The sequence below is a fragment of the Stenella coeruleoalba genome (assembly GCF_951394435.1).
Source record: "Stenella coeruleoalba genome assembly, chromosome: 3".
NCBI classification, from domain to species: Eukaryota; Metazoa; Chordata; class Mammalia; order Artiodactyla; family Delphinidae; genus Stenella; species Stenella coeruleoalba.
The window spans coordinates 125,164,386-125,452,743 of record NC_137148.1 but is presented as its reverse complement, the minus strand read 5'-3'; the positions used below and the strand labels follow the sequence as shown (position 1 = coordinate 125,452,743).

General features: G+C 45.2%; 3 protein-coding genes and 2 long non-coding RNA genes across 11 annotated transcripts; 3 read left to right on the top strand and 2 right to left on the bottom strand.

Moving 5' to 3' along the window:
• Nucleotides 1–77,012: 77,012 nt before the first annotated feature.
• ARHGEF37 (Rho guanine nucleotide exchange factor 37) lies at nucleotides 77,013–151,750 on the bottom strand. Of its 4 annotated transcripts, none has more exons than XM_079915725.1 (13): nucleotides 151,574–151,750; nucleotides 114,186–114,382; nucleotides 112,698–112,821; nucleotides 103,133–103,280; nucleotides 94,784–94,983; nucleotides 93,467–93,597; nucleotides 92,699–92,803; nucleotides 90,386–90,496; nucleotides 89,392–89,721; nucleotides 86,243–86,371; nucleotides 83,218–83,413; nucleotides 81,519–81,676; nucleotides 77,013–78,811 (listed from the first exon to the last, which is right to left on the bottom strand). In XM_079915725.1, exons 1-13 carry the CDS (start codon nucleotides 151,629–151,631, stop codon nucleotides 78,602–78,604), a joined length of 2,097 nt encoding a protein of 698 aa, XP_079771851.1. In that variant the 5' UTR covers nucleotides 151,632–151,750; the 3' UTR covers nucleotides 77,013–78,601. The 4 variants fall into 4 exon arrangements, with proteins under 4 accessions (XP_079771851.1, XP_079771852.1, XP_079771853.1 ...); XM_079915726.1 differs by having other exon boundaries at nucleotides 89,392–89,718; XM_079915727.1 differs by lacking the exon at nucleotides 151,574–151,750 and adding an exon at nucleotides 132,923–133,250.
• Nucleotides 151,751–151,927: 177 nt separating this feature from the next.
• CSNK1A1 (casein kinase 1 alpha 1) lies at nucleotides 151,928–201,142 on the top strand. 3 transcript variants are annotated; one of them, XM_079915729.1, is made up of 11 exons: nucleotides 151,928–152,512; nucleotides 153,131–153,237; nucleotides 175,576–175,702; nucleotides 178,737–178,835; nucleotides 181,257–181,340; nucleotides 185,704–185,843; nucleotides 187,221–187,299; nucleotides 188,282–188,356; nucleotides 191,413–191,519; nucleotides 192,606–192,754; nucleotides 200,256–201,142. In XM_079915729.1, the coding sequence occupies exons 1-11, from the start codon at nucleotides 152,390–152,392 to the stop codon at nucleotides 200,261–200,263; spliced, it is 1,098 nt and encodes a 365-aa protein (XP_079771855.1). In that variant the 5' UTR covers nucleotides 151,928–152,389; the 3' UTR covers nucleotides 200,264–201,142. The 3 variants fall into 3 exon arrangements, with proteins under 3 accessions (XP_079771855.1, XP_079771856.1, XP_079771857.1); XM_079915730.1 differs by having other exon boundaries at nucleotides 151,929–152,512; nucleotides 192,606–192,718; XM_079915731.1 differs by lacking the exon at nucleotides 181,257–181,340 and having other exon boundaries at nucleotides 151,934–152,512.
• Nucleotides 201,143–243,474: 42,332 nt separating this feature from the next.
• On the top strand, nucleotides 243,475–281,532 carry LOC307183359. Of its 2 annotated transcripts, XR_013827452.1 has the most exons (6): nucleotides 243,475–243,789; nucleotides 246,460–246,605; nucleotides 273,659–273,727; nucleotides 276,326–276,393; nucleotides 276,568–276,802; nucleotides 280,980–281,532. It is a non-coding gene; the product is annotated as an uncharacterized lncRNA (long non-coding RNA). The 2 variants fall into 2 exon arrangements; XR_013827453.1 differs by lacking the exon at nucleotides 243,475–243,789 and having other exon boundaries at nucleotides 244,891–246,605.
• Nucleotides 246,605–267,353, bottom strand: LOC307183360. Its single transcript, XR_013827454.1, has 3 exons — nucleotides 267,173–267,353; nucleotides 255,448–255,570; nucleotides 246,605–253,060 (listed from the first exon to the last, which is right to left on the bottom strand). It is a non-coding gene; the product is annotated as an uncharacterized lncRNA (long non-coding RNA).
• Nucleotides 281,533–282,814: 1,282 nt separating the features above from the next.
• On the top strand, nucleotides 282,815–287,359 carry IL17B (interleukin 17B). Its single transcript, XM_079915732.1, is given in 4 exon segments — nucleotides 282,815–283,121; nucleotides 283,123–283,147; nucleotides 285,447–285,736; nucleotides 286,989–287,359. Coding segments are annotated over 4 exon segments (687 nt in total). The 5' UTR covers nucleotides 282,815–282,981; the 3' UTR covers nucleotides 287,221–287,359.
• The last annotated feature ends 999 nt before the right edge of the window (nucleotides 287,360–288,358 follow it).

The window sequence follows — 288,358 nt, the reverse complement described above, 5'->3', positions numbered from 1 at the left end:
TTTAGACCAGTTACGGTTATGGAATTTAGACTTAAGTCAGTATTGCCTAATGTGTGGTAGAAAGAACAGTGGTGTAGGAGTCAAGAGCTGTTCATTCATTTATTTGTCATTTACTGAACACCTAACACAAGCCTGGCAAGGCTCAACAGTGTTGAGCTTGAGCTAGTTTGAGTCCAATTTCTATGCAGTCACACCTAAAAGAATCCTGACACATATAAGCCCATCGCTAGGTATTAAATTGGGTGATACTGACTCTAAGTGCCAAAGGAGGAGATCCGTGAGGGCTTGAAGGAGTCAGGCAGACCACCCACTTTTCTCCATCTCCATCGCCACAGCCTTGGTTCAGGCTGCCACTGCCTCTCACCCTGGACAGTTACAGCAGCCTCCTCATGGGTCTCCATGAGCCTACTTGAACTTTCTTGGGTCCATTCTATAAATAGCATTCAGAGGGTTTCAGCCGCCAGCTGAAATTCAGATCTGACTCTAAAAATTCTTCCATGGTGTCTCCTTGCCCCAGATTAAAGTCCAAATTCCTCAGCGTGGTTCCCAGGGCCCTTTGTGACATAGCCCTGAGTTGAAGGAAGACCAGCTAGGGAGCTGTGTGGTATCCCGTGGGTTGGAGTGGGCAGGAGGAGCAGGAAAGGATGGAATGCAGAGATGTTTTCGATGCCAAAACCACCTGGGTTCCGGCACTGGCTGTGCTGTTGCTCTGTGTAACCTGAGTCTCAGTTTCCTGATCATCCAGAGATGAGGCAGGTGATCTCGAAGGACCCTTTCAGTTCCAGGGTTGTAGGTTTATGCTTCTAGGTATGTTTCCAGGCTGCTCCTCTAGCTTTGTCTCTCTGTGTGCCCCTCTCACTCAGCAGACACCTTTATAGAAAATTGTTATCTGAGGATATGAGTCACAGATTATAACTGGCTCAATCTGCAGGAGGCTTCGCAGCCCATCCTGCTGACATGATTCTCTGCCCAGAAGAGCTCGAGAGTCATGTTACTGACCTGAAGTGCAAAAGAAAACCTGGTGAGTGTCCTTTGAAATGGGAAAAGAAGGAATGCACTTATAGCCACTGACACTCCCCTGGACGACGATTGTTCCCTGGAATCCAGCAAAAAGGAACGAGTAGGAGAGGGAATGGTCCAGCCTTTCAGATGGTTCAGATGCTGTGTGTCCAAAGCACTCAAAACACTACCAGGGAGGTGCTTTCTTCCAGTCAAACAGAAAGGTCACTGAACTGGCTGTGAATCAATGCTCTACTCACTCACTCAATCTTGGCTTGACCTTGACAATGTCACTTCACCTCTAGCTCAATTTTTTTACCAACCAGTCAGACACAGTAAGCACAGCTTAAACTCATCAAACAGTTCACAATTTCAATTTCACAAGCAGTACATGTTCATTAAAGAAAATGTAAAGCATGAATAATCAAAAAGGAAAAATAAATTCCTTAATCTCACCATTCCGACATGAACAGATGTTTTTCTATTTTAATCAAAGTAAGACTGCACTCACACATTCCCTCCTGCACCCGATTATTTTCTCTAACAATATATTGTGAACATCTTTCCACGTCACTACATTTTCTTCTACGTTAGGATACTCAGATGTGACTGGATACCCATGGGTATTCTCCAACTGAGGCCAGTCTCTGTATTTTATTTCACCCTTCAAAAACACATCCAATCCCAAAAGAACCGGCAGGCACTGTATCACTGAAGACTTTGTGGGCTGTGGAAGAGAGAGTTGTATTGCTCACCATCCAGCAAACACTCTCAGACACCCCACTTGATAGCTCCATTCTCTCTGTAGTCTGACTTTCCTGCTCCCCCAACACAGCCTCTCAAAAACCACCACTAGTGGTGGTTGTATACATTACTTGGCATATACAAGTAGACCTTCTGGTCTACTTGTATACGCCATGTACCAAAACAGTAGTCAGATGGCATTCCTCAAGGTTGCCCCTTGGAAATTAATTTGACGGTATTATTTATTCATTCATTCCTGCAATAAATACCAAACACCTTTATATGATGGACATTGTTTTGAGTGCTGAGGGATTCTTCATTCAACAGAGGAAAAAAATCTTGGTTCTCATGGGACCTATTATTTTTCACCATTTACACTCCTGATGAAGGAAGTCTCAAAATTTATTTCAAAAGTCAATTCTTTTTGGACCTCTGTGTTATTTCCAATTCTCCACCTCCTGGTGGTAAACAATGCCAGTGTGAACATCTTCATGGCTTAGGCTCCCATTTTAAAGATCTTTCCCTTGACAGATATTGTTTTAGTCATAACAATCTAAAGATGCTCTACTGAAAAGGAAGGTAAGGACCAGGAAAAATCAAGTAATTTCCCCAGGGTTACATGTTTGGTTATTTGGTGGCAGATCAAACACACAAACATATTTTCAAGAGGAAAACATGAATTCACAACAGCATGAGCCAGATGACTTTGAGTCCTTTCCCCTTGAACAGCAGTAGCTGACGTTTACAGAGCACTTACTATGAGCACAACCCCAATACACACACTTCATTTAATCTTCTTATGCTATCATTCCCATTCCACAGAAGGGCGATGGACAACAAGTGACAGGAAAGTCTTGGACCCAAGTAGGTCTGATACCAAAGCTCACACTCTGAACCTCTCCTCTACCTGGCCTCACTACTCTATGCGTGTCCAATTCCAATCCCAGCAAACTTGTCTTTGAATCTTAAAAATTGCGTAGGAATCTGCTAGTGTTTCTGGCAAATACCTTTTCTGGGCAGGCCAGTTGTCATTAGTCTAAATGTTGTTTAGCATCATAATATCTTTTTTTTTTTTTAATTTATTTTTGGCTACATTGGGTCTTCGTTGCTGTGCGCGGGCTTTCTCTAGTTGTGGCAAGCGGGGGCTACTCTTTGTTGTGGTGTGCAGGCTTCTCATTGCTGCAGCTTCTCTTGCTGTGGAGCACGGGCTGTAGGAGCACAGGCTTCAGTAGTTGTGGCACGCAGGCTCAGTAGTTGTGGCGCATGGGCTTAGTTGCTCTGCGGCATGTGGGATCTTCCTTGACCAGGGATCGAACCTGTGTCCCCTGTATTGGCAGGGGGATTCTTAACCACTGCACCACCAGGGAAGTCCCTAGCATCATAATATCTTAATAGTAAAGATCATTCTCTCTATGTGACAATTTCACATTTTACAAACAATCTCGCATGCTACCATCTCATTTGATCCTCACAACAAATACTTATCCTTCAAGTCCCAACCAGGCATCTACTTCTCCAGGAAACACTCTCCAACTATCTCCAACTGAGAAGTCTCCCTTCTTCAGCCTTAGAGTTCACCAGACTGCGGTTCTTTTAGGCTGAGTTGTTATTCTCTGTCCCTGAGAATAGTGACCAAGTTTTCTTCACCCCCAATGTCAGGCACTATGCCTGGCTTACTCTGTAAAAGTTTGTGAGCACCACTGCTCACACTAGGTTCCTGGGAGGGAAATGAGGATTAGAAATCAGGGTTCTTCACTCCAATTCCTCACTGTAAGATTTTTCCTACCACACCTGCTTTGAGCTCAGCCACTTCAGGTCATTGGAGCCCTGGTGTTAAAGATGCTAAAAATGGAGACTTCTCTGGTGGTCCAGTAGGTAAGACTCCTAGCTTCCACTGCAGGGGGCACGGGTTCGGTCCCTGGTCGGGGAACTAAGATCCCGCATGCTGTGTGGTGCGGTGAAAAACAAAAACATTAAAGATGCTAAAAATGAGCAGATGAGTGGAGAGATGGGAGAAAGGAAGGGAGAGTGGGAAGAAAGGAAGGGAGGCAGTAACAGAAGGGAGAAGGTATAAGGAAAGGTGAGTAGATAGATGGAAGTAAAGGATGGATAGATGGATGGATGGTTGGATGGATGAATGAACGGACAGTAGGATGAATGGTTGAATGAAAGAAGAAGGGAAAGATAACTGGGTGGATGTATGAAATGAAGGAAAGAAAGAAATATAGATACACGATTGGATAGAAAAGGATAGTGCAAGAATGGGAAGGGCGAAGAAAGGAAGGAAAGAAGGAAGGAAGGAGAAAGGAGGAAACAGGAGAAAGTAAGGAAGGAGGAATGGAAGGAGAGGGAGAAGGAAAGGAACAGTGACTTGGTTGAATAGGAGATTCAGGGTTGATTTATTTAGAATCTCACTCTGGAAATCACACACCCCTAGGAGGATCAGGTATGGGAGCCCTTCTCCACTGAGATTTTGCATTCCAGCCCTTAACCAATATTTCATATGCTGGATTAACCTAGGGCTCAGAGAAGTGAAGAGTTTGTTCTTATGACCAAGGATTAAGTTCGTACAGACAGTCAAACTGGATACTTAGGATTCCAAAACTAAACCTCTAAAGGACAATGAAATCAATCTTTAAGGAAACATTTGCTTTCTAATCTATAGAAGAGACAAAGTTACATGAGGCACAGAATATCAACAAGGAAACAGGTCTTGCTATGAGTCAAGTAGCCCTAATAAACATCTATTTGAGTTAGGCAAACAGGATCAATTTTTATTAAACTTATGTGCTTGGCTTTGGGACTTTCTCTCCCTGTTGCTCTGAAATGCCTATACTAGGGCTTCTGAGACCGTTTCTGAGGGAGGAAAACACACTGGGGTGGCCATGACCCGGCCTGGAGCTGCTACTCAGACCTGGACCATCTGTTTTCCTGGGTCCCACTGGGTCTCCCCATTGCTGGGACACAGCCTCGGTTGCAGGAGAAGCCCAGGACGGATCAGGCAATAAATTCAAATGGAGACTGACTGTCAGCAACTTGCAGCTGCTGCCTCAGAGTGACATAGGGGGCTGGGCTCCCACTATCCTGGAGGCTATTCAGGGGGTTGGGGCAGGGCTCCAGCTCCCCAGGCCAGGAGGGCCCTGACTGCCCCAGAGACGTGCCTCACGACACATGAAGTCCTGCACTGGGCCCTAGGGACACAGAGACGAACCAGAGGTGGGGCTGCCTTTACAGAGCTTCTAGACTGTTTGGGGAGATGAAGCCCACAAACACCTATAAAATAAGGTGGAAAGTGACCAGAGCCAGGTGAGGGCACAGATGGGGAGGGTCTACGGGAGCTCTGAGGAAAGTGAGTCATTTCTAGCTGCGGCTGGATAAGGGAGGCTCCTGGAGGCTCCGTGGAGCTGGAGCTGGGCCTTAAATGCTAGGAAGGATTTCACCAGGTTAACAGGATAGCAAGGGCAAGGTTGCCTGGTCCAAAGACCCGTAGCATATTCGCGTGCCAGGAACTTCCTAGAGGGGCTACTGTGGATGGTGAGTGAGGCCAAGAGGTGGCAGATGGACTGGGTGGGAGGACTGAAGTCCAGCCTGCCTCACTCAAGAGCTGTGGCTTTAGGCTGAAGTGTGGGAAGCCTTTGAAGGCTTTTATGCAGATATCATTTGTATATGTAGATCCCTTTCCTTCATACACTGGCTCAATGATAAAAATCCTCCGGGAGGGCTTGGTAAGATGCAGATCCCCAGACCCAAGTACAGGGGATTTTGATTCAGTCTTTCTGGGGAGTGGGGGTAGAGGAAGGGACAAGCATGGTTTTGATCAGTCCCTGATATCAGGGCTTAGCCTCACCTCTTTCAAATCCTCTATTTACCACGTGTCTAAACCTCCATCCTTCAGCTGTGTCAGGGATTGGGGCAGTAGATAAACAAAGCATGGGGCTATTTCCTGTGGTGTGATGTGTGGAAGGATCAATGGGGAAATGTCCTCTACCCCAGTGACATCAACCCCAATGAACCCAGCCCAACACTCATGGGGCTGTGATCGCCCCCTTTCTCCTCCGCAGCTTCGAGGGCGCAAGAGGGTGGTAGTCTGGCCAACCGGCACGAACTTTGGCCTAGTGTTATCACTCTTTCTGAGAAATTCAAAGTGGCCAAGCAATTCAAAGGTCTTTTATGACCAGGAGGACAAAAGTCAGCTCCAGACATTAGCCATTAATTACTCCTCACAACTTGGATGAGATCCTTGTCCCACTTTTACACAGAGGCTTAGGGTTATGCTAACAGGTCGCTGTAGGATGCCAAGGTGTCTTATCAGACTCCCAGGCAGGCTTGTTCAGAGAGAGAAGGCTTCTAAACTCACACCTACTAAAGTTGTGAGTGCCCAGGTTGGGAAGGGGGGCTCAAGGTCTCGACCAGCAGAGGAAAGATTTACATTTAAAACAAGAATCTCCATAACAACAACAACAAAATAGTAATTATGGGAGGTGAAGGATATGTCAACTACCTATTGTGGCAACATCTCACAATATTTACATGTATCAGATCATCACACTGTACACCTCAAACTTTACACAGTGTTATATGTCAATCATATCTCAATGAAGCTGGAAATAAATAGTCAATCAAACCAGGATTCTTCCTCTCCTGGCAGGAGTGTTGATAGCAATCTATATCAGGAACTTTAAAGAAAAAGCTCTAGACCCTTTGGTTCAGCAATTCCATTTCAGGAATCTCTCTTAAGGAATTAATCCTCAGTGAGGACAAGCCTCCAGACACAGAGGTGTTCAGGATAGAAAAGCCAAATCAAGCGTGTCTATGCTAGCCATTGACAAATTATTAACATTTATTGTATTGGGCTATTGGCAAAGCATTTTACCTGCATTATCTTGTTGAACCCTGGCAGGAGTCATGTAAGGTAAATACTGGTATTTAGCCCATTTTGCAAATAAGAAAACTGGGGCACAAAAACGGTAAGTAACACACCCAAGTTTGCATAACTAATAAAACCGTGCACCTCAGATTGGGACTTGAAACCACGTGCCGGGACTCGAACCTGGAGAAAATCCACAGTCTTCCAACTGAGATCACACATCTGGTTTCAGGACTTAGTGAAGCTCAGGTTCTTAATATCTCATCACAGAAAGAGTTCAGTGAGAGACAAAGTGATAGGTAAGAAGTGGATTTATTTAGAAACACTCCACAGAGTGTGGGCCATCTCAGAAGGTGACAAAGGCCTTGGGAGAAACACACTCCTCAGACAGAGTGTGGGCCATCTCAGAAGGTGAGAAAGGCACCAGGGTATGGGGTTGTCAGTTTTTATAGGGGTGGGTAATTTCATAGGCTGATGAGTGGGAGGAATATTCCAGCTATTTAGGGAAAGGGCAAGGATTTGCAGGAATTGGGCCACCGCCCACTTTCTGATCCTTATGGTTGCCTTAGAACTGTCATGGCGCCTGTGGGTGTGTCATTTAGCTTGCTGATGTGTTACAATGAGCGTATACTGAGGCTCAAGGTCTAGTGGAAGTCGACTTGTCCACCATCTTGGACCCATTTGGGTCTAATCCGTTTATGTCATGTCCTTGGGCTATGTCATTCTTTCAAAAGTTGTGCCCTGCCCCCTCCCCTCCTGTTTCATTCCCCCCTCAGAGATTTTACTCCCATATTCTTATGGGAAGCAGAAGGGCAAGGGCGATGGTCCAAGTCTTCTGTAACTGCTTCAGGGCTGAGTAGGGTCATCGCCCCTGCCTGTCAGGGAGTAAAAATCTCTGGATGCCTGACCTAGGGGCCCCAGGGGCAGGACAGCTCCTCGTTTTAAGTCAGTATAGGCTGAAATTTTCACATAGCCATCATCTTGGTGTGGAACTGTTGTAACTGCTTCCATAGCCTTTCTATGCATGTCCTTAATGATGAAGCACTTTTTGTAACAGCATCAGAGTACAAAAATATCTATAAATGACAAAAGACTTAAAAGGCATGGTTAAACCTCTGATTACAGTGTAATCAATAAAGAAACTTGGTTACAATAACCAGAATTATGAAAGATTACATTTAACTTAACATACCAAATAATCCTAAATAGTTCTCTTTAAGATACCTCAGGGACCCTCTAAGGTACCCCAAAGTTAGGTGGCAATCAAAAGAAACTCAATTAAAATTCGATATTTGGGGCCTTCCCTGGTGGCGCAGTGGTTAAGAATCTGCCTGCCAATGCAGGAGACACGGGTTCGACCCCTGGTCCGGAAGATCTCTCATGCCACGGAGCAACTAAGCCCGTGCACCACAACTGCTGAGCCTGCGCTCTAGAGCCCACAAGCCACAACTACTGAAGCCCGCGCGCCTAGAGCCCGTGCTCCACAACAAGAGAAGCCACCGCAATAGGAAGCCTGAGCACCTCAACAAAGAGTAGCCCCTGCTTGCTGCAACTAGAGAAAAGCCCGCGTGCAGCAATGAAGACCCAACGCAGCCACACAAAAAATTGATATTTGGGAATTTTGTCAAAAAGTTCTAAAACACCTGGTCAAATAAGATCATAGGTCACTATGAGACAATACTTATTCCTTAACCAAAGTTACAAAAGATCTCATAAGCAAATACAGATCACTTAAAGGCAAAGAAACTCATACTACCTGTTATTAAAAGCAGGATTTCAAGAAAACTTTGAAGGGAGAAACCAAATCCAGTGTTGTTCTAGCCCATTCCTAACAAAATCCATTTACCCAACTAAATTCAATCCGATCTTAGAAAATCCTGATCATGCATAACTCTTTTCAGTATTTTTCATTCTTCACATTCTTTTACTAAAAACACATATCTTACTTTTCTTAAAAGTTTTTTTCACATTGAGTTACTTTTCTTGTTGACAAATTTGTAACAGATAGAATAAGGTCTTATCTGACCTCTAATAAACCTAGGTACAACAGAAGTTTTATACTTAACACTGATGACTCTTACATGTCTATATTAATCAAACCAACAAGCTTAAGCCACCTTCAATACCAGATAACAGTTTAGTTTTGAATATTTTCCAGATGACGTGAACCTGAAATTCATTCTGGCCAGACTGTTTTCTCTTTCTGAGTATTTATATAAGCGCTTAATTTTTAAAAAACCAATTATAGAGCTCTTTTACGAACTAAACTTTGGCAATACCATACACCTACAACACACATATAGATACATATGAACACACAAACAAACACAGAGGCTTCATAGTTCCCATTCCAAAATTTCAGCCCTGAGTCAGGTACAACATAATAGCCATCAGTTACAAGGGGTTGGATTCAAATTGGGCTTCTAGCAGATGGAAAAAATCAAGGTCACCTACCTAGATGTTTAAACGTTTTTTACTAGTGTTTACAGAAAAGACACTTAAGATTTCTATTTATCCTTGACAAGTCAAGTTCTAAATTACTTTACCCTCTTTTTAAAATTTGCATTTAAAAAGATGGCAGAGATAAGGGTTCCTGAGAAGACCAGGTAGGACATTTGCATCTCAAAGGTACAGGCAAGTTCCTCCTGGGATGACTTTGTTTCCCCTTTGTTTAATACTTACAAGCCTCTGTAAGATAAATGGGGAAGGTTTGGGGAGTGGTAAAAGGATTGGTGGGCTTTGGATTACTTTTGGAGCCACACCTCTGGTCCTGTAAAGACTTCATTTGTAAAACAAGGACAGTTTTGTTTTCTTTTTCAAAGAATTGGGTGGTTACCACAAAGATATTGAAGGACTGACATACCCATTCACCTATGTTGGAAAGTTTTACTTTTCCACATTTAGCTTAGGGAAGGCTTCTACCCAAAATTCCTATCAGGTTCTGAATATCAGCTATGAGACCAGTGGCCTCCTATTTTGGTAATCTACATACAAACATTTTTGAGGATCTTCCCTAGGTTTAAGAAATTTGTACCTTATATTTAGACACTATATAACCCTTTTTACTTAATAATAACCAGCTGGATATGTTTGGCCAAGCCTGGAACCTCGATATTCCGCATTCCAGGGTCTACTAAGGCTTCTATTTTAGCTTCAGATTTTATCTGTTCCTTTTTGCTTTTTTGTTAGAACCATTTGGTGATGAGGGTGGTTCCCTTGCCCCTCAAGAAACAGAGTGGCCTCTAACTTAGTTAATAAATCTCTTCCCATTAAAGGGATGGGAGAGTCAGGCACAACCAGGAAGGAATGTAAAAACAGCTGGCCGTTGATCTTGCACAAAATGGGTTCCAGGAAAATGTGCCTGTGTCTCTTCTCTGACAACCCCATTACGTATTCCTTATGATTGCTAAGGTTTCCAATCCTTTGGGTTAAGACGGAGAAGGTTGTACCAGTGTTTATAAGAAATTTTATCAAGTGGCCCGCCACATCAATGACCACCTGAGGCTCGACATTAGTTATGCAGATGGTATCTCTAGGCAGAGCCACTTTCGGCCTTGGACCCCTTCGGTCTTCTGATTGCAAAACCATCAATGGCTGAGGGACCCCCGTCACGCTCTGGCATCTGGGGCATTCCCTCTTCCAATGCCCTGGCCGTTTGCAAAGGGCACATGTATTACAATCCTCCCTCCAGTGCCCCTTTTGTCCACACAGGGTACACTGGCCTTGTATGGGTACCCATGGGCCTTGTGGTCTGCCAGGGCCAGACTGGCCCAGAAAAGCCGGCTTCCCCTTTGGTGGTCTCTGAGTGGACAAAGCCATTGCAATCATTTGGGCCATTTGCATATTTCTCTGGGTGCGTTCAGTCTTTTTGGCCATATCCCTATTACTGAAAACCAAATAAGCCAATTGGAACAAATCATTCACTGGAGTCTGAGGACCAGCAGTTGCTTTCTGAATTTTGCACCTGATGTCTGGGGCAGACTGGGCTACGAAATGCATAGCCAAAAGGGCCTGTACCTCAGGGGAGGAGGGATCCATGTTCATTCGGGATCCATGGTGCTGTAGGGTGGGTCAATTAAATGTCCTCTATGTCCTTCCTAGAGTTATCCCTCCAAGCTACACGCCTCAAATTCCTTTTGGGTTCCATTGCCTAGATAGAAGGCCATGAAAGTTTGAACATAGGGTACTTCATTCCATTTTAAATTTCTTAACTCTTATTGTAGCCAAACCTGATTACATAACTTATGAAGTTTTTTCCTTTTAATTTCTGTTGTCCAAATCTTTCCCAATCCCGGAGTATAAGGCCCAGAGGGGTATTGGTTGGGATTGATGCTGCCTGACCCATTTCAGACAAGCCTAAGGTGATGTCTTTAACTCCTGAGCTATCCAAAATTCCGCTCTTAAGTCAAAATCCACCACGCAATTTGGTCAAGATTTGCACTTACAATTTTAGATGCTATCCCTTCCAAGGTAGTCTCCCAACCAGGTGTTAGTGCTCAAGAGTTGTCATAAAGAAACGGCACAGAAGATGTCCCCAGTGGTGTTGATGATGAGCAGGAGTTGGTCTAGCTATAAGCTGGGAATAACGGGTCAGCACATGTACGGGTCAGAGGGAGGGGAATAAGACCAAGTACACCTTGGGTTTCCCTGGTGGCGCAGTGGTTGAGAGTCCGCCTGTCGATGCAGGGGACACGGGTTCATGCCCCAGTCCAGGAGGATCCCACATGCCGTGGAGCGGCTAGGCCTGTGAGCCATGGCCGCTGAGCCTGCGCGTCCGGAGCCTGTGCTCCGCAATGCGAGAGGCCACAGCAGTGAGAGACCCGCATATCGCAAAAAAAAAAAAAAAAAAGAAGTACACCTTGGTGGTCACACAGGTCTTCTGGGGAGAAAAGAAAGAAAGAAAGGAAGAGAGAGAGAAAGAAAGGAAGAGAGAAAGAGAGAAAGGAAGGAAGGAAGGAAGAAAGAATGAAAGGGAGCAGGAGTGAACAAGAATGCAAAAGCGTAGGAGGAAAACCTCAGAGTCAAGGAGAAGAGTATAGCGACTAACAATTCTCTCCTGTATCTGTTGTTGGATGTGCATAAGCGTACAGGGTTGACCCACCAGTCAAAAATGAGCAGACATCAGCAGAGCGTCCTCCCCAGTATGCCTGGCTCGTGGCGTCCCACGGGCCTCCTTAGTACCAAGACCTAACTCTCAACATTTTCTTACCTTATCATTGTCCCTACATGGTCGCCAGCTAAAACTGTGCACCTCAGACTGGGACTTGAACCCACGTGGCTGAGACTCAAACCCGGCGAAAACCCAGTTTTCCAACTGAGATCACACACCTGGTTTCAGGACTTAGTGAAGCTCAGGTTCTTAATGTCTCATCACAGAAAGAATTCAGTGAGAGACAAAGTGATAGGTAAGAAGTGGATTTATTTAGAAACACTCCACAGAGTGTGGGCCATCTCAGAAGGTGACAAAGGCCTTGGGAGAAACACACTCCTCAGACAGAGTGTGGGCCATCTCAGAAGGTGAGAAAGGCACCAGGGTATGGGGTTGTCAGTTTTTATAGGGGTGGGTAATTTCATAGGCTGATGAGTGGGAGGAATATTCCAGCTATTTAGGGAAAGGGCAAGGATTTGCAGGAATTGGGCCACCGCCCACTTTCTGATCCTTATGGTTGCCTTAGAACTGTCATGGCGCCTGTGGGTGTGTCATTTAGCTTGCTGATGTGTTACAATGAGCGTATACTGAGGCTCAAGGTCTAGTGGAAGTCGACTTGTCCACCATCTTGGGCCCATTTGGGTCTAATCCGTTTATGTCATGTCCTCGGGCTATGTCATTCTTTCAAAAGTTGTGCCCTGCCCTCTTCCCTCCTGCTCCATTAATAGCACAGCACAGCCAGGATTTACAGAAACATGAAAAAAATACTTCTTTTGAAACGAGATTATTAAAAAGGATCAAAATTGATATGTGGAATGATTATAACTATATAAAACAATAATAACAACTCAGAGATTTATTTCTAAAGAAATTCTCCAGACTATTACAGTGGTTGCCTTTAAGTACTGAGTGTGTGGATGCTTTGTGGCTTTGGCGGGGTGAGGTGGGGGGGGGTCTACTTTTTTCTACTTTACACAGTTGTTTATTTTTTATAATTCAGGGGGAGAAAATGAACTTCTTGTTCATCTTTAAACAGAAATTTAGAATTGATAATGCAAAAAGATGGTTCTCAAATGGAGGAATTTTAGGCAATGGAGGAGTTCTCCAGGGGCAGTAAGGACCTTGTTGCAGTAGCCGCCAGAGGACCTTGGAAGTTTCTGACCAGCTCACTTTGATCTGACCTAGCGTCACCTCAGAGGTGTGCAGGGAATAGCAGAGCAGAGAAGCCAAGATGGGGAAAGGCCCAGAAAACGAGTCCCATGAGAAAATTTCTAAACCGTTGGTCCCAGACCACGGGGGAAGACCACGGAGGTTTTCCAACAAGTCTGGAGACAGGGAGGCTGGAGGCATCTTTGTTTTCCTTTTTCCTCTACAGGGTGGGGACTGGCAGCCAAACCTCAAGTTCCCCCCATTGTGGCCACACCAGGGGGGCAGGGAGGGTGGTCCCGGGCCTGGTCCACTCCTTCATCTCCATCAGTCTCCCACCAACACCTACACATTCCCTTCTTTAAAATGGACAATTAATGTTTGCTCAACCTAACACAAAGCATGAATAAAAAATTCTTTGGATAACTTTATTTTTATTTGACTATAACATACATCAAAGTAAAAACCCTGTGCTTGTTGGACAAACACACCTTCAAAACAGCCCTCATGCCCCTCCTAGAGAGGAAACTGGAAGCATCTTGCCCTCTGCTGTGTCCTAATTCCACCAGCGAGTGCCAAGGGTTAAGGAGACCTAATATGGGGACTAAGTGAACAGTTTGGCAGGCGGGGCAAGCCATCTGAGGGCAGCGGGAGAGGTAGGGCCCAGAGTCTGGGCTGAGGAGGCTGTAGAGAGCTGGGCCAGAGGGAAGGGTCCAGGGCTGCTCGGAAGTCAAGGTCAGGCCAGCACGGCTTCATCAGAGGCCTGAAACTGGTGGCTTTAGGTTGAAAAACTCAGTTAATTACAGACCTTTTCCAACATAAAATAATAAATGTCATTACAGAAAATTTAGAAAAAAAGGAAAAGGAAGTTAAAAAAACAAATGACCATTTCTCTGATGCCTTTATTTTATTTAAAAATACATCTTATTATAAGTGTATTTTCCCTTTGAAAGTAAGTATTCTGTGTGTACTTTAAATAGTTCTGCATTGTTTGAATGTTTTTAAAAAATACCTGTCTTATTTATGTTAAGTAATGTCTGCTGTTAATTTAGTAAATATAAAATAGAGCAGAAACAAAAAGTGTTTTTTTAACCTAAATATTTTTTATCCTATGTTTCAGAAACTTTGTTTTTAAAGACATAAAGCAGATACTCAGGAAAAAAGTATATATCTTTGAAAGTCCATGCTACCACATTCAGAAGGCACAGAGAGGGATATACACAGTGAAAAGTCAGCCTCCTTCCCTCCCTCTCCTGTTCCCCAGCCACTAAGTTCCCCTCCCTGGGGAAAACCATTTTTGCTACTTTTTATTGATTTTGGCAGAGAGTATCTTTGCATTTACAAATGTATGTGTAACCTCCCTTCAGTAATTATGTGTGCACACGTATGTGTGTGTGTGGGGGTGTGTGGGTGTTGAAACTCTATGTTCTGAAACTTGCTTTTTACATAATTTATCTTGGGGATCTTTCCATAGGACAAGTAAAGAATTCTGTTGGCTGTGACCTCACCGCTACTGACCTAAAGCGCCCTTCTTAACGTCTAACCAGAAACCCTTACAACTCTCAAGTCACTCTAGCAAGGCCTGCACCCCCTTGGGAGAGACAAGGAGGGGGATGGTTCAAGGGCTCTCTTTTCCTTCCTCCCTCCCTCCCTCCCTTCCTTCCTTCCTCTCTCCCCTCCTTCCTTTCTTCCTTTCCTTCTTGCTTTCTAAAGTGAAAACAGCTCATTGTGGCTTTATTCACTCCAGTTATTAATGCAAAATGTGCTTAATTGTAAAATGATCAGGAAGTCCAAAAAAGGAAAAAAGGAGAGAGTAAAAAGTCACTCCCACCATTACCAGGAAATAATCCCTGTTAACATTTTAGTGCCTGTCCCTCAGGTTATTTTTCTGGAATGCACACAATTTTTTTTCACCATTTTAGCCATTTTAAAGTGTACAGTTCAATGGTGTTTAGTACATTCACAATATTGTACAACCATCACCACTATCTAGTTCCAGAGATTTTTCATCATCCCAAAAGGAAACCTTGTACCCATTAAGGAATCAATCCCTATTCCCCTCTCCCAGACCCTGGTAACCACTAATCCTGCTTTCTGTCTCTGTGGATTTACCCTTTCTGTGTATTTTATATTAATGGAATCATATGTACCTTTTGTGTCTGGCTTCTTTCACTTAGCATAATGTTTTCAGTGTTCATCCATGTAGTAGCACATACCAGCACTTCATTCTTTTTATAGCCAACTAATATTCCACTGTATGAATATGCCTTATTTTGTATATCCATTCATCATTTGAGGGACTTTTGTGTTGTTTCCACCTTTCGGCTGTTGTGAATAGTGAACACCTGTGAACATGCATATATAAGTTTTTGATTGAACAGCTACATTCGATTTTTTGGGATATATATTTAGAAGTGGAATTGCTGGTTAGATGGTCATTGTATGTTTAACTTATTAAGGAAACATGAAACTGTTTTCTACACTGGCTGTACCATCTTACATTCTTACCAGTGATGTATGAGTTCCAATTTCTCCACATCCTTGTCAACTCTTGTCACTGTCCACTTTTTTTATTATATCTATCCTAGTAGATGTGAAGTGGTGTCTCATTGTGATTTTGATTTACATTTCCCTAATGACTAATGATATTGAGCATCTTTTCCTGTGCTTGTTGACCATTCATATGTATTCTTTGGTGAAATATCTATTCAAGACATTTGCCCATTTGAAAAATTGGGCTGTTTGTCTTTTTATTGTTTAGTTTTACAGTTTCTTTACATATTTTGGATACAAAAGCCTTATCAGATACATAATTTGCAAATATTTTCTTTCATTCTGTGACATTCTTTTCATTTTCTTGGTAGTGAATTTGATACGTAAAGGTTTTTAATTTTATAGGTGAAAGGTGTCAAAGGGTACAAAATTCTAGTTGAAAAAAATAAGTCATGGGGCTGCAACATACAGCATGGTGACTACAGTTAATAATACTGTATTGTATAACCAACAAGAACCTACTGTATAGCACAGGGAATTATACTCAATATCTTGTAATAAGCTATAATGGAAAAGAATCTAAAAGAGAATATATATATATATATAGGCATGTATGTATAACTGAATCACTTTGCTGTATACCTGAAACTAACACAACATTGTAAATCAGCTATATTTCAATAAAAATCTAAAAAATACTGTATTGCATGTTTGAAAGTTGCTAAGAGGGTAGATCTTAAAAGTTCTCACCAAAAAAAATTTGTACTATGTATGGTGATGGATGTTAACTAGCCTTACTGTGGTGATTACTTCACAATATATACAAATATGAAATCATTATGTTGTACACCTGAAACTAATAAGTCAGTTATATCCCAATGAAAAGTTTTTAATTTTGATGAACTCCAATTTATCTATTTTTTCTTTTGCTGCTTACACTCAAGGTCATGAAGACTCATGCCCATGGTTTTTTTCCTAAGAGTTTTGTAGTTTTAGCTCTTATATTTAGATCTTTTTACCATTTTGAGTTAATTTTATATGGTGTGAGGTAAGGGCTCAACTTCATTCTTTTCATGTAGATATCCAGTTGTCTCAACATCATTTGCTGAAGAGGTTATTCTTTTCCCCATTGAATGGTCTTAGCATGCTTGCTGAAAACTAGTTGAATGAAGATGTACAGGTTTATTTCTGGCCTCTCAATTCTATTCCATTGATCTATATGTAAGACAATCCTTATGCCAATACCACATTATTTTGATTACTGTAGCTTTGTAGTAAATTTTGAAATCAAGAAGTGTGAGTCTTCACACTTTGTTTTTCTTTTTCAAGATTGTTTTGGCTATTTGGAGTTCCTTGAAATTCCATATGAACTTCAGAATCAGCTTTTCCACTTCTAAAAAATGGAATTTGTGGGATTTGGCTATTTTTTTAGGGATTTCATTGAATCTGTAGATTGCTTTAGGGTGTATTTGTTTTTTAATTTATTTATTTCATTTATTTATATTTGGCTGTGTTGGGTCTTCATTGCTGTGTGTGGGCTTTCCCTAGTTGCTGCGAGCAGTGGCTACTGGGCTACTCTTCGTTGTGGTGTGCAGTCTTCTCATTGCGCTGGCTTCTCTTTGTCGTAGAGCACTAGGCTCTAGGCACGCAGGCTTCAGTAGTTGTGGCACGTGGGCTCAGTAGTTGTGGCCTGTGGGCTCTAGAACGCAGGCTCAGTAGCTGTGGCATACGGGCTTCATTGCTCCGCAACATGTGGGATCTCCCAGACCAGGGCTTGAACCCGTGTCCCCTGCATTGGCAGGCAGATCCTTAACCACTGCGCCACCAGGGAAGCCCGCTTTAGGGTGTATTTTTATCTTAACAATATTATGTCTTCAACCCACAAACATAGGTGTCCATTTATTTAGATCTCCTTTAATTTCTTTCAGCAATGTTTTGTAGTTTCATTATACAAGTCTTGCATCTTTGCGGTTAAACTAATTCCTAAGTATCTTATTCTTTTTTGGTGCTATTGCACACAATTTTTTCCCAGGTTTTTTTATTATGGTAAAATACGTATAACATAAAATTTATCACCCTGTACATTTTTTTAAAATAAACGTATTTATTTATTTAATTTATTTTGGCTGCATTGGGTTTTCATTGCTGTGCACAGGCTTTCTTAACCACTGCGCCACCAGGGAAGCCCCACCCTGTACATTTTTAAGTATACAGTTCAGTGGTATTAAATACATTCATAATGTTACGCTACCGTCACCAACATACAATTCCAGAACTCTTTTCATCTTATAAAACTGAAAATAGGGCTTCCCTGGTGGCACAGTGGTTAAGAATCCACCTGCCAATGCAGGGGACACGGGTTTGAGCCCTGGTCCAGGAAGATCCCACATGCCACAGAGCAACTAAGCCCGTGTGCCACAACTACTGAGCCTGCACTCTGGAGCCCGCAAGCCACAACTACTGAGCCCACGCACCACATTTACTGAAGCCCACGTGCTCTAGAGCCCATGCTCCACAGCGAGAGGCCTGTGCACCGCAACAAAGCATAGCCCCCACGCGCTGCAACTAGAGAAACCCTGCGCACAGCAACGAAGACCCAACACAGCCAAAAATAATACATAAAAATAAATTTATTTTTTTAATATATTAAAATGGGAAAATATATTCCCATTAAACAATAACACGTCATTCTCCCCTCCCCCGCAGTCCTTTGCAGCCACCATTCTGCTTTCTATCTTTATGATTCTGACTACTCTAAGTGCCTCATATAAGCAGAATCATACAGTATTTGGTGACTGGCTTATTTCTTTTAGCATAATGTCCTCGAGGTTCATCCATGTTGTAGTGTATGTCAGAATCTCTTTCCTTTTTAAGGTTAAATATTATCCTCTTGTATGTATACATCACATTTTGCTTATCTGTTTATCTATCAATGGACACTTGGGTTACTTTCATGTTTTATCTATTGTAAAGAATGCTGCTATGAACACAGGTGTACAAATATCTCTTGGAGAACTTGTTTTCAATTCTTTGGGGTATATATCCAGAAGTGAGATTGCTAGATCATATGATAGTTCTGTTTTTAATTGTTTAAGGAAACGCCAATCTGTTTTCCATAGTGGCTGCATGATTTCACGTTTCCATCAACAGTACTCAAACTTTATAATATCTCTACACACAACTTTTTGAATCAAAAATTTTAACATTTGGACCTCTTTCCCTGTCGGTGGTATAGAGGGCTAGCTAATCATTTATGGAAATTTACGGATATACAACAATTTGTTTCAATAATTCCTTAATATCAGTTATCTTTTTAAAGTTCTAATGAATGTTGCCAAGTTGTCCCCCAAAAGTATGAGACCAACACCCACTCTGAAAAGAAGTGGGAGAGGCGCCTGTTCCTCACACAAGGTCCAAATGATTTTTCCCCAATGTCACTTCCAGAGGGGCAGTACAGGGGCTTTCATATGCTCCTTCACAAGGCAGAAGCCTTGAACAAATTAGAAACAGTCCCATTCAACAGAGAGGTCTTGCTCTTAGACCTAGAAGGGCCCTTAGCAAATCTTATTGGAATTTTTATTGTAAAGACAATTTGTCTGTTTTTTGTTTTCACCTGTTATTTTTCTTTTCTTCCTCCAGACTGTAAGCTACAGGTGGCATGGGTCTGTGTGTGGCTTGTTCACTGTGAATGCCAATGTCTTGTAACATGCCTAGCATGGGGAAGATGTCAGAAAAGGTTACTTATTATTAAGATAGGTAGAAGACTGCTTACTCACAGCTGAAATTCCCTGAGAATAGGAACAGTGCCTGTCACTGCCTTTTGTGCTTCCAGGGCTGGCACAGTCTCTGGCACACGGTGGCAGCTCAGGGGGTATTTGTCAAATGAATAAAGAAAGTGCCTGGCTCTAGAGTGTCAACGGTAGCAGCAGATCTGAAGACTCCTAGTCCAGCGCCCTCTCTGCACTCTGCACCTTCTTACTTTTATATTAATGTTTGCACTGGATTTCTGTCTTTATGGCCTCTTGGCTTCTGTGCTCCTGCAAAACAGCCACATTTCTGCTGCCAAACAGACAAGCATGGGACATCACCCGTCAGCAGTTCTGAAGTCCCATCTCACACTCCCAGATGATGTTCCAGTGGTGAGGACCAGGGAGGGAATTTCCCCATGCGTGCCCAGCCGTGGCCCATCTGTGCCCCCTTCACTGGGATGCTACTCTGTGGGCTGGAGTCAGCATGAGAGCTATTTTTGACTAAGTGGCTACCTAATCTTACATAACCCTCAGCGATCCAGCCAAGGTCATTCGGCTTAGTGCGTGAAAGACACATCAGAGATAGTGATCCCCCTTCCCCAGAGCCCCTCCAGAGCCTGGGAGCTGGGAGGGTAGTGCCAGTGGTTCTGGGCCTTCACTGCGAAGCCCAGCTAGGACCTTCTGAGCACAGCTCGACTTCTGTAACAGTCCCCGGGAAAATTCCCCAAATATCTTGTTTCCTAATATCTCTGGCATTTGCGTAGAATTACAAACTCAGGATGCAGAGTTTGAATCCTCCACTCCCTGCTCCCAACACACCCAGTTCCTTCCCTAATGTGGAGGTGCCTGAGCTGAGGACACTTGAGAGGCCCCATGGGTGGGGAAGATCTTTATCTCTCCTAGAGCAGAAGTGATAAGCCCACATTTAAACCTCAATTTTGTTTTATTGGAAAAGAGATAGAACAACGGCATTCAAGGTCCTCTGGTATCTAATCCCAAATAGCCTTCCTATCTCATCAGCAACCCCTTAGCCAAAAGCCCGACCAGTAATAGGTGCTCACTAAATGTTTAGTGAATGGAATTCACTGGCTGTTCCCCAAGACTTCCTGCTGCACCCAGCTAACTGCCACCGCCAGGTCCTCCTGGTGGACTCTGCACTCTGCACACACTGTTTCCTTCACCCTATAAGCCCTTTGCTGCATGTTCTACCTTCAGGGCCCAGTTCAAAGCCCAATGCCTCAACACCACCTTTGAAGAGCCCCTAAACAGAATGTGTTGTGCTTTGGTCTATATTTTCCTAGCATGCTGCTGACACTTCTGTTTTGATTTTCTTATAACATAACTGGTTATGTGCTCATCTGTTTCTTCTGCCGGGCTGCGAGCTCCTTGAGGGCAGGGTCCGGCCCTCGGTTATCACTGCATGTCCAGCACATATTGCTGCCTGACACTTAGTGGGCTCCCTGTAAATATCCATTTGTTGGACGGATGGATGACTGGAGACACGAATGAGGTCTGCAGTTCACAGAATTATTTGTTTTTCAAATCTACCATGGGCTGGCTGAAGGAGAGAGCCATAAAGGATAATATCCCGAGTCAATGTTCTGAACTCACAGAATGGATTATAACTTTTCTCTTTTCAAAAAATTTAATCTCACAAATAATTGGTGTCCAAACACAGCACAAGTGCAAGAAAATCACTTTTAACATTTTAGAATATCTTTTCAGACTTTTCCTCCGAAGTTTTCACAGGAATGGGACCTCACTGTGCGTACTGTTTTGTTATCCATTTCCATTATGAATATGTAGAGGATAACTGAGATTATTAGTGTTCTTCTCCGTTTAATTCAGGAGCTCTCATGTTAGGTCAAGGAGACCCCTCCCCGGTCTTAGTGGATTGGTCCAGAGACAGGTTTTGATGCAGCTTGGCCAATCACAGTGTCAGGCTGCCCTGCCCACAGCTGACTGGCTGTGATTTGGGCACTTGACCTAAGGTGGCCCATATATTCCTTGCTTGGGATTTCTGGATTGAAGGCTAGAGACAGCTTCAGGTAGACTCTTTCCTGTGTCCCAAACCTTGTCCCCTGCTGTCTGGTTGGCAGTGAGAAAGTGAGTCTTGTACACAGGGAGAGGCAAACATGGCAGATGGAGAGAGTGTCCTGGAGCTGAGACTGGATTCCATTTCTTTCTTTCTTTCTTTTTTTAATGTATTTGGTTGTGCTGGGTCTTAGTTGCTGCAGGCAAGCTCCTTAGTTGCAGGTCACGGGCTCCTTAGTTGTGGCATGCGAACTCTTAGTTGGTGGCATGCATGTGGGATCTAGTTCCCTGACCAGGGATCGAACCCAGGCCCCCTGCATTGGGAGCATGGAATCTTAACCACTGCACCACCAGGGAAGTCCCAGGATTCCATATCTTAAGATCTGGCCACACTGTGGTCCTTCCCAAATCTTGAATTTCAACTCTCCTCTGGATTCCATGGGCCAACAAATCCTCCCCATGCTTTTCCCATTTTGAGATGGATTTCTGTCACTTGCTACTGAACAGCTCCTAACACATACATAATGTATCATGGATGTAATTACATGTCAGTTTGCCCAACATCATTTGTAATGAGGCAGGATATTACCTGAATTTCTACTTTTAATGAGTCTCCTGTTGTTGGATATCTAGATTATTTTCATTTTTTCGCTGTGATAAGCAATGCTACGTAAATATCCTCATAAATTCATCTTGCTTCCATGCATTATTTTATCTAAATGAATTCCTCGAGGTGGAATCGCTATAACAAGAGGTATTCATATTTTTTAAGGCTTTGTGACACAACTTTTGACCCTCTTGATGCTTTGTGACCACTGCCTCTTCTAGCGACACTGTTCACACTGTCGTTGGACACCTTTATGGGATTACATTATTTTGGACTGAGTTGGTCCCTGTGAGTTTGCCCTTCATTGCTCATTGTGGGGCTGGGGTTGGGGGGTGCCCAAGCTTTGACTCCAATCTGCCTATAAACCATGTCCAAGTATTCTGTTGAAAAAATAGGTATGGGATCAGTCAAGGCCCGGAGCATTTTCAGAGGATTTTGTAAAGACTAGTCCCTGAGGGTACAGTGGACACCTGGGGTGTGGACAAAAGAATGTCCAGCTTCAAGCTCATTGGTTGGGTTCTGAGGGTTTATTCCAGAAGGAAAGGGAAGGACATGGCTGGCATCGAACACCACGACGCAGGGCACAGTCCTCAGTCTGGAGGTCGTGGGACAGCAACAGTCCCTGCGCTGAGTACTGGGCTCAAGAGCCAGGTTACAGGGGATAAGGCCAGGCCTAGTGGTCTGTGCTGAGAACTCTTCCCTGAGGGCAATGGGAGCTTTGGAGGGAACAGCAGGGGAAAGATGCAATCCATTTTCCTCAGGGGGAAGCAGGGACAGATTGAATCAAAAAGTAACAGAGTGTGTTTCTGCCACTTACGTCCTGTCCTAGGGGCCCAGGCTGGTGGGAACCTTCTCTGCCCATCACACTTGGATCTCAGACCTCTGAGCTCGCCCCCCTGCAGTGAGAGCCAGGGCCTCACCCAGCCTTCTCGTCCTGGCTGATGCCCTTGTGTGTCAGCCCAGGCTCCTATCCCAGAGCCTCCTCTTTGAGTGGGTAAATATAGCACGCTCACAGAACAGCATACACGTGAACACATCTCCACTTCCTACATAAAGAAACAACATTCCCCTCACCCCACCCCCGCCTCGCCTCCCATACAAACGAGAATCTTTGTCATGAAATTAAATGAAATGAGGTAACGGAAATGAAAGTGCTTTGTAAAAGGAAAAAGGGCTAGAATGGGGGCTTTCAGGGTTTTTGCTTTTGTTTTTTTCTTTCAAGCAGAAGTCTTTTTCAAATAAAATCCTACTGTACATCCATTTATCCATCTGCTCCCATGATGTGGCCTTTGGGAAACATCTCACATTTCACATGCCCAAAACTAAGGCCTTGGATTCCACCACCGTCTTGCTCATGATTTTTTTTTTTTTTTTTTTTTTTTTTTGCCACGTGGCTTGTGGGATCTTACTTCCCCAACCAGGGATTGAATGCACCCGGGGCCTCGGCAGTGAAAGCACCAAGTCCTAACCACTGAACTTCCAGGGAACTCCATCTACCATCCTCTTCAAATCTGCTCCTCCCGTACCTTCTCATCTTAGTTCTGATACCTCTCCTCACACGTGTGCTCATGCTGGAAGCTGGGCGGGGGCAAACCTGATGCCCCCTCCTCCCCACCTCCACACTCACAAGCTGTCAGTGCCCCCACCGTCGCCTGTCCTGTGGGCGATTCTCCAACGTGTCTCTCCAACCCATTGTGAGCTTCTCATCACCGCCACCACCACTCTGGGCCAACCACCACTTGCCTGGATTGTGTCACAGCCCTACCTCGTCTCCCTCAGACTGCACCTGCCGACTTTCCAGTTCAGTGCTCACATACTGGCTGAGGGGAACATACCTAGAGAATCATGCACAAATCATAACAGTTAAGCTTGATGAGTTTGTCTAAACTGCACACACCTGTGTAACCAACACCCATGTCAAGAAGCAGAATATCGGGCGCAATGGTTGAGAGTCCGCCTGCCGATGCAGGGGACGCGGGTTCGTGCCCTGGTCCGGACCCGGCTGGGCCCGTGAGCCTGGTCCGGACCCGGCTGGGCCCGTGAGCCATGGCCACTGAGCCTGCGCGTCCGGAGCCTGTGCTCCACAACAGGAAGAGGCCACAACAGTGAGAGGCCCGTGTACCGCAAAAAAAAAAAAAAGCAGCAGAATATCACCAGCATCCCAGAAGTCCCTATAGGCCCCCTCCTAGTCATCCCCACTACTCCCCCAGGACAACTACCATCCTTATTTCTAATGCCATAGATTAGTTTTGCCCCTTTTTGAACTTTATATACAAGAATTAATACAATGTGTATTATTTTACACCATTGTGTTTGAGAGATCCATCCACATTGTTCTGTATAGTTACAATCTGTTCACCTTCATTGCTGTATAGTATTCCATTGTCTGAATATATCATTATTTATTCAGTCAAGCACTGAGAGACATCGGAGCGGCTTATGGTTTGGGGCCTTCACAAAGAGAAGTTGTCAGGATTTTTGTGTTTGGCCCATGTAAATATGTATTTGTGTTGGGTATCTACCTAGGGGTAGAACTGCTTCATCATAGGGTATGTGTATGTTCACCGAGTGATATCTTCAAAGCACAAGCAGTTTGAAGCATTCCCTCGCTTAAACCCTCCATGACTTCCCATTGGCTTTAGAATAAAGTTCCGACTTTTTATCTTGATTTACACGGGACTTGCGTGTTCTGGCACCCCCGACCTCTCCCTCCCCGCCACAAACCCTGCTCTTGCACAGGCTGCTTTCCCACCAGACTGACCTTCTATTCCATTCTTGGGGCCTGCCAAGCTTTTTCCTCTGCCAAGCAGCCCACCCGCTTGATGTGCTGCAGTTTCCAGCCGGCCAGTTCTTACTCATTCTTTATGTTGCTGCTCAGATAGAATATTTTCAGAGAGGCCTCTCCTGATCCCCTATTATAAAAGAGGAAACACCGTTACTGTCTCTCATTGCCCAGCTCAAAACTGCGCTGAACTGAATGTGAAATTGTCTCATCGTTAATGACTGCCTCTCCCAGTAGACTGTAAGCAACAAGGGCCTGGGACTGTCATGTTCACTGCTGGATCCCCAACACCTAGCACCGGGCAGGAACATAGTAGGTGCTCAATAAATAGCAATACTCTAATCTGCGGAGTACATAAGAGGACGATCGAGGCCTCCAAGTCCCCCAGGGACCAGGGTGCAAATCTTGGCTCCATTACTCACTACTCTTGTGCCGTTAGGCAAGTTACCTAAGTTCCCTGGACCTCAGTTTCCTCCTCTGTAAAACAGGGATAATCCTGTGGCCTGAGAATGTATGTGCGTACATCACAGTGTTGGCCACGTGGTTAGTGCTAATTAAGCAGCGGCTTTCTGTGCACCAGCTCTTGGAAGCCTCACCACAATCCCACAGGCAGGAACTATTCTAAATCCCCATCTCATAGATGAGGAAATTAAGAAACTAAGGCCCAGGGAGGTTAAATACTTTGTCCAATAATTCTGGCTCCAGGTCCTAGGCCCTCCTCCATGACAGTGTTGCTGGTAACATGTGAAAGATAATAAAGACAGAGGAAGGGGCAGTGGTGAGCTCCAAATAGCCAACCGCACTCACTCCCACCCCTTTTACATGCATTCATCCCCATGAAACCCAAAGGTTAGCAGTGCAGCATGAAAACCACTGGGTTACACAAACATCCATGGTTATTAATAGTTATGGAGGAAAAGATAGAAAGATCTGATTACAGAAAAGTTTCAAACTTCTATATGACAAAAGACACCACAAGTGAGGTCTAAAGATAAATGAGAGTGTGGGAGGAAATATTTAAACTTCAAATAACAAAGGCTTACTCTGCCTGGGATGAACACGCTCCTCCAAATAAACTGGAAAAATACAAACGACCCATTGGAAAAAATAGGCAAAGAATGTGAACAGAAGAGGAAATGACAATGGGTAGCAATCAATGTGTAAGCAGGGAAATGAAAATTAAATAATGAGCTCCTGCATCTCTCCTAATCTTGGCAAAAATGAAAAACATTGGTAACATGCATGGCTGATGAAGGCATAAGAAAACCAATACTAAAATACCCACATTGAGCTGTAAAAAGAATTAGAGCCTTTTAGGAAACATTTTCTAAAATATTATGACAAAAATAATGTGTGACAACTTTCAGAAATTATAGCAATAATAGATGGTGATATAAATAGATAGGTAGATAGACAGACAGATACAAGAACAGTCATTGCAACATTTTTGTAACAACACAACCTAGAAACACCTTGATTGTATCAATACAGTTGTATATTACATAGCTATTAAATGAGGTAGATCCATACTGTGCCAACTTAAAATTATCTGTAAAACGCACGAAGTAAAAAAGAATGTCAAGGAGTAATGTCTATGGTTTGGTCTTATTTTCACAGAAAACAAAAATAAGCATAACCAAATCACCTTGAACACTTCTTTAAGCAGAGAAAAAAACAGGAAAAACAAATTTCTAATTACAGTGTGTCAAAGGAGTCAGACTAGAGGGTGTTTTGCTTAAGATACATTTTTAAGTTTGAATTGTTGCAATGAGTATATATTTTATTAAAAATTAATTAATAAGCCCTGCTCATTAATAATGACTTAATACATGTTGCCTGCCTATCTACTCTTGTAAAACCCTTCCTGATTTAAGACTTACTTTGCTTCAGTTCCTACAAATAAGCTGCTGGTTGGAGAGAAGGTGTTAATTGTCTTCTGAACAACTTCCTCTGATTAACCTCTTGGCTTGCTCTGCTGCCCAGCCTTTCAGGGAAGAGAAACCTGATATTATTATTCTAAAAAGAAATATATGTTCTGAACATGCAGTACATGCACGCAGTAGCAAATTCAAAATGAACAAAAGAGGGACTTCCCTGGTGGTGCAGTGGTTAAGAATCCGCCTGCCAATGCAAGGGTCACGGGTTCGATCTCTGGTCCGGGAAGATCCCATGTACTGCAGAGCAACTAAGCCCGTGCACCACTACTATTGCACTCTGGAGCCCGCGAGCCACAACTATTGACCCTGCACGCCGCAACTACTAATGCGTGTGCTCCACAACAAGAGAAGCCACCACAATGTGAAGCCCATGCACTGCAACGAAGAGTAGCCCCTGCTCGCTGCAACTAGAGAAAGCCCACGCACAGAAACGAAGACCCAACGCAGCCAAAAATAAATAAATAAATTTAAAAACAAACAAAAAACAACAACAAAAAAAAACCCAAAATGAACAAAAGAGTATATAGTGAAAAGTAAGTCTCTCTCTCTCTCCCTAGTACCTCAGCCACCCAGTTCTACACCATTTTCTTGTGTATCCTCTCAGAGAGATTCTATGCATATACTAGCATATGCATGTATATAGTCTAATTTTTTAGAACACAAATGCTGTACATAATGTCTATATACACGAATACATTCATAAGGGAGACACCTTTTGATTTCTTCTAGCCAGAACCTGATTAGTTCCAAGGTTGCACTTCTTTCCTGCTTGAGAAGCCAAATTTCCCCAGCAGTAGCAGTTTATCCATCCATCCACCCATGCATCAGTCTATCTGGCCATCCATCCATTCATCCAATAACACTCGCTAACAAGCATTTGGTGAGCACTAACTCTGTGCCAGGTACTAGCTAGAAGCTGGAGATAAGGTGGTGAAAAGATAAGGTCCTTGTTCTCACCCAGCTGGCCTTCTGGGGAAGTAACAAATTATGTAGAAGAAAACAAATAATAGAAGAAAACTAACACATTTCAGACAATGGGATGTGCCTTGGAGAGACTCATTCTCTGTTAAGAGAGTGGGGAAGGAGGAGAGGTGAAAAGGAGAAGGGAGGAGGAAAGAGGGCCTATTTTAGATGGATGGCCAGGGAAGATCTCCTTCAGGTGGTGACATTTAAGCCAAGAACTGAATGACAAGAAGGAGCAAATGTTACTGGTTTCCTTGCTCTGATGACTTTCCAATGAGAGTCCACGGGCAGAGTTTCAACCTGATCAGAGCGGTGAAGAGGGTGGGCTCTGAAGACCTGGAGATGTTCATTTGAACCCCAGCTCTGCCGCCGAAAGCCAGGGGAGACTTGGGCAAATTATTTAACCTCTCTGTGCCTCAGCTTCCTCACCTGTAATATGAGGTTATATAAAAATAGTACCAACTTAATAGGATCACAGTGAAAATTAAGTGGGTTAAGCAATGTGGGCTGCCCAGGCTGGCACCAAGAAAGTGATCAAAAAATGATCAAGTTTTAAAAAAGTATAATGTTAGGCAGAGTTTCTTAGATGAAAAGTCAAAAGTATGATCTATAAAAAAGTAATAAAAGCTTTTATCAAAATTAGAAATGTTTGCTCTGTGAAAGACTCTGTTAAGAGGATGAACAGACAAGTTACAATCTGGGAGAAAATATTTGCAAATCTCATATTGGACAAAAGGCTTATATCCAGAATATACAAAGAACTCTCAAAACTCAGTAAGAAAACAAACAACCTGATTAAGAAATGGGCCAAAGACTTGACCAGATACTTCACCAAAGAGGATACATTATGGCAAATAAGCACATAAAAAGATATTCAACAGCATTAGCCATTACGAAAATGCAAAATAAAACCATGATGAGATACCACTACACACCTGTTAGAATGGCTTAAAAAGAATCTGACAACACCATGTGCTGACAAGATACAGAGAACCTGCAACCCTCATGCGTTGCTGGTGGGAGTGCAAAGTGGTACAGCCACTCTGGAAAAACGTTTGGCAGGTTTTTATAAAGTTAAGCCTACGCCTAACATATGTGCAGCAATCCCATTCCTAGGTGATTACCCTAGATAAATGAAAACTTACGTTCACATAAAGACCTATGCACAAACAGCAGCTCTATTCGTAATCATCAAAAACTAGAAGCAACCCAAATGCCCTTTAAGGGATGAACAGATAAACATACTGTGCCAAGTCCATACTACCCAAAAGCTACTCAGCCAAAAAAAAAAAAGGTACGAACTCCCGCTACATGCAGCAGCTGAATGAACGGGAAAGAAGCCAGTCTCAAAGGGTTATGTACTACGTGATCCCTTTTGTATGACTTTCTTGAAAAGACAAAGCTAGAGCAATGGAGAGCAGATCAGTGGTTGTCGGGGTAGGTTTGGGGAAGGGTGTGACTGCAGAGGGGCAACCCCAGGTGGTTTCTGGGCTGATGGAACTGATCTGTATCCTGACTGTGGTGGTGGTTACACAAATCCACATGTACATCAAAATTCATACATAGATACACCAAAGAGTCATTTTCATTGCATGTTAATTTTTAAAAACAAGAAAAATAAAAAGTGATGAATGATCCTGTCATTCTAACTCAGCCACTCACTTCCAATCCCTCCTGCCTCCTTTCTCCTCATTCTCTACAGCCAGAAGCTTCTTAAAGAAGAGATACTTCCACTCCCTAAATATCTGAAGACATTCTTAGTAACCTGGCTTTGTTGCTCTGCATACAAAGGTAATACATTTTTCTTGGACGAAAAGAAGGAAGGAAGGGAGAGAGGGAGGGAGGAAGGAAGAATTCAATCTACAGAAATGCGTAAGGTAGAAAGCAAAAGCCCTCAGGAATCCCACCCTCCAGAATTAACGGCTGGGAGAAGCTTCCACCAGAACCCATTCAAAGCGATGTTATACAGTTGCTTCCTCACAAGGTTCAGAACCCATATAGTGGGATTTCATCTGATTGATTGTTCAGGGAAGCATGAAGGGCCCTGGGGTGCATGACCTTGAAAGGTTAACATCTGGATGCCAGCCCGGCTTCATATCAAGTCAAAGCATTTCACAGCTGGATGGAGTCTTAGGGTGATCTAGTTCATTAAAGGTCATCCAGTCCCTTCCTGTCCCTCTCCACCCACATCCCCACAAGACTCCCTATCTCAAGGCAGCCTCTTGCCCACACCCGAGCTCTCCCTCTGTGCGCTGGCTGCCTCTTCCCTCTCAGCCAGCTCCGTTTGCAATCACTGTTTGGATCATTCAGTTAACGTTCAGCAAATCATTCATTATCTGTTCCTTCCTTCCTTCGTTCAGAGATACTTACTGAGCACCTCTTTTGTGCCGGTCCCTGTGCTGAGTCGTTGGAATACCTTGGTGAACAAGATCCACATGGTTCCGGCCCTACTGGAGCCTCCATTCCAGTCAGAGAGACAGTGCCTAACCACAAAACGATTCTAACGCGTATCTCAATAAGAACTGTGCTGGGTTTCCCTGGTGGCGCAGTGGTTGACAGTCCACCTGCCGATGCAGGGGACATGGGTTCGTGCCCCGGTCCGGGAAGATCCCACATGCCGCAGAGCGGCTGGGCCCCTGAGCCATGGCCGCTGAGCCTGCGCGTCTGGAGCCTGTGCTCCACAACGAGAGAGGCCACAACAGTGAGAGGCCCGCGTACCGCAAAAAAAAAAAAAAAAAGAAGAAGAAGAAGTGTGCTAACACCTGGAAAATGCAAGTACATGGCATGGCGATAACAATCCTGGCCAGGCCAGGCTTCCCTGAGGAAAGGGGGGCGGTTAAGCTGAGACCTGCAGGAAGAGCAGCAGTTGGCCAGGTTTAGAGCAGAGGGGAGGAGACTCAAGGCTGAGGGAACTGCACGCGCAATCCCGAGAAGTCAGGGTGGCTCCCACGCACTGCGGGGACCAGCAGGTGCTGAGGTCACAGCAGTAGACAGGGCATAATGATAGCTCTCTGGGGAAATGTTTTGGAGACTTTTGCCACTGACTCTGGGGGCTCCCTTGCCCTTTCCCTTAAAAGGGAAACAGAATGTCCCCTGTAGGGCTCAGGGTATGGGGTCTAGAATCAGACCTAGGCTCTGTTCAGGCTTTGTATATACAAAGAGGCAACAGCTTACTGTCTGTGTGCCTCATGCTTTTCCACCTGTAAAATAGGTATGACGCTGTGACTTGGGAGGATTTAATTAGATAACCCACAGAAGGTCATATCAAGTCATGATCACAGTGCTTGGGACTTCAGCAGTGCTCGGTTCGTGGTGGTTAGTGCCGTTGTTATTCCTATTATCAGAGGCACCATGACCCTGGAGGCGCAGTCTCTATATAGTCAAATATGGAGTTAACACAGAGCCGGGGAGGGGCCCCCAGCCTCTGGATTCCTGTAGAACCAAAGTCCAAGGTATGACCCCTTTGGAATGACATTCGTGAATCCATCAAGTATGTTTTGGGAGTGGACTCGCATTTGTCAGTGACACAGGCTAGAGAGCAGAGGGCAGCTAAGACTCAGAAAGGTTCCTTAGATGACAAATGCACGCAGTCAGTGGACATCAGCCCACCCCCATCTCCTCCTCCTGCCCTGAAGGCTGGACTCCCATCCAAAGGATTCCAACAATGCTGTCCGTAACGAGAGCCCCAAGATGTCCTCTCTGAGCTGAGGGGTCACGAGTTCTGCCTTCCCAGAAAAGCACGTTTGCTCCAGCAGTAGCACGCCTTTGGGCTGATAGAGACTCGCGGGGTCCAGCTATGGGTAAGAATATTGCAAGGGGCTGAAGCTATTTTTTGCCACATGCTCTCTCTCTCCAGCAGGCAGAGTGACAGTGCTTGGGATCCAGATATTCTCAGCCGTAGAAGGTCATGGAGCTGAAGGCTGAAAGTCCTGGCTCTCAAATAGCTAGACTGGGGGTGGGGGATTATTTGCATCACCGGTTGGGGGTCCTAAGACCTTGAGCTGTCATCCCTTCCATCCCCTGGCCCAGCACCGACCACTACCCACAGGACTTCTGTTGAACCGATTCCCCTGGGCCCAGAGTCTGGTGGCAACTGTTTATTTTTAGCCTCTGATTCTCTGAGAATGTGGGTGGGCCCCTTGGAGCAGGGGGAGGGAGGAAGGAGGAGGAAGTAGTTCAGGGCCTGGAGGGCCACGGAGGACACAGCCCAGTCCAAGCCCTTAGCTCAGCTCTGTGACCTACAGTCCTCTCCCTTCTTGGCCCACCCCAGGTCAGGATTAGGTTGGACTCATGTCCCTGTGTTCCCCTTTCCCTCTGCCCTGAAGGCCCTAGAGACTGTGTGCTTTCCGTTCCTCTTTATAGCCACCCCCCCTGCCGCGTGCCCTTGGTCCTTTGATGCTCTCATACTCAACCACAGTGGGTGTGGAACAGGACTCCTCCATATCCCTCCCTTCCTCCTGCCTCTGAAGAGACGTCCCAGGTCCATCTCCTTGGGCCTGCCAGAGTAGATGCTTAATAAATACGGGTAGGGGCTTCCCTGGTGGCGCAGTGGTTGAGAGTCCGCCTGCCGATGCAGGGGACGTGGGTTCATGCCCCGGTCCGGGAGGATCCCACATGCCGCGGAGCGGCTGGGCCCGTGAGCCATGGCCACTGGGCCTGTGCGTCCGGAGCCTGTGCTCCGCAGCGGGAGAGGCCACAACAGTGAGAGGCCCGCGTACCGCAAAAAAATAAATAAAAAAATACGGGTAGGCTGAAAGACTTCAAGGCTCTTCCATAATGGCAAAGGCCTGAATAATGGAAGAACCAATAAGGGGAATTTTAGAAACTTACAAATAGGAAGTTTAGGAACTTACAAATAGGGGTTAAATAGGGGTTTAGAAACTTACAAAACCCTGAAGTCATTGTCTCTGGTTGCTAGTTCCTTTCTCCTTTCTGAGAAGTTCCCTGGAGCCCCTAGGCCCCGTCTTTGTCTCTGTAATCTAGAAGGAAATGCATCTGCCCCTTCTTCCTCTTCAGGTCTAACTTCAGCCTTCCCTGACAAAAGGGGAACTGTCTGATGAGCTGGCCTCAATCCCCGCACAAACTTATCCTGTAACCCGGGGCAAGACACCCTGCCCACTGCACGACATTGTAAAGCACTCCTGTGGGATTGTTGTGAGGACTAGCGAGAGTGTGTGTAAAACGGCTGGCATGTAGTTGGTGCTTAGTAAATGCTTGTTGCTGTTCTATTATCATTAAATAAATGGAACAGTAAACCAAGCCTTCTTTTTTAACATCTGCTTCTTTCACGCTATACCTGATCATTCTTCACATTTTATAGAGTGCTTTAATATTTTATAAGGCACTTTCACATACATTAGCTCATCTGAGCCCCACACAACCCCTTGAAAAGGGCCAAGTCATTATTCCATGATTATTATTCCCATTATACAGATAAAGCCATTCATGTTCCAGAAAAATGTAGATGGGTCTCACTCACCATTGTGTCGTCAGCGTCTGACGCAGGGCCTCGCACAGAGTGGGTGATCTAAACAAAACAAAGCAAAGCAAAATCCTTTTGAAGGAATGGCCTATAGGATGTAACCCTATATGCCATTTACCCTTTCCTCACCTGTAAAATGGGAATCAATGCTATAGGATACACACAGGAAATTCAAATTCTAGGATTCAGCTCCATAGCAAGCCTTGGTCTTTTTAACAGACAGAAGGCAGTGAGGTATGTGTAGCAAGCCCTTTCTGCTTCTCCTAGAGGCGAGACCCATTTTTTTAGTTTCAGGAGAATAATTGGGAAGTGCCTCAAACAGGCATATGGTTATAGCTCATTCCTGGGAGAGGGTCAGACCAGATTCCCAATGTCCTTACATCCTGGGACTTTGGTTTCTCCTGGTTTCTCCAGCTGGAAGCTGAATTTTAGAAAGGAGATGGGCCTATGTGCATGCAGTCATGGGAAGCAAATCCCAGGGGCAGTGGGAAGGGTTCTGGAGTAGAAATTAAAATGTCCTCTAAGATTAACACCATGGGGAAAAGATGCTGCCGCATTTGGAAGAGATGGGGTGAGGTGGATGAAAACATAAGAGAAAATTTACATATGTGCAATCCCCTTTCAGGTCAAAAATCATTTTACTAATTTCGGGACATAAAATGTATTATATGTAAGTTGATTTTTACTGCAAATGATCACCATCAGTAAATTACATTTCAAAGTATAATCTTTGTTGTCAGGCAATAATTATAAATCTATGGCTTACTTTTAATTTATTGAATTTCAAAAGAAATAAATGGAGCTATAGATGTTAAGTTTTAGGGAGTCTCTTCAGTTTGCGCATTGAGGAGAAGCAGAAGTCACCCACACTTGACTTCAAGAAAGCCTCTAATGTGTGGGAGCTTAGGGTTTATAAGGAGAGACCACACAACTTTAAGAAAGTTACCAAGACTGTGTAGGAGGGAAAAACTCAACTCACTGATGACAACACATGTCTCTTGGAACTGAACTCACCACTGTGTGTACATTTTCTTTTCTAGTGACGGTAAATCACATGTTTTCCCTTAGACTACTTTACAATGCTTTTAGATTCTTGGAATCTAAAATAAAGCCGAGGGCTTCCCTGGTGGCGCAGTGGTTAAGAATCTGCCTGCCAGCGCAGGGGACATGGGTTCGAGCCCTGGTCCGGGAAGATCCCACATGCCGCAGAGCAGCTAAGCCCGTGCGCCACAACTACTGAGCCTGCGCTCTAGAGCCTGTGTGCCACAACTGCTGAGCCTGTGCTCTAGAGCCCGCGAGCCACAGCTACTGATCCCACACACCACAACTACTGAAGCCTGCGCGCCTAGAGCCCATGCTCCACAACAAGAGAAGTCACTGCAGTAAGAAGCCCGTCGACAAAACTAGAGAAAGCCCGCGCACAGCAACGAAGACCCAACGCAGCCAAAAATAAATAAATAAATAAAAATTTAAAAAATAATAATAAATAAAATAAAGCCGATGTTTATTAAGCATCTACTATGTGGTAGACATTTTTGTGAGGACTTTCCATGCATTCATTCATTTAATCCTTATCACAGCCCCATGACAGAGGTACTATTATTATCCCCATTTTACAGATGTGAAAAAAAGTTCAAGGAGGCAAAGTGATTGCCTAAGTTCCCATGGCTACCAAATAGCAGAACCAAGATTTGAACCCAGGTTGACAGCAAAGTGGCAAATGGTTCAGCATGAAAATTCGGTCCCTCTTCATTTTTTTTTTTTAAGATTTTTTTTTGATGTGGACCACTTTTAAAGTCTTTATCGAATTTGTTACAATATTGCTTCTGTTTTATGTTTTGGTCTTTTGGCTGGGAGGCATGTGGGATCTTAGCTCCCTGACCAGGGATCAAACCCACACCCCCTGCATTGGAAGGAGAGGTCTTAACCACTGGACCACCAGGGAAGTCCCAGCCGTCTTCATTTAATCAAGTTACCTCCTCAGAGTGAACTGAGGCAAACTACCCACCTCTAGCCTCATCATCCCATGGAACCACGTGGAACACTTTTCTCCCCAGATCCTGCCCCAACAGGAACACATTCGTGACTTAGGAGCTGCTGAAAACACACCAATGCTCTTTCAATATTGCTTTAGTTTTTTGAACTCAGAGCAATTTTTAACTCTTTAAACCTTCATCTTAAAAGGTTTCTTTCCTTAATCCCTTTTATAGATGATGAGGTCACAGGGGCGAGAAAAAGCTGATTTCTAATTCTCTCCCAGCTCCCTATCTCTGTCATGCTCTCACTAATTTGTCTGGAACCTTGTGAGCAAGGAGAGAGTAGGATCACATTTCTGGCCCTTCCCATTCCCTTGTTCCTTTAAACCTTACTCATGGAGCCCCAGATCCTATCGAAGGCGTTAGGAACTCGGGGAAGAACGTGGAGGGCTCTGCTCTCAGTCGGTGAACCTTCTAGTGGGTAACGACTGACAGTAAACAAGGCACAAAGAGAGAGACTGAAATACAGTGACTGTATCTGTGCTCTGAAGGAAATCCCGTTTTTTGGTCTGGCAACATCAGTGCCCAGTCGAACTCATGGCCCCCATCAGGGCCTGGGGAGTGCGCAGGAGCACGCCCACCACTGAAACTGAAAGTTTATAAGAGGAAGTCCCAAGCGAGGGGGCATGGAGATCCCTATCTTGCAACAACGACAATTTCTGGGTCCCAGAGGGGCCGTTTCCCCTTGTTGACCTACGTTCGGGTCACCCTGCCCTCGGTGCCCAGGAACTGCACTGGGACCACACCAGCCACAGCTTTGCCTTCAAAACCTCCCTGTGGCTTCAGTTTTAGGCATCCCTTCAGGAGAGCAAAGTCTACCTGGTAGTGTTTGGACAACTTATCTTAAGTGTTTTATTTGGGGGAGATTTGTTTTTCAGGTTTAATGCCTTTGAGGAGCCAAAAAGTCCTGGAATAAAATGACACTGATCACACCCCACACCTCTAACTCCTATCTTCACAGAAGAGACCCAGTGGGAGGATCAGGGCGGAGATTGCCACCTTTTTCTTTTTTTAAAAAATTAATTAATTTATTTATTTTTGGCTGCATTGGGTCTTTGTTGCTGCGTGCGGGCTTTCTCTGGTTGCGACAAGCGGGGGCTCTTCATTGCGGTGCGCGGGCTTCTCGTTGCAGTGGCTTCTCTTGTTGCAGTGCACGGGCTCTAGGTGCATGGGCTTCAGTAGTTGTGGCACGCAGGCTCAGTAGTTGTGGCTCACGGGCTCTAGAGCACAGGCTCAGTAGTTGTGGCGCACGGGCTTAGCTACTCCGCAGCATGTGGGATCTTCCCGGACCAGGGCTCTAACCTGTGTCCCTTGCATTGGCAGGCGGGTTCTTAACCACTGCGCCACCAGGGAAGCCCCTGCCACCTTTGTCTGAGCCTGACACAAGGACTGTCCCAAGAGCCATCCCTCACCGGCCAGCACCACAGAGTCCTGGAACACTTTTCCTCTCTGTGATGTCAACCAGTCCACACGACAACTGGGAGAAGGAAGACAGAGGTTCTCATCCCCACTTTCAGGAGCAGAGCAGGTCATTTGCTGAATGGTACTTACACATGATTTCATGATTCTAAACCCAGTGCTCTTTTTACCATCACAGTGTCTCCCAACCTCTGTCACTCAAGTCCTCCCTCTGACTTTTGCCAAATCCCTGTAACAGTTGTACCATGATTAATACATTTTTTTCAAAGCTGCCTGCTTTTTCCTCTTAGCTTAAATGCCTTTGTTTAAAAACAAAACGTGCTATCACTGCTCTAATTGGAAACCTGGTTTCACTTACTGTAAATGGAAGGCAGCCACAGATATAAATGCAAGGAAACGTAGCAAATCCCAGCTAGACACTGAGGCCTCCTGATGGCTCTGAGCCTGAAGCCTGATCTCTCTCTGTAAAAAAAAAAAAGGAAGGGTAGCAAGTGTCAGAGGTGTTAAAGACAGGCTAGCTCCCAACTGAGGCTTTCTCCTGGAAGGACTGAGGGAGAATTGAGAAAGTGTTGAACTTTGTCGCTATGTGAGCAAACGAACGCTCGGCTGTACCTATCTTGGACACCGTCCAACAGGAGCACTTGTCTTGCCCCTGGGAAAACCTGCGGTGCTGCACCCTTTCTTGGAGAAGAGAGGCGGCTCCCTTGCCGTGGCACCTCTCAGGTTGGTTCCCCCAAGCACCACTCCCGAAGCCGTCCTCTCCTGTCTTGGAGGCCGTCCTTTGCAAGTTCTCTTATCTCTGCCTCCCCACTGTGAGGTTGCCCAGGCTCCATCCCTGCCCACTCGTGTCCCAGCACAAGGTCTCTTCTCCCACCCAGGCCCTCTCCTGGACCAGGGGGCAGAGCTTGGCTGGATTGCTGCAACCCCTTTTGAAATGCTCCCTCTGCTTCCCATTCCTCCTCCTTCAATCTGCCCGCCACACCCAGCACAGGTGACTTTCTAAAGCCCAGATTGGTCATGCTGCTTCCCTGATAAAAACCACTTGGTGATGGCCATTCTGACTGGTGTGAGATGATATCTCATTGTAGTTTTGATTTGCATTTCTCTAATGATTAATGATGTTGAGCATTCTTTCATGTGTTTGTTGGCAGTCTGTATATCTTCTTTGGAGAAATGTCTATTTAGGTCTTCTGCCCATTTTTGGATTGGGTTGTTTGTTTTTTTGTTATTGAACTGCATGAGCTGCTTATACATTTTGGAGATTAATCCTATAATTCAAAAAGAGTCATGTACCAAAATGTTCATTGCAGCTCTATTTACAATAGCCTGGAGATGGAAACAACCTAAGTGTCCATCATCGGATGAATGGATAAAGAAGATGTGGCACATATATACAATGGAATATTACTCAGCCATAGAAAGAAACGAAATTGAGCTATTTGTAATGAGGTGGATGGACCTAGAGTCTGTCATACAGAGTGAAGTAAGTCAGAAAGAGAAAGACAAATACCGTATGCTAACACATATATATGGAATTTAAGAAAAAAAATGTCATGAAGAACCTAGGTGTAAGACAGGAATAAAGACACAGACCTACTAGAGAATGGACTTGAGGATATGGGGAGGGGGAAGGGTAAGCTGTGACAAAGCGAGAGAGAGGCATGGACATATATACACTACCAAACGTAAGGTAGATAGCTAGTGGGAAGCAGCCGCATAGCACAGGGAGATCAGCTCGGTGCTTTGTGACCGCCTGGAGGGGTGGGATAGGGAGGGTGGGAGGGAGGGAGACGCAAGAGGGAAGAGATATGGGAACATATGTATATGTATAACTGATTCACTTTGTTATAAAGCAGAAACTAACACACCATTGTAAAGCGATTATACTCCAATAAAGATGTAAAAAAAAAACCAAAAACACCCACTTGGTGTCTCCCACCGCCCTCAGGATCACGTCCTTCCTCCCTCCCTCGTGGGCCTACGAGGCCCTGCCTGCCCTGTCCTGCCCACACGAGTCCCCAGCCTCACTCCTCCCCACTTCCCTCCCCAAGCTCTATGATCTTGCCATGTTGGACTTCTTCACTTCCTTACCAGTCTCTTCCTTGACTTGGGAATTTCATAAACAACATTCCCTCTGCTTGAAGGGAACGCTTTTGCCTTCACCCACACATTCCGCCGGTCTCAGCTTCAACATCACTCTCTCCCAGCAGCCGCTCCTGGTCTCCCTCCAGGCAGACCCCCTCCCCTTTGATGACCCCGTGTTTCTCCCGTGGCTCACGCTCTATTGGAATCACCTGTGTCTGTTCGCGGCTCTAGCCCAGAGCCTAGCAGAGGGCCTGAACTGTATGGAGCCACAGAAATGCTTGTTAATTGAATGGAGGGTTATTATTAATTCCCTGCACCTATCAGTCCCCAATCCCAGTTTCTACGTGCCCTGCCCTTTGTCTTCATTTAACTAAATTCTCCCTCTCCCAGCCTTGATAGTCCAGGTCAATTCCCACCTCTCCCATGAAGCCACCCCTGATTGCTCTAGCCCAGAGAGAATTCACCCTCTCCCAGCCTTGATAGTCCAGGTCAATTCCCACCTCTCCCATGAAGCCACCCCTGATTGCTCTAGCCCAGACAGAATTCACCTTCTGTAGAACCCCTAGAGCATCTCTTTCTTTGCTGAATGAATGAATGGGACATATTCTATTTTTATTTGGCCGCTCCTCGTGGCTTGTGGGATCCTAGTTCCCCAACCAGGGATAGAACCCTGGCCCTCGGCAGTGAAAGCATGAAGTCCTAACCACTGGACCATCAGGGAAGTCCCTAGGACATATTCTAAATGGAGCAGAGTGAGAAAACGATGTCATTTAAAACTCAAACTCATGGTAATGACCTCTGTTTTTTAAGAGGGAAGGCATAATTCCTATCAGTGGAAAAATAAATCTCTAAATGACTTCCTTGGAGAGGCTGGTGGGAAAAAGAGAGACAACAGGCTAAAATCACAAGACTTTTGTGGTTTTTCTTTGAAGTAAATGTGAGACCCTAAGAAGTCCTCTTTCAAAAAGTGACGTGTTTTTTTGGAAATAGATAACATTTTGCACATAGTACAAAATTCAAAAGGCAGACAGCCTTCCCTTAGCACGCCACATTAATGAATTTGAATGTGCAGGGAGATAGGTGTAAGTGGAGTAGAGAATCCATTGTTCCTAATGTTACAGTGGGGAAAACTGCATTACTAGGGGAGTCCCCATGGGGGGAAAAGTGGACTCTAAGGGCGAGGGACCAAGCACGCAGATATTGTTCCAGGGTCTGTGCAGGTGGATGGCCGGGGAGGAGGTCTCCGGGCAGGTGGCCTAAGGGCCTCCAGGCCAAGGGCCAGCCAGCAGTTAAGTTGCCCTTGCTTGCCTTATCAGCCACACCAGGCCATCAGCCCTCAAATCCCTGGAGGGACAGTTTGGGGGGCAAACAAGGAAAGTTGGCTTCAGTCACCCTGGAATCAAACAGCCTCAGAGACAGCAGGAACCCAGGGTCTGGGGACACAGGGAGGACAGTGGCTCTGGGGACTTGTGGAAACCTTGGGAGGGCTTCCCACTGAGGAGGAATAGGGCTCCAGCCAACGATATTTAATCTCAAAGGACACATGACCTTAGCTAACATTGGAGTTACAAGCAGCCTTGCTTTATATTATTATCTTTTTCGTTTATTGACACTCTGTATTCCTGACTAGACTGTAGGGTCTCTGAGGCCAGGGACTGGGTCTCATTTCCTCTTGTTCCACACCCGACTTCCCTGGGCAATAACAGTGACCCCAGCACTGAATCCATTTTGGTGGCCACCTGTGACATTCCCATTGAGAGAGGACTGTGGCTGTGATTCCTATCAACCCCCTCCAAACACACACACACAGCACCTGGAAACAGCCCAGGGGCGGGTGAAGGTACTGCTAGGCTGCCAGGAGCCCCGGGCCCTAGCCTGTCCCCCACTACCAACATGCCACTTTGAGCAATCTTGGGGCAAATCCCTTGACTAACTCAGCTCTTGTTTCCCACACCCTCCAATCAACAGCTCAAGGAGCCACAAAGCAATGTTTATGGCTACCGCACTGGCTAGGTTGTAAGAAGGACAAATAAGGCCGTTTCTAAGTAACTCCCGAACTGTTCAGATATGAAGGTTATAATGGCCAGGGACTGGCATGGGCTGGGGAGCCAAGCAAAGCAAGATTGCCAGAGGCCTTTGTAACTGCTTCTGTGGCTGTACTGGTGGGGAACCAGCTCCAAGTAAAATATGTGTACAAAGAGGACGCTCAAACCCCTGCTCTCAGCGTCTTGCTGCCTCCATTGGAGAGATAAGAAAGCAAAGGCTCAGAAAGTTTAACACAATCATGTGAACATCAGTAGGGTAGTCAAGAATTAACCCCATTAGGCCAATACTAATTCCAGGCTTCTTAAAGGCTCCAAGGGACTGAATTTCTGCCAAACTGAGGTTCTCCTTACCTTCTAAGGAAAAAGATTCTCCAAATGATGCCACCATTATAATAACAATGTGAGACTGTTGGGGGCTTATGCTAGCCATCAGCTTGGTACTCTGAATTCTTGACATTGCTCAAGTTAAATTTTTGGTTTTAATTATTTGTGAGTGAACTAGAATGCTCATGGCATGCACTGATGTGTCATTTTGCTGTGCCCAAATTTAAATCAGAGTGCTGGGAGGCTGGTGTACTGGAAATATTAACAGTAAGAAAGGCCATCCTCTTGCCCAGTGGCTACATTTCAACATTGCTTTCTTGTTGTCACATGTCATATACCCTGGAGTTCTCAGGAGGTTATACAAAAAAAATTTTTTTGTTTTACTTTCTATAAAATATAGTTCTTGAAAAACAAGCCGACTTGTCTTGGTGATGGAAGGGAGTAGTATAAGAAGTATAAATTCCTGTTGTTTCTTAAGCCAGAAAATAGAAGTTTCAGATGAACTGCAGAGTAGGAGATTGAACCCAGTGGAGGCTCAGATCCTAAAAGTGACAGGTTCATCTTTTTCTCTAAACAGTAATTTTAAAAAAGCAATTTATAAAACCATTTCAAGCCATCAGTGGCAACAACAATAACAGTAACAAAAACTCTTCAATAAGCAAAAGAAGAAACTTTAGAGAAGTCAAAAAAGCATTTGATGTGTAGCATGAAGATGTAACCCTTGATGGAGATGGGGTTCTGGAGGAAGGCAATTACCTGAGCAGATTTTTCCATACGTACAAATTTAGGGCACACAAAAGTCTCCAGCTCTTAGCCTGGAGAATATTGGAGGCCACTGGGAAGTCTTGTCTCACCATCAACTTGCTCATCCTTCAAATTTACCCCCACTCCCAGCCCATCCCAAATGGGATGTCATGATGGCGTGTCATCTAGTGGTTGAAATGATCACTGCAAATAACTGCCTTGGGCTTCCTGTTTCAATTTCATCACACCTTCATTTATTTGTTTGTTTGTTTGTTTGTTTATTTAGTGGATTGTTATTTTGTGCCTGATGCTGAGACTATAACAGAGAATATAGACATGGGCTTTCCTTCAGGAACCTCATAGTCTACTGGGGGGATCAGACACAGCAAATAAAATATGAGGGTAAGATCATAATATATGATAGGGAGCTAACAGAAAACTGAGGAAAGGGCACCTAAGCCAGATTTGGTGGCCAGGCAATCCTTCCCAGAGGAAGTACCATCAATGCTGGGACCTGAAGAATCTCATTCATTAGGAAGTCATTCATTAAGCTAAGGAAGGGAAGGGAAGAGCCTTCCAGGTAGAGGGAACAGCATGCTTAAAAGCCAGGTATCAAGAGTACACAACAACCAGCACAGGCTGGGCTTTGAGCTCTGTTAAGAACTTTGAACTTCATCCTTGGGCGCAGTAAGAGCCATTTGTTTTTAGGGAAAAATGAAGAAAGCCTACAGCATTTTTTTTTTTTTTTTAAGCCTATAGAATTTGAATTTCCCCCAGGACCTCGCTTATACCTCTTCCTCTTAGAGTACATATCCTCAGCCCCCGGTCCCACTGCCAAAGAGTGGCATGACGTTATTCTTTTTGTTTGTTTGTTTTCTTCCCAGGCATGAGTTGCTCATCCCACATGCCCTTGATCTCTCTTTTCCTTCTGTCAGCAAAGAGGTTTGTTTTGCGTTGTAATCATTCCTAAGCCAGGGCAGAAATTCAGGTCCTGCACAAATAGGTCTGGGAATGCCAAACTCCTTTCTAAGGCCAATGTCCTTAATGGGGGAATAATGGCTACTCTGAGGGGAAGGTCCCGGGAACCTGTGCCTCTGCATCCTCTGGCCATTTGTTAAAGAGGTAGCTTCCCACATCCCATCCCAGGCCTGCTCAGTCCTCACTCAGAGGTGGCTGGCCATGGAATAGGCACCAGTGCCCCAGGTGACCCTGCTACTCACTCAGGTAGGAAGCACAGCTGCTGTGGCCAAGAGCACCATCTCTGGGGTCAGTTCCCTCCATGGTTCAGTCTCAGCTCTGCCTCGACCTGTAAGTGGCTCATCTGTTTGACCTTAGGCCAATGACTTCATTTCCCTAAGCACGGCTTCCTCTTCTTGTAAAGGAGAATAAAAATCATAAAACCAATCTGGATAGGATTATTGAGAGGAGAAGATGAGGTTATGCATGTAATGCACTTGGCACAAAGTCTGGCATACAGGAAGGGTTCAGTAAAGATTAAAGAACAAGGACGGTCATGTCTTGGACCCCATTTCAGTCATAAGTGGGCACAGGGCTTAAGGCAGCAGGCCTGGATAATCAGGAACTGAAATCTAGGATTAAACACACCCAGAGAAGTAGGCTGGTACTGAGGGGGAAGAGGGAGCCTAGGTGCATCATACATGTTACTCTGAGAGGAGGGTGAGAGCCAGCAGTCCAGACAAGCAGTCTGCCTTAGGGCAGCTGGGAAAGGCCTAACACAGGGTCCCAAGTGCACAGCAAAGGGGGTGGAAATGAAATCTCCAAGAAATGTTCAGAGGATCTGATAGGAGGCTTGGCTCTGCCAACTCTGGGTAGCAGTCACAATTCTTGCCACTACAAACCAGCCTAAGCAAAAAAAAAAAAAAAAAAGAAAATTTGGGCGGGGGTTCATTTAACTAAAAGGGCCAAGGGTAGCTGAATCCAGTTTAAACAAGGTCATCAACCAGTCTCCATTTCTCAGCTCTACTTCCTTCTGTCTTAGCTTTGTTGTCAGGCAGGCTTGTTTTTTGTCATGGCGAAAAGTCAACCAGCAGCTCCAAATGTAGCTCAGCATGTAGCAACCCCAGCAGAGAGACAGCCCCTCTTCTGCCATAGCTCCAGCAAAAATCCTGAGGCTGACATTCATTAGCTTGACCTGGGTCATATGCCCATCTCTGAACCAATCACCGTGACCAGGGAAATGGAATGTTCTGAGTGGCCAGGCATGAATCATATGTTCAATCTGGAATCCAAACTACATGGACTGACCGTAAAGAATTCCCTGAATAAAATGGCGGCCTTGATTCTGGCAGAAGATGTCAACCTAAAAAAAAAAAAAAACCAAAAGCAAAACCATGAGAGTCCAGTTCAGAGGCAAGGTGTTTATTTGGGACCAAAGAACTGCAACTCGGGGTACACAGAATTAGGTAGAAAACCAAATAGTGTCCTGATTATAGGAAAGGGTCTCAGGATTTTTATGGGAAAAAAAGAGAGATAGATGAGGTAAGCTGTTTTTTTGTTTGTTTGAGGTAAGCTGTTTTTTTAAGAAGAGTTTATTGGTGTAAGACCAAGTAATTGATCAGGTGAAGTGTTCATTGATAAAAAGATGAGGTAAAGCTAGATTTGTACTTCACTGGTCAGGTGAAGTCGTCGCTAGGTAAAAGATCATTGATAGTCCTTTCAACAGGACATTCTGGTTTCTCTGCTGAGTTGGAATGTTGGTGGTTTTGTCCAGTTCAGAGGTATAGAAAACAGGACTTGTAAGAAGGCAGTTCCTCTGGAATGGCTGCTACGGCTCTATTTCATATGGCTCCAATCATGTCATCTTTCATAGAGGAATGAGGACAAGAGGTGACCTCATTTTGTCCATGTGTGAGACACCCCTGAGGCCAGAGGTCCCTGGAGCCAAGTACGCAGTCCCGTGAGCATCCATCCAGTTCTGCTGCAGCCACCACAGGCTTGGTCCTTGGACAGAGGATTACAGCAGCACTGGACAGCAGGCGGGAGGAGTCTCCCCACAGAGAGCTACGACACTACAGATGGTGCTTGCTGAAAAAGCAGTTCTGGGGAGAATTAGGCACAGCTGGTTTGTACAAGCCCCCAGCCAGATCTCCTTCAAGAGAGTCTGTAAAGGACAAAAAATAGGGGACCTTATTGGGGGAGGGGAGTAGGGAGATGCTAAAATGCCTCTAGCTCTTCAGAAGGCTAGGACTCCTCAGCCACGGTACCTGAAGCCCATGAGGGGCTGGCAGCTTGGGCTGGGAGGGCATTAGGGATGGTGTTCTTGCTCAGACACTCTTGCCTTTCTCCCTCCCTTCTTCTTAGTCCATCCTCCACCCTCACCCCAGCACCCTCTGAACTATGCAGCCCTGTGAATGAACCCCTTCACTCCTGACACGAGTCTCTTGGGCCCTTGTATTCATTCAGTCACTAGATTAGCGCCTGCTGTGGGGCACATCCTGTGCCAGGAACTGCAATGGGTCCCTCGGCATAGCCCACAACCTCTCAGAACACACAGCTCTAGAAAGTGTGCATTCTTTACTTTTAATTGCACAAGTTATGCATGCAGTGATTCTACTTGTAAAATATTCCAACAATATCTTTACTATTAAGGCCATTTGACTCCACTCTCCCCAGCCAGTCACTCCCTCCAAGAAACCTCAGTTATACATTTGATGTTTATCTGTTGAAACAATTTTCTACATATGTACATCCTAACATGTTCACTTGCAGAAGCATATAGCTTTTGTTTTGGTGACAGTTAAAAAATAGGTCCAAAAGGGTACACCATGAGAAGTCTCCCTCCAGCCCCATCCCCCAGCTGGGGATGTGCAATCCCCTCTCGGAGCAGCCAGTCAGGGTCACCAGTTTCCAGTGCATCTTTCCAGATAAGCTAGGCCAGAAGTCAGCAAACCTTGTCTGGAAAGGGCCAGATGATAAATATTTTAAGTTTTGTGAGCTTATTGGTCTCTGTCACAACTACTCAACTCTGCCATTGTATTGAGAAAGCAACCATAGACAATACACTAATTAATGAGCATGGCTCATTAATGAAACTTTGTTTATGGACATTGCAATTTGAATTTCATATCATTTTTATATATAATGAGATAATATTCTTCTTTTGATTGTTTTTCAACTACTGAAAAATCTAAGCATCATTCTTAGATAGCTGGCTGTACCAAGGGAGGCAGCAGGCTGGATTTGCCTGTGGACTGTAGTTTGCTGATCCTGGTCTATGCACAAAAAAGCAAGTGCCCGTGAATATTCTTTCCCCTCTTTTTTACATAAGGAGAGCATGCTATACACATTGTTCTGAACACTGATTTTCTCACTTTGTGATATATCTTAAAGATCGTGCCGCATCAGTTCATATAAAACTTCTTTTTTTTTTTTTTTGCGGTACGCGGGCCTCTCACTGTTGTGGCCTCTCCCGTTGCGGAGCACAGGCTCCGGACGCGCAGGCTCAGCGGCCATGGCTCACGGGCCCAGCAGCTCCGTGGCATCTTCCCGGACTGGGGCACGAACCCGCGTACCCTGCATCGGCAGGCAGGCTCTCAACCACTGCGCCACCAGGGAAGCCCAGAACTTCTTCATTTTTGCCATTGGCATACATAGTATTACATTTTATTCCATGATAACACATGTACCATAATTTACCATAATTTCCTTAGCCCACCACTTATTGATGTGTTTTTAGGTTATTTTCTTTTGCTATTATAAACAAAGTTTCACTGAAAAATCTTGTATTTATTTGTATCTGTGTGCATTTTTAGCTTTATTGAGATATAATCCATATACCTTACAACTCATCCATCTTAAGTGTACAATTAATTGGCTTTTAGTGTATTTACAGAGCTGTTCACACAGCAGTACATTCAATTTTAGAACGTTGCCATTACCCCAAAATAACCCCCTGACTCTTTAGCTGTCATCCCCTCGAAGTCCTGGGCAACCACTTAACTACTTTCTGTCTCTCTGGATTTGCCTATTTTGGATATTTATGTGGAATCATAAAATATTGATCTTCTGCGACTTAGCATAAGGTTTTCAAGGTCAATCCATGTTTTAGCATGTTATGAGTACTTCATACAATATTCTACAATGTTCTATTGTATGGCTATACAACATTTTATTTATCTATTCATCAGCTTATGGACATTTCAATTGTTTCCACTTTGGGGCTATTATGAATAATGCCGCTATGAACATTTGTGTATATGTTTTTGTGTGAATATATCTTTCCATTTCTCCTGCTTATATGTCTAGGAGTGGAATTGCTGGGTCAGATGGTAACTTTATGTTTAACCATTTGAGGAAATGTCAGAATGTTTTCCAAGGTAGCTGCACCATTTTATACTCCTACCAGCAATGTATGAGGACTCCAATTTCTCCACAGCCTTGCCAATCTTTGCCATTATCCGTCTTAACTTATTTCTATATCTCAGGCTTTTTTCATATGTATATATATATATACATATATGTAGATCTTCTTTGTGATTGTTAAATGCTAGGTGGTATGTCAGAGCAAAACTGGAGCCCAGTTCAGCCATTCCCTCTTGATGGCTATCTAGACTGTTTGCAGCTTTTTATCAGTACAAACAGCACAGCAGTGCACATTCTTGTTTTACCTCCTTGTGCATAGAGTAAGCATTTCTTGAGGACAGTCTTTGAAGTGGAATTGCTGGATGAAGGGGTATGCACATTTACATTTTTTGAAATATTACAAACTACCCTCTGGAAAAACTCTACCAATTAACATTCCACCAACAGTGTATGAGTGCTCATTTCACTACATCCATGCCAGCCCTGGATATTGCCCCCTTCATTGATGCCAGCAAGCATCTTGTTTTCATTTGCATTTCCCTCATTAACGTGAGGTTGAAATCAGAGCCATATCCCAACTTGCGGCTCTCCTCCTCTTTGGCATCAGGGTGCTGCCCCTTCATCTCTGTGTCTTTCATACTGCCCAGCCCAGAGCTGAGTGCAGCAGCTACGGATAAATGTTGGAGTCAGGCACTGTGATTTTTGCAGTCCTATGTGACAAAAATATGTTCTGAGACCCTACAAAATTCTACAGTGTCTTAGTTCTCCAAGATTTAATTGCGGATGTTAGAGCTCCTATCTGAGCTGTGCTGACTTCTAAGCCTTAGAGAAATCAGAAATCCTTGACTCCTGGTCTAGGGAGCAATTTTTTAGTAAACAGCAAAACAACTTGAATACCTGGTCAGGCTGGAACACGGGAGTCTTTCAAAACAAGTCCTAGGATCCTGGGAAGCAGGAAATCTCTTCTGTTGGAAACTTCCTGATACCATCATCCAAACAGAATGGAAAAAAACCTTAGGGGTCATTTAAAGCTATCCTATTGTGCAAATCAGGAGGCGGAGGCCCCAGCTAGAGAAGTGACTTGCTCTAGGTCACATAACTAGTCAAGAACAGAGCTGTGAGCGCAGTCCAGGTTCTGATTCCAGGTCAGTGCTCTTTCCTCAAAACATGTGGAGTCAGAGAATTCACCTCCAAACTCCTCCCCAAACTCCTCTGCTCCTAACAGGAGAACTTGACCTTTCTCAGAAGCAGCATAGAATGGGGATTAAGGGCCCTGGTTTTTGAACCAGACAGCTCTAAATTCAAAACCCAGTGCAGCCACCAAGGTCTAGTAACTTTAGTCTTTGACCCTTGGTGTCTTCTTCCTTGACGGTTAATATCACCTACATCACAAGATTATAGCTGTAGTTAGTATTATTTACCTCACAGGATTATGTCAGATTTAAATGAGCGAAATTCAGTAAGCGCTCATTAAACTGCCTTTTATGTTTCCCCTCTAATCTCCTCCTCTCTTGAGTGATTTGTCTGTGAGGGTGTAAAGATTAATTTATCAGAGTGTAGGGAATTCCTGGTTCGGACTCCATGCAGTTGGGGGGATCATGCATCCCCCCCGCTTTGTCACTTCACTTGCCTAGGCTTGAGTTGCCACTTCCTAAGTCACTCCTTTATTAAACCACCATTCACAGCAGAGGAACTGTCCGCATCCTCGTTTGTTTGCATTGCATAAATTAGAAGGAGCTGAGAACAAGAGTTCCTTTGACCTCAGTCAACCTTGGCTGCCATTAGAATCATTGGGGGAACATTTCAAAAGCACCAAAGACTGCACCCTATCCCTTCCCTTATCCCTTATCCTGATCAGATTGGTTGGGAGTGGGGTCCAGGTGGCTTAAAAGCTCTCCCAGTGATTCTAATTGAAGTCAGGCTGGCGATCCACTGGTCTACATGAGTAGAGTTTAACACGCATCTGAATCACCTATAGAGCTGGGCCCCTTTCATTCAGTAGGTCTGGAGCGGGGCCTGTGAATTTGCATTTCTTACAAGTTTCCACGTGATATGGATGCTGTCGATCTGGGGAACATTCTTTGATAAACGCTGATCTAGATGAACCTGAGAGGACCTTTGGGTTTTTTCCTTCCCAGCATCGTTTCCCCCTCTGGTAACAGCTCATGACTTGCCTTTAGTGAACTACCCCTCTTCATATCTTAGGCCACGGGTGTAAGCGATACTCACCCTCTTCCCAACTTCAGGAGAACATGACAAAGTCTGGCCAATCAACAGAATCTACACCCTGGCTCCGGGGAGTGATTGGTTTAGCAACAGGCATATCACTTAACAGTCCAGTGAGAGTCAGCCCTGGGATGTTTCCTGGAACCCTTGGGAAGAAGTGCTAAGCTGGTAAGTTGTAAACCTGGGGCTGCTGGGGAAGAACCTGCCTGAGGATGAAGCAGGCAAAGGAGGGCAGAAGAAGAGACTAACAGAGACCAAGTCCCGATGACACTTTCTTATCCCCTGGATCCAGCCAAGCCTGAATTTAGACCTAAATATTTCAGTTATATGAGTCAATAAATTCCCTTTTGGTACATCACAGGGAATATAACCAATATTTTGTAATAACTTTAAATGGAGTATAATATATAAGAATATTGAATCACTGTGTTGTATACCTGAAACTAATATAACATTGTAAATCAACTATATTTCAATAAATAAATAAATTCTCTTCTTTGCTTAAGCCAGTTTGGGGTGGGTTTTGTCATCTGCAATTCAAAAAGTGCTGGGAATTCCCTGGTGGTCCAATGATTAGGACTCCATCCTTTCACTGTCAAGGGCCCAGTTTCGATACCTGGTTGGGGAATTAAGATCCCACCATAAGCCACGGTGCAGCCAAAAAAAAAAAAAAAAAAGTGCTGAGTACATGGGACATCTACAATGCCTTACCACCCAAAGGGTGGGATTCCAGGTTCTCTCCTGGATGCTACTCCCGTCAGGCAATAATCTTCACAAAGGCCCCAGAATGGAGCAGAAGAACTCCTAGAGGTCATTTACTGCCATTCTCCTCCTTGTTTATGTGGGGAGACCGGGGGGACAAGGAAGGGTGAGGACACGTCCTGAGTCATGCATACAACAAAGCCAAAGGATATCAGCCCTTAGCTCTGTCAGTAAATACACCCAAACCAGTGGGTGATAACAGCCAGCAGTGCAGTGCCAAAACACTGACAAGTTTCCTTCTCAAGGACACCCATACAGGGACAGGGGCTCCCTCCTTCAGCATGAAAAAGAGCATTACTGTGTCTTAGTTTCTCTAATTGCACTTGAACAAACACACAGATAAATGCTGTTGTTCTCTTTTTTTTTTTTTTTTTGGCTGTGTTGGGTCTTCATTGCTGCGTGCAGGCTTTCTCTAGTTGCGGCGAGCGGGGGCTACTCTTCGTTGCGGTGCACGGGCTTTTCATTGAGGTGGCTTCTGTTGTTGTGGAGCACGGGCTCTAGGCATGTGGGCTTCAGTAGTTGTGGTACACAGGCTCAGTAGTTGTGGCTCACGGGCTCTAGAGCGCAGGCTCAGTAGTTGTGGCGTATGGGCTTAGCTGTTCCGCGGCATGTGGGATCTTCCCGGACCAGGGCTCCAACCCGTGTCCCCTGCACTGGCAGGTGGATTCTTAACCACTGCACCACCAGGGAAGTCCCAATGCTGTTGTTCTTAATCAACGAAATGGAGTTTATGGAAATGGGAAGAAAGTTTTTTCAGGGGATAAATATGAGCAAAAAGAGGAAAATGAAGCCCCCGGTAATCTCACTACCTGTGCTAACATTGACAACATTTAGGGAGCATATTCCTTTGTGTTTGTTTGCTTTACCTATGAAGATTTACATCAGGAAAGGTGGAGATGTGCTCTGGGGGACCCAAACTATCCTTCTCAGGAACGAATTGGGGTGAACCTTGGAAATGAAAGAGGAAAAGATTTCTTCCATTCTTGGGGGTTGTATCAGACAGGGTTCTTCGTGTGAGCAGGGGAAATTAGAGAGCAGGGGATTTTTTTGGAAGGCCAATGGAAGCTTACACAATTGATGAAAGGCTAGAAGAGCAGGCTTGGGTCAACAGGACTTAAGGAAACTGAGGGTCAAGAAGCATAAGTAGGAAAATCAGTCATTTCCTTTAATAGGGACATAGGTAAGGATGCTATCAATGACCCACAACTGCTATTGCCACAAAGAGAACGGCCAGAAACCACTTCCTTGTCCTTGCCAGAGTTAAAGTCCTGGGAAAAGAGCATGTTAGAGCACGTGTTCCCCACTGATTCCCCCAGGTGAGTCGAGGAGGGATCTGACCTCTTTGACTTCAACTGGAGGAGGCCAGCAGGGGAAGAAAGGAGCCAAGAAGTACCCCCTCCCCAAGACAGTCAGGGAGGCAATTTCCCTTAATGAAGCTGGGGTGCTTTGGGGAGGGGGATGGGTGGTGTAGAGCCCCAAACTAAGAGCTACCCACTAGTGATCCTAGAGAGGGCAAGAGCATGGGGGCTGCTGCCTCTAGGGCCAGTTTATCACTGAGCCTGCAAACCAGTCCCAATCTACTACCCTAGCACACTGTTGGTGTACCTCTGAACGAAAGCAACCATGTTTGAGCGTATGTGGAAATACAGAGCTGTTACGCTGGGTGTCCAGGCTATGTGTCATGGAATATGTGCAAAAAAAGTCTTTTCCCTTTCCCACATCCCCCTGGGAAGCACCTGCAGGACCAGCCAGATGGAATGTGCCTTGATCAATGAAGTGGTTTCTTTAGAGGGTAGGGGCTGTACCTGGGGCTGGGTGTTGTCGACCACGTGTCTCCAGGCGGTGGAAGAACACGGCCTTTAGGCAACCAAGTTGCCCCTTTCAACAGTGCCCTCCTATGGCCGTCTCAGCAACTGCAGGATACCTAGTGGTCAGGCTTCTCTGTTCTCCTTCAGGAGATGGCAACTAAACTGCCCGTTAGGACTAAGTAACTGCTCTGAGAGTTATCCTGGAAGAGAGGGCCACAGGTTGGGAGGAGAGTCATTCTCAGAAGAGGTGGGATGGGAACTCAAGTCATTCAATTTTAGTAATAAAAATCACGTGACATGGTGCTTCCCTGGTGGCGCAGTGGTTAAGAATCCGACTGCCAATGAAGGGGACACGGGTTCAAACCCTGTTCCGGGAAGATCCCACATGCTGCGGAGCAACTAAGTCCGTGCGCCACAACTACTGAGCCTGTGTGCCACAACTACTGAAGCCTGCGTGCCTAGAGCCCATGCTCTGCAACAAAAGAAGCCCGCGCACCTCAATGAAGAGTAGCCCCCGCTCAACAGAACTAAAGAAAGCCTGCGTGCAGCAACGAAGATCTAATGCAGCCAAAAATCAATTTAAAAATAAAAAGTATTTTTTAAAAAATCACGTGGCATAGCATACTTCTACGTAAACACTATTCACCAAGATCTTTTGGGTACTGATCTCCTGGCTAAAATCCATCCAGCTGTCCTTGAATCTGTCTCACAGTTTTCCATCATATATAACCATGAGGATATCATGCCTCTGCTTGTCCACTGCCTTGCTCAAGTTCAGACATACTATGTCTCTATCATTTCCTTGTCAAAGAGGGAATTGAGGGGCTCACTTATTGAAGGGAAGCGAAGGAACTAAATCCCTGACCTTCAGTGTCCCCTTTATTTCTGGGGGTGGTTTGTAAGAAACTCACAGTGCACTGGAAGTTCGGAGCCTTGATCCTTGCTTCCAGCTTGGCCATTAACTTGCTGTGTGATCTTGAGCAAGGTGCTGGAGCTCTCTGAGCCCCACAACCCTCCTCAGGCAAATAACCTCCACAATGCACATCTCAGGGCTGCTCATTGGTTTGAATGAAGTTAATGTTGCAGAAACCTAGAAAAGACAAAATAAGTAATTATTAACAACAAGTAATGTGGGGAGATTTTCTGCTGCAGTATTGGCTTTTCTGCATCCGCAGAGCTGAGGAACTAGGAAATAGGGTTCTGGTTCCGAAAAACAGCTGTTAAGGGATCTTTCTGTGTGTGTGTACTTGTGTCTGCATCTCTGACTCATGTTTCTCTCTGCGTGTCCCTCTGGGTCTCTATCTCTCCCCTTCCCCCACTCTTCCCTTACCTTTTCCCAGTCTTAGGCCAGAGCTGATGTTTCTTCACAAGTGACAATTCAGGGCCCTTTTAAACCAGATCTGCCCTCCCCTAATGGTTGTGCTAGGCAAAATGAAGCCAAGTCAAGACAGCTTCTGGGTTTCTCTGGCTCCAGGCTTGAAAGGTAGAGCATTTCAGTTTCTTGCAAGTCCCAGTTAAACAGGGCCTTAGTGGCAGATCAGGGCAGAGAAGTCCCAGGCTGCTGTACTAGGCTCCTGGGGAATGGGGTAGAGGGAGAGGTGGGGGAGGGGATTGCCAGCAACTTGGTGACTGATGGCTTCAGGCCAAGGTAGGCGGCACTGATGCCACCATCTCAGCCCTGCTTCCTGCCCACCTGCTGGCCTCTGCCAGCTTTCTTCCTCTCTAGAGTCTCTGGGGTCAAGACAAACCTGGGTACAAATCCTGACTCCCCCATCTGCTCACTGTGTAACCCTGGGCAAATCATTAACCTCTTCTAACTGGATTTCTTTGTCTGGAAAATGAAGACGATAAGAAGTTGTAAGGATCAGGTTGAATAATACCATAGCATAGAGTGGGAGCCAGCAAATTATAGGCTGTAGACCAAACCTGGCTCACTTCCTATTTTTGTATAACCTGCAAGCTAAGAATGGAATATTTCTAAATGGTTGGGGGAAAAAAAAATCAAAAAAGGGTAGTATTTTCTGACATTGAACATGATATGAAATTCAAATTTCAGTGTCTCTAAATAAAGTTTTATTGGCACACAGCCACACCCATTTATTTATGTATTGTCTAGGGCGACAGAACTGAGTAGTTGGGACAGAGACTGTATGTGGTGCTCAATGCCTAAAATACTTTCTGGCCCTTTACAGAAAAAGTGTGCCTACCCTGGGCACAGGTTTAAGAGTACAAACTACCTGGGTTCAAATCTCTGTTCTGTCACTTACTAATTTTGTGACACTGGGAAGGTCATTTAATCCATATGTGCCACAATTTCTTCTTCTGTAAAATGGGGATAACAATTGTGATTAGGGGTTGTTTTAAGGATTAAATGAGTTAATATTTGTAAAGCACCAGGACCAAAGTCTACACGCAGTATTATGTAAATAAACAAAGAAGATCATGTATATGAGGAATTAAGCAATGATCCTGTGTTATGGATTTGGTTGGAAGCAAAATCAGAAGGAATGGTGGCTTTATCCCTGATACTGTCCTGGGCAACATTTTTGTGTGTGTGTGTGTGTGTGTGGTACGCGGGCCTCTCACTGTTGTGGCTTCACCCCTTGCGGAGCACAGGCTCCAGACGCACAGGCTCAGCGGCCATGGCTCAGGGGCCTAGCCGCTCCGCGGCATGTGGGATCTTCCCGGACCGGGGCACGAACCCGTGTCCCCTGCATCGGCAGGCGGACTCCCAACCACTGCACCACCAGGGAAGCCCTGGGCAACACTTTTTTGGTCAGACACTTGAATGAAGACATCTGAGGTAAGACAGTGGAATGCATGGAAGGTGTGGACGGGAGTGATTGTGGGAGGACGGAATTGGATTCCTAGAGACTCTGTCAGGAACAAATGCACTGACTATACAGGTGACAATTTGGAGGGCTAAGCCTACATGCGGCTGGTTACTCTACAGAGATATTAATGTGTGTTTTGTCTTTTTGGGGTTTTGGTTTTTGTTTGTTTTGCTGCTATTGGACATTAAAGAGAACGAGAGCTGGTTTCTTGTCTCCTCCTTGACCACCTCACCTCTCCAAGAGGACAAGATTTTGCATTCATGGAGTCTTGAAAAGAAGTTGAAAGTGGAGGCGTTTCTCCCAAGGTGGAAGAGGGTTTGGAAGACTTGAGGCGAGCGAGGAGACATGACATAGTAGCAGCATGTATGACATCCATTTTAATACAAAGCATAACGTGCTAAACCAAAGTGAGTACAATCTCAGGCCACGTTAATATCAATAGAAGTAGGTCTTGTAGAAAGAGGGAGGTGATGTCCTTCCATCTACTCTGGTCAGCGCATGTCCTATCCTGGGCAATTTAAGAGGGATGTGGACACATTTGGTGGTATCCCCATACCTTCTCATCAGTTGCACTGGGTTCTTCCCCACCCTCATCATCCCTGGCCCATAGGAACAGTTGATAAATGCCAGTAGCTCCTGTCTTCCAATCATTCTCAATTATGCAGAACTCACTCACTCTTCCCTGGTGAAAGCGGGCCTGGAGGATGAGTCCTGCTTCAGATCAAAATTTCTACTTTATCAGCAGCTACAAAGACATTAACCTGATCCCTGGGTCAAAGTTTAGCTTGTTCAGCAACTCCTAGAATCACCTGGCCTTAGGAGATCCTGCTTAGGCCCCAGTGGTCTCAGAGACTGGGTGGCCCATCTCAGTCTTCAAGGACCCCTGCCATGTGCCTACAGCCTGATTTCCCAACCTTATCTTCCACTACTCCCCTTTACACTTGTATAACTCAGCCAAAGGGGAGCACAGTTCAGCTTTTTCAAAAGCATGTACTATCTTAGTCGTTTTTTGGTTGCAAGGGGCAGAATGCCAACTCAGACGGGGTTCACCAAGAAAGGAAAGTTTATTGGCTCATGTGACTGAGATGTACAGTGCTGTCTGGCATCAGGCCCGGTTGTATCCAGCACCTTAGGATCTCTCTATCTCAGTCTCTAGGCTCAGTGTTAGCTTCATTCACAGACCAACTTTCCCCTAGGAAGTTGTAAAATGGTTGCTGAAAGCTCCAGACTCAAATCTGGAGCTCAATGACCCTAGTAGAAATAGAATTTCACTCCCCCAAGAGTTTGAGCCCAAGGCTCAGGAGATGACTCTCAGGGAACAGACTGGAGTTATCCCAAATCAAGTCCTGTGGCAAGAGGCATTGAACACAACAATTGAATAGGCCCAAGTCACATGCCCCAAGATGCAGGGGAAGAGACCCCATTAAGAGTTGGGGGTACGATTAGGGTCCGTGTTTCTTATACCCAAGACTTGAGAGTGGGAAAGAGTGGTTCCTAAAGGACACTGCATTCTGTGATTAGAAGCAGTGGAAACAGGTGATGGGCAGGCAATAGCACATGCCCATCACCACACATGCTGTACCATTCCTCCTGGCAACCTAGTGATCTGGTATCAGTCTGACAGAGAGCGAGGGAAGTAAAGCCAGGAAGAGCACCTCTGGATGTTGGAGGGAAAGGCCTGCATTTCTTTAGGACACCTTGCTGGCTTTGGGAGGGGACTGGAAGAGAGGATGAAGGAGCCATGGGGAAGATTTTGAAATCTGAAAGTTGATCTTCCTGCAAAGATCATGACTAATGAAAAGAGAGATGCCTCTGGAGACTGGGCCCAGAATCAGGGAGGGAAACCCAGGAAGCCGGGGAGGAATTGTGCAGCATACACTACCCAACAACCTTCTTCCCCCTCCATCCTTCTTTGAAGAGCCCTATACTGTTCAGGTGTCTACTCAGCCCAGCTTCAGGGTGAATCATGATGGCTCCAAGCCTATCATGATGCCCCACCCTTCTTGCCAGCAACTGGACTAGGTATGAATGTGTGATGTAATTCTGACCAATGATATGCCGGGGCCTTTTCAGAACCATTTTCTTTACTGACAAAAAGAAACACATAGGAAGACACACACAGACCATCCCCCTATGCTGGACACTGTCATGTCTGGAAGTGCAGCAGCTATCTTGTAGCCAAGAAGAGAGCCAGCCTGAAGGCCATGTGACACCTGAAGAGGACAGAGAAGAAAAATGGAAAGAACCTGAGCCTTTGCTTATGACACTGAGCCACTGAATTAACCAATCCTGGAACCATCCTACTTTGGACTTTTTAGAGTGCAGTGTAATAAGTTATCCTTATTGCTTAGGCCAATCACAATGGAGTCCTCTCTTACTGTAGCCACAGCACACTAAATGACTCACATAGGCTTTGCTTTATTGAAAGAGTATCTGAAGAGAGAGGACATTTCCGACACTGGGTGTTAAGGCTCTAGGCAAGCTGCACAGCCACTCTGGGAAGTGCAGGGTGGTGGAAAGAGGATGTGCTTTAGAGACTCATATGCCTAGATCCGTCACTTATTAGCTGTGTGCTCTTGAACACATTCATTCACCTCTCTAGGCATCAGTGTTTTCATCTGTAAAATGGGAAGAATAACCTGTACTTCATCCAGTTGTTGTAAGGATCGAAAATGTGTACAGAGTTCTCACATACAATTATAACGGTCACATATGGAAGGATCGCTTTTGTCTGTACATCACTGGACCAGGATCTCAGTGATGTCCAAACAAACAATGACTGATAAAGCGATGATACTTTATCAGAACCTCCTCAGAAGCTTCTTGAAAAATCCGGATTTCTGGACTCCATCCATGGGGATCATGATTCAGTAGATCTGAGGTGGCATCTGTGTATTAGTCTGGACTCTTTCTTTCTTTCTTTCTTTTTAATATTCCAAACCCTTTATTTTTAGAGTATCAGCACACTCCCAGAAAATTAAGTTCACAGTAGTTTCTGGGTACCATGATTTTTTGGGGAGAAAAACAAAGCTCCCAGGGTGATACCTATTATCCCCATATTCAACTTCCCCTTCTCCTTGTCTTCCTCCTCCTTCTTCTTCTTCTTTGCTCTATCCTCTTGGATAGATGGGTTGAAAAATTATATACCCTTAAAGATGTTGCATTCTAACCCTCAGTACTTGTGAGTGTGATCTTATTTGGAAATAGGGTGTTTGCAGATGATCAAGTTAAGATGAGGTCCTTAGGGTGGGCCCTAATCTAATATGATTGAGTCCTTATAAAAAGGGGAAATTTACACACAGAGACAGATGCCTAGAGAGGGATGACCATGTGAAGACACAAGGAGAATAGCATCTACCAGCCAAGGAACATCTGAGGATACCAGAAACTAGGAACCCTTTGAAACCACCAAGATGCCAGTTTTCTCATATGGACACCAAGGGAGGAAAGTGGCGGGGTGAGGGTAGGGGTGATAGCCTGGACCCTTTCAGTTTCAAGTTGCAAATACCCAACTCAAACTGGCTGAAGCAAAAGAAAAAAAAAGAAAGAAAAGAGTAATTTATTGGCTCATACATTTGAATAGCCCAGAGGAATAAACTACAGACATGGCTGGATCTAGGTGCTCATAACATGTCATGAGCTTGCTCTCTCTCTCTCTCTCTTCTTTCATCCCTTGTCATGATTTGCCTCTGTGTTTGTTTCATTCTTAGCCAGCAGTCCCAGGCCAATGGCTACCAGCCTAGAGCCTCCGAAAAAAGAGAGCATCTCTTCCCCTACAGCTCTGACAAAATCCTGGGGCTGCCTGCTCCAACCTAGCTTTGACCCCTGGGCTGATCCCTCTGTGATTGGCCCGGCCTGGGGAACAGGCTTGACCCTGGAGACCACTGAAACTACATGGGGCCGTGTGAGGCAGTGACAGCTCTCTAAGGTAACCTAGGGGCTCTCCTCAGAAGAAGAGGAAATGGGTGCTGAGCAGACGAACACACTACAGGTCTCAGAATCTGTATTTTTTACCCAGTCACCTGGTTGATTCTGATGCACAGGCAGGTTTGGGAATGACTGCTGGACAGATCACTGGTTTTAGGACTCACTAGAGCCATGGAATCCCTCTCCTCCTAGAAAATCTTAAACAGGAGAAAATAAACAAAATAGATATCCCAAAATGGCCCTGTCCTAGTGGAAGGAGGGGTTTGGGGGCCTTCTATCATCCCCCAAGCAGCCCCTAAAGCCCCCGCAAGAGCTCCCTTGAGCTCCCTGATTTTGCTGTTCTCTTTTCTGACTCTTCAGCCCTGCATTTGGTGCAGTGGACTGGGTGGGGTGGGAGGAGAGTCTCAAAGAGCTCACCTAATGCTGTGCCCGCTTCCAGCCCTCACCCACGCCTCAGCAGCCAGTGCCAGAGGAGTAAATAGGGACAGGAAGGGCCAGTGGCTGACTTAGAAGGTGCGTCAGACATGCCACATCGGATGCTTCTAGCTTTGAAAGCCCATCCTGGCCCGAGGCCAAATGGCTTCATGGGCTCTGCAGAGCACTGGGCCCTGGGGCTGCGTGGGCGTTGATGACCCGCCTGTCTGCCGGTGACAGAGGGGATGGCGGCAGGACTGCATTAGTGGTAGCAGAGGGAGATGCTACAGGGACACACTGGCTGGGGAGACGTGGCGGAGGATGAAGTCAATTTCACACTTTATTAGTCAGTCTGGGGCCAACTGAGGCCATCCTAAAACTGGGCTGAAGCCCCGACTCTCCCTCCTCCCTTCACCAGCAAGAAAGGCCTTTATCACCTGAAACTCTTCTTGTTGAAGGAGCAGTATTTTTTTCTGCTCAAAACCCCATAGCATTCAAACAAGGAGTTGGGATCCCTTTTATTCTGCAGGAGACAAAGCTGAGGGGTGAACAAATCTGATGTGTGTGTGTGTGTGTGTGTGTGTGTGTGTGTGAGGCGAGGGGGGGAGTGGTGTTGAACCACGTTGTTTATTTATTCATACATTCATCCCTTACCTATTCAACAGACATATATTGAGAGCTTACTATGTGCCCGGTGCTCAGTGTAATAAAGCATAATGTCCTCAGGGAACCCCCATTCATTCCCCAGCTTTTCACTGAGCACCTACCAGGTACCTGACACCATGTCAAGCTCTGGGGATGCCGTGTGAATAGGTAGACACAGCCATTGCCCTCTTGGAGCAAGGGAGAGACCCTCAAGTAAGAAGGCAATTTCAACAGAGAGGGATAAGGACCCGAGTAGAGGCACACACAGGAAGAGCACCGGAACCAAGAAAGGAACGCTTCCTGGAAGAAGTGATATGCCACTGAGACTTGAAGGATGACTTGGACAGGGGACAGGGGAGCGGGAAAGGGTGTACCACCCAGGTGAAGGAGTGAGTGTGAAGGGGGGCAGAGAGAGAGCAGTGCAGATTCAGCTCAGCCAGAGCTCAGAGTTCAAGGAGGGGAAGGGATAAACAGGAGCCAGACCATGAAGCCGTGGTCAAGAACCCTGGAAGGACCTCCAAGAGCCCTGGTTTCAGATCTCTGTTTCTGAAAGCTGACCCTGGTGGTGGCCCTGTGAAGGACGGAAGCCTGGGGGTTTGCTGGCGGTGGGGATGGTGAAAAGTGGGTGTCTTTGGGAGATCTGAGTGATGGCATGCTCTTGGGGCTGGTGGTTCTCTGTAGGCCAGAGGTTGAGTACTCGAGACAAAGACTGTACTGGGAGTCAGATGAAGCTGGGTTCAGAACCTGCTCTGTTCTTAACACCTATGTGACCTTCAGCAAGTATCAATACCTGTACCTCTCTGTGCCTCCTTCATAAAATGGGACTCTATACCCATCTATTGAGACAATAGTGCATTGAAAGGCACGCACACGGGGTTTCTGTAAGGGACATGAAAAACCTTGTGAAGACAATGGAAAGAACTCAAAACTCAGTCCATAGGAAAACATCTCAATGCAATCTCATCTGCTTCCTGCCTTCTTTAAAGCAATCATAGATCCAATGTTTTTTCCTTATATCCAGGGTTGAGATCCTAGCTCTGGACCTCTCTCTGTGGCTTTTCTGGACACTTGACTTCTTGAAGCCTCAGTTTCCTCATCTGTAAAATGGGGGTGAAAATACCAACTTGGTAGGGCTGTTGTGGGGAAGGACTGAGATGTGTGTAAGGTGCTTAGCACAATGCTTGGTACATAGTAGGTGCTGAATAAACAGGAGTCTCGTTAATATTCTCCATTCTTATCATCACTCACACAGGAAACATGAGCACTTCCTTTGTGTCAGATCCTGTGCTGGGCATCAGAGACGAACTGAAAATAATAAAAATGTCTGTAATTGTTTATTAAATGCTTACCTGATCTAATGGCTTTTTATGTCTGTGTACATTGACGTTAATTAATTAAATCCCCATATCAATCCTATGCTGTACCTACTATTATTGTCGACTCCATTTTACAGAAGAGGAAGCTGATGCTCAGAGTAAGTGGACAACTTTCCCAAAGTCACACTATGGGTGAGGGAAGTTGGATTTGATCCTGCTTAGTCCGGTTCCTGGGTCCACACATGATGCCACCCAGCCTCTCAAGGGTCAGCCGTCCAGTGAGCCGCTCGGGACCTCCTCGATTATGAGTGACAGCTAGTCCACACAGTGGTCAAGCACTCTGGCATCTGACTGCCTGGGTTTGAAGCCCAGCTCTGCTGCTTAGAGTCTGTGTGAACGTGAGCACGTTACTTAACTTCTCTGTTCCTCTGTAGAGCGAGTGACAGAAACACCCTCATAGAATTGTGTGAGGTGACAGCCTAAATGAGATAGTGCATCCAAAGGCTTGGCCCAGTGCCTGGCACACACAAGTGCTTGAGAATGTTGGCTATTATTTTGAAGCAAAAGGGGAATTTACTGGTGCCCATAAACAAACTACAGAAAGGATGGGGTGGCACTGACTTTGGGTCACTGAACTGTGGGACTTGAACACTACCAGAGGGTGTCTGTCGGTCTACCTGTGACTCTGTCTGTCTGTCTCTCTCTTCACTCATTCTCTGTTGCTGTCTTGTTCTCTCTCCCACCCACCTGTCCTCCCCGCCTCCCTCATTTTCTCTCTTCTCTTCCCATACCGGCTTCATTCTCTTGGGATCATGTTCCCAGGATGTGGGACCATGGGCCTCAAGTAGGATTGCCAGTTAAAATACAGGGCACCTAGTTAAATGTGAATTTTGGATAAACTAGGAATAATTTTTTAGTATAAGCATGTGCCATTTGGGACATACTAAAGGTTATTTGGATTTAGAATTGAATGAGATGGATAAAATCCTTATCCATCTTACTTTCTAATGAGGGAAGCAGACAACAAACAGATAAACTAGAAAATAGGAGGGAGTGGTGCAGTCTCTAATGACAGTAAGACAGGGTGATGAATAGTGAGTGCTGGGGTCAGGGTAGGAACAGTTGGACACTGCCCAGATGGAGCGGTCAGTGAAGGCATCACTGAGGAGCTGACCTGTGTGGCAAGAAGCCAGCCAAGGGCAGATCTGGGGGAAGAGTATCCCAGGGAAGGGAAGGGCCAGTGCTGAGTCCCTGAGTCAGGAAGGAGCTTAGGGTAATTGAGGAACAGAAACAGAAAAGCAAGTGTTGGCCGTATCACAGTGATCAAGGTGGAAAGTGGTACATGGTTCGGTGGGAGGGAAGCAGGGCCCATCACACAGGCCCGGTTAGGTCTGAGTAAGGAATTTGAGTTTTGTTCAGTTTTAAGAGGTGTGACATTCTCTAATTTACTTTTTGCGAAGGATCACTTTGACTGTTCTATGGAGAGTGGGTGAGGGGGAAGCACAAGGGTGGGAACTGAGAGACAGTCCAGAGGCTCCTGCAGAAGCACAGGGGAGAGAAGAGAAGTGGAGGTGCTGGAGAGGGAAAAAGTGGACAACTTTCAGGAAGGTTTTGGAGGTAAAGTTGACAGTCCTTGCTGAAGGACTGAATATGGAGGGAGGGCTGCGAGGAAGAGAGGAAGCGGAGTGAATCCCAGCTTTGTTGGCGTTACCCCTTACAGGAGCCTAAGGAAGCATGACAGGCAGTGATACAATTCAAATTCCATATTTGGTTTTATTAAAAATAATGTAGGGACTTCCCTGGTGGCTCATGGTTAAGAATCCACCTGCCAATGCAGGGGATACGGGTTTGAGCCCTGGTCTGGGAAGATCCCACATGCCGCGGAGCAACTAAGCTCGTGCGCCACAACTACTGAGCCTGCGCTCTAGAGCCAACAAGGCACAACTACTGAGCCCGTGAGCCACAACTACTGAAGCCCGCACGCCTAGAGCCCGTGCTCTGCAACAAGAGAAGCCACCGCAATGAGAAGCCCGCGCACCGCAACAAAGAGTAGCCCCCGCTCGCCGCAACTAGAGAAAAGCCCACGCACAGCAACAAAGACCCAACGCAGCCAAAAATAAGTAAATAACTAAATAAGTAAATAACTAAATAAGTAAATAAAATAACATTAAAAAATGTATTACGTGCATATTGTAATACATTAAGAAAAACAAAAACTACGTTATAGTCACAATACAAACTGCAAAAAGGAAATCTGGACCAGGTGCTTTTGGCTGGTATCTGTCCCCTCCAGGTGGGGACGGGGACACCTGACTCCTAAGGGGAGTGCCATGCCTTGGAATCTCTGGCCTGGGATGTGGCCAGCGGGGTGTTGTGAAGGGGAAGAAGATAGATGTTGAGATTTTTCCAGTTGTGTGCGTGTCACTGTATTTTTCTTTTATGTTCTGCCGCAGCTTTTGGTGAGGAGTGGAGGAAGGGTGAGAAAGAATTTGAGGAAAAAAGTTTAGCAATGTGGGAGGAAAGAAAGTAGTGGGGAGGTATACTCACAAAGGCATATCAGCAAGGCTGTCTTCCACTGCTTGGCCTGGGGCTGTGAAGAAGCTTCTTGGGAGGATGAAGATGAAGTAATTCAAGATGGCGAGCTCTAATCACCAGGGAGTATCCGAGGACGTGGTCACATTACATTCCCAGGGGAACAACCTTTGGCCTCTTAAGACGTCCACTTGCTTTCAGTTTGGAAAGAGCTCAGGCAGTGAGGGGCTATTTTTTCAGAGCCTGAGGTGGTGAAGGGTCAGGAACACAGATGTTAGAGCAAAGGTTGAAAGTACAAGGAGTGTTAGCCCAGAGAAGACTCGGGCTGGGGTCACTGCTGGCAAAGCTTAGGAGGAGTACATTGGAGGAGGTGGGAGCCAGCAAAAATAGCTGTGTCTTCGAGGATCAATCATTTAAGCAGCACTCATATGTCCTAGACTGCCAAAACCTCCACGCGTGATCCCATTTCCACATTCCAACGGCCCTCTGAGGTACGACTATTTCCCGGTTTACCCACAAAGAGGAAAGTGAGGTTTTAGAGACATGAAGTAACTTGTTCAACGAGGTCACACAGCTGGTGAGTGTGGAGTCAGGATTTGAATTTGGACGTTTTGCAATGTGAAGTCTGGGCTCCTGATTACCACAGCCTCTTCATCCCAGACCCTCTCCCACGTCCAACGCATCTTGCTCCCTGGGTTCAATCCTGTCATCAGATGGGAGGATTTCCAGCAGCTCTGGTCCCCGGGGCTCAAAATGAAGTCCCTGTGTCCAGCTCTCCATCCTGCCTCTTGCCAGGATCTTTGTATTTTTAGTGGACCTGATCTTTAAGTCCCCAGGGCCTAGTACTTGAACCCCAGTCCCCAAAGACTGGGATCCTACTGCCTGCTTTCTGACCTAGCCTTGATCTCTGTCCTGCCTGGACACAAGGTGATAGCTGTCCTCAAGTGCCCCATTATGGTTCTGGACACCTACTGCTCATCCCCACGTCTCTGGGGAGTGTGCCCTGAGATCACTGTGACCTCCCAACCTCACAACTCCTTCACCTGACTCGGCCTTCTTCCTAGCCTTGGCAGCTGGAACTGTGTTGCCAGCCCCAGCTCTGCTCCAGGGGAGAGGCCTGGGGCTCAGTACTAACTAGACACCAGCTTATCCTACAGAATAAGGTCCACAGTGCCTGGTTGCTGTTGCGATTTGTGTTTTCTTGTTTGTTTTTCTTTAGTTCGCAAGTCTTGAGAGCTTCCTATGTGCCAGCACTGGATTAATCACGTAAAGTGGATTTCCTCACGTAACCCTCAAAAAGCCCTGTGAGAAGTGAACAGAAGCTGTGGTGATTGCTAGTAGTGCACTAGCCTTTCCCCAGACCAAAGGCTCTACTGATGTGCCTGGAATCACTGAGACCCCAGAATCAAGACAAGCAGGCTTTTTCCTGGCCAGAAGCCTCATCTCCACTTCCCGTCTCACTGACCGGGGGCTCACCGTCCCTCCTGAGCCAGGGCCAGACTCGAGGCACTGTGGCTGGAAGGAGGCGACCCTCTCCTCCTGCCCACAGCCTGGCTCTGCTGTCACACAGTGGCCCTTGGGTCTCCTCTGTGTCCTTCTCTGGGCCCTGCAGAACAGCTTCAGTTGGCCCAAACAAGGGCTGCTCGGCAGATTCTCACAGCCACTGACCCTGGAGCGTGACCCACTCAGCTGCTGTCTATAGCTGAAGACACTTCCAAGAGATCTGGGTGGGGAGGGTCGGACTGTTCCCTGACCCAGGGAAGGTACAGCAGACCTGGTGATGGTCCCAATCTTCTCTGAGGGCTCGGCAGCCTGAGGGGCAGAGGTACCTAGGAGCCCCCCAGCTCTACTACCCACTTCCTCCCTGTATCCCTAGCTGCTGAGCTGCACAAAAGTCACTGTCCAGTCAGAGAGAGAACCACTCCATGCCTTGTGAACAGAGGGACTTAGGGAGGAAGTTACACAGGTGAAAGAAGATCCTAGAATCACCACAGGGATTAACAACAGCAAAAAGACACTCTAGTCTTTAGGGTGGAGGAACGCAGGGAAGAGGCAGCGTTATTAGGGCCCAGTATCTGAAGCTATCTTACAGAAACTGGAAGTATAGCCAGGCCTGTCCAACGGGACCTAAGACCAAGAGGGAAGGACCATCCAGTGGAAGTGGGAACCATGGAGAAGACCAGCCAAGGCAGAGATGCTGCCTGAAGCAGAGAGAGGGAGAAATACCTTGGGTTCTCCCCTCCTTCCCCCTGCCAGTGCCTCCCATTGGACAAACCCACCAGAAAACCAGAGAACAAAGGATCCTGGGCAATGTAGTTCCCTGAAGTACAGAGCTGAGCTGGGCAGGGAATAAATGTGAGAGCAAGCAAGCAAATAACCAACCTCTGAGATGTGAGCTGCTCAGAAGGGGTGGATGCAAGTCCTATGCCCACTCTGGCCCAATCCTCCTAAGGCTCAGGGCTGTCCCAAACCTGCAGCCACTGAGCTCTCTTTCTACTCACAGGCCTCAAGGATGCCCAGACCCCTGAAGACAGGCAAATGGGCCCCAAACAGGGAACCCAGAACCACCCTGAGGTATCCTGGAAGCATGGTGGTGGCCTGAGACCTAACTGAACAGCATTAGCTGGTGCTCCTGAGCCCAGCATAAGTCAGAGCCCTCAAGGACAAATCTGATCTCACCCTCTCCTTGTTCCTGAATCTGCCAGTGGAGCCTCCAGCAAGGAGTCTTTGTCCCCAAAGCTGCTGGGTCCCCTTGGAACACCCTGAGAAGATGCTCCTGGATGTAAAGGGCCCTGAGCCTCTGACCAGAGTTGCTGCTCCAGCGCATCTGCATGCCTGATTATTGCCTGAGTACCTGCCTGACTTGTCCGGGTGCAATGGACTGCAGAAAGCCCTCTCGCTGGGGAGAGGCAGGAGAATCTGGGCCACTCCTGCCCAAGATTGGGATTGCCCTGGATGGGGAAATCTGCCCACCCTGACCCAGACGCAGCACCAGGGAACCGGACAAGGGAAAGTCCCAGGAATGCTTTTGGGGTGTGACAGCAGCCTCTGAGGGAAGGGCTGTAACCAACCTCTACTAGGCCCTCAGGAGCGGAACCAGGGGGCTTCATCTACATAAGGGAGTAGCCAGGCCTTGTCACCATCCCAAATATAGAGAGAAAGGCAGGCCCTGCAAACCTTCCTCCAAATGTCATGCCATCTTTTCTAAAGTCCCCATAATAATATTTATTGAGAGCTAATGAGCCAGGTGCTGGGCTAAGCGATATTATATCAGTATCTCATTTATTCCTCAAAAGAACCTTGTGAAATAGGTACTATGGAGAGCCTCATGGGTGGTCAGAAAATATGGCCCACGATTGAATAAATGTTTGATGACAACAATAGTAACAATAGCAGAAAACGAAACAGTTCTCCCCAGAGATTCAAGGAAGGAAAATTAACATCTAATGAAGTAGTGAGTGAAGTGGAGACACATGACGGCATTTCACAGAAAACAGATGTGAAGCTAATTCTTCAGAGGAGATTCTCTACCAGGGCAGCCAACCCACACTCTGTGGCAGAAGATGCAAAAAGGGGGACCTGTTGTGACCCACACAATCTCCACACAGATTTCACATCAAAAATCAAAACAAAACCCTGGTTTCTGGCTTCTCTTGAAAAATCAGAATCTCTGGCACCACTGGGCCCTCATTCTGATGTGGCAACACTGGTTGAAGCCAAGAAGCTGCAAGCTCCTTAGATGGAATATGTATGCTGTGGTCCACCACAGTCCCTGCCACTCCCTAATGTCTTTCACCTGGCCCTTCCTCTCATTTGCACCACCTGCCCAGCACCCTGGGCGTTTCAATTTGCTGAGGTGGCGCCTCCCAGCCCAATCTCAGGTGATTCCTAGAGCCCTGATGCCACCTAGTGGTCAGAGTTCACATATTTCCTCCCTGCACAGCCGTGATGCTCCTGTTGTGATCCGCCACCATTCACAAGTGTTTCATTTAATCCTCTCACTCACCCTGTCAGAACAGGAATTGTACCCATTTTACAGATGAGAAAAACAGAAAACATAAGTTCAAAAATTACTGATAAGAAAACAGAAGAACAAGGTTAAGTGAGTGGATTGTTAAGGAACCCAGCTCCTCGGGATGTTGCCAGGAGTGGAATCCAGTTCTTTCCTTACCCACCAGTCCAGGTATTTGAGTCTCTGCCCTACCACAACAGATCCTAAAATGACTTTTCCATGCTGGAAGGTAGGTCCTGGGGGAGGAAGCCAGCGACTCCTTGAGAAAAGACAGAATTCTACAGTGAGTATTTTTTGGGCTGAATAGGGAGGACAATGCAGGCTGGGGGCCCTCACCAAACTTCCCCACATGCAGAAACCACAATAAATGAGTTTGCTACTTGCCTATGGCCAAGCGGGCCTTGAACTCAGGGGTTTTAAGGTCAAGTGCTGGGCACTTCTCATACCATTACACTGCCTCCCTGGGCCTGAGAAGGCTTCCCCTTCCCTTTTGCTTCCCCCAACCCTACTTATCCCACAAAGCCAGCACCTGCCCCACTTCCTCCAGGAAGCCTCCCTGACCACCTCAGCGACCCCAAAGCTCCTCCTTGTCTGAACACCCATGAGCCTGGTAAATAGCACCCTTCTGGGGCTGACAGCATCCTGCCTTGGGGTGCCAGGTGACAGTCTGTCTTTTACAGCTGGATGGGAGATTCCTTGGAAGTAGGTTTCAGTGTTCCCATCCCATCTGGGCTGTTTATCTGAGCAACGTGTATTGAACATCTATTACTTGAGGCATATGACAGATGCTTAGGGAGATTCCAGGATAAACCAGAACTTGCATCCTAAAACACAACTCTGGGCGTGTCACTCCTCTGCTTGAAACCCTTTAGTGTCCCCCACCACTGCCCTCAGAATAAACCCCAAAGCTCCTTACCAGGCAGACCTCACTAAGCCATCTCGCACTGTACCCACCACCCTTACGCACACCCTGTGTTCCAGCTCTATAGCATTTTAGTTCCCTGATGAGCTGTGCTTGCTCTTAACTCTGGGCCTTTGCATGTGCCCTCCCTCCCACCTTCATCTAACCTGTTACCCATCAGCTTGGATATCACTTCTTCCAGGAAGCCCTCCTTAGCCACCAAGTCTGAGTCAGGGGCTGGCCTCTCCCCTGGGCTCTGGTGGCACCTGTTATCACCCTATCCTAACAATTAACACTGTGTTTAACTGTTGCCTTGTCTGCCTCCCTCATCAAACTGTGGGCTTTGGGAGGGCAGGGTCCTGGTCTCTCTGACTTCTCACTGCATCCCCAGCAGCTAAGGCCAAATCCTGGAGGCACCAAAGATGTGCAGTAGACACTCACTAAATGAACACATGAATAAAGGAGGTGCCATTTTTATATATGGCAAGTATCTAGTGAACAAATGCCACACTGGGGCATCTGACCATCCAATGGTTAGAGTCACACAAATTTCAGCGGCATTTCATCTTCAAGTCCTTTATTCCCAGTAGTTGACATCAGTTATTCACCAAGCTAGACTCACCACATTAACCAAGAATTCGCTCATCTTTCCTTTGATATTGTAATCTTGTCCTCATGTCTAAAACTAGGTTGGAGCCCAAGAAATTAAAGAGGTCTCACTCTGTTGCAGGGAGCAAGGGTCACCCTTGTGAATCAGTCTTCACCTCCTGGAAGTCTTGTTCAATTCACAGACAAATACCTTTGTAAGTCTAATATGTGACAGTCCAGCATTGAAATACATAAGTCACAGGGCAATGGTTCTAGGTATTTGGAGGGGGAAAGGCACATTACACAGAGTCCCCTGGAGAAAATTCAGGCCATTCTCCATCTTCTCAATTATGCATTTTCTCACCCTTCAGTGACTTTTAATCTCATCCCCTAGGAGAAACCATTACCTATGTGCCACTGAATACATTGTTATTTTTCCTCATGAGATAGATTTGGTTCCAAGAATATTTCAGTTTTCTCCCTTATGCCTACAAGAATATCCAGTTTTGTTCAGGTCCTTTTCTTTTTTTGTGGTACGCGGGCCTCTCACTGTTGTGGCCTCTCCCATTGTGGAGCACAGGCTCCGGATGCGCAGGCTCAGCGGCCATGGCTCATGGGCCTAGCCGCTCCGCAGCATGTGGTATCTTCCCAGACCGGGGCACGAACCCGTGTCCCCTGCATCGGCAGGCAGACTCAACCACTGCACCACCAGGGAAGCCTCTCTTCAGGTCCCTTTTAATGGCACTTAATAAATACACATTCTGGGACCTGACAGAACAGGCTGTCCTATTTCAAACCTCCTCTCAAGCTGCTGTTTTTTTATAACTTTTTTAAAAAATTATTTTCGACTGCATTGGGTCTTTGCTGCTGCGCGCAGGCTTTCTCTAGCTGTGGCGAGTGGGAGCTACTCTTCGTTGCGGTGCGCGGGCTTCTCATTGCAGTGGCTTCTCTTGTTGCAGAGCAACACATGGTGCGCGGCTTCAGTAGTTGTGGCACATGGGCTTAGTTGCTCCGTGGCATGTGGGATCTTCCCGGACCAGTGCTTGAACCCGTGTCCCCTGCATTGGCAGGCAGATTCTTAACCACTGTGCCATCAGGGAAGTCCCTTTTTTTAAAAAAATAACTTTTAAAATTATTTATTTATTTTGGCTGCGAAGCTGCCTGTTTGAAACGTCTGAGCAAGTACAAAGTTTGGATGGGGCACATCCTAGCTAACAGCTTGTGACCATTTCCACACCACCACTGTGTGTCTAGAGCAGAGGTCCCCAACCCTGGCCACACACTAGAAATACTTGAGGAGCTCTCTGAATTCCTGAGGCTGGGCCACATCCCACACCAATTACATCAGCATCTCTGAGTGGGATCCTGGCTTCAGTCATAGTTAAAGCTGCCCCGGTGCAAGCAGTGGGCAGCCACGTTGAGAAGCCCTGAGCTAGGTTTCTAGCACTCTGTAGGCTCTCATAAGTATTATGGAACCACAGTTGGATTTCTTACTTTATTATCTGTTCCCCTGTGCTTCCTGTTTGTATCAGAACTCTGAGCAGGGAAGAGAAAGGAAAATGAGTCATGAGCATCTTGGAGAGTGAATTTGCTGCTGGGAGAGGGATTGAAGGGACTGAGTTTTGCATTATGTATGCAGCCTTCACACTTTCACAAGCCCAGAGGAGGTAAGTTACAGACTGACAAAGACATGTATAGACTTTTAAAGGCTCTCCAAATACCAGAGCTAACAGCTTTAGGCACTACAGCTATAATACAGAGATGTTCCTGGAATTAAGTCTAAACTGCCACATATTTTTACACACACTCTAAGGTGGGTTGGTTCCAAAAATTTTTTTTCCCAAAAATGTTTTATTTGTAGCTACTTGGCTAATGGCTGTAATATATATATATATATATATATATATATATATATATATATATGACATTTTTTAAAACATCTTTGAGTATAATTGCTTTACAATGCTGTGTTTCTGCTGTATGACAAGGTGAATCAGCTGTATGTATACATATATCCCCATATCCTCTCCCTCTTATGCCTCCCTCCCACCCTCCCTATCTCACCCCTCTAGGTGGTCGCAAAGCACCTCTCCCTGTGCTATGCAGCTGCTTCCCACTAGCTATCTATTTTACATTTGGTAGTGTATATATGTCAATGTTACTCTCTCACTTCATCCCAGCTTACCCTTCCCCCTCCCCGTGTCCTCAGGTCCATTCTCTATGTCTGCGTCTTTATTCCTGTCCTGCCCCTAGGTTCATCAGAACCTTTATTTATTTATTTATTTATTTTAGATTCCATATATATGTGTTAGCATACGGTATTTGTTTTTCTCTTTCTGACTTACTTCACTCTGCTTGCAGACTCTAGGTCCATCCACCTCACTAAAAATAACTCAATTTCGTTTCTTTTTATGGCTAATATTCCATTGTATAAATGTGCCACATCTTCTTTACCCATTCATCTGTCGATGGATGCTTAGGTTGCTTCCATGTCCTGGCTATTGTAAATAGTGCTGCAATGAACATTGTGGTACATCACTCTTTCTGAATTATGGTTTTCTCAGGGTATATGCCCAGTAGTGGGTGATATGGTAGTTCTATTTTTAGTTTTTTAAGGAACCTCCATACTGTTCTCCACAGTGGCTGTATCAATTTACATTCCCACCAACAGTGCAAGAGGGTTCCCTTTTCTCCACACCCTCTCCAGCATTTATTGTTTGTAGATTTTTTGATGATGGCCATTCTGACCAGTGTGAGGTGATACCTCGTTGTAGTTTTGATTTGCATTTCTCTAATGATTAGTGATATTGAGCATCTTTTCATGTGTTTGTTGACAATCTGTATATCTTCTTTGGAGAAATGTCTATTTAGGTCTTCTGCCTATTTTTGGATTGGTTTTTTTTTTTTCTTTATATTGAGCTGCATGTGCTGCTTGTATATTTTGGAGATTAATCCTTTGTCAGTTGCTTCATTTGCAAATATTTTCTCCCATTCTGAGGGTTGTCTTTTCGTTATTTTTATGGTTTCCTTTACTGTGCAAAGGCTTTTAAGTTTCAGTAGGTCCCATTTGTTTATTTTTGTTTTTATTTCCATTACTCTAGGAGGTGGGTCAAAAAGGATCTTGCTGTGATTTATGTCATAAAGTGTTCTGCCTATATTTTCCTCTAAGAGTTTTATAGTGTCTGGCCTTACACTTAGGTCTTTAACCCATTTTGAGTTTATTTTTGTGTATGGTGTTAGGAAGTGTTCTAATTTCATTCTTTTACATGTAGCTGTACAGTTTTCCCAGCACCACAGTACCATACTGTCTTGATTACTGTATCTTTGTAATATAGTCTGAAGTACGGGAGTCTGACTCCTCCAGCTCCGTTTTTCTTTCTCAAGATTGTTTTGGCTATTCGAGGTCTTTTGTGTTTCCATACAAATTGCGAAATTTTTTGTTCTAATTCTGTGAAAAATGCCATTGGTAGTTTGATAGGGATTGCACTGAATCTGTAGATTGCTTTGGGTAGTATAGTCATTTTCACAATGTTGATTCTTCCAATCCAAGAACATGGTATATCTCTCCGTCTGTTTGTATGATCTTTAATTTCTTTCATCAGTTTCTTATTGTTTTCTACATACAGGTCTTTTGTCTCATTAGGTAGGTTTATTCCTAGGTATTTTATTCTTTTTGTTGCAATGGCAAATAGGAATGTTTCCTTAATTTCGCTTTCAGATTTTTCATCATTAGTGTATAGGAATGCAAGAGATTTCTGTGCATTAACTTTGTATCCTGCTACTCTACAAAATTCATTGATTAGTTCTAGTAGTTTTCTGGTAGCATCTTTAGGATTCTCTATGTATAGTATCATGTCATCTGCAAACAGTGATAGTTTTACTTCTTTTCCAATTTGGATTCCTTTTATTTTTGTCTTCTCTAATTGCTGTGGCTAAAACTTCCAAAACTATGTTGAATAACAGCGGTGACAGTGGGCAACCTTGTCTTGTTGCTGATCTTAGAGGAAATGGTTCAGTTTTTCACCATTGAGAACGATGTTGGCTGTGGGTTTGTCATATGTGGCCTTTATTATCTTGAGGTGGGTTCCCTCTATACCTACTTTCTGGAGAGTTTTTATCATAAATGGGTGTTGAATTTTGCCAAAAGCTTTTTCTGCATCTATTGAGATGATCATATGGTTTTTCTCCTTCAATGTGTTAATATGGTGTATCACATTGATTGATTTGCATATATTGAAGAATCTTTGCATTCCTGGGATAAACCCCACTTAATCATAGTGTATGATCCTTCTCATGTGCTGTTGGATTCTGTTTGCTAGTATTTTGTTGAGGATTTTTGCATCTATATTCATCAGAGATATTGGCCTGTAGTTTTCTTTTTTTGTGACATATTTGTCTGGTTTTGGTATCAGGGTGATGGTGGCCTCGTGGAATGAGTTTGGGAGTGTTCTTCCCTCTGCTATATTTTGGAAGAGTTTGAGAAGGATAGGTGTTAGCTCGCCTCTAAATGTTTGACAGAATTCACCTGTGAAGCCATCTAGTCCTGGACTTCTGTTTGTTGGAAGATTTTTCATCACAGTTTCAATTTCAGTGCTTGTGATTGGTTTGTTTATATTTCCTCTTTCTTCCTGGTTCAGTCTCAGAAGGTTGTGCTTTCCTAAGAATTTGTCCATTTCTTCCAGGCTGTCCATTTTATTGGCGTATAGTTGCTTGTAGTAATCTCTCATGATCCTTTGTATTTCTGCAGTGTCAGTTGTTACTTCTCCTTTTTCATTTCTAATTCTGTTGATTTGAGTCTTCTCCCTTTTTTTCTTGATGAGTCTGGCTAATGGTTTATCAATTTTGTTTATCTTCTCAAAGAACCACCTTTTAGTTTTATTGATCTTTGCTATTGTTTCCTTCATTTCTTTTTCATTTATTTCTGATCTGATATTTATGATTTCTTTCCTTCTGTTAACTTTGGGGTTTTTTCATTCTTCTTTCTCTAATTGCTTTAGGTGTAAGGTTAGGTTGTTTGAGATTTTTCTTGTTTCTTGAGGTAGGATTGTATTGCTATAAACTTCTCTCTTAGAACTTTTTTGCTGCATCCCATAGGTTTTGGGTCATCGTGTTTTCATTGTCATTTTTTCTAGGTATTTTTTGATTTCTTCGTGATCTCTTGGTTATTTAGTAGTGTATTGTTTATCCTCCATGTGTTTGTATTTTGTACAGTTTTTTTCTTGTAATTGGTATCTAGTCTCATAGTGTTGTGGTTGGAAAAGATACTTGATACGATTTCCATTTTCTTAAATTTACCAAGGCTTGATTTGTGACCCAAGATATGATCTATCCTGGAGAATGTTCCATGAGCACTTGAGAAGAAAGTGTATTCTGTTGTTTTTGGATATAATGTCCTATAAATATAGATTAAGTCCATCTTGTTTAATGTGTCATTTAAAGCTTGTGTTTACTTATTTATTTTCATTTTGGATGATCTGTCCATTGGTGCAAGTGGGGTGTTAGAAAGTCCCCTACTATGATTGTGTTACTGTCGATTTCCCCTTTTATGGCTGTTAGCATTTGCCTTATGTATTGAGGTGCTCCTAGGCTGGGTGCATAAATATTTACAATTGTTATATCTTCTTCTTGGGTTGATCCCTTGATCATTATGTAGTATCCTTCTTTGTCTCTTGTAATAGTCTTTAAAGTTTATATTTTCTGATATGAGAATTGCTACTCCAGCTTTCCTTTGATTTCCATTTGCATGGAGTATCTTTTTCCATCCCCTCACTTCCAGTCTGTATGTGTCCCTAGGTCTGAAGTGGGTCTCTTGTAGACAGCATATGTACAGATCTTGTTTTTGTATCCATTAAGCCAGTCTATGTCTTTTGGTTGGAGCATTTAATCCAGTTACATTTAAGGTAATTACCGATATGTATGTTCCTGTTACCATTTTCTTAATCGTTTTGGGTTTGTTTTTGTAGGTCTTTTCCTTGTCTTGTGTTTCCTGCCTAGAGAAGTTCCTTTAGCATTTGTTGTAAAGCTGCTTTGGTGATGCTAAATTCTCTTAACTTTTGCTTATCTGTAAAGGTTTTAATTTCTCCATCGAATCTGAATGAGATCCTTGCTGGGTAATCTTGGTTGTAGGCTTTTCCTTTTCATCACTTTAAATATGTCCCACCACTCCCTTCTGGCTTGCAGAGTTTCTGCTGAAAAATCATCCATTAACATTATAGGGATTCCCTTGTATGTTATTTGTTGCTTTGCTGTTGTTCTTGCTGCTTTTAAGATTTTTTCTTTGTATTTAATTTTTGATAGTTTGATTAATATGTGTCTTGGCGTGTTTCTCTTTGGGTTTATCCTGTATGAGATGCTCTGTGCTTCTTGGACTTGATTGACTATTTCCTTTCCCATGTTAGGGAAGTTTTCGACTATAATCTCTTCAAATATTTTCTCAGACCCTTTCTTTTTTCTCTTCTTCTGGGACCCCTGTAATTCGAATGTTGGTGCATTTAATGTTGTCCCAGAGGTCTCTGAGACTGTCCTCAATTCTTTCCATTCTTTTTTCTTTATTCTGCTCCCTGGCAGTTATTTCCACCATTTTATCTTCCAGCTCACTTATCCGTTCTTCTGCTTCAGTTATTCTGCAATTGATTCCTTCTAGAGTATTTTTAATTTCAGTAATTGTGTTGTTCATCACTGTTTATTTGCTCTTTAGTTCTTCTAGATCCTTGTTAAATGTTTTTTGTATTTTCTGCATTCTTTTTCCGAGATTTTGGATCATCTTTATTATCATTACTCTGAATTCGTTTTCAGGTAGGTTGCCTATTTCATCTCCATTTATTTGGTCTTGTAGGTTTTTACCTTCCTCCATCTGTAACATATTTTTTTGTTGTTTCATTTTTTTTTTCCTTTTTTGATGGTGGTGCTCTGTTCCTGCCTTACTGGTTGTTTGGCCTGAGACGTCCAGCACTGGAGTTTGCAGGCAGTTGGACAGAGCTAGGTCTTGGTGCTGAGATGAGGTCCTCCAGGAGGCCTCACTCCAATTGATATTCCCTGGGGTCTGAGGTTCTCTGTTAGTCCAGCGGTTTGGACTCAGAGCTCCCACCACAGGAGCTCAGGCCTGACTTCCGGCCTGGGAACCAAGATCCCACAAGCTTCATGGTGCGGTAAAAAAAAAAAAAAGAAAGAAAAAAGGCACAGTACAAGATCAAAGAATAAAAAACAAAATAAAATTAGAAAGATAAAAAATATATTAGGAAAAATAATGAATCAACAAGGTAAAACAGAACCCCAATCTAAAAGAGAAAAAAAAAAAAGCCTTGGCTATGGGGGCGGAGTTTAGGCGGGGGTGGAACTTAGGCAGGGGCGGGGTTTAGGGTGGGGTGGGACCTAGGCAGGTAGGGGGGAGACGTTCAAGCATGGGGCGGGGCCTCTGCTTAGGACCTGCGCAGAGGGGAGAGGCAGCACGTGGAAAGGGGGCCCTCTGGAATGTGGAGTTCCGGAGTTTGGGGGTAGGGCCCTGAGTGAGGGTGTGTGGGTGGGGTTTAGGCCCAGCGCGTTGGACAGGGTCTCTGAGTGTAGAGGCAGGGCCCTGGGTGGGTTGTAGGGCCAGGGCTCAGGCTTTGCACGGCAGGAGGGAGGCTCCAAGGGCAGAGGATTAGGCCCAGGAGCCCAACAGGGCTCCAACTGACCACGTTCCCTTCCGTTCCTTCGCGCCCCTACCCCACCATCCCCCCCAGGGTCTCCCCCGTCGCCGCTGGACCCCTAACCATGGGTGGGTCCCGCTGGGTGTAGGAACTCCTCCCCTCCCTCAGCCACCCCTCAGGGGTGCTGGTCCTGGAGGTTCGGCCTTTTTCTCCCCCTTTCCTCTCTCCCACTCCCTCAGGACCCACGTGGCTGGAGGGGTCCTCGGTGGGCAGAGGATCAGGCCCAGAATCTCAGCAGGTTCCTGGGGGCCTAAGTGGGTAGGGGAAACCTGGCCATGCTCTCTTTTGATCCTCTGCCCTCCCAATGGTTCCCCAATTTCCCTCTTTGGGCATGGGATCCCTTCCCCTCCCCCAGCTGCCCCTCAGGGGCACCAGTCCCCTCCAGCCTCCACTTCTCCTCCCCCTTCACTCCCCCCATGCCCCACGTCCTACCCGGTCACTGTAGGTTCCTCCCATCCCCTTAGATGTCCGTGGTCGCCCACTGGTGCCCGGTAGGTGCCCTAGTTGTGAGGAGACGCGAATTCCGCGTCCTCCTAGTACACCATCTTGACTCTGCCCTCTCTGTAATATATTTTTAAACGATCTGTGATTTGTTTTAAAAGTTACAATGGATCACCTTTTCCCTCTCCTCTGAATCTTGGAATTTATGTGAGCCCCAAGTTACAACCTAGAGATGATGATCCAATAGCGGCTGCACCCAAATTCGCCCCAGCGGTCAGTCTTCCTTGAACAGGAACTGTTTTGAGGGGCTTCAATTTCTAAGTTCTAGAAAGGGATGACAGTAAGTTTGATCTCACCAAGTTCAAGAGTTTGGTTACCTAGATTGCAGCGTTGGGAGGGATCCTGGGTTTATGGGAAAGGATGCCGCAGTGATTAATAATGTCCATCATGGCCATGGGCATGGCGAGCGGCCAGCCAATGGCTGGGGCCATCCTGAGACCACTTCCTAGACATCCTGCAATTTACATTTATATCACACTTCATGACTTGCAAGGAGCTTCCACATCCTTAGCATCATGTCATTCTCACCACAAGCCTATGAGTTAGGTCTTTATAGATGGGAAAACTGAGGTTGTGTCCTATGTCTGAGGGGCCACAGCCAACTGACATCACCTCCACTGTTGCCTCCAAGCCCTCAGCAGCCTCCTGAAACCACTGGGGGTTCCACTGGCTCCCCTTCTTCCAGAAACAGGAAACCAAGTCATTACCCACCCACCAGGCCTTTAGTTACCTGCTTAACATAGTTTCCTCTATGACTTGCATACCCCTCTGTCTCCTAATCCAGAGAACACAGCAGCAGTGTACAACTGCTGCTAACAGCCTCACACACCCCACCTAACACACCCTCAAAAATCCCCTCTTCCCTGGAGCAGCCTCTGCATTTGCCTTAACACATTCCAGAATCATGACTTGCTCACACCTACTCCCTGGCCCAACCAAAAGTCTCCTGGGAACCTCTCCACTGCCCCGAAAAGCCCTCATTCCCCTGCTAGAGAGGGCTCCCAGGGGTTCATTGCCCAAGATAACTCAGCTCCCAGTGTGGAGAAATAAAAGCTGACTGGTCGGCTGTTGTATCTCTTTATACCACAGGAAGGAAGTGAACTTCTAGGTCAGGCGGTTCTGGACTCTCCAGTGTGCCTCCATGCAACCACACAGCGCACAGGTAAAGCTCACCTGGGGGACCCACTCCCATGGGCAGGACCAGACGGAGCACAGGTAAGATTGGCCATAAGCAAGTCCTGGCCAATCAGCTGTGACCTGCCATCCCAGGTGTTGTGACTCAGGTTGGAACGCCCTCTTCATGCAGACATAATGAGCCGTCCTGGTTGGAGCCTTCCTTTCATGTTCATCCACGCCAGGCACTCTGCAAGGCCCACCTACCTCTTCTGGCTGCCTTCTGGGTGCCCTTCACCCCACCCTGGCCTGATTTCCCCATCCACCCCCACCTTCTCTTTGCTTCTTTTCCCTCCCAGGGTCACAGCCTCTAAGCCTCTTGGAACATGGGCTCCAAGGAGGGCACCCTAAGAGGGCAGACTCCAGCCCCACAGAGCTGGACCTGGGGCCCTGGCCAGGAAGCTGGAAGGCACATAGCCCCTCTGTCCGTTCACTTCCACAAGGCTCCATTCTGGGTTCCCCTTCTTGTCCTGGGCCTCCAGGACAGTCACCTGCTGGCCTGCCTGCAGACTCACTTCATGGCTGCTTCTGGCCACAAAGGGGTACACTGCCACCACCTGAAACACACGGGGAGCGACACAGAAATGGTCAGGGTGGGAGGACAGACAAACCTGACCTAGAGAAGCTGTTTATCCTCTTCCCTCCCACCCGACTCAGTCCCCATCGCCGAGCAGTCATTGCCTCCCAAATACATCCTTTGTCCAAAGCCATCAGCTACTTCCGCTACGCCCACTAATAGCTACTATGTGGCAGGCTCTTTGTCTGGTTTTGATTTTCACAATTCTCTAATTCTGTTTGCCCCATTTTTCAGATAAGGAAATTGAGACTCAGAGAAGTCAAGGAACTTATTCAAAATCACAGAGGAGTGAAGCTGGCCTGTCTGACCTCAGAATGGGTGCTCTCAGTCCACTGCTGCCATCTCACCGAGCAGGGGATGCAGCATCCCTTCCCCACAACCCTCCTCAGATCAAAGGCTGTCATCTGCCCAGGCCAGTTTCCCAGCTTGGAGCAGAGACAGGAAGGAGGTTAGGTGACTTTGTTGAAAGGCAAAAAAAAAAAATTGGAGGAGAGGGCATTTGTTAGGCTGATATTTCACCTCCCTGGGCCTCATTCTCATCATCTGTGAAATGGAAGTAATGATATCCTTCCCTCCAGGTAATTGTGGGAATTTAATGAATGGATGCCTGTGCCTGGTACATAGTAAGGGCTCAACAAATGCAGGCTGCTTTCGCTATTTTTACCATGACTTTTATTACTGTGTGCCAAGGCTCAGGAACAATCAGGGGCAAGGGGGAACTGGGATGACCCCACGTGAGTCCCATTGAGCAGCCCCACGACCAAAGACGAAGCGGCTGCTGTGTCTGGGCAGATGGACAGCTGAGCTCACCACATGAGCCCCTGGGCGGGTGTTCCGGGACACTACTCACACTGGCGGCCACTGGGATTGAGTTGGGTGGCGAGGCTCTCTGGTGGGATCCCTGTGGGTTCTTTGCTGATGGGTGGGTATGTCCAACAGGAGGCAGCCCTGGTGTACCACTTCTAGCTAAGGCTCCCGGCACTGGCCTGAGAGCCCTCCCAGCATGTGCCACAGCTGTACATCACAGCTTCCGCAGGCTTCTATGCAGCCCTCCTGCAGCCCACTCCAGGCTCCCTCAGCCACCCTGGCCTGCGGCATCCCCTGGCTCTTCACTGCAAGCCTCTGGGCTCCCACCCCTCAGCCTGGGTCCTTTCTGTTGTTCATCCATCACCTGTGAAGCTCCTCCTTTATAACTGTGAGTGCAGCCTCCATTTACTGAGGCTCACATATGCCAGCCAGCTAACTACCTCAATCAGCCCTCACAGCGACCCCACTAAGCTTCTGCCCTGAAAAGCCTTCCCAACACTTTTTGTTTTGAGATATAATTCACATGCATACATTCACCCTTTCAAAGTGTACAATAAAGTAGTTTTTAACATGTTCACAAGGTTATGCCACCATCACCATTATCTAATTCCAGAACATCTTCATCATCTCAGAAAGAGACCCTAGACCACTTAGCAGTCACTTCCCATTCCCCCTGCCCCCAGCCTCTGCCAACCACTGATCTACTTTCTGTCTCTATGCAATTGTCTATCCAGGACATTTCGTATAGAGAATCATACATTACATGGCCTTCTCTATCGAGCTACATGTGGTAGCATGTGTCGGCACTTCATTCTTTCTTGTGGCTAAATAATATTTGATTGTGTGGATGTGCCACATTTTGTTTATTCCTTCATCAGTTGATGGACATGGGTTGTTTCCACTTTGGGGCTGTTATGAATAACGCTGCAACGAACATGCATGTACAAGTTTCCCATGGCTTTTTTTTTTTTTTTCCGGTACGCGGGCCTCTCCCTGTTGTGGCCTCTCCCGTTGCGGAGCACAGGCTCCGGAGCGCAGGCTCAGCGGCCATGGCTCACGGGCCTAGCTGCTCCGTGGCATGTGGGCACGAACCCGTGTCCCCTGCATCGGCAGGCGGACTCTCAACCACTGCGCCACCAGGGAAGCCCTCCTCCCATGGCTTTTAAAGGAAAGCCAACACCCTCACCAAGGCCACAGGCCCGGCTGGCTAGCCCCACCCACCTCTCCAGCCCACCGCTCTCACCGTCCCAGCCCCACTGGCTCCACTCAGTTCCTCACTCACCCTGTCCTCCCCGGCGCTGGGCCTTTGCATTCGCTGGGCATGCTTTCTGGGAAGCTCTTCCCATCCACAACCCTTTATCCAATTACTTCCTAACCACCCTTCAAATCTGAGCAAAAGCGTGATTCTTCTCAGAAAGACCTTCCCTGAACCTCTCCCACACCTAAGGCTCTGGCACTTAGCACTAATAGAACTGTGATTATTTATATGATTATTTTATTAATTGCTGTTTTCCCCACCTCCCAGATTATAAATTTGAGGAAGGCAAGGGCCAAGGTTGACTTCTGCTCATCACTGCATCTCTTATTTAGCACAGTGCCTGGTGAATACTGAATAAATGAACAAATGCATGAACAAACGAATGAACGAAATAATCCCACGTGCTCTGCTAATGGGGAGCGAGGGACTAACTCCCTGCTCTTGATGTGGCAAGGACAAGAGGCTCCTTTCTCCAGGTCCCACCCTGGCCAGGACACTGGTGTGGCCACTGACCGAGGCCCTGGCCTCACAGGGTGGTAGTCCCTCTGGACAGGAGGAAAATCAAAGCCCCACTCCAGATGGCCATGGGGATGTGAACCCACCCGCCCTCTTCCAGGCTCACCTGGGTCACTGCTGGGACAGAAGGGACAGAGGCCAAGGTGGGCTCTGGTGTCTGACGTTGGGAGTCCCTGTGAGGCCTCGCCTGCCCTCTGAGCTCCTCCTCACGGGGGACCACGTGGTACAGCTCCAGTTTCCCAGCTGGCACGTACCCTCGATGTCCTGCAGGACACACAGAACGTTATCTGGCTGTGGATCACACTGCCCATCCCTTTCAGAGGTAGAGGAAGTCACCACCATTCACAGATGTGAATATCTCCAATACAGCTTCTTCACACTAAAATGGACCTCAAAAGGTTATCACGGAACCTCACAAACTGCCCCCCACCCCGCACTCACTCTTTCTAGCTTCTGCTTGTTCATCCCAGTGACAGCGAGCTCATTCCCCACGGAGGCAGCCCACTCCATTTGGAACAGCTCTGGCAGAGATAAAAAGTTCTTCCTCGGGAAAAAAAAAAACAGTTCTTCCTCGGACTGGTATGAAGACTATTTTCCTGGTGCTGGCACCACTGGTCTCCTTTCCAAGCAAGGCCACTTCCTCACCGCAGGACTGCCTTTCCCAGGAGGCAGAAATTCCCTTTCTCTTCTCCAAGTGCCCCCAATTCTTTCTCGTGTAACAGCTACTCCAGTGGTGCTCTGGTCGCTGTCACTGTGAATGGCCATCACCTCCTGAGAGCTTGCTTGGTGCCAGAACCAGCATCTGATCACCTAGTCTTTCCATCAACTCTTGAGGTCCATATTGTTATCTCCATTGTATGGCTGAGCCAACCGAGCTCAGAGAGGCTCCATAACTCCTCCGGGGTCATGCAGTTAGTACAGTGCAGAGTTGGGGCCCAAACCCGGTCCTCTTGACCCCAAGGACCTTGTTTTAATCCCCATTCAGCTGTTTTTCAACTTGAGTTAGGATTTTACCCTTTCATGATTCTTGCCAGATTTGTACCACCTTAATTTTTTTTAATAAACTCACTTTTTAAAACTTAGTGTTGTACTATATAATAATGAATAAAATCATGGGTTTCTGTACTAGTTATATTTTTTCTAATACACATTAAAATACTGAATTAAAATAAAATGTCTGAAGGGGGAAAAACTGTCGGCAGATCCCCTCCCAATAATCCTGTGTAACCCTCATCTTGTGGGTCACATGCCCCTCTGTGGAAGACACTCTGGTGGGCCTTCTCCTCCTGGGTTCATGGTGCTCCTTGCCTCCTGCCCTGCTCCCTCCCGGGGCCCCTACATCTGAGCAGCACACCAGGGTCATGACCAGCGCAGAGGGAACAGGATAACACCTCCCTTGTTCTGGATGTCAGACTTCTGTCTACACAGTCAGGATCTAAACGTCACTTCTCTGCGTATCTCCATCCCTTCTCCATTCCTTCAAAGTGATGCTGAGTTCTCGCCACACAACTCTGTCTACACAAATGATCTGTGAGGTCCCCAAGGCAGATCTTTGTCTTCCTTACACAGCACCCAGCACACAGTAGGTGCTTGATAATGGATATTGTAATGTAAGAGTGAATTTCTCTTTTTGGCATATCATGCACCACACTAAGCCAGCTGTACCCCATGCCCTCCATGTTCACCTATGTTCATTCCCATCCTGGATTTGGACCCCTGCCCACAAGAGTGCCTATGTCTCCCCACTGGCTCCTGTTGGACAGTTTTCCCAAAGGGCGGGGAAGTGCCCATGAAGTCCCACATACCTCCAGTGTCCACCAGCCATCGGCTGCTGTTGCCTTTGGTGTCCTTGTCCTGAAGGAGGGCTACGACGTGGCCCCGAGGCAAAGTCAGGTCCAGAGTCCCAGACCCGCTGATGTTGCTTGTCACCTGGTACAGCTTTCCTGGGCCATACCTACTCAGGAGAGCCTGCACCTGGTGTTCAGCCCCTGGAAGGAGTGGCTGGGAGAGAAAGGACAGAGACAGGCACAGGTGTTGGAGCTGGAGTGTTAAAGCTGGCGCCAATGTTGGCCCACGTTCTGACAGCTAGGAGTCCTGGGCCAAGCCCACCTCTGCTGCCCATCGGTCCATCCCAGTCGGGGCAACCGTCTCCTCACTAATAGATGGCTGGATCAGATGAGAAACACATGCTCTTAGTATCCAAAGGCATTTCAGAAGAAACTTCTAACTTAACTTCTAAAATCCTTCTCTGGTCTAAATTTCTTGGGTTTTCTAAACTCCGAAGGCAGTTTCTGAGTCTCTCCATTACAGAACTCCAGGACTGGGGCCTCAATTCTGCCCATAGCATCAAGCTAAGCTGTCCCACAGGAAAATGCCTTACACATGTCTTTTAACCCCAATGAGCAAAACTATGAGCTTCATGTGGGCACCAGGCCTTACTCGCCTGGCATCTTAAACAGCTAGCACAGGGCCAGCATATGTAGACACATGTGTGAACAAAGAAAATGTGGTTTTTTATTCCATGCATTTTGAGTCCACAAGTATTTATTGAGCCCCCTACCATGTACAAGGCATGGTAAGCCTTGTGAATGGCATAGCAGAAACAGTTTTTCCCCGATGGAAATTGCCATCTAGTTGAAGAGAATGATTCAGTGCATTTTCAGAGCATCTAAAAATCTCCTGGCACTGCCTTTGTTTTTTCATTCACTGTTTCCAGCAAAAGTATCAACAAGAAGGGACTCAGGCGATTGTCCCCTTTTTGTAAAACAAAGAAGAAATTTAAAATGTTGGATATAGATTTATTATATATTCTCTCTCGCTAGATATATATGGATAGATATATATTCATCATAGTCTATATGATTATTTCCAGGTGGAGAGGTGCTGGGTGTAGGCAGGTAGGCAGAGGTGCCCTTCAGGGACATTTGGGCATGGACTCTGCCATTACCCCTACCTCCAATAGGTTCCTGAATCAGGATCAAGAACCAGGAGAACTCCAGGTTTCTAAACAGGCCCTCAAATGGAAGTGTAGAGACAGGGTAGCTCTTTTTCAGAATGGTGGTGTTAACAGGAGTATGGAGTAGCAAACGTTTGCCTTCTTTCTCAAGTCTCTGCCCCTACCTGTGCAGAGAACAGCAGTGCTCCCTGGAGGGACCGGGAGGCCTGTAAAGATCTCACTGGGACTCTCCTGTCCTGGGTGGCCACCTCACTCCTCTGGGTTCTGTACGCATAGCCAAATAAGTCAAGAATTTATAGGAGGGTGTGTGCATGTTGCAGGGGTGGGTGAGAGAAGGCGGGGAGGGTGGGGCTGGGGGGGGTCTCCTCTCTTCCTACCAACACACTAGGACTATGATGTTCCCATTTATTTTTTCTGTATCTTCTTTTTTTTTTTTCTGCAATCAGCATGGATTGCTTTTCCAATAAGAAAAATGTTATTTTGTCTTAAGTAGAAAAAGATAGAAGTTTCCATTACTCATCTGAGTGGCTGCTCTCTTCTTGATTTTCTGCACCCTTCCTCTCCCCAAGCTGCAGAGCCCATGCGGCAGCCCTGATGAGTCCTCTGCTGGGGCATCTCAGGGTGGGCGAGGAAGCGGGGATAGCTGTGGCCCCAGGAGGAGTCAGCCCCACTTGAAGTGCACATACACCTCTGATGGTCTTTGATGTCCTCTGTGCTCTGGCCAGGTGCAAAGGCCGCCTGTATCTGTCCAGCTCTGCTGGGCTCCTTTACTGCCCCCCTGTGTCTCTGGGGCCCCTTCTCCCTTCTGGGGAATCTTGGAGCTGTCTCCTGACCCTTCACTTCACATCTCACATGTGACTAAATACAATTTGTTTTCTCAAACCAGGTTTCATGATGCTCTGGGAGCCCGTGCTCCCTTCAGCTACTTCAGTTACTTTTCAAATATACTAAAAGTAACTACACAATATTTTATATATTCTTGAAGAATTCTTCAAGTGGACTGCAAGATACCCTTTTGTTATATTTTAGAGAAAAATGCTTTACCAAAAGAAAGACTTTGGCTGGCCAAAGTTTTGTAAACCACAATGCAGCTGAGATACTGTCCTTTGCAATTAAAAATTCCACAGCAAAAAGAAATTTTAAATGACCTCTTATTCAAAATTTTTAATTCATCTTGAATGCTAGTATTTGAAGCAGGTTCCATGAGAAGGTGGTGAGGAAACGGTAAATTTTGAGAAAAATTTGAAGCTCCAAGTTTCAGGCTGTAAATGCCACTTAGCCATTATGATGTCTAATTTCACCTAAGAGTAAAATGTTTGCGTTTTCCTCTTCCTGACCTGCTCTTATGCTTACTGGCCATGAACAGTGTGTGTGTGTGTGTGTGTGTGTGTGTGTGTGTGTGTGTGTGCATGCTCACTGGCCATGAAGAGCGTGTGTGTGTGTGTGTGTGTGTGTGTGTGTGTACGCGCTCTTATGCTTACTGGCCATGAGGAGCGTATGTGTGTGCACTGTGTGTGTGTGCACACGTGCGCTCTTATGCTTACTGGTCATGAAGAGCATGTGTGTGTGCGTGTGTGTGTGTGTGCGCGCGCACACGCGTGCTCTTATGCTTACTGGCCATGAAGAGCTCGCGCGCGTGCGTGTGTGTGTGTGTGCACTCTTATGCTTACTGCCCATGAAGAGCGTGTGTGTGTGTGTGTGTGTGTGTGTGTGTGTGTATGAGATTCCCACCCGACCCCCACCCCCAGCTCACAGAGAAAGGAGAGGGGGAGGAACACTGGGACAAGAAAAGGGAAAGGAAATAGGGGATTGACCTCACTCCACTGGCAGGTGAAGGACTGGATAGTCTTTGCAGGGGAAGGAGGGACACTTACTTGTGTGGTGGGAGGTGGCAGCACTTTCTCGAAGTTCTCTTGAAAGGAGTGAAGCTGATGACTGGTCTGGCCCAGTGCATCCTCCACCAGCTTCCTGAAGGCTGGATCAGAGAGGTGGTGGTGGGGAAGCTAGGTGGGGACAGACACTGTCATCAGAGCCCTCCTTGGGAGAGAGGGGACAGGGAGACCCTGACATCCACACCCCAGCCCTAGATGTGTTAGGATGGCCCTTTATGTCTTGGTCAGCTGTTGTTTTGGCCTGGCTACTGCCCCACCTTCCTTTAAGGAAGCGTCCTTCTCTGGGGGTCCAGCGGTATTGCCCCTCCTGGTGCCTGACCACAGGACTGGCCATCATGGCATCCCTTTTCCTAAGCACTGTGATCGGTCAGGGAGTAGATAGTGGAGCAGAGCAAGGCCAATTGGAAACCACCCATCAGATTTTTTTAAAATTTTTTAATTTATTTTTTACTTTTTCATTTTCATTTTATTTTTTACAGTAGGTCCTTGTTGGTTATCTATTTTTAAATATAGCAGTGTGTACATGTCAATCCCTAACTCCCACTCCCATCAGATTTAGTACATGAAGGCTGAGAATGAGAGGGTGACTCTTAGATTCTGAGATGTAAATGTAAACGCTTAGAGCTGTTGGGAGCCACTCTCTCCAACGTTGCAGAAAAGGCCTGCTTGACAATAAAACCAACCCAGAGAGGGAAACAGCCAGGAGACGGGAGTGAAAGTCAGAGCTTCGACAACACTGACTGCAGCTAGGCAACACTGACTGCAGCTGGGCCCGAGGCTTGATCCCCTCCTTGGCCTCCCAGTTATACAGGTCTTTATGCCTGAGCTGGTTTGGAACCCGAGGAGCTCCGTATGATGGTGCATCCCGGGACCTTGGCCCTGTTGGTCATCTCCTGCATTCTCATCAGACAGCCTAGGAGTGACCAGGGCCCCACAGCTAACAGAGACATGTCCTCTCTGCTGGTCACCAAAATCACCATGCTTCATTCTAGCTCAGAGCCTTTCCCCTACCCCCAGGATGAAGACAGATTGAGGTTCTACCATGTGGGCCTTTCCCAGGCTCCACAGGACTGTCCAGGTGAATGGGCCATGCGACACACACAGGAAGCTGGCATCAATCATTGACAGGCCCTAAGATTCTGTATTACAGGATCAATCAAGAAATGTCCTCTTTCTGGGACTTCCCCAGCAGTCCAGAGTTTAAGACTCAGTGCTCCCAATGCAGGGGGCACGGGTTCGATCCCTGGTCGGGGAACTAAGACCCCGCATGCTACACGGCGCAGCCCCACCCCATCCCCCAAAAGAAAGAAAAAAGAAAAAAAGAAATGCCCTCTTTCTGCTCTTATGAAGTTGACTTCCCCTGGACAGAAAACTAGAGGGTGAGAGAAGAATGAAAAGATCATCTAATCAAATTTACCCTCTGCCTTCAGGAAAGAGCAATGCTTCTTTTTGCAGATGGTTCAGGCTTAATTCAAAAAGAGTGTCTGAGACAGAACTCTGTACTAAATGCTGTGAGGGCCAAAAAGAAGAAAAGCTCAATGAGGGGAACCGGCTTCATCCATCAGGCCAGCAGGAGGCAGGCTCTGATAAGTGCTTAGCAGAAGCACATCCTAAGGGCTGCTGGGGTACAGAGGATGGGAAGGTGGGTTCTCCCACCTGGAGGAGGGGGATTCTGAGAGCTTCATGGAGAGATTCATTCATTTGTCACATATTTGGGCAGGCCCCACCATAGGCCAGGCACTGCGAAAGGCATGGGGGCAACAGGGAGGGACATTCCAGGCTGAAGAAGTCTGTGCAAAGGGACCGTGGTCACACTCAGAAGTGGTGCACTGGAAGTGGAGGCTGCAGATACAGAGGGGGACTATGGGCTGTAAAGGTAGTGATGGGGGTGGGTGGCAAATTTTAGAGGAATTTTTATGCAACAGATTGGATGGGGAAAGCTGAGCTGGGGCACATGAAGCACAGGAGACAGCATGCGGTATGAGCAGTACCGAAATTTCTCCAGAGCTTAGATCCACAGGCCATTAAGCTCTGATGTTGATATCAGAGAGAGATTTCTTTCCTATACCAACCCAATCTTCAAAATTCTAAAATCAAAGTTTGCACTTGGAGATTTGTCTAAACCTCTTTGTGACCTATTTATGCTTTCAGCAGACAGCTCCTTTTACAGGCTGTCAGGCGCTATGGTTCAGAGCCCAGGCTCTGAAGTTGAACTGCCAGGATTCAAACTGAGCTATTAGCTGTGTGCCTTTGGGCAAGCTGCTTAACCTCTGTGCCCTGGCTTCCTTTTGAAACGAGAATAATAATAATATCTATTCTGTAGGGTTATTGTGAGGATTAAGTGAAACAATATATGGAAAGTGTTCCAAACAGATGTACCATAAGGGCTCACAAGGAGGCAGCTGCTAGAAGTAGTAACAGTGGCAGGAGCACAGCTTGAGACATTTACTCCTGACTGTGTAGAAAGGACCCTGTCTTCTCTGTTACCTACTTCTTTTTGTTTTGTTTTGTTTTGGCTGCATTTGGTCTCCGTTGCTGTGCACAGGCTTTCTCTAGTTGAGACGAGCGGGGGCTACTCTTCGCTGCAGTGTGCAGGCTTCTCATTGTGGTGGCTTCTCTTGTTGTGGAGCACGGGCTCCAAGCGCACAGGCTTCAGTAGTTGTGGCACGTGGGCTCAGCAGTTGTGGCTCACAGGCTCTAGAGCGCAGGCTCAGTAGTTGTGGCACACGGGCTTAGTTGCTCTGCAGCATGTGGTATCCTCCCGGACCAGGGCTTGAACCCGTGTCCCCTGCATTAGCAGGCAGATTCTTAACGACTGCACCATCAGGGAAGTCCCATCTGTTACCTACTTCTAATACACTCCAGGGAGTGGCCCCAAGGCCTGTATTTTCCCAGCAGAGTCTCCTGTGCTTCTGAGTCCCAGAGCCTGGAGAGTGGCCTGGAGTCCCAGTTCCACTCTTGCTTTCATGATCTGACTCTATTAATGGAGGGAGAACAGGCATAAGAGAGATCCAGAAGGTCCCCACAACCTCCTCCTAAGCACCTGTTGGAAGGCCCAGACCAGCCCCTGCAAACAGCTGGCTGAAGGGGCTGGCTATACCCCAGGCACACCCCAGTCCCAGAGGCCTTACCTGGGCCAAACTGCCCTCTGCTCTCTGCAGCACTTGCTTTGCAAGGTCCCTCTGGAGGGTCACAAATGTGCACAGGATCTGGCCCAGCCACCGCACGGCCAGCTGCTTAAACTGTGGGAGCTCAGCCACTAGCAGGGAGTTGAGTGCCTCGTACATGTGCCGGGCCGCCTCTTCCTCATAGGTCATGCTGCCCACCTCCAACAGCTTCTCTTCCACCCTCTCAAAGTCCAGTAGTTTGTCCAGACGCTTCTTGATCAGATTCTGAGGGCCGGCCAAGGCTTTGGCCAGGCTGCACAATGGCTGCCACACCAGGGCTTCCAGCCGCTGCTTCTGTGGGGAGAGGTGAACTTGGGAGTTGAGGAAGGAGGTGGCAGAGGGCGGGGCACAGGGAGAAGGGGCTTTGGATGTGGCAGGACTGGGCTCCAGTCCCACCCTCACTGACCAGCTGTGACCTCTAGCACGACATCCAACCTTTCTGGGCCTCAATGTGCCCATCTGAAAAATAGGGACAATGTATGTAACAAGCAGAGTGCCTAGCACAGAATAAGTATTCAATATATATGTCATTTCTTAATACGGTTACTGTGCACAGATGCTGAAAAATTTTGTATGGAATGGTGGTCAAAAGCATAGTTCTTGGGGCACAGATCCTTGCCATTGACCATCTGAATAACCTGGGAGGTCACCCTCTCTGAGCCTCAAGCTCTCATCTGCAGAATGGAGCTATTAATAGTATCTACCCTGTAAGCTGTGTTGTGAGGACTAAATGAGGGAAAGAATGTAGAGTTTAGCACAGTGCTTGGCAGATAACAAGGGTCAGTAAACACTAGCTGGGGCTATTTTCATCAGGAAAATGCACTAATAATAATCTCTGCCCTGCTGACTACCCAGGACTGTTATGGATGTGACAGTCGTGGAAAAGGCCTGGCTTCTAAATATTATTCTTATAGGCTCTGCCACCTGCCTAAAAAAAGAAAGGAGAAGTTCCGCTCACAAACTCAGGGAAGGTCTGGAGCTGCAGGTCTCTTGCCAGGTAACAGTACTGCACCACAGGCCCCCCAGGGATGTCCAGATCGTATTCCTGGGGCCGGAAGCGGAGGAAAGCCTAGATGGGATCAAATGAGAGAGCCAATTATGTCCCGTCGTCACCATCTCACACCTGAATCCCCCTCCACCACAGACCGGAAGAAGTGCCCAGGCTGTCTGCACACCCTCCCTGTGTCTGCACACAGCCTATTCTATCCTTGCACAACTTAGGTGATTAGAAAGTTCCTCCTTAGACTGAGCCAACATCTTTCTCCCTATTCAGTGCTGCCTCAACTTCACACATTTACATATCTCCTTTGTGATTTTTCTTGCCATGTCCATGTTCCTCGAGTTCTATTAATATTTTTCCTTAAACGAAATTGGGTCATTTGTAGAGACGTGGATGGATCCAGAGACTGTCATACAGAGTGAAGTAAGTCAGAAAGAGAAAAACAAATATCGTATATTAACATATATGTGGAACCTAGAAAAATGGTACAGATGAACCAGTTTGCAGGGCAGAAACAGAGACACAGATGTAGAGAACAAACGTATGGACACCAAGGGGGGAAAGTGGTGGGGGTGGTGGTGTGATGAATTGGGAGATTGGGATTGACATGTATACGCTAATATGTATAAAATAGATAACTAATAAGAACCTGCTGTATAAAAAAATAAAATAAAATTCAAAAAAAATAGTTTTCCTTAAATCAACCTAGCATCCCTATTTAAATCAATGCATTAAAAAAAACCACCTTATGGGGAATTACCTGGTGGTTCAGTGATTAGGACTTCATGCTTTCACTGCCAAGGGCCTGGGTTCAATCCCTGGTCGGGAAACTAAGATCCTGCAAGCCGCATGGCACGGCCAAAAAAAAAAAACCACCTTATGATACTCCCATAAAGGGAAAGCCAGTAATAATTGCCATAAATAAGCATGTAAGAATAACTGCTATAAAAACAATGCTATTAAGTTCTGTCTGGGCGTGATGGCCTGATGAAGGTTTCCAGCCGGAGACTTGTTCTGCCTGTTTATTTAAGACATGTCAGAAAAAGAGGCTTTTCCTGGACTCTGAGGATTAAAAGAGAGAGTCATTTTCTCACTGTGGGATTCCATGTCAACACTGTATCCGTCGTGTAAGTCCTGCATTTACGGAAATACAGCCTTAAAGCTTCCAAATATCTGTTCTACTCTGCAAAGCCAGATGTGTCTCTCATGGGCCTCTGGTTTCTCTCTTTCAGGGCCCCTCCATTCTTTCTCTGAGGGCCTTCCTCTTCTGCCTCACTGTGCTGTCCAGATCTTTCCTCTGGGGGGCCCAAGATGGAGCAGGAACAAGCAGGGAACGTGCCCCACAGTGAGGAACGTAGAACTACAACCTCCCTCCTTCTACATACTTTCAATAATGCCACCCCAAATCCTATTATCCAAAGAGTCTGTTATCGTCTGACTGAGCTGGTTTGTGCAAATGGACGTGATTGAGAACAAAACCATGCAAAAGGGGCAGAGTGGATGGAATGAGTCAGCATCCATGACAAGAATGAAGGGGGAATTTTGGTGAAAGGAAAGTGATGTGCTGGATGGGAATGCAAACTAGTGTCCCTGTGGGCTGAATGTGGTTTGCAGAAATATATTTTCTTGGGCCCACATAACATTTAAATTCTTAGTTAATTAGCTGCTCACATGAACACATGGTGAGATTTCACCTAAAGGTCTGAATTTCCAGTTTTCTTCTTCCTTAAAATCAGAAGAACTGGCAGCACTGGGTCCACATTCCCGCACAGTAACAACTCCTGTGAGCCAAGGAATACCTCACCCCTTTCATTTTATCCATTCATGCATTTATTTGGTCATTCACACTCCAACTATTACTACATACTGAACTCTACCAAAAAAGTCTCATAAATAGACAATAGGCCTTATACACCTGCACACTTCAGTCAACAATATTACCTGCCTGGTCCCTTTGAGCACCTGTGTTTGTCACCCCTGCTCTCCCTCCAGAGGGCTCTGATTCCAGTGAATTCTGACCCTACCCAGTGAGAACACGGCCCCACTGAGAACTCAATGAACTCAGAAGGTGCCCCAGTCAGATGACCTGTGGGCTGAGGAGTGCTTGTGAACGGCCCCTCTTCTGGCCTCCAGCCAGCAACTGTATGCCCTCTTCCATTTGGTTCCTGAAGTTGGTGTCTTTGTCAGCTTGTTCAATGGGCCCTGCATGACTCCTGCCCAGGGATCCCAGCCCCGCCCCACCCTACCCACTATTAACCACAGGATCCTCACCTCCAAATTATCCAGGTACGCAGCCACATTGTTCTTCAGCTCAGTCACACACAGCGACACCCAGTGGAAACTCTCTTCTAAGTCATCAAATTCCTTGTCTTCTGTCTGAGAGTAAAGTTATGCTTATGAGGGCCGAGAACATCCACATGGGGCCAGTGTACACCCATTTCCCAAGTCCTTACCAGGGACCACCTTTCCACAGACCCACCCCTCAGAGCCAGTTCCTCCAGCCCCAAAACTGAGTGGGACAGTTAGAGGCAGTAAGTACAGCTTGGTGGTTCTGTATTCAGACAATGGAATCAGACACAAGAGCCCGTGAGTCCTGGTTCACTTGCTTCCTGGTTGTGTGAACTTAGACAAGTGTTTTACTCTCTTTGAGCCTGTTTCCTCATCTGCAATATGGGAATAGTATGAACTTACTTCATTGAGTGGATCCATTAATGCCTGGTTCAGAGTAAGTACTCAATCCACCTGAGCTGCTACTAGTACCTATTCAAGGCTGGTTCCTTGCCAAGACCCAGACATCTCCTATCTGTATCAAGAGACCCCAGAGAAAGAGCAGCACAAAGATGCAGAGGAGAAAGCCCCACCCTGGCTCTCCAGAATCAAGTGGCAGCACCTACTCTGCCTCGTCCTGGCTACGCATGCTGGAAGTTCACTCCCTCAGCCTCAGTTTCCTCATCTCCGAAAGGAGTCTAAGACCCCGCACTGCACAGTCTTGCCCCTTGGGATGGCTGGGATACCACCCTTCCTCCTGTCCGTGCTCACCTTGGGTACGAGCCCCGCCTCCTGCTTCAGCAGCTGGCCCAGCCGGGTGGTCTTCTTGGAAAGGGTGTGCATATTGATGCGGGCCAGTCGCTCCCGGAGGCTCAGATGCTCCACCTTGGTGTACTTGGAGGCTGCACCAACAGAAGAGAAGGAGGGCACAGGAACCAGAGCTGACGCGGGAAAGCAAGAGCCCCTGACATACCTGGCAAGGCATCTCTTGGGCCCTCTTCTCAAATGTCAGAGTCACACCCATTAGAATGGTGAATCTCAGAGGAAAAGCGCAGGGCTCAGAGCCCTCACTCTGATGTGAGCACCCTGACTGAAGAGCTTCCTGCCTGCTTGACTTCTTAGGCCTCAGTTTCCTCATCTGTAAATGAGGCTAGCCACCTCACAGGATTGCTAGGAGATCACATCAGATGATAGGTCTGGAGCAAATGACTTAAGTTCTCATTTTACCCAACTGTGAAATGGGGCTAACATTGCCAACCTCAGGGCTATCATAAAGATCAAACAAGATAATGAGTGAAAAAAACATGTCACAGTTAGCCTTTCGTACACATTAGCTAAATTATCATTACTATATGGTCTGAGTTGTGCAACTGAGCTTTTCATCTACTTGGGACACTGCTTCACTTTCCAGACCTTTCTGTTTTAACAACTTCAGAGGCAGCAACCTCCCCACTTTCTCCTCTTACCCTCACCCCTGATAAATACACAGCTCTTTGCCTCCCCAGTATTCATTTCTGCTTAGTATAGCAGACATGTGGTTTAGATAAGATTGATTCCACTTTAGTTCAAGGGGTGGGTGCTGACTGTTATAAGCCAATTCACATAATCCCCCCATCCCCTGCCACAGTGATAGGTTCAAAGAAGGGCACATAACCCAGGCTGAAGCCAATCAGTTCATGGCATTCCCCTAACCATGGCAACTGGTTCAGGGTGAGCATATGACTCAAATGAGTCCTATCAGAATGAAACTCCAATTTAGTTTTTACAGCTAAGGGGAGAAAGGGCCCATCTTATCCTGGAGAATGTGGTGTGCAGATGTGAGTATTAGGACAGCAATAGCCCTTTACTATTATGAGGGAGGCCAGCCTGAAAAGGAAGGTGACACATAGTAAAGGCCAGAGACAAGAGAATTGCAGGGATATGATGCCAGCACCCTGATCAAACCCTACTTAAAGCCCACATTACTTCTGGACTTGTGGGTTACATGAGCTACTATATTCCCTTTACTGGTGAAGCCAGTTTGAGATGAGTTTTTTGTAACTAGAAGCATTCTCACTCATGTATCGCCTAAATGCCCCCAGTCCTTACCCACTTCTTTGCGCCTCTTGTACTCATTGATGTTGGTGACCACGTCCTGGAGGGCAGAGGTAGCCCTCTGAAGGACAGGGTAGGCACTGGCATCAGGGAGTGTGTTCTCCAGAATTTTCTGCAGCAGCAATGGGTATTTGGTAATCCTCTGCAAAGGAATTACCAGCAAGAAACTGAGGCCTGAGGATCCAGCTTGAGGCCTGAGGGAGAAGGCTGGTGTTAGGTAGGTCAAGTCCACCCTTGGGGGCACCAAGGGGCCTGGGCTCTAGTCCCAGCTCTGCCATTTAACTCACTGTGTGATCTCAGGCAAGTCGCCCTTCTTCTGTGGTCCTCAGTTTCCTCATCTGTAATCTGTGAGGTCTATATGTTAGATGGGTGCTTCTAGTTCTCACTTTACCCTTTTCTGGGCCTTGGTTCCCCATCTGTACTAAATTTAATGGTCAGTTCTCTGCCCTCAGCTTACTCAGTCTCTCAACAGCAGGCACAGCTGACCACTCCCTCTTTCTTGAAACACTTTCTTCTTTTGGCCCCAGAGACACTCTTCGTCCTGCTTCTCTCACTCCACAGGCCACTCTCTTGGCCTCCTCTGCTGGCTTCTCTCCAATGCTAGAGTGCCTGGGCCCTCCTCTCCTCCTTCTCTCTCCACTCACTCTCTTACTGACCTCATTTAGTCCTATGGCTTTAAACACATCCCAAACCCATATCTCCACTTCCTACTTCTGTCCAGAGCTCCAGACACACACGGTCAACTGCCTACTTGAAATCTCCACTTGGATATATCTCAAGCACAACTCCATCTGTTGGACATGCACAGAATATTTCATTTAATAAAATGGTTCTGCTGCTTTAAGAAAGAAGAGCTTTTAAAATCACAGGAACTTGGGAATTCCCTGGCAGTCCACTGCCGTGGGCCCACCCAGATTTGATCCCTGGTGGGGGAACTAAGATCCCGCAAGCTGTGCAGCATGGCCCAACCCCCCAAAAAAAGTTTTTTTAAATTTAAATTATAGGAACTTAATGTTTAGAGATGTATTTAAGGGTAGAAAGTCATAATTATCTGTAATTTCCTGTAAAGTATATAGCATAAAATTACATACAGCAAACAGCAGTCATTAATACTTGTTAATTTCAGGTGGTGGGTGTGTGAGTGTTCATTACATTATTCTATTTTTCTATAAGTTTGAAATTTTTCATTTAAAAAAGTAAAATATAAAACAAAACACAGGAACTGATAGTGTCAAGGTCCCTTCCAGATGCACCATTTGATGCATAGATGATTATTTCTAGTCCCCTTCCTGATGATGTCTGGAAGTTGCAGAAAGAGTGCCCAAGTCAACAGCATCTGGGACAAGGCTCCAACAGTCTTTCCTTGATCATGACCAGTAGCCCTCAGACCCACCTTCTGAGAAATCCACAAGGTTTTCAAACCACAGTGTCTAAGCATGCCTCCTCCAGGAAGACTCACAAATGTTTCTCATGACTATTATCTGGCCTCCTCTCCACGGTACCCTTGCCTCTTGCTCTTCTTCCTATGGAAAAATCTCTAGATCAAATGTCCAGGAAAGATCAGCCATGAGGCTAGGAACAGACAGAGCAGGTGGGGGGCCCCCCATTAGTTGCAGAGGGGTGGGATGCAGGGGTGGGATTACCTGTCAGGACATGCCTATGCTGACCATCTGCTCTCACCAAGGGTTGCCTAGTGCTTGGCTGACTGTGGGCAGGAGAGGTGGAAACAGTGGCCAGATATTTGCAAAACTCTGTCCTCTGGGCTTACTTTCCATGGGAAAGGGACAACTGTCACCTTACAAATCAGAGGTGACAGAGGGGAGGGGCGTCTTCAAAGAGATGATTACATCTCTTCTCCACAACCATCAAGGAGTAACTACAGAATTACAGCTGCCTCTTAATTTACAGCCTTTCTAAGGTAAGTTGAAGAAAACTCTTTATGCCGCCTTTCAGATAGGCAACAAAAATTGAAAGGCTCACCCAGAGTTGGGTGAGTATGGGGAAACCAGCCCTCTTACATTCTCTTGGTGGGAGTATCAGTTGGTGGGATCTTTTTATTTTATTTTATTTTTTAAATTTATTTATTTATTCATTTTTGGCTGCGTTGGGTCTTTGTTGCTGCACACGGGCTTTCTCTAGTTGCAGCGAGCGGGGGCTACTCTTCGATGTAGTGCACGGGCTTCTCATTGCGGTGGCTTCTCTTGTTGCGGAGCACAGGCTCTAGGCACGCAGGCTCTAGAGCGCAGGCTCAGTAGTTATGGCACACGGGCTTAGTTGCTCTGTGACATGTGGGACCTTCCCAGACCAGGGCTCGAACCTGTGTCCCCTGCATTGACAGGTGGATTCTTAACCACTGTGCCACCAGGGGAATCTCTGGTGGGATCTTTTTAGAGAGCAGTTTGGCAATTTGTGAAATGTACAAACCCTTTATTCCCTCAATCCTACTATAGAAATCTACCCAGAAATATCAACTCAAGGACTTCCCTGGTGGCACAGTGGTTAAGAATCCGCCTGCCAATGCAGGGGACACAGGTTTGAGCCCTGGTCTGGGAAGATCCCACATGTCACGGAGCAACTAAGCCCGTGCGCAACAACTGCTGAGCCTGTGCTCTAGAGCCTGCGAGCCACAACTACGGAGCCCTCACACCACAACTACTGAAGTCCGTGCACCTAGAGCCCGTGCTCCGCAACAAGAGAAGCCACCGCACTGAGTAGCCCATGCACCGCAAGGAAGAGCAGCCCCCACTTGCTGCAACTAGAGAAAGCCCACGTACAGCAACAAAGACCCAACACAGCCAAAAAAAAATATAAAAAAAAGAAATATCAACTCAAGTGAGCATGGATAAAGGTAGAAGTTATTCAGCAACTCTATTTATGAGAGTAAAATTTCAGAAACAATCCAAATATACACCAATAGGGAATGGTTAAATAGACCACAGACTATGAGCTACCCTGGGAAGGAACGCTATGCAGTCATTAAAAAGAACATGGTAGAGCAATTCATATTGTCCTGAAAAGATATTTATTCATGGCCATGATTAGGTGAAAAAGCAAGTTCTAGAAAAGCATGTAGAGTAGGAGCCCCTTAAAAAATTCATTCATTCATTCACTCATCCTATCTATCTATCCATCCATCTATCCATCCATCCAACAGCTAGATGTTCCCATGGAAAGTCTATTTCCTGTCTGTCTGTCTGTCTGTAAATATACAGAATAGAGTTCGGATGGAAAATGTTTACTAGGGTGAGGGATGGGGAAACGGGAGACCAAAGGGGAATGGACTTTTTACTTTATATACCTGTGTATTGTTTGAAATTTCTTTTTTCAATAACCACATGTTACTTTTAAATTTAAAACAAATTAAAAATGCCAGTAAAGGAAAACATGTCATCTACCTTTTCCAAACACTCGGCCTCAGTTGTGGAACTGCAGGTGCTTTGTGCCGGACTGATCCACCTCTGTAAGCAGCCTCCTCCCCCTGAAAACTGTGCCACTAGAACGGTCTCCCTAAGGCAGAGCTTCCTGCCGGCTACAAGGGCAAGCCTTGAGTCCCTTGGCCCCCAGGTGGGAAGCGCTGCCTTAAAAGGCAGAATTCCCTGGTTGCCTAGTGGTTAGGATTCTGGGCTTTCATTGCCATGGCCCAGGTTCAATCCCTGGTCAGGGAACTGAGATTCCCACAAGCTGTGCAAAGACTCCACGCTTCCACTGCAGGGGGCGAGCGTTCCATCCCTGGTCAGGAAAGTTCCGCATGCCACACGGTGAGGCCAAAAACAAAGTGGGGGGCGGGGGGAAAGAGAGACAGGATAAACTAGACACCCCACCCACTCACCCATCCAAATAAAAAGTGGGAGGTGGCATATATTTTAGAATCACAAAGATCTAATTAGATGGTACCATCTATCCTACCTGGATGAGAAAGAACCATTTATGGGTGGTGTGATTCTAGTCAGCCAAACTCCAGAAGAGTCCCATGATCATCAGCACAAGAAAGGCAGGATTATTGTTTCAAGAGGGAAGGGATCAAAAGTTCTAGAGCAGCATGTATAGCAGGAGGCCCTCAAAAATTCATTCTTTCTACCTATCTATCTATCTATCTATCTATCCATCCATCCATCCATCCATCCAGTGTCTACACTTTTCCACGGAAAGTCTATTTTCTGTCTGCCTGTAAATCTACAGAATAAAATTTGGATGACAGAAAGAATGTCATTCCTGCTGGAACATTAGACCAGAGCATTTCGTTGAGGGCATTTTTGAAACTTGTAGGCTCTGGTGTGCTGCAGGCATTTAGTTGGCAGGGACCCAGGGATGCAGGCTATCCTGCAAGGACAGTCCTGCATTATAGAGAATCTTTCTACATTTCATGTGCCCCTCTTCAACATTCAGAGACTGAATGAATGCCTTGCAATGGGCTGCGATGTCAAGAACTGACATATTTTTGTGACACTTGGACTCCAACCTGTCACATATCTTAACACTGGGAATTACCATGACACACCTTTTATAAATAAGACCGAGATCATTTGCAGGGACATAATCCTTCCTCATTTCCTCTGCCTCCCAGTATGTAATGTTATCCCTACTTCAGTTATGTTATTTCCTTCTTTCTCTTATCATACACCAGGAAGTCAAGTTTGTTATCACTGCTCACTGTTATTGCAGGGTACACACATTCTCTGCTCTTTTCTTTTTCTGTACTTCTCGTACACAATGGCTTCTGACTCTTCTTTGCTTAAATCCAAGCTTATTTATTATAAGTGGGTACAAGCATCTGATTGCTTCATAATATTTTCTAGTGTAGTATTACACAAGCATTTGCACACTGAAATACATATTACTTTATTAGAAATTATTTTCCTTTTATTTCTCCTTTAATTATAGTTAAGCCATTATATTGATTTTTTTCAGTTATGTATATAGGCAGGAGAATTTTCTTTTTCAGAATATAACTCAGGATAATAAATTTATTTAATGTTTGTTATAAAAAGGGGGCATTGGGACCAACAGAGCTGAGAACCACAGTGTGGTCTCAGTCAAGCATAATCCTTGCCTAGCCAAGGTAACCACAATTGCTGGGAATTTTTGCATGTTACTTGCATGCAGTGAGTCTATGTCCCCATGAGCTGTTGTTATTACTCCCACTCCACATGTAGGGAAACAAGGTTCTGAGACACGAAATGGCTCTGCCAAGGTGAATAAGGGGCAGAGCCCGATCCGCTGCCAGGCAGCTTGGCGTCAAAGCCCATGAGAAAAGCCTGGACTTGCCTGGCTGAAAAGACCTGAGTGCAGAAGACATGACAAACAGCAGCCTCTGTGCCAACTAGGGCCCCCCACATAGTGTTTCTAACATGTCTGAACTAGATGCCAATAGTTAACACTTGGGAGACTTACATCAAAGTTTCTGGTTTCTCTTAAAAGATCAGAGGATCTGGGCACAGTGGAATCACATTTCTACATGGCAACTGAGGGAGATGGTTTATAAAAAAAAGGCTGCAATTATTTCACTCTCTGTATCTACACCTTTTGAATATGACTTTGAAGCTTCTCCCATCAAGAAGTGAGGAATACTTCTCCACCCCTTGAGTCTGGCACAGCATGCCAATTCCAAGCCGAGATCTCAAAAGGCAGAGCTGAGTCTGCTTGTATGTCCCAGATACATAAGAGAGCCCAGCCAACATCAGCAAAGCTGACGCGCAGTTGATCACAGACACATGAGGGTGTTCAGCCAGGACTAGAAAAATCATTTACTGAGCCCAGCTAAACCACTAACATGCATAAGTGTGACCTAAATAAATGTTTGCTTTAAACATATTTTGGGGATGATTTATACTTTAAACCACTATATTTGGGTTGGTTTGTTATATAGCAAAAGCTACTTGATACAGCAACAATCAGCCGGGGCTGGGCTGCAGCTGCACTCTATACAGGGTCTCTTGGCTCTGGTTTGCCACAGTCTCCACTACTCCCTTTTGTCCCACATCTGGCATCTTGCTTTCCTCATTGCTCACTCCTGTAGAAATGTGTTTAGTGACCCTTGCAAAAGCCTAAGTTTGTAAGTTCCATGAAGGGATCAAAGGAAACAAAGGAGAAAATGAATGTAGGTTTTTTTGAAGGCTGGGATGGGTTAGGACATGGGTACTTCAAAAGGAGGCTTCAGGGAGTAGAAGGGTAAGGATAAGATAAGGAAGAGAAGGAGGAGAGGTAGCAGGAGGCTCCACATGAGATAATATAAACTTCAAAGCCCTAAACCTACACTGTCTTTCTCTTGGGTATAAAGGAAATGTCTAAGTAAGATGAAATAACAATAATAACTTCTGTTCCTCCTACTCTACTCTGCTTTCCAGAGGATGACCTTCATCTATCTTCATTTGATGAGCCTGTCCTTGGGAAGATATAAGCCTTTTCAAAACAGAAAAGAAGCAGACAAATTCACAGGCAAGGAAATACAAATACCTCTTAAATATATAGAAAGATATCAAGGGACTTCCCTGGCGGTCCAGTGGTTATGACTCCACGCTTCCAATGCAGGGAATGCGGGTTCAATCCCTGGTCAGGGAACTAGGATCCCACATGCTGTGGGGCAACTGAGCCTACGCGTCACAACTAGAAAGGCCGAGTGCCACAACAAGAGAGCCTGCGTGCCACAACTACAGAGCCCACGCACTCTGGAGCCCTCGCACCACAACTACAGAGCCCACGCGCTCTGGAGCCCACCCGCCACAACTACAGAGAAGCCCGCGCGCCGCAACGAAGAGCCCATGCACTGCAACAAAAGATCCGGCATGCCATAACTAAGACCCAACACAGCCAAAAAATAAATAAATACTAAAAAAAAGGATGATCAACCTTTTTTTAAACATCTTTATTGGAATATAATTGCTTTACAATGGTGTTAGTTTCTGCTTTATAACAAAGTGAATCAGTTATACATATACATATGTTCCCATATCTCTTCCCTCTCCTGGAGATAAATGCACAGTGAAACATTACTGAGATGCCATTTTTCACCTATCAGTGGTAAATACTCTAAAGTTTAACAACACACTGCTGGTAACGCTGTGGAAAAACACCCTCATATGCTGCTCATGGGAACATTAACTGGTATAACCTTTACAGAGGGCAATTTTGCAATATTGTCAAAATTATCAATACATACTTCCTTTGACCTAGCAATTCCACATCTGGAAATTTAACTTACAGATATACTTGCACCTCAGTAAAATAACATATGTTTGTGAATAATCACTGTAGCACTGCCTGTAATATGAAAAGAATAGAAACAAACCAATGTCCATCAACAGAGACCAGTTAAATAAACTGCAGAACAGCCACAGAGTAGAATAATACGTGGCCGTTCAGAGGATCATACATGTATATATTGAAATGGAAAGACCTCCAAGATATAATGTAAGTGAAAAAAAAATTACAAACTTTCATTAAAAATATGGGGAAAATAAGAGTATATATTTGTATTTGCTTGTATAGGCATACAGAAACTCTGCTAAGATCCATAAGTAATTTAAAAGTGGTTACCTTAACTTTGTGGGTAGGAGCAGTAATTGGGTGGATAAAAGGACAGGGTTGGAAAGGTCTTTTTACTGTGTAAATTCAGATGTTTTAAAGCTTTTGAAACATGCAACTGTTACCCATTCAAAATTTTAATTAAAAAATATTTTTTTCTACATATCTCTACTTGGAGCTCCCACTCACTGGTGCCAGCTCTGGGCTGCGAGGCCACCCAGAGCAGTTCTGATCCTTTTCCATGGGGCAAGACTCTAGCCATCTGTCGAGAGGTCCCCCCAGGTGATACAAACCTGTTTCCTGCCACTGCTGCTTACACCACATGGTTCCCACCATCTCACTGCCCTCCCTATGGGAGTCACAAGTGCTGTTCACCAAATGTTTCTGCTTTTCCACCTCTGAACACATGGCTGGATGGCAGGCCCTGGCCTCCTGGTAGCTGGACGAAGCCATGTGATAAGTTCTGGCCCATGAATTTTGAGAAGCAACGAATATCACTTCTGGACTAACAGCATTTAGTTACCAGTGTAGGAACCCCAGAGCACGTTTTTCCTTTGCCAAGTTACTGGCAATATTCCAGACAGTAGTTGCTGTCAGCTTGAGTCTCAACATGAAGAGCCCCAAGTTAACCTGCAGTGGAGCATAAGGAAGGTAGAAACCTTGTTGGTTGAAGCCACTGAAAGAGTTGGGAGTTGTTTGTCTCTGCAGCATAGCCTAGCCTAGTCTGACTGGGACACTCCTGAAGCAGTGTGAGCAGCACCAAGCAGGGATGAGACTTTAACAGCCTCTGACCTCGGGGTCCATGAGGGTCATTATACTCACAGCACTGCCTCAATGGTGTCCTGGATCTCCCGCTGCAGCTGTGGCTCCATCCGGTAGGCCTCCACCAGCAGCAAGGCCTGTTCATAGCTGGCACAGTACACTTTATAGACTTGCTCCAACTCCTCTTGGAATTCCAGGAATAAGTTGCCTGACAGTGAAAAGCAACAAGGAGTTCTCAAAAGCATGTCTGCATGTCCTCTTGCTTAGGACAGAGAGGCGGTGAGTGACACAGCTAAGCATTCCAGCTCTGGAGTGAGACTGCCAGGCTTAACCAGTGCTGTTGCCTTGGGCAAGTCACCTCATTTTCCTGAGCTTCTATTTTTTTCATCTCACTTTCAAAAGGCTGCTGTAGGATTAAGTAATAGAATGATGTAGAGCTCACACTGGTACGCTGTCTATATTTAATAAATGGTAGCTACAATTATAGCAATAATATTGATAATTCTCATATTTGGACAGTGCTTTATAGTTTACAAAACACACTCATGTTATATCTTTACAATTACTATGTGTGGCAAGTACAACTCCAAATGCTCTGTTTATAAAGAATCCCTACAGCACAGCATGGATAGTCACAAACGTGGGCTTTGGAGTCAGAGAGAAGTAAGGCCAGATCTCCAGCCAACCCTTTCCCAGTAGTGTAATTTAGGGCGAGTATTTGACCCCTCTAACCCTCCATATTTTCACCTATAGACTGGAATAAAAATAGTGCTCACCTCCAAATGTTCATTGCGAGGATTAAATCAAATAATGCATGTAAAGCACCTGACACAAACTTCATTCACCAAAAATTTACCAACTGCTTATTTATTGACTATGTGCCAGGCACTCTTCTAAGTTCTGTGACCAAAACAATGACCCTGACTCATGGAGCTGATATTCTAGTGGGGAAGACAGACAATAAATAAATATATTACATATGCCAGGTAGTGGTGAGTACCACAAATCTAAACAAAGCCAGATAAAGAGTTAGAGAGTGGTAGGAGATCTATTTAGGAAAGACCTCCATAAAGACGTGGATGTTTATCAGAGACCAAAAGAACCCAGCCCTGCAGAAATAGACACAGATGTAGAGAACAAATGTATGGACACCAAGGGGGGAAAGTGGCAGGGGGGTGAGTGGGTGGGATGAATTGGGAGATTGGGATTGATGTATACACAGTAATATGTATAAAATAGATAACTAATAAGAACCTGATGTATAAAAAATAAATAAAATAAAATGCAAAAATTCAAAAAAAAAAAAAAAACCCACCCCTAGGAATGTCTGGGGGAAGAGCAGCACCAGGCTTAGGTAAGGAAAAATGCGAAGACCTGAAGGCAAGTGACCACTTGACAGGTGGGTGACACAAGAAGGAACTGTGCGGCTGGAACACAATGAGCAAGGGCACAAAGTAGAGAAAATAAACAGGAAACTGAAGCCAGATCATGTAGGGCCTTAAAGTAAGTAAGTAAGGTGTAGTAAGGTGTTAGGATTTTATTCTTATGGTGGCAGAAAGCAAATGGAGGGTTTTGAGCAGGGGTGACATGATCTGGTTTCTGTTTGAAAAGGATCATTCCCATGCTCAATTTCAGAGCACATACATTAAAGGTAGAATAACACAGGACAGATTAGCATGGCCCCTGCACATGAATGACATGCAAATTTGTGACGTGTTCTATATTTTAAAATCAGAAACTTATGAGAGTGATTATTTGTAAGGGGAGATAGAACAGGGTGGAAAGAACAGGGAATGGGTCAGGGAAGTAGGGATGAGAGGGGAGCAATGCTTCGCTGAATATACCTTTCTATATAGCTCAGATCTTGGAACCATGGTAATGTTTCACATACTCCCAAAATAAATATATAATTAAGACCAACCAGGATGTGGAGGGGGAACCTCAAATAGAATACAAACAATAAGGAATGAACCTAATTCTATTACAAAGGAATAACATAACCACACTGAAGGGTGTAGGAAGAAATTAATGTAACTATTTTTCACAAAGGCACAGGTTAGTAATGCTGATTATAACATAATAAAAAAATATTTTATGTGTCTACTAACTTCGAACAAATAAGTAAATACATTGAAGATAATAGCAGCCATCTCTACCTGTCACAGAAAGATGCTACAAATAAGAAAAGGCGAAAGACTAGAAAGAACCCTGAGGTGCTAGACTGGAATTGGAGGTTATCAGTAGGAACTCATGGTTTTAAATATTTTAAATATATAAATATGGATGGACAGATACAGAAGGAAATGTAGATATGTGTACATGCATGTGTTGGTATATATACATATATTTCCTAACTCTGTCAGCTAAGAGGGCCTAGAAACAATGACACCCCAGGAGCAATGAGCACACCTAGATCTTAGAACCTGGTGTCTAAATACCATTCTCCAAAGGTAGGAACCAAAGCTCCTAGGAAAAAAGCTGATTCCAAGGATGAGGCAAGGAAAATACAAGATGAGCCTAGAACATCTTGTGGGGTCAGAAAGTAAGAAAGTGCTCACAAATTGTTGGAGACATACTGAAAGGACACAGGTGCCAACTTGAAAGAGTTCCCTATGGCCAAAGCTGGTAAAATTTGAGCAAGAAAATGAATATTAATAGTACTGGATTCTGACTCATGGAATAAAGTAAATATTCATGAGTTTATACTTATATAAATAGTTGAATAAAGAAATGAATGGGTGAGGGACTTCCCTGGTGGCGCAGTGGTTAATCTGCCCGCCAATGCAGGGGACACGGGTTAGATCCCTGGTCTGGGAAGATCCCACATGCCACGAAGCAACTAAGCCTGTGCACCGCAACTACTGAGCCTGTGCTCTAGAGCCCACATGCCACAACTACTGAAGCCCGAGCGCCTAGAGCCTGTGCTCCGCAACAAGAGAAAGCCACTGCAATGAGAAGCCCACACACTGCAACAAAGAGTAGCCCCCACTCGCTGCAACTAGAGAAAGCCTGCGTGCAGCAACGAAGACCCAATGCAGCCAAAAATAAATAAATAACTACAATTAATTTATTTAAAAAAAAAAAGAAATGAATGGGTGGGACGTCCCTAGTGGTCCAGGAGTTAAGAATCTACCTTCCAATGCAGGGGATGCGGGTTCAATCCTTGGTTGGGGAACTAAGATCCCACATGTTGCGGGGCAACTAAGCCCGTGTGTCACAACTAGAGAGTCTGCGTGCCACAACTAGAGAGAAGCCTGCCGCAACAAAGAGCCCACGCACCACAACAAAGACCCAGCATAGAAAAATAAAAAGCTGGCAAAATTTGAATAAGGTCTGTAGAGTTAATAGTATTGCACTGATGTTAATTTCCTCATTTTAATAATTGCACTATGGATATGTAAGATGTAAAAATTAGGGGAAGCTGGAAGAAGGGTATATAGGAGCTCTCTGTATTATTTTTGTAACTTTTCTATAAGTCTAAAATTATTTCAAGATAAAAAGTGTAAAAAGAACCTTGAAGACATCATGCTAAGTGAAATAAACCAGTTACAAAAATACATATACTATATGATTCCATTTATATGAGGTACCTAGAGTAGTCAGAGACAGAGGGTAGAATAGTGGCCACCAGGGGCTGGTCATCAGTTTAGGATGAGGAAAAAGTTCTAGACATGAACAGTGGTGATGGTGGAACAACAATGTGACTGTACTTAATGTCACTAAACTATACACTTAAAAATGGTTAAAATGGTAAATTTTATACGTTATATATATTTTACTACAACAAAAAAGAAACTTTAAATAAAAGACTTTTTAAAACACTGCACGCGGACTTCCCTGGTGGACCAATGGTTAAGAATCCGCTTGCCAGTGCAGGGGACATGGGTTTGAGCCCTGGTCTGGGAAGACCCCACTTGCCACAGAGCAACGAAGCCCGTGCGCCACTACTACTGAGCTGGCGCTCTAGCCTGCGAGCCACAACTACTGAGCCCGTGTGCCACAACTACTGAAGCCCACGTGCCATGGGGTCTGTGCTCCACAGCAAGAGAAGCAATGAGAAGCCCGCGCACCGCAACGAAGAGTAGCTTTCACTCGCCGCAACTAGAGAAAGCCAGCGCGCAGCAATGAAGACCCAACGCAGCCAAAAATAAATAAATGAATAAATAAATTTATTAAAAAAAACAAAACCCTGCACACTAATGTTATAACTGCTATATTCATAATTGCCAAAGCCTGGAAGCAACCAACTTGTCCTTCAGTAGGTGAATGGATAAATAAACTGTACTATATCCATACAATGGAGTATGATTCAGTGATAAAAATGAAATGAGATATCAAGCCAGGAAAAAACACTGAGAAACCTTAAATGCATATTACTAGATGAAAGAAGCAACTCTGAAAAGGCTACATACTGTATGATTCCAGCAATATGACATTCTGGAAAAGGTAAAACTATGGAGACAGTAAAAAGAGCAGTGGTTTCCAGGGGTTGGGGTTGGGGGAGGGATGAACAGGCAGAGCACAAAGGATTTTTAGATAAGGGAAACTATGTATGAAACTGTAATGGTGGCGTCGTACATTATACATTATTCTAAACCCACAGAACTGAACAACACACAGAGTGAACCCCAATGTACACTATGGACTTTAGTCAATAATAATATATCAATATTCATTTGTCAGTTATAATAAATGTACCACACTAAGGCAAGGTGTTAATAATAGGGGGAACTGTGTGGGGGGAGGGGTACATGGGAGCTTTCTGTACTTTCTACTTAATTTTCTTTTTTTTACAGATTTAATTTTATTTATTTTTGGCTGCATTGGGTCTTCATTGCTGCATGTGGGCTTTCTCTAGTTGTGGCTACTCTTCATTGCGGTGTGCAGGCTTCTCATTGCAGTGGCTTCTCTTGTTGCAGAGCATGGGCTCTAGGCATACAGGCTTCAGCAGTTGTGGCACACAGGCTCAGTAGTTGTGACACACGGCCTTAGTTGCTCTACGGCATGTGGGATCTTCCCAGACCAGGGATCGAACCCACGTCCCCTGCATTGGCAGGCAGATTCTTATCCACTGCGTCACCAAGGAAGTCCCTACTTATTTTTTCTTTTTGTTTTTTTTTGCTTTTGTTTTGTTTTGTTTTTTGGCCATGCTGTGCGCCTTGTGGGATCCTAGCTCCCCGACCTGGGATCAAACCTGTGCCCTGCAATGGAAGTGCAGAGTCCTAACCACTGGGAATTCCCTCTACTTAATTTTTCTGTAACTCTAACTAAAAGTGCTCTAAAAAATAAAGTCTATTAGAGCTATACTATGCTGAGACTAAACCAGAAGTCAAAATGGAAATAGGAATAGCTATTAGATGGCTACTAAAAAGACCCAGGCAAGAGTATTTGGTTGTCTATCTGGGGGAAAGTGGTGAGGGCGAAGAGAAATGTATTAGTCACAAAAGGGCAAGTAAGCCACGGACCACGGGAAGCCCAGGTGACCCTACTGCTTGCTAATGCTGTGCACTGTACCCGTGAAATACAACAGGCCCCCCCTTGAGACACATCAGATGATACCTAGGCCAGCGTCGTCCAGCTCTCAACAAAGACTCCCACAGCAAGACTCCCACCCCAGGAACCAAACCCTCTCCCCAGTGCTGGTCAAGCCAACCCTCAGAGAGAACTCTCTCAGGAGAAGCCCCCAGAACAAGGGAGAACATGACCAGGAAAGATTACCTGAAACTGCAGCTAGGGAGAATGTGTATGATAGGGAGATCAGCCAGCTGCAGAGATGATCCCACTAAGAGATAGCTTGGGCATAGCCCTAAAACCTAGGGCAGTTCCCATATTCTTCATTACTAGGGTGATTCTGCAGAAATGCAACTAATGCCAAAGAAACCTTACCACACCAGTACATGGCCAGAGGCAGGGGCACTTCAGTAACTGAAGGGTGGAGGAAGGCAAACTCCCCTAGAGCAGAGAGCAGAGCTGTCCAACAGGCAGGAATGCTTGGGGCACCAAAGACTTATTTCCTCTCCTCTTGCCCTTCCTTAGTCACAGATTGGAAAGAAGTCACAGCAGCAAAGAGTTACTCCCAGTATCAAAACGGTACTCTACCTCTAGTTGGGAGAAATGAGAAAGGGAGGCAGGAAGGCCAAGAGCTGGGGCTGTAGTCTGAAAGAGCTGTTCAAATCATGACTCAGCCTGGTCAAGCTGTGTGACCTTAGGAAAGTTAATTAACCTCTCTGAGTCTCGGGTTTTCCTTTAGTAAAATGGGGATAATAATAATAATAATCAACAAGTAACAGTGTCATGAGAATAAAAAGGGCTACTACATGTTAGGTACCCACAGTCATGGCTGGCACAGAAATGGGTACTATTTTCATGCAGAAGGCATGAAATTGAAGCTCAGAGACATGAAGGAGCTGTGGGTGGCAGAACCTTGCGAGTCAGACTCCAAGGCCCCTGCTCTAAACCACTCAACCTGCAAGCCACAGCCACAGATGGCTACTGGGCACCTGAAATATGGAGAATCCCAACTGAGATGTGCTGTCAGTGTGAAAGACACCAGATTGCAAAGACTGTACCAAAAAAAAAGTAAAATGTATCATGAATAAGTTTTATATTGATTACATGTTGAAATATTATTTTGGATACATTGGGTTAAACGAGATATATCATTAAAATTAATTTTACCTGCTTTAGTTTTTTTAATGTAGCTACTCAAAAACTTTAAATTTGGCTCACACTACATTTCTTTTAGACAACACTGGACTACAGCATGATGCCTTCCCATGATAGGACCCTGTGTGGGAACTCCTGTGAACATCTGCATCGTGTTTGGAATCATTTATAAGAACACAGAACCTGACTCACTTGGGAGGTTCACGCCCAAGGTCCAAAAATCTTTTAAAATGCTGGTGCTGGGACTTCCATGGTTGCACAGTGGTTAAGAATCCGCCTGCCAACGCAGGGGACACAGGTTCGAGCCCCGGTCCGTGAAGATCCCACATGCCGCGGAGCAACGCAGCCTGTGCGCCACAACTACTGAGCCTGCGCCCTAGAGCCCGTGAGCCACAACTACTGAGCCCACGTGCCACAACTACTGAAGCCCACATGCCTAGAGCCCATGCTGTGCAACAAGAGAAGCCACAGCAATGAGAAGCCCATGCACCACAACGAAGAGTAGCCCCCGCTCACTGCAACTAGAGAAAGCCCGCACGCAGAAATGAAGACCCAACGCAGCCAAAAATAAATAAATGAATAAATAAATTTAAAATGCCGTGGCTATGGAATTGGGAAAAGGGCCTTCCTTGCATAGCAGGGCCTGGGGGCTGAGAGGGGAATAGAGAGAACTGGTAGGAGCCAGCTCAGCCTTGATTAGGCACAAAGTTGAACCTAGGAGAAGAAAAGCTATGTGGATTCTTTGCACCTCTTTTTGGCTAACCACAAGAGGCAGAGGATGAGGAGGCTATTTTCTGTAGACTCAGTAAAGGCCAGGGAATAGGTTTGCCAAATTAGGGAGGGGGGGATACAAGATGCTCGGTTAAATTTGAATTTCAGATAAATAATGAAGAATATTTTAGTATAAGTATGTCCCAAATGTCCCGTGGGATATACTTATACTAAAACATTATTCATTGCTTATGTAAAATTCAAATATAATTGAGCATCCTGTATTTTATGTGGCAACTCCACCAGGGAAGCAGTGAAGGCAGGGAATGGAGATATTACCAGGTACGCTCAGAAGACAAAGCAGCACCTTGACTCTTTGCAGATCAAGCAGGAAGGCAGAGATGGATAAGTGAGGACCCTTAACAAGGAATTAGTGGACCCTAGAACCCATAGCAACAGAAGATGCTAACCTCAGAGTCCCCAGAACCTTGGATTGTCTTCAACCTGAGGTTATAACAATTTCCTCTCAAATAAGTGGTAATTATTAACAGAAATAAGGATAAAATGATAAAAGGTAAGAATATCTACCCAGATACTTAAAAAAAAAATCTTGTTCCTTAATTTTGCATTTAAATATTCCTCTATTTAAAAGAAATAGTCACTCTTTCACATTGCTGTTTTAATGAAGAATCATAATTTGAGGAGAATAGTAAACACACTATACACGGGCTTCAATCCCACTCTCTACTGCATGGAAGCTGTTCAGTGCAGTAGTTGAGAGCACGGGCTCCAGAGGCCACCTGCCGCAATGCACATCCTCCTGGCTCTGACACTAGCTGGATGACCTTAAGCAGATTACTTCCTCTCTCTGTGCCTCAGTTTCTTCAACTGGGAAATAAGATGACAGCAACTACCATTCAGGGTTCTTGTGAGGATTAAATGAGTTAATACATGTACATCAGAAGAGTGCTGGTCATTTAATGAACACTCAGAAAGTTGGCTTTTTCAAAATGTGTATATTTGTTATTTTTAATCCCCACCATCATCATTCATGTCTAAGAAAGGGTAGAAGATTGGGGGTGTAAAGACCAGCGTGACTTGGGTGGATGCCCCCACCTCATCCTCTTTTCTGCCTAACACCATTCACCCTTGTCGCCTGACTCCACTTGAAAACCCTTGACCACAGAAATTTTGTCAAGCAGATGCGAAGAGACTGCAGAAGACAGGGATGAGGTTTATACCCACTTGTCCCTCCTTCTTTACGTCTGGTCATCCTAACCATTTCAGAATTAGGAGTCTACCTTCATCTCTCACCTAGGTGGAGGTAAAGCCACCAGCTGGTCTCGCTACTTCCACTCTTGCTACCCTCTCACAATCCATTGTCCACAGCTACCAAGGGGATCTTTGAAAAACAAATCTGATATCACTTCCCTGCTCAAAACTGTCCAATGACTTCTCATCACATGTAGAATAAAATCCACACTACTTACCAAGACCTAGAACACCCTGCAGGATCTGGTCCTTCTCTGCCTCTGCTATCTTATCTCCTAATACTCTCCCCTCACTCATTCCCCTGGAGCCACACCAGGCTTCTTTCTGCCTGTCCTTCAAAATTCCCAGGCTCACCCCTGCCTCAGGGCCTTTGCATAGCTCTTCTCTCTACTCTCCCTCCAGATCTTCTCATAGCTGGCTCCTCCCTAACAGCTCTCAGTTCAAGTGTCCTCTCCTCAGGAGGCCTTCTCTTTTCTCAAACGTTACTAAAATTGTAATTCTTTAAATTACAAATTACTACTTAAAATTCTCCTGTTTATCTGTGTGTCATCTGTCTCTCTCGCTAACTTGTTAACCCATGAGAACAGAAGATTGGACCCTCTGGTTGATGCTGTGACCCCAACACACAGCGCAGTGACTGGCACACTGCAGGGGCTCAGTAAATAACTGTTGAATGAATGAGTGTGAAAGAATCCCAGAAGAAAGTCTCAGCCACTCCACTAACCAATTTTGTGTCCATTAGGATGTCCTCCCTGTCTCTAGGCCTCAGTCTCTTCATCTGTAGTGATGGGGTTGGATTGGATGTTATTTGAGGGTCCTGCCAGCTCTGACATGCTATATTTCAGGGATCCCCAAAACAGCCTCTCATTGAGCTGCATTTCCCTGGAATGCTGGAGAAAATACAGCAATGATCACATGCTGCCAAGACCAATTCCTCAGGAATCTCAGGCTGCTAACTGCCTGGTATTTTGCTTACCAATCAGCTGCACTTGTTCCTCTTCCCTGGAGGCTGTCTCCTGCAGATCATGAAGCAATTTGCTGTTCACCTTGATGATATCATCGATATTTGAGAACAGGACATCCAGATCTCCCTGCGGCAGCTGGAAGGAACAAAGGCACCATGGGAGGTCGCTTAGGAGTTCAGTAGAGTGACTTTTTTTGGAGGCTTTGGACAGTAGTCCGGAACAGTCACATCATTGGGGTTCCACCACTCTTGGGAAGACTGTCCCAGTGGAATGTTTGCAAGGACTTTGAAGTTTTATAATTAGGTATTTTCATTACTCTACAAGAAGAGAGAGAGCGAGACGAAGTGCTCAGCATGAAAGGAAAGCTGAACTGTATTATCCTAGGTCTGCTGCCAACTATAATGTTTCTTCTCTCATTTTCCCCATCTGTCATATAAGTGTGGGAAGTTGGACTTCTTTCCAGCTCTGACATACTTGGCACCTACCACCATTACCTTGAGATATATTCTGAACTCCATTCCCTATGAACTAAGCTATCCCACTGTTAAAAAGGATGCAGGACATCTATATATGTGCATGAACATATATAGGATATATATAGAGACAGACGTCCTGGATGCACAATCAAGTGGGAAAAGCTAACTGTAGAAGAATAGAGTATGCTCTTATTTTTACTAAAATAAGTAACAGGGACTTCCCTGGCAGTCCAGCGGTTAAGACTCGGGCTGTCTTAACCCCAACACTGCTGTGGACCCAGGTTCGATCCCTGGTCAGGGAACTAAGATCTCACAAGCCGTCTGGTGCAGCCAAAAACAAACAAACAACAAATAAAATAAGTAACAATCTATATTTGTTTGTTTAATGCCTACAGAGAAAAATCCTAATTTCTAGAGGGTGAAATATGAGAGGGCTTTCACCTTCTACATTATCTATTTGATTATTTCATTCATTCAATAAACACTAGTTGAAGTCCACTGTTTACGAGTCAAGAACTGGGATACATTGAACTAAACAGCCTTTCCCCTTATGTACCTTACATGCTAGGGGATGCTTGACATTTTAGAGAGACAGCCTGTGTTATTTCTGAAATCAGGGGGGAAAAAGATGTAAAAAATTAACACTAAAATAGAAACCCATCATAATGATAACTTTTCCATGTTACCACCCTCCAAATGAGACAATTAGAAATAGGTCACTTAAAATAATCTGTTCTAAACTTAATAAAGGGCTATTTTATCCATTAGTTCACTTAATTCTCTGAGGTGAGTACTTTCTGTCCATTTAGCAGATGAATATACTAAGGCTCCAAGGTGTTAAAAGCCTTGCTGAAGGTTGCAGGGCCAGTAAGTGTAAGTACCGGGGCTTACGTCCAGGTGACTTCACATCCACCACACTTTCCCCTCCATCAAGCCTGCACCAGGAACAGATGTGAGGTTTCAGGAGCTGGGACTCACACTTGCCCCTATAAAGACAGGCTGAGTGTGGCCCCACCCAGGTACCTGCTGCAGGTGGCTCCTAATGTCCGAGGCACAGAGCTGGAGCACGTGTAAGTAGGAGACCTCGGTGTCGATGAGTTCCCTGACGGCCAGACTCTGATGCAGCAAGGATCTCTCCTCAGGGACCCGACCTTCCTCGTCTGGACTCCCTGTCCTAGAGGACAGCTCATCATCCCCATGATCAGTCATGTCAGCAGGTTCTGGGAAAGACAAACACATCCGGACTTACTTCTGGGAGCTCTATTGGGACATGCTGTCTCTAATCCAAAGACAACTGTTCATCAGATGGCCTAAAAACATCTTTAGCTGCCGACAGAGTCAAGATGAACTGCGTGTAAGCATTTGTGGGCAGTATCTGAACAATTTTAAAAGGTAGAACGCAGCTCAGATAATTGTTGACATTTTAAATTCATTTCCCAGGATTCAGACAATGTGCTTGCCTGGCTTTTCTTCTATTTTCCCCCCAGCTCTTGACCTAGATTTCTTTATCTGGTTCAGCTGAGTCTCTCTCGCCCTCCTTCTCTACCCACTACTACCCCATTCAGGCCATACTACCTATCGCCTGGACTATTTCCACCGCCTCCAGGATCATTTTTTCAAATCCACACCCCTCTCCCACCTGCTGCCACCCACATCCATTCATCCTGGATATGCTTCCAGTTTAAACTTCCTGAAACAAAGCTTGTGATCCTGGTATTCTCTGCTGTGAGACTGTAATAGCCATCTGCTGCTCTGTGGTCTACCTCTGACTTCGTTTTCCTCTTCCCTGACACACTCCAGTGAAAGAAAGTTATGTGCTTTTCTCCATACCTGCATGGTCATTTCCTGCCTCCATGCTTTTGCACCTGCTGTGACCCCTCCAATGTCCCTATGCTCTGACATTCATCTCTAAGGCCTTTGCTGATCCTCCCAGCCAGATATACTTTTCTCCTTTATCTCTAAGTTTAAAAAGTACAAATGGCAATACTGTGGACAAAAAAAATCTCCCTACTACAGAACACCTAGAAATGCTAGATCAGCTATAACAAACTTCCTTTTCACTGCATGGCAAGGCTTGCAAGAAAGTAAAGGAGGGACTTCCCTGGTGGCACAGTGGTTAAGAATCCGCCTGCCAATGCAGGGGACGTGGGTTCGAGCCCTGGTCCGGGAAGATCCCACATGCCGCGGAGCAACTAAGCCTGTGCGTCACAACTACTGAGCCTGTGCTCTAGAGCACATGAGCCACAACTACTGAAGCCCGCGCACCTAGAGCCTGTGCTCCGCAACAAGAGAAGCCACCACAATGAGAAGCCTGTGCACTGCAACGAAGAGTAGCCCCCGCTCGCCGCAACTAGAGAAAGCCTGCACGCAGCAACGAAGACCCAAAGCAGCCAAAAATAATTAAAAAAAAAAAAAAAAAGAAAGAAAGTAAAGGAAATCAGCAGGGATCCCCAAACAGGGAGCTGAAAACCAGATCAGGAGCAGCTAAGCTGATGCAGCTGTAGCCAAAGTGGACAGGATGGGCAGGGAAGAGGGCACTGCCCAGCTCTGTGATCCAGAGACTTGGGCATCAGTGCCCAGGCAGAATCAGGAAGCAAGCTTCTCTCCAGAACTGGGATCCCTCAAGCACGCCAGTGAAATGGTGGATTAGAAAAAAAAGTCTCCCTACCCACACAGAAGATGACAAAGATGTTGCTGCATCTTGCCTTGGGTCCTGAGTAAAGGAAAAAGTCCTTTCTGAAAATTCATAACAACAGGCCTGCTTTCACTGGGTTGTAGGTTCAGATGTATACTACACATGTGGTCCAAGGAGCTCAATGCTGATAAATAAACAAAAAACCAAGTCCTGGAATAGTGCTATTATGAGTACCCACAGAAAAAATAAAATGTCTCCAGGAGGACACATCCTTAACCTAGGCCACATGGTACTCCAAGAGATAACCCTGTCCTGAAGATGAGCTTAAAATCCAAAATTACAAGAACTCCAGTGTAAGTGCACATCATCAGAGACAACAAAGAGCAGGATTAGACCCAAGAACATCAGATAATCAAACTATCAAATAGAAACTATAAAATAAGCAGGAAAAGAAAAGATGTACAAAAAATAAAGACTGGTATGATTTTTTTTTTTGAATTTTACTTGGTTTGCTTTATTTCTTTTTTTTTAAATTAATTAATCAATTAATTTTAATTTTGGCTGTGTTGGGTCTTCGTTTCTGTATGTGGGCTTTCTCTAGTTGTGGCAAGCAGGGGCCACTCTTCATCGCGGTGCGCGGGTCTTTCACTGTCGCGGCCTCTCTTGTTGTAGAACACAAGCTCCAGACGCGCAGGCTCAGTAGTTGTGGCTCACGGGCCTAGCTGCTCCGTGGCATGTGGGATATTCCCAGACCAGGGCTCGAACCTGTGTCCCCTGCATTGGCAGGCAGATTCTCAACCACTGCGCCACCAGGGAAGCCCCGGTATGATTTTTTAAAGCACCAAGCAGGGCTTCCCTGGTGGTGCAGTGGTTGAGAGTCCACCTGCCAACACAGGGGACACGGGTTCGTGCCCCGGTCTGGGAAAATGCCACATGCCGCGGAGCGGCTGGGCCCGTGAGCCATGGCCGCTGAGCCTGCGCGTCCGGAGCCTGTGTTCCGCAACGGGAGAGGCCACAACAGTGACAGGCCTGCGTACCGCAAAACAAAACAAAACAAAACAAAAAAAACGCACCAAGCAGAACTTAAAGAAATTAAAAATTTAGTCTTTGACATTAAAAACTAAATGGACAGTTTAAACACTCAGGAAAAATAGTAAAGGGGCATATAGATCCAAAGAAATTATCCAGACTGCTAAAAAGAAAGAGAAAATCATGGAAAATATGAAAGAGAATTAAGGGATCTGGATATTGAAATAAGAAGATCATGTACCTAATCTGTGTTCCAGAAGACAAGAATAAACAGAGTGAGAAGAGGCAATATATGAAGAGATGAGACTCATAATTGTCCAGAATTTATAAAAGATATGAATTCTTAGGTCTAGGAAGTACAAGTCCCAAGCAGGATAAGTTAAAAAAAAAAAAATCACATCTAAACACACTGAGAGGAAATTTCAGAACCTTGAAGTCCTGGAGAATTTACCTTATAGTTTCCTTGTCAGGAAACTATGTTCCACCAAAATAAAGAAATCACGATACAAGATACAGGGAACTGGTGATCTAATATGTGAGAGAGGCTGAGGAAATCCCTAGGATAGGTGAAACGAAATTCTGAGTTTGACTGTTGGTGACAGACAGACAGCAAACAATCTGCGCTAGAGTATTAGAATGTCTTGAGAACAAATTTATTGAATCAGTAGAGAATGTGGTCCTTATGTAGGCATAATTACACAGACGGGGACTTCCCTGGTGGTCCAGTGGGTAAGACTCCGCACTCCCAAGGCAGGGGGCCTGGGTTCAATCCCTGGTCGGGAACTAGATCCTGCATACATGCTGTAACTGAGAGTCCGCATGCTGCAACTAAAAAGTCAGCATGCTGCAACTAAGAAGCCTGCATGCTGCAACTAAAGATCCTGCATGCCACAACTAAGACCCAGCACAGCCTAAATAAATAAATATTTTTTTTAAAAAAATTACACAGATAAGACATACGAAACTAAGAAACAAACCAACAAATAAAAACAATTGTTATGGGCTTCCCTGGTGGCACAGTGGTTGAGAGTCCGCCTGCCGATGCAGGGCACACGAGTTTGTGCCCCGGTCCGGGAAGATCCCACATGCCGCGGAGCGGCTGGGCCCGTGAGCCATGGCCGCTGAGCCTGCGCGTCCGGAGTCTGTGCTCCGCAACAGGAGAGGCCACAACAGTGAGAGGCCCGCGTACCACAAAAAACAAACAAAGAAAAAAACAATTGTTATAACAATTTTTATTAAAAAAATTGTGCAGAAAAGATAAAATTATGTGTCACTACCCGATTCAGTTATAAATAGAAACCACACAAGTAATAATACAAGTGATCTAATTCATATTATGTACCGAGAGGACAGCGTGATGGAGAGGGAGAAAAAATGAGCTAAAGCCTCATCATCCATAGTGGAAATTAAAGAACAATGTCTAAATCGAAAGCTCAAGAAAGAGCAGTATATATATGTTATAAAACAATCAGCTGAAAACAACAGAAGGAATTGCCTGGTAGTGGCTGGAGCAGGAAAGAGAAGAGGACAGGCTGCTTTTCATAACAAATGTTGCAGAATCACCTGTCTCTCTTTCTCATCACAAATGTAGAACTATCCGTCTCTTTAAATTACAGCTTTGAAGTGAACGAAAAACTAAATGTAAGAAAAAGTGAGAATTCCTCAATTTTGCTGGAGATCAATATTCAAAAATAACTCATATTCCTGTGTATACCAACAACAATTTTTAAGAGTGCAATTTAAGGAAAAATAGCAGCATAATAATAAAAAGATTTAATAATAACACATAATATTTATTCCTTCCTAAATATCTTAATTTAACAAAAGATGGGGAGTTCCCTGGTGGCCTAGTCGTTAGGATTCCAGGCTTTCACTGCCGTGGCCCAAGTTCAATCCCTAGTTGGGGAACTGAGGTCTCACAAGCTACGCATTCCAAAAAAAAAAAAAGATGTACAAGATCTTTATGAAGAAAATTATAAACACTTATCTAAATATATTTAAGAACTAGCTGGGAATTCCCTGGCAGTCCAGTGGTTAGGACTCTGAGCTTCCACTGCAGGGAAGGTCTGATCCTTGTCAAGAACTAAGATCCCACAAGCCACACGGCACAGCCTGAAAAAATAAAAACAAAAACAAAACCACAAAAAAGAACTAGTTACAAGTAGAGATATACTATGTTCATGGATAGGAAAAGTTAATATCATAAAGATGAAAATTGACCCAAACTGATTCAATACAATTTCAATAAAACTCCCAATAGGGTTTGGGGGTTTGGGTTTTTTTTTAGTAGAACATAATACAATGATTCTAAAATATATATGGACAAAAAGGCTCAGAATGACTAAGGCAATTCTGAAGAACAAGGTGGGGGGGCCTGTCCTACCAGATATCTAGATACATTTGAAAGTCATAATAATTTTAAAGTATTGTATTGACACAGGGGCAAACAGATCAGTAGAACAGATTAGAGAGCCCAGAAGCAGACCACAGTAAATATGGAAACTTGATATATGACGTAAGTGTCATTATAAGTCACTGGGAAAAGGATGGTCCATGAGATAACTGGCCTCCCCTATAAAAAATAAACAAATGCAATCCCACAGCACACACCAAATAAACTCCAGATGGATTAAAGACCTAAATGTTAAATGTGAAACTCTAAATTCTTAGAAGAAAATGGGAAAATATTTTTAAACTCTCTAGATAAGAAGAATTTTTTTCAACAAGACATAAAATGTACAAACCCCCAAAGAAAAAATTGATAAATCTGACTACAATAATATTTGAATGTTCTGTTCATAAACAATTCTAAAATAAAAAGGAAAAGAGGGGCCTTAGATCAGAAGATATTTGTAGTGAATACAACCGACAAAAGTTTAATACCTAGACTATATAAAGAACTTCTATGAATCATTAAAACAAGGCAATCTGTAAGAAAAATAGACAAAGGATATGGTTGCAAATACAGTGTTTAAGTTCATTTAGTGTCAATTTTAACCTCCTCCTATGAGATCTTGCTGTAATGCTGAAACTGGAGAGCTAAAACCCAGCTTTCCAGACTCCCTTGCAGCTAAGATTGTAAGATTCCACCAATCAGATGATCTCATGTGAGCCAGAATTTAGAAATTACATAAGTAGGAAGAGAAGTGACGCTTGAAGTAACTATTTAATGGGGCAGGTACTGCATTGTTCTGAAATCAATAGTTCTGGCAACAGATTGTAGCTAAAGTCATAGAATCTTGAAGCCAGCAGTAGGGGCAGCAGCTTCCCAATTCTTCAGTTTCTGTATTGTTACAGAGGGTAGTGGCTTCTTTGGAGCAGCTTTGGAGCTGTATTATTGTATTATTACTTTTTTTTGGGGGGGGGTCCGCACCATGTAGCATGCGGGATCTTAGTTCCCCAACCAGAGATTGAACCCATGCCCCCTGTATTGGGAGTGCAGAGTCTTAACCACTGGACCACCAAGGAAGTCCCTGGGACTCATTCCTAAGGCCCATTCTGTGGACTGCTTCTCCAGGCCTTCCACCAATTTGGTAAGCTCTTAAGACCCTCTTTTATTTATTTATGTTTTTAATTTTTATTTATTTATTTTTGACTGCGCTGGGTCTTCGTTGCTGTGCACAGGCTTTCTCTAGTTGTGGCAAGCAGGGGCTACTCTTTGTTGAGGTGCACGGGTTTCTCACTGCAGTGGCTTCTCTTGTTGTGGAACACGGGCTCTAGGTGTGCGGGCTTCAGTAGTGGCAGCACGTGGGCTTAGCAGTTGCAGTCTGTGGGCTCTATAGCACGGGCTCAGTAGTTGTGGCGCACAGGCTGAGTTGCTCTGCGGCATGTGGGATCTTCCCAGACCAGGGATCAAACCCGTGTCCCCTGCATTGGCAGGCAGATTCTTAACCACTGGACCACCAGGGAAGTCCCAAGACCTCTTTTAAATCCCTTTCTGGTTAAAATAGAATGTTTCGTGTTATCTCCAACTAAATCCTGGCTAATACCAGCACGAAAAGTTAATTCACAAAAGAAGAAATTTAAATGGCTAATATGCAAATGAAAAGATGTTCAATTCACTCTTAACTAGGCAAATGCGAATTATTAAAACCCTAGTAAGGGAATTCTCTGGTAATCCAGTGGTTAGGACTCCATGCTTTCACTGCTGAGGGCCCAGGTTCAATCCCTGGTCAGGGAACTAAGATTCCACAAGCTGTGTGGTGCAGCAAAACAAAACAAAACCACAATGAGATACCATTCCATGCCCAAGAGATCAGCAAAATATGAAAATAAAATAAAATGTTGGTGGGACTGCAGATGAATGGGAAATCTCATATACTGGTACGATAATGTGAATTGTTGCAACCATCCTAAAGAGCAACTTGGCAATATTTAGAAAAGTTTAAAATTCACACAGTCAGGCCAAGGAGTTCTACTCCTAGGTATACCTCGCCTTCAAGAAACTTTCCACATACACACAAGAAATGTAGACATGAATGCTCATTGCAGCACTGCTGAAATAACAAAAAATTAGAAAAAAGCCCCAATGAAAGTAGATAAATAACTTGTGGTATAGCCATATAATGGAATTCTGAACAACACTGAAAGTAAATAAACTATAGATTCATGTATCAATATGGATATTCTCACAAACACTGTAAACAGGAAAAAATATATATAAACAAGTCCCAGAAGGATACACAGAGTATGACACTATTTTTAAAAGTTTAAAATGTGAAAAGAAAAAAATAAAATTTAAAAGTTTTTAAAAGTTTAAAATATGTGAAACAATGCTAGATATTGTTTAGGGACACATACACATGTAGCACAGGTATTAAATTTTTCATGGAAGTGGTTAGCAATAAATCCCAGTGATTAAAGAAATTTTCACATATTGAGGTATAGCAAAGTCATTCTGGCTTATACATGATTTAACTTGATTTTCCGCTAACTAAAACAGCCTGTTTGTGGCCTATCTGACATACATTGTCATATCTGCTTTAATTATTAAAGAAAAGGGCACAATGATCACAAGTAAAGAATGTCCATGTTAAAAATAAAGATTAAATGCCTCCTTTCCTAGAACACCAATACTGGTGCTGCTTCGATGATAAGACTCCTTTCCCAGGAGCCAAAGTCATACTGACTCACTGTGTATGTGCTGATCTGTTTTTTGAAACCCTGAAGGAATATATTCCTGACCTGTTTGATGTTCTTTGTTCCCACATAATAATGTAAAACTGTGCTGAAAACCATGCTTCTCTGGAGCAGCTCTTTAGAGTTATCTGAGAGGCTGTCTCCCAGGCTATAGTCCTCAGTTTAGCCCAAATAAAACTCTTTTTTATTCCTATTATACTTTGTTTATTGATTATTTCCATCCACACAGGATAAAAGTGACCTCTGGAAAGGGAGCTAGAGGAATAGAATTGGGGAGAGTATCAAAGGGGACTTAATGGTACCTGAGGGGCTTTTTAAGTTAACCTTTTAATTCTGAGATAATTAGAGATTCACATGCAGTTGTAAGAAATAATACAGAGGTTCTGTGTATCCTTTACCCAACTTCCCCAGTGACAACATTAGGCAAAACTATAGTACAATCTCACAGCCAAGTTGTTGACACCAATACAGTCAAGATGCAGAACAGTTCCATCTTAAGGATCCTTCTTGTTGCCTTTTTACCCACTTGGCTCCAGCCCCATCCCATCTTTAACCCCCAGCAAATAAGAATCTGTTCTCTATTTCTATACTCTTGTCAGTTCAAGAATGTATGTAGGTAGTTCCCTGGTGGTCTAATGGTTAGAACTCGGCACTTTCACTCCCGTGGCCAGGATTTAATCCCTGGCCAGAGAACTGAGATCCCACAAGCCGCGTGACGCAGCCAAAATAAATAAATTAATTAAATAAATAAAAGCTTTAAAAAAAAAAGAATGTATGTAAATCACACAGTATGTATATTTGAATCATATAATACATAACCTTTTGGGACTGACTTTATTCAATCAGCGTAATTCCTTGGAGATTCATGTAAGCTGTTGTGTGTTATCAATAGGTCCTTCCTTTTCATTGCTGAGTATCAGAGATGTTTTATTTGGTTTTTAAAAAACTGAAGCAAATATGTCAAAAATGTTCAAATTAAACAAAGCTAGGTAGTAAGAACATGGGCATTTGTTGTTTTGCTCTTTGTTCTTTTCTGGACAGTTAAAATATTTCCTAATATTTAAAGTGACATGCATCCCATTCAGCCTTGTACTCAGGTTACTTAGGGCTATGCCTCATCTTCCTGGCTAGACACTAAGCTCTTGGAGACAAGATGAGCACCCATCCATGTGTCTTCCTCTCTGTCTCACAATGCTGATACATATACGAATATGTAATTGCATATATAAATGGTCCTCTTCATGTATTAGTAGCAGAAGTTTCTGTCCTGGGTCATAAGCACTGACCCATGGATCAGTGCTTATATACAGGTGTTTGGCGAGAGCAAGGTTGTTCAGAAGGCAGAAGGCCCATAAAGATCCTGGAACATATCTGATGCACAGCTCTAGTACAGCTCCTGAATGCTGCCTTTGGCCTGCTGATCTGTCCCTGGCCCGAATCACTGACATTCATCACCCAGTGCATTGCTTTTCTAGAAAGATCCCAATAGGATTTCAGGAGAGCTACTCAGGTTCCACTACTCAGAACTGTTGCTAAATAAACAAAAAACATAAATAATACTTCATAGAGAACTGCTAAATATTTAAAATAGCACTTAGGTTAACTGCAATCCAGACCTCCAAGCAGGCCTGGCAGAACTTCTCCGTAGCAGCATTTTGTTATTCTCTTAGTTTACAGCCCATGTAATGGAAAGAAACACATTTTTATTTCTTTAAAAATATATTATTTGGCAATGAAAAGGAATGAGCTACTAATGTGTGCTATAACATAAATGGGTCTTGAAAACATTACACTAAATGAAAGAAGTTAGCCACAAAGGACCACATACTTGATGATTCTATTTATAGGAAATGTCCAGAATAGGCAAATCTACAGAAACAGAAAGTGGGTTAGTAGTTTCCAGGGCTGAAGGGATAATGATTTGGAGTGTGGTAGCTGGGTTTCTTTTGGGGATGGTGAAATGTTCTAAACTTATTAGTGGTGATGGTTGCACAACTCAGTGAATATACTAAAAACCATTGATTTGTACACTTTAAATGGGTGAATTAGGGACTTCCCTGGCAGTCCAGTGGTTAAGACTCTGCGCTTCCACTGCAGGGGGCGCAGGTTCAATCCCTGGTCAGGAACTAAGATCCCGCATGCTATGCGGCGTGGCCAAAAAAAAAGGGTGAATTATATTATGTGAATTATATCTCAATAAAGCTGTTACCCCCCAAAATATTATATAATACGAAATGTTGGCAAGGATGCGGAGAAACTGGATCTCTCATACATTGCTGATGGGAATGTAAAATGGTACAGTTACTTTAGAAAATAGTTTGTCAGTTTCTTTAAACACTAAACATACACTTACCAGCAATCACACCCCAGGGCATCTATTCCAGAGGAAGAAAACTTATGCCTATATAAAAACCTGTCTACGAATGTTCGTCAAAGCTTTATTTGTAATAGCTAAAAACTGAAAACAACCAAAATGTTGTTTTATTAAGTGAATTTAATAGGTGGATGGCTAAAAAAAAAAAAAAGTTGTATATCTAAGGTCACAGAATACTCAGAAATAAAAAGGGATGAACTACTGATACCCTCAAGAACCATCCAGTTGTGCTGCCTGAAAACAGAACAACCTGAAAAGCTTACTGTGTGATCATTTATAAAGCATCTAAAATTATAGAGACAGAGAACAGATTAGTGGTCACTTGGTTAGGGATGAGGGTGGTGGGCACCTGGGTGTGGCAATAAAGGAACAGCACAGGGAGAACTTCATGGTGATAGAATAGATCTGCATCTTAATTGAAATGGTGGTTACAGAAATCTACACACGTGATAAAACAACATCTAACAATCAAACACATGATTATATCAATGCCAATTTCCTGGTTTTCCTGCTATTGAGATAAGACATAACCACTGGAGGAACCTGGTGAAGATACACATAACCTCTCTGTACTATCCTTGGAACTTCATGCTGACCTATACTTATTTCAAAGTAAAAAGTTAAAAACAAACGAAATATTAGATAGCTTAAGTTATCCACTATCTTTGCAACACTCTCAGGACAAATGCAGCTTAAAAGCCTGGGAGAACAGGCTGGGTGCCTTTGTTCCATTTCCTGGTCTGGTCTGATAAGGAGGTTTGTCTTGGAGAACATATTTGGGAAAATATGTCTTTCAATATAGTCTAGTCCATGCTCAGTCCTGAGATCTCTTTGATGCCCTGTGATAAGCAATTAAGAACTAAAATCAGTCTAGCACATAGCGGGTACTAAAAACAAAAAATGTTTCTTGAATGTTATGCAGTGACTGCTTCTGACTCTAGGATAGGATAGGATAAAACAGTTAATTCTCTTCTCCTCTCTCCTCCTCTGTCCACACTCGCACAGAATAATTTGGGCATTCACACATTTATTCAACAAATATTTGGAGTAGCTATTTCATGCCAAGCATTTTTCTGGACTGTGAGGATACAAAGTTAAAGGCGGGAAAAAAAGGGCTCTACAATAAAGATAGGGCATTTAATTTTTGTTTCTTGTTGTTTTGTTTTATTTAGGGTTCTAGGGCTCTAGGGTTCTTTCATTTTTGTAATTTTATTTTTTTTATACAGCAGGTTCTTATTAGTTATCTACTTTATATATATTAGTGTATATATGTCAATCCCAATCTCCCAATTCATCCCACCACTTTCCCCCTTGCTGTCCATATGTTTGTTCTCTACATCTGTGTCTTTATTTCTGCCTTACAAACCGGTTCATCTATACCATTTTTCTAGATTCCATGTATATGCACTAATATATGATATTTGTTTTTCTCTTTCTGACTTACTTCACTCTGTATGACAGTCTCTAGGTCCATCCATGTCCATGTCTCTACAAATGACCCAATTTCGTTCCTTTTTTATGGCTGAGTAATATTCCATTGTATATATGCACCACATCTTCTTTATCCATTCATCTGTCGATGCGCATTTAGGTTGCTTCCATGACCTGGCTATTATAAATAGAGCTGCAATGAGGGTCTCCCTGGTGGTGCAGTGGTTAAGAATCCGCCTGCCAATGTAGGGGAGACTGGTTCAAGCCCTGTCCAGGAAGATGTCACATGCTGCAGAGCAACTAAGCCCGTGCACCACAACTACTGAGCCTGTGTTCTAGAGCCTGCAAGCCACAACTACTGAGCCTGTATACTTAGAGCCCGTGCTCTGCAACAAGAGAAGCCACCGCAATGAGAAGCCCATGCACCGCAACGAAGAGTAGCCCCCGCTCACCACAACTAGAGAAAGCCTGCACGCAGCAACAAAGACCCAATGCAGCCAAAAATAAAATAAATTTTTGAAAACATAGTGCTGCAATGAACATTGGGGTGCATGTGTCTTTTTGAATTATGGTTTTCTCTGAGTATATACCCAGTAAGGATAGGGCATTTAAAATATCTGGTTATTTGCTCCAAGTTTTGCAGAGGGACTAAGTAAATGTTATGGACGTCCTGATGATTTCACCCCTTTTAAGACAGAAGTAACAAGGAAAATGATACTGTGAACCTAATTCTGACCAATCAGAAGTGAATGGAGGGCTTCCGTGGTGGTGCAGTGGTTGAGAATCCGCCTGCCAATGCAGGGACACGGGTTCGATCCCTAGTCCAGGAAGATCCCACATGCCGTGGAGCAACTGAGCCCATGCGCAACTGCTAAGCCTGTGCTCTAGAGCCCATAGGCCACAACTACTGAGGCTGCATGCCACAACTACTGAAGCCCGCATGCCTAGAGCACGTGCTCCACACCAAAAGAAGCCACCGCAATGAGAAGCCCATGCACAGCAACAAAGAGTAGCCCCTGCTCACCGCAACTATAGAAAGCTCGCATGCAGCAATGAGGACCAAATGCCAAAAATAAATAAATAAATTTATATTAAAAAAAAGAGGTGGTTAGGGCTTCCCTGGTGGCGCAGTGGTTGAGAGTCCACCTGCCGATGCAGGGGACACGGGTTTGTGCCCCTGTCTGGGAAGATCCCACATGCTGCGGAGCGGCTGGGCCCGTGAGCCATGGCTGCTGAGCCTGCGCGTCCGGAGCCTGTGCTCCACAACGGGAGAGGCCACAACAGTGAGAGGCCCGTGTACTGCAAAAAACAAAAAACAAAAAACAAACAAAAAAAAAGAGGTGGTTACTCTTTAAAAAAAAGAAGTGAATGGAGACAGGGACTTCCCTAGTGGCTCAGTGGTTAAGACTCTGTGCTCCCAGTGCAGGGGGTCCAGGTTCCATCCCTGGTCAGGGAACTAGATCCCACATGCATGCTGCAACTAAGAGTTTGCATGCCACAACTAAAGAGCCTGAGTGCTGAAACTAAGGAGCACTTGAGCCACAACAAAGGAGCCCGCCTGCCGCAACTAAGACCCAACACAACGAAAGAAAAGAAAGAAAGAAAGAAAGAAATGAATGGAAGTAAGCAGATCCCAGAGGAAAGTGAAACCATCATCTTAAAAGTTCTTTCAGAAGGCAAAATGTCATGGCAAGAAAAGATGAACATCCATCAGGCTCCCACCCCAGGTTACAGAGAGAGGTCAATTTAAACATTTAAGGGGAAAAAAAGGAAGCAAAACCTCTAGGGATTAGGGTTCATGGGAAGACTGTTGAAGATGAAGTTAAACATCATGCTAACAAAAGACCCTGTTGAAGAATAAAGGGAGGAAATACCTATGGAAATGAGAATGGCCACACAGGGATCCTGGCTAACAAGCCTCGTTTATAAAGATACATACAAGAGGGGCTTCCCTGGTGGCGCAGTGGTTGAGAGTCCGCCTGCCGATGCAGGGGATACGGGTTCATGCCCCGGTCCGGGAAGATCCCACGTGCCGCGGAGCGGCTGGGAGCCTGTGCTCCGCAAGGGAAGAGGCCATGGAAGTGAGAGGCCCGCGTATGGCAAAATAAATAAATAAATAAATAAAGATACATACAAGAGTCAGAGTGGTGGGTCCTGTACAAAGAGCTTCCAGAACTCTAAAACACAGAAGCGTCTGGGATTAACAAAATTGTAAGAATAACCTCCACAGCTCTGCCCCTACTATGACTGCCAACTAAATTTTAACATTCATGTTCAGAAAAAGTAAAAAATAGGCACTCCATTTGATGGCTTTGCTTTCCTCTTCTTAGCCCTAAAGAGTGACTGCAGGGGTCACTATGAAGGTTAGGAGCCTAGATCCTGGAAGCAGAAAACTTGATTTCAAATTCTGATTCTGCGATCAATCAGCTGGCTTTCCTGGGATAATTATATAACCTTCCTTATAAGGTTGTTATAAGATTTCATATGATAATCCATGTAAAGTGTATAGCAGAGTGTCTGCTACGTGGTGAGCTTTCAATAATGGTAGCTGTTGTTTTTGTTACTATTACTGTTAAACTGGAAAGAGTAGCATGACCGTGGATCAGAGGGATGAAGTTGTCTAAGGACACTTGGCTGATCATATTCAAGCAGATGGTGAGAATAGTTAATCATGATGATAATAATAAGTAATACGAACTACACAGCAGAGCCTAACTGACAATGCAGCTAATAACAAAGAAGTGGAGCTGAGAGATGGAGAGACCATGAGACTAAGCCCTGATGGCATTACTTAATCCAACCACGATGGAGACTGATTCCCTTCGGATTTTTTTTTTTTAATGTGAGCTAACACATTTTCATTCCCCACCCCACTTTGGTCTAAACCACTCTGAGTTGGGTTTCTGCCACTTGATTAAAACAGATGGTCTATCAGCCCTTGGAAAGACCATCTGTCTATGAAACAGACATCACTGAGAGCCAGCATAGGTTAACAGAAAAAAGACAAACAGGTCATGCCAGACTATCCTCATTCCCTTAATGAAAGCTGACTAGATCAGTAGATCAAAGGAATACCACAGGCTAGTGTAACTGGACTAGGAAGGTACTGCTGGTCTCTCGTGACATCCTTACGAATAAGGAATAAGATGAGGTAATGGAATAAGATGTGGCGATGGGGAAGCAATAGGACAATAATATGGACTAAAAACTGATAAAATACCAAATTCAAAGAGTGTTGGTCAGTGTCAACCTCTGGGATCTGCCCTGTTTCATTAAGGATAGCCATTAGTTCTTTCGGTGCTTCCCATCTCTAAGACCACCTGAACCTAAATCTCCACCATTTTTCTCCTGAATCAGCACAACAGCCTCCTGACTGGATGCATACACAGCACCAGAGTGGTCATTCAAAAACATAAAATTGACTGCTTCATTCCTCTGTCGAAACCCAGACAAGTCTCCCCTGAATGTCATCCCCCTTCCAAAGAACCACTCCTTTCCCCCAATAATTATGTTTCCTATTCAATTTGTTTTACTGGTTCATTCAATAGAGCAGAAGCTCCACAAGGGCAAAGACCATGTTTCTTACATTCATCAACGTATCACCTAGTGTCTACTCTAGATCTAGCACATAGTAGGTGCTCAATTAATTGAATTAATGAATGAATGGCACAGATGAACACTGGCAGAATAGTGATCAAATTGCCAATGACACTGTTACAAGTGGAGTTAGACACACAACTCTTGGAAGCCACAACAAAGTTTGAGGTCAGCTAAGAGACAGAAACTCCCCTTGAATTTTATATAACTGTAATTATATAGTATGTACACTTTTTTGTCTGGCTTCTTCCTTTCAACAAAATTATTTTGTCATTCATCCATGTTGTAGCATGTATCAATAGTTCATTACTTTTTATTGCTGTGTAGTATTATATTATATAAATATACCACAGTTTATCTATGCACTGGTTGCTTCCTGTTTCTCAATTACAATAAAGCTGGACCTAGGAATGCAATGCTTATTTTTCATTTCTTTTTTTTTTTTTAGGAATGCAATGTTTAGATCACAGATAGGTATATACTTTTAAAAGAAAATGTCATACTTTTAAAAAGTGGTTGTACCATTTTACTTTCCCACCAACAGTGTATGAGTTCCGGCAACCTGGTCAACACTTCAAGTGTACACTTGATGTACACTTGATGTAGCCAGTCTTTGTATGAAGTTTTATCTGCTTGTGGTTTTAATGTGCATTTCCCCAATGATTAATGATCTTGAACATCTTTTCAAGTGCTTATTTGCCACCAATATATTCTCTTTGGACATCATGGGTTTTATGTTTGTTTGCTTAAATTACAAAGGAGGACTTCCCTCTGCCCTTCCACTGCAAGGGGCGTGGGTTCAATCCCCGGTTGGGGAAATAAGATTCTACATGTCATGTGGCACAGCCAAAAAAAAAAATTACAAAAGAGGCTCTCACTGATTACATAACTAGACAAACAATACAGAAATGTATAAATAATTAATAGTCTCCTACCCCCCAACACACACATAGGCAACCAGAGGTGCACAAGAACCACCAGGAGCACTTATCAGGCAGGCAAATTCTTGCCCCCACTCTTGGAAGATTCTGATTCAGTAGGTCACAGATGGGGCATTTTGACAAGCCCCTAGGTGATTCTGACACAAGCGATCTGTAGATTTCTTAAGAAAGTCTGCTCTTACTATTGTCCTCCTAAGGAATAGTTGAAGGAATGAAGACAGTGAGTCTGGAGAGGCAAACGCACGGAAGGGGTACACGGACTGCCTTCAAATAAGTAAGAGCCTTTGTCTAAGAGAATGACTGTGTGTGCTCTGTGTTGTCCCATGGAACACCAAGAGTTTGGAACCTAAAGATCAAATCAAAAAAAACTTTCTGGGCTTCCCTGGTGGCGCAGTGGTTGGGGGTCCGCCTGCCGATGCAGGGGACGCGGGTTTGTGCCCCGGTCTGGGAAGATCCCACATGCCACGGAGCGGCTGAGCCCGTGAGCCATGGCCGCTGAGCCTGCGCGTCAGGAGCCTGTGCTCCGCAATGGGAGAGGCCACAACGGTGAGAGGCCCGCGTACTGCAAAAAAAAAAACAACTTTCTAAGAGAGCTACTGTGAAACAAATTTAGGCAACAGAGCTAGCAAGGAAAGGAATGTGCCAAAATCACCAAGCTTGCAGAAAAAGGACTTCTCTGGGTTGAGAAATGACTGTTTGAGGTTACGAAGACAGAGGGCAAAAGACGTTCCAGACATACACATACACATTCTCTCTTTCTTTCTCTCTCTGAGGAAAAACTGCCCCTTATAAATACACAGAGAGGAATGTAACCACCAGACAGGTAGTGTGTGTCTTAACCCAAATTAAATAACAGCTATTTGCCCTAAGCCATATTTCCCTGTCTCTATTGGCAAGGCCTAAAATGGTAGGGAAAGGAGACAACACAGTATTTGGTAAGGGCAGCTCCTTTTATAGATAAGTAGGCCTGCCCAGGCCCTCTCCTCATAATTTTGGATCCATCGATTTTAAAGAGCTTAAGCCTGTCAATAAGCAACAGGCTTTGGACAATTAAGCTCAACAAATGCCATTTTGCTTCAGTTACAGCACCCAAAACACCCCCCCTCCCTAATCAGTTAAATAAAAAGCCATTTATTTGTTCTAGAACAGAATCAACCAAGGCACTGTTTACCACAGCAAGCTGCTGATCCAAGAGGGATATGAGCCAACTGCCAAGTAACTCCTGTACCCTGGCAGAAACTCAGCTGAGCCTCCATCTGTGGGCAAGATTAGGGAGGCGCCCAGGTTCCCATGTATGTCCTTCTCTTTCCTCTCATTTACAACTATACAGATGCTGGCTCCATTCAAAAGGGGCATGTGAGGCCCAATAATCTGTCCTTGTTAGAATGTCTGGTAGTTTCTACTTTCAGCATTTGACCCAGGGTCAAATATTGAGTGTTGGGCATTATTCTAAATAGGTGCACTCTTATTTAGGTTACTATCACCAAGGTATGTGCAGCCGCTTATAAGTCATAATAGGGCTGACTTTATATTTGCATGTTTTAAATTTTTTAATTTTTTTTTCTTTTATTTCGGATACAGCCCAACTTCCCGCAGGTCATCACTCTTTCTTAACTGGCATGGCTTTGACTCACTGGTTTGTGTGCGCCAGCCCTTTTATTGAGCACCTACTACGAGCGGGGCACTGGGCTCAACGTTCATCTGTAGTCCGACAACAACATGAAAGACGAAGCAATCTTACCTCAAGTTTACAAAGAAAACTGGGCCTTGGAGAGGTTAAAAAGTATGTCCAAAACCAGGCAGCTAGGGGCGTCGGAAGCTGTCTGAACTCAGAGCAGGAACTCATTCCTTCACCCGCCTCCCTTTACAGGAGCAAATAAACTGCTCCGAAACAGCGCAGCCTGAGTGCCAGCCTTCAGTCATTCCTTACAGCAGGAATGCTTCATCCTGCTGTCAAATCGGAAACTGTGTGCAAGATTATGTATGAACCCTGGGGAGGGGACCCAGACTTTTAAGGAGTCAGTGACCCCAAGAAGGTTAAGAGCCAGCACCTAGGCAGGCTGTCAGCTTCCCAATTCTCTAAGTTCCTGGCGCTCGCTGTCCAGGGAGCAGTGCGGCAGGGGTCGTAAGTTCTGGCTTCCAGTCCCAGTCTTGGCACTACTTCTCTGAGGGCTGTTGGCCCAGGCACCTCACCTATGGACCACAGATTTCCTTTCTCTTTTCCCCTGGCCTTGACTCCCTATTTATAATTATACTTTCCTTGTCAAGAATTTTTTTTAACCATTGTTTGTATTATTCCACTGTTTTAACGTATATGGAGTCATTAAAAAGTCGCCCCCAATGCTACACTGAAGCAGAGGGATAAACAATGACAGGCCAGCTTACCTCTCCGGGCCTCAGTTTTCCACCTGTAAACTGACCCGCTTGCATCAGCTGGATCAGGTTGCTTGCATTCCCAGTAGACTCAAGACACAAAGCTAGCTACCGAGCAACCCGGACCGGCGTCGTCGCTCCAGCGCTCCTCCAACCTCCCTTTCCGGATCTGATCAGCAGCTGTTTTCCCGCGACCCTCCCTGGCCCTATCCTGCCGGCCCAATCACCCGGGCAGACTCACCGCTCGCGCAGGGTGCCAGCTGCCGGAAGGAGCTCGACCGCCCCGGCGATTGCGCAGCCAGGGAAAGAAAGGCGCCGGTCTCCCGGCCCCACGCCGCGCTGTGACCTGCGCGCGCTGTTCCTAGGGAGGACGCGGGCGGGCGCGGCTCTGCCCACGCTGCGTATGTGCGTGTGCCGAGAGGGCGCGGCCCCGGCTTTCGCCTTTGTTAATTGTCCAACTGGAGGCAGGTTGTTTTCCACTGGACGCTCCCTGCAGTGAGTCCCAGCCGGGGTGGCCCGGCGACTGCAGCAACTGCCGTGCGCTGGCCCGCAGCCAGCGCGAAGCCTTGCAAGTGGGTGTCAATGCTGCGCCCGGTGACCCACCTACCCGCGACTTCTCATTTAGGCACCTACTCCTCCCTCGGGCTACTCAGCACCAAAGCAGGGACCGGCAGTTAGGCCATCCGGTGGGAATGTTGACCCCAGGATCCCTGAATATCTGTGCTCCTTCCCGAATCACCAAACTTTAGGGCTGGACCTTGATTTTAATTCTGAGTGCCGGCTGCCCAGGATTTCTGGGTTCCTATCCTAGCTCTCTTGGGAGCCCTGTGCGCAATCTTAGATAAATCTGCCAGTCTCCCTGCACCCCAGTTGCCTTTTCTATGACTCAGAGTAGTGAGTGGGACTCTGTTCTAGGCACCAAGTATTCAGCAGTCAACATAACAGACAAGGTCCCTGCCCCCTTGGGGCGTGTCTGATAATGAACACACACTTGAAAGTGATCATTACGAAAAGTATAGAAAGTTTCATATCAGGGCAACCAAATCTTGTTTATGGAGTGATAAATGGACTAGATTAACTTTTCTAAATCCTCCAATTCTAATATTCATTCTTACTCTAATTATGTGAACGTTATTACTATTATTAGTGATAGCACTAGTAATATTGCTTACTCAGTGCCAGGTACTGTACTAAACATTTTATTTGTATTTCCTCATCAATCAGATTCATAACTTTTCTAACGATAGGTATACCTATTATCATCCTCATTTTAGAGAGAAAAACTGAGGCTAGAGAAATGAAAGTAACTTGCACACTGTCACACAGCTACTCAGTGACAGGACCAGTACTCAAATTCAGACTGTCTGAGGCCTCAGGATGCTTAAGCACTACTCTACATGCATAAAAATATGAAGACCAGCATGGTGTTGTATCTTGAATGTGATGGATGAGAACAGTAGAAGAGGAGGGGGTGGTTTTAGTCTGTAGAGGAGAAAAGCAAAGGAAGTTGAGAGCTTTCTTAAAGAGCTGTTCATGGATCAGACTTCACATACATGAAATTAGAGGTCACTAGCATGGGGAAAGCTATAGGGAGACAAATTGCAAATATGTAAGGAAGAACTTGTCTAACAATCAGAGCATTTCAAAAATGACATCAGTTGCCTGGAGAGAGTGAGCATCCTGTCACTAAAAGTCAGCATTCAGGGCTTCCCTGATGGCTCAGTGGTTAAGAATCTACCTGCCAATGCAGGGGACACGGGTTCAAGCCCTGGTCCGGGAAGATCCCACATGCCGTGGAGCAACTAAGCCCGGGCGCCACAACTACTGAGCCTGCGTGCCTACAGCCCATGCTCCACAACAAGAGAAGCCACCGCAATGAGAAGCCCGCGAACTGCAATGAAGAGTAGCCCCCGCTCGCCGCAACTAGAGAAAAGCCAGTGCACGGCAATGAAAACCCAACACAGCCAAAAATAAATTAATTAATTAAAAAAAAAAAGTCAGCATTCAACTAGAGAGGGTTATTGGGGATGCTTCAAAGAAGAGTCATGCAAAAGTTAAAGTTTAGGTGATCTCTAAATTTCCTTCTAATTCTGAAGAGAATTTGAGTCCTAGAGTGGTTAAGTGACTTGTCCAAAGTCACCCAGGTAATGAAGACCTGACCCCCAAAACAAGTCTCACTTCTAGATCAGACTTCCTGTTTGTGGGTGCGGGTCTTGTGAGTGCTCCGCACCTCACTTTATGCTCCTTTTGTGTGTGTGTGTGAGTGAGTGAGAGTGAGAGAGAGAGAGAGAGAGAGAGAGAGAGACCACTTGTCCCAGGTGTCTGGAATCATCTGCTTTACCTATTTACTTTCCATTTCTAATATGTGTGTGCCCTTCTTCCTTGCTTGTGTTGAATATTCTGTGTTTTCAGATAGAAGTGTCAAACCTCCCGGGCAAATTACTATAATATAGGGGTTCAAGAGGAAGTGGAGTCCCTGCTTCCCTGGAGTACAATTTATTTCATAAGTTAAGGAAAAGGAGAAAAGCTAGATGATATTTTTATTTGAAACTGATGTTTCTTTGATTCTATTTTAGGACTATGGGTTATCTTGAGTTAAATTTCTAATGCACTGGCACTAATTCCCCATCTTTCATCCTAGTCACAAATATTTTGATAAGCAGAAATCTAGTTGTCAGCTTCAAAAGAGGCATTCTTTTCTCAGAGCTCTGGAGAGCTACTTGTTTGTTTTGACTGGAAACCTCTAACAAAGGAATCCAATTGCCTTTTGGGATTGATTTCTAGAACATTTACAAAGAAATGGATATCACCTTGTCCCCAGTGATACTAACTCAAAGATAAAAAGAGTTCCCCTTCACTTCTACCCTCAACAGAGTGATCAATTTTTTAAGTTTTTAAATTTTTAAATTATTTTGGCCTCACCGCGCAGCATGTGGGATCTTCCCCAGCCAGGGATCAAACCCGTGCCCTCTTCATTGGAAGTGCAGAGTCTTAACAACTGGACCACCGGGGAAGTCCTTAATTTATCTTTTAAGAAAATATATTTACCTCGTTCAAAATTTCAAAGTATACTGTCAAGGCTACAGCTTATTCACCTTTGGACTCCTCTCAGTGCCTGGCATATTGCCCTGTAGGTGCAATAAGTGATTATTGACTGGGTAAGTGAATGAGTGTGAATTAAGAAGTTGTGGAAGAGAGAGAATAGTCCATTTAGGGTGGGGCAGCAGATATTGTCCCTGAGGTGCATGGGCTTAAAGGAAACCTAGACAGAACTCCCAGACCAGGTGCACATTTGACCATGACTTTATCCAGAGATCTGTACTAAAAGCAGCAACATCAGACTCTTTTGGGTTGAGCATTACCTAAAGACTAGGTACTAGCCAGTCTTTTGGTTGTACACAACAAAATCCGATTTTAGTTAACTGAAGCAGAAAAGGAATTTATTCAAAGAGTATCAGGGAGCTCAAAGAATCAATGCAGACTAGAAAACCAGGCTAAGAATACAGGAAGCACCAACATAGGCTGGGTGGCCAGACCCAAAGAGGAAACCACGCCATAGGAAGGATGCTGCTGCTGGACACTGGCAATGCCCTGGGGATTGGGTGCCATAGCTGACCCAGCTGCCATCACTGCCACCAGATACTGAATACCACCACTTCCAGAGTAAATTTTACACATTGCCTGCTTCTCTCTCTCTCTTTTTTTTAATGTATTTATTTTATTTATTTTTGGCTGCATTGGGTCTTTGTTGCTGTGTGCGGGCTTTCTCTAGTGGCAGTGAGCGGGGGCTACTCTTTGTTGCGGTGCACGGGCTTCTCATTGCAGTGACTTTTGTTGCAGAGCACGGGCTCTAGGAGCCCAGGCTTCAGTAGTTGTGGCACGTGGGCTCAGTAGTTGTGGCTCGTGGGCTCTGGAGCGCAGGCTCAGTAGTTGTGGCGCATGGGCTTAGTTGCTCCGTGGCATGTGGGATCTTCCCAGACCAGGGCTCGAACCCGTGTCCCCTGCATTGGCAGGCGGATTCTTAACCACTGGCGCCACCATGGAAGCCCTGCCTGCTTCTCCTGACCCCTATCTCCAGAATCACAATCCTGGACGGATGGGCTAATCAGTCATGCTTGGGTCCCAAGCAGTCAACAATCAGGAAAGACTGATACCAGGGCCTTTTGGCTTCCATGAGTGAGATGTAGGGGCCTACCTCACACCGTGGCCTGTTCCCCAAACTTATAAAGGCAATTTGGAGGCTGGACAGCCAGGAATATGACAAATGTCCACTATAAAGTCTTCTAATAATCTATAGGCCAAAACTGAAAGAATTAGGGCTTCCCTGGTGGCGCAGTGATTGAGGGTCCGCCTGCCGATGCACGGGACGCGGGTTTGTGCCCCGGTCCGGGAGGATCCCGCGTGCTGCGGAGCGGCTGGGCCCGTGGGCCATGGCCGCTGGGCCTGCGCGTCCGGAGCCTGTGCTCCGCAACGGGAGAGGCCACAGCGGTGAGAGGCCCGCGTACCGAAAAAACTGAAACAAAACCAAAAAAAATACCAAAAAAACACCAAAAAACCCTGAAAGAATTAAAGAGTATAATCTGTGTAAAATGCTTAATACAGCACCTGAGCTGAACTCTCAAGACCAGAAGAGGTGGCTGTCATACTTATTACTCAACTTGTTAAAATTTTAGCTAGTCAGAGAACTTCTTTACAGTAACAATATTTTCTTCCCAAGCATCTCCTTTTATTTCTTATTGGAATCACTTATAATTGCAGAGTTGAGCAAAGAAAGGTTGCAAAGGGGTAAACTGTGTCAGAAGTGTACTTAGCAGCACAGTGGGGACAGTGCCATGAGCATAATAAATCCAATTTATTTTTCTGATAAATTTTTAAGAAGACTGCCTACCTCTTTTAGAGTCTCAGTCTTGGGATCATATCTATTTTTTAATTTAATTCTATGAAATTTACCACTCTAATTTCTACAGTAATACTAAAAATAGGTGCTACTTACTGAGTACCTAATACATGCCAGAAATTTTTCATGGATTATTTCTAATAGTGATAGTCATCCTATATTATAGATATTATTTGCATTTTACAGATGAGGAAACTGAAGCTCAGAGAGATGAAGTAACCTGTCCAAGAGTACACGGCTCATAGGTGATAAGTGCATAACCAACTACTACTACTCCATATTTTCTCTCATATGGTTGCTTTCTCCAAAGATTCCCATCACCATTTTTTTAAAATTCTACTAAGTCCAAATGTATGTTTCTTGAATCATTTATTCATTCTGAGATTTTAAATTGTCAGAAAGACAAGTCAAGAAATTATTGGTTGCTGGGTCTTTAGCAGAATTAAACTTTTATCAGATAACAGGCTAGTGTAGTAACCTCATTAGCAACATATAAAAAATTTTATATCAAGAGTGTCTGCTTTATTGAGCCCATATTGTAAGCCAGATACTCTGCTAGTCAGCCCTAAAAGAAAAGTATTACCATCTTCTTTTTACAAATGAGAAACCTGAGATTTAGAGAGATTCAGAAACTTGCCAGGGGCCTTGCTGCTAGAAGTGGCAGAACTAGGACTGCAACCTCAGCAGTATGACTCCAAAGCCTGCATTTCTTCCAGTGTGTCATACCACCTCTGGGCCAGTTTGCTAATTTGTATTGAGAAACACCACTTAGTATTGATACTTCTTTTGTTTCTCTCCCTTCCTGGCTTCCAGAGGCTTCCCTGTGGGTTCCTGGCTCTTTGCATGTATAATAACCCTTCTAAGGACAGAGCTGTTCTCTCTCCCTTCCAGGTTTTCTGGCTCTTTCATCCCGTGCGCAAGACCACAACCTCCCCACACAGATCCGGCCTTGAGCTCTGGAATAGTCCTGTTCTTAATCTGTAGAAATATGTGGAGCCTTGGCTATGAAGCTTAGGAGAGTCCCTCTAAGTCTACTTTGCTGGAACTCCATCACTGATTAAGTGCCTTAGTTCTAGTAATTGGCTTTAACCCATTACCATCATGATTTGTTAGCCAAGTTTAGGGGAACTTACTTTGCTTCTACTGTACTCCTTGTATTAGTCAGTACCCCTTTGGTTCTAGTGCCAGAAATCCAGCTCATCCAGAAGCTATAATGTCTATCAGAAGAAAAGACCATCTCTGCCTGTGTGTCTGTTCAAGAGATCAAACCCTCCAAAAAGCTGTCCAGCAGACTTCTTCTATATCATTGACTAGAATAGCATGTCCATATCTAACCATACCTAAACCAATCACTGACTGGCTTAGATGAATGAACATTCAACATTGGGCCAGCTCCCTTCTGAAGCATATAGTCATGTAGCCTTGACAAAATTGGAGTCTTACTGGGAAAGAGGAAAAATAAGGGGGAATATTCTTGGGTAGGCAGCCAACAGTATCTGCTGTAGGAGGAAGAGAGCAATTCTACAGGGAGCTTGGGGAGCCAAAGATAATGTAACCCGTCCTACTGAGTCTTTAAAGAGAATTTTTACCAAGCAGATAGGCATAGAAAGTTACGCCAGGTAGAAAGGACTACATGCAAAGGCATAACAATATGCAACTACCCTGTGTTTTTCAGAGACTGCAATCACTTCATTGTAACTGGACTGAATGATATACATTGGAGTGTGCAGTGACAGACAGGCTCCAGATCATGCAAGGCATGTATGCCACGCTAAGGAATTTATACTTTACCTGTAGGCGATGAGGGAATCACTGAGGAATGGGGATAGCATGATATTATTAGAATTTTAGAAAGATCATCTGTCCAGAGAATGGAAAATGGATCCCAGAAGGAAATAAGGCTGGAGGGTGAGAGACCAGTTAGAAAATTGTACTTTTCAGACAGGGGAGAGATTATAGGCTTCAGATTAAGGCTGCAGTAGTAGTGAAGTAGAGGGCAGGAGGGTAAGAGTAAAATGCTAAAGAAATATCTACAGAATTTGAGGACACCTACAGGATGTGAGGATGGAGGGCCTATGCTGACTCTGAGATTTATGTTTTGGGTAACTAGATGGATGCTGGTAGCCTTCATTAAAGAAAAATCATCCTAGGGGACTTCCCTGGTGGCACAGTGGTTAAGAATCCGCCTGCCAATGCAGGGGACATGGGTTCAAGCCCTGGTCTGGGAAGATCCCACATGCCACGGAGCAACTAAGTCCGTGCGCTACAACTATTGAGCTTGCACTCTACAGCCCACGAGCCACAACTGCTGAGCCTGCAGGCCACAACTACTGAAGCCTGCATGCCTAGAGCCTGTGCTCGACAACAAAAGAAGCCACTGCAATGAGCACGCGCGCGGCAACGAAGAGTAGCCCCCGTTCACTGCAACTAGAGAACACCCGTGTGCAGCAACAAAGACCCAACGCAGCCAAAAATAAATAAATAAATAAATTTATAAAAAAACAAAAAAAGAAAAAGAAAAAGCTCCTAGAGAAGGAAAGGTCTGGGGACAAGTAATACAACCAGTTTGGGACTAGCTGACCCCTGTGGCTTATCCAAGTAGGGGTGTCCAGTGGGAAGATAGATGTAAGGTTCTGGGAGACAGAAGTTTGGCTTGGCAATATAGATTTGGGGATCACTGACATATCTACTGTACAGGGAGCTGTAAGAGTGAATGAGATCACCCTGGGAAAACAGGAAAGACATAAAAAGAAGAAGCCTAAGGACAAAGACCTGGTGAACACAGCCAAGCGGCAGGCAGAGAAAAGGAAGCCAGCAAAAAAGACTGAGAAAGAACAGTCAGATAAAGCTGGGAGGAGAGCTGGACTTTTATTAAACTTCCTTATGAACAACTTTCTTCAACTGCTGTGTTTCACCTGGTGTGTTTCACACCACCAACTCCTTTCAACTGGTGTATTTCACACCACCAAGTAAAACTACAGTTGAAATATTTGACCAGTACCTTTTCAAATATTGTTTGAATTATTGGAATATCAGATTTTTATTCATTGGTTTTTTGTTGGATGTACCCTCTTGTCAGGTCAAAGCAATGCTTTCCTGGAAACTGCATGAGAAAGAAGTCTAGTGAGAAAAGGAAACTCCCTCTCCTGCAGTATGCATTCACCACCCTGGAGTATAGCCTCAAGGTCTTACTGCCACGTATTTAAAAATCAGCAATTGGGTGGGCAAGGGTATAACCAATTAGTAAGAGTGTGAGTTGACAAAACCTTTTTGACTCAGGAATTTCACTTCTATTAATTTATCCTATAGAAATCTACACACAAGTGCACAAAGATACATGCATATTGCTGTGGTTTGTGACTTCTAAAAAATCAAAGTGAAGGGATAGAAACAGCTCAAAAACTATCAGCAGGGGATAGTTAAATAAATTCCAGTATGTCCACACCATGGAATACTACACAACCAATTAAAAGAACAAGGTTTATCTCAAGGTACAGACATGTGGAGAAGTCCATGTTATAGATATAATATATTGTTAACTGAAAAAAGGCAGGTTTCAGAGCCATATGCTGAATATGTACATATGTAAATCTACATTATATATACATATATTCCATTCAATCATTCAACGGCTATTATTGAGGCAGGCACTGAGCTGGGGATACATTAGTGAATAAGACAAAGAAAGTTCCTGTCTCATTAAGCAAATGTTCTAGTGAAGGAATTAAGTCAATAAAAGAGTTATATATATATATATATATATATATATATATATAAAATTTTAGATACTAGTAAGTGCTGTGAAGGAAAATAAAGTAGGGTAAAGAGCTGAAAAGTAACTAGGTATGGTGAGCAGGTGAGTGTACGGGGCTATTTTAAATAATTTGGTCACGAAAAATGTTTCTAAGGAGAGAACATTTTAGCAGTGACCTGAATAAAGTGAATGAGCGTATTAGAGTTTTCCAGAGAAAAAGAACCAACAGGATGTGTGTGTGTGTATGTGTGAGAGAGAGAGACAGACAGAGAGAGAGAGAGAGAGAGAGAAAGAGAGACAGAGAGATTTATTTTAAGGAATTAGCTCATGTGATTGTGAAAGCTGGTAAATTCAAAATCTGCAGGGTAGGCCAGCAAGCTAAGATCCAGGGAAGAGTTGCAAAGAGTTCCAAAGGCTGTCTGCTAGAATTCCCTCTTGCTTGGGAGAAGTCAGTCTTTGTTTTATTAAGACCTTCAAATGACTAGATGAAGCCCACCCATATTATGGAGGGTATTTTGCTTTACTCAAAGTCCATCTACTTAAATGTTAATTTCATCCAAAAAATACCTTCATAAAAACACCCAGAATGTTTGACCAAACATTTGGGCATTATGGCCCAGCTGAGATGACACATAAAATTTATAATCACAAGTTCATCCCTTGTTTAATTGGCACGCATATGCATCTCCTTAAACCATACCTGGTCTCCAAATAAAGACAATAACAAGGTCATACTTCCACCTACCATGATACAACCATCTTGTATACAATTGAAAACACACTAACTCTTTCCCCAGAGAGGAAACAAAGTCCTTGGGTGATGTTTACTCCTCTTGATAACCTGTAACTGCTTTCTGCCATGAGAAGTTGGCAACTCAGAAGAGGGCCTTTACCAGAACTTGACCTTGCTGGAACCCTGATCTCAGACTTCCAGCCTCCAGAACTGTGAGAAAATAAATTTCTGTTCTTTAAGATACCCAGCCTATCTATGGTATTTTGTTATAGCATCCCGAACTGACTAAGACTGGCAGAAAGGGAAATTGTTTTCAACCAGTGATGCAGGAATAACTGGTTATCCATATGGAAAAGACATACCTTTGTTTTCTTTTCTCCCTTATCCCCTCATCATGTAAATATAAGATGCACTGACTTTATATCATAGCATTCAAGTATTGTTAATGAGAAATAATGCAATGCTTGATCTTGTTCAGAAAGCACAATAGGTTTGCTCAAACTCCTGACACTTGCTTAGCCCCTCAAATGTTATTCTAAATTCCCCAACTCCAACTCTTTCCTGGGCATTTAACATTTGAATGTTCAGATCCAACTAGGTGATTCTGGCCCAGCACGATGCTTGGCTACAGAAGCCAGCTAATGCAACAGCAAATGATCATATCCACAAGATGGCAGCATTGTATAATCATTGAAAACCATAATCTGGCATGGGTTCTTGAACATACCTTTCTGTGGCATATTACGTGATCTGTTAAGTGGACTTTTATATATATCTTCACTTAATCTTGAAATAAATGAGCAGTTTTCTTCCCAGAATGTTTTACAGTTTTGAGAAGCATGGACTGGAGAAATAAAAAAGCAGATTCTTTAGAGTCAGAAAAAAATCTGAGTTCAAGTACAAAATGCACCCCTAACTTATTTAGGGCACTTGAGCAAGTTAACTAAGATCTCTGGGGCTCAGTCACCCTATCTAAAACTTTAAAACAATGAAATTACTTTCCCCACAAAATCTTTTTTTTTCTTTTTGACATAGGTAATGTGAGTAAGAACAACACTGCATGGGAAAATTGATCAGAGTAGATGCCCTCTGAAAACTCAATATCTTCAGGTTGATTAGAAAAAAGGGTCTGAGGCCTTTAAAATAGCCTAGAATATTATTTCTGTTTCCTATGACACATCTTAAAAGCCTATGGTGGTGACCTTGTCAAAAGGAATCAACTACACAAAGAAATCAGTTGCGGTAGTATAATAGTCGATACACCTATTTTTGGTTTGGGATAATAATTGTTAAGTTCCTATTTCAGCTGACAGCCTGTCTTCCTCCACCAGAAAGGTTAGAAAAAGTCACCTCTGGCTTGAATTGCCTAATTACAGCAGCAGGGTACATTTGTATGGGGTTTATGGCTTAAACACGGTGCTTTTACATATCCTATTTCAACTAAGCAGAAGCTATGGTAATTGATGACAGTGTGGGCCAAGAAAACATAAGCTAAGAAGGTCAACAGAATTTGAAATTCTAAGCAACAAAAGAAAATGTTTCATATAGGTTAGAAGGGGCTATCATTTGCCTAGACTAGAAGAACATAGATAAGCAGTCTTAGGAGTTTAGGTCAGATTCAGGGTCCAACAGGAAGTAAGGAGGGTCTGGAAAGTCTGATAGGTAAGTAACATTTAAATAGGTCAGTTGGCTTTAGAATCTGAAAGGGGGAGAGGCAGAAGTAATTAACACTGGTGAGGCAAGAGTAAGCAGCATTGTCCAGGAGGGATGGCTGGAGGTAAATAATTGAGGTCAGGTAGCCAGGATCTGTGAACAGCTGTAGAGCCAGGGACTACAGGGTTTGAGATTCAGACATGGAGGAGATGGGTGTCAGCCCTCAAAAGTGTGTGGGAGTTCAGACACAGCTGGAAGTCAGAACCCAGACCATGCTTGAGCACCAAGTTGTGTAACTTTGACATTGAGAGATCAATTGAGCTGCAGGTGGGCTGGGTAAACCAGCTGGAGGGGGATGATTTAAATCAACCCTACTTCAACTGAGGTAGTGACTGCTAAAATACTCCCTATCCAGATTTAGAGCAGGCACCAGGGTCTGGAGAGGACAGGCTAACTGTGAGAGTGAACAGGCATACTTTATAGAACACTGATATGGATCTTAGGGAGTTCTCAAGAAGTCACCACACCTCTCCAGAGCTTCAGCTTCATCACACACAAGATGAATATAATAAGAGATGCTTTACCTATCTCTAAAACAGGTGAGGAAAGGCACAATTTAGTGAATGAGAAATTACTTTATGAACTGTAAAGGGCTCTATAAGCATAATTTGACATCTTTGGCTTTGTGGATTAGGGGCTTACAATCCAGAGTTTTTTTGTTTGTTTTGTGTGTGTGTGTGTGTGTGTGTGTGTGTGTGTGTTTTCCCCCAATCAGGCCCTGGGCTCTGCTCATTGCAGAAAGTCTTTGCAGTGGTGTTAGGCTTGGCCAGCATCAAATGGAGCAGCTATTCCATTTTCTGTGATCAGCATCAGTGCTTCCCAGCATTATCATGGAGAGATGAGAGTTAATAGGATGTGTTCTTAGGACCTGTTCTCCTCAGGAATGGCAACTCAAGCATCTAGAAAATTTAGTCTCACAAAGAAAAGTAGATCACTCTAGTGAGTAATAATGAGTCATTGGGAGCAGGGTTTCATGCCCTTGCTAATGAACAATGCAGGGGAAGAGAACAGAGGCTGAGAAAACAAAGGGACAGACAAACTGCAGGAACTCCAAAACACTAATGAAATTCTTCCAAATAAAAAGTAGCCTACCCAGGACTTCCCTGGTGGCGCAGTAGTTAAGAATCCTCCTGTCAAGGCAGGGGATACGGGTTTGAGCCCTGGTCCAGGAAGATCCCACATGCCGCGGGGCAACGAAGCCCGTGTGCCACAACTACTGAGCCCGTGCTCTAGAGCCCATGAGCCACAACTACTGAGCCTGCGTGCCACAACTACTGAAGCCTGTGCGCCTAGAGCCCATGCTCCACAAGAGAAGCCACCACAATGAGAAGCCCGCACAGCACAACAAAGAGTAGGCCCCGCTCGCCACAACTAGAGAAAGCCCGTGCGCAGCAACAAAGACCCAACACAGCCAAAAATAAATAAATTAAAAATAAAAGCCTACACCAATATCCCCGAATACCATGCATGATAGTGCGTTTCCAGGAATTAATAGTTTGAGTTATTAAAATAGAAATTAAAAAATATAATTTGATTATCTAAATATTTCTAGGTCACACAGACTGATCTGAACAAGATAATGGGGGTGAAGTGGGGAACACAGGGGAAACCTAGGCATTTCAACTTTTATAGTGCCTTTCAAGGCCTGGCCTTGGTAAAGTTTTCAATGTGTACATGGAACATCAATGATTTGAATTTCCTCCCTGTCAGGACATCTCTCTGGCGTTTAATTATTACACTGCAGAATGTTCATTGCAGACAAATGAGTTAAAACCTCAGGCATTATTTCAAAGCAGCTCTGAGAGGGAGTGGTGGGGCTAGTGTACGCAGTATTAGAAGAGGATATGAAACAAGTTTTGCTTGATTTTCACTGTTGAATCTCATTCCTTGCCAGGAATACGACTGTGCTGAACAGTAAAATCATTTTGTGCTTGCCTGTATGAGAATCTAAGCAAGGATTTTTTTAGACTGAAAGGGACCTACAGAGGTCATTTAAGTGAGGTCCCTCCCCCACCTGCAGGGAGAATTACAGCCTTTCTTAAATATTTTAAAAAGAAGATATTTCCCAAACTCTTTTAATTTGGGAGTGTCTTCTAATTTCTAACTATCTATCTATTGCTATGGTTCATTGTTAAGAGAATCTGATTTTCCTGACAAGTATTAAGAATGGGTGAGGATCTGCTCATCAGAATTTTACATATTATCTGAATTATAAGAAGCTATAAAAGGCAAAGAGCATGTTAATGTCTTCCTTCTACTTCAAAATACAGGAGTCATCTTTAGTATATAGTACAATATTTTTTAAACCTATAAAAAGCTTTAGAATCTGACTTCTCTTTTAGGAGATTACAATATTGAAGCCTCAGAAAATGCTTAAGGTAGAGTCGCAAATAAAATTCAGTTTTTCTGAATACTTAGGTCAGGATACATTTCCTTACACCATTTAACCTAGCTCTTAAATACCCAAATAAAGGGATATTCCATCTGGTTTCTCCTCTCCCACCCCAAACTACTTTTTAAGAATAAAATGTGTCCACTACTTTAGTATTGCTTCCAGGGGCTCTTGCTTTAAGTTAGTAAAACTTCCAGGTCCTCTGCTACTCTAAATGAAGATGGCAACATTTTATTTATATATATATATAGGTGGCAAAGGAGGCATTCTCGTTGAACAAAGTACAGTGAAAAGCCTAACTCAAGCATTTAAAATATTTCTGGGGCTTCCCTGGTGGTTCAGTGGTTGAGAGTCCACCTGCCGATGCAGGGGACACAGGTTCGTGCCCCGGTCCGGGAAGATCCCACATGCCGTGGAGCGGCTGGGCCCATGAGCCATTGCTGCTGAGCCTGTGCGTCCCGAGCCTGTGCTCCGCAACGGGAGAGGCCACAACAGTGAGAGGCCCGCGTACCACAAAAAAATATATATATATATATATTTCTGTAGTAAAGTCTGTGTTAATCTCAGTTTTGGAACAGTGACAGTTTGAATTCTTCCCCATCTCTAAGACCCCACACATTTATTTTTGTGAGAATACACTTTTATATCTATGGGAATACTTGAGCTCGTGCAAAATATGAGAGATTTGAGCACATATGAGATTATTCTGTTTTTCATACTAAGGTAACTATGTTCTTGGTTTTGAGGGTCCTTTGATCCCCATTCTCTCTTACAGGAAACTAATTTTCCCCCTTCCTTCAACTGAATCTACATATCTAAAGAATGCAATTGCTTCATCAATTGCCAACAAATGTTAGCAACTGTTAGCTGTATCCATAAAAGGGACATTTTTAATCTTATTAGCACACCCCTGTAAACCACGGATTTACAAAATACTTGAGATTTTGAAATGGGTGGGGAAGGGAATAGGGGAGTTGCAAATAAAGCTCTCTTCTAATTAAGTTTATTAGGTTTTACAACAATGCCTGGTCAGTAAAGATAATCTAACAACCTCTTTCAAGGACAGAATGAAAGGATAAAGATTTAAATTTGTAAAGATAAATCTACGTAATGAGAAGATAGGATAGCTCATGAATATGGGTTTGTTCATCACAAACTACCAAAACAGAATCAGTTGTTGTTTATGATACAAGGGATTTTAAGACCTTAGCATTTCTAAAAATATATCGTAACCAATTAATTTCTGGATGTGGGCAAAGATTTAGTTATAGGAATGTTCCCTGAAATTGTTTATACTAGCAAAAGTTTGGAAATAACTAAAATACTCCATTGGGATTGGTTAAATGTTGTTCTGTCAATATGATACATATTTAATATAGAGATACTAAAAATGATATTTTGGAAGATTACTTAGTTATATGGAAATATGTCTCCAACAAATCATTAAGTGAAAAAACAGATCTCAAAACTGAAAGTGCACTATGACAACCTGTTGCAAATTTTTTTTTTTTTTTGCGGTACGCGGGCCTCTCACTGCTGTGGCCTCTCTCGTTGCGGAGCACAGGCTCTGGATGCACAGGCTCAGCGGCCATGGCTCGTGGGCCTAGCCGCTCCGCAGCATGTGGGATCTTCCCGGACCGGGGCACGAACCCACGTCCCCTGCATCGGCAGGCGGACTCTCAACCACTGCACCACCAGGGAAGCCCCAACCTGTTGCAAATTTTAAGAAATAAAATTAAATATATGAAAAAAAAATGTGTGTGCACACATATGTACTGATAAGTATACATACACTCAAGATACACACAAACACACAGAGAATACACATAGAAAAAAAAGACTGGACACATATACAGCAAATTGTTAACATTTCGTGATTATCTCTAAGAGATTTTTGTTTCCTTTTTTTCTGATTTATCAAACTTTCTAAATTTTTCAAAGGAATACTTGTCACTTTTATAAGGAAAAGAGCAGTCAACATTTTATGTGTAAATGACTATTAAAAGATCATTGGGTAGCATACATGTGGAACTTATCAACTTTAGAATCTTGAAGGCATATGGTTCAAAAGCACAGATATATATGTTCAAAGAATTAAATTAATCAAAATAAATTTATGGTTAATGACCCCATAAAAGGTAAGAAATGTTTTCAGAATGTCTCAAAAGTGTTTGAAGTTGCTATCGTAGATGCAGCCATATACTTTCACAAAACCTTGTGAATAACTCAGAGGGGGAGAACAGGAACTGAGACAAGAAAGGAACATAGAAACAGCTGTCACTGTCAAAGACTAGTAAAAAAACTTAATGGATTATCACTCTGATACAACAGGACATTTCTGATGTTCTCATGTTTTCAATCACTTCATTAACTGGCTTATCTAATACTGATCATGCACAAAGCTGCATAACAGTAACAGTTAAACAACATGTGAAAAAGCATTTAACATAGTCTCTGTCATTCCATTTTTCTACTTATTTGTACCAAACAACTCCAGAGATGGGCAGACCACCTTTGTGATTTTCTTTTCTTCCTTACTGCACCTATCTATACCTCTTAAGCTTGTCCTTATCATTTTACTTAAAACACACTCTGCTTTCCAGTGACCTTTCCTTGGGTAAGCACTGTGGTTTAAAAAAAAAAAAATTTCAATTCATCTTGATCTCTCTTTGAAAACAAGTAATCAGTGGGGCATGACTGTCCCAATTTACCTTCTACCCTTTCCTTTTTCTCTTTATTTTAGTTAGAGGTTGGGGTTCTAATTCTTTCTTTGACACTAAGATCTGTATGATCTTGGGCAAGCCACAGTTTGTCCTAGCTAGGCCCAACTGGTATGTGTGAAAGCACTGTGTAGATTGCAAAGCATTTACAAATATGATTTTTTTTTTGCGGTACATGGGCCTCTCACTGCTGTGGCCTCTCCCGTTGCGGAGCACAGGCTCTGGATGCGCAGGCTCAGCGGCCATGGCTCACGGGCCCAGCTGCTCTGCGGCATGTGGGATCTTCCCGGACCGGGGCACGAACCCACGTCCCCTGCATCGGCAGGCGGACTCTCAACCACTGTGCCACCACGGAAGCCCCAAATATGATTATTGAACTAGATGATCTCAATTTCTCAAGGTCTAAAATATTTATTCTATACTTTAAATTATATTTTTGGTGAATTCAGCTGATCCAGGAGTCAGGAATTGCATTTTGGCACATTGCAGAAGATTCCCTCCATTACAGTAAAGCTGCTGATGATTCAAAACAACAGAATGGGGAATTCCCTGCTGTCCAGTTGTTGGGACTGTGTGCTTTCACTGAAGAGGACGCAGGTTCCATCCCTTGTCGGGGAACTAAGATCCCACAGGCCGTGTGATACGGCCAAAAACCAAACCAAAACAAGCAAACAAACAAAAAACCCAGAATGATTTGTAACCAAAAACAGGTTCAATTACTGAGGCCGAAAGTTACCACGAATAATACATGATTTTAAGGAGAAGGCTGAATTCGTAGCCAACACCTAAAATCCCCATTTTCTACATTAGAAAACCCAACTTTTGCCCTTCTTAATCTGATAAATTTAAATCTTAAGATTTTCAACTGAAATCACATTTGAAAGGGCTACTACCACTCATTTGGCATTTTAGTACATTTTGCTGGATATTGTCAATGGTGGAATAGTGATTACAGCAGGCAGGAAACAAGTGAGGAGACACACCAAAACATACACATAAAATCATAGACTCTCAGAGTTGAAAGGGCTTCTAAAAGTGATTTAGATTAGTGAGTCCCAGACTGTGGCATTTCAAAAACTTATAAAAGTTAAAAAAAAAAAAAATGGTGGGGAGGACAGACATAAAGTATCAACTTTTAGTTTTGCCAAACAAGGATATCAACAAAACAACCATCTACCATCAGGACCATATTATAAAAGGGCACTTCAACAACACATATATAGGAAGATAAAACCTCATAATAACGTGTAATTTGAAATTAGATAAATTAAAGAAAAAAACGCATTATACTTCTCTTTTCTAGTTATCTCATGGAAAACTCGATTTGCCCCGTCCACGCAGACCTCTGGGAATCCCTAATCTAGTCCACTCCATGCACACCATTACCCCCCAACCCCGAGTTGAGCATCTGCATCCTCACTACAACAACAAAACATCCATTTAAATGTATACCCCACCCCTTATAGGGAACTCCTTAAGCTGAGGAATCCATTAAATTTTGGATGGCTGTGGTGGAAAATCAGCAGAACAGTAGCTATCTCTGAAAACTTGGAAACTTCAAAATGCTTAAACTTGACTTTTTTTTTTTTTTAAGACCAAACTCTAACAGCAGAGAATTTTAAGTAGGCCAGACATGCTTTAGAGTCACCAAAGGAGACTGCCTAACAGTGTTGATTTGGGAGTCAGGTGGCCTGGGTTTTGGTAGTGCCTCAAAACTTCATGCTAACCCTGAGTCTTTTCCCTCTGTTTTCAAATTCAAGACATTTAGGTCAGCGCTTTATGAATACAAATATTTAAGCCAGAAACATGTAGGAATTCCAGTTATCTTCCAGGATGAACCCCATTACTAACTACTTCATCAGCTTTCAAACTTGCAGTTAAGTCTACATTTTTTCCGGTTTTAATGAAATTATTTTATTTGGGATAGATTTTGCTTAAATTTTCACAACTGAGGTTTTGATTCACTCATTTATCAGGGTTTGATTCATATTGCAGATGATAGCATCAACACAGCTTTCTTTTGTGATCATCATTACTACCAAGCCCAATTTTCCCAGGTCAAATTTTGTAAACCAAAATGTGCTCAAGATTTGATTCGTTGACTAATTTTTAGTAAAATTTTAAACATTGTCAATTTAGTAAAGTTTTAAACATTGTCAATTTCATTTTGTAAGTTATTTCTACCCTATGTTTTTGGGTCAACACTGCAGTTTTCAACACGACCAAAATAGGATTCTTCAAGGTTTCTTCTGCGGGGGGGCGGGGGGGAAGAGGATAACTTTCATATGGGCAGTTTTTTCACGGCAGTAAATCTTATTTTCTATTCACCATATACTGGCCATTAACATTACTCGAATATGTTTTTTTTCTCCCTTTGGGAATCAAATATCATCAGTGGGTAAACAACACAAAGACACAGAGCTTTCCCTCTTTTTCCCCCTCCTGTAAAAACAGGGAATCCAACACTCCGTAGAGCGCAGAACTCTAATAATCAACTAGACTGCTAAAACAGGGAGCCCTGAATAAACCCAGCCCGCACAGGGTTGCTTTTCTCTTTCTCTCCACTAGAGGCGATAGCCTCTTTCAAAAGAGAAATTGAGCTGGAATGGGCCGGTTGGGGGAGTAGCCCCCGTAAAGACCAAAAGGTTAAAAACCACCTCAAACAAAGAGCAAAGGTCAATACCCAACTCCCAAGCCCTGACGTATCCATCTTCCACGGAAAATGAAGGTGACTCCTTCATAACATGTTCTCGAGACCTGGGGCCGCGTGGCCTTTCAGAAACCAGGCGGGTCTGAGGTGACTAACAGGTAGTTCACAGTGGAACAGCCAACGACCGGAAGTGGAAATGAGCCCCGGGCGGGGATGAGGAGACGCCACGGCACGCTTGCGCAGTCAGCGGGGTTGCAGTACGCGTGCGCAGTTGGGCGGTGACGGGGTGACGCTCGGAGCGTGGGCCGTGACTCTCACGGATCCGGTCCCGCCCTCCCTTCTAGCTGTCGACCGTCCGGGGCTAGCGCCCGCGATCCTTTTCCCAGAGTGCTCTGCGCTGTGAAGAAGCGGCTCCCGAGCACTGGGGGCATTTTGTGTTGGCTGGAGCCGGAGTAACAAGATGGCGGCGTCGGCGGAGTGACAGGGGTCCCTCCGGGCGGGAGCCGGCGGCAGTGGTGGCAGCGGTATCGCCGCCCTAACTCACCGCTCTCCTTTTCCAGCCCGCGACGTCGCCGCGAAAGTGAGGCAGCGGCGGCCGCCAGAAGCAAGTGGCCCAGCCTGGTTACCGTGAGAACCCCCTCAACAATCTGCGGCCTGACAGAAAGAAACCTGACAGCAGCGGTGATTAGGTTCTCCTTGGCCGACTCTGGGCCCTGTAACGCCGAGAAAAGAGCCAGCGTTTTCCTGCCGCCCTCCGGAGCCTTGCTCCGTGGACGAGCCCTAGAGGTCTCCCGTTCTCCCCTTAGAGGTGTCGGGGCTTAGCCCCAGCCTCCATCTTCGTCTCTCAGGATGGCGAGCAGCAGCGGCTCCAAGGCCGAATTCATTGTCGGAGGGAAATATAAACTGGTACGGAAGATCGGGTCTGGCTCCTTCGGTGACATTTACCTGGCGATCAACATCACCAACGGCGAGGTAATCACCTGGGGTGGGGTTCACGACTACGCTGCGCCTGCCCTCCCCCCCTCCCGCGAACTGTTCGGGCCTTTTCCCACCGCATGCCGCACTGGGAAGTCCAGAGGGAGCCAGTTTTCCTGCCTTAGGAACCACCCCCGCTTTCTTTCCCTGAAAGGGAAGAACCCAAGATAAAGGTTGGGTGTACTAGGAAGTTTCCCAGCTTGTTAAAAATACACCTTAATCGAACTTTTAAAACCGTCGTTTAAGGTGAGGACGGCAAAATCCTATTCCTGTGATCCCCATGTTTTTCTATCTATATTTTTAATTCTGCCGGCGTTTTTGTTCCCATTAGGACAGCATCCGATCGCCTGGTTTCTTCATAACCTCTCATTACGTTTTCTGGATGAATCGTTTTCCTGCACTTTAGAGGACGTGCCGCTTTCGTCACTACCCCCTGAAGAGGCCTTTGAGGCTGGTTGCCTCGTTTTATAATTACAAAGAGAGCCTTCTTTTCCCAGCCTCTCACTTCCACCTTCTAGTCGAGAGTTGGAGCTTTGCTCGTGTTTCCCTCTCTTTTCCCAAATGACATTGAATCCATAAGGATGTTGATGCCATCATCCCCTCTTTCCCCTGCAGGAAGTGGCAGTGAAGCTAGAATCTCAGAAGGCCAGGCATCCCCAGTTGCTGTACGAGAGCAAACTCTATAAGATTCTTCAAGGTGGGGTTGGCATCCCCCACATACGGTAAGAATCCTTAAGCAAACAGGCGATCCTCTGAGGGAAGTATGGAAACGGGGAAGATGTGTACAGGCAGGTGATAGGGCCAGCTGAATCCGGCTCTTGGTATTTGAGTTACCTGGGTTTCCTGTGAAGCGTAAGTCACCACAATCACAGAGTAAATTTTAGTTTGCCAACTTAGTTTAGAATTTCAGTTTGTAACACTCTGCTGCAAAGCTTCCGTCATTCTTCCCGAGGCTTTCATTTGCGGTTAAAGTATGCGGCTCATCTTTGATCCCAACGCGGAAGGGTTGCCTGCTGTTTTCTTTCCGTCTGCACCTCAGTTGTTCTTGGGTTTGTCCGGTGAAGTGGATTTGAGGGTGCCGAAGTCACCGGGCTGGGCCAGTTCGGGTTGCTATTGGAGCTGGCTTGGGAAATGGCTGCTCTTTTGTTGTGTTTTTGTTCCAACATGTCTTCCTCCTCCGCTTAGAAAATGGCGGAACGACGTGACTCAACCGCATATTCCTGCCCTTTTCTTTGCTTGAGTTCATAAGTTATGCTTCCTTGAGACCCTCTTTAGCAGCCCTGAGTTGATTAAACCTTTGAAAAGCCAAGAATAAAGCTGCAGACAGTGGTGGGGTTCAGGGAAGGAGATGCCATAATGACAGTCTGATCTCTGCAGCAGATGCGATGTGAAATTAAATTTACTCTGCAATATCTTTCAGAGTCTTTCCAGAAGTGTTAATTAAGTCTGTAAAGGATGGTAATGTTTGCTACATTTCAGTCTGTGTACTAAATTTTGTGGGAAATGGCAAAGGCAGTTTGAACAGCGCTATGTTGAAATTGACTCAGTTGTATTAAAAGAAAACTTAATCGTGTAACCACAGTTTGACAAGTAACTTTAACCTGTTGAGTTACTTGGTCAGTAGCTCCTCGCATCTGGGAAATTGTGGCCTTTTTTTGGAGATGTGATATTGGTGAAGGCAAATAGTAATCAGGATAAAAGATAACCAGATGAAGACACTGGGTTCTTTTAAATGGTTAACTTTAAAGGATTTTAGAATAGTTTGATTTTTGAGATTAAAGAGCCTCTTTCCAGAGTAGAGACTAAAATATAGTTTAAGACTCAACCATTTTCCAACAATTACTCAAAAATAACATTTGCAAAAAGATACGGAGGTAGTTGAGAATTAACTGGAATGGTATTTACTGTAGCGTGTTTTACTATCCCAGCTTTTATTCCTCAAATCTTGAATTAATGACTGGGTTATATACATTAATTCTGATGTGGAAACAACCGGAGTGACACTATCCTTAAAAATTTTCCAATGCTGATAGACATTTTTAATGGAGAAATTGAGTGATACGATTTTCTATTGGTTCAAAGTCAAAATAAATTATTAGGAAGAAAATTCCAGGTTTATCTTATGAGGTAAAGATTAATGTGAAATCTGAGATAATCCAGATTTGAGATTTTTAATGGTTCTCATCCCTTTAAAAAAAAACAAAACCCTGCTGTGTAGGAAAATAAATTTGTTATTGTGGAAAAGTGAAAACCTTGATTAAAATATCTAGCGTTTTTCTTCACAAAATAAAAAATATCAATTGCATTCGCCTAAAATGTTTAAATTCCTTTCCCTTTGTATTTACTTTCATCTCTCCACCCTGGATCTCGCTGATTTGCTTTCCATCACTAGTTTTTCCTAGAATTACATGTAATTGCAATCATACAGTATGAGGTCATTTGTGTCTGGCTTCTCTAACTTAACGTAATGCTTTTGAGATTCATCTGTGTTGGGAGGTTTTATAAATTTCACAAATCAGGTTGAACTTAATGTATTTGAAATCATTTTCAAAAAAGCAGTAAGGGCTTCCCTGGTGGCGCAGTGGTTGAGAGTCTGCCTGCCGATGCAGGGGACACAGGTTCGTGCCCCGGTCCGGGAAGATCCCACATGCCGCGAAGCGGCTGGGCCCGTGAGCCATGGCCGCTGAGCCTGCGCGTCCCGAGCCTGTGCTCCGCAATGGGAGAGGCCACAACAGTGAGAGGCCCGCGTACCGCAAAAAAAAAAAAAAAAAAAAAGGCAGTAGGCATCTGGCATTTTCAGTGCTAAACGCAAATTAAATACATGCACTTTTATTTGGTAGCTTTTATTTAAGGACAACACTGATACAGACCAACAAGGGCAATAGTCAATATACTGATTACACACATCAATAAATGAAATTGACTTGTGAGCAAAATTCTAAGAGGTTGAGTGCAGAGGGTGTTGTGGTAGTTATAAACTGGATGGAGCTAAAGAGGTTAACCTGACTTTCAAGTTAAGACTTCCTGGGAGAGGAGATGGGACTTCAGGATCTGGCTCTAAGGAAGAAAGCTTGGTGAACTGGTTGGGGAGGGCATCCAAGAGTAAAGTGTGGCTTCTGGGAGTGGTCTCTAAGGCAGAATGTAGTAATTGCATGAGGGTGAGGAAAGAGTAAATTTGTTTTAGGAGTAGTAGAGTCCAGGTACATAGAAACAAAAAATGGATCATTGGTTTTAAAGTACAGTGTGAGAGAACTGTTTGTCCACTGAAGTGGAAAAGATAAGGACTTACACAAGCTTTCTTTATTTTGGGTGGCAACATCTTCCCCTTTGCTGTTTGTTCCCCACTATTTCCACATCAACTATATATAGTATACACTTAATAAATATTTACTTGGGAAATATTGAATTAAATTATTCAGCTTAGCTAGATTAAAAGGGCAGTCTCTTCTGTTACCCATTGTTTTAGAAATGTTGACACTAATTAAAAATTTTTAGATTTGCTGCATTTATACCACACTAATATCTCCCTCCTCCCCCAATACACCCCACACCCTGCAATTTTCTTAAAGATACTATGGGATATTCTAAAATGAGGGCTGAAAATTACCTAGCCTATATAGCATACCTGCCTTATCGAGTCCTTAGTATGTAAGGACCTTACTAAGGGATCTATTGTGCAGAAGCATAGCATCCAGTGAGTGTAAAGAGCAAGAATGAGAGGATGGCATTCAGTCTCTTGATATTTTTAAGAAACTGAAAGTCCTTGGGCCTTGTGCATTGACCTCTGGCAGCTCATTTTAAATTACTGTATTTCTGTTACAACCCTCCCTTTCTTTGTGCCACTTTGAACTGAATTAAATTGTTCTCTAAAGAAGCAGTTATGTTATAGCCAGGCTCTAAATCTGCCATGTGGTACTGATTGAGTGATCTGGGGTTTGTCAGTCCCTTAACCTCTTTGGGCATATCAGTTTCCTCATTTTTGAAATCAAGAGGGTTTTGCCAGGTTGGTGATTTTCTAGTTTTGCATGCTGAGCTTTTGGGCAGGGTTTTGTTTGAACAAGTTTCTGTACTTAAGTAAGTCACTGGCCTAGTTGATCTTAGAACTTTCAGCTCTGAATTTTAAGATTTATTTTCAGATGATGGTAGCTAGAAAGCATTTCATCACATTTGGTGTTTTGTCTAGATCTTACCTTTGAATGATATTTTAGTAGTGAGATACCACTCAGGACCTTAAAAATGCTACCTGTATCAGGTAAACCATAGGTTACCACTTAGGAGAAAGTAAATTAATGGGATATACTTTTATAGGAAAACATGATAAATAGGAGGGGCATAGGATAATTTTGGTTGTCTTGTTTTTTGTTGTTGTTGTTGTTTTAAATATTTATTTATTTATTTGGTTGCACCGGGTCTTAGTTATAGCACGTGGGCTCCTTACTTGTGGCATGTGAACTCTTAGTTGCGGCATGCATGTGCGATATAGTTCCCTGACCAGGGATTGAACCCAGGCCCCTCTGCATAGGGAGCACAGAGTCTTATGCACTGCTCCACCAGGGAGGTCCCAGTTGTCTTGTTTCTTTCACCACTTTTTTTTTTTTTTTTGCCCTCTTTGAATGTCAAATATTCTAGGAGATATTTATAAAGTACTAGTTAATCCTTACTGTCCAGTGTTAAAAGCAGCTTAAATTTTAATCTTAGCTTTTTGGCACTGAGCATATATCCTGTAAATAAGTTCTAATATTCTTATCAGAGAACAAAGATGATGTCTACACTGGGTATGTCTTTATTAGAGAGATAACATTACAGATCACAGGATTCATACAGTAACTGAATCCGTGGTACACTAAGGGTACGTATATTGGCTTATGCTGGATTTCTAGTAATGGAATAATGTAATGATGCTTAGATAGCATTTGGAGCTGGATGAACCCTGAGAGATAATAGCCCAACACTTCATGATATATAAATTAGACTGTTGAGTCTCAGAGGGCTTACTAGAAATCTCCTAACTTCCAATTTTCCTGTGAGCCATTTTCACCTTTATGTCAAGGTCAAATCATGTCTGCTCACATAACCCACACCTTTTCATTTGATGCTGCAGAGCCATATTTTGCCTCCTTCACTCTATGGCGTTTGGTCTCACACAGAAAAACTGATAAATGTAAGTAACCTATTGTTTGTATTATTATTTAATTAGATCCTTATGATTCTTATTCTCCCTTTTGAATCCATGGATTGCTGGATGAGAACTTTTGTGGACATTATTAATTTGTATCTTAAAGTGGAGTAAATACTTGTAAACCCTTGTATAGTCCATGGATTTTACTACCTTGGCTTTAGTCGATTTTAGAGCTAGATTATTTTGTTTCCGAGTACATTTAATCTGTACCTAAGGTATGATTTAGTGATGTTTTCTCATGATCTGTCCTGTTTAGTAAGAAACTTTAATGTCAAGAAGTCTAGACATTGCAAGAGAAAACTAGAGTTTGAAACAAATGTTGTAAATCTAATCTTTTGGTTTATTCCATTTTATTCTTAAAATCAGCCTTTGAGTTTTAACAGAAGTTTTTCTGAGGCTAAATGAGTACCTTAATAGGTTTCATAATATAAATGAATAACTAGTCTAAATTATGCTTTTTGTTACTGTTTGTATTTCCAATACAATCTCAGGTGGCTCTTGAAAATTGTTAATAACTAGTAATCACATAACATGTACTTATCCATGTCTTAATGGAATTTTTTAAATGAGATGTAATTTTCATACAGTGAAGTGTATATAGATCAATGTGCCATTGACTCAGTTTTGACAAATGCATACACAGATGTAACCCACACTCCCTAATGAGATAAAGAATATTTGATTTTTTTTTAATACTGCTAATCCTTGGTAGGCTATGTTTTGTGACAACATAGGTTTTATATGTGTGTGTGTGTGTGTGTGTGTGTGTGTGTGTGTGTGTGTATATATATATATATATATATATAGTTTTTTTTTTTTTTTTTTTTGGTGGTACGTGGGCCTCTCACTGTTGTGGCCTCTCCCATTGCGGAGCACAGGCTCCAGACGCGCAGGCTCAGCGGCCATGGCTCACGGGCCCAGCCGCTCCGCGGCATATGGGACCTTCCCGGACTGGGGCATGAACCCGTGTCCCCTGCATCGGCAGGCGGACTCTCAACCACTGCGCCACCAGGAAGCCCTTAAGAGTTTTTTTAATGCATTATATAAATTGATGGGATCAGTAGAATAAAAGGTGCATCTTCCATTCTCTGCAATGACATTTTGTTTTAGTTGCCTTTTATTCATAACATTGATAATGTACTTTGAAATAAGTGGGTAGTTGGTTGAATTTAGTGTGGCTAAACATTCTTTTTTCCATCTATGCGCAAGAAAAAAAGAATCAACCAATATCCAGGCATTGCACATGGTCTCATTTAATCATTACAACAATCCTGTAAGTTGAGGTTTTATATAAAGTGTGAGTCAAAATGGTTAATTTGCCTAGAGTCACACAGCTGATGTGTTATTTGAATAGATCTTACTGCCTCTTTCAGTGGTTCCCAAACTTTGCTGCACATTGGAATCACTTAGAAAACTTAAAAAAAAATATTGACACCTGGCTCCTAACTTCGGATATTTTGATTTAATTGATTTGGGGGTATGACTTTTAGTATTTCTTTTTTTTTTTTTTGGCTGCCTCTTTCAGCTTCTGGGATCTTAGTTCCCCAATCAGGGATTGAACCCAGGCCCCCAGCAGAGGAAGCGCAGAATCCTAACCACTGATCACCAGGGAATTCCCACTTTTAGTATTTCTTAAGTGAACTCAGCTGAACTCACTAGGTGGTATGCAATTTACAAATGGAAATATGGCTGTACTAGTTGATTTAGCTTTGAATCCTGATATAAAGATACTACCATATCAAAATGCTGGTGTCTATTAATTTCACAGTAAAGGCTTGCTAATGTGGTGGACATTTGTCAGCATAAGTATTTATCAGTGGTGAATTGGCCTTTTGGAATTTCTTTTGGTTCTGACTTGCAGTTTTTGTACAGAAGTTTTTTTTATTAAAGGGAAACAAGATGGCGACAGTGACTAAGCATACATAGTACACATCATATGTTTTGTTTGTGCCATCTTTAAGTGTGCAATGGCAAGGTTTGCAAATTAACCTGAAATTGAGGCTGTCCTATATTTCAGGTTGTCTGGAAGCTGCTCTGAGTACTTATCTGTTACACTTCCTTACACTGCCAGATTATTCTGTACTTAAGGTGGCTTTTATGGCAAGGGGAGTGTGAGATCTGATTTAAAGCTGCCTTGTTGGAAAGTAGTAGCATGAAGTTTTTGTAAATTTTGTTTTAAGTTCCAAATTTTCCAAGTCTTTCAGTTATATTAGAAGTGTCTAATACATTGTCCTTGGTAACACTATAATGAAATTCTTAAAAGACTGGATTTTATACCTTTATGTAAATACCATTCTTTTCCTTTTCCATTCCTTTACTACCCTATTCACTATGTATTCACATTAGGTTGTTTTGCTTTTGGCTCTTCTCACTTGATTGAAATTATTGTTACCACTAAGCTTCACTTACTGAAATCCTAGTGTTCTCATTTTTGGACCTCCATAATATTAATACTTTGTATCCTTCTTAAGAAAGGGAGTGATGTTGGGTTTTTCTCTAAAAATTAAAGCTCTGTTGTTGGAGAGTGATAGTGAACTTTACAGTACCTGTACAGTACCTTCTAGAGAAGGTACGTTGAACGTTTTTCATTCAGTCAACAAATACATATATTTGAGTGCCTACTACATACTGGGTGGGCAGTTTCAGATACTGGGCACATTTCAGTGAACAGACAAAAATTTTGTGAGGCTTACGTTCTTATTGAGCATCTGCCATGTACCTGACATGTGTATAATTGTGAAGTTGTCTCTTGCTGAAAATTAGGAGCAAAGATGTCTAAATCTCCTGTAAGGACATGAACCTTCCCTTAACATCAAAGGGATAATATGAGTTTGAGCCCCAAACAGCATTCTGAACCATGCAGAGGTTGCCTTGATTGGAGAGGTCTGCAGGGACCCCATTATGTCTCCTTGTGAATCCTGCTTAGTCAGCACTTCTCAAACATCAACCATGCATAATAATTACCTACAGAGCTTGTTTAAAATGTAGGGTTTACTGTCTCACCCCCAGATTTGTTTGACCAGTACTGGAATGGGCCCCAAGAGTCTGTATTTTTAACAAGTAACCTCAGATAATTTCTGCTAAAGACCGCAGAACCATGCTTTGGGAAATACTGTGTTGAGGTTTTGACACTCCATTGTATTGAGCAGTTGGGGGTAGTTAGTGATTATTTTGCTGAGAGGGCTCTGACTATTGTTGTCTTGGTTGTTGTCATTTCATAATTGTTGGGCAACTGCTTTTTGTAATGAAAGTAATCCTTTTGTTTGTGTAGTGCTTTTACAATCTCATAATTACTATTGTATCTCTTGATAGGTATAATAGATAAGTTATATTAAGAATGTTTATCAGTGGAACTTCCCTGGTGGTCCAGTGGCTAAGACTGTGCTCCCAATGCAGGTGGTCCAAGTTGGATCCCTGGTCAGGGAACTAGATCCCACATGCCGCAACTAAAAGATCCTGCACCCCGCAACTAAAGCACGCCACAACTAAAGATCCTGCACTCAGCAACGAAGATGCCGTGTGCTGCAAATAATTCCTGGTGCAGCCAAATAAATAAATATATATATATATAGTTCTTTTAAAAAAAAAGGTTTATCAGTGAGCAAAAATGGCTCATGCCGGTAAAAAAATGGCAAAGCCAGAACTAGAACCTGTTTTTTTTTTGGCTGCTGGTTCATTTAAATTTATGGATAGATATTCATGTGTTCATTCATTGCTTTTTTCTTTCAGGTTAGATCGTTCCTTTATAATAGCTTGCGTTGCCTCTTCCATTTTTCCCCTTTCCTATATCTGCATTAACATTTCAAGCCCAGACTTTGTGTTCTTTCTTCTGTTCTACTTTTAAGAGATCAGACTTTGGAATTGTTTGTTTTCTTTTGTGTTCATTTGCTAATACAGAGAAATCTGAGTTAAAATTTTTTTAACCTAGAATCTATCTACTTAAGAAGGATTTGCTAAGCAAATTAATTACTGTAGAATGTGGTGGGGGGAATGTTTCATCTAGCCAAAATTATTTGTTCTCTTAAATCTTTATATGTAAAACTGTCTTAATACAGGTGATTCCTATAGTGCAAAAAGCACCCTAAAGGAAACCTTTTGGTCTCTGAAGTGTACTAAGAGATATTTTGATTTTTGTTACTTTTTTGCTCTAACATTTTTTAAGGTATTTATTTATTTATTTATTTATTTATGCATGCTGCACTGGGTCTTCGTTGCGGCGTGTGGGCACAGTAGTTGTGGCACGCGGGCTTAGTTGCCCCTCAGCACGTGGGATCTTAGTTCCCCCGACCACGGATCAAACCCGCGCCCCCTGCATTGGAAGGTGGATTCTTAACCACTGTGCCACCAGGGAAGTCCCTTGCTCTAACATTTTAATGTACATTTTCTCATATTTCTCTTCTTAAGGAGTGGAGGTAAGTCATTTTAGCCTTGAGAATTTGAGATTTAAATTAGGAAGAAGGAAAAGGGGGCCCAGTTTTGTTTTGGCTGCCTCATGTGGGATCTTAGTTCCCCAACCAGGGATCGAACCCATGCTCCCTGCATTGGGAGTGCAAAGTCCTAAACACTTTAAAAGTAGGGTGGATGGTTATAGCTTTGGATGTGTTGAGTTTAAGGTGCAGCGTATCCCAAGTTTAGCTCTTGTATAATTAAGTTAGCAGAAAATACAGACCTAATCCTAGGCCAGGGAACTAGGACTGGTGTTAGATCTGAGCAAGATCAGCATAGAAGTGATAGTGGAGAAAGGAAATTGAGAAGTGAGGACTGAACCCTGTGGTGGAAATTCAGAGTTAATCAAGGCAAGAGGAGAGTTGGGATAATGGGGTGTTGCAGTTAAAGGAAGTCAGTTTTTAGGAGGAGGTAATAGCTATTCCAGAGAAAGAAAAGGAATGAGACTGTAAGGCTTTGGGCTTTGGCTGGACTAGAGCTCAGTATACAGTCATGCTTAGTAAGTCACTGTTGACTCAGTGATATGGCCTGAGGGCAGTCTGGTGAGAGAATAAGGATATAGAATTAAAGGATAGGCAGAGATCAGATTTTTGGAGTTCCTCATATATATATGACACTTTGCTTTTTTTGGTGTGTAATTAGGGAGGGGCATTGGTTTTCATAGCAGAGAAATGACACCATGAAACTGTAGAGGAGTGACTGAAAGTAGGAGACTATGTTGAGAGGTAATGGGCATTTTTCAAAGTTTAGCTCAGATACTAACTTTTCTAAGAAGCCTTCCCTTTTATCTTCTGAATAAGTTGCTTGCTCCTCTGCGTTTGTTTTTGTTTTGCGGTACGCGGGCCTGTCACTGTTGTGGCCTCTCCCATTGCAGAGCGCAGGCTCAGTGGCCATGGCTCATGGGCCCAGCCGCTCCGCGGCATGTGGGATCTTCCCGGACCGGGGCACGAACCCGTGTCCCCTGCATCGGCAGGCGGACTCTCAACCACTGCGCCACCAGGGAAGCCCTCCTCTGTGTTTTATATTTACTTTATTGTCGCTTTTATATTGTACTTGTCACTTACCTGTTCTTTTAGGCCTTATGCTGCTTATGGCATCCTTATCAGCAGTATCACACACATAGTAGGTCCTTAATAAGTGTTGAAACAGAGACTGGAGGAGCAGATTTTGGTAAAAGATTGACAGTTTTATTGAGATAATTTACCTATGTAAGCATCATCTACTTAAAGGGTGCAATTCAGTGGTTTTTACTATATGTACAGTTGTGCAACCATCACCATAATCCAATTTTAAAATGTTCATCACCCCCCCCCAAAAAAACCACCTTGAACACATTAGCAATCACTCTCCATATCTCTGCAGGCCTAGATAGCTACTAATCTACTTTATACATTTGCCTATTAGAAAAGATTTGGGGCTTCCCAGGTGGTGCAGAATCCTGCTGGTTGAGAATCCTCCTGCCAGTGCAGGGGACACGGGTTCGAGCCCTGGTCCGGGACGATCCCACATGCCGCGGAGCAACTAAGCCCGTGCACCACAACGGCTGGAGCCTGCGTGCCTAGAGCCTGTGCTCCGCAACAAGAGAAGCCACCACAATGAGAAGCCCGCGCACTGCAATGAAGAGTAGCCCCTGCTCACCACAACTGGAGAAAGCCCGCGCACAGCAACGAAGACTCAACACAGCCAAAAATAAATAAATAAAAAGAAAAGATTTGATCAATCCTTTATAATTGGTATTGTGAAACTACAGGTATATTGTCCCATTTCCCAGTGGAATAGTATATTTTAATACTTGTATTCCTCTGGAGGTTCCAGTTCTCCACATACTGTCTTCCAGTACTACTATGACCAAAGCTAGAGAGAGCAGTGACAGCAAGGACCATTTGTGATCTTTGAAGTATAATTTTGGGTAGTATGATGAGAATGATAACCATTATACTGGGAACCAAGAACAAAAAATGAAAGTAAGATGGCAAATAGAAACTAGATTTTCAACAAGTTAACCGTGAACAAGAAAATCGGATGATCTTGTCTTGCTATGAACCAACTATGCTGGATACTTTCAGTTTCTTGTGAATAACAAGCTTAATGCGTACTCCTAACCCCGACACACCTCTTTACCTGGCCGTCTTCTGTTCATGCTTCAAGAATCAACATACTTCTTAGTCGAGAAGCTTTTCCTAATGCCTCCCTCTGAAAGATCTATTGGGTCCCCATAATTTGTACCTTCTCACCATCAGTTTCTCTTTCATCATATGTGTTTGCTACACAGACTGTGCTGTAAGCTATGAGAGCAAGAATTATTGGGTTTTGTCTTGTTAGCCACCATAAATATTGAAAGGGTAAATTAATAGGAGCTTTAGTAGTACTAAGTATCAAAGCACATTTTTTTGTTCGTGGTTTTTTTTTTTTGCGGTACGCGGGCCTCTCACTGCTGTGGCCTCTCCCGTTGCGGAGCACAGGTTCCAGACACACAGGCTCAGCAGCCATGGCTCACGGGCCCAGCCGCTGTGCGGCATGTGGGATCTTCCCGGACCGGGGCGTGAACCCGTGTCCCCTGCATCGGCAGGTGGACTCTCAACCACTGCGCCACCAGGGAAGCCCTTTGTTTGTGTTTTTAAAATTTGCGGGTTAAGGAACATTTATGCATCTTTTAAGGCAGAGAGCAAGGAACAAGGGGACTGATGTGGAAATCCTACAGCATAATTCAAAGATCTTAGGGATGATATTGTGAGTAAAGGATTAGTAGTAGCAGTTAGGAGGGTTAGGATGAAGAAGGAAAGCGAATCATCTTAGTTGACATTATTATTGCTGAGTGAAACACATATGATGCCCAAGTTTTAGATCTTATTCTGCAGTCTATTTACCTTAAAAATCTGTTTACAGCAGGGTTCTTAACTTGGTTCAGGGATTTACCCTCCACAAGGTCAGTGAATTGGATAGGAAAACAATTCCACCTTTATTTTCATGTACCTCTAACTGAACCTAGTTTTTCTTTTATAAACGTAGGCAACAAGTCCCCACTAGTTTTGGCAGTACCTATGGCTTTGTCACCAATAGAAAGCACAGGTATTTTCATATTACATTATTGTTGCATGTAACTCAAAATAGTCTTTTTTTAAAAAAATTATTTATTTATTTATTTATTTATGACTGTGTTGGGTCTTCGTTTCTGTGCGAGGGCTTTCTCTAGTTGCGGCAAATGGGGGCCACTCTTCATCGCGGTGCGCAGGCCTCTCATTATCGCGGCCTCTCTTGTTGTGGAGCACGGGCTCCAGATGCGCAGGCTCAGTAGTTGTGGCTCACGGGCCTAGTTGCTCCGCGGCATGTGGGATCTTCCCAGACCAGGGTTCGAACCCGTGTCCCCTGCATTGGCAGGCAGATTCTCAACCACTGTGCCGCCAGGGAAGCCCCCAAAATAGTCTTTATATCCAAAATTGTAGTACTAGTTAGACCTGCCTCTAAATCTTATTTAATGCTTTAATATGGAGCATGTATATTACTATAGCAAGATTGATTTTAAAGTAATTTTATGGTAACTGAATTTCTCTAAAATTGGTTTTCTTTATAATGCTATATATTTTATTTTATGCATTTAAAATACTCTGAGAAGGGATCAGTAGGCCTCATTAGACTACCAAAGGTGGGGGATCCATGACAACAGAAAAGATTCAGAACACTTGGTGTAGAACTAGCACCTCCCACCCACCCACACAACTTGTTTGGGCAAGTTCTTGGTTATTGTAGCTAAATACATTGATGCAGGATTGGTCTCTCAGTTGGTGGATTTCCAGTATTTATTTTCTTTTCCCTTTCTAGTCTTGTTCAATTTTAAATTACTTCTATGCTTATCAGTGCCCTCCCCAGGGGTGTGAGATTGTAAGGGTGGGGAAATTAGCCAATTAAAAAAGGTTTGGAAGACCCAGGAAAGTTCTGGGAAAGGTTCAGTAAAGTAAAAGATAGAATTAAGGGGCTTCCCTGGTGGTGCAGTGGTTGAGAATCTGCCTGCCAATGCAAGGGACACGGGTTCGAGGCCTGGTCTGGGAAGATCCCACATGCTGCAGAGCAACTAGTCCCGTGAGCCACAACTACTGAGCCTGCGCGTCTGGAGCCTGTGCTCCACAACAAGAGAGGCCGCGATAGTGAGAGGCCCGCGCACCGTGATGAAGAGTGGCCCCCACTTGCCGCAACTAGAGAAAGCCCTCGCACAGAAACGAAGACCCCCAAACGAAGACCCTAGTCTAAATAAATAAATAAATAAATTTTAAAAATTAAAAAAAAAGATAGAATTAATATCTAAAATTTCTTGAATTCATCACATTATCAGAATTATTACTCTGATCACCATACCCACAGCTAAAACTGTGGTTCTTTTCTTACTTAACGTCTAAATCAGTTTTTAGTATGGAGAAATCGGTCTAATCGGTATTTGTGTTTCTGGTTCTAGTTGCTTAATTCACCAGAAAACTTAGTGTCTGTTTTCCTTATTAAACCTGATTTTCCAGTTCCCTGCAGTAGCCAAATAGCAGCAATGAGTGTCTTTCTCTAGTTAAAATGCTCTGGATCCCAAACTGTTTCAAAGGTATTTCTGCAAGTTGTAAATCCAAAGCATTATGAATAAAAATTTTGTGTTACTGACCTTCTAAAATATGAATTGTGTTTTAAATGAAATTGCAAGAGGAGGAAATAGATTGAAGGTCTTAATTTTTTTTTTTTTTTTTTTTTTTGGCTGTATTTGGTCTTTGTTGCTGCATGTGGGCTTTCTCTAGTTGCGGTGAGCGGGGGCTGCTCTTCGTTGCGGCGCGCGGGCTTCTCATTGTGGTGGCTTCTCTTGTTGGGGAGCACGGGCTCTAGGCACAAGGGCTTCAGTAGTTGTGGTGCACAGGCTTAGTTGCTCCGCAGCATGTGGGATCTTACTGGACCAGGGCTCGAACCCGTGTCCCCTACCTTGGCAGGCAGATTCTGAACCACTGCGCCACCAGGGAAGCCTGGTCTTAAATTTTTGATGGCAAGAGAAAAGTTTAGTTCATTAAATTCTAGGTACCTAGGTATTCAAAGTAAAACGCAGGCCACAAATCTAAGGAGCAAATGTGGGCAGAGAAGGAGAATGAGAGTTACACAGCAATCTTGTATACCAAGAGTTAATAGAAAATCAGGAGGTTACCCACATTTTAGTCCTGTGTCTAGTTCTTCAGAAGCGCCGAAGAGTTACATGAATCAAAATGTAGTCAAAGCTGTGCATCATAGTTCTGCTTTCATGATGAATGCCATTAATAAAATGGAGCTTAATAAGTACTAACAATTCTAGGTTAAAGGATTACAGTGTCTTAAGACTCAAGTTCATAGATGCTTCCACCTTTCAGAAGTAATCAACTATTGAATGCAGTACTAGGAGGATTGGTGACTTTTGAGACTCAGGAATTTAAATTGAGAATTGAGAGCTTGTGTTGTGGTTGAGGGTCGCCTGCTGTTGAAGTCTGGTAATTTAGGAGGAGGGGGGAGAAGGAAGTGCCTTTCTTGACTGTTTTAAATGAATTGTTAACCCCGACACACTCATGCCAGAAACAGAACAAAAAGGGAAAAGAAGGCAACGTGGCATGATTACAATGAGAAGCAAGAAGAAAGATACAGGAAAAGATAAACAAGAATTGCCTGTAGGTGACTTTTTTTGGCCCATGGTAATTTGGGTGCTGTTGAAGGATGGGAAGAAGAGCTATCTATAGTTTTTATAATATTATGAAAGGCAAAATTCTACTGTTAAGGATGGTACACGTAAATATTAATGTATAGGAACATTAAAAGGAATTCAGACTAAAGAGAGTAAGGTGGCTGGAACTGTTAGCAGTAGCAACCTAAAGGGGGAATTTGAGCTAGTTCTTAGAGTTGAGCGAGATTGTACTAGACCAGGTCCTTAATTTCTACCCTCATAAAAAGGAACATAAAAGTTGGATGATGATAATTTGGCAAGAGACTAAGTTTGAGATACACTGTCTTGAGAATGTAGATGCTATGAAAATGGGTATATTACAGCACTGATTCAGTGCTCATACTTTTAGTTCAGTGAAGACTCTGACATTAATAATCTAAAGATGGGAAGATAAATGGCATAGGAAAAGACATTTATCTGTTACGACTGTCACTTCTAAACTTCTATAATTATTTGACTTATTTGAATCAAAGATGAGTAGATGCTTCCTGATGACTTTATACTTTCGGTACAGGTAGTATTTTTGTATTCCTTTTTTTGTTTTCCTCATCTGCCACGTCAAGCATGCCCTAGCCTGGTAAAAACCTCTAATACAGCTTTTTATTCTTTAATTCAGCAAATGTTAGCATTTCCTGCATGTAAAGCATTGTGCTGGATGCTGGGAATATAGAGTTGTGAACAAGACATAAAATGGCCGCCCCTATTATACTAGGATTCTCCAAAGAAATAGAACCGATGGATCATATATACAGGCATACCTCAGAGTTATTATGGGTTCAGTTCCAGAATACCACAATAAAGCAAAGTCACACGAATTTTTTGGTTTCCCAGTGCATTAAAAATTATGTTTACACTATACTGTAGTCTGTTAGATGTGCAATAGCATTATGTCTAAAAAAATTGTACCTACCTTAATTTACAAATACTTTATTGCCAAAAAGTGCTAACCATCATCTGCGCTTTCAGCGAGTGGTAACTTTTTGCAATAACATCAAAAATAAAGATCACAGGGCTTCCCTGGTGGCGCAGTGGTTGAGAGTCCGCCTGCCAATGCAGGGGACACGGGTTCGTGCCCCGGTCTGGGAAGATGCCACATACCGCGGAGCGGCTGGGCCCGTGAGCCATAGCTGCTGAGCCTGCGCGTCCGGAGCCTGTGCTCCACAACGGGAGAGGCCACAACAGTGAGAGGCCCGCGTACCGCAAAAAAAATAAAAAATAAAAAAATAAAGATCACAGATCATCACCATAACAAATATAATAATAACGAAAATATAAAAATAATGAAAATGTGACAAAAACACAAAGTGAGCATATACTGTTGGAAAAATGGTGCTGATGGATTTGTTCAAGGCAGGGTTGCCACAGTTTGTAAAAAACATGATACCTGCAAAGAGCAATAAAGCGAGATATATTTATAGGTAGAGAGAAAGAGATTTATTATGAGGGATTTGCTCAGACGATTATGGACGCTAAGAAGTCCCATGACCTGGAAGCAAACTAAATGCCCATTGACAGATGAATGGATAAAGAAGATGTGGTACATATATATACCACAAAAAGGAACAAAATTGGGTCATTTGTAGAGACGTGGATGGATCTAGAGACGTCATACAAAGTGAAGTAAGTCAGAAAGAGAAAAACAAATATCGTATATTAACGCATATATGTGGAACCTAGAAAAATGGTACAGATGAACCGCTTTGCAGGGCAGAAATAGAGACACAGATGTAGAGAACAAGCGTGTGGACACGAAGCGGGTAAAGTGGTGGTGGTGGGGGTGGTTTTGGGATGAATTGGGAGATTTTGACTGATGTATATACACTAATATGTATAAAATAGATAACTAATAAGAACCTGCTGTATGAAAAAAAAATTAAAAAAAAAGGGGGAGTCCCATGACCTGTGGTCTATAAGCTGGAAGCCCAGGAAAACCAGCAGTGTAGTTCTGGATCAAGCCTAAAGGCCTGAGACCAGGGAAGCCAATGATTTACGTCCCAGTTTGAGTCCTAAGGTTTGAAAACCAGGAGCACGGATGTCCTAGAGCAGAAGATGGAAGATGAATGTTTCAGCTCTAGCAGAGAGGGAAATTTCTCTTCCTCTGCCTTTTTATTCTGTTCAGGTACCCCACTTTAGGGAGGGTGATTTTCTTTACTTAGCCTGTCATTCAGATGCTAATTTCTTCTGGAGATACCTTCACATACTGTTTTACATTTTATCAGCTATTTCAGAATCCCTTAGCCCAGTCGGGTTGATGCATAAAATTAACCGTCACCAATCAAGTCAGAGGGGGAAGACCTACGTTAAACAAATGTTCTTTTTTCTCTTGTTATTGTTATAGTCATAGGGATGGGCATATTTAGGTCCTTTAATCTGAACTGAGTATTTACGATAATTACACTGATTTACTATTCTTGGAAGTTCTTGGGTCTCATAGCAATACCTAAAATATTTCATTTCAGTCATTTTGTTTCTTTTCTAAGGTATTTCCATTTTCATCGAGATTTAATAGAGAAAAGAAACCTCTAGCTCCACATCTTCAGCTATAATATAACTCTTCTAATTGGTTCTCATGTCATTGTCACTCCTTCCCCTACTCCCCAGTTTCCATATTGCATACTGATACCAAGGCCAACTCTTAATACTTATGTCCCATCCATACTCCACTGATAATTCCTCAGTTATCTATAGAATTTAAAGCACATTAGCCTGGTATTCAAGAGTCTATAATATAGCCCCAAACTATCAGTCACTTTGATTCACCCCTTTATGCGAGCCCATGGTCTATTCTTGCCTCTGCCTAGCACATCTTTTTTTTTAAATTTATTTTTAGCTGTGTTGGGTCTTCATTGCTGCTCACAGGGTTTCTCTAGTTGCGGCGAGCGGGGTCTACTCTTCATTGTGGTGTGCGGGCTTCTCATTGCAGTGGCTTCTCTTGCTGTGGAGCACGGGCTCTAGGCGCACAGGCTTCAGTAGTTGTGGTTCGCAGGCTCTAGAGCGTAGGCTCAGTAGTTGTGGCACACAGGCTTAGCTGCTCCACGGCATGTGGGATCTTCCCGGACCAGGGCTCAAACCCGTGTCCCCTGCATTGGCAGGTGGATTCCCAACCACTGCGCCACCAGGGAAGCCCTTAGCACATCTTTTTCTACCTTATCTATCAAAATATTATCCCTCCTTCAGGATCTGACTAGTAACAGACCATTTTCACTAGGTTTCTTTCTTTGGACAGATGTAGTTCCCACTGATCGTTTGCTTTTTCTGAATTCTGTTAGCATTTTTTGGTCAGCCCTATTGACTTGTGCATGTATTATCTTAGGCTTGTGCTTTTTATCTGTTTCTTAATTTTTTAACTAGAATTAGTTTGGATATGGGTTTAGAGGAAGGAAATAAGATCAGAGAGATGGACCTTCCTTCTCTTAGCATCTTCTTCAGACCTTAAGGAACCTTTTTTATGCTCTCAGTAAGAAATGATGGTTTTCTAAGTTGCGAGCTCATTCCTTGGCCTACTTCCTTGATTGGTCAGGCAACACTATGTCTAAAGACATTGATTTGAAACAAACAAATAGTAAATGAGACCTTGCCCCCTCCCCTTTTCTTTTAGCTTTCATCCATTAAATTACTTGATTCTTCTGCATCTTTTGAAACTATTAGGAAGAATAAGGTCCAAATCAAACAAGTTTGTTTTTAATCTCATAAGTATCTGAGTTACCTACAGTGTGCACATTACTTTACCATAGTGTACTTAGTAGCAACACATTGCTGCTTATGTTGAAAAATGTCTAAAGAGAAGACCTGAGTTTCTGGTTGAAGGCACCTAGAAAGTGGAGAATAGGAGTGAGGTTTTCATGTTTGTGGGTTTCAGATTGCCTGCAAACTTAAATGATCTCAGAGAATCAGCTTAGTGCTTGCTCATTACCCAGATTCTATGAAGACATAAGACAAACAGTAGGTTTTATCTTACAGGTGTAGAGAGAGAAACGCCAAAGTAACAGTACCTGAAGATTTGTATTGTCAAGGGGTTAGATCTTGGATATAGGCAGTAGTCAGTGGCTATAGGAATTCTGTGAAACGGGAGACCAATGTGGGATAGTCTACTTAAGGAAGATTTCTTTGGCATCTGGGTAATAGGATGTTGCAGTTGAAAATGGAGAGTTAGCAGCTTGCAGAATAAAAGTGGAAAACGTGGAGGTGAAGGTAGAAACTGAGTAAGTAGGATTTGGATAAGCAGAAGGCTGTTCCTGGCTCCTAATCTGTGTGTAATAATGTCGGGATGGGTTACACAGGTGGAAAGCACAGACGGGGAGGGTGTGAGGTGTTAGATTTAGAGAAATAAGTTATATATTCCTTGAGATCAAAAGGAGGAATGAAAGAAACACCTGTCACTTAGGTTTAAAGAGTTATAATACCAATTTCTAAGCGGAAAGACCTAATTATTTTAGAAGTGCCGTAGTTGCACCATGGAGGAAAATGCCTTTGAATCATTTATGTTTTAGTTGTTTTTTTATGGATTGTCTTCTTGATATTGAGAATAGGGGCTGTGTCTTAAACTCATACACTTAAGCAATATGGAGAAAAATGCCTAATAACTTGTTTGGTTTTTTTTAAAGTGTGTTTCTGAATTCATCTAATTCCCCCTTGTTTCTAATTATTATGAGAGTATTCTGTTAAAGACTTACTTTACATATGACTTCCCACAAAGTGCTTTATGAAATTGTGTGATTGCATGAAGATGTGAAGTATGAATTTGTGCCTTGGACATTTCAAGTTTGTAGTTTGGATTGGATGGTTCTAAAATTCACTTTATTGTAATTTTGTTAGGGAGCCATTGGAACAAATTTGTTGATGTAGACATGAGATGTAGTCTTATGAGAGTTGATTTGTGCTTTCTCTTTTGCCTTTGATTCTTAGTGACTTCCCATCACTGCCTTAGCTCTTTCTGGATTTGGTGGTTTTTTATAGAGTCATTTATTTTTCTCTAAAACCTAGATAAATTAGGTTTTTTTGTTTTTTTTGTTTTGTTCTTTTTGCGGTACGCGGGCCTCTCCCTCTTGTGGCCTCTCCCGTTGCGGAGCACAGGCTCCGGACGTGCAGTCTCAGCGGCCATGGCTCACAGGCCCAGCTACTCTGTGGCATGTGGGATCTTCCCGGACCGGGGCACTAACCCGTGTCCCCTGCATCAGCAGGCAGACTCTCAGCCACTGCGGCACGAGAGAAGCCCCGATCAATTAGATTTTTATATTAAAAATCTGCCATATTCTTAGTATTGGATGTTTATAATGGCAACGACTGGTTTTGAAGTTTCTGACAGCTTCCTAGCACAGATTTGCCTCTGCCGTTAAGTAAAGAAAGAAGAAAAAAAAGAAGGAAAACAAAACAGGAATCAGGAAAGGAGAACATAAGCTATTCACTTTGTTCATCACTTGTCTTTTTTTAAAAAAAAATATTTATTTATTTGGCTGTGTCGGGTCTTACTTGTGGCACGTGGGATCTTTCATCGTGGTGAGTGGGCTCTTCATTTCTGCTCACGGGCTTCTTTCTCTCTATTTGTGGTGCAAGGGCTCAGTAGTTGTGGCACACGGGCTCAATAGTTGTGGCAAGCAGGCTTAGTTGCCCCGTGGCTTGTGGGATCTTAGTTCCCCAACCAGGGATCAAACCCGTGTCCCCTGCATTGGAAGGCAGATTCTTAAACCCACCACTGTGAGCTTTTCTTTCAAGTGTTGTAAATGTTGGAATGTATGTGAAGGGTGTTGAATTCCTATATGGAAAATAAAGGATTGAAAAGGGATAATTGCAGCAGCTTTGAACATAGTTTTAGATACAATAAGGGCAGATCAACTCTGCCATTCGGAGATTGGTACATCTGTTGCATTTCTTAGGCTAGTGAGCACAATCTGTAAGGTTAAGCAGAAACTTTCCCCATCAGGCTACCTTTTTCTGCAAAGACATATGAAAATGAATTCCTTTGTGTGTTCGATGGTAGTTATTCGTGTATCATGTTTGCGAAGTAGTAGTCCTCGGGAACAGCTGAAGCAAAAGCGTAGGAAGGAATGTGAGCTTTTTAAGCCTAGTCACCTTACGATCTTTTACATAAGATTCTAGGGAGCGTATTCATTGGATCTGAATATGAGACCATGCTTAAGTAGCTGGTTTTGCATTTTCTAGAAAAATATAGTTATTAAGATACTAAATCCCCATTCTCTAGTTTCAGTCTTAATTTTCTTTTATAACAGAATAACAGAGCAAAATTTTAAAAAAGAAATAACACTAAAAACACTAAACGGGACTTCCTTGGTGGCGCAGTGGTTAAGAATCCGCCTGCCAATGAAGGCGACATGGATTCGATCCCTGCTCCAGGAAAATCCCACATGCTGCGGAGCAACTAAGCCCTTGTGCCACAACTGCTGAGCCTGTGCTCTAGAGCCCGTGAGCCTCAACTACTGAAGCCCGTGCGCCTAGAGCCCGCGCTCCGCAAGAGCAGCCACCACGAGAAGCCCGCGCACCGCAGGAAGTGTAGCCCCGCCCCGCTCGCTGCAACTAGAGAGAGCCCACGTGCAGCAATGAAGACCCAACGCAGCCAAAAATAAATAAATAAATAAAATTATAAAGCAAACCAAAAACACTGAACAGTTTTCCACTAAACTGATACTCATTAATGCCTTTGACACAGATTTTTTTAAGCCTTTTTCCCCTGTTTTGAATATTTTTAAAACACATAAACTTCTCAAATGGTAAATCCAGGTATCATTTCTTATTAGAGTTAACAAAGAAATCACTCCAGTCTAGCTTTAAAATAACTTCCTCGTTTTGTTTTTTTTTAACATTTTAAATAATGGCAAAATGCCTTTTTTTTTCTTTTTTTGGGCTGTGCCACATGGCATAAAAGATCTTAGTTCCCTGACCAGCAATCGAACCCGTGCCCCCTGCAGTGGAAGCACGGAGCCCCAACCAACCACTGGACCTCCAGGGATGTCCCTCAAGCAAAATTCATAATCTAGATAAGTTTGAAATAAAAATGGTAGTGCTTATTTTCAGGAAGTTACCCGTACCAGACTTACAGGCATATAGAAACTTGAAATCATTTATTGCAGTGATTTCCAGTTCTTGTAGTCTCTGAAATTAGCAGTTGATATTCCTAGAGTTATTGGGGGCAAATTGTATATCCACAGTAATATAGCAACAGATAATTAAAGCATGATTCTTCCAGTAAAAAGCAAATGTCATCTTTGTGGTAATATGATGGTTTTCTGTGATCGGGAACTAAGCAAAAATGTGACTCCTTATTAATACAACTTGGTAGGAAATGGAACATGAGTTATAGTGAAAGGGATCTTTGCTTTCTGAAACGTTTTGGAATGACTAGTAGAATCTCCTTCATTTCTTCAGTTAAAAAGTAAGACCAGGTGAGGTTAAGAAACTTGCCCATCGTCTCAGGAATCAGTGGTGGATGGATATAGAATTCAGCTGCCCTGGTTAAGAGGAATGTTAAGGCTGCCACACAAGTACTGACTTAATTGGACAATGGGTTGCTTGACAGGAAAAAATCTCTTTACCTTGTGTTGGGCAATGTAGTCAGTCAGTGAGTTCATCAACTGAATAGTGGAAAACTTAACCCTAAATAAAACCTAACCAGAGAGGAAAAACTATCTTATTCAAATTTTTTAAAATTTGGTGATGTTAAGTGATAATCAGCTTTTTATAATACCCTCCCTTTTCCCCCTTTCATTTTATTAGGTGGTATGGTCAGGAAAAAGACTACAATGTGCTAGTCATGGATCTTCTTGGACCCAGCCTCGAAGACCTCTTCAATTTCTGTTCAAGAAGGTTCACAATGAAAACTGTACTTATGTTAGCTGACCAGGTATGTGAAACTTTTATGAGAATAAAAACTAAGAAATACTAGTGTTTACCACTACTTAACTATAATTTAAATGTGTGTAAACCAGAGAATTATAGTCCCATGTGTCAATGTTTAACGTTTGGATCAGCAAAAAAAGATCCATAGTAAGGTATAGTCATTCAAGTGTATTACTCTAATATGACTTGTAGATGTTTTCCCATGGGTATAGGACAAAAACGGATTATACTAGTTTATTACACCTATAGACTAGGAGTTTTCAAGCTGCTCCCATCAGATAGAGTGTATTTGTTTTAGTGTTGAATATAGCAGGTTTCCTTATAAGATTTTGTTTGAAGAAAGGATTTGGAGTGTTTGTTTGTATATAAATATAGATAAATATGTATATATTGAAATTTTGTTTAAATTAAGCAAATTGAATGCTATGTATTATGTGTTGAATCCTTATGAAAGGTGTATTTTTGAGGAAAATAAGGTACTGAAGTAATTTAAGGAATAATTTTTGACCAGGTAGATGCTCTTGAAGTAAAGGATTCTCGGCCATTGGTAATAGGTAAGCAAAACCAGGGAAATTTTTATGTCATGAATTAGATTTATTCATTGGCTGGAGATTAGATGAAATTGTTTTAAAGCCAAGATTAGATTTTTTTGAACTAAAGGAAATAAAAAAGAAAATTAGTTTTAAAGAATTTTAAGATGGGGAATAATAGGGTCAGGAACAAGCCTTGAGGAAACAGATAATATGGTCAAAGATAATAGGTAAATGTCAAGGAATTTATGATTAAAACCTCTTAATATGACATGTGAATGAATCTTAATAAAAGAGTTTGTATTCTGTAGGCTCAGTAACACATAGGCATTCATACAGTGAACATTTATTCGGGGACTGCCATTGTACTTAACACTGGGAGGTACAAAGAAGAAGAACTAGTCTCTTCCCTCTAGGAGCATAGAGTTTAGTGGAGAAAAATGGAAGGGTTCTGTCATAGAAGTCTATATATTGGATACACTAGTAACATCAGAGAAAGAATGTAATTTAGGAAAGGGGGTTGCAGCAAAGTATTTGTTTAAGAAGGAAACAGCTGAGTCTTGCCCCATAGATGACAGGCAATACTTGAAGTAGTCTGTAGTTTGTGCTATTAATTTGTCTTTTGCCCCACATTTCCCCTGTGAGTTAATACTCATAGTTTAATTATGGGTATTACTTAGCTAGGACAAATATGTACATAAGTGAGCCAGTGGTTTTGTTTTACTTCTTTAATACATGAGTTGCTGCTGTACCTAAAGATGCTATTTGAACATTGTATACATCTACTTCCTTGAGAGTATGAATAGTTTAAGCCAGAGATTACAATTTGGCTTCAAAAGACATTTGCCAAGGTAGAGGAGTAAGATTTAGAATCTGTATATCCATGGTGATAAAAGCTCTGGAGAAAATGAGGCCAAGTAAAAAATAGAATCCTGACATATACTACTAGAAGAGCAAGAACATATGGGTAGAAAGATAATGTTGGCAGCCTTTGCACATGGAAAACACTTTCAAATACAACTTGTAAGTATTTTACACAAAAGGTAGACATAGTTGATAATTTGGAAATTAAAACTATTATAGAAGAGATGCCAGAGTTAAGACAAATTTTTCAAAATTTAAATCTATTTACATAACAAATGACTGATAAAAGATTGTTGTATGCAAAGAATTCTTAAAAATTAGCACGAAAAGGACAAGCCAAAAGAATACTGGATGAGTATAGATTGACAGTTCATAGAATAGTACTAAATCCAAAAGGTCAGTAAAAACAAGCAGGTTTCCAAACTGTTAGGGAAATAAGCGAGGTCAGTACCTGTCAAATTTGCAAAATTTAGAAAGAACTGAAATAACTTTGCTAGTGGGAGAAAGAACACTACTGCTGAAAAAAATGAGTTGTTATAAGCTATTTTGAAGGGCAGTCTGATGGCACCTATCAAAATGAAAAAAATACATACCTTTCAGCCCAGCAACTCTGCTGTAATAGTATGGGATTTATAACCCATAGAAATAAAAGCGCTAGTAGGTAAGGATATATTTAAGTATTATTAATAGCATTATTGTTTATGGTGGGAGAATATTGGAAATAATGGGAATACTGTGAGTTAGGGGATAATTGGGGAGTACTTCCATCTGTGCCATAGAATATTTATAGCCATTAAAAAGAATGCTAAGACCATACCACTTGACGAGGCAGAACTTCCAAGAAATTAAGAAAAGCTTGTTAGAATGGCATGTTTATTATTCAGTTTTGGAATATGATCATACAAGTATGGAGAAAAATCATGGGAGAGTCCAAAAGGCATGCAAGAAAGGAAACCCAGCGTGTGTATGTCCCCATTTGTATAAAAAGTTACATGCTTACATTGTATGGTACCAACTTCCAGGAATGTTTGGGTTATAATTAGTTAAAAACAAGTGAACAAGAATAAAGTGAGTGGACCGTTTCTATTTCAATTTAAAGCAATAACAACAACTTATAGCTACTATATCAATTGGTCAACACCCCTTACTCCCAAGCACAAGTGAGTTTATGTGTGTATGTATATAAGAGCATGGAAATAGATCTGGGCAGTAGCAGGCTGTTTTTATATTTATATAGGTACGTCAGGAGGCATAGGATTGGCTTTTACTTTATATAATTTATTACAACAACTGAAACAATTCTAAATGTATTACTTTTGTAATTTAAAAATAAAACTATTTTTTGCTATCAGGTCATGTTTTGCTACTATCATGTTTATAATCATTAATAGTGAAAGAATAAGCCTAAAGAACACTTCTGGTTTATGCTTATATATCCATCAGTCTAGAGGTAAATGCAGTGCCTGGTTGCCCTTTCTTTTTAATTTTGACTAGCACTGTCTTTGTGAACTCTAAATAAAGTTAATAAAGTATACCTGCGATCTTGAAAAATAATTGGCATATTGAAGTAATTGAGAAATAATGTTTTCTTTTGTCACTTAATACAAATCACTTAATTTTCTCTCCTCCTCCCCTTTTTTCCAGATGATCAGTAGAATTGAATATGTGCATACAAAGAATTTTATACACAGAGACATTAAACCAGATAACTTCTTAATGGGTATTGGGCGTCACTGTAATAAGGTTAGTCACATGTTCTTTGCATGAAGGAACAAAGAGTAAAAAACTTCAAGAATTGCTTTGGTGAACTTTCAGTCTTTAAATTAAGAGTCAGAGTAAGTTGAATTTGCTATTGATAATTGCTTTAAAAGATTGTACTAGAAGGATAATCTATTAACTTAATAACTTGAAATAAATTCTCTCCAACTTACCCAACCAAGGTTAGTTATTTATATGGAAATATAAAATTCCAAGGGCTTATAGTGAAAATGTAATCATCTATATTATTTAACTATTGAGCAGTTGTATCTATTTTTCATTCATTCGAATAGCTAGCGAACAAAAAAAACAAACAAAAAACCCCATGTACTTTTCTTCCTGAATGCTAAAAATCAGATTTTAACCTTTGTCTCTGAAGTGTGGGTTTTTTTAATATATGTGCTTGTGCCAGCGTGGGAACCACTGACCCATCTGTCACCATGGCGTTAACATTTGCTGACTAAGCATGGTTGATAATGAGAATTCTTCAGTCCTTGGATTTGTGTATTCAAAAGGATAACTTTTGGGCCTGTTTCAAAAGTAGTTGACAGTTTCTTATTTGGGTGCCAAGTTGGGTGGGGTCTCCACCCCTCTTCTCCTCTCCTTTTCAAAGGGAAGTGTAGACAAGTGAAATGAACATACATACAATGAAATTAGTGTTCATTGGGGGCTGCAGAATGATTGAATTTATGGGGTGGTTGGGTTTTAGCTAGTGACGCATGATTGCAGTTAAAAACTAATTGTGTTGAATTTTTTCTGCAATGATTAGTTTTACTGAGTGAATTGCTTTTTTTAATTAATTCAATGTTGAGCTCGGGCAGACAGGCAGCATTGGCAATGCACTAAGCATGTTATGATCTGATGATCTGATAGAAATTCTCAACTTCAGGACAACTTGGGGGGTTTTTGTTTTTTGTGTTTTTTGTTTTGTTTTGTTTTTGGAAGGAACATTCCCATTTGTTTTATTAAACCATTAGGGAATGTTTGGTGTTTTTAGGTCTAGCTATAAATGTTTACCTTTGTTTGCCTGTATGAATGCCAACTTGGAGCCATTACCATTAGAACTGGTGTTATTTGTTAATGCGTGAGACATTAATGTTGGTCTGACCAAGTTTTAGGAATTAAAATTTTTTTGTTGAAAGCTGAGCTTTAAATAATAGAAGGTGTTTAAATCTACATACAACCTTTCTTGCCATTCCCAATTGCATCTTTTTTTTTTTTTTAATGTTATGTGGCTTCTCTCTTTGAAGCATCCAGGTTCTTAATTGTTACTATAAAACCTGGTAATTTAATTGAAAAATTACTAGTCTTAATTTTGGGGGGCAATTTTGTCGGTATGACCCTAATCTTTTGACCATTTCCCAGCCCTTGTCTTCCCATTTTCTTCCTGCTAAAGACCCATTATCCTCATGTGATCCATGTTCTGCATGTTGACATTGCAGTACATGGTTTTTGTCTTAAATTTAATGATGGCCTAGATAATACCTCTTTGCTTTTTTCCCCCCCTTTAAAATAGCTTATTAATCACATAGTTGTGTTAGGAAATCCAAACGACCAGTAATACGTAAACCTTTTTAGAATCTTGTATCCTCTTTTAGAGATATTAAAAAGAATATTGTGAAGCTGTTTTGCTGTTAAACAGATTGAGAGAGACCCTAGGGTTAGAAGTGCAGTGTTTTACCTAAGATTCAAATTCTAAATGTTGTTCTTGAACATTTTAGATTAGTGTTTTGTTTATGTAGTTGGTTTTTAGTGTTTTCTGTATTGTAGTTTGAAATATGCCAGTTGTATGAGACTGGATTCTTCGGTCAGCTTGTTCCAGTAGTTTTCTATTTGTGGGTAAAGAGTTGGGTGGGGGGCGCTTTTGAGGTTGATTTTTAAAGTCAAATTTCTTATTTGGAAAATTGTTCTGAATTTGATATTTAGGAGTAGTCACTCCAATCATAGTGAATTTGCTCATCTCTTCCAGTAATCAGCCCTGCATGCTTATGAAAATAAATTTTAAGGTGACTAAATGCCTTCTACCTCTTCCTTACTGAAGATTTTTTTCCCCTGTACAATCTTTTTTAGGGGAAGGGCAGATTGTGATACCAAAGATTGCAGATCCAAATTCCCCCCTTTTTTATTAATAAATTAAAGAGCCAAATGTCACCATTGCTATCCCTGTTTCAGGCAGTGACACAATATAGTGGCATTAAAAACCTGAGTATTTTCCAGAATTCAAATGTTCTTAAGCATGTGATTCTTATTTGGAAAACTGAGAAGCTACAGTGCTTGGTGGAAGAAGGATGGCATTTGGCTACCCTGTTCTTTCTCTAATGCCTCGGTGTTGCCTGTCTGCGCCGGCCATTGTTGCAATGTAAGCAATACTGTTTGATGCACTGCCACCCTCTATTGTCTGTTTAGTGTTTAGAATCTCCAGTGGGGAAGAGGAAAAGAAGCATGACTGTTAGTTCTTCTCAGGACCCATCTTTCTCAGGATTAAACCAGGTCTGAAACTGTCTCCTATTCCAACCTCAATCCCAAATTCATGTGCTTTTCTTTCTTACTGTTTTATTTTGATTATTTTTGTTTTGTTTTAATTCTGGAGAATGTAGATCTTGCTCAAGCACCTCTTACGTTGGCATTATTCAGACATACTTGGCAAACATAACATTACTAAGATGTTTCTTTGTGGCTTTTGCTTAAAGTTTGTAAAATTTAGAGAAAACCTAAATGAAAACAGGATTATGTTTAGATCTCTAACATCCACATGAGGAAATGTGTTGATCTACCATTGAAATTCTTTACCTAATGGTAAACTTGAGATAGACTGTTCAGTTTTTAAAAATAATTTGGAGTTGCATTATTGCTGAATGATATTCTGCATCAACTCTTCCCCTTCCCCTAGCGTACTTTAGGTAAGTGTAGATCAGATTTCAGATCTGGTTTTTCTAGAATTGATTACCTCAATATAAGAATTCTCTCAGCTTCAAACAAGTGGCATAAAATGCTTAAAGAGCATTATATGCTCTGGAACTAGAATATACTGTATTCTAACAACATAACGATAACTGAAGCACTTACCAATTACCATCAGTAACACATATGTAAGATAAACAGATGCATAACCTGATGATTTAGTGTTTAGCAGGCTAAACACTCCAATAACTTTCCAAATATTTTTTAAATGTAAGCAGAACTCTTCATATTTACTTTTGTAGAAGTTAGATAGCTTTATTACTGTATGAATTTTCAGATAAACAAGGGAAAATAATTTTAAAAATCACACCATTTAGGTACTTAATCTTTGAAGCTCCTGAATGAACGAATCTTTATCAATTTAGTATACACTGAGAAGTAAGTATTGACATAAGTAATCAGAAAAGGAAAAAAGTTGCATTTGATATGTGAGCATACTTTGTAGTTCCGTTATTAAACCACAAGTATCACCTGGGTAATCATTTAATCCTTTTCCATACTGCCCAGCATTATTTCAGGAACTACGTTCTCCCACTGTTAAAACGGTTTCAGGAATTCAATTTTACTTTTATTCACAAAGAAATACCAACTGTGGTAACTAGGTCTTGGTTGGGCAGAGAGGGAGGATGGTGGGTAATTAGGTACATTGTAAGGCAACTTTACTGCCCTATTTTTACTTATCCATATACATTCACACATTTTACTTATATTTTATAACATAATTATTTAATAATAGGTCTTCTGGGTTATAAGGAAAAGTAATCTTGTGAATTTTCTGAAGGGCAGGAAAATGTGACTGCTGGTTAGGAGAAAAACTGTTGTAAATACCAAAAACTAAAATTGTCAGTAGCGTTTCTGAAGAAAATGCACGTCTGCTGAATGGAGTTATCCCAGCGTACCCAACATTAACTCATTTCCACAGTCCTTTGAAAAATATGCTGCATTCTTTAAAACAGCCACAAATTTTACTTAGAACATGTAGTTAAAATCCACAGAAAAGCAGCTTGACAACCGAAGAGTTTAAACGTCTCTTTGCATATGCAGACCTATAAAAACACATTATTTTATGACGTTGAATACTGACTTTTCCTTTTTTGGTTTTACCTTTACATATCTGCGCCTGTTGGGTTGTATCCTTGGTATCACATGGTTTCATGTAAATATTTCCCATTATATATGTTTTTACTCGTTTTAAATTCAGTGCATAGAGAGCGACTAAAGAAGCATGATAGGTACCAGAAGGTAATGAACTATGAAGAGATTTAAAATTTTTAAATTTTAAGTAGTTTTCAGTTGTTTGCTCTTAAAATGGGATACCTTTATTTATCAGTGACATTACTTTTCCTGACTCATTTTCAGTTTTTATAGGAGGAGAAAATTTAAAATTTTTTTGCTTTAATATTAAAGATTGAGATACTTAAGAAGGTAGTGTTTGTCCATTTTTGTTCTTAATAAGTTAGGTTTTTGTCCTTTAGAATTGTAGAAGGAAAGAACTCTAGTGAACACTGAGTTTTTATAAAGCAGTCTTTTAGTTGTGAGAAAGTGGTTATTGAGTTGCAAATGGAGCTGTTGAATCTAGACATGAATGTAACTATCAGACATAACCATGTCAGAGTTGTTCCTGTTTTCTCCTCCATTTGGAGTTCTAAAGGAAGCAATCTTAGAAAATAATCTTTAGAAGAAAGTTCATGTCCTAATCACTTTTTATTCATAACCCACATAATTTTTTTTTTTTTTTTTTTTTTTTTTGCGGTACGCGGGCCTCTCACTGTTGTGGCCTCTCCCATTGCGGAGCACAGGCTCCGGACGCGCAGGCTCAGTGGCCATGGCTCACGGGCCCAGCCGCTCCGCGGCATGTGGGATCTTCCCGGACCGGGGCACGAACCCGTGTCCCCTGCATCGGCAGGCGGACTCTCAACCACTGCGCCACCAGGGAAGCCCCCACATAATTCTTTGGGAGAGTTTTTAAAGGCCATGAAGCTGGATGTCCTTTTGGGTTTGTTTTTCCCTTGTTTTCTTTTCAGTGTGAATCTATAGAACTTAAGTCATAATTTTCATTTTGCTTAACATAAGTATATTTTGCTCATTTTAATATTTGAGTACTGAGCCAATTTTCATATCGAAAGAAACTTAAAAGAGTATGAGCTTTATTTCTCTTAGTGGTTTATAACATTAACTTTCCTGTCCCTATTTTATAATAACTCAGTTGTTCAAGAAGTGAGTTTAATCATACAAAGAGCTTTCATTATCCAGTTACATTTTACTGAAAACTTAATCTTCATTCTTTGTAGTAGACCAGGTGAAAATAAGTGTTTCATTGTAAATATGGTTGCAGAAGCTCAAACCTCAGCCTTTCCCATCCAGTGTATAACTAAGGCTAGGTTGTAGTGCCTGCCTGAAATCGGCATTTTTCATCCTCCTAAAAGAAGCACTTGGTCATATCTTTTTCACTTAAATCAGTAACTTGCTTTAGTTTTTTGTTTTGTTTTTTTTTTTTTTGCGGTACGTGGGCCTCTCACTGTTGTGGCCTTTCCCGTTGCGGAGCAACAGGCTCCGGACGCGCAGGACCAGCAGCCATGGCTCACGGGCCTAGCCGCTCCGCGGCATGTGGGATCTTCCCGGACCGGGGCACAAACCCGTGTCCCCTGCATCGTCAGGCGGACTCTCAACCACTGCACCACCAGGGAAGCCCGCTTTACTTATTTTTTGACGCAAACCCTAACAGGCTAGGTGGTCATGTTTCCCAGTATATCACAGACTGTAAACTGCAGCAGAAGGAACCTAATGTCAGCCTAATGGGAAGAAAAACTGCAAAATTTAGGTGTAACTAGAAAAGAATAGTGTAGGGCTACATAGTATAAGAGCACATAGACCTGCTTTGCTTGATAAACTTTGTAGACATAACTTTTGATAAGTGATTTTATGATAAAGACTAAATAAAATTTTAAGTTAAGATTATTTTGATTTAGAAGGTAGGTAAATATGAACATATTTTGGGTTTTTCCCCAAAAAATACTTTTGTTTTTTTTCTTCTTCGTATAAAAGTTTTAATCATGGAGAGTAAACATGAATTAATTTTTAAAATTAGCTACATTATAAATGAGTATCTTACGCCCTGTGTACCATTTAAATGAAACAGCACTAAACATTATTTTGTTCTAAAATACTGCTTGGTTTCTGGTTAGCTCATTTAAACTGCTGATTGTAAGCCACCTTTATTTAAATAAATAAATACTTAAGTGCTTTTTAAGACTTTAGATCAACTTGTTATATTTTCCAGAAGCTTAAGCTGCTCACATGCGTAAATGTCAGTTGGAAATAAAATGAAATGCATGCTTGTTTTAAAATGCTTATTTATTATAAATAAAAATCTTGGTTTTGTTGTCAATATACAACTTTCAGAGTTGTCTTATTTTAGATAATGAGCATTCTGTTGGCATACTAAAGGGTGGCCTTTGTAGAATGGAAGAGTTCCAGAAAGCTTATGTCTAGTTTTTTAAAACCCCATGCTTGTTTACCAGTGTAACAGGATGTCAGGCTTCATTATGGCATGCAGCACACTTGTCAGCAACTCTGATATTGAGCATGTATACATTTCTCCACTATGTTAGAGGTTCCAAAGACAGGCTCCTGAACGTGTAATGAACTGGCCTATGAAATTGTTCAGCTGACAGGGATCAACCACTTGACTTAACTGTATTTTTTTAACTTGATTTATTGATGAGGACTAATAAAAGCTTATTGGAGTGTTAAGTTTGTTCATTATCTGTTCTGTTTATGATGCTTTATTTTGATATAATGGAACAAAATAGAATAGATGCCATTTAATGAGTAAGGAGCAGTTTAACTGAACAAGATTGGAAACCTAATGTCTCTTTATTTTCTTTTAAAGTTATTCCTTATTGATTTTGGTTTGGCCAAAAAGTACAGAGACAACAGGACAAGGCAACACATACCATACAGAGAAGATAAAAATCTCACTGGCACTGCTCGATATGCTAGCATCAATGCACATCTTGGTATTGAACAGAGGTGAGTTTGAAAATTGAATGTGTTTATCAAATCCATAGCAAAAGCCATTGATGGGTTTTTAAAATATTTTAATTAGTTTCTTACAATATCTAAAGATGTTTCTTGGCTGAAGATTTGAAAGACACTTATTAATCCTTTTACCTGCTGCTTTGGACAGTGCAAAGAAGCCGATTAAATGAGGCCTTTTTGTTTTCTTTGTTGAAGCTTGTCTTTTGAGGAGAAAATATTGCATGATGGAAATTAGAAGCATAAATGCAACTTTATGTTTCTTTTTGCAGCTAAAGACAATACTTTTTTTCTTAATACTGATCTTGGGCTTTTTATGTTAGTGAAGCAAGTTGAGTTTAGGGGAAGAATGATTGGTTATTTCTGCAAGGAAAATGTTATCTGATTTCTAATAAACCAAAATGTGGTTGGTGGACCATCCCCGTTCTACTCTTCCACCCCTACATAAATGAATAGGCTTTAGTTTAAACATTGTCATAATTTCTGTGGTCTTTCTATTTTCTGACTTGAATTCTAGTTTTTCATCTTTTGTCAATCATTTTTCTTTTTGCTCCTTAAAATAAGCGTAGAGGGCTTCCCTGGTGGCGCAGTGGTTGAGAGTCCGCCTGCCAATGCAGGGGACATGGGTTTGTGCCCCGGTCCGGGAAGATCCCACATGCCGTGGAGCGGCTGGGCCTGTGAGCCATGGCCGCTGAGCCTGCGCGTCCGGAGCTTGTGCTCTGCAACGGGAGAGGCCACAAGAGTGAGAGGCCCGCGTACCGCAAAAAAAATATAAATAAATAAGCGTAGAAATGATATGCTTCCAGGTTATGGAACTTCATGAGAATGAGCTTTTAAGCTTAGGGAATAGCCATGAATATCTGAGTACCCTTGGTTAAACTATAGTTTCACATCTTCTGTAGGCCATTACCAGTCCTTAAGTACATGTATCGTCTGAATATGCGTGTAAGTGTGTATGTGTTTGTGTATATATTCATATAGATGTTTAATTAGCTTAAAGTTGTTAATTTTTTCAGCATTATCCCTAAATAATCTTTGTGAGCTTCTGTAAAACTTATGTCCTGCTAGATGGTTCTTCCATCTTTATTAACCTCATTTAGGAAGTTATTTAGCTAAATTCTTTTTGCTCTTTAAAAGTTAAGTTGCAGGATCGTGTTGGATTTTATAATTTTGGATTCTGTGAGGAAATTTTGTTTAGAAGTAACCCATTAGGAACTTTTTTTTTAAATTACCTTAACTGAGTAACTCCTTGCACAAGATACCAAATTACTTTCTCTCCTTGCTTGGAAACATTTTTTCTTGTGTACCTGGCTTTCTTTCACATGTTCTTCACAATAATTCCAGCCTTTAAATTTACATTTTCTTTTCTAGTCGCCGAGATGACATGGAATCATTAGGATATGTTTTGATGTATTTTAATAGAACCAGCCTGCCATGGCAAGGACTAAAGGTAAACCAGACTCACATCACCGGCTTTTTGTTTTAAGAATACAAATACACATTGGAGATGACCTTTAAGGTCCCTTTCAAGTATGAGGTTTTCTGAGAGTGAATGACTTTATTTTTACCCTTTATTGGTAAAATAAAATCTGATCGTTTCAGTAATAATTAGGTTAGTAGACTCTCACAGTCACACTTGAGGAACAGTTTCCTTTGGGACAATTAGCAGGTACCCATTGGTAACCAGTAGCTTTACCTGGAAGGAACTTGACATGGGCTAAGAAAGGTGGAGACTTTCTTATTTTGATGTGTTGCCATTATGTTGAAAATGTGTACTTTTATGTACAGTAGAACTAGTTTATCCAGTAATAATAGCTATATTATTTAATTGTCCTAACATTTTATTTGTTTGCATTAATTAGGAGTTTTACCATTACTTTTGTGAGTATTTGTATGGTAATGATAAATTACTGTGTCCAAGAATTTAATGGCTGTTTAGTTGCTTTATTGGTCCTTTAAAGGTAAATGGTCCCTGTATTTATTGAGCATCTATGAGCTTGACAAATTGCTCAGTGTGGGTAGCTTTATCCAGTGTGAATATCTTTACACTGGAAAAATAACACCAGTTATTAATGTCACTAAATGATGGGCAGGCACATGTGTTTGGTATCGATCTGCTTATTTTGCCCTTGTTGAATATGGGTTAAGAAATCTCATTTCAAATTTGACTCCACCCATTTTTACTTAAATCATATTCCTGTTAAACTCACCCTTTGCTAACAGCTAAAAACGTTCTTGAAGCAGAAAGTCATGTGAAAAGTTAACAGTTTAGGAAAAGGAGATTACATGTATTACACTTTGATTTCTTTTTTATTCTAGGTTATGATTTCTCTTGAATCTCAAGTTTCCTTTTATGTGTAGTATGTTAAACTAGTAAAATTCTTCTCATAATACTGAGTATATCTGTGTGGTTTGATTCTTATTCTCCACAGGCTGCAACAAAGAAGCAAAAGTATGAAAAAATTAGCGAAAAGAAGATGTCCACACCTGTTGAAGTTCTATGTAAGGTAAGTGTACATGATGATTTTTTTTTTTTAATATAAATGATCCAGGAACAAAAAGGAACATTTTATTTTACAGCCTCAGAACTTAAGCATCCTATTGAGTAGCTATTTACTGTTTTAAATTTACTTTGGTTGATTTTTGGTATCTTTATGAATGACTTGAGGACTTCCTGGTGGCACAGTGGTTAAGAATCCGCCTGCCAGTGCAGGGGACACAGGTTCGATCCCTTGTCTGGGAGGATCCCACATGCTGCGGAACAACTAAGCCTCACAACTACTGAGCCCACACACCACAACTGCTGAAGCCCATATGCTCTAGGGCCTGCGTGCCGCAACTACTGAAGTCCACGTGCCACAAGTACTGAGCCCACACGCTGCAACTACTGAAGCCCGTGCACCCCAACAAGAGAAGCCACCTCAAGGAGAATCCCACGCACCGCAAGGAAGAGTGGCCCCCGCTCACCGCAACGAGAGGAAAGCTGGTGCGCAGCAACGAAGACCCAGCACAGCCAAAAAAATTTAAAAAGGAATGACCTGAATATATGAGTCATTTTAAAATAATTGTTTTATGTTTCTGGTTTAGGCCCTATGATCTGTTTTTAAATTGGAGGAAAAATAAGAAGGAGGTAAACTTTTCTAATAGAACCTCAATTCCAAACCTCAAAACCAATTTATGAGAAAATTAAGTTAAGGAATATTCCCCTTATTCTTAAACTGGTGCCAGAGAAGAAAGGATATCCACAATTGGCATATCAAGGAATTAGGGAAACAAAGGCAAGCAGCATAGAACAATCCAGAAATAGTGTCCAACAGTATAGATGGCAGTTTGAATCTGGCTCATTTCTCTGAAATCTCAAACTTTGAAGAGAGGCACGTGAGTTGAGAGTGGAAAGATACTTTTGTCATAATGTCTCTTCCGTAGAAAGAAGACCACGTGGTCATCTTTGTGACAATTGCATACCTGAAATAATTAGAAAACAATATATAATTACGTATTGGGGTGGTAGAAGGGAGAAATCAGCATGAGTTGAAATAGTACTCTGGAAGGGAGTAAATGGTGATGTCTTTATGAGTCTCCCCATCCACAAATTTGCTTTCTCTTTTTCTGCATATCTACAGAAACAGAGGGGATGGGTTGAGAAATTTATGATCTTTTCTGAGACTCTTTGGGGATTTGTTTTAAATTATGAAATACATTTTAGGTTAATGAATAAAATATTCAGGAAGAGAACGGGAGGATTTAGTACATTCTCTGCTTGTGTGCAGCATCTTAATTTTGATCTGGAAATTGTGAACTACATTTGTCTTCTGGATTAGACACATATAATTGATTCAGGGTGCAGTGAACACCAAAGTATTAGGTATTACTATAAAGTAGTGAGATTGTTTTCAGTCTTATGGTCCAGCGACAGTTCATACTTTACATATGAAATGCTTATCATGTTGGTAGTTTTCTTTTGTAGAAGGAAGTTCATTTGATAAATGCAGAATGCTATTAATACAGACTGTGAATGTATATTAAAAGTTGAGGGCTTCCCTGGTGGCACAGTGGTTGAGAGTCCGCCTGCTGATGCAGGGGACACGGGTTTGAGCCCTGGTCCGGGAAGGTCCTGCATGCCGTGGAGTAACTAAGCCCGTGCGCCACAACTACCGAGCTACTGAGCCTGCGCTCTAGAGCCCGCAAGCCACAACTACTGAGCCCCCGTGCCACAGCCACTGAAGCCCACGCGCCTAGAGCCCGTGCTCTTCAATGAGAAGCCACTGCAATGAGAAGCCCGCGCATCACAACAAAGAGTAGCCCCCACTCACCGGAACCAGAGAAAAGCCTGCACACAGCAACAAAGGCCCAACGCAGCTAAAAATAAAATAGATAAAATAAATTTTTAAGAAAGTACTTTGTAAAAATTAAATTTGTTTCCATCACTGTAATCAATAAAAAATGTTGTGGATATATACATTCTACCGTACCTGTGGATGTGAGAAATTTCTCAAAATCATAAGATTTTGGGAAGAGACTGCCTCTTTTAACTCATCTTCCTTCACGTTCACATTTACTCAAAGGGAGGAGATGTGGGGATTTTTTTTGTTTAAATACTTTGCATTTCTAGGTTCCTAATGGCAAAATCCTTTGGTGACTAATATCTACAGCCTTAAAAAACATATGTATACATCTTTGAGAATCTTTGCCAAGAAACCAAACGTGGCAACAGTTTACACCACAGATGTACTTACTTAGTATTGTCTATAATAGAGAAAAATGGAATCCTCTAAATGTCCAGTTATAGGGAACATGTTAATTATGATGTATTCATTAGGTCAAACAATATCCAGCCATGAACTTCTAAAAAGTTGATGCGGAGGTTAGAAATGACATAGAAGGATGCTTGCGATCTTTTAATGGAAAAGGGAATATATTATGTATGCAGTATGATAACAGTTATGTTAAAAAAAGACAAACCCAATCTATTCATAGGAGGAAGCATTGGATTATGGAAAAAAGAAAAGACAAACCCAGTATATTCATAGGGTGTGGTATTGGATTGATACATATCATAACAATGGTTGCTTTGTATAATTGCACTCTTGATTTTACTTCTCTTTATATAGGTCTGTACTGCTGTTTAAAAAGAAAGTAATTTCAGAATGGAGAGAGAATACCCATTCACTGTCCTGTTCTGGCAAAGAACATTACTGGCCTCATTTTTGTTGTTTATTCTTTATTGCTATGCACTCATTGTACATTGATAAAATAATAGGTTAACAAGTGGGATATCTAAATTATTTAAGAACCTGTTACTGCAAGGAAAAGATATATATTTCCTCTACCAATATTAAAAGATATAGTACGTAATAAGGTGGTTGGGACGAAGAAATTTTGTCAAATTTATGAGGATACCAAGTCATATTATTGTTATTTAGGTTCTCAGATCTTCTAGCAAAGTAGTAAAATATCCTTAAATACATTTCTTGCTTGTTTTTAAATACATTGATTTTTCTGTCTTAAATAAGTTTTTTGTTGTTGTTGTCTTAATTTTGTGTTTTAACTCTTGAACTCGTAGGGATTTCCTGCAGAATTTGCCATGTACTTAAACTATTGCCGTGGGCTGCGCTTTGAGGAAGCCCCGGATTACATGTACCTGAGGCAGCTATTCCGCATTCTTTTCAGGTCAGTTTTTAAGACTATAAACTCCAGTGAGGGAAATTAGTTCAGTCTGCCCAACATATCTACTCTGACAAGTAGCAAGTAAAAGTGGGTCTAACCAGTGTGAGTGAATGAAATGTGAATGAAATGTTAAGAAACTGTGAGTTTGACATTTTTCCATTTCCAAATGTCCTTGAAATATTTTCGTTTGGGATGGAGAAACTGTTAAATCAAACTCAAAGTAGGATATAAGTTTTCCACAATAGTTACACAATTCACATTAGATACAAATGACTGTTGGTGGCAGTTGGGACTCTCCAACTTGGTAGACAACGCTGCTCAATACCAAAATGAATAGCAATTAAAATATCAGGCAGTAATTGGAGTTTATGATATTGTGGAAGTAGGCGCAAATTCTAGGATCCCTAGGTATACAACCCAAAATTGGTCTTGAAAAAATAAAGTACATGTGGCTCAAAATCTTAGTTGGAAGAGAAGAATTAGGGATGATGCTCTAATCCTAGAGAAGTCTCCCCAAGTCACCAGCATAGACATCGCCCTCTCAAAGTTACAGTCTCACGTCTACTCTGATGTGTCTTTAGGGGATACCTTCTGTTAAGAATATTCCCCCATAACTGACAGCTTGACTCAGTGTTTTTGTTGTTCATGCTGCCTTTTTTTTGGCTGCACAGTGCCGCTTGTGGGATCTTAGTTCCCCGACCAGGGGTTGAACCCACGCCCTCGGCTGTGAAAGCACAGAGTCCTAACCACTGGACTGCCAGAGAATTCCCTCATGGCTGCCTTTCATTCCCACTCCCTTGCTCATTTCAAGAAAGTTTAAAGGCAGCTTCTTTTTGAAAAGGGAGAGGATTTATTCTTGAATACAGCAGACCAAAGCGGTGACATCATTTCCCCCCAGTTGAGACATGTAAAAAGTGGAATTAACTGAACAGTAAGTCATCTATAGGGAAAGAAATCTTGTAGAAGCTACCATACTTAAGAGAAGATATTCATTTCCTTAAAAAATGCTCTCACTGTCTTGAAAGTTCTGTGGAGTATTTAATTGGACCCTATTAATAATGGGTTAACATATAATTTTATATTTTCCAGGACCCTGAATCACCAATATGACTACACGTTTGATTGGACAATGTTAAAACAGAAAGCAGCACAGCAGGCAGCCTCTTCAAGTGGGCAGGGTCAGCAGGCCCAAACCCCCACAGGCAAGCAAACTGACAAAACCAAGAGTAACATGAAAGGTTAGTAGCCAAGAACCAAGTGACGTTACAGGGAAAAAAAATTGAACACAAAATTGGGTAATTCATCCATTTCTAACAGTGTTAGATCGAGGAGGTGGTTTTAAAATACATAAAAATCTGGCTCTTTGTTTTAAAAAAAAGACGTCCTTGGAAAATTTGACTACTAACTTTAAACCCAAATGTCCTTATTCATATATATGTATATGTATTTTTATATACATATATGTGTGTATATTATTATCATTTCTCTTGGGATTTTGGGTCATTTTTAACAACTGCATCTTTTTTACTCATTCATTAACCCTTTCCAAAATAAACATTTGGTGTTGGGAATATGGTATAATCAATCAATCCAAAATCCTAGACCTAACACTTGTTGATTTTTAATAATGAATCTGATTAGCCATGGTATTTTGACTTTCTTTCCAACTAACAGTGTTAAGAATTTTTCTGCATGTTAATGCTTTAGAATTAAAAATGGAAAATTGTGAACATGATCTAAGTTCAAGAGGTGAGTCTGGCATTGCCCCCGAAGTGTCTATCTTCTCAGTTGCAGAGCACCTCATTTACTCTTTTTTTTTAATTTTTTTTTTAATTTTTTTTTTTGCTGTGTTGGGCCTTCGTTTCTGTGCAAGGGCTTTCTCTAATTGTGGCAAACGGGGGCCAGTCTTCATCGCGGTGCACAGGCCTCTCACTGTCACGGCCTCGCTTGTTGCGGAGCACAGGCTCCAGACGCGCAGGCTCAGTAGTTGTGGCTCATGGGCCTAGTCGCTCCGCGGCATGTGGGATCCTCCCAGACCAGGGCTCAAACCCGTGTCCCCTGCATTAGCAGGCAGACTCCCAACCACTGCACCGCCAGGGAAGCCCTCATTTACTCTCTTAAATGCTCAAATAACTGAAGAGCTCGATACATCCTTACTTATCACAAAAATAAATCTCTCTTTTAGTTGCTGCTTAGCTTACATGTGTTCTTAATTTCAAAATGATTTTTTCTTACGGCGTTACTTTTTTTTTTTTTTACTTTTTTTTAATTGTACAAATATTCAGGGTCTAGGGGTCTACTGTAAAATTGAATTCTGCAGTTATTCCTCGCAAATTGGAAAAAAAAAAACAAACTGGGGCAAATGCCACTGAGCTGCTAGTCTATTTCCTTTCTATATCTCTCTGGCACTCTTAGTGCTACTAAGGAGTAGAACTGTTAGGGCACAGTGCCATTTCTTATCACTGTTGCCATACAGTTCAACTCCTGTGTTTTATGTTTTTTGTTTGTTTTTCTTTCCCCCTTTCTGGGGCTTACCTCCTGATACCTGCCTACTTCCTGGAAGTGGTGGGCAGGTAAGGTTTGTTTTTTGGTTTCTAATTACGTAATTTCTGAATCACTGCTCTGATCTGAACTTGGTCTTCTTTGGTCCATATTTTTACTGTTGCAATTAAAAAACTTTATAATTTAAAAATAGGCTCTAATCTGAGGATACTTTTCAAGTAGTATAGTTAACTGATGTCATCCTCCTCCCAGCAGCTCATCTATTAGGAATGAAGTTGAGGTACTTCGTTTCCACGTTTCTGGGAAGGATCCACAGTTGGAGGTTTAATGTAGTGGGAGTTCTTAGATGAGGAAGTTTGAACTCAAGATAACAAACACTAATGCTTGCCCAGTGCTCTACCTCTGCATCATAGTTGGAATTTAATTGTCCCTTTTGAATGTTTTAATCATTATATAACTAATCATATTGTCAACAGGTTCTTAATGAGGTAGGTGGCTAGTATTGCTGAGAAGTGGTCCTGCCATTTAAGTAAGACCACATAGACTCTCTAAACTGAGGACCTGACACCTACAGTGTATTTGCTTTTTCTCACAAAATGAAACCAGTTTTTGACTAAAGTTAGCTGGGATAATAGGATCATCACAAGTTGCAGTTTCTAGAACGAAAATTAGGTTGAAATCTCATCTGACCTAGAACATTGCACTTCAGGCATTCAGCAGCCTTCAGAAAGAATTACCTTATTTTGAGCTAGTTTCCTTGTTAGTTTACTGTGTGTCTCTTACTCAATAAAGCAAAATTTTTGTCCTGCCTTATCTAGGTCTTAAAGATGAGAAGTTGGATCCACTGAGTTAGTATGTTTCATTGGAAAAAACTGTAATTAAACTTAAGTTTAATCCTTATTTTGTATTGTATTTTTCATAAAAGCAATTTAAAATCTTATAAAAATTTCATAGCATTATTAGACACTGGGGTTATACAAATATCACACAGACATGAATTTGTAAAATCTTGAAAATTTGGACTTTTCATAAAACCCACCACATATCACTGACTGCTTTCAGAAATGTATTTCCAGGCAGTATGTTTTGACTCTTAAGCAAAATATTGCTTGCAATTAAAACACGCCACTCCACAGAATACAAAGAACAAAATTCTTTTTAATCTTTGACTCATTTTATTTTGGATATAAAACTTAGTGCCCTAAACAACTCTTACACAAACCTCCCCCCCATATATAAAGCCCTGAAAGCATAGCACAGTTGAGGGTGGTATGAAATAAGTATGGGGAGTCTATTTCCCCTAACTAACCTCTACCCCATCCCCATTATATGGGCCATCCAGTATGAAATCTCCTGTGAAGCCTGGAGTTTGAAAATAACTGCTCTAGCTTTACTTACTCCTGATTCCAATCTCTAATAAGGGTGTTTGAAAGCATATTCTCTTAGGATTCCCTACAGTAAGCTTTTATTCAAGGAAGAGCTCAATGATTCATTGATTTCAAGAAATCTTTTCCGTGGTGATGAAAAAAATCGTATTACATTTTTCTAGTTAAAATTTTAGATGTGCTTTTTAAATATATCATTTGTTATTCACGAGTTACCCTTTCAGGGGTTTCCACATCAGAGGATTCAGTATCTTAAATGGATCTTCAGCAAGTAAATCTCTATATTGCAGACACATACATTCCTGGGGGAAAAATCCCCCACATGGTCGCTTTTACTAATATGTTTTCTATGATAATTTTGGAAAAATCTTTTTCTGATGCTTCTTCCATTGAAAGCTATAAGTTGTTTTAGCAGTTTACTAATAAGAATGTGCAAAGACTTTAAAGTCTGACTTCATTCAGCTAAGATGGACTTATATGTAATAGACTTCTATTTACTCTTCGAAAGAAAAGATCTTTTGAAATATTCCATTTTGAAGGCCATCAAAAAGACTACAAGGCGTCTCCACTAATGCTCACTATGATCTGTACTGGTTTTAAGTGCTCAGGTACCACAAGACTACAGTTACAGTTTTTATACACGTTAAAGAGGAAAGCAAAAGATAATACATCTGATACACTTCCAAATTCATTTTCACTCCCTTTTCTTCAACTATATTTGATTATAAGGAAAGTACTTTTCAAGACATATAAGAAGTAAAGGAAAAAAATATTTTTAGGACATTCAGAATTCACTTAAGTTCACCATTTCTTTAGTTGAGGGCAGGGATGGGGAGAATTGCAGAAGGTAGTGAAGCCAAAGGTGGATCCCCTCCTAATTCTACTATTCTCATCATCTTAACCCATCTGTTCACTATTCCAGTCATTACTACTAAGCATAGTTTTATCATAATATACATGGATGTCAAATTGTTGGCATTTAATAGATTAGAAATATTTTTTCCATCACATTATCCTACATGTTCATGGTCTTCCTTGATTTACCTTCCAGTATTTACTGGGCTTCACTTACCATTTATATCTAGCTTAACTTTTTCTGACTTCACCAATTGCTGCTAGGAACGTGGCTGGTCATTCAGCAACGTAAACCATATCACAGGGGAAGACCTTGAAATATCTGGAGAGACTGCTCTGCTCCGAATACTCTCAATCCAAAGAGGTGCCGGGGAGCTGCATCTGTTTGCTGAAATTTTTGTCAGCTTTTTTTCACTGTGGACAATAAAGCTGGAGAGAAAAGAACCAAATAACCCAACAGGAAATAAAGATGAGTGCTTAAGAGTTGATTTGAAGTAATCTGAAGCCCACATCTCGAAGGCTTGCTGGACCTATCAAACTTTTCAACTTGTCAGATTGAAAACAACTGTCAGAAGACCTAGAAGAGTACAGTGTTGCTGTGACTCAGTGGTGTATAATGCAGACCATCTACCAGTTGGGGAAGGAATCAGTTGTAACAGGTATTTTAAAATTCAGCATCCTTAGAAATCTGTAGCAGAATTAATTCTGTAAAAGAGAAGACAAAAGAAATCAGGTCATCAGGCTTTTTTTAATGCAGCTTAGGGATGATGTACCTGCTATACTTAAGTTGTCATTTATCTTATTTGTAGTGATAAAAATAAAATCTATTTCCTTTATCTTTCCCAACTAAATACTTTTTTAGTTTCTGTGGAAAAGGAAGAGTTATTTTAGTTTTTGTTTTTTCCTTCAGCTTTTATACTGTCAGTCTGATTCAGAATTCTCCAAGCTTGATTCTGATTCTATACAACCAGAAAAACCACACAAGCATTTTATAGGAAAAGTTAGTTAATATAAATGGCTTTGCATAGTGAATGTAAATATTATAGTCAAAATTAATTTTTAAAAGTTATGTCTTATACTGTGAAAGGATTCTAAATTTTAAAAGCTCATCGCAAACTTCCTAGCCTTACTATTACATAAATATATCTTTGAACTAGTTTGTGGTTCTGTTGAAAAACAAAATCAAGTTAATCTGAAGTTAATTTACAGATAGGAGCAGATACATACTTTCCAGATTTCAGACTGAGGGATAGAATCTCCTGGTTAGTTGTATAAAAATAAACATTCTTTCTCCTTTTGCAGATTTGTAAAGAAAACTTAAATGTATCTATTAAGTCCTGAATTTGTCACATTAATTCTCCAACCCTGTTTTAACTCCTCCCCCCCCCCCTCTTTTTTAGGAACAAAGGGATTCATTCCTTCATTCCTTATTTTAACTGTTGCAGTGAAGATGGGTTTTTGGACTTTAGAAACCAGGAGACACCACCTAAACTACAAGACAAACCAAGGACTAATTGCACACTGAGGAAAAGAATACTTAGTACTTGAAGATTGAATCTTGAATACCTGCTGAATGCTCCTATTGAGATTTTTCCTAAACAAGCATCTGTAACAATTTAGGACAATTCACCGGAAAAACATTGATCCCTGGGTGGAATATCCTACCATTGGCCAGTCTGAATCTGGATTTGACTGCTCTATTCTACCAGGAATATTGTTAGGCTAGCCTTTAACCAGCCCCTAAACAATTGTAATCATTAATTGACCCAGCAGTTCTTCAAATATCAGATTAAAAGATGAACAGATACAATTCTTATCCCTATTAAAGACACAAGAGTTTTCTAATATTTTGACTGACAATGTAACTTATGTTTTCTTTGTAGTTTGTTAGTGACAGTGGTTTTCAGTTTAATGCTGTTTGGATATTCAACATAGTACAGGTTTCCCCTGTCTGAAAGTAGGGCATTCGAAACCTTTCCTAAGCTAAAATGGCATAAAGCAAAGAAGCAGTTACCTTAGGATACATGTTGCTGATAAATTGAGATAATGCATAGATGCTAACAGACACAGTTCAAAGCTGTGGCGGCTTGAGGCTGATGGTAGTTCCCAGGGAGAGAACTTGGCGGTGCCTTTATCACTCCTCAGGAGTGCCATTATCACTACTCAGGGTGCTGCCTCTAGGTTTGCTGTGAAACGCTGAATGCTATTTTTGCTTTTTTCGCAAAAGCAAAAAATCTTTGGTTAGTGAAAACAGGTACTAATGTAGGCCTTTCATAAAATGTGAAGTGGCATAAAGGGAACTTTTTGAAAAGTAGGGGGATACCAGTAATTATTCAGTATCGTGTAATTGTGTAAAAAAGCTACAGTAAAAGAAAACCCAACAATTTTAGTGGTTGTGAAAACATTTTTATTGTATTTAATGATAATTGCAGGACTTGAAACCAAATGCTCCTCAGGATAAGGGTCATTGCTATTTAGCTAATCCATAGTTTTAATTTGCTTTAAAATATTCCTGTATTTTAACATTGGAACTAAGTTACAGTGTATGGTCAGATTTTTAAAAATTTAATTCAGGTTTGATTTGACAGCCTTTTCTTTTTGTGGTTTTACACTGCTAATCCTATTTAATAACATGCATCAGAAACGTAGTATTCCTGTGGCAAAGTACATTTTCAGAAAATTTCATTATCTTCCACTTTTGGCATTTGCTTTATGAACTTAGTGCTAGGACAGGCAGCAAAAGCCTGTTTTGCACCTACTCTGTTGTTAAGGCACTGTGGAGAGACAGAAGTATAACACTCACATCTTTGTCTTTGGAGCTTGTCACAATATAGTTTTCAAATGAATGAAGATGACTTTCTGCCCTCAAATGAAAAAACCAAGGCATACATGCATGAAAAGTAAATTACAGAACTATTTCATTTATCCCACAAAGCCTGCTGGAGATGATCCTGCAAATGTTGAAGTGTCAAAAAAGGAGCAGCTTATGATTGACAAAAACATGGTTTGTGCTGAGGAAGTGAGTGATTAGAGTGAGCTAGAATGAGCTATATAGGTTGGCTATAAGAGGAGGGATTGGACCAAGGGTCGTTGATGACTTAAAGGAGGCCTGTAGGTGAGAGAAGGTGCTGATTTTCATGGTTTTCATGGTTTTCATGATATTGAGACAGCATATTCCCTTTAGCTATAGATAAAGCTTGTAGGTATTAGAAATGGGTGTATTTCCTCTGATTGCCTTCAGCTGTAGATAGAACATGCAGCTATTATTGCCTGAGCCTCCTATTCAAACCTGCCTTTATGTGGAAGCCCTGAGGTCTGATTTGTGGAGGAGGAGAAGTGTATTTACAGGGTGGGGAGGCTTGAAAGTAAAGCCAGAAAGCCTCACTCGTTTACATTTTCAAATCTGTGGTAAAAAAACTAGTCTCTCTAGTGTAACTGATAGACGTAAAGAATTTTTAAAGGTCTAAGGTTTCTGTATAAAAATCATATACTTACCAGGTTTGTGTTCAGTGGAATAACTCAGATAATTATGCCTTGAATACATTTATTATTAAAGCCTTTTGTTCCTCGTTTGTATCAAATAATGTACAGAAAAGTTCCTGCTCACAGTATGATTAAAACTACTTTCTAGTTGATAAAGCAATCTTATTTTTTATTTATTTGACTAATAAACACAATGTATTCTAGGTACTAGAAATACAGAAGTAAACAAAAACAGGCTTATTGGAATTACCACTAATTCTCTTGAGAACTGTATGCTGGACGGGAAGGCTTTAATTCACTGTATACCACTCTGCCTAGAGGCATCCAGTACAGAAGTTTCCGGGTTTTTTTATTTTAAACGCTAACCTGACCTAGTGATTTTCAAATAGATGAAAATAACGTATGAGTTACCATTCTAAAGTAATTATTTCCCTACTTTGGGTGTGGTTAAGAAAATTTTTTTAACTTGGAGTTTAACATTCTTTTTTTTCTGTTTTGATTTTTTTTTTAATAGGTTTCTAAGCATGAATCAAGGAACAGAAGAAGCAGAGCAGATGATCGGAGCAGCATTTGTTTCTCCCCAAATCTAGAAATTTTAGTTCATTATGTACACTAGCCAGTGGTTGTGGACAACCATTTACTTGGTGTAAAGAACTTAATTTCAGTATAAACTGGCTCTGGGCAGCACTGGTGATGCTGTGTCCTGAGTTGTAGCCGCTGTAATTGTGAATATTAACTGAGATAGTGAAACATGGTGTCCAGTTTTCTATTGCATTTTTTCAAGTGGAAAAGTTAACTAAATGGTTGACACACAAATTGGTGGAGAAATTGTGCATATGCCAATTTTTTGTTAAGATCTTTTATTTTGAACTATACTGCTTTGAGATCTCATTTCAGAGGAACGGCATGAACAGTCTTCAGCCACAGTTGTGTTGGTTGTAAATGCTCACAATTGTGCATTCTTAGGGTTTATCCATCCCTGGGGTTTGCAAGTTGTTCACTTAAAACATTCTTAAAATGGTTGGCTTCTTGTTTGCAAGCCAGCTGATAATGGTAGCAACCAAAGATTCCAGTGTTTGAGCATATGAAAGACTCTGCCTGCTTACCTGTGCTAGAAATAACAGCATCTAAAGTGAAGACTTAAGAAAAACTTAGTGACTACTAGATTATCCTTAGGACTCTGCATTAACTCTATAATGTTCTTGGTATTAAAAAAACAAGAAAAAAGCATATTTGTCACGAAAATTTAGTTAACATCTTAAACTGAACATGTATGTATGTTGCTTAGATAAATGTAATCACTGTAAACATCTATATGATCTGGGATTTTGTTTTATTTTGAAACGGGAGCTTTTTTGTTTACAAGTTCATTAAAAAGTATAAACTGTTTCTCTAAGGAAATGAGATTTTTTTTAAACAAAAAAAATGCCTTGCTGACTCACTATGAAATCAAAATCTCCCCAATTTTTTAATAGACTACTTCAAGTCATTTGTTATGTAACATTCTTTTGCGAATCATTGTAGATTTAGTGTCATGACTTTTTCTCAGATTTTTTATTTAAAAATATTTTTTTTCCCTGAAGCGGAAAGGCATTCTTTCATTTTTCTTTTTTTATGACTTGTAGGCACAATACCTAGTGCTGCAGCTGCAACTGCCAGGACTTGGTATTGTAACTTTTGCAGCCTCATACTAACAGCTGGACTGATTTTGAATAAGAATGAAAGCGTTAAAGGGTTTAACTACAAAACGAAGCTATTGTTTAAATTCCTTGTTGATTGGCTCTAAGCAGATTGACTCCTAACCTTGGAGAGCATCATACCCTGTGAGGTTCTTGTGATTGCTGACCCTCCCTATCCCCCACCCATTTCTATAAATTATCTGCAGTTCATCTCTCAGTCTTATGTGTGGCTCTTTTCTTTTTCTGACCCAAGAGAAAGAAAAGCTTAATAACTAATTCATTAGTGTAATTTATTCATTTATAGCACATCAGGATAAGTTAAAAGAACTTTTGTCTAAAAATGCTGCCAGGCGCCTATTTGTGTAAATGCAGGTATTTTGTAAAATAACCTTGAAATTGTAAATTGACATGTGTTTGGTCAGATTGTGTCAGGTTTGTTTTCTTCCTTTTTTTTTTCTTTTCATTTGAAAACTACGTTAGCAATAATTAATTCAATGATGACCACATTCTGCCATTAAAAGATATATTAGCACCATCATACTGCAGAAATCTTAATGAGTATGAACTTTGGGGTAGGCAGCTTCTTTGTTTCCTTTCTATCCACCCGTGTTGGTTAAGGTATTTGTTTCTTGATTAATAAACCCTTTGATACTTTTAGCCAGAAATCAGTCTCTTAAAGCTATTTTTGAGTATAGTTTGTGTAAAATAAAAATGTTTAGCTTTGGTAATAACTTTTCCAAGCTGAACTCCCTCTAGCAAGATATTTTTCAGTGCTTTTATTTACTATGCACTTAGACTATGCACTTTTTCTGAAATATTTTTGTAACACTTTTTTGTATTTTTGCCATTTGAAAAGGTTGTGGTGTAGTTGGTCTGTAATTAAGTTGCAGATTTAAAACTGCTGTTAGCTTTGTAAATCAAAATATAGGTGTTTTTGTCCTGGTATATTGTCATTCCATCTGCAGCTGGAGCTGGAATACCATTGATCTTCTAGCTACCATTCATTTTCTTCACAGTTCACAAAAGAAGAATGTGAAATTCAGTGAATGCTGTTACTAATCCTGTCGGGAGATGAATCTCATTTCACCAAAATTAAATTATGTTTTTCCACTAAAATGATGATACAAGTTGAAGACACATCACTCTGAAATTGGAAGACCTCACCACTTAAGGCTCCGCAGTGGCTTACTCAGCTGAACTCTAGGTTACTGCTCTTTACTTTGTTCACCCATTGGGGGGTGCAGTTTTTTAAATGTTGGGAGATGGTCATTCTAACTACTGTTGAATGTCTCTGTTTTGGGAAGGTATAACAAGAAAATAAAAAAGAATATATATGAAGGGAGAGACTGGTTATCTCCTCCCATATGGTTGTGCTCATGCTCCTATGGCCTGCAAGTGGAATTTTGGAGGATTGCTTTTACTATTATTTTCTATCAACAAATATTAAGAGATTTTTCTTATTTCTACTAGTCCTTGCAATGTTTTGAGCAGATTATACTTTAATAATTATAAATTTAATTCCATTATAATAAAAATACCAAACAAAAGGATTTTAGAATCCAAGCCACTGAGCTAGTTTTCTCTTAAAATTTGCTGAAATATTGAGATTAACGTTCTTGTAACTTGACTAGAGTGAACCATGGGAGGGGGTGGCCTAGATATTTTCAGCTTACCTCCTAAAAATTTGCCAGTAGTTTGTGAGATAGTTGACTCTCTCTGAGCCAGACTGATAGCAGAGCAGTATTTTAGGTTTTCTCTTTGTCGGTTTTTAGGCAGTGATAACCGTGTGACCAACGTGTAAGTAGGTCCGTGAGGTATAGTAAGATGTTACAAACATAAAAATTTTAGGTATCTCAGATGTGCTGTTCCTTTTGAAGTGAGACTATACTATAATCACGTGATGGTTGCTCACAACATTTGGGGGATTCCCCCCAAAAAAAACCTTCCACTCTTCTCTGGAATATATTTATTGACAAACTTTTAGTGCACTTCTCATCTTTCAAACAGCCTAAGATGGCGATGAATTGAGTGTAACTTGATCTAATCAGGCTATGCATTTTGTATTTAATCATCAGATAGTATATTGTTGAAGTAAAATGATTTATATTCTGAAATGACATGTTAGGCCAGTTTTAAGGACATATGCAAATGGTATAGTGGAAATGTTGAGCAATATCAGAGCCGTTAGAGAAGCTAGCTGTCCCAAGACACACTTTAAGTTGGTCAAATTCACTGTGTCTGTCACTTGGGGCTGTGGACCCACGGTGGCTGGAGTTCTACGATGAGAACAAAGGTGCAGCAAGTTTGAGAGACCTGGGAATTCACACTTAATTCTGTTGTTTGGTCTCTGCTCCTTTTCAGCCAGGTGGGGCAAATTGTTCATTATACCTTTTACTTTTACCAAACGAGATCACTTAAAGAGGTTTTTCAAGAAGCTCCTACTACGTTGTTGCCTTTCATGTACATCTATCTGGATTGAAATTTTGAAGAAATGTTTGTAATATTAATGATTGTTGTTAGTATTGGGAGCAATGTTGAGATATTTGGTGTCAGTACCACCCAGGACCTGAGAGTCAAAGCACCTAACTCATTAGATGACTCCTACATGAGTAGAAGAGTAAAATGGAGGTGGAGAGAGTCTTAAAGAGACCAATAGATCCGTGTCCTTCATCGTGCGGAGGCTAGCCAGAGCAATATAAATCATAGTTATTCATCTGATAGTTAAATTAAGGATTTTTATCTGGCCATTTATCATTCCAATCATGTGCATTTTTCTTAGGTAAATATTTGTAAGAAGAATTTGAAGAAATGATTTTAGCTGTTTTCCATCACAGTGCACCTTCCAGTTTGACTTTAGGATGTCAGAAACTGCACCAGCTGCAGAATTCAAAGGTGACCAAGATAATTCCATTTTAACAACTCACCGTGTAGTAGAGGAGATAGCAATTTTGTGCCCCTAAGTTACCATTACTAAAGAGTGAGCATTTGGATGCTGTGGGAGCACTTAGCAGGGACATCTAACTCTTGGCGTTGTTTAAGGCTTTTGGAAGAGTAGGCTAGAAGTCTAAGCAAGTGTGGGAGCAGATTCGTTAGATGGGGAGCAGCAAACGAAAGATGTGAACTACAGATAGGTAAGTGTGGCGGGTAGAGAATAAAATACAGAGCCATTTAAAGAATGGACAATATTGAAAGCGCCCTTTGGAAGGACCACAAAGTATTGATTGAGGGATAAATTGGAGGTTGGGAACCCATTTAAGTTGTTGTAAGAGACCAGGATCATCCCACAAAAGGAAAAGCGTTGTGGAATACCTGTGACTGAATAGGAAACTAACCTATGCAGAGAGTCCAAGCAAAGAGAATATAGCAAGGGAGGATTAGATCATTCATTGGGACTGAAAAGAGGACGGAGGTTGAACTCCCATTGTTCTTAGAAAATCATGAGAAGTGCTGTAAAATCATATGAGAAATGGTGAAGCATCTTACCTGCTGAAAGTAGTAAGAATCGTGGTTGTATTTTAGAGGAATTTGTATGGTTCAGTTCTCCAACATGGTGACTGTATTTCATTTGGAGGAAGTGGAAAGAGGTCATTCCATTTTAAGATGAAATTTAGCAGTTCTTTGAGTTGCTAACCTTCAAAAACTACTCTATTTGCCTTTAGCAAAATTCAGGTGTTTCATATCTACATTTCTTTGATGCCATTAAAAATGTTAACACAGATTGCTTTAACTTTATACTCAGGAGTCAAGATAAAAATTTTTCTTTTCATTGATGAAATAAATTGCCCATTTATCTACTAAATAAATAATATAGTCATTGTTCAAACCAGCAAGACAAACAAGAGCTTAATACTAGGTCATCTTAGTGAACCACGTCAAGACCCTGTGTTTTATATAGTCCTTTAGTTGACAAGGTGCTTTTTAAGCTTTTTCATTTTGTAATTTATCTTGATATTATTTAAAACAAAATTACAAGAATAGTACAGTGATCCCCTTATGCTCATGACACAGATTCAACAGTTGTTAACATTTTGCACCATTTACTCTACTGTTTGTACATTTGCTCTTTAAACATACACTTAGCCATTTGAGAGTGGGTTGCAGAATCATGACCCTGTACACCTAAGTGTAATTTCCTAAGAACTAAGATGTTATTACATTAACCATGGTGCAATTATCAAAATCAGAAATTTTTAATATTGACCCAGCTTTCTAGTCCAGTCTATTCAGTTTCATCAATTACCCCAGTGTCTTTCATACTTTTTTTTTTTTTTTTTTGGAGTTCTGTCACAGATCTAACAAAAGGATCAGTTCTTGTGCTTTGGTTGTTTGTGTAGCGTCTTTTAATTGGGGACAGTTCCTCACCCTTTGTCTTTAATGAGTTTAGTATTTGTGTGTGTCTATGTAGTAATGTTTCATTTACTTCCCAGCTGTGTTCACTGAGGGCTTGCCTAGAATCCATGGTATTACAGTAGCAGTGAGCACACCTAACACCTAGATCTTGATTCCTAAATACTAAAAGAAACCATGGCTCCTTGGAGAAATGTTTGACTTCAGGGCTGGAGCAGAGAAAGTACAAGATGAACCTGGAACGTTCTTTCTGCCAGAAAAAAAGGAAATCTCAAAAAGTGATGGGTACATGTTGGCAGGGACACAGGAGTCACTTGAAGGGTTCTTACTGGCCAAATCTATCAATTACATTAGCAAAATAATGATAGCAACTTACCGAATAAGAACACATAATTTACATATTGATATAAAAAATGAAAAGGGGAAGTAGAAAGCTAATAAAGGTGAAAGTAATGATGCGTTAGAAAAGTCATTTAGCAAAAAGTGGCAAGCGCAGGTTTGACTAGTAGAACGTTCACATTGTCTTAAAAGTGTCTCCCTACCTACTGAGTGCTTGAACACTTAGAAAATATTCTTAGCTTTTTTGAACCTCATTCTCAGTTTGAAAATGGAATGATCGTCCCCATTTTAAAGATTGGCATACTAAGCTTTCATAAAAGTCCTGCAGAATTTGAATTTATGTAGAACTTTATGATTTTCAAAATTATGTACATCATCTCAATTCTCTTAACAATTGTATGAAAGTTACTGTTATTCCCATTGGATAACTGAGGACAGTAGGACTACCTTAGGCAAGACAGCTTAGTTAAGTTTTGCAGAGCCACAACCTAAAGCTGATTTTATTTAGTTTTTCATACTGTTAAGCAGTGGTGTCCCTTCCCGTTTTTCACCATTTTAAACCTAGAGATTGGTAATGTTATTTATATAGTGCTATATGCTAAGCATTTTTCTAAACGCTTTACCTGGATATGCCTAATTGTCACAGCTTCCCCTAAGGTAAGTCCTGTCTCCATTTTACTTTTGAAGATACCAAAGCAGAGGGTTGGAGGAGGTACTTCTGTTACTCTTGGTTTCATAAATGAGAACTAACTATACCCCTTTTAACATAATTTATATTGTCTGTGTGTCTTAAACGAGTACCAAACAGGATGGTAGGAGCGGAGTTAAAATCCAAAATTATATGATAGGAAGGGTTTCATAAACAAGTCATCCACTTAACTGTTGGGCTGTTAGTAGAGTCCACATTTAGGACCAAATACTGGAACTTGTATTCTCTAGTCTCTTAAGAGATCAATTGATGTATGTGGAGCCCAAAAAGATGTACAGATGTGCTCAAGTTCCCACAACCAAGACTAGAACCTAGGCCAAACAGTACAGTTAACATTAAAAAAAAAAAAAAAATGGTTTTCCTAGTGGCACTTGCCATTAAGCCAGAGTGATTCTTAGATATATATTGCATCTATCAGCCAATCCTTACCTAGTTATCACCAAGTACCTCACCTGTGTGTTGTTAGGAAAAGAAATTGTCAGCCAGTTTTGCTGCTAAAGAGTTATTAAAAATTGAAATTAATTTTTTAAAAATCAGCTTAAAACTGTTGATTGAGGTTGTTAGTATTGGATGGGTTTAAGATGTTATCCATATCTAATGTAAGTAGGATGCATTAATAAAATTCAGGGACTTCCCTGGTGGTCCAGTGGGTAAGACTGTGCTCCCAATGCAGGGGGCATGAGTTCAGTCCCTGGTCGGAACTAGATCCCACGTGCATGCCACAACTAAGTCCACATGCCGCAGCCAAAAATAAATAATAAATATTAAAAAATAAAATTCACATTCTTGATAAAAAATAAATTTGATCAAGTTATTTTTGCCTGTGGTTGTAAACATTTCATTTACAATTTTGGAGCAGTTCCATGTAAACAGGTTTATAGAGGTAGGTTATTCTAATGTACTAGTATTTTCTCACCCTCTAGTACCATAGTACATTTCTAGCCTGTTAATTTCATTTATGGTTTAGAATGTATTACGTAGAAAAATGTAGCCTTGTCTTACCATTACCATATTTAGTCACCGTTACTGATGCAGAGAAGTGAAATAGTTTGAATAACCATTGGAAACAATTTTGTCAGGCAACCATCCATTGGTTCTCTGCCAGTGGACAGTGGCACAAATCTTGGTGGTGGTGAAGTGCTGTATTAGATTTTTGGGATTGGAAGGTGGGAGGTAGGTATTTTTAGAAACTGCTCTCAACAGTTGCTAAGTAAATATTTTTTTATTAACTGCAAAACTGATTTGCACTGTGCTAACATGCAACTCCATTAAAAATGTAATGTTTTAGTCTAGATCTAGACACAGTAAAACGAATAAATTAGCCTCTAGGTTTTGTGTGTGTGTGTGTGTGTGTGTGTGTGTCTACCAAAAAACATGAAGGTAAATACTTTGGACAATTTTTAATATCCTTGACTATCCTGCCCCCTTGCAAAATGGCGAAGAATGTTAAGTTATTGCTTTATCTTGAGTGTTATATAATGGTGTGCATAATTTTTTAAGCCTGAGTACAAAAGTGCAAGTTTTGAGATTAATAGATAATAGAGATTAATAGTAGAAATTAGTAATTGCTAATTAAGTAGTAGTAATTAAAATTATCAAGTAATTTTACTTGATAAAATTATAATAGGGATTAATTTTACTTGAAAACAGATTAGTAATTAAGGAGTATGTAATGGGTCTCTTTAAGTGCCAGACACTGCCACTCCCTGGGAATTCAGGGGTGACAGTTCACATGAGGCTATGCAATATGGGATGTTACCAAAATGGATTCAATACTAGTGGAACAGATGGAAATCGGAGAAGATAATCTCTGGATTGCGTTTTGAAGGATAAGGAAATACCTGAGTAATATGTAAATCATACATAATTTTTCTACAAAAAGTTGAAATAATACAGAAGTTTAGTAGGAGAAGTCCCATGCAGACATGTCCTTATCCAGACAGTTACACAAGCCCTTGCATTGCCATCAAGGAGGAGATCTGAGAACAATAATGACATAAATGACCTTAAGTGGTAGGGGCAGAGGAGAGTGATAAGTTGAGAAAATCCAAGCAGCAAGCATAAACTCAACTTTAAGGAAATGTGTTGGGCAGGGTGGGCTGTTGATAGGATGGTTTTCAGAGCAGTCCCAACAATAGAGTATCTTCTTCATTCCTTTGTACCAAGTTCAACCCTCTACAATGTCCTATTCATGAAGCTAAGTTGCTTCAATAACGGTTTCATATATCAGTGGTGGTGAGGACTCCTTGGGTTCTACTGCATATTAAAGCAAGTCTTTGTAGGATTTTAAGGTTGATAATCTGTCCCTGTGAGATAAATACATTGTAATGTCTTTAAAAATGCAACTTGTCTACAGTTTTTATCTTTAGAGGAAAATGTGCTGTATTTATAACTGAACATTAGGAAGGAAAATACCGTAATACTGTGCATTGTCAGCCAGGAGAATATTAAGCCTAGTGGATATATTTTGCCGCTTGCAAAATGTGGAGGTACTCAGCTCTGCTTTTTTTTGTCTCTAGATACTATACATGGAGTGGTAACAGGCTAGGATGGGTAAACAAGAAAACAGCAATGCATGGAAAGTAAACAATAAGGTCATTGAATCTTGAAGCTCTGATCTTCCTTTGGAATAATACCCTGTTCAAGGTCACAGAGCTGATTAGTGGCAGAGCTAGGAAAGAACCCAGCTGTGGCATCTTGTCACTAAATTGCCATTCTAGGCACAGGGCAGTGGTTCTCTTAAGTAGAGTTCCAGAACCAGAAGCAGTAGCTGGGAACTTGGCTAGAGATGTGAATTCTCATGCCCTGCTCCAGACTTACTTAATGGAACTCGGGATGGAGCCCAGCTATCTGTGTTTTTAGGAAGACCCCTTAAGTATTCAACTCATGTTCACTAAAGCATGAGTAACACTGCTTCATAGGTAAAAGATTTGCCACTGACTGTGGAAAGCTGAAGCATTCTCTTAGCTCACGAAAACTGCATCTCCTCCCAACTCCACATTTGGTGACATGTTGGTGACTTGAAAGCTGTGGTGGGAAATTAGAAAACCCTGCATACCAGGGCTTTCCCACCACCCCCTATCAGTTTATCAGCATACCACTGGCTCCAGATTACAAAGCTTATCAAGTTTCTTTGTCCTCACATCTTGAGTTAAAATTACTTTTATAATGATTGAGGTAGAATCTCCTCAAGTTGGAAACTTTAAAGAAGTGTTAATTTAGGAGAGAAATCTGATTTATACATCTTAACAGGACTTCACTTTATCTAAACCAATTGTCCATGAATCCTGTGAAGCACTCTGCACACGTGCGCACGCGCACACATTTTGACTAGCTTTAAGGCGGGCCAGCAGTGTCCCAAGCCAGAGGTGTTGATTACAGAGTTACCACTACATCAGAGATGATTGTTGAAACTCCAGGACTAGATGAGTTTTTCCAGACTCAGCTTTTCATCTGGATATGAAGAGGGTTGAGCACAGAAATCTGGGGCGATACAAGGATAAAGAATAATGAATTACTGAAGAAAAGTGGGGAATAGTCACAAAGGAGGACATCCAGAAAGTCATCAGTGTTCTATGAAGAGGTCAAGAAGGAAGCTATATTGTTTATTAGTCAAGGTGGTTCATGCTGCTTGCTGCAACAAAGTCTAGAATAATGGCTTTATGCAAAAAAAAAATTTCTCGGTGTGAGTAGAGGAGGCTTCCATCCTCCCAAGCTGATGCAGCAGGGCCCAGATGCTGGAGACACACCGGCAGTGAACTGCCTCAGCAGGATTGACATGTGTTACTTTTTTTCACAGACCATTGTCCAGAACTAGTCAGGCCCACTGTATCTGCAAAGGAGGCTTATAAATGCAGGGGCACAAGTGGTTTGCAAGTACTGTAATAGAGAAAGTTGGGTGTGTCAGAGAACAGACTCTGGCCTCTGTACCTCAGGTAGCCAGGCTAGATCTTCAGGAAGGCAGATCCTGGAGCCAATAAACTCTGATGGCTCTCTGGCACAGGTTCCTCGCTTCTCTTTCAGGGCTAGTCACATAGGAAAACACGCCATGAAGTCACTGTTGCTAGGGAATACATAAACACAGCAAGAAATAATCTGCCTATCTGCTGAGGGTTTAACGTTGCAACCTTCCCATAAATGACCAACAGCTGTTTGACCTTTGCAGGGGCTGTATCTCCATGTTGGCATAGGAATAAGGAAGAAAAGAGTATGTATGTATCTACCCTGCTAGAACAGGAATTTCTTTTAGGGCAGAAGCCATAAGTTTTTTTTCCCTTGTATTCCTAGTCTAGTACAAGGAGATGATCAGTAAAACTGCTGTTGAATGTTAATGCAGACCAGGATAGTATTAGCTAGCTTTCAGCAGTAGAATGCTGATGATTCATTGGATTTGTGGTCAATTAAAACCACATTATCGGGCTTCCCTGGTGGCACAGTGGTTAAGAATCCGCCTGCCAATGCAGGGGACACGGGTTCAAACCCTGGTCCGGGAGGATCCTACATGCCTCGGAGCAACAAACTCGTGCCACAACTACTGAGCCTTAGCTCTAGAGCCCGCGAGCCACAGCTACTGAGCCCACGTGCCACAGCTACTGAAGCCTGCATGCCTAGAGCCTGTGCTGTAGAACAAGAGAAGGCACTGCAATAAGAAGCCCGTGCACTGCAACAAAGAGTAGACCCCGCTCGCCGCAACCAGAGAAAGCCCGTGTGCAGCAATGAAGACCCAACGTGGCCAAAAGTAAATAAATTTATTAAAAAAAAACAAAACCCTACATTATGTCTCTTTCCAAGATCTGTTGCCAAGCCACATCTATCTTGGACATTAAAAAAAAAAAAATTTGCCTGCCTGCTGATGATTTTAGAATCAAAGCTTTTAAATGACCACCATTAATCAATACTACTCCCAAAAGAGACCAGGAAAAGCTCTCGAGACTAAGCTTCTTGAAAATAGAATTATAATCTCCCTAACTGTTAAAAGGAATTTTACCCATACTTGATCTTGGGCGTGTGTGTGTGTGTGTGTGTGTGTGTGCGTGTGCGTGCGTGTGTGTGTGTGTGTGTGTGTGTTGTGTTTAAGGATGTTTTCAAAGCGTCAAGTGTTGCAGGTCTGAGAATTTTAATTCTTATTCTTTCTCCAAACCGTGCTGACCCTTCAAGCAGACTTGAAAACTTAAGTGCTTTCTTATGTTTGCCTAATGTTCAAGAACCTGCCATCCCTTCTTTCCAAAAGATGGTGGAAGATGAAAACTTATTTGGGCCTGTTTACTAGTGGGCTTCAGAGCTCCCAATGGAGGTGGCTTGTTACTTTGATAACATTGTGTGCCTAGTGATTTGCCACACATAGTGTGTGATAAACTCTCACCTGTGGCTTTTGTGCAACCTGAGGTTGAAGATCCATGCATTGCAATGGCTAGCTAGTGTCAAGGTTGGCTCATCATGTCTACAAATGAACCTACAAATTTGCCTCCTTAAACCTGTTCTTCCTCCTATAATTATCTCTTGATGAATGGAAGCTCCCAAGCAGAATACCTGGGAGCCATCCTTGACTCATCTATCAGGTCCATCTCCTCAGTCTCCTCACTGGTTTTGCCTAAATTTGGCCTTTATCATCTCTCCTCTGTACTCTTGCAGTAGCCTCTGATCTAGTCTCCTTACGTTGAGGGTAACTTCTCCAGTCCATTCTCTGCATCATTCTTCCTGAATGTGCCACCCCTTTCCCCACTTACTTTCAGGATAATAACCAAAGTCCATGATCTGTCCCCTGCTTACCAAGCTATTCAACCTCATCTCTTAGCTTCTATCCCCAGCCCCAATCTCCATCCTAACACCTTACACTCCAGATACACTTGCAGTTTCCAGGACTCACTGTGCTGTCATGCCTTCACATACTTCTCTGTGCTAGAAATGCCTTCCACTTTCTCCTCCAGTATGCCCACTTGTTCAGTTCAAACAGCTCTAGGAAGCTGTGGCACTTAGTGAGGAACTGGGGCCCACACTCTTCCAGAGCCACTCTGCTCACTGTTGTCCTTTGAAAAAAACACATGGACAAATTCCAGTCAGACATTTTACATCATTCCTTTTTCTCTTTGAACTCCTATTTCCATTCCACTTTCCCCACAGGATTTAATCATACATGCAATTCATTTTCATGCCTTACTGTCTTCTAATGATTGCCATGTTGTGTTTCTTTGAAACAAAAATATGCACTTAATTTCAATTTTAATTTTTAACTTCTTGTGACCATAAACCTTGAAGTGTTATTCTTCTGGTTACAGTTGCCATTACAGTTATTACACGTAATTGATCAAAGCTACATAACTGCATCACAAAGTTTGATAACAATTTGAATACAGAGAGTTCAATTTTATTTAATGAGATGGAATTCTGTAATACATGTTCATGTATAAATTGATAAATGTTAATTTATTTCTAGATTGAGACAGGAATCACCATCAATACTATCCCTATTTTTCATTTTTTTTTAGATACTGGGGGTAGGAGTTTATTAATTTATTTATTTTTGCTGTTCTGGGTCTTCGTTTCTGTGCGAGGGCTCTCTCTAGTTGTGGCAAGCGGGGGCCACTCTTCATCACAGTGCATGGGCCTCTCACTATCGCGGCCTCTCTTGTCGCGGAGCACAGGCTCCAGACGCGCAGGCTCAGTAGTTGTGGCTCACGGGCCTAGTTGCTCCGCGGCATGTGGGATCGTCCCAGACCAGTGCTCGAACCTGTGTCCCTTGCATTAGCAGACAGATTCTCAAACACTGCGCCACCAGGGAAGCCCCCCTATTTTTCATTTTAATTCATGTATAAGTTAAGAAGTCTTCACAAAATTATATGCAACCGGAAGAAGTTTTGTTATTGCAATGTTACTCAGTTCTTTGCATTCTTTTCAAGATATATGCCACTTAAGAGATCTTTTACTAAAAATCAGCGAACAACTCCATTAGAACTTCCTTCAGTCTTTTCTCTAAGGCTGTTTCCCTGAAGGAGCTCCTAGAACAAGGAAGAGCAGTTTTACAACATGCCCACTGGTTGGAGGCCCATGAGAGCAGAAGCTTGTTGGGTAGGGCTACCCTCAAGGCCTCAGGCTCCTAAGCCCACAATGGGGGGGGGGCACTGATAGTTTTCTTCTAGCTCTCACTCCTTTCCCTCTCCAGGTTTGAATCTCTTTATCTGGTGCCTGAAACTCCCTTGAGCTGAGTATCAGGATTGTATTCTTCCTCCCACTCTTAGCAACCCCTCTTCCTGAGTTGACTGTCTCTGCAGGACAAAGATTCACCAGGTGTAATCAGCAAATCAACTCTGATCTAAAATGATGGTGCCGCTCTTAAAAACAACATCAACAAAGAGATAGCCTCTGAAAGCTGGCCTGCTACATTCACCTCCTGGGTTCGAAATGATGTGCTTTTTAAAAGACAAGTTTGCTGAAAGCTTTCAGTGTCAGCTTTCTGAGCCATTTACAGTCTGCTCTTACACAATGTAGGGAACTAGCACGCTCTACTCAATTCACTAAACCACTCTGGAAAATTGTGTGCTGCTGGCCCCATTTTGCCTCCGTTAGCATTTTAGTTCAGGGCATTAACTTTGCTTTTGTACCAGGGCCTACTTGGATCCGTGCCTGTTTCTGACCACATTCATTATCTCAGGTTTCACCAGGGCCCTCTCCTTGGCTCGCTCCCATTTCTAACAAAGATGGAGTCATAACATCAAAGCTGTGTGCATTGGTAACTTCCTCCTGGGTTAACCTTTGCTCTGAAACAGAATCCTCCATGCTGCTGGAAGGTGACTTGATGCCTTGGGAATAGCACGGAAGCTAGTGGAGACAGAAGACGGAAGACCAAAGTTAGACGACTTCGCTCTGTCACAAACAGTGACCCTGGTTAGCTCCTTCCTCACCCCGACACTCAGTTACTGCATCTAAGCAATTGGATACAGGTTTTGCCCTGTTCTCCTACCTAGGATCAAGGGAAAGGCAAAAGTTTTGCTATGTTTAGAACAGTGCCAAGCTTACAGTCGGCTGTTGAAGAATGTTAGCAGCCATTATTGGTATCCAAGAGGAAGATATTCCCCAGAATTTGAGGCCCAGTTCACAAGAAAATCTTTCTCATGATCTCAGGGAACATGGATTATGTGGATTTTGGTGGAGGAAGATGGAGATCCAACTGGTGGTCAGATCTAGAGAGTTAAAGCATTATCTCCTAAAGCCCATCATCCAAGTGGGAAAAGCAAGGATTGAATTGCTGAGGCCTGGGCTGGCGGGGAGAGGGGACGGATGGGCTGCCTTGCCAGCTTGGACGCACCCCGCTGGTTTCCACAGCTCTTCTTGGGGCGAGTGTGGGTGAGTCATGGTAGCTGCATATCTGGGCAGCAGTTAGCCTACCTGCCTATTGCAGGGGATGCTGGGGACACCTGGGAGAGCCAGTTCTGCCCCAGGGTGGCTGCCCGGAAGAGCCTGCACTCCCAGTCCTGAAGTGGGTGATAGGAAATGCTCCCAGTGGAACAAGGAAAAGAGGATGTGCTGGACAAGCATGGCCCACACTATCCTCAGACAACTGTAGTCCATCCAGAGCAGAGACCCACCTGTAGACAGGAGCTGGGAAAAGCAGTGTGAGTGGTCAGGGGCTCAGAGCTGGAGCCTCAGGGGATCTGAGTATGGCTTCTGGCCCCACCACCTCCTGGCTCTGTGACTGTAGGCAAATCCCTCAATCTCTCAGCTCTAAAGGAGGGGATGATACCTGTCCCCTGGGGTTTTAATGAGAATTCAATAATATTTTGTAAAACACACCAGTATAAAGGTCTCTCTGCAGATGTCTAGCCGATGGAGTTGGAGACCTTCCAGGCAAAGCTGAATCAAGGAGGACTTCCCTGGTGGCGCAGTGGTTAAGAATCCGCCTGCCAATGCAGGGGACACAGGTTTAAGCCCTGGTCCGGGAAGATCCCACATGCCACAGAGCAACTAAACCTGTGCGCCACAACTACGGAACCTGTGCTCTAGAGCCTGCGAGCCACAACTACTGAGCCCACGTGCCACAGCTACTGAAGCCCGCACACCTAGAGCCCATGCTCCACAACGAGAAGCCACCACAATGAGAAGCCCGCGCACCGCAACGAAGAGTAGCCCCCGCTCACCACTAGAGAAAGGCTGTGCGCAGCAACAAATACCCAACACAGCCAAAAATAAACAAAGAAATAAATAAATTTATTAAAAAAAAAAAAAGCTAAATCAAGGACCTGAGGCTGGAAAGTGATGTCCTGAGAGTCGAGGAGGCCACAGAGATTCAAGGGGCTGAGTGGCGGGGTTGGGGGGAGGAGGAGTGGAGGAAGGTGCCTCAACTGGGAGGGTCTTGAAGACCAGTTTACAGAGACAGACTACTCTTTAGGCTACAGGGCGCTGTGAATGTGTCTGCAGGGAGTAGGTGTGCCTTCAAAACACAGGAAGGCTTCCCTGGTGGCGCAGTGGTTGAGAGTCTGCCTGCCGATGCAGGGGACACGGGTTCGTGCCTCGGTCCGGGAAGATCCCACATGCCGCGGGGTGGCTGGGCCCGTGAGCCATGGCCGCTGAGCCTGCGCGTCCGGAGCCTGTGCTCCGCAACGGGAGGGGCCGCGACAGTGAGAGGCCCGCGTACCGCAGAAAAAAAAACAAAACAAAACACGGGAAGGCAGACCGGTACTGTGTTTTCAAGTCCAAGTTTTGGCACATTTCCTTGGGGAGATGACACGGGCAATGAGGACAAGGCAAGACATCAGCCTACCTGGGACACACCCACAAGCAGGTATCAGCTTCACACCTCACCCCTGGGAGAGGTAAGAAGCCACTGGGTGACCAAGGTTCAGCTCTAGGAGACTCTGGGTGTGAGCTCCTGGAGGCCCAGGCCCAGGCCCAGTGTATAGACCAGGCGCTCAGTGGGCTCTCTGGATAAGGTGTAGAGCGAAGGACAACCAGGAGCCTCTGGCCCCGCCCTGTATTTTTGAAGGAGGGACAACCGGCCAGAGCGGGGAGCTTGATGTACACAAGCCACACAGCAGGCGGTGGGTGAGCCGGGCCTACGAATTCAGGGGCTCCTCCCTTCCTCCACTCCAGCCTCCCCCTATAAAAAGGCACCTCCCCACCCCCCAGCTGGCAGCAGCTCTCAGAGCAGGAGAGGAGGGTGCCGCCCTGCCTCCCGTGGTCTCACAGTCTCCACCTCCTCTCTCCCTCTCTGTCTACGGTCAGGAACTTCTGATAAACCTTGCCAGGCAAACTTTGCCTCCTTGGAAAGCCTCCAGAATAATCACAAGGAAACAGCCCACGCCTGCATTCTGCATTCTCGAAAACCCTTCACCCTCCCTGTGCAGAGAGACTTGGGGCCGCTCCTCACCCGCTTGCAGCCTGTCCTGGTAGCCTCCACACACGGGGAGAAGTCCCTTCCCCTTCTCTCCACCGCCCTGGATGGAGGCCACAGTCCACGGGAGAAGCCGGGGTAGGAAAGCAGAGACGCAGTGCCGTGAGTGAGCCTCAGGACTTGCCTCTCCGTGGTCCTCCTGCAGTGTCCTCCCAGTGCAGCAGCAACAGCCCAGTTCCCCTTCACAAATATCCTGCCAGGTCACGTCAGCTCTCCGATCAGAACCCTGCCTCAGTCTGGGTAAGGCCCCAAATCTACACAAGCCCTACCCTCGCCGGGCCCTCCATCACTTCCCTGACCTTATCTGTGTGGCTCTCCCTTAATCTCCCCTCCACCCTGACCCCCCACTGCCAGGCCTGCGCCCACCCAACTGGGGCATTTGCACGGTCCCCAGAGTCCTCCTTCCCACCTCTGCTGAAATGTCAGCTTCTCAGGGAGAAGGCCTTCCGGGACTTGGCAGATGCAGCCTGCCCTTCATTCCTCACTCCTCTCCCTGTTTTATTTTTCTCCAGCTGACATACCGACTACTTTACTTATTTTAAAGTGACAATCATCTCAGTCCCAGCTAGGATGATAGCAACAGGAGAGCAGATGTTCTGTTCCCTGCTGTATCCCTGGGATGCGGTGCGGTACTCAGCACACAGCAGGCCCCCACAAATGCCTTTGAACGCTGAAGGGGTGAATGAGGGGATGCGTAAATGAATTAAGAGAGCACTATATGCTATTTTGCCCTCCTGGGCAGGGGACGTTCCCTCCCAGCTATGGAAATCCTGAAAAGCGCCAGATGTGGACTTTGGTAAGAGAGAAGGGACCAAGCTGTGGGTCAGGATCTTGGCTGATAAAACCACCAGGTGCAATCACCTTCTCCCCCCACCTCTTCCAAACACACTTCTTTTTTTAGAGAGAGCTTAATCCACCAATTGTCACTCTTGACTGAATTTTCTGCAGGTTTTGTTTTGTTTTGTTTTTTACATCTTTTTAATTTATTGGAGGGACCATAAAAGGCACAGATCTGAAGCATGCCGCTTGGTGAATTTTTACATATGTGCACACCTGGGTAACCACCACACAATTCAAGATCTGAGCCGTTTCATCACAAGAGGCATCCCCAAATGTCCCTACCCTCCTGACAGTATCATACAGTATGGGCGCTTTTGCGTCTGGCATTGTATCTGTGAGGTTTCCCTGATGGTCCGGTGTCACAGGAATTTGTCCTTTTTTATTGCTGTTTATAGTCCTCTTCACATCTTCTTGAGTGTGGATTACATGATCTGGACCGGTTCTTTCATCGGCCTCACAAAGGACATGGGGAGCCGCCGCACACTCGCTCAGCCATCTGGTCTCTGGCTTTCCGTGGGTACATAGGCTACAGAGAGACTTGGTTGCTCTGCTCCAGACTTGGGGACCTCATCAGAGCCCGTGGAAGGCAGAACAGCATCGTAGGCAAGGGCTCAGGCCTTGGAATCAGGCTTGGGTTCAAATTGCTCATTGTCATTTCTTGGCATTGTGACCTTGAGCAAGTCCCTAACCCTTTGTTTCTTTTCTTCATCTGTAAAATGCAAATATAGTTAAACTACTGGCTGTGTGTCACTGCTGTGAAGACTAAAGAAAATGACCCATGAGTGTGGTGCTCAGGGCATGGTAGACGCTTGATAAATGCTAGTTATTCTTATTACAGCTTCTAGCACCAGACACTCTTCCAGAATTGTCTTTATCAGGATCTTTGCCCCACAGGCCAATCCAGAGCTATTTCCTGGCCATCTCCCCTCACCCCTACTGGGCTGCCTGCTCAGGCCTCAAGTTCCCCAACTTTCAAAGCACTTTTGTAAATGGGCACAGGGGAGCAATTGGAAACCAGAAGAAACATGAGGAAGCGCACATATACATTTACAAGCACCATAATGAAAGCTTTGTATCCTCAGTGGCTAAGATTCATTATCAGGTCTTTCCTGCTGCACTTTGAACTTGAGCTTCACAAAGTGCTGAGTGAAGAGGTAGCTTAAGTGCAGGAGGCAGGCACCAATCTGAGATTCAATCTGCCCCCGACCCCTCCATGGAGATGCCTGAGCAGCTCACAACCACCCATGAGGGGCTGGCTGTTGCCTCCCAGCTAGGGAGCTGCGGTCCCCACCAACACGGCCACACACGAAGGAGGCCTGGGCACATTGTGGGATTCCCAGTGTCACCCCATGATAGCCCCTGGGGCTTCCAGCCTGTCCAGAACACAGAGACGTGGCACACGCCGTGGCTTTGTCAAGGGTACCTTGGGGCACTTGGTCACCCCACCCACCATCCGTGATGACCTAGGAACCATCATGAAGGACTGATAACAGCTGCAATAGTATTTGACATGGGCGACAATTGACAGTCTCTCGGTCACAGATGAAGTAGGACTCAGAGCGTTGTCAGAATCATCTCTGTCCTTGTTGGGGAGAAATCTCAGTGCTCTCAGAAGGCACTGAGCCCCTCCATCCTTAAGGTCCTCCTTGCAGTGAAATCCTGGAGCCACATTCCAGGGGTACGCTTGCACCGTCCCTGCGGCAGTCACCCCGCAGGACACGCTGCAGCACGCTGGCAGCCACTGTGCAGCAAATAACAATATGATAATAATGAGCATTTGTTGAATGATGATTCTGTGGCAGGCGCTTCATGCCTTAGCTCATTTAATCCACTCAGCGATTCTGTGAGGTGGTGCTGTGGGTTGAATTGTGTCTTCCTCAAAAAGATGTTGAAGTCCTAACCCCCAGTACCCGGGCATGTGACCTTATTTGGAAACAGGGTCATTGCAGATGATGAAATTAAGATGAAATCATAGGGTGGGCCCCCTCATCCAGTACAATCAGTGTCCTTATAAAAAGGGGAAATTTGAACACAGAGACTTGCACACATGGAGAAGGTCATGTGCAGACGAAAGCAGAGATTGGGATGATGAATCTAAAAACCAAGGAATGCCAAAGACTCCCAGAAAACCCCCAGGAGCTAAGGGAGAGGCCTGGATCCAATTCTCCCCTACAGTCCTCAGAAGGAACCAACCCTGTTGACACCTTGATTTCAGACTCCCAGCCTCCAGAAATACGCCTTTGTTATCTAAGTCGCCCAATTTGTGGTACTTCGTTGCAATAACGCTAACAAACTATCACAGGTGGGTACTGTTTTTATCCACACATTACAGACCGAGGCTTGACCCTGCCGGGGCTTTAGAGAGGGTTGGGATGATGCAGGAACTGAGGTGGGATCAGCAGAGTTCCCGAGGGGTTGTTTGTTCCCTGACAACTGGCCAGGTGCCCCCTCTCCCCACAAATGGGCGTCCACTCCTATACCAGCAGGAAGTTTCACACCCAAGCTCAGCCTGGTGGCTTCTCTCTGTTCCTTCCCGTTCTTTCTTTCTTTTTTTTTAAATTAATTAATTAATTTATTTTTGGCTGCGTTGGGTCTTCATTGCTGCGCGCGGGCTTTCTCTAGTTGTGGTGAGCGGGGGCTACTCTTTGTTGCAGTACACGGGCTTCTCATTGCGGTGGCTTCTCTTGTTGTGGAGCAAGGGCTCTAGGTGTGCGGGCTTCAGTAGTTGTGACTCACGAGCTTTGTTGCTCTGCAGCATGTGGGATCTTCCCAGACCAGGGATTGAACCTGTGTCCCCTGCATTGGCAGGCAGATTCTTAACCGCTGCACCACCAGGGAAGTCCCCCCTCCCGTTCTTAAGGCCTAAAGATGGAAGTCAGTGGCTGGGGAAGGGAGCTGCCAACACAGGCCAGAGGCTGCAGGGTGGAGGGGGAGAGCCTTACACACACAGCAGGAGGGTCTGGCTTGAGGATGCAGGGGCCACCAGAACAGCCTGTGCCCACTTTTCCTCTCTTTACTCTTCAAAGTCCTGAACAGACCTCTGGTGGAGGTGAAGACCCTGACAAGGCCACAGAGCGGGACAACAAGGGCCCAGCCAGGAAAGGGAAGGGGTGCCATGCCTGGAGGGTGCGGAGATGTGGTGAAGAGGGAACAGGTGACCCTGAGTTCAAACTCTGTTTTCTTCACTCATTGGCTGGGGGAAGTTGGTCTGACCTCAGTTTCCCCATCTGTAAAATGGAAATAATAATGTTATGGCCTTACCTTTTAAAGTATTGTCAATAAAAAAAAAAGAAAAACCCTCACGGGACTTCCCTGGTGGTTAACAGGGAAGTGGCTAACACTACGCGCTCCCAATGCAGGGGGCCCGGGTTCAATCCCTGGTTGGGGAACTAGATCCCGCATGCTACAACTAAAAGATCCTGCACGCTGCAACTAAGACCAGGCACAACAAAATAAATAAATAAATATTTTAAAAAAACCCCCAAAACAAAAAACCCTCACTTAGCACAGCCCCTGGAAACAGTAAGGGCACAGTGTTATTGGTTGTTCTCATAATTGTTATAGGAATGACCCTGAACCAATCCTGAGAATAAACATGGTGCGGAGGGAAAAAGGTGTCCTGTGTCCTGTACAGAGAGGTAGAGCATGGGGCAGCGAGCTGCCAGGCCTGGGTTCCCGCCTGGCTCTACCACAGTTCCTTGGGTGAACTTGAGTGAGTTCACTGGGAGAGCCAGTGTTTGGAGGCTCTGTATTAGGAGGCTGGGAGAAAAAGGGGGGCCCCTGTCAATTCTCGGATGTGCATCCTTAGTGCCAGGGCTGTGCCGGCACTGGGGGTTCTGAGTAGCTACTTGGCTGCCAGCTGGGTGTAATGCAGAGGCTCTCCTCTGGGTGCCAGAAAGAGTGGGGTTTTCTGGGAGTCATCATTTCTGGGTTTGGCTTGTTCCCCAGATGGGGTGTGTTGGGAGGGGCTGAACTTGGCAGATGACCTGGGCTCTGGGTTTGGCTCATCCTGGACTCGCAATGGAACCCTTTGCTTCTTTGGGCCTCTATCTCCCCACATGTAAACTAACTGATTGTTCCTTTCCAGTGATAAAATTCTGGATTTTCTTTCCTACCTCGAAGGACAGTAGGTACTTGAATGACTACTGGGTGCCAGGGGCAAAGCTTTCCACACACTTTATCAACTTAATCCTCACAGCTCTACGAGGCAGTTACTATTATTCTTCCACTCTGCAGATGAGGAAATGGGGGCTCCGAGAGGCAGGTGGCTTCCCCGAGATCACACAGCTCATAACGGACAGAGATGGAATTTATGCTCCCATAGCTTTGTGTAAGAACTTGCTCACCGCTTCAGCCCTCACGGCTTTCCCATCCTCACACCACCATGTGTCGCTGGGCCACTCCCCTGGGCACGTTCTCCAAAAGTGCCTCCACTTCAATTAATTTTTAAAGATGACGTTAAGAACAAGATGGAAGGAAGGGATGACACAGCCATGACTCATCATGGGGAGAAGGCAGTCGAGGGATGGGGTGTTTTAACATGTCTGCTGCCTCACCAGGTGCAGGTGTCACTCCCTTCGTGCCCTTCCCCCACCCCTACCCTGCCCTGTGCACTGGCCACAGCCCTGACTGGCCTGGGAAGGGACACAGCTCTGGCTGTAACTCGGGCCCTACCATGACCAGGGTCAACCCAGCGCTCCAGCTTCCCAGGACCAGGCCTCCCTGAGGCGCCCCCGTGGTCGCAAGCTTCTCATCGGCTGCCTGATGCTGTATGCTTACCTGCCACCAGACTCTCCTGAGACCCTCTGATGCCTTCAGGTACGGGCTTTCTGGAAGGGCCTGCCCATCCTGGAGGTGTGTCTGGTACCTGGCCCCCAGCCCAGCTCGCCCAGCCCTGCACTGGGCAGTCTCTCTAAAGCAGGTTTCCTGCACTGGGTTCCACAGTGGGTCCAAGCTAGTTCCACAGTGCCCTGTCCAGAGCCACACTCGTCGGCCTGCTCTGTGCACTAGGCTCATACTCCGATTTATTGAAGATGCTATGAACTGTTTGAATTGACCAGCACTCCCTGTGCTGGCCCCACGTCACCCTCTTCCCAGGCCACTTCCTGGAGCCGCTGCCACAAGCATATGTGTGGGCATCCTGGCTAGTCACTCAGGACTCCAAAAAGACCAAGAAGGGAAGCCATGCCCTAGGCTGGTCAGGAACTGCCTGGTTTCTATGGTGATGAAGCAGGTGGCACTGGATAGTGTGAGCACCCAGTAGGGCAAGGCTCTGGGAAAGCCTCTCTGGTCCTCACGGGCATCGAAACACAGCCCCAAAGCCTGGCACAGCTCAGAGCTCTGGCCAAAGGGTGCGAGAATCCACAGTTTGGTTTCTCGGAGCTGACGTCTTCAGCCCTCATCGTGAAGGAAGCTTGTGGAAAACACTGGAGGGAGAAACCTGGGATTCTTCCTCCAGGGATATTAAACACACATACAGATCAAACGCTGCAAGTGAAAATGCATTTTCTGAATGAGTTGCCACAATTTAAAAGTAAAAGTAATTCACATCAAAATCTGGATTTTTGACTTCTGTTGAGAAATTGGAAAATCTGGTAGCCCTGGGCCTGCCTGTGCTCTTGAGTGGAAAAATTTGCAGGAGCTGAGGGTCCTCGCCCTGACTTAGCTCTTCATTCAGGATCATTTAAACCGTGACTCACTCTCCTTTATACCCAGCCCCCTTCCCTCATTTCTGTTATCTGCCTCCTTCCACAGGTGGATGAACTTTTTTTAACTCCTATGTAGTCCAGCTGTTAAAATAAGTCCAGTAATTTGAGGAACGCCTGCACACTCTGTCCTGCTCTTATTCATGCACAGACGACGTGAACATATTAAGGCTCTGAGAAGTCCTGCAATTTCCCGAAGCATCATGGTCCCCATCTGACACAGTGAGTGCTCCCCAGACAGAAGGTGGGTGCCTCCTCAGACAGTCCCCGTGCCTTTGGGGCAGCCCACTTTCCCCTCCCCCCGCTGCCCAGGGTGGTTGCTTTGGCATCTTCTCAAAGCACTGGGCAGGTCTCAGTGAGCTGGCTGAGGAGCACCTGTGTGATACAGCAGATGATGTCTGTTTGACTCACAGAGAGACAGAGACTAAAGGAGATCAGGTGATGAAGAAATTCAGATCCAGAGCCAGTGAGTCAGAGTCTCACCCCCTGCCTGTCCTTGACCTGGGCATCCCCTCGCAAGCCTGGCTGACGCCAATATCCTGAGGGTTATCAGTAATTAGCATATCTCACCCGGGACCCCTGATCACTGATTTCACACACCTCCCGGGCTGCGTGTTCTGCTTAGGCAGGACTGCTGACTCAGACTCAGGCCACGCAGCGCCCAAAGCAACTCTAGAGATCTTCCCATCCTGTCTAGTTCTTTCATGTCAGCTGGAATCGCTTGGCAATGACTTCCTGGAGAGAGCACTGTTGATTCTGAGTCTGTCTGATTCAGTGCTCAGCTCAGCGGACAGGTAATGCTATGATCCATTGGTAATTTCTGCCACAGTTGGAAAGGAAAGAGTGGTGGGTTTGCCCCAAATTAACATCCTGGCTCTAGTCTGTGGGTCAGTTCGGAGGTCCCTCTTGGAGTTGGGGGCAGTCTATGAGAGGGAGCTGGGCTCTACAGTTTATAAAGGGAGCTGAGGCACGAAGGAGACAGTTGAGGGCACAACCAACAGGTAGCACCTTGTCCAAGCCAGCCTCAGCCTGCCTGCCACTCCCACAGCCTCCTTCGCAGAAGCAGTCGTATTGGTCCCACGTGACCCCTACCTCCCTGGTTGTAGCCGAATGGACCATGGGTGGGGACCCAGTCTATAGGCTGATTCACCAGCCTTTGAGGTAGCCTGGTGGGAAAATTAACTGCACCAAGTAGATCCTCTTGGGGAATGTGAATTGAAGGCAGAGAGAACAGTTGACGGCAAAAACCAAAGCTGATGAACAAACAGAAGTGCAGAGAGAGAGAGGAGAGAAGCTGCGTGGGGTTAATTATATACCCTAGAGTGACAGCCTCCCAATTCCTGCAGCTGACACACCAGCTCTGGGAGTCGCCTTCGGAGAGGGTATGGGAGGGCAAAAGCCATGCTTGCTGGTTTATCAATAATCAGGTCCCTATAACCCACCAAATCTGTTTTCGGCCAAAGGGGTTTTTCAGTCTCCGAGGGATGGGCTGTCAGGGTGGGCTCCAGAGGGCAGGTCTGTGAGATCATGGGTGGGGTTGATTAAAGTGACAGCCAACTTCAATTAGAACTTGTACCAGACACATTCCTGGGCCACTGTGGGTAGAGTACCCTGCTGGTGACACTTGCTCTCACTTGCGGGGTCTAGTAAGATCTCTTAAGGGTGGGGAATTGGGCATTCAGAGGACATGTGTGAATTCATCATGGGTTGCAGTCTGGTTTTAGCCTTACATTACTTCAGTAAACATTGATAATGATCAGATAAGAGCCTGGGCTCACCGTCCAGATCCCTTGGATTTGCCACCTACCAACAGTGTGACTTTGAGCAACTCATGTAAACTCCCTGTGCCTCCTGTTGGTGGGAATGTAAATTGATACAGCCACTATGGAGAACAGTATGGAGGTTCCTTAGAAAACTAAAAATAAAATTACCATGTGACCCGGCAGTCCCACTACTGGGCATATACCCAGAGAAAACCATAATTCAAAAAGACACATGCACCCCAATGTTCACTGCAGCACTATTTACAATAGCCAGGTCATAGAGGCAACCTAAATGCCCATCGGCAGACGAATGGATAAAGAAGATGTGGTACATACATACGATGGAATATTACTCAGCCATAAAAAGGAACGAAATTGGGTCATTTGTAGAGACGTGGGTGGATCTAGAGGCTGTCATACAGAGTGAAGTAAGTCAGAAAGAGAAGAACAAATATCGTATATTAATGCATATATGTGGAACCTAGAAAAATGGTACAGATGAACCGGTTGGCAGGGCAGAAATAGAGACACAGATGTAGAGAACAAACGTATGGATACCAAGGGGAGAAAGTGACAGGGGGTGGTGGTGTTGGGATGAATTGGGAGATTGGGATTGACATATATACACTAATATGTATAAAATAGATAAGTAATAAGAACCTGCTGTATAAAAATATAAATAAAATAAAATTCAAAAAAAAATTAAAGAGTTTGAAAAAAAAAAAACTCCCTGTGCCTCAGTTTCCTCAGCTGTAAAATGGGGGCAATGATGGCACCTGACAAGGTTGCTGCGAGGGATTAAAGTAAGGACTGGCACATAGTAAGGGCTACTAAATGTCAGGCCCTGTGCCGGGTGCTGAACGTACCAAGTGGATTTGTCTCCTGCCCCCATGGAGCATAGAGTCTAGAATTCAGTGGCCACTGGGGGACCCTGCCCACCTGTGACCTCTGTGCTGTGGGGCAACTGGTCTTTTCTGGGCCTGACGTCAGCCAGCCCTGGTGAGACTGACATCTGCCTCCACACGTCTAGTCCTGCTTCTGCCCTCCTGGTCAGCCTGGCTGGCACATGCTGGTCAGGCCTGGCAGTGGCAGAGCCCGTGCCCAAGGGGAGGGAGGCATTCAGGGCTGGGAGGCAGGAAGGAGAGGCACTAACACCACCTGGAGCCGTCATGGGGGTTCCCTCTACTGAGTGGCCACTGTGTGGCAGATAACATGCTTATAAACATCCCTGTATTCATTTCCTAGGGCTGCTGTAACAAAGTACCACAAACTAGAGGCTTGAAACAACAGGAATTTATTTTCTCACAACTCCTAAGGCCAGAAGTCCAAAATCAAAGCGACATTTGGAGCATGTTTCTTCCAAAGGCTCTAGAGGAGAATCCTTCCTTGCCTCTTCCAGCGTCTGGTAGCTTCTGGCACTCCTTGGCTTATGGTAGCATCATTCCAATCTCTGCCTCGGTCTTTACACAGCCTTCTCTCTGTGGATATTTGTGTTTTGTCTCTGTGTCCAAATTTCCCTTAAGGACACCAGTTATATTAGATTTAGGGACACCCCCTAATCCACTATGACCTCATCTTAGCTGGATTATATCTGCCAAGACACTTTTTCCAAATAAGGTCACCTTCACAGCTTCCCGTGGATGTAAATTTTTTTTTTTTTTTTGCCACACCACGCAGATTACCGATCTTAGTTCCCTGCCTAAGGGCACAGGGATTGAACCCGTGCCCCCTGCAATGGAAGCAGATTTCTAACCACTGGGCCACCAGGGAATTCCTCCGTGGATGTAAATTTTAAGGGGACACTATTCAACCCAGGAAAATCCCTTAGCCACCACCTATCAGAATGAATTTGGTGTTCTTTCCCCCATTTTACAAATGCAAAAACTAAGGCACAGACCAGCCCAAGGCCATACGGCAAGCTGGACTTGAAAACTAGCTCTCTGACCTACAAAAGGCCTCTGAGTTGCTAACGGCGACCAGACGCTAGAGCTCTGGAGGAGAAACTGGAGCTATACGTATGAGGAAGAAGGAAGCAACAACAGGAAATTCCTTCTCAGGGCAATGTCCAAAGCTGCTGGAGCCCAGGGACTGGACTTCAGCCCCAGAACCCAAAGCCCTTCCCAGCAACAGGCAGGAAGCAGCTTAGCCTGATGCTCTGCCGAGGTCTGGGCTGTGCTGATCTGGCCTGAATAAGCCAGCAGCGGCTCAGGGGGCAAAGCTGGAAGGAATGTTTATCTGAGGCCAACAGAAGGGAGAGGGCTGGAGCCCACAGCCAGAGCCACTTGCCTGGGAAGGGCCCCCATCTCGTGTGTGTGTGTGTGTGCGTGTGTGTGTGCGTGTGTGTGTGTGCGTGTGTGTGTGTGTTGATCGAAGGCCCTGTGGCCTATCCTGGGGCCCTGCCAGAGCTGGGACAGCTGCTGATTCTGATCACAGGAGTATGTTTCTCAGGGAGGGAGGACCCTTAGAGACATCCCAGCCCAAGGGTATCAAATAAATGGCGGGTCTACCACCATACTCCCTTCTTCTGAATCCTCCTCAACACAGTGCCCCCCAGAGCTACTGTCCATCAACTGGAGCTGGCAGAAAAGTTAAAAACTGCCCTGTGTTTCCAGACCCAGGAGTCTCAGCCTCAGTGATACCTTCCCGAGGGGCTGAAGACCATCCTCTAGATCCTACAACTTGAAGAGAGAAGCAGGCCAGTTCTCCCAGTCCAGATCCCAGGCTCTTTTTCCTGACACTCACACTTAGTACACAGGGTGACATCCAAGCCTTCCTGTCTTCCCACTCCCTGTGAATCATTCCTGGCTGCTACCAAGAACCAGGCTTCACAGCTGTTGCAATTGCACCCTGGCGCTGGCATCTGAGGACAGCTGCTGCTGCAGGGCCCGCCCCGCCCCCAGGGCAGCTGGTCTGCGTGACGGGAAGGCGCTGAATGGTTCTGAAGTACAGGTAGGAGTTTGCCCAGTCAAGAGAGTTCAAGAAGGGAATTCTGGGCAGAAGAATCAACATGTGCAGAGAGCCTGACAGAGCTGAAGGGAGAAGGGCGGGTGGGCCGGGAGGAGCTGGGAGGCGGCAGCCATCATCATGGCTTTGGTGACGCGGCACCATTGTCCACAGGACCTGGGTTCTGGTCTCGGCTTAGTCACGACCCTGCTGTGGCACTTGGAGCAAGCCCCTGCCCTTCCGGGCCTAGGTTTCCCCATCTGTCCAGTAGGGAGCCGGGACCCGGTACTCACAACAGGCCATGCCTGCCTTGTCAAGCGTCCCCAGTGTCCTCCTCGCTGTCCTGGCTGGTGGTGGGGACCAGAGGCTGATCCTCAGAGAGGCTCGGCCTGGCTGGGAGCTAGCCCAGCTGTCCCTGGGCTTCTGCAGGACTGGGGTGGGGACAGGGACACTATGCTCTTCTCACCTTTGTGCGCTGGGGCAGGAGGCAGTTTGGCAAAGGGTACCAGCCACCACACACTGGTCTGACCCTGGCTGAGTCGTGCCCCTTCTCCAGGCCTGCCCTCCATAGGGCAACAGACCACTGGCCAGGGACCTGCTGGAGCCGGGAGTTGCCTGCATGACTGAGGAATGTGTTTACTTCCCCCTGTGCTGGGAGGAAACCGAGCAAGGCCCCTGCTGGATTCCTTCCCAGTCAGGCCAGCAGGCTCTCCACCTCCTCCCCAGGACGGCCACATTGTTCTAGGCAGCACCTCCCACCAGCCACGTTTCAGGGCTGTCCTGCCTCACTTTATCCCTCCACAGAGAGAAAGCTGGCCCGGTCGGGACCACCCACTGGTGCCCGGCCCTCGGCCTGGAACCAGGACGTGCCCCTCGCTCAGCTGTGTGTCTAACCACTATGGGGCCCTGACAAGTGCCTTTCCCTCTCCGGCCTCAGTTTCCCTTTTCTATTATGCAGGGATGGAATGAGGTAAGGTGTGAGGGACCCTTCAGGCCCAGGAGTCAGGGCCTCTGAGAGAAGTCCTGGGAAAGCATAGGGTGATCTGGTGGCTGTGAGCACGGGCTGTCGTTCATTCACCAAGGTTTCAGCACCTGAATGTGCCAGACTCTGTTCTAGGCGCTGACGATCCAGCAGCAAACAAGACAGATGCCATCCCCAGCCTCAGAGAGGGAGACAGGCACTGAACAAACGTCTAATCGTGCTGAGAAGAAGACGACTTCTTATGAAGGAGCTATCAGAGAGGGGAGGGATGGCAGGGGTGGGGGGATGGGGAGGTCAGAGAAGTCCTTGCCCGGGAGGTGACATTGAAGCTGAGATGGGGGGAGGGCGGGGAGACGGTGCCAGTGTCATCAAGAAAGGGGCAGGAAAGAGCATTCCAGGCTGCAGGGCCGGTCTCTCTGAAGGAGTGAGGAGGAAAGACTGGGGTAGGGGACATGCAGGTCAAGGAGCTAACTTTACCATTAGAGCCCCTGGGACCTTAGAAAGGACCCTTAACCTCCCCGAGGCTCTTTGTCATCACCTGCAAATTAGTCAAAATGTCTACCTTGCAAGATACGCATGAGGATTTAATTACATAGCGCCCCCTGCTTATTTCAAGGCCTTATGAAAAATAAGTACTCAATAAATGGCAGCAAAGTATCTAGTTATGCTCTGTGCATATATGATTTATAACTATTGGTCTGATTATATTTTGTAATCCACTCCTCTGTTTTTCTTTATTCTTCTGTTCTTTTTTTTAGTTTGGGTTTTCACACTACATTTTATATATTCCTTTAAATTTCTGTAAAGGGAACATTATTATTATTATTACTAATATTATTACTAATAACAGTAATAAAATGAGAGTGTGGGAGGAAGTGTGTAAGCTGCTATGCAAATGTGAGGAATTCTTATCACATATTCCAAATGTCTCAAGCTGCACTGATATATAATAACTGCATCGCAGAATCAAAAGCTCCTTGCACACCTGAAGCTTCACCCATGTACGGGGGAGCTGTGGACATTGGGCCTCTTTTCCTATGGGGCTCTGGTTGACGCTCCTGAGGGAGAGAATTAGCTGTATGCAGATGGAATGAATGAAGATGAGGAAGAATTTCCTAACACGTTTCTAACAATTCAGTTCCAAGGATGAAATGACCTCGAGAGGTAGTAATTGTGTGAGCTGTACTTATCCTATTTTTTTTTTTTTTTTTTTGCGGTACGCGGGCCTCTCACTGTTGTGGCCTCTTCCCGTTGCGGAGCACAGGCTCCGGACGCGCAGGCTCAGCGGCCATGGCTCACGGGCCCAGCCGCTCCGTGGCATGTGGGATCTTCCTGGACCGGAGCACGAACCCGTGTCCCCTGCATCGGCAGGCGGACTCTCAACCACTGCGCCACCGGGGAAGCCCTGTACTTATCCTTTAAGCAATGGTTTGGAGAGGATTCAAGCCTTGGATGGAAGATGGTATTTGTGAGTGGTGGTAAAGGATATGGAAAAATTGGAAGAGATAATGTCATCAATTAGGAACTGATTCGACTACAGGAAACGGAAGTTCAAAACAGTGGCTTACACAATATGCATGCTTATATCTCTCTCTCATAAAAGTATCAAGTATAAAGATGGGTGGTCCAGGGCTGGCATGGTGGCTCTTCTACCTTCTGGTTCACATCCACCTTCCCTATGGTGTGGCCCTCGTCCTTTTGGTACAAAATGGTGGCCATCATACCCACATTCCAGGAAACAAGAGTCCGAAAGGTGAAGAGACAAAGATGGAAAGGACAGAGGAAGACTTTTAGAAGCTGCCACATCTCATTGGCCAGAACTTAGTCAAATGGCACACCTAGTGGCAAGAGAGGATGGGAAATGTAGTCTTTATTCTGGTAGCCATGGTTCCAGCTAATAAGTCCATCTGTGGAAGGAGAGAATCAAGGTTGAGGAGCAATCAGCATGATGTTTCTGACATCCTTCAGTAATAAAAGTCTGTGAGATTGTGATTCTGGACGCTCTATCACTGTAGCCAAGGTCCGGGCCCTTGCTTTTGACCCAAAGTAGGTATCTGAGTGGAATAGGACAGGCTGAGACTGCTAAGGGAAGACAGGGAAGGCTCACAGAAATGCTATATTAGAGAGGGTACTGCCTCTCTGTTCTCTATGCTGAGTGCCATCTCGATATTTGGAAGCCTCTCACCAGAAACCCATGAGCTCAGCAGCCTACAAAATTGCCTTTCCTTGGGGCAAAGAAATGTTCTGTCCTTGGCTTTCAAAGGTAGGCACTTTACGAAATGCATGCTTGAAGGATATTTCCATATCTATGCCAAAATGGAGGTAAAGCTGTTGTCCACTATGTCAGGAAATGCACTAGATTTAACTCCCTGTGTGAAGGGATCCATTCTGGAATTCAGAATCAGGAAAATGCTTATCTCCAGCTGGACTCACATGATTTTCTTTCTCTGTAACACATCAGATAACACAGTGGCTCTCAGTTGTGTTTGCCGTCTTAGCATTATGATGACTCCTCCTACTTTTGGTAACATCACTTGCTTTTCTTTGGGGAACACCCCACCCCAATTCCCCACCCCAGCTTTCAGTCCACGTGGTTCTGCTGGGGCTTATTCTACCTTTTCTTTTCCTCCAGCGGGTGGGCATAATATGAAGTCCTGGCTAATTGAAGTCCCAGTGATGTTTTCCCGGATTGGATTATGATTTACTCTGGGCCAGTTATATGATTCCCCTGAGATTTTTACCAAAATTATTGAGGAGTGGGAGAAGCACGTGTTTTCCATTGGGGGGTGTTAAGCTGATAAGATGCAAACCTGAAGTTGCTGGTGGCCATCTTTGCACCTTGTAGAAAGAGCTTGCTTGAGAATGACGGAATGAGGCCAACACAGAGGACCGCAGAGCAGGGAATGGAAAGTTTAAAACATTCCTGATGACGTTAATTGAGCCTCTGAAGCCAGTCCATCTCTGAATTTCCCAGTATTTCCCTAAATTTCCCAGTATGAGTCAATATGTTCTCTCTTCTTAAAAAAAATATTTATTTATATATGTATTTTGGTTGCGCCAGGTCTTAGTTGTGGCGTGCGGACTCTTAGTTGCAGCATGCATGCAGGACCTAGTTCCCTGACCAGGGATCAAACCCAGGCCCCCTGCATCGGGAGCTCGGAGTCTTACCCACTGGACCACCAGGGAAGTCCCTGTTCTCTCTCTCTCTCTCCTTTTTTTTTTTTTTTTGCTTAAGCCAGTTTGAGCTCGGTTCCCATCACTTACAAATGAAATAGTCCCCAGTCACACACTAACCAAAGTGCAAGTCTTCCTGGAAGTGGAGATAAGAATTTTGTGATTAAGAATGTTAAGTTCTCGAAGATGCTTCATTTACCTGCTGCACAGCTTCTTTCACAGGAGGCGTGTTGGGAGCTTAATGGGCAGGCCCACTGTGGCAGAGGGCCTGCAAAATTGGTTGCCAGTGATTCCTCTCATCCCTGTGCACATGTGCCACTCTTCCCACTGGGTAGTGAAATCCATTTTTTCTCCCCTTAAACCATGAATTTTGGTTTGTTTTATGACTTGCTTTGACCAATAGAATGTGGTTTCAGTGATGCTGTGCTAGTTCCAGGCTTAGCTCTTAAGAAGCCTGGCAGGTTTGCTTTTGCTCTCAGTCCCTGAGCTGTCATATAAAGAAGTCTCGCTCCCCTGCTGGAGAGACCATGTGAGAGAGGAGGCCTAGGCAGCCCCCAGATGTTCTAGTTAACACAGTGGAGGCATTAAAAATGTGAGGGAAGCCATCTTGGACATTTAGACCCAGCCAAGCAGAGCAGAGAATGGAAAATATGATACATTCTTGATGATGTTACTTGAGCCTCTGGATCCAGCCATGCCTGAAGGCAGTCCAGTTGGATGCAGCAGCCTGAGTAGTCCCAGCCAACAAAATATAGAGCAGAAGAACCACCCAGATGAGCCCAGCCAATCCACAGGACCATGAGAAATAACAAATTGCTGTTTTGTTTGTTTGTTTTTTGGCCATGCAGCATGCAGGATCTTAATTCCCTGACCAGGGATCGAACCCATGCCCCCTGCAGTGGAAGTGTAGAGTCCTAACCACTAGACTGCCAGGGAATTCCCTCAAATTGCCATTTTAAGCCACCAAGTTTTGGGTTTTTTAAATATTTATTATTTATTTATTTGGCTGCACCAGGTCTTAGTTGTGGCACGTGGGATCGTTTCACTGCAGCACGTGAACTCTTAGTTGCAGCATGTGGGACCTAGCTCCTTGACCAGGGATTGAACCCTGGACCCCTGCATTGGGAGGGTGGAGTCTTAACCGCTGGACCACCAAGGAAGTCCCTAAGCCACTAAATTTTGAGTTGGTTTGTTACACAGAGATAGCTGACTGAAATGTCCACTTGAGCAGCTTTGGAATACCAGGATGTGTCACTGGGCGTTTTGTTTGAATGAGGGCTTTATTGAGAAATCGTGGTGGGAAAGGTTGGGATTAAGGGTCAGATGAGTGCAGGCTGAGGATTGAGACTCTAGAACAATGAGGAGAGGAACTCTGCTTCAGCACTGGGGAGGTCCTTAGTGGCTGGGAACTCACCTTGCGGGAGAGAGAGGCCAAAGCCAAGGTTTAGCTCAAGAGGCTGACTGATGGTTGATGGGAAACACTGTTTGGCAGGTAGTCATTCAAAGGTCCTTCAGCCCAGCCACCTTTGGGGAGTGGCAGGGGGGCTCACTCAGCTACTCCAGACAGGGTCGGACATGCTGGCAGGGAGTAAGCCCTTTCACAGACCCTGAGGGACAAGCGGGGGGCAGAGAGAGGCCCACAAGGGCAAGTGCAGAGGGATGATCCAAAAGAGGCAGGGCTGGGCCTGGGGCTCTGAAATCACAGACCACTGGGTCTTTACAAATTTAGAAGTCCCCAGGCCTGGAGAAACAAGGGTTAGGCTTTCAATGCTTCTGCTGTCTTATTTTTCTTTTTCATTATCCTGTTTTATTTGGGATTTAACCTTCTAAATCATCTCAAATCTTTTTTTTTTTTTTTGGCTGCGTTGGGTCTTTGTTGCTGCATGCAGGCTTTCTCTAGCTGTGGCGTGCAGAGGCTACTCTTCATTGCGGTGGCTTCTCTTGTTGTGGAGCATGGGCTTTATGCGCGTGGGCTTCAGTAGTTGTGGCACACGGGCTCAGTAGTTGTGGTGCATGGGCTTAGTTGCTCTGTGGCATGTGGGATCTTCCCGGACCAGGGAGCAAACCCGTGTCCCCTGCATTGGCAGGCGGATTCTTAACCACTGTGCCACCAGAGAAGTCCCTCAAATCCTTTTTGAAAGTGGGCGGAAGGCAGTGGGTCACAGATGCCTGAGAGCTGGGATTATCTCTGGAACCCAGTGTGAGGGACCAGAGCTGGTAGACTGCCCCCTGGCTCTACCAGCTTTTCTAGGGAGAGGCCCTTAGGTGTGTCAATGTGTGAGTGTGTGTGAGTGTATGAATAGATAGAAATGTGAGTGTGTGTGACTGAATATATACACAAGTTGTGTATGTGAGTACTTGTAAGAGTTGTGTGAAAAAAATGGGTGTGTGCTTGCGTGTGCTTGAGAGTATATATGTATGTGAGTTATGTGTGTACACAAGTGTGAGAGTGTAAGTGTGCGAGTTGGGTGACAGTGGATGTGCATTCATGTGTGTAGGTGTGTTTGTATGAAAGTGTAAGTGTGATCATGAAATGTGTGTGTTGATGTGATATGAACGTGTTTGTGTGCATGAGTCGGGTGTGATCTGGGTGGAAATGTGTGTTAGTGTGTGTTGAGAGCATGCCGATGGAAGGAGAACGGGAGTGTGTGTCTGAGTGTGTGCGGGTTAAGTCGACCCCCTCACAGCACCAGCACGATCTTTAGAAAACCTAGTCAAAGAAGGTGCTGGGTGCACACTGCTCCTAGGACCAGCCCCCGCCCTCTGACCTGTGACCCCGCCCCGACCGACGATCCCTGCACGGGGGCCCTCCCCCACCTTTCTCTGCCCTCGTGCCCTCCTCCTTACCCCGCTGGTATTCCCACCTCGACCCTGCACCGCCCCGCCCCAGTCCCAAGGCTGCCCTGGGGCGGCGCCTCCGGGGACAGGAGAGTGATGAGGTGTCAGCCGCCCCGGGGCCCGGGTCCGAGAGAACGCCGATGTGCCGGAGGCCCTTGTGAAACTTATTTCTGACAGCAGTGAAGCTGAAAATCTCCAGGCCTCCACCTTCGCTGACTGCCAAGGTCGCGGCTCCCTCGAGATGGGATCCCGCTCTCTGCCGCCCTCTGCTGGGCATCTGTCATCGGCGGGCGCAGAGGGAAGCCAGCCCTGCACCCGCACCCCAAGCAGAGCAGCTTCCCCACAGCTTTGCTGCCACACGGTGCGCAGCGGGGCCGGGCTGGATGCTCCCCAAGGCCTAGGTTCTGGATTCATTGTCTCTTCGATGCATATTGCAGGTCTGACCCTCGGTAGATGCCCCAGGAAGAGAAAATGAATGTATGCATTGGCTCAGTAGTGGAAGGGGAAACTGAGGCCCATAGAGGCGAACCCAGTGGGCTGGTTGCGCACGCAGGACGCATACTGAGTCTGCCAAGTGCCCAGGGCTTGCTCTGCCACAGCTTCATGGATTGGGGGCGGGGGGAGGCGGGCGAGTCCTCCCTTTTCCTGCTCAGCATAAGCCTGACTTTCTCAGCTGACTGGGCTGCCCCACTAGAAGTAGTCTGTCCCCAGATTGGGGCAACTGGGCCAGACTGGGGAGGTGGGCTGCGAGGAGCCGGAACCCGACCTGCCTCTTCTAGGCACCCAGGCTGGTCCTGCACGATTGTGCTGAGCTGGCCCACGACCCGGCGGGTGATGACGCTGACACAGAGGCACGCCCGGGAGCCTGAGGATATGTGGGGGAACCCCAGGTGCTTCCACCGCTCCCACTGCCTCTGCCATGGCATCATCACCCTCCGGACAGAGGAAGATTCTGAGGGGCCTGAGTTGTGGAAGGCCACTCCACATGTCCAAGCCTCTCCCACCAGACCCTGGAGCTCCCCCAGGAGGACTGTTTGCTCTCTCCAGCTGCCCCGGGGGGTGTGCCCCTCTGGGGAGACAGAATCACCTGGTTCCCATCCCAGGGCTCCCAAACAGAGATAGCTCAACCCCGTCTCTTCTAGTGACTCAGTGTAGGAAAAGGGAAAGCACGGAAAAGCAGAAAGAGAGGTACCAAACCACCTGAGATAGCAACCCAGGGATCAGCCCCCAAATAGACCCATTAACTCTGCCTTTGCTGGAGTCTAAATAGATTCCTCCCCTACTACTTTCTCCAGGACTGAACCCCTCCCTGACCTCTCTGGGCGGCCTCACCTAGCGCACCTGCCACCGTCACTCGAACCCAGATGGTCCCCACCCTAAGGATAGGCCTCTGTGCCCCTCCCTCCTGTGTCATCCCCCCCCCCCCCCCCACGTCGTGCCTGACTCAGTGATGGCTCAGAAGCCCTGTGGAGCCGTAGAGACTAAGGTTCCATTTCTAAGTGAGATGACTGGGTTGGCTGCTCTCCTGCTCTGAGACCTGCAGTGGTTCCCAGGCGGACAAGAGAAGTTCTCAGACAGATTAGTCCGGCATTCAAGGCCCCACACCATCCTGCCTACCGCCGTCCCAGCCATTGTTCCTTCACACTGCAAGCCCACAGGAAGGGTCAGCTTCCCTTTGGGCTGGCTCCCCCTGCGAACTAGGTGAGCAGGAGCTGCATCTACTTTATTTCTATGTCCCTCGTGCTTAGCCCAGGGCCTGGCACAGCGTCGGCTCTCAGTACATGTTCACCAAAAGAAACTAAACTGGTTGGGGCAAACCAACTCACTTCGTAACAATAAGAAGCATTCAGTCAGCATGTATTATGTCCAGGCATTGCGGTGAACGCATGGCAAGGATTCCTCATGTTGTTCTCAGAACTGCTTTCTTTTTTTTTTTTTTTTGCGTTCCGCAGGCCTCTCACTGTCGTGGCCTCTCTCGTTGCAGAGCACAGGCTCCAGACACGCAGGCCCAGCAGCCATGGGTCACAGGCCCAGCCGTTCTTCGGCATGTGGGATCTTCCCGGACTGGGGCACGAACCTGCGTCCCCTACATCGGCAGGCGGACTCTCAACCACTGCGCCACCAGGGAAGCCCCAGAGCTGCTTTCTAAGGTGATGCTATTATAATGCCATATTCCAGATGAGAGAACTGAGGCCCAGAGACACTAAGTGATTTGATCAAAGTTATATCCAGGATTCCACCCAAGCCCATGACCTGCTGTCCTAGACGGTTGGGTTTGTCTACTCCTGCCTTGTAAGCATGCTGGCTGTCTGCCCCTTTTTCCCACGCTCCTCTGTCTGGTCCCAAAGGCTCTTCCATTCTGCCCTCTCTTCAGGCTCAGCCCCAGGGCCTGGGCAGTGCAGGGCAAGGCTCTGGTGAGTCTCAGGTTCCTGGCTGTGGTTGAGTATACCAGGGAGGCTGCCGGGATGGTTTGGTAGGGAACAGGAGAACTGCTGCTCTGTCATAGGTCTAAACAAGATTGAACAGGTTGATTTTAGGTCCTGAAACTCAAGTTCCTGACATGAGCTTGAATTCATGCAGCACTGGAGAGGCCTGGCCTGGGAATCTGGGTCCAGGCACAATCCCAGACTCTATATGACCCTGGGCAATGAGCTTAGCTTCGCTGAGCCTCAGCTTCCACATCTGTACAATGGGCATGAGAATATCCACTTCACAGTGTCTTTGGGAGGATTAAACGTGAGCTGGCATGGGAAGGCATTTCATAAACTACAAAGCTGCTAATGGAGGATGAGGGGATATTGTTGCCCTGTGGATTCAGGATCAGCAGTGGCCTAGTTTAGAGGCTGGGAGGAGGGAGAGGCAGGACAGATGCTGCTGAGGCACAGGTTTTTCTGGTTAGGATGTGCAAAGGGGATGGAGGGGGAGAAATAGAAAAGGGGCTCGTGAAGGTGGGCGGGACCTCTGTCAGGAGCTGCTGGGAATCCCAGAAGAGCTGCTGAGTCACTCTCCTCTCTATCCTTCTTTTTTTAAAGTCTTAATTACTTTTTTCTGCTTACAAAAGCAGTATATACCCATTGTATAAAGTTCAAACAACACCAAACTACATGGTGTAGAAGATAGTTTTCCTGCTCATGCTCCCCAGGTGTAACTGCTGTTGACATTTTTATTTATTTATTTTTGGCTGCATTGGGTCTTCGTTGCTGTGTGCGGGTTTTCTCTAGTTGTGGGGAGTGAGAGCTACTCTTTGTTGCGGTGTGTGGGCTTCTCATTGCGGTGGCTTCTCTTGTTGCGGAGCACGGGCTCTAGGCATGCAGGCTTCAGTAGTTGTGGCATGCAGGGTCAGTAGTTGTGGCATGCGGGGTCAGTAGTTGTGACACACGGGCTTAGTTGCTCTGCGTCATGTGGGATCTTCCTGGACCAGGGATCGAACCTGTGTCCCCTGCATTGGCAGGTGGATTCTTAACCATTGTGCCACCAGGGAAGTCCTGTGCTGTTGACATTTTGTTGTATGTTCTTTCAGACTTTTCTTTTGATAAATACATATTTTTAAATTAAAAAAGCATTGTTCCTTGAAGATAATTAAAAGTAAGGCAGCAGTAGAGAATGTGTACTCCTTCCCACACCCCTCTCAGAACCCGCCACTATTAACAGCTTTGTAGGTATCTCCTTGAACATTTTTTTTTTTTTTTTTTTGCGGTACGCAGGCCTCTCACTGTTGTGGCCTCTCCCGTTGCGGAGCACAGTCTCCGGACGCGCAGGCTCAGCGGCCATGGCTCACGGGCCCAGCCGCTCCGCGGCATGTGGGATCTTCCTGGACCGGGGCATGAACCCGTGTCCCCTGCATCGGCAGGCGGACTCTCAACCACTGAGCCATCAGGGAAGCCCTCCTTGAACTTTTTAATGTGCATGTATATCCATAAGAGGGCACGAATGAGGAGGGGCAGTAATGATTATAGACACAAAAGCCAAGACTGCTAGGGTGCAAGTCCCAGTCCTAACAGTTACTACTTGGGTGGCTGTGAGCAAGATTTACTTAATTTCTCTGAGCCTCATTATCTTTCTCTGTAAGATGGGAATAATGATAACATCTACTTCAAACTGTGATGAAGAGAATTAAATGAAATAAAGCATGCAGTGGTCAGCATAATACCTCAGGGAAGATTAGCTATTGTTATAGACATACCTGAAGAGAGTCATTTTCTCCCCTATGAAACTGGGATCATACCATGCATACTGTCCTATTTGGTTTGGAGGCAGAATTATTTGGAAAGATTCATCATAGAGACACGGAAATTTACACTGGAGACGAGAAGTCTTGTATTTAGATTCAAAGACTTGGTTGCATAAGTGTAGCGTGGTAAAAACCTAGATTTCCCAAACTGAGTCACAGCCACTTCTGTGACGTGGCTGCAGCCTGGCCTTGCATCAGTAGGTACTGAGCTTTCAAAACGAGGGAGGTGATAGGTTTTCTGTAGCCTGAGCCTGAGGCTTCCGTTCCCTTAAAGGTTTTTGCAGGCCTCACCACATATATATCCAGCTTCCTTCATGGTAACTTCTACCTTGAAATGTCTACTACTTCTCCCTCCCAGTCTCACTTCCCACCTCCCTGGAGCCCCCTTGTCTTCTGATCTTCCCAGCCTCAGTGAAGGCACCAAAGCCTGCCCATTTGCTCAAGCCAGACCCAGGAGTGGTGGGGGATGCCTTATGATGTTCCCTCCATCCTGCATCCGATCCCTCTGGAGCCCAGTGGACCTTTGCTCCCACACATACCCACCTCCCTTCACCTCCCTCCTCTCTTCCATCTGTCACCCTGCAGTCCCTCTGTCACCCCAGAGCTAGAACCAAGTTTTAAAGTTTACTTTGATCTTATTGGACAGCTATTGTGATGGGTTGAATGGTGGCGCATCAAAAGACATGTCCACACACGAATTCCTGGAATCTGTAACTGCGACCTCATTTGGAAAAAGGATCTTTGCAGACGTGACCAAGTTAAGGATCCTGAGATGAAGCGATTATCCTGGATCGTTCAGGTGGGCCCTGATTCAATGGTAAATGCCCTTACAAGAGACACACAGAGGAGATTTGTCAGACAGAAGAGAAGGAGGCAATGCAGAGCAGAGAGTGATGTAGCTACAAGCCAAAGAATGCTCAGAGCCACCAGAAGATGGAAGAGGCAAGGAACAAACTCCCCCAGGATCTTTAGAGCAAACCTGGCCCTGCCAAAACCCTGATTGCAGATGTCTGGCTTCTAGAACTATGAGATCATACATTTCGATTGTTTTAGTTCACCCAGTTTGTCATAATTTGTTATGGCAGCCACGAGAAAGTAATACAGGTAAATATACAGGTCATTCAAATGTCAAAACAATATAATATGTAAATATTAAGAAGTCTTGCTTTTCTAGGTAACCGCACTTATTAAGTTCTTCTATATTTTTCCAGGGTTTCTTTATGCAGATATAAGGAAACGTGAAAGGGGAATACACTTTGCTTCCACTCTCCACTTTGAGTGATCTTTTGAAACATATACCTGACTGTGTCACTCACTGCACTTAGATGAGACCTAGACTCCCCACTCGGCCTGGCCCTGTGCCCTTCAACCCTGTCTCATATCCCCTCCTCCACTCCAGGCGTTAGCCTCCCTGGTCTCCTTCTGCCTCAGAGTCTTGACAGCCATCCTTGGTCCTGCCTGACCCCCCACCCCCACCCCCACCCCCGACTCTTCAGTCCACACTGTCTTCCTGTCATCAGATCTCTACTCAGATGTCAACCCCCTCCAGAGGCCCTCCGACCTCCCAATTTAAAATAGCTCTCCAAAGCCTGCCACTTCTCATTGTACTCTCTTTCATTATCTTCCTTGAATTTATCACAATATAAAGTTAATGATGTGGTGGCTGATTCGTTGGTGTCTCTCTCCTGCTCCAGACTGTAAATTCTTGGAGCTAGGATTTGTTTTATTTACCCTTCCATTCTGGGTACCAGAAACATCACTTGGCACATGGTAGGCCCTCTGTAAACATTTGTCGAATATATAAATTAGTACTAAAGGCCAGCCACTTTCTAGAAACTGTGACATGCACTAAAGAAAGGGCCTATGAACCCTCTAGTGTAGTATGTAACATTTTGTGTGGACGTGCGCCATTTTCACAGAGATGGTTGACTGATTTTATAAGGCTCTCAGAGGAGGTCCTGGCCCCAAAGAAGGGGTCTTGATTGTGCAGGCAGGGAAACAAGCTTAAATTCAGTCTCAGAGGCCCACTGGGAGCCCCAGGCATGTCTAGCCTGGAGGAGGGGAAGGAAGCCAGGGCCACCGTTCATAAATCTCTGTGGGCAGCAAAGGAACTAGGGAAAATGACAGAGCTTTCACTCCAACAAGAGAAGGGCCTCCTAACAATCCAAGGTGATCAAGGACATAGGCTGGCGGGTGAAGTGGTGAGGTCCCTGTCACTGGAGTTATGCAAGCTGCTGTGTATGCCCCTCTGTCAGAAATTGTTCTGGGATGAGCAGGCCAAGGAAACACACTGTTTTGGGATGTTGGAGTGGTAGATGGCCTGGGTCAGAGGGGACAGTCTCTAAATTAGTGGAGCTGTGGTTCCTTCCAGCTTCCCACAGATTGGAGTGCAACTGACATGCCCCTGACTGTCCCCAGACTGAGGCCACTTGGGTTCCATCCCCATATTTCAAGAAAAAGGAGCAAATCTGGACCTATTCCGTCCCTGCTTGGTTGGTTTCTACTTTGCCTGCTTCCATGACCTGGAGAGGGGCTGCCTAGGTCTGAAATGCAGGGACAGGCCTGAGTCCCCTCTTCTGGCCACTGCCCTTTTACAGCAATGAGATTGGCTTGCACAGGCTGCTGGCCAGGCCCGCCGGACTGCTGGAGATGTGCAATCCCCCACAGGCCAGACCGTCTTCCTCCCGGCCTCCCTCTAGCTCCCTCAGGGAGGGAGCTCTTTCTTTCAGGATCACAGCAACCCCTTTCACCTCCTTTGTCTGGATCATTGGACCACATCCTGTAGCAATATTGGGGTGCCCTTGCTGCTGTCCGCTTTGAGAGAGGCAGCTCTCAGGAGCCTGGGGAAATTCTCCCCTTGAAGCAGGAAATAGAATCTCTCTACTGATCCAAGGGTGCCAGTTCCCTCAGAGCACACCTGGAAGCAGGAGATGGTATCTCCAGCACGTTGGGATCTGTAGCAGCGTCAGTCCTGCTGGATGAAGTCTCCCAGGGCTTCTTCCCAGCCCAAGGCAACTGGGAATCTTCCAGGAGCTGGAGGACCAGATTGGACACTTCTCTTTTCCAGCTCGTGGGAGAGATTGTTGGCCTGAGTGCGGGGCTGGTGCTTGCTTCCTCATGTAGCTGCTTAGCAGTCTTGGGGCCCTGGACACGTGTCTAATACTTTGTTCTCTATCTGAATCTCACGAATGAGATAATATGTACAAAGTAAATTCACAGTGCCAGCCACAGAGTAAGGGATCAATAAATCATAGGTGTTATTATTATTAGAATTAGTATTGTTTAAACCTCACTGGGTTTCTGTAAAACTACGATGACAAGAGGTATCTCAAAACAAGGATCAAGGACTTCCCTGGTGGCTCAGTGGTAGAGTCCGCCTGCCGATACAGGGGACATGGGTTCGAGCCCTGGTCCGGGAGGATCCCACATCCCCTGGAGCAGCTAGGCCCGTGTGCCACAACTGCTGAAGCCCGCGCACCTGGAGACCGTGCTCCGCAGCAAGAGAGGCCCGCACACCACAGAGAGGAGTGGCCCCCGCTCGCCGCAACTGGAGAGAGCCTGCGCGCAGCAACGAAGATCAAACGCAACTAAAAATAAATAAATAGATTAATTAATTAATTAAAAAACCCCAAGGATCAAATGAAGTCATGGGATGAAAAGTGCATTTTGAGATGCAAAAGTCTATGCAAATGTGTTAGATAATGGGCACTGATAACAATCCCCCCTTACCCCTGACAAGTCCTTCAAGATAGCCTGTCCTTCCAGGTTAGGCCACAAGAGGGCACCACCTCCTTCCTGTCTGCGTCACGCTGCCTCCTTGGACACTCCCACAGGAGGCACCTGGTGCAGGACGCCCTGTCAGTAAAAGGAAGTGCAGACGGTCACTGCTGGAAGAGCCTGGGTTTCGACCTGGGGAATCTGTCACCAGAGTTGTGAGGGGGTGCCAATTCCTTCTGCCCACAGGACAGAGGCCCACGGCATGCCTGGCATGTAGGGATGTATTTGAAAGTGTTACTACTTTACAGCTGTGTTCAGAAACGGCCTCAACACTGAAATTCTGGAAGAGGAGTGCAGGATCTCACACCTACGTGTGTGAGCGAATCATCCTCACAAGGTAGAGTTCTCTGGTTGTCTCGTTCACTGCCGTGTCCCCAGCACCAGGTGCACACAGGCACCCAGTAAAGGCTGGCAGAGGTAAATAAAGAGGACACCCCCTGGGCTTCCCCTGGTGGCGTTAGTGGTTGAGAGTCCGCCTGCCGATGCAGGGGACTCGGGTTCGTGCCCCGGTCCGGGAGGATCCCACATGCCGCGGAGCGGCTGGGCCCCTGAGCCATGGACGCTGGGCCTGCGCGTCTGGAGCCTGTGCTCCGCAACGGGAGAGTCCACAGCAATGAGAGGCCCGCGTACCGCAAAAAAAAAAAAAAAAAAAGGACACCCCCTTTGCTGGACATTTGCTGTTATTCCTGTGCACCCCTCCACTCCTGGGAATCTCAAACCACAGTGTCGAACCCACCTGTGGGAGTCCGCAATAATTCCCCAGGGGTGTGAGGGAGAGTTCTAGAAGGACCTCAGTAGCACAAGGCCTGAGTTTCGAGGAGGCCCCAGTGTCTGGCCGGGAACTGTTCCAAAGCTGAACAAGAACGGGGTGTGTCATTGGGGCGTGGGGTGCAGTGGACGGCAGGGCGCTGGCCAGAGGAGCTCGCCCTCCGTCCTGCCTCTTGCACTCGTCCCTGCGGCTCCTAAGCAGTCTCGGGCCCTTGTGGGACCTTGGGCTCCTCCACAGTGCAGGGCAGGTGCGCAGGCCTTGTTCGGGGGCGCAGAGGAGAGGTGTGGGGAGGCCTTAGGCTCTGGGAATCGTAAAAGGTTGTTTGTCAGGATGTTGATTTTTTTTCCCCTCAGAATGTAGCAGAGTTGGAGGATTGTGCCGAAGGTAGACTAATTGTGTTTAAAATGTCCCCATGTGGGGCTTCCCCGGTGGTGCAGTGGTTCAGAGTCTGTCCGCCTGCCGATGCAGGGGACTCGAGTTCGTGGCCCCGGTCCGGGAAGATCCCACATGCCACAGAACGGCTGGGCCGGTGAGCCATGGCCGCTGGGCCTGCGCGTCCGGAGCCTGTGCTCTGCAACGGGAGAGGCCGCAGCGGTGAGAGGCCCGCGTACCGCAAAAAAAAAAAAAAAAAAAAAAAAAAAAAAAAAAAAAAGAAATTAAAATGTCCCCATGTGTTGGGCATGATGCCTGTGGTACAGCTAATGTCGAGTTCACTCTGAACACTGACGCCTGTGTGAAGTGTGATTTCAGACTCTGTCTTGCCTCCTCGACCTGGCCAGTCACACCTTTAGGACTGAAGGGGCGAGGCTGCCACGTAGCCAGGCCCTGAGCGCTCCTCAGCATGTGCCTTGGTCCCGCCCTAGGGGACCTCACCTCGTGGGACTCTCTCCCTCCCCACGCTCTACAGCAGGTGTTCCCAGACACGGCCTGGCATCTTCCTTGGGCTTCTGACTGTCTTGATGTGGGTCCTGGTTGCTATCTAGCCGGCTTCTGGAAGTGTCTGGCAGTGTGAAGGCACCTGCCTTCAGTTGAGGGTTGCCTCAACTGAGGCTGTATTATGGGCTGAATTGTGTCCCCCCCAAATTCATGATGAAGTCTTAACCCCCAGTACCTCAGACTGTGACTGTATTTGGAGGTAGGGTCTTTAAAGAGATAATTAATGTTAAATGAGGTCATATGCGTGGGCTTTAATTTAACCAATAGGACTTGTGTCCTTATAAGAAGAGATTAAGACACTGACATGTACAGAGTGAAGACACAGGGAGAACACAGCCATCTACAAAACAAAGAGAATGGCCTCAGAAGAAACCAACCCTGCTGACACCTTGATCTTAGACCTCCAGCCTCTAGAACTATGATAAAATAACATTCTATTGTTTAAGCCACTCAGTCTGTGGTACTTTGTTACAGCTGCCCTCGTAAACTAATACAGGCTTATGTTCTCTCCCTGCTATCACCTCCTTCCACCTCCCCTCATGTTCCCAGGAAGACACAGGACACAAGCCAAGGGTCCAGCATTTTATTATAGTCACAGAGCACAGGAGGGACTGCTTGGGTCTCACTGAAGGCTTGTTTTACCTTCTCCCCCAGGGGAAGCCACAGGAGGTAGCCCCACCTTCCAGGCCAGGCCAAAAGGGAGAGAGGGGGCAAGGGCAGGTGATAAGCATAAACACAGACTTGATTTGACTCAGCCTCACAACTTGTTAGCTGTGTGATCTTAGGCAAGTGTCTTAACCTCTCTGTGCCTTGGCTGCCTCATCTGTGAAACGGAGTATGTGATACAACCTACCTCACTGGGTTGTTGTGAGGATTGAATGAGACAGTGCCTGTGAAAGCATTTAGCACAGGGCCCGGTAAGTTGTAAATATTCGTGAGTGGAAGCTATTATTATCATTAGGAGCAAATCAGATTTCTTCATGGTCAGTCCAGCTCCAGTCTCTGAGGATAAGGGGGAGGGAGATCTCATATTTTATAAATGTCTTCAATGTGGCCTGTTAGAGAGACAGCCTGAGATGTGTGGGAGCCACCTGGTCCCTGGGAGCACGGCAAGCAGACCCCTAAGCGAGGCTCCTGGGGCCACGACACCTCCTGTCTCTACCAACTCCATGAAAAGCACTAGGAAGAGTTTGTGAAAAGTTCTAGTGTTGCACCTGGACCACTTCAGGTCTCTGGGATTCAGTCAGCTAGCATTTTCTCTGTCTATTCAGATTGTCTTACTTTTATTTTTTATTTTTGCAGTTTTTACTTTTGGCTGAGGAATTGCCACAGAACTTGGAATCAATCCTGGCTCTGCCTTAGGCTATGTGAGTGACTGTGGGCTGGTCACTTGACCTCTCTGAACCTCAGGACCTTTGAGACGAAGGTGATGCGAGTTAAAGTAAATCGTAAGTGATGGTCATTGGTAATGAGAGGATGGATGGGGCTTACGTGGTCAGTGTGTGTGTGTGTGTGTGTGTGTGTGTAGAGGCGAGCCTCAGTGTTTCTGAAGCAGGTTGAGAGAGGCATCACCACAAGAGGGCACTCTGAGCTTTTTTGTCTTCTCTACCTTAATGAAAAATTTAAAAATTTTTCTGTGGCTGCATTACAAATCGAACTAAAACTTAATAGTTTTTTTTGTTTTTAGTTTAGCTAACTGATTTAGCAAACTTTTAAAATAAATTCACGTACATTTATTCATTTATCAATAATGCTGATTCGATAGTGCGACCCCTATTGCTTGGCACGCGGGGAAGTGGGGTGGGGGTGCGGTTGAGGCAGAAAGAAACACATGCTTTATGGTGTCCTGGTTCAACCACTGCTCAACTGAGTGCCTGGACAAAGTTCCCAAGAGCAGGACAGTGGTGAAGTTCCCATTCCAGCCTCACAGGATGTTACGAAATGGACAAAATGGAAAGAAAAGCAACTTAAAGGTCAAGAACACAGTTCTCAAGCCCTCTTACCTCTAGTGCATGGCCTTCCACTTGACCTCATGACGTGCTTGAGCCCAAGCCCTGCAGGGGCAACTCTGGGTGGGAAGGAGACGCATCCAGCTGTTAAACCATGACCTCAAGAACAGTATTTCCAGGAATCCCCATCTTAGCATCTAAGGGATTCCTGGGAAAACTGGACCGTGAGGACAAGGTGAGAGAGTGGCCTTCAGCACCAAGGCTCTGGCATGTCCCTAAGGACCAGCTGGCGTTTTCTTCTGCATCCGGCCCCATCTGCAGAAGCCAGGGCGGCTGCTGTGTCTCGCGGGATGTGGATGATTGCTCCGGGGGGAGAGTAGTGACTGGAACTTCAGTTGCCCCGGAAAGTACCTTCCCTGTAGTCAAAGGCCATGTTGTCAACCAGAAACCATCTGGTAACACCCCACTCCCCCCTTCGACTGCCATGGATCATGTGTATTCCTTAGTCTCCAGCCAGAGGGAGGGTTTTACTCTAAACCAACTGGGCGGATCCAGTTCCCAGTCTCTGTTTGGCAACTTCTTTGTTGGTGACCCTCAGCAAATCACTTAACCTCAGCCTTCCCCAACTGTAAAATGCTATGGTATAGGACCTACTGGATAAGGTGAGATAAATACAACTATGGTGGCTGGGGGCGGGGAGGAGAAGAGGAAGGAAATCTACAGGATTAATGGAAAATGTCTTGGTCTGTCTTTGCTAAAAGTGACCCAAGATGTAAGGACAAGACCACATGCAGTGGGTAAGAACATGGATCTGAAGGCAGACAGATTAGGTTACAAGCCCAGCTCAACATAGTCAGTGTGTGACCTTGGGCCAGTTGCTTAACTGAGCCTTGGTTTTCTTATCTGGAAAATGGGTTAATAACATTTACCTCCCAAGCTTGTTGGGAGGTTAAATAAAATTGTGCTTAGCCCAGTGATTTTCCTCTGCTGTTTCTTGCTTGTCTGAAGCCACTGAGAGGGGTCAGATATTTGGGAGATGCCTGGACTAACTTAGGCAACACCTCAAAGAGTGAAGAGCCTGACTCAAAGCCCAGGACTTTTGTCTTTAAGGCTGAAAGGGTTTTTAGGAATTGTCCAGTTCACAAATGATGAAGGGTTTCAGCTTCGAATCATAAACAGTAGCTCTCCAGAACTTAGTGCTGAGAAGGATTCTGAAGCTGTACCTGAATGCTTCAAGAAAGGATGCCTTAGAGTTGGGGGAAGGGATAGTTAGGGAGTTTGGGATTGACATGTACACACTTCTGTATTTAAAATGGATAACCAACAAAGACTTACTGTATAACACAGGGAACTCTGCTCGATATTATGTAACAACCTAAATGGGAAAAGAATTTGAAAAAGAATAGATACATGTATGTGTATAACTGAATCACTTTGCTGTACACCTGAAACTATCACAACATTATTAATCAGCTATACTCCAATATAAGATAAAAAGTTTTACAAAATTACAAAAGAAAAGAAAAAAAGGAAAAAGAAAGGATGCCTCGACTGATTAGCAGTGTCTGTCATGGGCTCAGAAAGCGAAAGCAGAGTCAGGGTGCTGGGTAATGGCCACCACTGAGTGCTCCAACACCTCACTTTACAGATGGACAAACTGGGGTGCACAGAAGATTCAGGCCTTGCCCAGAATCATGAAGCAGATAGTGGCACAGGTAGGACTTGAGTCCAGCAACTTCCTCAGCTGACCATACGGAGAGTGGAAACATTCCCGTCCTTCCTGGTGCCCGCAAGCACCACTACCACTTACCACGTCCAGGCAACGGCCGCAGAACAACTTCTCCCTTCCCGAGCTACAGTGCTTCATCTCAGACTCCCAACTGACCAGAGATGCAGCACTGCACCTCAGGCTGGGAGACAGGGTGCCACACTGCTCTGCACCAGGGGCTGATGGCAGGGAGTCCACCCTAGACAGGAGAAGGGGCATTAGAGGGGCCTCAGCTCCACCATCCAGCTATTGCCCCAGAGGCTGCTGTAACTACCACAGATGTGTTTCCTGTCCTCAGCCTGGCGTTTGAGCCCTCTGGGACCAAACCTCAACCTTCCTTTTCTTTTCTTTTTAAACAGTTTTATTGAAATATAATTCACCTATTTAAATTGCACAATGAAGTGGTTTATAATACATTCACAAAGTGGTGTAACCATTGCCACAATCGATTTCAGAACGTTTCATCATTCCAAAAGAACCCTCTTACCATTTAGCCCCTCCTACCCACCTCCCATCACCCCGAGCCCCCGGGCAGGTCTGTCTCTACAGAGCTGCTAATCTAGGCATTTCAGTAAATGGAGCCATCCAACATAATGTTCTACCTTTTGACCCCATACCCCACATTTATGCTTGGTGCACCCCAGCCAAACGGCACATTCATGGTACTTTATATTTTAGACCATCAAACATTTGTCTTAGCTTCCTACCTGGCCTCCTTGCTTCTACTCCCACCGACTTCCCAACCAACCATCCCAGCCATCCTCCTAGAGTGATTTCTCAAAATGCAAATATGCCCGTATCTCTCCTAGGCTTAAAATGCTAAAAACTCTCCCACTGCCCTCTGGCTAAATTCTGAAACCCTCACAAAAGGCTACAAGGCCTGACCCGTCTGGCCCAGCTGGCCACTTCCTCTTGGGCCTCTGCCCTCCTTTTTCCATTCCTCCGAGGAGCCCTGCGCCTACCACTTCGGGGCCCCCAGCTACCATGCTGCTCCCTCTTGCGCCCCTGCCCGTCTCCTCCTGGTGGAAGAGGAGACCAAACGGCTACTTCTTGTGGGAAGCCCTCTCTGACTTTCTCAGACGTCAGGACACCCTGGTCCATGTCCTCACACATCTTCTGCCCTCTTTCTGCCCTCTTTCTCTTTCTAATCCTTTACCATACTTGTGATGGTAGATCCTCATATGCGTTGTAAGAGTGGCTGAATCGTATTCTTCAACCTCATTCTCTCCAGTGTCAGAGCTCTTTGCATCTGGGTCTGACTGGGTTAGATCTCCAGTTCCCTGAGGACAGCACCCACATTTGTTAATGGCGAGGATCCCTGCGCCTCGTGGAGGCCTTTGTACATGATGATGGGTCCCAGGGAATGCCACTTAGTGGATGATTGAATGACCATATAGATAATTCATTTTCCTCTCAAGACCTGGCTTGGGTGGGAACCTCTGAGTGAGCAGGCGGAGCCTCGCCTCTATTTCTTCTGCCCCGCCGAGATCTCAGGGCACCCCCAGAGGACCCTCCTGCATTGCTGATGCCCACTGGGGTGGCCTTGGTGCCGGATGTCTGAAGGGTGAAGGGAACCAGCAGCCTTTGCTCGGGGGTGGGAGAGAGCAGGAAAACACACACGCCTCCTTCCAATAATAGTCTCATATGCCTCTGGCAGAAGTCTGAAAGCAGGCCCTGATCTGCAGAGTGTTTTCCTCTGGTCTGCCACTTGGGGCAAGTCAGGCCTGCTGGCCTGCTGAGGGGGACAGCCCCTTCCTCAGGTATTCCCACCCAAAGAGCTGCCTCGCTCTAATATGGAATTCTCATGGAGGAACTCTTTCCAAACTGCGTTTGGCTGGGGAGTGATTCCAACATCAGGATCCAGCTTGGGGGTCCTGAACGGCCCACAGCCCGTCTACTCCACTCTCAGACGGCTCCCACTAGCTCTTGGCGAGGAAACGCTCGCCCTGGCCAACGTGGAGATTTCAGTAAGAAGCCAGGGAGGGTCGTCCCGAAAAAGTGATCATTTGCTGCTGGGAAGCAAGCTGATTAGGCCAGACCCCTGCATTCCTTTGTGCCGGACTGTTTCCTAAGCTCTTTCACCTGACCACCTTTGGCTTCCGAACGCAGCACAGAGAGCGGGCGATTTTGTAGAGTACGTGGCCTGAGCACTAACTTTGTTTCTTGTTTTTTTTTTTAATACATTTATTTATTTTATTTTTATTTATTTTTGGCTGTGCTGGGTCTTCGTTGCTGCGTGCAGGCTTTCTCTAGTTGCGGCTAGCGGGGGCTACTCTTCGTTGCGGTGTGCGGGCTTCTCATTGCGGTGGCTTCTCTTGTTGCGGAGCACGGGCTCTAGGTGCGCAGGCTTCAGTAGCTGTGGCATGTGGGCTCAGTAGTTGTGGCGCACAGCCTTAGTTGCTCCGCGGCATGTGGGATCTTCCCGGACCAGGTCTCGAATCCGTGTCCCCTGCGTTGGCAGGCGGATTCTTAACCACTGCGCTACCAGGGAAGCCCCCGGGCACTAACTCTGGAAGACACAGTGACTCAGGCTATTCCCTGTGTTTGCTTCCAGTCCTTCTGTTTCCCAGGGGGAGAGAGCCTCAGTTTGGTGCTATCCTGTCTCTGACACTTTTCTGGCTCCTGTTTATCTCCCTCAGGCCCAGGGGCTTGCAAGCTATGTACCAGAGGAGAGAGTAAGAACGCTGTTGCATTTTTACTGTCTCTATTCTTACCTTTATTATCTCCTAATTATGGACAGTATTTTAGTTTCCCATTTATATTTAGGTATTAAAAATGACTCTTCTTAAATTTTAAAATATTTTGATTGTTGGCAGATGTGGCCAAAATTAAAAAGGGGGCATCTGAGTGCCTGCCGTTTGAAAAACTGCCCCATCACATTTAATCTGCAGAGCAGCCATGCAGTGGTCAGGGGACCCTTATCACCGCCACATGGAGGGCCAGGAAGGGGAGGAGACGGTTCCCGGGTCACAGACTGGCTTGAACCAGGGGAATTGGTGGCTATTTCCAGCACACCCCATTGGGCTCAGAATATTGCCACAAAGATAGCAGCTCTCCTGGGTGTAGAAACAGGAAGTGGATGGGAGGCAGTCCCACGCTCCTGTGGGAAACTCTGACACAGGGACAGAGGTTGAGACCTTTGACCAGGGGAAGGTATTTGCCTCTATATCCTCTATGGCTATAGGCTGTCTAGTTCTGTTTCCTTTGTCTCTAGAAAAATCATAGTGATGCTGATGGTAATAAGAACGGTCATTTCTTGAGTGTTTTAATTGTGCTAATCCCCGTGCATCCCCAAGGCTCCATGGGAAAGGGATTTTCCAAGGGCATGGAGCTAGGAGCCCAGCTGGGATTCCTATCAGAACAGCTGCCTCAGGACCGTAATTTTTAACCTCCATGCTCCATGTCTCATCCCCTGACCAATTTACCAGTTCATCAGGGTTGGGGACAGGATCTAACCATTTCACTTGTCCGTTCAGCAAACCAAATGCATCTTCTACGTGCCGAGGGGAGACAGGCCTGAATCTGATGTGGTCCTTACCCTGGAGGAGCTTGGTCAGTGGAAGGAAATTGCCCTTGGCAAGTTGAATAGGGGACAGACCCAAGTGGCATAAGAGAGAGCCCAGAAAGGACTGCTGAGGGCTTAGGTTCCTCCTCCCTGGGGGAACTGGGAGGGCTTCCTGGAGGAGGAGGTTCTGCCGCTGGGCTGGGAGGAGGGCAGAGGTGCAGGAAAGGTGTCCTTCTGCTGGCTCTCTGGCCCCAGGAACTCTTCCCTTGAGTCTTGCCTACTTGCTGAGAGGCAGACAGAGCTGGCTTTTCTCCTTCAGATGATGTCTCACTGAGAAGGGGGTCCATAGCTCTCCTGTTCCACTTACCCCACGAGAGGCTCCTTCTTGCTCTGGGTCCCCAGTCAGGAGATGGGTCCCACTTGGGACACCCAAGTGGTGTGATCCCTTATCACAAGCGCTTCTCTCTGTCGCCCTGTTTCCCCTTCTGTCAAAGGAGGCAGTTGAACAGGTGGCCTCACAATCTTACCTGGCAGAATCTTACCTGGTGCTACCTGTCCACAGCCAGGGGTGCTGCTCCCGGATGATGGACTGGTTTTTCCTCCCTGTTCCCCACTGTCTTCAGGAAATGTCGCTTGGCCTGAGGGGGAACCTCTGTCTTCTGTCTGGAAGCTCTCAGGAGGCTGGGAAGGAGAAAATAAACAGTGGCTGTCTGGATTTTCTCGCCAGGCCTGAGCCAGGAGACCTTCCTGGCTCCTTCCCTTATATGGCCAGGCTGCTCTGGGCTGGGAGTCTGCCACTGCGTGTCCCCACCATCCACTGTCACTGAGGGCTGGGGGCCACCGCTGGTCACCTGGGACTCTGGTGCTTCAGAGGCTTGGGCAGGGCTGAAGGTGGAGGGTGGGACCCAGGACATGTCCCTGTGGTTGCCTGCACAAACTGGCCAACTGTCATGGCCTCTGCGCTGCTTGGGGTGAGGCAGGTGGGGAGGATTTCTATTGGGATAAGTGGGGAAGGGGGTAGGAGAAAGGGATCCATCGGGTCTTGACTTAACCCCCAACTCACAAGTGACCCTGGCCAAGCTCTTTCCCTCTCCAGGCCCCTGTTTCTCCCTGTGTCAGTTAAGGGTAGGGAAAACACAAATTAATCCTCACAGTCAGCCCCATGAGGTGGGAGCTTTTGTATTCCCATTTTACAGATGGGAAAACAGGCTTCAAGAGGTTAATTGGACCACAGCTATCCAGCTAAAAAGGGAGCAAGGCAGGATTTGAACTTGGGGCTGTCTGACTTTAGGGTCTGTGTTCTGAATGGGCTGATTGCTAAGGCTCCTCTTAGTAATAATATTCAATAACTCACATATACCATATGGAAAAGGGATTCTGCTGGAGATGCTCCCCTGGAAGACTAGGGGGCCCCAGTGCCCAATGACCCAGCCCAAAGGTGACTGTTCTGTTAAGCAATGTGGGCAGATGCTGTAAGTCATTCAGTTCGGTGTCCCCAGCACCCCGCATAGGGCCTGGTGCAGACTCAGGGCTCAGGAAAGGGGAGCTGTGGGATCACTGAATGAATGAACCTCAGTAGTCACCTCTGTACTATGGGCACAATCTCCTAACTCCAGGCACATTCGGAGGATTAAACAAAACAATGGATGAGAAAGCACAGAGACACCACCTTTACATGATGGTGTTGTCTTTCTGTTCACAAATTCCTTCTTCCCTCTAAAGTGCCCACCTGTGTCTCAGCCCCAGGCCGTTGCCTCCTGAGCTGACCAGTTCCCGCTCAGCCCAGCTGAGTGTTGGGGGGTAGATCTGCTCGGGGCCTGGGCTCAGGGCTCTGGCAGCAGTGACCGTGGGAGAGGCTGCCGGAGGGGAGGGAGGGAGGGAAGGTGGGGCTGGTTTGCTGGGAACAGCTCAGAAGTGAGCCTTGCATAAGCACGAACATCCTGTGTGCTCTTGAGCTAGCCCTGGAACCTCCCTCAGCCCATCCATCATCATGGCATTCTCTCGGACCCCAGCCCCCTTCCTGGGGCCCAGGGGCGGGGGGAGGGGGCTGAGAAGGGCCTGTCAGCGTGGCCGAGAGACCGCAGCTGGCAGATCTGCAGGCCTGCTCAGTGTTGGAGCCCGACAGCGCCGGGGGGAGGTGGCGCCTACCGCCCTCCTAATGCAATTTGTTTGGACCCAGTCTCCAAGGCTCATTTGCTAGTGAATGAGGGCCAGGTGTGTGCGCTGTGCCGGGGCGCACGTTTGCACACACGTGTGGGGTGTGCAGAGGTTAACAGGTGTGCTGTGTTATGTAAGCAGCCTGGGCTGCGCCCGCTGTCTTTGGCGCGTCAGCTCCTTGTCCGAGTCCTGCCTCCTCTGCTCACTTCCAAATCTTCCTCCTCTTTTTCCATCCTCCGGAGATCTGGTGCCAGAATCCCCCTCTGCCCTTGACTGTCTGTATGACTCTGAGTGGAACTCCTTCACTTCCCTGGGCCTCAGTTTCTCCACCTGTCTTATGGAGCTGGCCCCTCACCCTGCCCGCTCCACGAACAGCTGGTAAGTGTGGGAAGAATATGATGGGCGGTAAAAACAACTGCTCACGGTTTCTAGAGCTTCACCGTATTCCAAGCACTGTGCATCCGAGCACACGCCTGACGCTCTCAAAGCCCCGAGGGCTGGTTCTGTTTTCAGAGGCTGACACAGCCCCAGGTCACCCTGCTTCTAGAATCCGACCCCATTTACTCCTTTCCAGGGAAAATGACCACCATCCTCCACAGCTCCCCCAAGTCCTTTGTTCTCGGGAGCACGCAGGCTTTGCGTTGCTGGTTTGTAGGGAGCAGGGCGTGAGGTGGATTCTTGGCTCCTGGTGGGTTTTCCCTTCTTTGGTTCCATTTCTTTTCACCTACGATCCCGACGCAACAGCCCTGACTTGCCGGCACCCTGTCAATCAGCAGGGTCTTCCTTTAACCCTTCCCGTTCTGAGGCCTGGTTTCTTGGTCATCCTGAGGGCTGGGATGGGGAATTTATCGCTGGCGGGGTGGGGAGGGTGGGGTGTCGGTGCCCGTGAGTGGAGGTGGGGTGGCACTCACAGGTCTGTGTCCAGGGCCCCTGCCGCCTACCCTCCTCAGGTCTTCAGGAGGCCCCTCTCTGGGGTGTTTGCTCCTTCAGCGTCAGGGTTGCAGGGGCGGCCACCCACCAGCCAGTGCCCTTGCCTGAAAGGAACAAGGATACCCCTTATCAGAGGACGCTGGGGTGCCCTTTGGCCAGAGCCCTGGCCTTTGTTGGTCCTGACTGGGCTGCCGGGCTCCTGGCTTTGAGGATGAGCCTGGGCTGTTGCTGGGCCCTTAGAAGCCTCAGGCTGAGGCTGTTGAGATTTTCCAGGCCTCAGAGAGTCTGTCCTTCAGCTGCTAGGCTGCCATTATCTCTGCTATGCTTACCTGGCTTTCAGAGAGGAGCTCTAGGCTCCAAGAGCAAGAGGGGTCACCTTCCCTTTCCAGCGCATCAAGACCCCATCAGCAAAAGAATGGGTCTGGAAGGAAATTGCCGAGAGTCCCCGCTGACCGTTGGCCCCCACCTCTAGCCTCGCACGTGGAAAAGGAGCTATTTAGGGGTAGGTGGAAATCCGGGGTTCACACAGTGACCAAGACTGAAGGGACAGCCCTGGGGCCACCTGTGACCACTTCCAGCTGCACGAGGCTTTCAGCCTGCAAAATGCTCCCTCCCGTAACTTAAGGCACACTCAAAACCACTGCCAGGGATAGGAATGGCTTCCTTGCTTACTGAGGCTCAAAGAGGCTCTGCAACGCACCCCGGTCAACCCCTGCTGAGTGTCAGAGGCCAGCTTGAACCCTGGGCTGTTCACGCTCAATCCAGCTGTCTCCTGAGCTCGGGCAGCAGTCGGCTGGATGACCACAAAACGGAGCTCACGTCGTCACAGACATCACAAAAACCCCTGTTCCCTCTCCTGGCCTTGCTCGTTTCCAAGAAATACGAGGGGCTGGGGAGAGGCCACATCTGGGAACCAGATGGCACTACCGTGGGAGATGGCTGAGGTCGGGGCCCCATGCAAGCACACCCACCCACACCTATGCTGGTTTTTTCTGGAGGGGCTTCTTTGCCCACAGCTCCCCTTCCTCAGCTCTCTCACCCTTGTGCATGTCCTATAGCTTGTGTTCTCCTTGGGCTCCAGGGCCCTAGGGTTTCCAGCATATGTTTGGGAAGAACTGAGAAGACACCCGCCCTGGAGTCCAGCAGACATGTGTTTGAATCTCCCCCCTTGCACTTTCTAGCTGTGTGATCTTGAGCTGGTGGCTTCACCTCTCTGAACCTTGGCTTGTTTGTGAAGGTCAAACGAGGTAGATGTCAAGTGCAAGCACAGTTGCTGCACATTGTAAGTCCACAATAAGTGGCTGCAGCTTCCATTATGAGCACGGGGCTGGGCCCACAGCAAAAGGCACAGGCTTGGGAGCACGAGAAGCAGGAAGGATGAGGGCAAAGGTCCGAAGAGGCATCTAGGGAAGATGTGGAAGCTGGGGTGGGAGCTGCCGTGTGGGGCCCCTTTCCATGCCCCCTCCGTTGTGCGGCTCCTCTGGGTCTCCATTCCCAGAGCGCCCTCCCACCCCCTTGACAGCCCAGCTGAGTTCACCAGCCTCACACGCTCCCCACTTCCTCCCCAGGGAAGGTCGCTGCTGGGGACTTTCGAGCAAGCCCTGGGAACACAGTCTGAGGCTGTCACAAGATGATGCAGGAGGAAGGGAAGAGAGGGAGAGAAAAGGGGCCTAGACCCCGGCCAGCGACCTACAGTTCCTACAATTCCAAGCCCAACCTCGAGCAGCTCGGTATCTGGGAGGGTGGGGGTTAGAGACCAGGATCCCCAAGACTCCCCATCACCCTGACCTTCCAATGTGAACAGACTGGGATAACAGTGACAGTGGTAACAGCTCCCAGCTACCCAGCTTACACCGGGACATGCCGTAATCCTACCAATGGCCAATACATGTTACAGCTAACACGCTGGATGCCTCCGATGTGCTCCACACTTGCTAAGTGCTTCTTTTACACGGGGTTTCTTATTTTATCCTCACAGTCACTTGTGAGTTAGGAACCACTCTTAACCCTGTTTTGCAGATGAGGAAACCGAGGCTCTCAGGAGTTACAGCAGTCCCTCAGGGTCACTTAGTTCGTGCCTGTGGGGATCACGATTGGCTCCGGGCAGCCCAGCATGCATTTTTCAGGCTCCCCTGTAGGACCAGACTATTTATGGCACCCTTTTTGCAGAGCGACAGCCGGAGTCAGCATCTCATGACATTCTGTCAAGTGTGTATTATGGAAAGCGGCCTTATGGAAAGGGAGCTGTGAGTAGGGAGAGCATGTTCAGTGTAAGCGGAGGCTGTGTGCACCCTGGCAATGGGCGTCCCCGGAAACAAGGGACTTCTCACAGCATTTCTCCCTTGTATGCTGTCTGTTTGAAGAAACTATCATGATAAAGGAGTTAGTTTTCCCTTCTGTCCTGTCCACTTTGCAAAGAACTGAGACCCCCAGGGTTCCAGTTTGCTGGGCTGGGTGATGCTTTCTGGGTAATGCAAATGTTGGTTTCTTCTGGAAGGTGTTGGATGGAAGAGCAGCAGGTTAGGGACCAGGTCTCCTGTAGGCATGCTGTGTGACTGTAGACAAGTGCCTTCCCCTCTCTGGGCCTCACCATGATGTGGTGGAGAGAAGACTGGACTCCATGGTGTCCACAGTCTCAGATAAAGGGGGATGGTTTGACTCCATCCCATCCCCCTGCATGAAGGAATGCATAGCTCTCCATGGAGTGAAAGGCACCGGGCATCAAGGGTTAAGGCTGGAGCTCCCCTGCTGCCTCTCACTCCCCTTGTTCCCATCTCACCCTCACTGCCCAGCCCAAGGCAGGCCCCAGGGACCCACACCTTGGGATTTCGTGCAGCAAGACGTGCAGCCTCAGAGCATTAGTGCTGAAGGCACCCTAGTTGCGTTCCCATTGTTCGGATGAGGAAACTGAGACACGGAGAGGAGAGGCAACAAGCTCAAAGTGATGCAGCTGGTCAGAGGCCCAGCTGGGACTGACCCCTTCCACTCACGGAAGGATCCTAATCGGTCAGATCTTAACAAAGGTCCCTGGGAGGAAGGCGGGAGAGAGAAGGGCCTTTGAGTTCCTTTGGCTTGAAGATGGAATAATCATGACTTCCTTTTCTAAATATCTTTTGGCCCTTCCTAGAACCAGATGGCGGATGTTTGGAATTTATGTTGTAAATAGTGTTTAAGAAAAGAGTGTGTGTGGGGGGTGCAGATATGTTACTTTTCCAACCACCTAAAACAAGATCTGAGGGAGGGAAGTTAGGGAGGGGAGCTGACTGAGAAGATTTGGGGCGAAGGGAGAAGTGAGGGGGGAGAAAGAGGGGAGGAGAGGGAGAGAAAAAACGAAGGGGGATTGATGGAGTGAGAGTGAGAACAGGACAAAGACAGAGAGATGAGGAGGGAGGGAAGAGACAGCAATGGGCGAAGAGGGAGGAAGACTGAGGGAAGGTGGGTGAGGGAGATGGAGAGGGGGCTCCCCCGGTGCGGGCTCAGATGGGCTCCATCTTGAGTTCAGGAGCAAACCCTTGAGTTTTCTAAAAATAGCTCAGCCTTTCCCCCAGTGGGGCTGGCAGCAGGGACCGAGAGAGGCACGCTTGCCCTTTTATGGTAAGAAAAATCCAGATCCTCCAGGGGAGCTGGGCTGGAGCCTGTAGTTCTCGATGAAGCCTGGCCCTGGGGTCTGGGGTGGGACAGGGCTGGATGGAGGCTGTGACTTGGTGGGGTTTCCTGGCCTAGGTAGGCCCACCCTCTGTGCAGAAAGGGCTGAGGTTGCCACACTGGAAAACCCTGGGGTCCTGGGGTGCAAGGGCTCCTAGAGACATCTGGTCCACCCCATCACCCTGTTTGATAGAAGAAACTGAGTCCCAGAGAGGGGCAGAGATTGTGGGCTCCCCATGTAGGGGTTTGAAATGTCAAGGTAAGTCAGTCTCTAGGTTCACATGAGGATGGCTTACATGCCCATTATTCTGGAGGACAGTGTGGTCTGAGTGTCAGGAGAGCTAAGGCCCACTCGGAGTTTACATGTGACTTGCTGTGTGACCTTGAGCGATCTGCGGAACTTCTCTGGTCTCAGATCGATCACTGGAGTGATCATAAGGGCCTTCCCAGCTTTTTGCCTCTCTGGGAATTCCAAGGCTGGAAAGCAAAGGTGGGGCATAGAGGATGCTGCTCCCAGGCAGAGGGGAATCTGCAGGCTGCTGTTTCTTCCTGTGCCTGACCTACTTCCTGTTCTGAAGCAAAAGCTAAGATGGACTGAGAAAGAGAGGAGGAGACTGAGGCAGATTATGGATGAAATCTCTGACTGTCCAAGCTGGTTGGGTCCAGCCCCTCACTGGGCACACTGAGGCCAGAGAGGACCTCATCTCAGGTCAAGTTAAGGTCATGTGGTGAATTGGGGCAGAGCCAGGAAAAGAACCAAGGGCTTCCCCTCCCAGCCTTGAGCTCTTTCCTCTGTAGGAGGCCTCCCATCTGCAGCAGCTGACAACTTTGGGGACCACGTCTGGCCAGGAAAAGCACCTTCCTGGGCAGAGCTGCCAGAACTGAAGATACGCCATTATCCTCTGACTACCTCTTAGAGACAGTTATGTCCTGGCAGGGTAACTGCCTCTTCTCTGTCTCCCTCCTTTGGCTGTAAGGACCATACCACAGTCTCCATCTAGAAGGCAGGGAAGGGGCAAAGAAGGATGCACAGGACTGGGTGGCCACTCTGGCAGTCTGATCTTGGGCAAGTCTCTCCCCATCATTGGCCTCAGGTCCTGCATCTGTAACACGAGGAGGTGGCTTTGATGAGCTTAAAGGTCCCTTTCAGCTCTAACAGGACTTGGTTGTTATGAGTTTCAACACCAGGAGTGTTTATTAAACATCTACCGGGATCACCAGGGTGAAGAGATGGATTTAGTAGTACTCTGTAGCTTTACAGTCCATTAAGGCCGGGACCTAGTGCCCAAGGTTCTTGGAAGCTCCAATCCTGATATCCACTGTCTATTCTGGGAAACTTGGCTGACTCTCTAACCCCAACTTGAACCCAGAGCTAATGTAACTCTAGTCTTGGGTGTCCAGGAATGCCTGCTGGTCTGATCGATGATCATGCCCACCGCCCACCACCCTGCCCAGGTTTCGTTATCCCCTTGACTTTGCCCTTCCCTCCACCCTCTCCCATGTGGTGTCCACCTCCCCAGGACCATCTGGGTCCTTTCCTTCTCTTCCCAGCACCCCCATCTCTCCACACTGGTCTTCCTGTGATTCTGCCCAATGAGGACACTTGCTTTGGTCTTCCAGCTTCCTGTGACCACCTCTCCCACCGCTGGGGGAAAGGAGGAACAGGAAAGAAAGGGGGACAAAAATAAAGCATGTTGTTCTAAACTGGAATCTTCCCTGTGATCCTCCTGGAATTTCCATGCAGACTCTGTGGGGCATGTGAACAGGGTTCCCCGGGACGCTGGCCCCCCTGCCTCATTCCTGCTCGGTGGAATATTCCCCCAGGGACCTGGTGTCACAACCAGGCTCCAGGTGTCTCTGGTCAGGCCTGGTGCTCCCTGGGAAGGGCAGAATGCAGCAGTGGAAGGGTGGAAGGGGTGGAAGGAAGTGGGAGGGAGGGAGGTCCCTAGAGGCCCCTGTGTGAAATCAGGGCAGAACTGATGTCATGCCTAGCTGGGAATCTGACATCCAGGCAGCCGGGGGGCTCAACCCTGTAAGATTGTCCCAGGGCAGCTAAGCTGTGATGTGAAGTCCCAGGCTGGTGGTGGGAAAGGCCATGAGGCCCAACCTCCTCTAATGCTGAACTTCTCTCTAGAATGTCCCTGCTAAACTTGCATACCTCTGGTGATGGGAAGCTCACTGCTTCCCAATCACCTAGTCTCTCTTTGGACAGGCTATCGAAGTCTCCTTCGGAATATCCCGCTGACCTTTACCTCTCTGGGGCTGCAAGCCCTGTCCTTTTGGGCTACAAAGAACAAGTTCCTGATCCCCAGAAAGCTCTTCAAATCTTAAAGTTGATGGCTGCAGCCCTCAGCCTTACTACCCCTCCTAATCTCACCCCAAGGTCTCCTGTCCCATTATTTGACATCTCAGAGTCAACAATGCCCAAATTCCCAATTCTCTCCCTGCACTGAGGCTCTTGGCCTGATGGTGTTTTGGGGGAGGGTACAGATTTCCCTCCCAGAGGCAGATGTCAAGGAGCACTTCTTCCATCTTCTGGGGCTTTGGTTTCTGGCGATCAAAGCCATTCTGCAACCAGGCTGTTGCCACTTTGCCAGCCTCAAACCTTACAGGGCTTCTCGACCTGCTCTCGGTTCAAACAGCCAAGTGGGCTTGTTTGCTCTTCTCCTGAAAATGTCTTTCCTCCTCCCTACCTTCGTACACAGAACTCTCCACCTGGAATGCCTTTTCCTCCCTTCTCGGTCTATCCAAAGTGTGCCCCTGCTACTCTGACCACCCCTACCCCAGGTTTTCCTTCCCTGAGAGTCTGGGCATCCGTTGTCATACGTGGGATAACCAGAGCTGTCCTCCTTCCATCCCAAATCATGGAGCATCTCGGCCTGAAGTGCCCAAAGGGACTGATGAACTTACTTCTCTGTTGGCCAGGGCTAGAGTCTTAGCCTGTTTCTTTCCCTTTCTCCCCATCTTGTTCAGCTTATCTCGTCAGATGCCTTCAGACTCAGTGGGGTTGTTGGGTGACATGTCTGAGGTCCGGCAGGCTCCAGGCAGACTGACCAGTGGCCTCTGAGCCCAGCAGCCCAGCCAGGGTGGTGTCGTGGCCACTACGGATGGCCTCCCTAGGCGGCGGCCTCCCTCTGAACACTTCACCCCATCCCTGTTTCTCTGAAGGAGGAGGAGGATATGGGGCAAAAGCTAGTGGCAGCTGAGCAGTGTCCCTGTTAAGTTTGCAGGGCCCAGTGTGTTTTCCATCTCCCTTGGTGCATGGCTTGGGTCCGAGGAGGACCTTAGAGGAGGTGACCTATGCTTGTGGCTGGTTTGGGCTCTCGGGAATGTGCAAGAGTGAGGCTGCTTCTTCCAGAAATGGACTAGCTGACTACCCCATCCTCAAATAACTGATGAGCTGTGACAGTCAAGGGCAGCCCAGGACTGAACAGGCCCCCAGGGGTACTCAGCCCACAGTAAGGTGTGCTCACTGGTGAGAACTGTCTGCATTTTTGCCCCTGAGCAGGCGTGGGGATGGGAGTTGAGGGGGCTCTGTTTATATCTTACCATAACAATGCCTAATCTAGAAGGAGGCATCGTGCTTCAAATGGCCCCCTTCCTAAATGCCAAGAATTTTCCTATTAGACGGGTAGAACCAGAAGTAGCTTTTGCTCACAGACTCAGGGGGGCAGTGCTAGAGTATATGTGCATGGGTTCTGGAGTCATCCAGACCTGGGTTTGAGCCACAGCTGAGCCTCTTACAAGCTGTGTGACTTTGGGCAAATGACTAAACCTCTCTGAGCCTCTGAGTTCCCAGAGGGTTAATGTTATTTACCTCAGAGAGTGCTGGATGGAGCGTTGGCCGCTTGGGAAGACTTGATATATGACGATTGTTATTTCTGAAGGAGCAAGGGCAGCTTATCCCCCTAGGTGGAAGGTAGAGTTGGGGTCCAGTACGGCACCTCATCCCCGCAAAGAAACTGCCTTTTGGCAGTTATTTTTTATTCAGTACCTACTATGTGTCAGTCACTGTTCTAAGGACCTCATGAGTTTTAACTCATTTAATCCAGACAATGCAATAATCTAACGAGGCAGGTACTCTTATCATGCCCAAGGTCACACAGCTGATATTAGGCAGATCTGGGATTCAAACCCAGGCAGCCTGACTCCCCTCTGGCACCTTTAACAACCAGCCTGCTGCATCTTAGCCCCACTCTAGCAGTGCTCTGACCCGCCTGGTCCCCTCATCACCTGGGCACTAGGATTCATGCAGCCCATACTGGAAAGGCTCCTGGCTCCAGAGTCAGCCTCTGTTTTCTCATCCAAACGAAAAGGGGCCTGATGAGTGGGTGATCCATGGGCCACGAGAGTGGGTGACTCATGCTGTGCATTTCTGTTTTGAATTGGAGAAAAGGTTTCTGGTGGTGAAGCACTGTCACCAACAAGCCTCTTTTGCAAGAGGGGAGGGGGCCGGCCTCTGCGGGCTCTCGCCATGTGTGGTGAAGCCCCATGGGGCCAGGACTGTCTAGACAGGCCTTTAGGAGGTGGCAGACACTGTGGGCTCTTTCCTCCGAATTCCTACAGACCATCACAGGCAACCTCTCCTTGGCCCGTGGCCACTGCATACTGCTGGGCTGGGGGAGGGCCACGTAGGCTGTGCCCATCCCCACCCCAGGGCCTGCAGGCTACCCTGCGACTTGGTGCATGTAGGGCAAATTTCTAGATACCCATGTGGACAGTAGTGTTGCAGCATTTCTGTTTCTTCCTTACGTTCTTAATTATACAAATTCAATAAGAACAGAGTAAAATGTGTAACATGTATACTTTAAGAATTCAGATAATTTCAAGTGTTGTCAAGGAGGGGAGTGCTCACGTTCTGCTGGTGGAAGTTGTGACGTGCTTTGGCCACTCTGGAAAATAATCTGCTTTCCTGTGAGGTTGACAGGTGTGCACGCCAGAACCTAGCAGTCCCTCTCTAGATATGAACCCCAGACAAACTCTGGCTCATGTGCCCCAGGAGATATGGACAAAAAGGGTCATAATAACCATAATTGGAAAAAATCTTTATCACAATTCTTTGCACGACCCCATGGCCCTGAGTCCCAGGGACTGTTTAGTTGGGAAATCACTATTGAGGCAGGGCCCAGGCATAGCCTGGAGATGAGGACCTCAGAGGCCACCTCCCCTAACTCTCAAGGCTCACACAGGGAATCAGACACAGCCCCGAGGGTCAGTGGCGGCACCAGGCCTGGAACTGGTATTCCTCGGGGCTATATGTGTCAGCTCTTCCCTGGAACAAGCCAGCCTGGGAAAGGGCTGACTTTGCCCCAGGAGCTGCCATGTGGATCCTAGGGACAAGTGACAAGCAAACTCCTTTCTGTCCTGGGGCAGTGGTGGGGCTCAAGGAAGAGCAATAGCCTTGGAACTAGAAGACTTGGGTTCAAGCTCTGGTGTGGTCACCCGTTTAGCCTTGGTCTCCTCTACGAAGTGGGATCCCTCATCATTGTGCTCAGAGGTGCCCTGGTGGGCAGGCTACAAGCATGCATTTTGTAGACTGAGTTCAAATCCCGTCTGCCACTTCCTAGCCATGTGACCTTGGGTAAGCTCCAGTGGTTTCTTTCCCTATAAATTAGGATGATGTAATGATGCTGATTCCTTCCTCAGGGTAATCCTGGGAGGATTAAATGATAATGCAAGAGATTCAGCCAAGTACCTGGCAGGGGGGAAATCCCCCATACAAATTCATGAGGTACTTTGGAAGGTCCCTAGGAGTTGTGGGGTGTGGTGTCCAAGGAGCAAGGCAGGAGGTAGGAGACCCCTGGGGACAGAGGAGCTGGGGCAGCCGGCACACATACGCTGTCCAGGTTTAATAGTTCACGAGCTGTGTGACCTTTTGCAAGCTGCTTAACCTCTCTGTGCCTCAGTTTCCTCATCCGTACAATGGGGATAATAGTTGTACCTACCTCACAGGGTTGTTCTGAAGATTAAGTGAAGTAATTTGTATAAAGGTCTTAGGCCTGTACTGTCATCATCACAGTGTAATTCTCCTATCCGCACCACCTTACAGAGGCCTGGGCTGGGCAGAGACTTGTTCTGTTCCAGCTCTGCCATCAGCTCTCCAGGTGGCCTAGAGCAGTTTCTCTTTTTGTGGGTTCAGTTACCTCAGCTGTGTTTGTGAGGGTACCAGGCTGCTTGACAGCCCAGTATTCTCAAAACTCCATGTGCTCAGGATTCCCTGGAGAGCTTGTAATGGAGCTTCCTGGGCCCCACTCAGGATTCCCTGTCAGTTGATGAGCATGCAGTGCTTCAGACACCGCACTTTGAGACACGTTGCCCACAAAATGCCCTATAAATGCAGGAAAGGAGACTTCATCTAGCCCATTAAGCATCTCAAGCTGACCCCTCTTCTGTGCCCCTTAACCTCTGACCTCTGAACTCACCTGTCCTGCCTCTTTCCAGACCCTGTTCTCTCTTAGGCAACTCAGGGTGCTTCCTGGCCGGGTCTCATTCCCACTTCCCTATAAACACAGCTAAGGTCATCTTGCCTCACAAGAGGAGTAGGGCCTAATTGTAATGAATATCAGCCCCGTTTATCCTGCTCTTCGGTACCTGTGTCCCTCACTCCTCATGACAGCCAAGTGAGGTCGGAACCAAGACCATACCTATTCTGTAGAGGAGGAAGCTGAGGCTCAGAGATGGCAAGTGACTTCCCCAGGGTCACTTGTTTTGTAAGTAAAAAGCCAGAATGGGACCCAGGCAATTGGATTGGGTTCCAGAGTCTGCTTTTGGACTCTTATGGCCTCAGGTCTTGCATAACCAAAAGTGGGGAGGTGAGGGTGCTGGGCAGGCTGGTGCTGGAGGACTGTGTCCATTCTGGGCCCCAGATGTGGCCACAGCATATGCAGAAGAGCCACGTTGCCTGCACGTCTGCCGGCTGTGACCCAGGCCTCTGCTCTACCCAGCCCTGCCTCCCACGTTCCCCACTGTAAGTCCCCTGCCTTCCTCTGAGTCCCCTGGCCCCACCACTTCATCCCCCTGACCCGCTCTGCTGTCTTTTCTGTCCCCGTCTTTCCAAGGTCTTGAGCCCCTAGTACACTGAATTTAGAGACCAGCCCCAGCCCCAGCCCCAGCCGAGGCTGCCTCAGGGCCAGGCTCATCCTGAGGTCTCAGGGCTGTGAGCCGACCCTTCCCTTGGCCAAGCCTGCAGTCAGACACTACAGCTCCCTTCTATCACCCGAGTCTCAACCTCCCAAAGCTCCCCCGGCTCTGGGTCTGCTTGGCCCCTAAGCCTGTTGTCAAATGGCAGACTCAGCTCAGGGCCTCCTGGGGAAACTTCCCAACATTAGCTGCCCTCTCGGCTCAGACGGGGCTCAGAAGCCACATCCTGCATGGAGACCATGTTGTCCGATGGCCTCACAGTACAGATGGGAAACTGCAGCCCAGAGAGGGTAGGGCATCTGCCCAAGGCCACAGGGCCAGGTAGTGAGAGGCAGAGCTGAGGCTGGAGCCTACGCCCCCAGCCCCCAGCCAGTGTGCCCTTTCCACGGCTGCGTCCCAGCCCCGGCCTCCCTGCCTCTCTGCCTGTCTGCTGGAACCTGAGCTGACATCGCTTCTCCAACATCTTTGCTTCTTGAAACCATTATTTGAAAACAGTTTTCCTTGCCAGGAGCCCCAGGCTCTTAGAGCTGAGAAATCAAACCTCATAGACAAGGAATAAGCACTGTCTATAGCGAAGCCAGCAAGACGGGCCCAGACTCAGGTGACGCTCAGGCGGTGGGACAGTGACGGTGTCCCCTTCCGCTGCTCCCACCCCCCCATTTAACCACAGCCACAAGGAGTCCTCAAAGCCAACAGGACCACAGATCCTGCACATCGGTCAGAGCAGGATGGGCGCTTAGAGATCATCCGGTTCAGCCCCTGCGCGGATGAGGAAACTGAGGCCCAGAGTGGGTTAGCAGGAGAGCAAGGACCAGCCCCTGGACACAGCATCCCCCCGGGGAGGATACCACAGAGCGCACCCCCCCCCCACCTCCGACCCCGCCAATGACTCGCAGACCCCTGTTTGCCATTGGTTCTTACCTCTCCTGGGGTCTGGTCCAAGTGTGGCTCCTTGTGGCCTGGAGACGTGGGCCAGCCCGTTTCGGGGATGGTTTCTCAACTAACTTGACTGGGCCTTTGGCACCCCTCACTGCCACTGCCACTGCCACAGGGGCACTTTTAAACAGTTGGCACTGGGCCCCCCTCCCCTTAGCCCCTTGCCCGCCGCTCCCTGGCTGCAAAGGCCCCTCTGCCTTTTACCTTATATGAGCTGAAGAGGCGAGCCTGGTGTTGGGGCGAGGCGGGTGCTGAGTCCTCTGAGGGCCCCCATTGGCCCAGGCGCCTGCCACGTGACCGCCTCGCCTTGACCTGCCCCTGGTGCCGACTGTTGCTTTTACCCCCTAAGGAAGGAGTGGTTGACAATTTTCATATTTCTTCTAAATTTGGAGATTTCAGACAATGCTGGGAGGCTTGGCTCCAGCTGCCAGAGGCCCATGTGGAAGTCATTAAGCTGAAGAAGGGGGGCCGGGGGAGAGCGGGAGGCAGGGAGAGGAGGGGGAGGAAGGGGGTAGGGGCCGGAGTTCTGAGGGTTGCCAGTTGTCAGCCTGGGAACATGAGCAAACTCCCTGGGAGCAAGCTGTGTGTGAGAATTTCCTCCCTCTTCCCTGGCCCCTGTGTCCCAGGACGGGAGTGGGAGTTCTGAGATTTTTTTTCTGGGAACCCCCAGCGGGGCAGACGCCAGTCCTGGCTCCTGGGGTCCAGAAGGTGGTGGGAATGGCAGGGGATGGGGGACCAGGAGGAAGGAAATCCTCTCTCCAGAAAGCTGGGACCCTTGGATGCCAACCCCATCATTGTGCAAAGAAGGCTGGGGCCCCAGAGGGCTTGCGCCTGTCACACAGGGGGCTGCGACGGGGCAGGAGAGGGAATCCGGGGACTCACCACTGGGGCTCCCTTTCCCCTGAAGTCCTAGTCCTGAGAAACGCCTGTCTCTTGCCCTTTCTCATTATGCTGTGGCCACGTTGGCCTCCTATAGGGTCCTTAGTGTTTTTTCATGCCTCTCGGCCTTTGCAGTTGCAGTCCTCTCCACCAGATGTGCCCTCTACCCAGAGCTTCCCATAGCTGGCTTCTCCTCCTGCTTCTGGTCTCAGCTCAAAAGTCACCTCTGGGGGCTTCCCTGGTGGCACAGTGGTTGAGAGTCCGCCTGCCGATGCAGGGGACACGGGTTCGTGCCCCGGTCCGGGAAGATCCCACATCCGCGAAGCGGCTGGGCCCGTGAGCCATTGCCGCTGAGCCTGGGCATCCAGAGCCTGTGCTCCGCAACGGGAAAGGCCACAACAGTGAGAGGCCCGCGTACCTCAAAAAAAAATAAAGAAAAGTCACCTCTGGGAGACGCTTACTTGGCCGCCACATTATTCTCTATTGCTGTCCCTGCTTGTTGCCCTCCAGGACTGTGCCTATATTTTACATATCTACTGATGTACTTGCTTGTTGTCTAGCTCATTGTGGAGAGCACAACTCCCCCTGGGGAGGGTATGAGTCCCCAGGCCTCCTGCAGTGCCTGTGAGGGATAGCCGGGAAGATGTCTGTGGACGGCGGCTGTGGGCATAGGAGTGGCCGCTGAGGCTGGAGGAGGGCTCCTCCCAGTGGCCTTGTTGCTCAGAGCTTCCCTTCTGTGGCCAGGCTGGCTGGACCCCAGCTACCTTCATTCACGTTCTCATCCACAGTCCCCTGGACCTCTGGTCCACATGGGACTGCTTCCCTCTCTCTCCCCTCCCTCAGCGCAGGATTCCCTCCAGCACACGGCCTCAGACCATCCTGTACGGGGCAGCTCCAGGGGTGTGGGGTGCTGAACCCTACACCGTCCCTGACCTTAAGAGGCTCCCAGTCTAGTAGGAGGAGCTTCACCCTGACTTTGTTCCTTCTGAGGAAAGAATTCCCTTGTCGGGAGGCCTGTGTGTTTGTTCCTGCCTTTGCTGTTTCTTAGCTGTGAGGTCTGGGCACAGTTCTTCAACTGCTGCTCTGAGCCTCACTTTACTCCTCTGTGAAATGGGAAACATAGGTCCTGCCTTTTGGTGTTGCCCCTGCAGTCCTAGGGGATGGGTCAAATATGGAGCCAGATTGTGCTCAGTACTGCCTCTGCTGCTTCCCACGGGGAGTGGGGATGGGAACTGTATTTAACATCTGTGAACCTCACTTTCCTCCTCTGTAAAATGGGGCCAGAAAGAGCCCCCACCTCCCAGGATTGCTGTGAAGACGAAGCGAGACCATGCTTACGAAGCAGTTAGCCCTGTGCAGCTCCAGAGTAAGTGCTCAGTAAATGCCAGGTATTTATTTTAAGGGTTATGACATCACACCTGGCACACAGCAGGCTTGCCATTCATGTCATCCCCTTCCCTCCTGAACCTAGAAGATGGATACCATTCACAAGCGCACCCCTGGGTTGTAAGATCATGGTAGGGAAGGCTTGTAACCCCCGCTCCCCGCTCCTGTTCAGTGTTCTGGTTTGACACTCCAAAGCACCACCAGCAGATCCCAGGGTGAAGATAAAGCCAGCCCAACGGAACCATCGAAATTATGGAAAGTCCACTTTGGAGGCTGTGAAACTTGTTATGCTTCTATTACTTGTGCTACTGTAGCATCAGAGATATTACATCAAGACAGAAAAGAAAACAGAAAAGTGACCAGTATGAGTTATGGAAAGGCCCACCATTTCAACACCCAAGAACTCTGTGCCTGGCCAAGCATGAGTTGGCCACCCCTGTGAGCCAACAGTCTCCGTTATCGTAAGGTCTGTTACCAGAGGCGAGAACAAGGAACAGAAGCAACCTGCAGGCAGGTCCTGGGAGGGGAGGTGTCCTGGCACCAAAATGTCTCAGAAGGCTGACTAAACGGCAGCCATATGTGACTCAGTGTCCATATATCTGTCTCAAACATTTTTGAAGCCATTTCTCTTTCCTCCCGTGCCCTCTCCTGGGAGTTACTAGTGCTTTACGTCTATTAACCATTGTGTGAAGTGGCTTTTCTTTCCACACTGTGGCAAGGCAGCCGTGAAATCCCTCTGCTCCCAGAGGAAACAGGTCAGTGAGACTCTGGCTTTGTATGTGTGAATAAGACATCTTAGGAGGTGAGGGGAGCTTCTTGTTAAGGGCTGGGTATGAGAGTGTGTTTGATGAGTTCTGTGTCCTCAGAGGGTGTGTGCAGTCAGGGACAAGGGAATCCCTAGCAGGAGGGTGAGGGTCCTGAAGACCAGGAGACTCAGGGGGCCGGGCAGAGCTGCTCCACCTCTACAGGTGATCGATGAAGAGGTTGAGCTGATACGGTTAGAACCTTCAGGAAGGTGGCGTTTAGAGCTATGCAGGAAGGACTTTTTTGAGTCAGTGGATTAACTCAAGGATGAGATGGGCTAATGGGCTGTCTTGGTAAAGTGATGAGTTCTGTGATGCTAGAGGAATGCAAACAGGCTGATGACAACTTGGCAAGTCCCTTCCAGCCCTGAGGTCCTATGAGCTTTATCTCACACTTCATGTTCTCACCTCCAACCTGTCCCTAACCCCCAGCCCTGACTTCGTGCTAATTCGACCCGAAAGGCACAGCTCAGAGGTGATCATTCGGAACATATGATTTGAAAAGTGCTGTTAAAAAATCAAGCTCCAGGGTTTCCCTGGCGGCGCAGTGGTTAAGAATCCGCCTGCCAATGCAGGGGACACGGGTTCGAGCCCTGGTCCGGGAAGATCCCACATGCCACGGAGCAACTAAGCCCGTGCACCACAACTACTGAGACTGTGCTCTAGAGCCCGCGAGCCACAACTACTGAGCCCGCGTGCCACAACTACTGAAGCCCGGGCATCTAGAGCCCATGTTCTGCAACAAGAGAAGCCACTGCAATAAGAAGCCCGCACACCACAATGAAGAGTAGCCCCCCGTTTGCCACAACCAGAGAAAGCCCGCGCACAGCAACGAAGACCCAACGCAGCCAAAAATAAAAATAAATAAAATTACTTTTTAAAAAAGAATTAAAAACAAAATCAAGCTCCATGTGTTTTCTTTGATGAGCATAAGACGTTTTTGTTTCATTGACAGAGTTTGATTCTGAGAGGTAAGTAAGAGACAATTAGTGAAGAAGTACTTATAATTGTCATCAAATCAATTTTTCAAAGCTTAATTGTACCCTTGAAAATAGTTAAAATGGGGGCTTCCCTGGTGGCACAGTGGTTAAGAATCTGCCTGCCAACGCAAGGGGCACGGGTTTGAGCCCTGGCCTGGGTAGATCCCACATGCCGCGGAGCAGCTAAGCCTGTGTGCCACAACTACTGAGCCCATGTGCCACAGCTACTGAAGCCTGCGTGCCTAGAGCCCGTGTTCCGCAACAAGAGAAGCCAGCGCAACGAGAAGCCCGCACGCCGCAACGAAGAGTAACCCCCGCTCACCGCAGCTAGAGAAAGCCCGCGCACAGCAATGAAGACCCAACGCAGCCAAAAATAAAAACAAATAAATTAATTAATTAAAAAAATAGTTAAAATGTTCGGTTTTATGTTATGCATATTTTTACCATAACAAAATAAATGATGTGTCTGTGTGTAGGGGTAATTGTGGATGTAGTAAGGTGCCCTGCTGGAGGTTAAGTTTGTGTTTTGTCTGTCCTTTAGTCCACTGCACGGACAGATCAGGACAGAAGGTCATTATGAACTGCCTGAAGGGAGTATTTCTGGGAAAGGCAGGGAGAGGGATGTAACAAACCTTTTGTGCTGATTGCCAGGGAAAAGTGGTTGTAGGGGAGGGACAATGGTGTGGCACAGCCCTCAAAAATTCTGTGACTCCCTGGTATACAAATGCTGATAGGAAGTGGGACAGGTTCGCCCTTGTTGAAGGGCCCTGGGCGGTTAGCTTGGAGCCCTTCCCTGGTCTAGGGAGAATATTAGCTTTCACCTCTGTGGCCCCTTTGGGAGTTGTGAACATGACCCACAGTTTGGGATATGACTCACCAAGACCAGCTTCTGCTTGGACGTTCATATCCTTCTATCATTGTCAGCACACTGATATAGCACCAGATGGGACTCAACACTGACCCCACCCCCAAGACACCTGTTAGGACTAGGGGGACCCCTGGGTGCATAAGAGGAAGATGGTAAGAACCTTGGGGAGAGTGGCTACATTGCAGGTCTGACTTCCTGCCCTTACAGGCATATGGGCCTTGAACATTTGAAGTCTGAGGACCAATTGAGCTGCAGTAATCGCACCCTGAATGGTGCCAACGAACACCCTGTAACATGTGTGAGTGTGCGTGTGGTTGCACATGTGCGTGAAAATGCACTGTTAGCCGTTTGCAAGAATGTGGGAATTTGAGTGATTTTGCCTTACTTCATTGTAGTTTTCTGGTTTTGATTTTTTCCTGATTTACATTGAGGTAATGAGCTTAACTAAAGGGGCTGAGTTATAGTCTATACTATAGTTATATATACAGTTATTGTATATAATATTACAGACTTCTATTTTTACTTCTAATTTCTATTTTTTATTTGTGTTAAGGGCATCTAATACATTCGTATTATAGTACTTTACAAAATTTATAAAGATTTATTTTAAAAAATACCTTACTTAAAATGTATTTATTTAAATAACCATGGAGATCAAGCCAGCTCCTATTCCATTTTTCCCCAGGGAGGGGGACACTAATCCTGACTGCTATTGCAGGGGGCTCAGTTGTTCATAGAACCCAAGAGTTATGTGGTCCTTGTCTCACCTGCTTGCCACAGAGCAAATTGATGCACTGCCCAGATATGAAACGTTATGGTAACAGGGTGGGGTTATTGGAGATAATTTCCAAATGGGAGCAACCTGGTTGATGGGATTAGGGAAAATTAATAGCCCCCTCCAGGCCTCAGCTTAAGTTGACTTTGCTCATCCCTCTCTCCCCTTTGCTGCTGAGGTCCCCTCCCTGCTACCCACCCCCACCCCATCCGTGTCTGCCCATCTGACACTCCTCAGCAGCCCTGAGGACTGCAGGCTGACTCCAGGCCTTCGTAAACCACCCCGGCACTGTTAAACAAATCCTATAATTAGAAGCCAGGTTTCCTAAACGAAGTGAAAAATGTAACATTACCCTTTGTTTGTTCACTGGATGCTCAACGCATGTCCCATGACCCAGAGGAGCTGTGACTTTGGGTTTCCAAGAAGCCTTAATAAGGTAATGTTTATAAAGTTCTTAACTTTACAACTCTGTCGGAGTACAACTCTGTGAAATGAGGACAAGCCATAATTCTGAGAGATCTGCCCCCTCCTCACCCAGTGGTAGAGAATGTTATCTCCTTACGTGATGTGCAGAAAGCCCCAAGACTGGGATTAAAGGAAGTGGGCTCTGGCCCCAGCTCTGACACTGAATTGCTGTGTGACATTGTAGCAGTCCCTTTCCCTCTCTGGACTTGTGTTTCCCCATCTGTAAAAGAGACGACATGATGAGACTTGCTTGTTCTAAATGTCTCTTCCAACTCTGACATTCTACAGTTTGATTTCTGTGTCTCTCTACCATAGGGTTGTATCTCAAGCCAGGATTCTTCTCCAGATTTGACCTCCCTTCCCTGGACTCCTCAGAAGGACTTGGTAATGTATCTTGAACTGGATAAATTGCTTGGGGTTGGCAAGACACATGGATGTATCCTTTTGTGCCTCAGCTCTGAACGCTTAGGGCCTCTCTCATGAGATAAAATGCATAAAAATAATGTGAAAATGACTTGCAGAAAAAAAAAGAACTCTTCGAAGGAATTCAAACTGGTCAACATGAGGAACAGTGGAAAGGAGCACTGTTCTGTCTGGAGATGGTAGGCATTATTAAGTTAACATAATACTATGTTAACATTATACATAATAACTGACATTTATTGAATTCTTTCTATGAACCAGACTCTGGGCTAAGGGTTTACATTCATCCTTTTGGTTAACCTCACAGAAAATCTGTGAGGTAGGTACTTTGTCATGATCTTCACTTTATAGATAAAAAAACTGACAATCTTTTTAGATGAAAGAATTTGCCTGAAGGAAATAAGTGGTTGGAGCTAAGACTCCAGAACCCATGATTGACTGCTGTAAATCCACTGCCTACATACCTCTGATTCCATTATGGTGCTTGTGGAAGAAAGTATCGTGATAAAGCTTCTGTCATTCTGTGTCGTTGAGTGATTCTGATGAGCATAGCGGCCTACACAGGACTTGTAATATAGGTGAGAAAGACGCCTTTGCTGGCCTAAGCCGCCAAGAGGATTGTTTGTTAATGCAGCACAACTTGGCCCATCCTGACTGATACTACTTGTCATAGGCAAAGGGAGAAGCTTTGTTCTTTATATTCTCAAAAGGAAATTTGTCGTCAGCAGATGGAAGGAGCAGGGAGGTAGACATTTAAAACAAGTAGAGACTAATAAGAACCTTGGGAGCATGTGATAGGGCTATCACTGAGACGCCAGCAAAATGATCTGTAGGGTCCCACTGAGCCTGTGATTCTGAGAATTGGTCTAAAAAACAAGATTTGTAAGTGATTCTGGAATGACAGAGTCAGAGCTGGCTCTGTGGTTGAGATAATGAGGTAGAATGCAAAGGAATCCCAATATGGAAGACAAAAAATTATGGACATAGCTATGTGATTGCTTGATTGAAGAGCCAAACAGTTCCAGTTTTTTCCAAGAGCACACTGCTGGTGGAGAGGGAGATTGGGGTCACCCCGACCCTTGAACTTTCTCCAGAGCTGACTCAGAAAACATATCCCTTGCGCACTGAGCCCTCTCGCCAGACACATTTCCCTCTAATGTAAGTTTGTCCGTAGAGCACAGCCAGGCCATATCAGAAATGATTTGGTTGGCCTTTGGCTCTGTGTCCACTGCCTAATGACAGGGTGCCCACTTCTAACCACGGCCTACTTCCAATGCTCATTCCCTAACTGGGAAAAAAGTTAGGGTGGGGTTGGGGTCAAGAGTGGTCTCAGAGGCCCAGCCTTTCATCTCAAGCTCTGCCCCCTTTTCCTCACTATATGAATATGGGCAGGTTATTTCCCTTCCCTGAGCCTCAATTTTGTCTTCTGTGAAAATCTGATATTCACATGGGATTGATGCCAGGAGTAAATAAAGTCACGGATATAAATGTGCTTTGTAAACTGTAGAGTGCTATGAGTGTAAGAGGGATATCACTGTTAACACTAGGCAACTACTTGCAGCATCTGCCTGGGTCCTAGGGCTGGACCACCTCTGTCTCCCAGGGCCAGAAACCTTGACTCTGTCTTCTAACAGTAGAACAATGATCGAGGCTTCTTTGTTGGGAACCAGACTTTGGAAATGGTCAGATTCCATGCTAGCCACTTCTTCCTCCTTCTCCACAAATATACAATATTTATGAGAACCGACCTTCCAATGGAAATTTGGCAAGATTTCACATTCTGGAGACATTGTACCTTCCTCCACATGCCCCGAGGGCTGAGGTCATGGGCTTCCCAGGAAATGAGGGAGTTCCCACGGATACAGGGGGTACAGGGGACTGAGAGGAGAGGGGCCCAGCAACAGCCCTAAGTCACAGGCTGGTCCTAAAATGTTGGTACTGTTACCTCCACCATCCTCTGTAAGAACATGAGCTCAGAAACTGTTTTGTTTTTTTTAATTAAAAAAACACTTTTTTAAAAAAATTAATCTTTTTGGCTGCATTGGGTCTTCGTTGCTGCACATGGACTTTCTCTAGTTGCGGTGAGCGGGGGCTACTCTTGGTTGCGGTGTGCGTGCTTCTCATCGCGGTGGCTCCTCCTGTTGCGGAGCACGGGCCCTAAGCACACGGGCTTCAGTAGTTGTGGCGCGTGGGCTCAGTAGTTACAGCATGCAGGCTCTAGGGCGTACAGGCTTCAGTAGTTGTGGCTCGCGGGCTCTAGAGTGCAGGCTCAGTAGTTGTGGCGCACGGGCTTAGTTGCTCTGTGGCATGTGGGATCTTAGTTCCCCGACCAGGGATTGAACCCATGTCCCCTGCATTGGTAGGTGGCTTTGTAACCACTGGACCACCAGGGAAGTCCCTATATTTGATAAATGAAGGGAATAAACCCTTTTCGAGACCTCCCAAGGCTCTTCATTGCCCCTACCTTGAAGGCCACAGCTCCTAGAAACTTACCGAGCCTCTCAGACAAGATATTTAAACCACCACCTGGGGCAGCTTCTCAATATTGTCTCCCAACAGGTTCAGGCCACAGAGACAAGCTTCTGCAGGGAGGCCTGGGTTGAGGTTCACTGCAGCTCTAAGAGCCTGTAAGTTTTTAAAGAGGCTGTTTTCCAGTGGGGGAGGCAGGGTGGGGATGGAGGCCTTGGCTGTGGCCATAAGGGCTCCTTGCTGACATGTGAGGTGATGCGTCTTGGAGTCGCTGCCTGTCCCCCAAGTGGTGGGTAGTGAGTAGCCTCAGGGTTTCTCTGTTCTCTCTGCAGGTCCTGCTCTGGTCGCAGTGGGGGCCCAGGCTCCTGAGCCAGGCGCTGAGAAGCACGTGTGAATAAGGCATGTCCGCTGCCTGCAAGAAGCTTCCACCTGGTGACTCTTCCAAAAAAAAACAGTAAAACAAAACATGCATGTGCAAGACCGTAGCCGCAAATTCGCAGTCACGCAGATATACACCAACAGCACAATAAAAACAGCGCTATCTGAGCCAATAGCTGAAGCCAATAGGTAAGTCAGCCTTTGGTAAGTACCATCCGTTATTAGCTGTGTTGGGGGAGCAGGCCTTTGAACCCAAGCTGCAGGGGAAGTGTCCCCCCTCCCAGGACTCCTCTCCCATAAACAGCCAGGAGACACCACCCCCTTTTCCCCTCATCCTCCACAGCACAAGCTCTTCTTCCTCCGGGGTCTGGGCTCTGGGGGTCTGAAGAGAACATTTCTCATGTTGTACCCTTTTCCTGCTTCCGCTGGAGGACGGGGCTTCCCACCCAAAATATATGCAGACCCACCCAGCAAGAGGAGGGGCTGACAGCTTGTGGGGGAAGATCAGAACTCTGGATCTTGTAAGTTCAGACGTCCTGTAAACTCTGACCAGAGTATAAACATCCCCCGGGACTGAGGGGAGGATGTGTTGGTGGGCAGGGGGCCCGGCGCCTCCATCTGCCCTGGGGACAGGCTGTTTATTCCACATCCCTCACGGGCCCCCTTGGGCTCCTTCCTGTCTAGGTCTGGGCAAGTAGAGGCAGGCAGGACAGCCCCACATGGGGCCTGAGGCCTTGGACGTAAGATTCGACCTCTCAGGGCTGGAAGGGAACTTTCGAAGCTCGCCAAGCTCAACTCTCTCTTCTTTTTGCATCTCCCTCACAGCTGGTCTTCTGGCCTCTGCTAAAACACCTTGGCTAATGGGGAGCTCAGGGCAGTCCATTCTATTACTGGCACTCTGGCAGCTGGAAAGTGTTCGAAAAAAGTTGTTCTAGAATTGTTCAGTGTGAGCTGATTGAGCACAGCTAAGAATAATGTGTACAATGAGATAATAGCAGGGCCATTCCCTGAGCCCACACTGTGCCAGGTGCTTTATGTACATTATCCCATTAAATTCTCCTTCCTCTCGAGGAGGACACATAGGCTCAGAAAAGTTAGGCCACCTGCCCAAGGTGACCCAGCAGTTTTGTGGAGGGGCTGGGGTTCAGTTGCTTTAGTTCAGAGTGTGTGCTTTATATATTAGCCTATACTGGTTTTTCACAATCCAAAAGCAAAAATAGCACACGTAACACAAAAACACCGTACAACAAACACAGTCACACACAAACCAACCACATTACAATAAAAGCAGCCCAAACTGGCCAAATCTTAAGTACCCTTTGTATGCCAGGAAAATCATAATTTTTATGATAAGGCCACTTTAACAACCCTAGGAGGAAACTGAGGCTCATTGAAGTTAGGAAGAATGGATGTGGCCACATTAGAAGGGGCAGAGCACGTGTCCAAGCATCACTTCTGAAGTCTGCAGTCTCCCTCTACACCATAGTGCATGATAGGAGGGCACTGTAGCATAACGAAAGAGAAAACTTGTATCATTATTATTATTATGTTCAACATCGAGAGCTTTAAAAAGCGGGATGTGCATCCTCAGAGATGAATGATCTCCCTACACTGGACGTGTCTAGCAAAGATGCTTTAGAAGAGGTTCCTACACAAGATATTCCCCAGCGTCAATCCGCGACCCAGAGACACAAACTTGGTGTTCTCGAGGCTGGATGCTGGGTGGCAGGGAGGCCTCGGACACCCAGCCCCAGAGCACAAGCCCACCCATTGCAGTCCTCCTCAACTCGCATTTCCTTGACTGCTCCCCTGGGGGAGGAGGTGTTGGCGCCTGGCCTGGGCAGAGGGTCATGTGGATGCGGCGGACCCTCTGCACATCCAGTGGCCGCCCATTCACCCAGGCCTTGCCCTTTTTGAGAACTGGGAGCTCTCTGGCTGGGTCTGTTCCCACCAACAGCGTTCCCATCCAGGGAGCTTAAAATAGTGCCTCTTGGCTGGGGCTCTGGAGTGAGCAGTGAGGGAGGCATTTGTGCAAATATGGGCCTGGGAGAAGGACTCCTACCCCAAGGGGGTGGGGGTGGGGTGGGGTGGGCAGTGCGGCAGGAGAGCCAAGACCTCCAGTGGAGGATGCGCCCTCCTGGCCACAGCCCCCCTCCATATAGCAGTAGAGGCGCCTGCTAGTCTCCTCCTGCCTCCCCGACCTTACTGGGTCCACTTGGGCAAATCTCTACACCGAATCCCGCAGGCCTTCTTGGCCCAGCCGAGGCTCCAGGGTGGGCCCACTGGGAACAGGGACCTCTACGTTCTTCTGCTGGTTCTATCCTTTTCCCCACCTCCTACCTAGGAACACTCTAGAAGCATCCTTTCGAAGGCCCAACTCAAAAGTTATTTTTAATACTCACAGTAACAATTGCAGCTGCCACTAATTGAGGGCTTACTTTTGTCAAGCGCTCTGCTAAGTGCTTTAACATGCATTGTCTTTGGTCCCAACGACCATCCACTGAGAGCCAAGTTACCATTATCTCCACTGTGCAGAAGAAACTAAGGCTCAGAGAAGTCAAGTGACTTTCCCAAGGTCACACAGCTCTGAATTGGCAGAGGCAGGATTAAAACTCAGGTCTGTCAACCTCTGGAGTCTGAACTCTTACCTCCTGAGCTGCACCTCCTCCTCCAGGTCCCCGCTGCTCTGGGCTCCCATGCTCCATCCCAGCATTATCACCCTGTATCACATACATACGGCTGTTTTGATTCAATGCATCAAGTATTTAGTGAATGCCTACTGTGTGCCAGGAACATTGCTGGGTGCCATGCCCACACCCTGGGAGCTCTCAGATCCTCTTGGAGGACTCTAGTTTGGGCTTGGGCTCAGTGACCTCCCTGACATGCAGGATCTGGTTTGAAGATGTCAGGGTGAGGTTGAGGCAAGCACAGATCCTCCTTGATGATCAGCTGCCTCCTTCCTGGACATTCCTGCCTCCTTCCTGGCTGGGATGCTCCTCTCCTTCCCGCACAGCAGGGAACAGCACGTGCAGGAATCAGACAAACTTGCTTTGAATGCTCTGTGACTTTGGGCTCTCTGAGCCTCAGTTTCCCCATCCATAGATTCGGGATAAAATTAGGACCTCACCACAAGGTGGTTGGAAGGATTTAATAAAACAATGCACATGAAGGACTTAGCACAGTGCCTGGTGGTCAGTAAGTAGAATTGTACAGCAGCTATTATTGCTAATTGTTTCTTTCTGAAAATTACGGTGTCCAGGTGCCAGATGCTTAGGGCCTAGCACGTGGTAGGTGCTCCAAGTGAAGGGAATCACTGACACAGCAGACAGAAGCCCCCAACCCTCCCCACCTCTGCCCCCTCACTCTTGGCTGGTTGTGCTGTTCCTGATCTGATGTGGAAGGTGTCCCGGACACTGGTCCTCATCAACAGTAGGGTTACTTGGGCAGCCGGGGGCAGGCAAAGGACTTTTACTTACCTGGTTCCCTCGATTTCAGCCCAGGGTCCATTCTAGGGAAAAGGGGTGGCTGGCACGGAAGTTCTGCCAGGGTTTGCCTGCTCCTTGGAGGTGTCTGGCTTTCTGGTGGCGCCACCTGGTGGTGAGTACAGAACTGCTCCTAGCTGGGCGGCAGCTCACGGACCTGGTGGCTCTGAGTACGACCATTCCCTGACACTCACCCTCCAGCCCATCCACCCCTTTCCTCATTCCCCTGTGTTGACCACCTTCTGTGAGAAAAGACCTAAGGACCCCAACTCTGCTGTGGGGCAGAGACCCCTGAAGCCCAAGTGCCCGTGCCTCCCTCAGGCCTGGCTCTGACCTGAGGGGTAGGGTCTCTACGTGGTTGGCCAGGGTTCACCCTCAGGATATCCTTCAGGGCTGATGACCTCTCAGTGGTTTCTATAAACCAAGGCTGGAAGAATGGGCCTCCTTCCTGGCCTGAGATGGCCCAGGAATGGGAAACCCAGTGATGGTCCCTGGGCCCATCCTTGACTCCCCACTGTACCTGCTTGGGTACACACAGATCCCCCTCCACATTGAGGGAGCTCTGGGACTCCCAGAGGGACTGGCCTGGCTCCTAGGTTCCCACATAAGCAGCCAAGAGGCCTAGCCCAGCCCAGAGCTGTATGTATAAAGTTTGGAGAAAACTAGTAAGAATTAGAAGACTGAATTGTGCTCAGACCAGCCTTACCCCGCCTTGCACCCACATGCTGTGTGAGCTTGGGTAAGACCCATCCCTCCCTGGGCCTTGGTCTCCTTGTGGTAGAATGGCGGTGGGGCAGGGAATGAGCTAGGGGATGGGTGAGGACCCCTATAGCTCCCAGACTGGGGCCTTGTTAAGGTGCAAATTCCTGGGCCCGCCCCATCAGAACTCTGGGCCCAGCACCCTGGAATCTACGTGAAGTTGGAAGCTGAGGCGGCCAAGTCCTGTCTTCGGGAGACGGAAGCCAGCAGTGTGTGTCGCCAGCAGGTAAGGAGAGTGTGATGCTTTCAGGGGTCCTGAGAAGCAGAGGAACCCCCTAGCAGCCCAATCCCCATCTTTTAATTTCTCCACCGTTCTGTGGATGCAGGGATGTGTCCCCCCCAGCTGCGTGTCTGTTGGACCCCAACGGCAGCAGCAGCAGAGGGACAGCAAGGAGGCTGCACAGGTTACAGCCAGGTTGCCCCCATCCTTCGCCCCCTCGTGCTGGCTGTTTCACTTGTTCAAAGGACAGTGGTGGGGGGGCTGGGACAGCCTGGGGTGGGACTGGGGGCCTTGTTACTTGAGGAAGTATTTTCAGAGTCCCCCTCCCTCTGGAGTTTCCAGTGGTAGAATAGAGCCCTGTCTAGTATTTGACCAAATATGGTGGTATCTCTCATGAGCTCGAGCCTCAGCCAGCTTCTCAGTTATGCTGTGGAAACCTGCCCCGGACAGATTAATCTTGTGACATTCAGGAGCGCCTTGCACCCTGCGTTCTTCCCTTGGTGATTCCTGTAAATGGCCAAGAGTGGCCCTGAGTAGGACGGTGCAGTCCTGGATGCCTGTTCACGGTGTCCCTCCCCTGTCCTCTTCACACCCCCTTCCACCCCCTCCTCCATCCCCCGGATGCCGGCGGGGCGGGGGGGGGGGGGGGACTTGCTCGCTCACATTCAGCTGGGCTGCTCACTCAAGGGGAGAGATCCAGACCAGCAGCGCTGGTCCGTTCAGCCCATGATTCCAGGATGTGTAGACCCTGGGGTCACCTGAGCTCATGAAATTGTGGCCAGAGCCTGTGAAGCCCAGAAGTCTCTCAGCCATGAGGGTGGGCCCGAGGGGATAGAAAGGAGAGTTGGCTGAGCAATGAGAATCGTGCTTTGCTCTGATGCTAACGTTCCCAGTAACAATTATACAATTATTTTATAATGATAACATTCATAATAAACAGCTGTGTTTATTGAGCACATACTACGTGGCACTGTGCCAGTTGTTTAACATGGGTTCTTTCCCTTACTCCTCGTGGCAGCCCCGAGAGGTGGCTACTATGACATCCCCATCCTAGAGATGGGGGCACTGAGACTCAGAAAGATTTCAGGGAGAGATGGGCCAGGCCACTGTCGATTCCTGGGTACGACTCCCATTTTACAGAGAAGGAAACTGAGGCTGAGAGAGAATGGAAGTCACAAGCAGCCACACAGGGGCAGGCCCTTGGAGTGGAGACCTTCTCTACACGAGGGGCGGCGTTGCATCCGGAAGGCCAGGACAACCGGCCGTGAAGTCCTCACGAACCCGTGACTTGGCCTGCGTGAGAGCACACAGATTCAGAAACATGTTCATAGCAGGCCAGAATTGTGCAGAAAATATGCCAAGAAAAACAGAGTGGGGTGGTGGATAAAGCCCCACATGGGGACCAGATACGAACCCCAGCTCTGTCATCTCTCACTCATTGTATAATCCGAGACAAGTCCTTTCTTCACCCTGGCCCCAGTTTCCCCTCCTGTGAACTACCAGTGTACTGGGGCCACGGAGCTCACCTGAGGCTGGCTGAGGCCGGAGTGCCTGAGGCTGTTTCCCTGGGAGATGGGGCCTGTGTCCCACTCCTGGCTAGCTCTCTCTGAGAACATTTGATCTCCTGACCAACGGACAGCCTGTCCCTCCTCCACCCTTGCCCCCTTGCCATCCCCCAAACTAACAAAGCTGATTGTCTCAGGCGGCCCTGTGGGTGCTGGCTGGGCGGCCGGCCGCAGGCCACAGGCGGAGGTACCACCCGCCAGAGCCCCATCAGACACACAGGGCATTGTCCCTCAGTCAACAGCCCCTGGGCACCTCGTCCCAGCTCCTGGCCTGCCCCCACGCCCCTCACCGCCTGCCACTGCGCCAGGCCCAGCCAGCTGGGGGCCCAAGGCTCCCAGGCGATGACGAGCCCACCCACCCACTCCCCCGGCAACCCCCTGACGAGCTATAATTGCTTCGCGCCGTCCTGTTGCTGCCATTCTCCTGGCGGAGGCATCTGGGGTTCCAGGCGGGTGGCAGCTGCAGGCCGATCGCCTGGCTCGCAGGATGGACTGGCCACACAACCTGGTACGTGACGATTCACCACTCCACCCCCATCCCTTTTTAGGGCCTGAATGTTTCGTTACTTCTTCTCTATTGATTAATAGCAGCCTCTGTTTGGCTTGGAATCTGCAGAGGTGAGTTCTCCCTCTGTCCTCTCCCCCAGGACACGAAGGAAACAGAGACGGGTCTCAGAGGCTGCAGCCATGGCCAGTAGCTCGGCTCCTGAGCTGTGCTCAGCCCCATGACACTGAAGCCCTTTCAGGCCAAAGGCATCTGGGGAGATCTTGGCCATCTCCGTTATCGTGGTTTTTCCAAAGAGCCTCTGGGTCCTGAGATCCAGGCTGTGTGACCCTGGGCAAGTCCTTCTGTTTCTCTGTTTCCCATCTATAAAGGGAGAGCCAGAGTTTAAGAACGCCATGTGAGAAGCTCCGATGAGAAAGCCTATTGTTAGGGAGACATTTTTCTGCAGCAGAATCTAGGACCAAAATGGAAGAATTCAGCCACTTGAATCTGTCATGGATTTTGTGCCAAGAAATGGTTCTGCCGAGAGGGCTCTGCCGGAACTTGTTTCTAAGGGTCAAGACTGGCTGGGTAGATTGGCACGGGCCGTGTGGGTGGTAGGGTGAGGGATACAGGGCAGGTGGGAGCCTGGCTAGATTCAACGAGGAGATGAAATTCCCCCTAGAGGGTCCTCCCTTCTGACCAGCCCTGGCCCTCACCCAAGTCCTGGCCCTTCTCTCTCGGCTTCCTGAGGAGTCTGTGTTCTGCTGGGCTCCCAGGTCCTCTGCCGTGTGAGTGAGAGGCTTTCCTGATGCTCCCAGATGTGGATGGTCGGGTGAGGGTGGGCAAGGGGTCAGGCAGGCAGAGGGTCCGGGTGTGGACGAGGGGAGCAAAGCTGTCATGGAGGCCAACAGGGATCCTTGGCCATGACCTGCCCACCTCCCCAGCTGCACCTCCCAGCCGCTTCTTTCAGCCTCCTTTCAGCAAAGCTCTTAACCAACTGAAACTTCGTTTCACACTTTCCTTCCCCCACCCCATACAATTTTTAGGCTCCCTCTGCCCATATCTGCCTCTGTCTTATCCTTCAAACCTCACCAGACACGCCCCCTCCCCAGAAAGTCTTTGCAAGTCCACCCCACTGCCACAAGGCTAAGCGGGTGGCCCTGCTCTTCTCTAACCACACGCTGTGTGGTCCCATCCACACACTGCTGCTAGCGAGGCTTAGGTGCACGTTTTCTTGTTCGCCGTCTGTTTTCCTTGCCAGACTGTAAGCGACAGATGGGCAGGGATGGTGACAGGCATTCATTCACTCAGCAAATGTTTACTGAATACCTAAGTGCCCAGTACCGTGCAGACACAGGGGACGAGGCAGTGTGTGGGAACGGATACGATGCTGGCCCTCATGGAGCCTGTGCTTGGTGTGGGCCCAACATATGAAAGAATCACATGTATGCACCGTAAGGCTACAGTCACGCAAGAGGCATCAGGTGTTGAGAGCCCAAGAAGGTCCACAGAGGCCTCCCTAAGGAAGTGGCACTGGAGCCAAGACCTGAAGGGTGAGAGGCAGGACTCTGCAGGGAACAGCCTGTGCAAGGTCCTTGTGCAGAAAGGAGCATGGGGAGAGGAAGGTTTGCGAGAAGGTCCGAGGCTGAAGCACGGGTGTGAGGGGCAGCCAGGAGTGATTTGAGGGAGGAGAACTCAGCAGAGGTCTGGCCTGGGCAGGTGATGTTAATAGGTTTGCATTTCAAACACCCATCCTTGGCCAGGGTGTGGAGAATTGATTGGAAGGAGACAGGGGAGGATGTGGGGTACCAGGTAGGCGGCTGGTTGAGCTGTCCAAGAAGGGGAGGCTGGTGGTACAGATAGTGAAGTGGATGGCTGGGGAGATTTTTTTTTTTTTTTTTTTTTTTGCGGTACGTGGGCCTCTCACTGTTGTGGCCTCTCCCGTTGCGGAGCACAGGCTCCAGACGCGCAGGCTCAGCCGCCATGGCTCACGGGCCCAGCCGCTCCGCGGCATGTGGGATCTTCCCGGACCGGGGCATGAACCCGTGTCCCCTGCATTGGCAGGCGGACTCTCATCCACTGCGCCACCAGGGAAGCCCTGGGGAGATTCTTAAGAGGTGCATCAGGACTTAGCGATGAGCGTGGTGCATACATGCATCTGTACACATGTGGTGGGCTGGTGGGACCAGGCCAGGGCATGACAGGTGAGGGTGGCCCCGCTAGAGGCCTTGCCTCTTCCTTTCCCCTTCCTTGGGCCCCAAATCTTAGCCCAGAGGGAGACCTGGCTCTCCCACCTTTGACCTGTGGCCTTCCTCCTCAGCTATTCCTTCTCACCATCTCCATCTTCCTGGGGCTGGGCCAGCCCAGGAACCCCAAAGGCAAGAGGAAGGGGCAAGGGCGGCCTGGGACCCTGGCCCCTGGGCCTCACCAGGTGCCGCTGGACCTCGTGTCCCAGGCAAAGCCATATGCCCGCATGGAGGAATATGAGAGGAACCTGGGGGAGATGGTGGCCCAGCTGAGGAACAGCTCCGAGCCGGCCAGGAGGAAGTGTGAGGTCAACCTGCAGCTGTGGCTGTCCAACAAGAGGAGCCTGTCGCCCTGGGGCTACAGGTAGGCCAGGTTGGGCAGCAGTGGGTAAGCTGTGTGTTGGGGGCTGGAGGGGATGCCTCGCCCACTCTCCCTGTCATTGTAGGAGCTAAGACCTTGGATTTGGAGGCCTGGGTTTGCATCCTGGCTCTGCCTTTTACTGGCTGTGTGGCTTTGGGCAAGTTGCTTAGCCTCTCTGAGCCTCAGATTCCTCAACTATAAGTGGAGGTGATAATAATATCTACTTCATAGGCTTGTTATTAAATGAGATATCCATGCAGGGCACTGCCGTTGTGTTCTCCAAGTCTCCAGTGAAGGGCCTGCAAGGCCTTCCCCAAATGTCACGTCCTCCAGCTCCGAGTGTCTTGTACACACCTCTAGTTACAGCACTTCCAGGCAGTACTGAGTTGGCTGCGTGCACATCTGTCTCTCACGCTAGACTGGGACCATCCCAGTGCCTGCATCAGAATCATCTAAGGATTCTCATGCCCCATTCAATCAAAATCTCCAGGGATGAGGCCCAGCAAGTGGCATTATCTACATCTCCACGTGGTTAGGATACACAGCTGGGCTTGGGAATCAAGACCTGCTGCCCCTAGGGGACACGAGTGGTGTCTTAACTTGGTTGTAGCTCCACTTCCCAGCACACCCCCTGGGCGCACAGAAGGGGCCATGTGTATATGTGGAGAATAAATAATGAAGCAAAGGACTGACCCTGAAGGGTCCTCACTCATGAACCCAGGCCAAAGATGTTTAGCCACACACCTTATGTCCTGAGACTCTAGAAGAGCATGTTCAATAGAGCTTTCTGTGACAGTGTAAAGTCCAATATGGTAGCCACTAGCCTCATGGAACTACTAAGCACTTGGCATGTGGCTAGTGTGACTGGGCAGCTAATTTTGATTATTTTAAGCTCAAACAGCCACATGTCGCTAGTGGCTCCCATACCTGGAATGTGGCAACTGGAAGGGTCCATAAAGCTCCTCCGAAGCTGGGCTTCTACTTTACTGTGCCCATGACTTTCTTGGGGATCTTAAGAGTATGCAAGTTCTGATTCAGGAGGTCTGGGGTAGGGAGAGATTCTGCATTTCTAACAAGCTCCCAGGTGATGCTGATGCTGCAGGTCCGCAAGCCCACTGCCTTTCCTCCAGCACGGCACGGTCTTGCTGTGCGATCAAAACCTGGGTTAGGAATGGCAGGGGCATCGGGGGTGGGCACTAATTTGTCTTTACCACAACCATCCTTCTGCCTTGTGCTCTCTCTTGCCTTCCCGCAGCATCAACCATGACCCTAGCCGCATTCCTGCAGACCTGCCGGAGGCACGGTGCCTATGTCTGGGCTGCGTGAACCCCTTCACCATGCAGGAGGACCGCAGCATGGTGAGCGTGCCCGTGTTCAGCCAGGTGCCTGTGCGTCGTCGCCTCTGCCCGCTGCCGCCACGCACCGGGCCCTGCCGCCAGCGCGCAGTCATGGAGACCATCGCCGTGGGCTGCACCTGCATCTTCTGAGACAGCCCTCCCTGCACCCCCGTGCCGAGCAAGGCAATGAAAAGTAAAGGCTGTCTTTTGGAAAGCAAGACTTTGGGTTTGCTCCTTGTGGCTCTGAAGCCAAAACCGGGTGGGAGGTAGATTTCGATCAATGTGAAGGAGGATTTTTCCATCACCCAGTGTTCTCCAGCGCTGAGATGGGTTATTACAAAAATATTGCATTTCATGTCTACCATTTAGGACAGTTACTTTCTTTAATTTGGGTTTATAAGCCTATATTTCAGCCACGTTATTGGAGCTTGGTTGGTATAAACCTATCTAGGAATGAACAAGAGTTGATTCTCCCCAGTTAAGTCAAGGGCCATTGCAAAGAGGCCCTTTAGAAGCAGTGAGCTCCCTGTCTCTGGAAGGGTCCAGCTAAGGCTGAGCCTCTCAAGAGTATTGTGGAGCGGATTCCTCCTTTGGGTAGAGTCGATGTTGTACATAGTCTCTTTCAACTCAGATTCTCTGCATGTCAGAGCTAGATCCAGAGAAGAGCCTTCAGGTTGCCAAAGAGCAGGGGTTTTTAACCTGGGCCAGTGAGCACCTAAATTTTCATGTGGGTATGTCTTTCTGGGCTGGAGACTCCTGGCTTTGAACAAACACTCAAGAGTTGAGAACATTAATGAAGATCATTCTTTCATCCAGCCTTATCCACAAGGGGATCTGGTTAGATGGTTTGCTCTATCAGTGGTTCTCAAACTATAGCTAGCACTGGAATCCCCCGAAGGGCTTGTTTAAATACAGATTGCTGGGCCCCACACACAGCGGTTCTGAGTCAGTAGGTTGGAGGCGGGGGGCTGAGACTTCGCCTTTCTAACGCAGTGGTTCCCAGGTGATGCTGACGCTGCTGGTATGGGGACCACGCTTTGAGAACTCCTGGCTTATACCAAGACCCTTTGCTGATCAAAAAGGCAGCGTGGACTGACTTGCCCTAAAGCCCCTGCTGGCTCCTGACCCCTGGATGCTAATTCCAACCCCCTCTCCCATTAGCCCCTTGCAATTCAATCCTCCCCTGCCCTCCTAGCTCCTGCAGCAAATCCTAAGTCAGCTGTTCTAGGGGCTAAAAATACCTTCCCTCTCTGAAGACAGCTGAGGGGCTCCGGCTATTTTCTGAGGG

Excerpts from the sequence above, each read along its gene's own strand:
- ARHGEF37 (XM_079915725.1), bottom strand. The coding sequence starts at position 151,631 with ATGAAGGAGTCACCTTCATTTTCCGTGGAAGATGGATACGTCAGGGCT. Across the intron at positions 112,822-114,185 it reads TTAGGAGCCACCTGCAGCAG|CTGCCGCAGGGAGATCTGGA; the intron begins GTACCTGGGTGG and ends TGTTCCTTCCAG. Across the intron at positions 78,812-81,518 it reads CTGTCCCAGCAGTGACCCAG|GTGGTGGCAGTGTACCCCTT; the intron begins GTGAGCCTGGAA and ends CGTGTGTTTCAG.
- CSNK1A1 (XM_079915729.1), top strand. The coding sequence starts at position 152,390 with ATGGCGAGCAGCAGCGGCTCCAAGGCCGAATTCATTGTCGGAGGGAAA. Across the intron at positions 187,300-188,281 it reads TGCCATGGCAAGGACTAAAG|GCTGCAACAAAGAAGCAAAA; the intron begins GTAAACCAGACT and ends TATTCTCCACAG. Across the intron at positions 188,357-191,412 it reads CTGTTGAAGTTCTATGTAAG|GGATTTCCTGCAGAATTTGC; the intron begins GTAAGTGTACAT and ends TTGAACTCGTAG.